Raw genomic sequence first — 288,358 nt, 5'->3', positions numbered from 1 at the left:
CTGTTCTGTGGCTTTTTTTCCTTACCACAATCTTTCCTGCATATTGCAGGTTCTCAATAAGTACTCACTGTATTGATAAAGAAAATAATATAACTGTATATTGATTCTGTCTACCTTTTACTTAGTGGCCCATCTTCCACACGCTATCCTTTAAATACTCAATGAATGCCTTGTATAAGTGATACTAGTGGGCCCCCCAAAGATCTGTCCACTTCCTAATCCTGGGAACCTTTGAATGTGACCTGATTTAAAAAGTGGTCTTTGCAGATAAATTTTTTGTAAATTTTAATTTATAATTAAGGATCAAGGAAAGATCATCTGGATTGTCCAAGTGGACCCTAAATCCTGTGACAAGAGTCTTTATACGAAACACACAGAAGACACACATAGAGATGAGAAGGCAGTCATGTAAAGGCAGAGGCAGAGCTAAGAGCTATGCAGCCACAAGCCAAAGAATATATGAAATTACCAGAAGCTGGAAGAGGCAAGGAAGGCTTGAATCTCCCTGAGAGCCTTCTGGAGGAATGTGGCACCTTGATTTTGGACTTTTAGCCTCTAGACCTGAAAATGAATAAATTTCTGTTGTTTCAAGTCACCCAATTTGTGGCAATCTCAGAAAATGATATAAAACAGTGACCAAGCAGCAAGTTCAAGGTTGGAAAGATTTGGATTCTAATCCTGCTTTCATTTTTTTATTGGTTCTGTGACCCTGAACAAGTGACACAGACTGGTGAACATCAGCTTCCTCTAAGAGAGGAGTAACCACACTTAATCTATGCTATCCTCAAGTGTCAATGAAATAAAGCACAGAAACAGTAAAAACCCTACACAAATAGGAGCGTCTTATTGTGTCTTATGATCTCCTCTCAAAGATAAATCTCTAGGACTTTTACCTTTTTTTGCATATGGCATAAGTTTCAAATCTTTCATCAAACTGGTTACCTTTTTATGGAAGAATAAATTTGACTATTCTACATACTAATTCTCTTTCAAGTGATTAATTGAAAAAAAATGATCTCCTCCATTAGAATGAATAATCCATATTCCTGAAAAATATACCTAAATGGCTACTCAATATCTCTATTTGGGTGCCCAACAGACATCTCATAATTAGTAAGTTCAAGTCAGAAATCTCAGAATACCCTACCCCCAAACTGCTTCTCCTTTCAGATTTCTTCACGCATGGTCAATGATTTCTGGAGACCACACTGAGGCAATATAAAGTATAAAAGACAAAATTAATTCATCTTTCATCACCTCTCACATCCAATCCACCAGAAAGGTCTCGTGGCTATACGTCTCTCATATATGCCAAATCTGACCGTTTCCACTGAACAATGACCACCTTGTTCATTATCACCTTCTCTCACCTAAATACTGTAACAGTCTCCTAACCCGTTTCCCAGTTTCCATCGTAAGTTTTCACATGGCTCATTTTCCATTTTATTTCAGTCAGGCAAACTTTCAAACATGTAAATGAAAGCATGCCACTCCTCTGATTAAATCTCTCCAAAGTCTTCCCATTGCAATTAGAATAAAATCTAAACTCACTGTCTTTGCCTACAATATATTGCTTGACTTGGACTCTCCATACCTATCTAACCATTCATCACTGTCCAAACAGACCTTCCCTGCCAAGCTCATTCTCTCACCAGGGCCTTGACATATGCTATTTGAAATGTCTTTGCTCACAAACCTGTCCTAACAATTAAGGTCCCAACTCAAATGGCACCTCCTGAAAAAGATCTCCCTCGGCCATCTCCTTTGAAGCAGCTTTCCCTCCCCTCCCACCCCAGATACTCCTGATCCTGTTTTCCAGTTTTATTATTACATATCACCACATGAAGGTGTCTTGTTTAATTGTTTGGGTATGTGTTTATAACTTGTCTCTCTATTGGAAGGCAGTCCCCATAAGAGAAATTGCTTCTTTGGACTTCCTACACTGGTGTCAATTACCAGACACACAGTAAGCACTCAATAAATGCCATTAAATACTTCAAAACAGCAGATGGCAATAATAAAACAACAAAAATATATGAAGAATATGGGAAAATGTGCAAATATTCACCATTATATTTAAGTGTCCTGACTGAAATAGAGAAAATAAAGTGAGATAATTACTTTACAATTCTAAAAAAGTGGAAGAAATGTCTGTATTTTGAAGTCTTTTTTAAGAGTTTATTTATTTATTTATTTATTGTTGACAGGGGGTGCTGAGGATTGCACCCAAGACCTCGTGGGCACTACATATGTGCTCTACCAGTGAGCCATACTCACCCCCGAAATATTTATTTAATATCCTTATTTTCCTTTCTAAAATCCTCTTTGCTGCACACTGAAAAATAGTACAGAATCTAATTAGTAATAATAAAGATGTAAGATTAAGCAATAATAATGCAATTATTATGATTTGGTTTATAAAAGGATATAAGCAAAATAACATCCCATAATAAAATTTTAACTCACATAAACATTTAAAGATCCAAACAACCATGCAGTAGGCTGATTCATATGAACAGTATTGAGTAATTCTAGCATTAATAAATTAATAATAGTGATCGCCTTTAATGAAGGTCATACAATTTCCTACTTCAGGGTCAACATATTTGGAAGTTCTGTAACTCCAGAAAAAATTATATGAGGGCTTGAAAACTATTCAAGTAAGTTGTGAATAGCAAGGGTACACTTTATTCCTGGAAACTTTACCAGGGTAAAATGAACATGATTATGATTTGATTTGTGTAGTCTTGTATCTGTGATTACTCTAAATGTTGCCTATTAATTCTTAGAATCATATTAAATATACTGAAGGAAGACTGGTTAATATCTCTTGAGATTTCCATGAGAAATAAATGTCGGTTTCATTTGGCTAGTCGAGTGGGAATATATGAATACAAAGTCAATACTAATTTACATAACATACCGTGCTATTTCCAAAAGCTCAAGAATATGCATTTTTCCAGACAGTAGTAATCCCTTTCAGTTTATAGTCTGCAAATCACATCACATACATTATTTCATTTGAGCCTCATAATCATGTGAAATAAAAATAACAGTGTATTATTTCATTTTTACAAATGAGAAAAAAGGAAGACAAAGATCAAAAATTTAACTGACTTTTCCAAACTGCATGGCTAGAAAGTGTACAAACCAACAAGAGCTCAAGTTTGAAATTTCTATCCCAGCACTCCTTTCATCATACCATCCACCCCGTTAATTTCTCGACAGGCAGGGCACGAAGTAATTAAGGAAGAGTGCTTTGCACTACTGCTACCCAAGGAAGTGTTGTGACATCCAGGTTTCCCTGCAGTAGCAGATCCAATTCTGATTCCAAGCAGGAAGTAGCTCGTAAAAACAAGGCGCTTAAAAATTCTTCTTGTATCACCAAAGAAGAGAACACTAATTCTACGAAGAGAAAGCAGCTGCCAGTAGACACAGAGCTCTCAGAATAGAAGAGCAGAGAACAGCTGGAAACTACTCCCAGACAGCAGTTTTCAGAACACATTAAAGTGAGGCACAGCTTTCTGTAGAAATCAATTGATAAAGATCCAGTACTTAAAGATTATACACTGAGGAAGAAAAACAGAAAAAGACTGAAAATATTGCATTAACGACTCTGGAGTTAGGTCAGTCAGATTTGGGTAAGAGAAACTTGAGTCAGAAAGATCAGAACCCAGGTTGGAGCCGATCACGTTGTTGAATGAATATTATAAGTCTTATGTGAGGGGAGTTTGGAAATATCAGAACCTCTGTTATGTCTATTACAGATCTTACCTGACTATACTGTGAATTGCATAAAGCCTTCCTTTGGCTTATGGGCTTAGTTACTCCAGACAACGTTGCCATCTTAAGTCTCAATGTGAAGAGACTTCTCTGGATATGTTTATATGAAGATACCTAGACAGCACAGTTCCTCTTAGAGTTAACATTCTGAAGCCCCGATTAGATTAAGTTAGTCAGTTAACCAACCGTATACCTTTCTAAATGATGTTATTTATGTCTTAGGCTGACTGTGTCCCTCCACAAATGGTCATCACTTCTCTCTAAAACAAGATTATACATGAATGTGTCTCTCAGGCTCCCCAAATTGCTTCCTACTCTATTCCTCCCAGACCTAAGTGTGGCGATAATTTACCTGCTAATATACCCTTGATTATTGTAATAGTCTTTGTGGTTACCATTCACCCACACCTTCAAAATTAGTATCTCTATAAATAAATCATTCTAGAATTAACCTGTTTCCAGTGTGCCATCTGTTTCCTGTTGGTACTCTAACGGATACAGACCCACATAGTATGAGACTCCTTGTTACCTAGTTCTCACCACAACCATGACAGATAATGAATTTTAGTACTTCCTATTGACAGCAATGAAACTTGGACCTGCAGCATTTAAACAATTTACCTAATGCCACATCACAGAAGGACGCACCAAAATCTTAATATAGAATCATCTAAGCCAAAACCTCTGGTATTTCCACTATACTGCATTCACTCTTGAGGGTTTTTTAAGTATGTATTTCCACATATGTATACCTTATTTCTAACAGAGTTTGTTACAAAGTGACAGAATATTTAAATGAAAAAGAGAGTACAGATAACCTATCTTAAAACCTTCATAAATAAATGAGGTAAGAACACTGGGGGAAATAATTTGCTCAAATTCACAAAGGTATTGACTGCCAGCCAAGAATCCCACTCATTCATTAAATAAAGAGATGTGTGATATTCAGTGACCTACTGATGCAGAGAGGTGCAGCGACTTGCCGAAGGTGATCCACTCAAAGGCTGAGACGTGTTTCTTATTCTCAAACATCTGTTGTAAGAGCTGTAGGCAGAGTAGGCACTCATGATGCTGCCTAACAGAGAGGAAGTCAATATATTTTTGTTAACTGAAATTATCCATCAGTTGCTTTTGCTGACCATCTTATAGTTTTGATTAGAAATAATGAAAAATTTCTGAAGGTAGTGGTAATCTGGAGAATATATCTGACATTTTGAAATGCAATAATTCTTCTTCTTATCCTCACATAATCACTTTACTATACACCTAAAATTAATACAACACTGTAAATCAACTATATTTCATTAAAAAGATTAATTTAAAAACATGTATGCTAGTGTTCAAACATAAGGTACTCAGTAAGCAAATAAGAAATACATGAGATCTACGTGAAATAAACTTACAAACTTCCTGAGAGCCATAAAATATCTGAATATATTAAGAGTAGTGCACTATTTCTGGATCAGAATTAAAGTATATAGATGTCTAATTGTTTCCAAACTACAGTAAACTTATAATACAATTTTAATCAAAACTGTAAAGAGATCTTATCTTAATTTTAAAAATATATAATGTTCATCATGAACAGACAAGCAGAAATCAAACCATTTTGAAGGGAAATTTACATAAAGGAATTAGTTCACATAAAGGGATAAATGATAAAGAAAACATGAAAAACAATGAGGGAAGAATAGATTAATCAACCAATTATCTTGAACAAATGATCAGCTAATTAAAAATATCAGTTAAGATTTTTATCTTTATATTACATGGTAAAATGTAGTACAGATTAATTAAAATTTTGAATATAAATTATCAAGCCATAAAAAACAAAAAATATGGTTGAAACTTTCTACTTTTAAAAGTCATTGGAAGAAATCATGAAGGATACAGTTAATATATTGGCAAAATAAAGACATAAAACTGAATGTAAAAAGTATCATACATTATTAAAAAATAAACAAGAAATATCTGCAATAAAGATTTAATGAATTTAATACATAGAGTTAAGTCAAGCAATTAAGGAAAAATTTGACAATATATAAATGAACAAGGGATATGAGAGACAACTCATGAAAAGGAAGTTTATGTAATAAATATATTTTTTAAAGGCTGAATATCAAAAGTAAAGAAAGACATTTTAATTAAAATTAAAATTTTTCAACAAGTGGATTTGCAATGGTTTTTTAAAAGTTAATAGTTTTACACGTTTGTGAAGAGAGGAAGTATTATCCATCGATAGAAGTTATGAACATAGTACAATGTTTGAAAATATATTGATATAGCTAGTCATTTCATTCTTGGTAAGCCATAACAAGGACACAAATATTTTACACATTAAATTCTTCCACACTGCATTAAAGACAGAATTAATTTGCATATGGAATATGATATTAACTATGTTCAACCAGATAGAAGAATAGTAGGAAGTTTTGTAAATTGTAGTTCATGTTAATTGATTTTTTTCTAGGTTTATTGGGATATGATTGATATACAGCACTGTACAAGTTTAAGGTGTACAGCATAATGATTTGACTTACATACATCATGAAATGATTACCACAGTTAAGTTTAGTGAACATCTATTGTCTCATATAAATACAAAATTAAAGAAACAGAAAAAAAATTTCCTTGTGATGAGAACTCTTAGGATTTCCTCTCTTAACTACTTCCATAAACAACATAAAGCAGTGTCACTTTTATTAATCATGTTGCACATAATATTCCTAGTACTTATTTTTAAACAGAAAAATTGTTTTCATCACTTTCATCTAATTGCCCCTCCCCTAACCCCCATCTCTGCTAACCAGATGTATGTTTGTTTCTCCATTTGTTTGAAATACAGTTGCCTTACAACACTATGTTAGTTCCTGGTACACAACACAGTGTTCACTATTTCTCTATGTTACAAATGATCAATATGATGTCTAGTTGCCATATGTCACCACACAAAGCTATTATTACATTTTTATTAACTACATTTCCCACTCTATACATTTTCATCCCCGAGACTCATTTATTTGGTAACTTGAAGTTTGTACCTCTTAATATCCATTCACCTATTTCACTCAACAGCCCATGCCCCTTTCCTCTGGCCACCACCTGTTTGTTCCCTGTATCTATGATTCTGTTTCTGTTTTATGTTTGTCCATTTGTTTTGTTCTTAGATTCTACATAAAAGTGAAACCATAGGGTTTTTGTCTTTCTCTGATTTATTTCACTTAAGATAATACCCTCTAGGTTCATCCATGTTGTCACAAATAGCAATATTTCATTATTTTGTATAACTGAGTAATAGTCCACCAAATATATATAACTTTATCTTTTATTCTATTGATGGACATTTAAGTTGCTTCCATATTAAGGCAAATGTAAATAATGCTTCAGTGAATATAGGGGTGCATACATCTCTTAGAATTACTGTTTTTGTTGACTTTGAAAAATCCCCCAAAGTGGAATTGGTGGATCATATAATAGCTCTATTTTTTATTTCTTGAGGAATCTCCATACTATTTTCCAATGCATCACTTTACATTCTCAACAAGAGTACACAAAGTTTCCCTTTTCAATCCTTGCCAACACTTGTTATTTGTTGTCTTTTTGATAACAGCCATTCTAACAGGAGCGAAGTAAAATCTCATTGTGGTTTTGATTTGCTAATCATCCCCTGATAATAAATGACATTGAGCATCTTTTCACATGTCTTTTGGCCATCTGTAAGTATTCTTTGGAAAAAAGGTCTATTCATGTCCTCTGCCCACTGTTCAATAGGGTTGTTTTTCTATTTATGTTTTTTCAGATATTGAGTTGTATGAGTTCTTCATATATTTTTGGATATAAACCCTATATCAAACATGTTATTTTCAAATATCTTCTCCCATTTGGTTGGTTGTCTTTTTGTTTTCTTAATAGTTTCCTTTGCTGAGCAACAGCTTTTTAGTTTGTTTTAGTCCCATTTGTTTATTTTTGCTTTTGTTTCCCTTGCCTGAGGAGACATTACAAAAAATATTTTAAAATATTAGATCAAATTTTAAAAGCATATAGTCTCTGTTTTCTTCTAGGAGTTTTATGGTTTCAGGTCTTACATTTAGGCCTTAAATCAATTTAGGTTTATTTTAATATATGGTTTTAAAACGTGATCTAGTTCGATTCTTTTGCATGTAGCTGTCCAATTTTCATAAAAGCATCAAGTGAAGAGGCTGTCTTTTTCCCCATTGTATAACTTGCTTCCTTTGTCATAGATTAATTGCCCATAGAAGTTTGATTTATTTCTGGCCTCTCGATTCTGTTCCATTGATCTATGTGTCTGTTTTTGTGCCACTATCAAACTGCTTTGGTTATTGTAGCTTTGTAGCATAGTTTAAAATCAGGGAGTGTGATACCTCCAACTTTGTTCTTCATTCTCGAGATTGTTTTGGTTATTCAGAGTCTTTTGTGTTCCTCTACAAATTTTAGATTGCTTCTAGTTCTTCGGAAAATGCCACTGGTATTTTAATAGGGATTTCATTGAGTCTGTAGACTGCCTTGGGTAGCATGGTTATAACAATATTAATTCTGCCAATCTATGAGCATGGTGTATCTTTCCATTTGTTTGTGTCATCTTCAAATTTTTTCATCAATGTCTTGAAGTTTTCCAAGTACAGTCTTTTATCTCCTTAGAGGTAAAAGTTAGATTATTGCTAGGTATTTTATTCTTTCTGAAGTAATTGCAAGTGGCAATGTTTTCTTAATTTCTCTATCTGATACTCTGTTGTTAACAAACAGAAATGCAACAGGTTTCTGTATATTCATTTTGTATCCTGCCACTTTACTAAATTCATTTATTAGTTTTTTTGGTGGTGTCTTTAGGATTTTCTATATATAGTATCTAGTCATCTGCAAGCAGTGACAGTTTTATTTCTTCCTTCCCAATTTGGGTTTCTTTCCTTTCTTTTTCCTGTCTGTTTGCTGTGGCTGGAACTTCCAACACTACGTTGAATAAAAGTTGTGGGAATGATCATTATTGTCTTGTTCCTGGTATTAGAGGAAAAGTTTTAAGCTTTCAACTGTTCAGTATGATGTTGGTTGGAGGAATGTCATATATGGCCTTCACTATTTTGAGCTATATTCCCTCTATACCAACTTCCTGGAAATTTTTTTTTATCATAAATGGTCATTGAATCTTTGTTGAAAGCTTTTTCTGCATCTATTGAGATGACCATTGGATTTTTATATTTCAATCTGTTAATGTGGTATATTACACTGACTGATTTGTGGATATTGAATCATCCTTGTATACGTGGAATAAATCTTACTTGAACATGGTGTATGATCCTTCTAAAGTATTGCTGAATTCAATTTGCTAACATTCTGTTGAGGATTTTTGCTTCTGTGTTCATTAGTGATATTGGCCTGTAATTTTCTTTTTTGTAGTATTTTTACCTGTTTTTGCTAACAGAGTGATGTTGGCCTTGCAAATTGAGTTAGGAAGCATTACTTTCTCTTCAAATTTTTGCAATACTTTGAGAATAAAAGGTGTTAAATCTTCTTTAAATGGTGAAATTCCCCTGTAAAGCTGTCTGGTCCTAGACTTTTGTTTGGAGTTTCTTTTTTTTTTTGTTTAATTTCTAAATCAATTTCATTACATGTAATGGTCTGTTCATATTTTGTGTTTCCTCTTGATTCAGTCTTGAGAGACTGCACGTTTCTAGGTGTTGTTTAAGGCCAGCGTTTATTGATTTTCTGTCTGGTTGATCTGTCCATTGATATAATTGCAGTGTTAAAGTGTTCTACTGTTATTGTTCGACTGTCAATTTTTCTCTTCATGTTTATTAATTTTTGTTTTATGTATTTAGGTGCTTCCATATTAGGTGCATATATATTATAATTATCTTCTTGTTGGATTGCTCTCTTTATTGTTATGTAATGTCCTTTTTATCTCCTATTACAGTCTTTGTTTTAAAGACTATTTTGCCTGATAAGAGTATTGCTACTCCTTTTGTTCCCATTAGCATGCACTGCATGCCACTGCATTCCATTTTTCAATCTCCTCACTTTCAGTCTGTGATTCTTTGGATCTGAATGAGTCTCCCGTAGGTAGCATATACAATGGTCTTTTTTTTTTCCCCATCCATTCAGCCATTCTATGTCTTTTGACTGGAGCATTTAGCCAATCTACATTTAAAATAATTATTGATAGATATGTACTTACTGCCATTTTGTTAACTGTTTTGGGGTTGTTTTTGTAGTTCTTTTTCATTTGTTCCTTCTTTTGCTCTCTTTACTTGTGATTAGATGACTAACTTTAGTGTTAGGTTTACATTATTTTCCTTTTTTTGTGTGTATGTATTATAGATTTTTGGTTTGTGATTACCATGAGGTGTACATATATATATATATATGTATACACACACATATATTAGTAAATAAACTTATACAAGTACTATTTCTACATGTATAATTTTAAGTTGATGATCTTTTTAGTTTAAATGTATTCTATCAAGGCTACATTTTTACACCTGCCTCCCACATTTAATGTGTTTGACATCATATATTACATCTTTTTGTTTTGTGTATTTCATAGCTACTTGTTGTGGATATAGATGGTTTTACTTCTGTTTTTTTAACTTTCCTACTAGCTTTATAAGTGGTTTATCTATTACCTTACTGTACATTTGCCTTTACCCATCAGATTTTTCCTTTCATATTTTTCACATTTCTTGGTGTCTTTTTTTTTTTTCCTTTTCCATTTAACATTTCTTGTAAAGCCAGTTTAGTGATATTGAACTCTTGGAGCATTTGCTTGTCTGTAAAACTCAAATATGAATGATAGTCTTGCTGGGTAGAGTATTCTAGGTTGTAGTTTTTTTTTTTCTTTCATCACTTTACATATATTGTGCCACCCCCATCTGCCCTGCAGAATTTCTGCTGAAAAGTCATCTGGTAGACTTATGGGACTTCCCCTGTATATAGCTAGTTACTTTTCCTTACTGCTTTGAAGAATCTCTGTATTTATATATATTTAAGTTTGGCCATTTTAATTACAATATGTCTTGGTGTTTGGGTTGCTCTTATTTGGGAATGTGCTTCCTGGAACTGAATGTCTGTTCCTTTCACAGGTTAGGGAAGTTTTCGGCTATTATTTCTTCAAACATGTTCTCTACTCATTTCTCTCTCTTTTCTCTTTCTGGGATACAAATGTTAGTATGCTTGCTGTTGTACCAGAGGTCTCTTAAACTATCCTGATTTTTTTAAATTCTTTCTTTCTTCTGTTCTGCTTGGGTGATTTCTACTGTTCTTCTAGTTCACTGATCTGTTCCTCTGTATCATCTAATCTACTGTTGATTTCTTGTAGTATATTTTTTATTTCAGTTATTATATTCTTCAATTCTTTCTGGATTTTCTTTATATTTTCCAACCCTTTCCTAAACTTGCTAGGTTCATTCATTCTTTCTCAAGTTCATTAGGCATCTTTATCATTACCTTGAACTCTTTTATTAGATAGACTGCTTATCTCAGTTCTGGGGTTTTACCTTTTTTTCTGAACATATTCCTTACCTCATCTTGCCTAGTTTTGTGTGTTTATTTCTATATATTAGGTAGGTCAGTTATATTTCCCAATCTTGGAGAACTGGTCTTATGTAGGAGTCATCATATACGGCCCAGCACCATACTCACTTTTGGTCACCAAAAATACATTAATGTTGGTGTGCCCCTTATGTGGGCTAAGTGTACCCCTTGGTTTTGGTAGGACCTACTACTGTGGGCATGCTGATAGGTGAGGCTTGTCCACAGCCTGATAAGTTGCAAGGCCCTGACTTGTGTAGAGTCTGCTGGCCTCTCGTGTGTGGTGCCTGGTCCTGGTGTGGCTGGCTTTGTGGCCCCTGGAGTTTTGCAGCTAGTGCTGGCCCTTGGGTGGTTGGGGACAGGTCCTCGCATGACTGACTGCAGGCCTGGGGATCCTGGAGATAGTGCCAGCCTGCTGGTTGGCAGTGCCAGGTCTTGGGGCAGCTGGCTCTGGGTGCCCAAGGGTCCTGGTGCTGGTTCCAGACAACCAGTATCTGGGGTGGGGGCCTTGGGAATCCTGGAGCTGGTGCTTCCACTACTTGTGGGCAGGACTGGGTCCTTGCTGGTCTGGCTACGTGGTTCAGGAAGTCCTGGGACTGGGACTGACTGGTTGGTGGATGAGTAAGCCTCCAGTGCTAACAGGCAAGAAGAAGGACTCCAAAATGATGCTTGTCAGCAATAGTGTCTTTGTGGTAGAATGAACTCCCCCAAATCTCTTCCTCTAATATCTATATCCACAGGGGGAGTCCTAGTTGCCCCCCCCACCTCTCCAGGGGCTCTCCAAGGTCAACGAATGGGTTTGACCCAGCCTCTTTTCAAATTACTACTTCTGTGCTAAGTCTCAAAGCATGTGAGATTTTGTGGGCATCCTTTAAAAGTGGAGTCTCTGGCTCTCCAAAACTCAAGCCCTGCTGGTCTTCATAGCCAGACGTTCTAGGGGCTCAGCTTCCCAGCACAGGATCCCGAGACTGGCCAGCCTGATTTGGGGCTTGGGCCCCTCACTCCTTGGGGAGAATCTCTGCAATTGTTATTATTCTCCCACTTGTGGGTTGCCTACCCAGGCGTATGGATCTTGACTGTATTGTGTTTCTGCCCCTCCTAACCATCTCACGTGGTTCTTCTTTATATCTTTAGTTTTCGAAAAATATTTTCTGCTAGTCTTCAGGTCATTTTTATCAGTAGCCACTCTGTAAGTAGTTGTAATTTTCATGTGCCTATAGGAGAAGGTAAGCTCAGGGTATTTCTACTCCACCATCTTGGCCACTCTCTTCTGATAAAAGCATCTTGATTTTCTTCCCACATATTTAAAAACATGGATTTGCATTGAGTGGTCCTGAGAGGGCTGCAGGCAAAGTAGGAGCAGTAAGCTAGCACTCTAATATGTGATGAAAATATCTACAATAATTTGCATTTCCTTAATGAGTACTGATGCTGATAATAATTTCATGTGTTTATTTGCCATCAGTATATTTCCTATAGTGAAGTGTCTTTTCAAAACTTTTTCACATTTTATTGGATTATTTGCCTTTTTATTATTTAAGTTTGAGTGCGTATACACACACACACACACACACACACACACACACAGTAAGGTACCATTCCACATCTACTAAAATAGCTGTAATTAAAAAGACTGACTATACCAAGTATTGGGAGTTTATGAAGGACTTGGATCTCTCACATACTGCTGCTAAGATGGTACAACCACTTTGAAAAACAGCTTGGCAGTTTCTTAAAATATGTACTATATGATCCAGCCATACTACTCATGGTATTTGCCCAAAAGAAAGAAAAGTGCATGTCTGTACAAAGATTTGAATATGAATGTTCACAGAAACTTTATTTGTAATGGCACCAAACTGGAAACAACCTAAATGTCCATCAGCAGACCAACAGATTAACAAATTGTGTTAATTCCATACAATAGAATACTACTCAGCAAAAGATAAGAATTAACTACTTACTAATACACGCAACAATGTGGATGTATCTCAAAGTAATATGCTGAAATGAAAGAAACCAGACAAAAGCATATACATTGTATAATCCACGTATATACAATTCTAGAAAATGCAAGATTACCTATAGAGAAAGCAGATGAGTGCCACCTGGAAACTGGGAGGGAGAGAGTAAGTGACATGTGGAGAGGGTAAAAAACTGGAGTGCAGAAGGTTGTAAGATTAGGGAATGAAACTTATCAAAATGTACATTTTGTATATATAAAATTTAGTGTATGTCATTTATACGACAGTAAAGCTGGTAAAAATTTATAATGACCATATGTTACTTTTTGTATTTAAACTATTTTTATTATTCTGTGAGTACATTATTATATGTCCAGCTTCTGATCTTGTGGCATTAACTTGGTGGGTAAAGAGTTTCCCTCAAGAGAAAATTTTATGGAGGGAAGTCCTATGTGGTACTGGTTGCGCAGGGAATGTTACCCAGACCTCTCTCTCTGGCACAGGAAGAAAGACAGAGAATCAGGAAGAAGGACAGACTGCAGGATAAAGAAAGATAAACATGGGTTAGTGGGAGGAAATGTGTTTGGAAAGGTCCAGGAGCACATGAAGTCCAAGGTCAGTGGCTGAAGATCTAAGAAATATGCCAGGCTGGTACCTAACAGGTACAGTTTAGAGAGTCTAATTAGGTTTGGGGGGAGAGCCTAGCGTTTCATCGGACTAGGTAAGACAAGTAACACCTCTATTCTAAGCGAGGTAATGAATTCACTGGTTAAATAAAGACAAGACCTCTCAATGATGCCCCTTCAAATGAAGAGAAGTCTCCATGTTAGACTAGGAAGAACACCATTCACATTATGTAAAAATGACTGTTGATGAAGTTGAACTGCAGCTGAAAAGGAAGATATGTGAACACTTTCATTTCCTACTGTGTATATAAAATAATTGCTCTTTGAAAAAGTAAAATCTCAATTTAATGATAATGCTTAGGGATTAAGATGTTCCTGTTAATTGAATTTTTTATTTATACAATCATTGATGACAATCGTAGAATTTCACAGCTGGAAAGGACCCTGGAGTCCAACCTCATTTTATAGATTAGGTAACAGAGGACCAAGAGGTTAAGTAAATGGCCCAAGGTGGCAATCAATTAGTGACAAAACTGGGATTATAAGAGAAATTTAACTAGAACATGCTTTTGTTTCAATCCTTGCAAATGAAGAATTTTTCACTCCAGAATGTGTTCATGTACTTGAATGTTTTAATATGGAAATACAGGAACTCTGAATCTACAAAGAGGTGTGCCTCCAATTTCTTCTTTTATTAATGTTTAATATTTATTGAATGCCTACTATGTTCTGGGCACTAATTAATTTCTAAGAATAAATAAATAAAATGTAAAAAGAGCTCATAGGCTAAGGAAGTAAGAGAAAGTAAATGCTATGAGAGACGTAAGCACAGGGGCTCTCAACACCAGGGGGGGGGTCTGCCAGGCAGAAAAGAGTTGTGACAAGCACCATATTAATACAAACAATACATTAATTATACATATACACATGTAAAACCATAAAGGAAAACATGGAAATAATTATCACAAAATTTAGGACAGCAATTACCTCTAGGACGGAATAAAGGGAGGCCATTACCAGAAGCCCATTCAATTACATTGGTCTTGATCTGTTTCTTAAGCTGAAGGGTACATGTGTGCTCACTGTATGATTTTTCTAAATAACAATATTCACTTGTCTGTGCACAGGCTATATAACATAAAGGAAAAAAATCCTATACGCTACTAAGAGCTAAAGAGAAGAATGAGTGAAAGCTACAGTCCTTCTCATGGTGAGGGAAGAGAGGCATTCCCACAGGAGCTCAAGGAGTATGAGGCACAAAGAAATGAAGGATTTCAGCTTTTCTGCTGGCCAAGAAGAAACAGACTGAAAATTAAAGAGGACTACATCAGTAAACATTAGTATGTAAACTGTAGAATGTTAAAGTTGTTCTTGAGAATGGTGGCAGGTACTTTTTTCCATCAGACAAAAGAAGTTTTTAAAAAGTTAATTGTGAGAAACATTAGGAACAATTAAAGCCATTTCCTGGAGCTTCTGAATGCTCATGGGTCTCTCAGCACAAAGAGTCATGTTCCTTATTTGTCCAGAGTCAGGGGAAGAGGTGGTAAGGGAGGGATAGGGGAGTGGAAGGGAGAGGGATGGGGAAGAATTGTTCTTAGAGTTGGAAAGACATGAAAAAGTGTGACAAAGCCTCTAATGAATACAGATATTATCACTAAAGACTATTTGAGGAGTAACAATAAATCTGCAGTTGATTAAATTGGCTAAATTAAGTTGATTAATAGTGACTTTTTTTTGCAATGATAAGCAAGCTGACTGCAGAAGTGGAGAGCTCAGGCAGCTTAGAATAACAGAGTGTGCTGTGGAATTGACTGAGGAAGCAAGAAACATAGGGTGTTGGGACATGTCATACATTGGGCTCAGGTATGAGATGTGGAGAGCCCATCAGGCAAACAAAAGAGTGGAAAGGATAAAGCCATTTGGACCTTAATCTAAATCCACCAGGACAGAACAGGTGTGGAGATTATGCTTAAGATTTAATAGTTAAGATTCATTGTGGGCCTAACTACAAAGTGCAGTTGAAAGGGGAAGGGGTGTAGGAGGTTGTATGAGACATGTACAAAGAATGTGATAAACTCAATTTGGATTCAGACAAAAGTCAAAAGGGGGTTTGCAAGAGCAGGTGTTAGATCCCAGCAGGAAGGCAGAGCACAGCTATAATCTGGTTGATGGCCCAGGAAATTTAGGAAGAAAAAAGTCACTATTCAGAAACAGGTCTGGAGGTGGAAAATAAAGGCTCATTTAGCAGGTGGGTGTTAAGAAGCAACACTTTTGTACTTCTGGAAGGAAGTATAAAAGGAGACAGACTAAAAGGAACTGAATTACTAATTAGCCATGTTCTGGGAACTGGGCCCCTAGGGATAAGAGTAACTGTGACTCTGAAGTCTATATCCCAGAGCCTTTGGCTGGAAGAGTCATGAAGGCTAAATATGTCTTTAGATTGGTGTCTTCTGCTGTTCAGTAGTTCTTTCATAAGTCAGGTGGTCTCAGACCTGGGGGAAAATGAAGTGGTACTGGATGTGTAGAAGATGTAGTTCCATTTGTGGAATCTGGAACAGTAGAGTCAAGGAAACTCAGGTGGATACTGTCAAAGATAGCATGGTAAAAATGGTTTCAGTAGAAAAGGATTAGCGTCAGGTCTAGGATACTGGCAGAATTTGGGCTCAGGAGTCAATGAGACTTCTCTAGGTGTGATTGATTCAGTATGTTGGTGGTCTTCAGGTTTCCTATTCATTCATATGTGTACCCAGACTGTACCAAATGATTTATAGTCACCTGTTTCTTTGTATCGATGGACTTCAAGATCATATTCATCAGAATGTCAGAGCACAGGTTAGTGTTTTCAAAGACCTGTGTTATTCTTAGGAAGCTTGAAGTGTTGCCCAAAACACATGAGCATCAGTGCCATCAAAATTTCTGCAGTAATATGAAGGTGCTATCCACATACACAACACACCTGACTTCATGAAAAAGTCAATCAAGTTCACCCATAGGCCACACTCAACAGAAAAATGACAAGCCAGAGTCACCAACTCCGAGACTGTGGAATGTGGTCAATCATTTGGGAAGGGTTAAAAAGAGGTGGGGAGGCGGCAGTACAATTTGTGAAAACGATGTGTCGTGAAAAATGAAACAAATAAGGCTAAATAAATGTAGGAACAAATACTCACATAAAACAGAAAGGTTAAAGGTATATTTTCATTTAGAATTTTTTCCTTGTTAAAATATATACTAAAGTTACTGTAAATATAAAAGATTGAGTTTTAAAGAGCTATGTGTGGAAACTTCACTATGTGGCTCTTCACTATGGAACTCTTCATTATAGAAGAAGCAAGTCTATTTGGGCATCATCTGGAGAACGAGTGTTCAATAAAACATCCACAGGATCTTAAAATTATTTTACTGAAGGCAGTCTCCAAACAGGAACCTTGAGTAGAGTGTTTTAGCAAAGTTCCAGTACATATTTGCATTTTAATCCTTTGAAATAAAAACTAGAATAATTTGGTTAGGAATTAAAACATAGTAGCCTAAGAATCTATGATGAGAATGCTAAGAAAATGTTTCTATTTTATTTTTCTAAAAATTAATTAGTACTTTATAATTCTATCGCAATGAGTAATATATTTAATCTTCACTTTTAAAAATATAGACAAAATATGTGAAAATTATCTCAACTGTTAATATCTTCCTTTCTGTTGGTTTTAATTGTTATCCACAGAAGGTTTAAAATTAGGTTTTCTTTGTTTAATGCACAAAATTTCATGACAGCTTTTCTTAACCTTATTTACCTGGATAAATACTCTAATGTATCTTAATTTGATTTATACTCTTTAATAAATAATTCCATTTAATAAATCTTTTTAAAATGTAAATGCTATTCAACTTCAATACATATAATTTTGAACTACTGTAATAAAAGTACATTTTGCAAAAACATGCCATGTTCATTTTTTGGTTCACTTTTAAATTAGTCTTGAGTGCACACATATACACACATAACACACACACTTACTTAAGGGTGAACAAAAGTTATGGCTATACAATGTAGTAAAAAATAAAACAGAAAAAGTCCTCCTTATTCCATTTAAATTTTATCTATAGAATAAGCAATCACAGAAATAGAAAAGAATTATGTCTGTCATGTTCCCAACAAAAAACAGATGTCACACTCAAATCACGATAATTCAGACTATCTGAATATGGGGCTATTTACAGACATGGGGTGTATGTAAGTGACCCACACGGTATGTTGCAGCAACATGGACTTAGCGCTAACTGTGGAGCTGCTGCACCCTGACCTGGGAGAAGACAGGGGGACAAAAGAATAAATACCTGAGTTCATCCTCTTCCCTCCCTCAGATCTTTGGGCTCCCCTAAAACCAGACACAACTAGAAGCCTCTGGACACAAGAGTCCTATGGCTGAAGGTCAAGTTGTTCAGCTTCCTCAAACAGAGAACCGGGTAGAGAAGGGAGAACAGAAAATCTAGAGGAGTGAACCAACAATGTCAAAGCAAGAAATACATAGGCATGGCTACTAAGTCTTCTCCTAAACTAATCTATAAGGTGTTTAAATTATAATAATCAAACAGTATTAGTAATTACAACGAAGAAGTACATGGTTGAATTACTTTTAATTTCTACTACAATTATTGACTGAATTTACAGTGTGGACTAACACAAATCTCATTGTTGAACCATAGCTAAAGGAGATACTCTCTGGAGTTTTGTACACACACACACCAATTAATCTATTCAACAGCTAGTTCATCATTTATTCTTTTGATCATTAACATGCACCTTGCTAGGCACTAAGGATTAAAACAGAGATCTCTGCTTTCTAGAAATTCACAGTATAGTTAAAAAAAAAAAAGCCAAATTTTGCAAGTAATTAGAAGACAAAGTAAATGAAAAGTGGTTAAAGACTTCAGAACAGGGAAGGCTGCATAAAGCGCTAACTTTTGACCTGAGACTTGAAGAAACAATTACTCTAGACAGGGGAGAAAGCCTGTGCAAAAAGCACACAATGAGAAGGTCTAGTATGTCCAGGAAACCACAAAAAGTTCAGAGTGATGTAGGAACAGTGTGCATGAGGGTGCATGATATAGATGAGACACGAAAGGTTAGGACCAAATTATTAAGCCCTTCTTTGTTATAAAAATAGCATAAACTTCATCCTAAGATGCTTTTTAAACTTTTTTGCCATAACAATAACACAGAGAGAAGCCAGCGAATTTATATACCCTTCAGTCTGTTGGCAAGATCTGCAGCAGTTTCTGCTGCATGAAAAAATATTTTTAATCTTCTACCTTAATGTAAAAATTAATGAGGATTCTGCATTTTACCTTTTGTTTGTAGTAACATGAAAGGGATATTCTGACCCACTTACAAATGAGTAAAATGGATAGAGTAAGCTCAGCTGTGGTTAGTCTGGGGCTTCTAAAACTCCCAGGAAAAATGTGAGAAAACACCCTCTTCAGGAAATTTGAAAAACAGATTTGAAAACTCCCATGAAGCAGTGGAGAGATAATGGAGGTTTAAATATATATGTTTAATAATATATTAAAATATACCTATAACATATATACTTATATGTATAATATAGTATATATAACTGTTATATAATTATATATTTATAATATATTAAATATATTTATAATAAATACATAAAAGGATATTTATAAATTATGTATTAAAGAGGTACCTTTAATACTCTCCTGTTAGGGACACATCCTAAAGAAGTTGAAATAGCACAGAGTCATAATATAGACAGTGGTAATACAGAAAAGAGAACAAATTCAAGAAATGTAGGATCTAGGGTCTGCAAACATTGGGAGATAAAGAATGAGACAAGGATAATGTCATTGTCTCTGTTTTGCATAGCTGGTCTCAATGGAAATGATATTTCTGAAAATTGCAACAAGAAGAGTAAAGTTTGTCAATGAATGTGGTGATTACAGCTTGGGAACGTATTGAGTCAGTCTGAAGAGCAACCCATGCAGATAAGTAGAGCTTTCCAGAAGAATGATATGAAATGCAAGTCTAAAGCTCTAAAAATGGCAGCTGAGATTATACATAAAAAATTAGTGGCTCTGAAACCAAACCTGGTCTGTAAAAGTGTTTTGTTTGCCACACACAATGTGAAAATACATTTTTGGAATACCATTTAAACATTTGGAGACTAATTTCAACTATTCCTGGAATACTAAAAGTTCAAGGAACCCTTAACCAAAATTACCACATGACAAATCTCCCACTTACTAAGTGAAGGCTTTCCCTTTCATCGAGATCAGCAACCTTCTCTAATATTCACTGAGGAGGCATATACACTTACCTCCATCTGCCTCACTCATGTATAGTACCACCTGTGAGACCCTGATGCTATTTACATTTGCAGTCTCTGGTCTGAGTGAAAGCTGAAGCTTTTAGTTAATGAAATCCCTTATAGGAGAGGAAAGAAGGGAAATAGAAAGGAGAAAGAAAAGGAGACGAGAAGAGAGACAATGAAGGGAGCAGGGAGAGGGGAAGGAGAATGTTTTCCCTCAGAAATGGTTTAACACTTGAAGAAAGAAGTGCCAGAAAAGGATTCTAAGGATGGTCAAGCAAGTAAGAAAACTAAGACTGTGCTGTCATGAGAGTCAAGGGAGTACAGATTTCCAGCAAAGAAATGAGAAATCCCACGGGGGTCAAAAGGTTCAATTCAAAGGAACTTAGAATTGTGGAGATCATTGCTGTTTCGACACAAGTCAGATTGTAGTAATATTTAGGGGAGTGAAAAGTGAAAATAGCCCTCTAGGATTCCTCAACCAACCACCTTGTGACCAGGTCCCACTAAACAGCAGCCAGCAGCATTTGTACAAAGCAGGGTCTGGCAACCAACCAGACTAGGGGCCAACCAAGCCTACCAGACCACCCACATAGTCAACCCACCACAAAAGAAGGACCCATGCAGCCCTCTTAGAGGGAACACCTAGAGCAGATAGCTTTGGGTGACGAGAGTAGACTGTGCTGCTGGGAAGCATAGGACACCTCCTCCTACAGAGGGTCACATCTCCAAGGTTGAGAAATGTAACTAACCTACCACATTCCTAAAAACCAAATAGCAACTTAGACAAAATGATGTGGCAGAAGAATATGTTCTAGATGAAGGAACAAGATAAAACTTAAGAAGAAGAACTAAGTGACATGGAGACAGGCAATCTACTTGAGAAAGAGTTCAGCATAATGATCATAAAGATGATCAAAGAACTCAGGAGAAGAATGGATGCATAGAGGGTGAAGTCAGAAGTTGTTAACAAAGAATTAGAAAATATAAAGAACAACCAAACAGAGATAAAGAAAACAGTAACTGAAATTTAAAAAAAAAAAAACACTAGAAGGAATCAGTAATAGAATAAGTGATGGAGAGGAACAGACCAGGGAGCTGAAGACAGAGTAGTGGAAATCACTGCCACAGAACAGAAAAAAAAGAAAAAAGAGTGAAGAAAAGTGAGGACAGTCTAAGAAACCTCTGGACAACATCATGCACAATAATATTCCAATTATAGGGATCTCAGAGGGAATAGAGAGAAAGAAGGGGCCTGAGAAAATATTTGAAGAGAAATAATAGCTGAAAACTTCTCTAACCTGGGAAAGGAAACAGTCATTCAAGTCCAAGAAGTGCAGATAGTCCCACACAGGATTAAGGCAAAGAGGAACACACCAAGACATATAGTCACCAAAATGACAAAAATTAAAGATAAAGAGAAAATATTAAAAGCAACAACAACAGAAATGCAACAAATACCATACAAGGAAACTCCCATAATGCTATCAGCTGATTTTTCAGAAGAAACTCTGCAAGCCAGAAGTGAGGGGACATAATATATTTAAAGCAATGAAAGGGAAAAGGCTACAACCAACAATAATCTACCCAGAATGGGTCTCACTCAGTATTGACAGAGAAATCAAAAGCTTTACAGGAAAGCAATAGCTAAAAGAATTCAGCACCTTCAAATAAGCTTTACGACAAACAATAAAGGAACTTCCCTAGGCAGAAAAAAAAAAAAGGCCACAACTAGAAACATTTGTAACATTGTTCTATTTGTACAAAATGGAAAAGCTCACTGGTAAAGGAAAAAATACAGTAGAGGTAGGAAATCATCCACACACACACATACACACAGACGTCCAAAACCAGTAGGAAGGCTGAAAGACAAAAGGAGTAAAATCATCTGTATCCACACAAGCAGTTAAGAGATACACAAAACAACTAGATGTAAAATAACAATATTAAAAATAGTGATCGTGAGAGGAGGAGAGAACAAATGCAAGGTATTTTAAATGCATTTGAAATTAAGAGATCAGCAACTTAAAACAATCAAGCATATATATAGACTGCTATACCAAAGTCTTATGGTAACTGCAAATCAAAAATCCACAATAGATACAAACACAAAAAAAGAAAAAGGAATCCAAACATAAAACTAAATATAGTCATCAAATCACAAGAGACAAGAACAAAAGAAAAAGGAGGAAAAAAGTCCTACAAAAACAAATGCAAAACAATTAACAAAATGCCAATAAAATATACTTATTGATAATTACCTTAAATGTAAATGGACTAAATGCTCCAACCAAAAGACATAGACTGGCTGAATGGATACAAAAACAAAACACGCCTATACGCTGCCTACAAGATACTCACTTCAGATCCAGAGACACATACAGAATGAAAGTAAAGGGGTGGGAAAAGGTATTCCATGCAAGTAGAGATCAAAAGAAAGTCAGAGTAGGATTATTTCTATCAGACAAAATAGACTTTAAAATAAAGATTGCTACAAGAAACAGAAAAAGGACACTATATAATGATCATGGGATCAGTCCAAGAAGAAAATATAACAATTGTAAATACACATGCACCCAACATAGGAGCACCTCAATATTTAAGGCAAATTTTAAGAGACATAAAAAGAGAAATTGGCAGTAACACAGTAATAGTTGGGGACTTTAACATCCACTTACTTCAATGGACAGATCATCCAGACAGAAATCAATACAGAAACACAGGCCTTAAATAACATGTTAGACCAAATGGACTTAGCTGATATTTTTAGAGCATTCCATCTGAAAGCAGCAGACTACACATTCTTTTCAAGTGCACATGGAACATTCTCCAGGATAAACCACAGACTAGGCCACAAAACAAGTCCTGGTAAATTCAACAAAACTGAAATCATATCAAGCATCTTTTTGGACCAACAACACTATGAGACTAGAAATCAACCACAAGAAAAAAACTGCAAAAGCCTAAACACACAGAGGCAAAACAATATGCTACTAAACAACTGGTTGATCACTGAAGAAATCAAAGAGGAAATAAAAAAAAAATACCTAGAGACATGAAAATGAAAACAAGATAATCCAAAGCCTATGGAATACGACAAAAGAAGTTCCAAGAAGGAAGTTTAGAGCAATACAAGCTTGCCTCAGAAAACAAGAAAAAGCTCAAATAACCTAAAATTACACCTAAAGCAACAAGAGAAAGAAAAAACAAAACCCAGTCAGAATGGCCATCATTCAAAAATCCACAAATGACAAATGCTGGAGAGGCTGTGGAGAAGAGGGAACCCTCCTACACTGCTGGTGGGAATGCAGTCTGGTGCAGCCACTTTGGAAAACAGTATGGAGATTCCTCAAAAGACTAGGAATAGGCTTACCGTATGACCCAGGAATCCCACTCCTGGGCATATATTCAGAAGGAACCTACTTTAAAATGGCTCCTGCACCCCAATGTTCATAGCAGCACTATTTACAATAGCCAAGACATGAAAACAGCCTAAATGTCCATCAACGGATGACTGGATAAAGATGTGGTATATTTATACAATGGAATACTATTCAGCCATAAAACCCGACAACATAATGCCATTTGCAGCTACATGGATGCTCCTGGAGAATGTCATTCTAAGTGAAGTAAGCCAGAAAGAGAAAGAAAAATACCATATGAGATCACTCATATGTGGAATCTAAAAAACAAACAAACGAAGCATAAATACAAAACAGAAATAGACTTATAGACATAGAATACAAACTTGTGGTTGCCAAGAGGGGAGGGAGTGGGACAGGACAGACTGGGATTTCAAAATTGTAGAATAGATAAACAAGATTATACTGTATAGCACAGGGAAATATATACAAGATCTTACAGTAGCTCACAGAGAAAAAAATGTGACAATGAATATATATATGTTCATGTATAACTGAAAAATTGTGCTCTACACTGGAATTTGACACAACATTGTAAAATGATTATAAATCAATAAAAAATGTTTAAAAAATTAATACCATACAACCCAGGGGAAAAAAAAAGAAAAAGAAAAAACAAAACCCAAAGTTAGAAGAAGGAAAGAAATCATGAAACTAAAACCTGGTTCTTTGAAAATATAAACAAAACTGATAAGCCTTTAGCTAGACTCATCAAGAAAAAAAAAAAGGAAAGGGCCCAAATCAATAAAATCAGAAATGAAAAAGGAAAAGATACAAATGACATCACAGAAATGTAAAGGATCATAAGAGATTACTACAAGCAACTATATGCCAATAAAATGAACAACCTAGAAGTGGACACATTCTTAGTAAGGTAAATCTCTCAAGACTGATCAGAGAAGAAATAGAAAATATCAAAAGAGCAATTACCAGTACTGAAATTGAATCAGTAATAATAATAATAATAAAAAGAAACAAAAAACCTCCCAACAAACAAAAGTCCAGGACCATATGGCTTCACAGGTGAATTCTACCTAACATCTAGAAAAGAGTTAATGTCTCTCCTTCTCAAACTATTCCAAAAAAACTGCAGACAAAGGAACACTTCCAAATTCATTCTATGAGGGCATCCCCCCCAAAAAAGAAAATTACAGGCCAATATCACTGATGGACATAGATGCAAAAATCCTCAACAAAATACTATCAAACTGACTCCAACAATACATTAAAAGGATCATACACCATGATCAAGTGGGATTTATCCCAGGGATGCAAGGACTTTTCAATATTCACAAATCAGTCAATGTGATACACTACATTATAAACTGAAGAACAAAAACTGGATAATCATCTCAATAGATGCAGAAGAAGCTTTTGATAAAATTCAACATCTATTTATAACAAAATCTCTCCAGAAAGGGGGCATAGAGGGAATATACTTCAACATAATAAAGGCCATGTATGACAAATCCACAATTAACATTATACTCAACTGAGAAAATCTGAAAGCATTTCCTCTAAGATCAGAACAAGACAAGAATGCCCACTCTTGCCACTTTTATTTAACATAGTTTTGGAAGTCCTAGCCACAGCAATCAGAGAAGAAAAACAAATAAAAGGAATGCAAATTTGAAAGGAGGAAGTAAAACTGTCACTGTTTGTGGATGACATGATACCATTCACATAGAACATCCTAAAAATGCCACCAGAAAACGACTAGAGCTCAATGAATTCGGTAAAGTTTCAGGATACAATATTAACATAGAGAAATCTGTTGCATTTATTTACACTAACAAAGAAATATCAAAAAAAGAAGTTAAGGAAACAATCTTACTTAACATTGCATCAAAAAGAATAAACTACCTAGGAATAGCCCTACCCAAAGAGGCAGAAGACCTGTACTTTAAAAACTGTAAGACACTAATGAAAGAAACTGAAGATGGCTGCACTTGCTTGCTCTGTCACTCTCTCTCTCACCTTTCTGAGATGGCCCACATTCTGCCTATGGATTGTGTACCTCCTAAGCCATTTTCCCTTCTGAGGGAGACAGACTGCACTCTGTCCATGGAACGTGTATCTCTCTAAATAAACTTACTTTCACTTTCCAAAAAAAAAAGAAAGAAAGAAACTGAAGACAACACAAACAGATGGATGGATATAGCATGTTCTTGGTTGGGAAGAATCAATATTGTCAAAATGGGCATACTGCCGAAGACAATCTACAGATTTAGTGCAATTCCTATCAAATTACCAATTGCATTTTTCACAGAAGTAGAACAAATTTCTTTTCAATTTGGATGAAATACAAAAGACCTCGAATAGCCAAAATAATTTTGAGAAAGAAGAATGGAGCTGAAGCAATCATGCTCCCTGATTTCAGACTATACTACAGTAGTAAAAACAATATAGTACTGGCACAAAAACAGACATAGACCAGTGGAACAGAAGAGAGAAAGCCCAGAAATAAACTCAAGCACTTACGGTCAATTAATCTATGACAAAGGAGGCAAGCATATACAATGGAGAAAAGAGTCTCTTCAGTAAGTGTGCTGGGAAAAATGGACAGCTACACGTAAAGGAATGAAATTAGAATATTCTCAACATCATATACAAAAATAAACTCAAAATGGATTAAAAATATAATGTAAGGCTGAGTATTATAAAAAGTCTAGAAAAAAACATAGGCAGAACATGCTTTGACATAAATCACACAATATTTTCTGGATCCATCTCCTAGAATAATGGAAATAAAACCAAAAATAAACATATGGGGCCTAATTGAACTTATAAGCTTTTGCACAATAAATAAAACAAAAAGACAACCTATGCAATGGGAGAAAATAAATGATGTGACAGACCAGAGGTTAATTTCTAAAATGCACAAAGAGCTTATACAGCTCAATATTTTTGTTTGTTTTAACATTTTTTATTGATTTATAATCATTTTACAATGTTGTGTATACAGCTCAATATTAAAAAAAAATGGGTAGAAGAACTAAATAGACATTTCTCCAGGGAAAACTTACAGATGGCCAACAAGCATATGCAAAGATGTACTACACTGGTAATATTAGAGAAATGCAAATGAAAAGTACAATGAAGTATCACCTCACACTGGTCAGAATAGCCAACATCAGAAAGTCTACAAATAATAAATGCTGGAGAGGGTGTGGAGAAAAGGGAACCTGCCTATATTATTGGTGGCAATGTAACTAGCTGGTGAAGTCATTATGAAAGACAGTATGGAGGTCCCTTAAAAAAACTAAAAACAGAATTACCAAATGATCCCACTACTGGGCATATATCCAGGAAAGATGAAAACTCTAATTCATAGACACATGCACCCCAATGTTCTTACAAGACATGGAAGCAACCTAAATGTCCATCGACAGATGACTGGATTAAGAAGATGTGGTGTATATATATTTAATGGAATACTACTCAGCCACAAAAAAGAACGAAACAATGTCATCTGCAGCAACATGGATGGACCTATAGCTTATCATACTAAGTGAAGTAAGTCAGACAAAGACAAATATCATATGATATCACATATGTGTAGAATCTACAAAAATGATACAAAAGACCTTACTTACAAAACTAAAACAGACTCACAGACATAGAATACTAACTTATGGTTCAAGGGGGTATGGGAGAAGGGATAAATCAGGAGTTTGGGAATTAACAGATACACACTACTATATATAATATAGATAAAACAACAAGGGCCTACTGTATAGCACACAGAACTATATTTAATCTTTTAATAACCAATAATGGAGAAGAATCTGAAAAGAATATATATTCATGTATAACTGACTCACTTTACTGTACACCTGAAACACTATAAATCAACTATACTTAAATGTTTAAAAGTTTAATCCTTGTGATAGAGAGCATGAATGCATTCTAAAATGATTTTTGAATTATTATATATTTAAAGTCTTGCAAAACAGATGAGAAATTAATGCCCTAAATTATAAAATCATTCTTAAACTTAAATAAATCTCATTTTCAGGATACAGATGTCACCAGAGAAAAGGGACTGTTGGTAAAGAGAACAATGACTCATACTGTATTCCAGAACACTGCTTGAATATGAGATGAGGATGGATGAGGACTTGAAGTAACCCAACTTCAAGACAAGGCTGTAGTGATGTTTTTTCACTTGACTTTGATACTGATCCTTATTTTAGAGGAATGAAAAAAAGTATTAATGAAAGCAGGTATTATGCCCAAGGTTTGTATGTATTATCCTTTCACCCAAATACTAACAAATACATTTGTAGGACAGCAGTAAGTCAATTCACAGCCAATGGCCGACCTGCAGGTTATGGCAGAAAACCAAAGACATACTCAAAAGGAGTCTGTGACTGAAGAGAATTTCTAGAAGGGCCCATTTTACAAAGCCTCTCTCACAGTTAAGGGACAATAAAGAATGGTACTGCACCCACTCGTGACAGTGAAAAGAGAGCCAGCCTTAGGACTAAGTAAGAAGATGGAATATTTACTAGAATCCAAGTAAACATGTAACTGCAGAGAAAAAGCAGGACAGGAGTTGCAAGGGAGCAACAGTACAGCCAACCTGAATGATGCCTGACAGGAAGGGAGCTAGAATAAATTTCTCAAATCCACTGTCCTCCTGATCTCTCATTTCCGGCAATTGCCTCGCATTTTCTAAACCCAATCAGAAGATAAGGGAGACCAGTTGATGTCACCATTAAAGTCAGCCTTCCCTAGCACAGGGGAGAGTGGAGGAGGGGCAAAAAGATATCTCTAGCACATCCTCCGGAGAGAAAATAAATTAGGTTTCCATCTGTGAGTTGCCTAGACCCTGCATTCCAGTATTTTCTTTAACCAAGAATGAAGTGGATCCCCATTCCCAACAATAGTGATGTTTCATGTTCTCTCTCACTGTTTGGAAGACTGGAAAATAAGGCAGTGTAGTGGTTAGTGTAGTGGTGTTTGTTTGCTGGCTTATTTACAGCCTCTAACCCCTCTTCTAAATTTGAGGGAATCTGTCACTCTCAGTTGTCTCCCTGGGGAGGTGGGAAAGGTGCTCCCAGCTTTGACAATGAAAGCCAGAGAGACAGACCTTTCCTCTTCCTGCCCTCTACCCACAGAGGCAAATCTCTGGACCTAAGAGCACTGAATGAGATGTGTTCTTCCAAGAGTCCACACTTGAAGGAAGCGGTATTAACTAGAGTTAGGATTTCTTCCAGATAGAGGAAGTGGTGCTCACTTCCTTAGGAGCACGGTAGCAGCCTGGCCAGGTTATTCCTGCTAAAAACACTTGTTGTGCCCTCTGTACTTTTACTAATGGGAAGCACTTAATTCAATCTATTCCGCTGACATAGCCTTCCAGCTTCTTGACAATGATGTAAGTTCCAAAGACCCTCCCAATATATGTTTTTGTTGGCTTCTGATATGTGTACTCAAGAGCATCTTAACACATGTGATTCCTGTTTGCAGCACTGAGTTGGGTGCTGGATGACACTGAGCTTCCGCCTGGAGCAGGTGGGAGCTCCCTTTGCACTCATGTCTTGGACCTTTTCCTTTCTGTCCTGTCCTCCTTACCCAACCACTCACTCCCCATCTCACTGCCTGACCTAGTCCTTCCTTTGCCCTGACCCTGTCCTCAGCTAGGGCCTTTCTCTTCCCTTTTCTACCCATCTTTTGAGATAAGCACTATTTTTTTTTAACTGAGTTATAGTCAGTTTACAGTGTTGTGTCAATTTCTGGTGTACAGAACAATTTTTCAGGAAATAAGCACTGTTTTTCATCTCAATCCTCATCTTTGGAAATATTGGAATTCCAAATATTTGAATTCCAATATTTGAATTCATTTAGCTATGTATAACTGATAGAAGCTTGATATGACAACCAGTAGATTTTTTAGGGGTCAGAGGTCAGCTCTTAGTTCTGAGATACCTGGGGAACAGGAAGATTATCCTGGCAGTCTTAAAAAAATCTCAGCAGTTACATGACTGACTACTCTTGCTTAGAAATCTGAATGCAAGGTAAAAAGGGAAAAAAACATTTTATACTTGTCTATTCTAAGTCAGCAGCATTCTTCTAGCCATTTTTTGAAAACATTAACTTCTTTCATTCTCACAGTAAGAGAGCTTAGGAAGCGTGCCCAATAACTGCTCCTTAGTGACAGAGCCAGGACTTGAACCTGTAACTTCTACCCTCAGCTCCTGCCACATCACCACTCTGCCTGAAAGTGACAGCTGCCTCCTTCAAGACTCTGACACTCAAATGCAAGGGTGAGAAAATCAGTGGCAGCAGTCAGTTCAGCGACAAAGGTACAAGAGACTATATGGCATCTTACACTTCAGGATGAATTTTTGACAGCACAAGAGGCACTTTATTAAGAAGCTGTGAATCTGGTTGGGTTATGCTTAAAACGTCTACCAGAAAACCATTTCTTAAATTACCATTTTATTTTCTGTGGTACTGATGGAAAGGAAATTGTATAATTTGCTCATGTGTCAGAGGTTGTCTGCTTGTTTACTGTTAATGATAATCAAAATATCTGACATGTAATAATGTTCTGGTAACACTTAAGTCAACCTGATTATACTGGAAACCTAATAAACAATAAGTACAGAGTTCTTTAATATGCCTCTGGCTGTTGAAGTCCTGCCAATCTGTAAAATATTGGAATTCCAAACCGCAAATGGATGTGTATTCGATTGTATAATCCAGAGGAAATAAAAACACAGTTTTGATTGAGTAGTCTTTTAACATTAAATTAAAGAAAAATAACTGAAAATCATAAAGGTACACTTCAATTTTGAATGTTAATTTTAGGGAATTAATACTATTTTGTGGCCATGAGGAGTTTCTTCAGTGTAATTGAATTCTTTTTGGTAATCGGGTTTCATAGGTGTGACTAGGTGCAGCTGCAAAAGCAAATCAGGTTTTCTGAGAAAGAATATTAATGGCATCCTGAAATTCCTCATTCCCATAAGGAGAGTAAAACTTTAAGCTTAATACTTGAAAGGATACACATTTTACATGTTTCTCTTATTAGTGATGAGAGTTGCTTATTAATCAATGTTTAACAATGTAATTACAGCTGTTTTAGTCTCACCAGATAACACAGATTAATAAATGACCTGCAACTAGTGAAGTGTGCAGAAAGGGTAATGAATTCTTTCCATCAGCACACTAATTTATTAGGAATAAACAAAGACCATGAAGAATTAGGAGAATTGTAGAGTTTCTGAATATTGAAATCAAATTTCCAGATGAAAGCATTTAATCATTCTGTTTTCCTTCATTTATTTCTCTTCATGTCTGATAATGGGTTGGGATTTGCTTTTCTGGACTGCATTAAATGGTTCATCTCAAGCTCATCTCTTATACTATTTGCAAGTTTCCACTGATCCAACTCTTCTTATACACTAGTTTTATGTAACACTGAAAGTAGTGTAACTCTGATATCAACTAATCGAGTTATTATGTCTAGGAGAGCTCCTTGTTCCAGCTCAACAAGGCACAGTTAGATGAGCCCTGTTTTTCCAAAACTAGCTTTAACCATGCAGAATTATATTTGAAACAATGAGTTAACTCAAAGGAGAAAGATGCAAGTGCATGTGCTTTATGATAAATATCATCAAAATTTGATGGTGAAAAAAAGCTATCAGTCATACTCACACCCAAAAGTAACACTGTACAATGCTTAAGAGTCACTTAAAAATATTTCTTTGTTTTAATTCCAGTCCTCTTTCAAACTTCTGTAGTACAGAGTTGTTCAAATCTGGACTTTACCTGGTGGCACACATCACAATACATGCTCCTTCAGTTACCTCCAATAAACATCAAATGCTCCTTCAATACCATTTTTTGGGGGAGGACAATCTAAATCTGATTACTAAATTAGAAATGTAGTATTTCATTTAAAATAATTAGAAGTATGAGATACTGAACATTTTCTTAAATTATTTAAGAGAAGAAATTCTTATGTTTAAAATCTATATGTATTCTGCTGAACTGTATTTTAAGATGTAGATTCTGAAAGAAAGGCATAAATCCCTTTAAAACACAGGACAGAGAGTGAGCTACCAGTGGGAAAAGTCAAAGAATAAGAATTTGAAGCAAAATAAATTTCTGAACTAATTTTCTGCCCAGAATGCAAATGAGTTTAGCAAGAAAATTACTCTCTCCTGATGAGTAAGGTTAAATCATAGAATTTTCCAAAAACCCTGGGGGGTTGACACCCTTTCCTGTCTCTATCCAGATATTGTTGGAGATACTCTTTTCTTCTATTCTTAAGTCTAGCCTGGTGGAACAGAAAGCTTTTTTCCCTCATGTAAAAGAAGCAAGTAAACAGAGAGGTGTTAAAAGCTTCAACTTTAAAGACTGGAGAATGTATCCTACGATGGCTGGAGAAATTGAAACCATCATACATTGCTAGGGCAGATGTGAAATGGCTCAGGTACTGCAGAAAAGAGTGACAATCCTCAAAAAAAAATATACACACACACACATACATATATGTGTGTATATATATACACACATATATATATGTAAAGTATACAACCCAGCAAACCCACTCAGTATATACCCAAGAAAAATGAAAACAGGTACTCAAATGAATATGTATTCATGCACATTTACAGCAGCACTATTCACAGCAGCTAAATATGAAAACAACCCATCAAAGGATGATGGACAGGCATATTATGGTATACAATGAATGTCATTCAGTGAGAAAAATAAATAAAGTACTGATACATGTTACAACCTGGATGAACCTTGAAAACATGCTGAGTGAAAGAAGTCAGTCACAAAACACCACAAATGGTATGATCCCAGCTATGGGAAATATACAGAACAGGTAAAATCCATAGAGACAGAGAGCAGACTGGTGGTTGTCAGCTGTGGGAGGAGGGGAGAATGAGACTGAGGAGTAACTGCTGGGCTTCCTTTGGGTGATGAAAACGTTTTAGAATTAGATAAAGTTGATAGTTGCATACATTGTGAATGTACTAAATACCACTGAATTGCCATTTACAATTGTCAGTTTTATGTTATGTGAATGTCACCTCCACAAAATTAAAAACAAATCATGAAATAGACAAAATCATAATAAATGATGGCTAAACTGTGTTCATTCCAGAAAGAATAATCAAAATCAGGATATCTACCTAAGTAAAAAGTTCATATGATTATATGAAGCCCAATAAAGTTTAATAGCCAATACTAAGAAAAACTCTAATAGAAATAGAAGGAAATGACCCAATGCTGATAAACAATGGTAATAGATATTTAACAAGAACTTACCATTACAGTGAATGGTGAAATGTTAAAATCATAACACAAAAGTTAAGAACAAAACAATGCCTGTGCCAACTATTGTGATTGTGAAAATTATTTTGGATAATTTAGTAAATGCAAATGGACTTAAAATGGTAAGTTTTTTTTAAATATTGGAGGAATAAAAACATATTTATTTATAAAATAAATGATACAGGTCCAGAAAATCCAGAGACACTAAACTACTAAAATTCTAGAATTAAAAATAGAATTCAGTAAGTTGGGTGGATATCTGAAAAATACACAAAGTTCCATAAATAACTCCCAATAAGAAGTTAGAAAATAGGGCTGAAAAATAAATGTCCCTGTTACAATTTTTAAAAACTTACAAGATATGAGTATTTTTTAAGTACAGCACCTACATAAAGGACCTGGAACACTGGGCATTCTACCCACTCTGGGCACCAACACCACTTAGATAAGTTTGTGGTACCAGGGTCCCAGGAGGTTGGAGCGGAATGGCATAGATCAACCCAGTGTCTATTCCATAGAAGCATTCAGGGATCGGGGCTCCTCAAACCTACCACAATGTGCGAGGGTCCCAGCATGGCAAAGAACTGTAACTGGTTCCAAGTGAGAGACAGGGGAGATGGGAGAGGATGAGGCACTCCTTAGGGATGGTTAAGGAGGAGTCAGAGCCTAGGCAAAGGAAGCTGGGCCCATGTAGCAAGTTGTTCCCCAGGTCAATTAGGCTAGTAAGTAATCCACAACAATAAGGAATACATATAATTTGTTAAAAGACTACTAGCTTAGTCTTTTTAAAAGACAACTTTTGTAAAATGTGACTGCAAGTCACTGTGGTAAGTGACATATTCATAATTTCAAATTGTTACAATTACTCTGGGAGATAATTATTTTCATCCCTATCAGACAGGTGAGGAAACTGATACTAAACAGTTAGAGAAGACCTACTCTAAATCACAAAATAAATAAGAATGGGGACTGGGATTTGACCACAGATGCGCATGCATACAGCACTGTGTATTTATTATTCACCGAGCAGCCCAGGGTAAGACTGTAGTAACCTTTCTGATAGTGCTCCTTGAATAGTATTTATTTCCAAGGTATATGCTGGCACTAAGAGCTGGACTTATCAAAAAGATCACATTCAATTAGTGAACAGGCACCATCAATCCTTTCCCTTTCATATAATGTTTCTAACAGTGCAGTCTTAGACTTTAGTCAGGCCTGAGTTATTGAAGCTCTAGGTGTTGAAAACTTTTGAGAAAAATGGATGAAAGTAAATGGTGAGATGGAATAGAAAATTCATTATCAAATTCTGTATGATGGACACACAGGGAATAGAGCAGGTGCTCAGAAAATTTAATGAGCACCATTTGAAGTTCTGTGATGACATAACTTATATCTGAAGAAGAGACAAAAAGAGAGGGATAAATGGAATTGAAATAACCACCAAACAAATATAGTACTAAGATATTCACACCATAATCCATAAGCCAGGAAAGGGAAAGCCCTCCTGCTGGGGAACATGACATAAAAACATACTTGTTTCTCCAGATTGTCCAGATAGTACACATGGCAGATCATGAGTTGATTTAATAATTCCTTTTATCACAGGTGAAAGTCTTTGATAGAAAATGATAAATATAGACCATTTTGAAGTTATATTCACTTGTCCAACTAAGTTCAGACAATGTTATTAAAAATGACTCAGAAGCTGTGGAATCTGCAATATGCAGAGAGTAGTTGGTTATAGGTAGCTCCTTGGGTGTAAAGAACAGGATAACCTGTTACAGTTAAATGAAGTCTGTTTCTCGGGTCAACTGCAGATGGACCAGACGCAGATAGAGATAGAAACACAGATAGAGACAGAGAGAGATGGCTTCCACCAAAGCATAAGTCTGCAATAAGCTAAAAGGATCTTGCTCAGTCAAGCTGTAATAGGAAACTCTGTTGGGAACTTTAGCCTCACATTCTTTCTTCTGAGATGTTTTCCTTGCAAGAACCTTCACCCCTGCCATGGCAGATGCAAAGAGATTTGACCATCTTACATCTCAAGAAGGGCTTAGTTAGGACCTAAGAGCTTAATGCAATTTAGAATAACAATGTTTTCACTTGTGTACCTACTTTTCTTTTAGTGGGTTATCCTTTGGCCTCTTTTGTTTTTTGATTTGTTCTACTACATGCTGAAAATAACAACCAATGCTTCATACAGTCTATTATGAGAGTAATTGAGCATTAAACAGTAAAGCTACATTCATACCACAAAGATAGGCACTTTCCTTAAACAGGTCCCAGATTTGGGTCTTGAATGTGTCTCTGATTGCTTCGTATTAAAAAAAAAATCATTGCCCAGTCCTCTTCAGAGGTTCAGGCATCCACTAGAACAACATTGCTCTCTTTTTCAGAAACATTCTGCATTTCAATCAAAAAAATTAAATGTAAATCCTATTATAAGACATCTATTGTGTGTCTATGAACATACACATATATTCATATGCCATAAATAATGCTTGAGAATACATATGAACATTTTTATGTACATTATGAGGATACAGTCAACTCCCCACTAATCTTTTCTATGGATTGACGGGGGAAATAGTTGACCCTTGAACAACACAGAGGTTAAGAGTGCTGACTCTTCCCACAGTCAAAAATCTGAGTATAATTTTACAGTCAGCCCTCTTTATTTGTGGTTCCCCATCTCTGGATTCAACCAATTGCAGATCGTGTAGTACTTATTTATTGACAAAAAAATAAAGTATAAGTGCATATAAGTGGGCCCACACAGTTCAAATGCATGTTGTTTAAGGGTGAACTGACATTGAAAATGTATGTTTGTTGAATTAATTTTAACCCATATTATCCCAGTTAGTGTCCCCATCTACTCCAACCTCCCTGCAACATCCCCTCCCCAGCTATGTCCTAGGACATCCACAGAATACCGCTCTTGGAAACAAGTTCCATACAACAAAGAAGGGGGAAAGCAAAGACTTAGGCAGAAAGAAGGCCTTAGGGGTGACTGATTCCCTAGCCCCAGATAGTCTAAAACAAGCCCTGACTCTTCCATTCCTTTTATGAGCCAATATGTTTTTAGCTAGTTAAGTTATGGGGCTGTCACTTCCAACCCTATAGGTACTACAATATTGCAAAACTTATCACGAAGTCAACTTCTTATTTTCTGTTTCTATTCTACCTTCAGAGGCTAGGACAAGAGACACAAGAAAATTGTGTCCTCGTATTTCTACCAGCCTCTGCATCAAGCCCAAGATCACTTCTCTATCCTATTCAAATTCTCATTCTGCATTTGGCAGAGCTGACCACTCCCTGAAACACACCCCCCTATTGTATTCTAGGATGACACACTCTCCTTTCTACCTCCTTTCTCACTGGCTCCTCTACACTTCTCTGTCCTCTCCTATACCTATGTTCTCTCCCTATGTGATTTCATCAAGTTCTAAGCCTTTCATTACTAGATGACGAATTTGTGTTCATATCTGACCTTTCCCTTGATCTCCAGACTGGTATCTCCATTTAACTACTTAGCACCTCAACTTGGATATGTTGTAAGCATCTCAATATTTAACAAGAATAAAACAGACACTGAATATTTAATACTTCCTAAATCTATTTTTCCCTAGTTTTACCCATATCAGTAAATTATAATCTTTTTTTATACAATTTCTCACATTAAAAAATGTTTATTATTGATTCATCTCCTAGCTCACTCCATAGGTTATGACATTTATAAGAGCTGTTGGCTCTACTCCAAAATATAGTTGGAATCCAAGCACTTCTCTACAATCCCTTGGCTGTCACCCCCATCCCCATCACTATGCTCTCTAAGGGTTCTCCAAGAATCCTCTAATTTGCTTGTTTCCCTTTGATTTCCCCATATATGACTTTTTCCAAATATTAGCCAAAGCGGTCATTTAAAAATGTGAATCACATTACTTTCCCCTGTAGAACCCACCAATGTTCTCCCGTGGAATGAAAATAAAATGCAGACATCTTGTTTGAATCTATAATAACCCATATGATCTGGCCTCCACCCCCAAAATAGTATCAAATTATCCTGCCCAACACAAGCTAGACTGATCTGATTGACAATTTAAGGCCTTTGCAACACCGTTCCTTCAAGATAGAATGCCCTTTCCCCAGATTTTAGCCCAAGTGTTTCCTTCCATCTCATTAATTCAGGATTAAGTTTAAATAACACTTCCTGAAAAAGAACTCTGCTTACATCTTAATTTAAAATAGTCTTCTCTTCTAATAAACTTTATCATATCACCAACATTTACTAGTCTCCAAACACTTATTACTCTTTGAGCCTGTATTATTTTCAGTTGTTCACACTGTCTCCCTCATGCAGAGGATAAGTTCCATGAAGATAAGTATGATCTGTAATTACTCCATCCCCACTTTCCGCAACCTAGTCTTGCTATGAGAAAGAGAAACGAGAAGAGAAATGTTAGAGGAATAAAAGGAAGGTGAGGAGGGAGAAAAGGAGGAGGGAAAGAGGAGAGGTGGAAAAGAAGGAAGTGAGTGAGGTGGAGAAGAAAGAGAAGACAAGTATTTATAAATCTGAGCCTCAACTCACAATACTTGATTTAGCCAAACTCCAGATGGGACAGTAAGTTTGGTACCAGAGACACTTGAAACAAACTTCTTAATGACTTGTAGAATGCACCAGAAGAGGGAGGCAGATGCAAGGCTATTCATCTGCTACAGTTTGCATTGGGTTTTAAATGTCATGGGGAAAGTATCTACAATTTTTACTTTGCTGCAGAAATGTTTTCAACAAATGGTGCCATAGTGATTGGACCGTAGCACCCGCCCAAATAAACCTTTACCTAAACCTCATACCTTTGAAGAAAGCATTAACTCAAAAGAGTCACAGACTTGAATGTAAAAAGTAAAATTATTAAATTTTTAGTTAAAAGCATACAGAAAAGTCTTAGGTCTCCAGGGCAAGCAAAGAGATTTTAGACTTGACAACAAAAGCACAGTTCTTAAGAGAAAAAAAAAAAGGTAATTCGAACCTCACCAAAATTAAAAAAATTTCTTTGTGGAAGATCTTGTGAAGAGGACAAAGAAAAACAAGCTACAGCCTGAGAGATAATATTTGTAAACCACATACTTGTAAAAGGTCTTGCATCTAGAATACATAACAAACTCTGAAACCTCAATAGTATGAAAACAAAACAATATTAATTTGAAAACATGTAAAAGATATAAATAGTCATTTCACCAGAGATAATATACACACAGCAAAGAAGCACATGGGAAAATATTCAACATCATTAGACATTAGTGCAATGTAAATTAAAACCACCATGAGCTATCACTCCATACCTAAACTAGTGGCTAATTTTTTTTAAATTGTGGTAACACCAAATGCTGGCAAGGATGCAGAAAAACTGGATCACTCATACATTACTGATCAGAATGTAAAATGGTACAACCACTTGGAAAGGGTACAGCAGTTTCAGTTTCTCACAAAACAAAACTTATGCTTACCATATTATCCAGTAGTTGCACTCCTGGGCATTTATCCCAGAGAAATGGAAAATTATGATCTTACAAAGAGATGTACATGAATGTTCAGAGCTTTATTTGTAATGGTCAAAATCTGGAAATAACCCAAATGTTCTCCAACTTATGAAAGAGTAATAAATTGCAGTATATTCATACAGTAAAAGGCTACGATCAATAAAAAAGCATGAACTATTGATACACTCAAAACTTGGATGAACCTCATGGATATTACGTTGACTGAAAAAGCCAATCTCAAAATTTCATGTGTTGTATGATTCCATTTGTGGAACATTCTTGAAATAATAAAGTGATAGAGATGGAGAAGCTACTGATGGCTGCCAAGCATTAGGAATGCTTGGGAGAGGAGGTGAGTGTAACTTCAGAAGGCAGCATGTAAGATCTTTGTGATAGTTTAACAATTATGGTTCTGGATTATGGTGGTGGCTACATGAGTCTACACATGGGATAAAACTGCACAGAACCACAAACACAAATGAGTAAGCATAAAATTGGTGACACTTGAGTATGTCGTGGATTGTACCAATGTCAATTTTATGGTTTTAATATTGTACAACAGTTTTGCAAAGATGCTAACACCGAATGAAAATGGGTGAATGGTATGCAGTTCCTGTCTGTATACTTTTTGCAATTTCCGTGAAACAATAATTCTTTAAAAATAAAAGGTTAAAAAGTCACTCAAGAATCTTTTTAAAAACCCAAGCCCAGGTTTCATCTCAGACAGTTAAGTCAGAATCTCTAATTAAACCAGGCAGTAGCATGTTAAAAACTTCCCAGGTATCGCAATGAGCAGCCAATACTAAAAACCAGTGTTCCAAAGTGTTACTTTCATGGTGTGATACCAAAATGAGCAGCAATAACATTATCTGGAAACTTGTCAGTCATGCACATTCTCAGACCCCACCCCAGACCTACCAGCTCAGAAACTGAGCAAGCTGTGTTTTAATAAGACTTCCAGGTGATTTCAATGCACATGATCCAATATGGTAGCCACTAGCCACATGAGCTATTGAGCACCTGAAATGTGACCAATGTTACATTTGAAATACTATTTTTGACATATTAGTTTAAGTAAAATGTATTATTAAAATGAATTTCACTATTTATTTTTAAAAATTCCCAGCTCTATTGATGTAAAATTGACATATAACATTGCTTAAGTTTAACATGTACATGGCGATTTGATACACATATATATCGCAAAATGATTACCACAATAAGGTTAGTTAATAGATCCATCACTTCATAAAATTACAATTTTGCATATGTGTGGTGAGACTATTTAAAATACACTCTCTTAACAACTTTCAAATATATGATAAAGTATCATTAACTATAGTTCCAAAGCCTTACATTTGGTTCCTGGAACATATTCATTTTATAACCAGAAGTTGGTACTCTTTGATCAACATCTTCCCTCCCCTATTTCTTTTTAGTATTTTTAGTGTGGCTACTATAAATTTTAAGTTACATATGTCTTACATTACATGTCTATTGAACAGCATTGCTCTAGAGCAATTATTCTCAGCTCTGAGTATACAGGAGAATCACTCAAGGAGCTTAAAAAACAAACAAACCACCAGTGCCTATACCCCACCCCAGACTGATGTATATAAATCAAATTGCTGATAATGTGAACCTGAGGTTGACAATCTTCAGAAGCTTCCTGGATGATTTTAATGTGTTGCCAGGTATCAGAGTGACCGATCTAAAGATGGGTTCTGAATTTTTTCAGCTTGGGTTCCTTCAACAACTGGATTTGCGAAAATTTCCTCAGAAAATACACATTCACACACAATTAACATATATTTTCAAGGTATTTCTAGGCATCATACAAAGAACTCCTGTGTTAGACCTTTATGTGGTTTACTTATAAGAAACTTGGGTTTTACAGAATAAATTTTTTCATGTCCTTAGATCTAGACATTTATTTTTATACCTTGTTTCTAAGTAGGTAAACTGGAGCTAGGGTGAGCTGTCCATCTTAATCTCAGAAATGATTTTCTTTTTTTTAATTTACTAAGCATGTATAATGAGAACATATCCTGCTTAATTCTGCCTTATTTCCCCCATAATTATCTGCTATATTTTATTATGTATAGCTCTCTTTAAAAATGAATATACATCCTCTGACATACTGTTCCCTCTTCTGAGTTTTATATATTAGCTATTCTAATGTTTTTCAAAGATTTGAATTGTTATTAATGGCACTGCCAAAAATCTCACCTCCAGAAAATCTAGACTGCAAGAAATGTCCTTGTAGAATATTTCTCTGGAAATAACTATAAAACTGATTATAAAACACATGGTCAAATTAATTGAAAACAATTCATTCACGTATTCAAATATCAAGTACCTGGTGTGTGTGTAAGCACAAAGCACCAAGGAAACAAAACATTCCCGTCCTTAGGAGTCTTATTTAGTTTGAAGAGAAAGATAATAAACAAGGTCAGTAAAGATACGATGTACTGAGTGGCAATAAGATCTGTAGAAAAAGAAAAACAGGGATAGAGGAGTCCAAGAAAAACCTTTGATTGAACAGACATCTGAGTAAACCTAAAAAAGGTGAAGGAACCATCTATATAAATATCTAGAGGAATTACATCCCAGGCAGATGGAATTTGAATGTCCCCATGCAGAAGCTTGCCTGGCTTATTAGAAGAGCAAGAAATCAGTGTGATGGAAAAAAGTGATAAAGGGGAAAAGAGGCGAGAGGGGCAGCAGACACCAGGGTCATAGTTTGGTAGGACTGTTTGGGTCGTTAATGAGCTTGACTTTCACCACAAAGTGAGATGGGAGCCAGGAGACAGTTTCCAGTGGAGGAGTGATATGTTCTGATACAGGTTTTAAAAAGATCACTCTAGCAGATACTTGAGAATGAACTGAGGCTCAGGTAACAAATCATCCATAATGCTAGGGGACAGGTAATATGCTTTAAACTTAAGTGCTGTGTCTTCTCTCTAAATTTCTAAGTTACTATAATCACTTTATTTATAATCACTCTCAGCCTGTGTTATGTCCCAGGGTGGATAAAGCAGGAAGGGGAAGAACAGGAAGCAGCAGGAATGCATGGCTCCCAGGTCCTTTTCTCTCTTAGAAAAAAATGGATGGACATGCCTTTAAAAGCTTCTTTATCCTTGCCATAATTCATAACATCACTTGGGGCACTACATGCTACTTCCCGTCCAGTGAAACAGGAAAAATTAAGGCAGATGAAACATCTGTGGGCTTGTCTTAAGTAAGCAGTATATTTTCCAAGGATAAGGGTAAACTTAAAATGGACAATAACTAGATATTGTTTCAAAATATAGAGAAGCTTTTTTGAAATCCTGTCAACCAAAATGGGATCTTTGTGAAGCCATGTGATCACACAGAATTTTAAACAGTACATTTCCCCTCTTACTCATAAATAAAAACAGGTAAATACACCAGATTTCTAACATGGTTTCTTTGACAATAGAATTTTTCAAAAACTTAGCAGGATCTTTCACACACACACCATCATCCAATAGATTACAATCAAAGTTCCACTACAGTACAATGCAGAAAAGTTGATTCTCCCAAGAAATGATACTGGGTCTACTGTATTCTCCATGAGAGGCAAAAAAAGCTGCATCTTGACCTCTACCTTCCACCATGAACAAAAACCAATTCTAGATAGATTGCAGATTCCAATATGAAAGAGAAAACAATGTAGATTTTAGAGGAAAATATAAGGAAATATCTTTGTGGCCTTGAATTAGGCAAAGATTTCTTGAACAGACACTAAAATTACTAATCCCAGAAGAAAATAATGACAAAATGGACCATACCAAAATCAAAAACTTTTTAACAAAAGATTTAACAGAGTAAAAAGGCAAACCACAAAGTGTGGCAGGACACGTATACTTGACAAGGAAGGCATATCTAGATTTATGAGCAACTCCTACTAATTTATAATAAAAAGATAGGCAACTCAGAAAAAGGACAAAAATTTTAACAGATGCTTAACGAATGATGATATTCAAATAGCCAATAAACATATAAAGATGTATTCAACTTCTTAGTCACCAGATAAAGACTAAAACCACAATATGATATCACCACACAAAACAGAAAAAAAAAATACAGGAAGTATTGGCCAGTATATGGAGCAACTGAACCCTCAGATCTCATTGCTCTGATAGATGGATTAAGGAAACAGAAACTACTGCAGGCATTTTAAGCTGATGAAATTTAACTTGGAAACTAGATGCTCACAAAAAATGTGTGAAAGTTCTTGTATTAGTTTGGTAAAATTGGCCCCAAAGTCAGCAGCTTAACATAATCACTGACATTTATTATGCCAGTTTCTAGGGGTCAGGAATCCCACACAACTTTGTTGGGTCCTCTAGCCCAGGGTCTTCCAAAGCAGCAATCAAGGTGCCCAACTGGACTACAGTCATCTCAAGGCTCAACTCGGAGGCTTTGCTTCATAACTCATGAAGCTGTTGTCAGGCCTCATAAAAACCTATTTTCAAGATCATTAAAATTAAATTTCTTCAGTTTAAAACACCCAGGGTAGTTTCTGTTTTTCCAGTAAATTATAACTTATGTACGTACCCTGCTACGCCCTTTGCATATTATCTCTGCTCTCTGAAATTTCCCATTCCCCCATAGCCTGTATGTGACCAGCTATTCTTTGCAACCCAAGACCAATTTTAAATGCCAGTTGTTTCTAGAATGTTCTTCCTAGTCTGATTTATTGCTCTGAATACATCAGAGCTGCTGTCTCATTTGGTTTTTTTAATTTATTTTTTTAAAATAATTGGCAGGATTACTTAATTAAAAATCTAGACTCAAAGGGGGAATGAGATATTGTTTGGTTCAATCCTTTTTTTTTTTTTTGGTTCCTGTACAGAAACTACACATATTTCAAATATATAGTTTGATGAATTTTGATAGATGTATACACCAATGGAACTACTATCACAATCAAGATAGCTTACACTTCCATCACTCCCCAAGAGTTGCTTTATTTCACAATATATACAAATACTGAATCATTATGTTGTACATCTGAAATTAATATACTGTTATATGTCAACTATACCTCAAAAAAAAAACCTATGATATCCTAGGAAAAATATCTCAAAACTAGTTGTAACTTCTGAAAATGGTTAAATTTTTTTTCATATTTCAGTTCTCTTCTCCCCCATTTTTTGTTAGCACCATATCCACATTCTCAGAACATAAAGCCCTTATGAGATAGTTGGCACCTGGGGCCCTTTACAGGCGTGCTTGCGCTTACACCTGGACAAACTCACCCCCAGCAATAGAACACAAAGAAACCATACGGGACTAAAAATAACTCCACCCACACACAGTCTTGGCAATTATGAACACTAAGAAACAAAAAGGCCACAAACTAACTGCCACTTATGAGGTGCTGTGAGCAAAAACCGGCATCGCGCAATGATCCTTTCACACAGCACCACCAAGAGGGTGGGGAAACCACCTGAACCACCCCTCCCGTCTGACCCACCAATCAGCCTGCATCCTCACCCCATTTCAACAACCAGCCCGCCCTCCTTCAAGAGCAAGCAAGCGCACCTGTTACTTGTTTTTGTTCCCTCATGCTTAAAGCACGAGTCCCAATAAAGGCTTCCCCGAATTCCTCACCTGGCCTCTATCAATTTCTATTGATTGAAGAGCCCAAGGACCCGAATCTATATTCATTACATACTATAATCTCTTCTTTTAAACCCTCATCTAATCTTAATTCTACAAGTAACTGTATATTTACTGCTCACACTAATCCATCCTGCAGTATCTCTTTAGTTATTTTGATTTGAGAAGCTGGTTCTTTAGTAGATTCCTCGAGGAGGGCTCCTGAAACACTGCTGTAAAGACAGGATCAGCATCACAGGTTTTTCCTTTTGCCTCAAGGCTGCACTATGGCTCAGCATCAGACTGTGAATAATTCTACCTTTATCTAAGTTTGATACCTTGTTTATTCATCTAGGATTTCTTTCTTTGGCATCAAATTTGCTGTCTGAAAAATTATTGCATTAAAATCTCATTTACCTTGATTCCCAAGTTGTTTGGTGCCCCTGAAATTTTGTGCCCGAGGCCAGGGCCCTTTTTCGCCTTTCCTGGTTCTAGTCCTGAGTTGCAGCTTCTCTGGGACACCTGTCTTTACGGGTCCCAAACTACTTAATTTCGATTCCACTGCCTACGCTGACTTCCATCCTGGGGTTCAGTCCCAGTGCAGTCCCGGTGCCTCAGAGAATTCAAAGACTTTCACACCTTACCTTAGACTTCTGCCTCAATCACTGGTGGAGTGAGCCAAGTCCCCGCGCGTCTCACCAGCAGCTTCCCCCCGGACTCCTGCTCCGCACAAGCTCCCGACGCTCGTGTGGTTCCTCACGTGACTCCTGCACCCGCGCATACGTAGGGCTCTCCTGGGAAGGGGGCGGGTTCCGGCTTACTCTGCTGCTGTACTAAGCATGCGCAAAGTCCTCAGGCGTCCGGTCACATGGTTGCTTCCTTCTACTTTTCCCACTTTTAAAGTGATATTGTGCAGATCTGGTGGCCGTTGTCCACCTAACTTGCATTTTGCAGTAACAGGGGAATACTTTGTCATTTAGTCTTGTTGTAAATATTATCCATGGGTTTGGCTTCAATATCTTGTTGCTCTGTATGTGTTATGTGGGGATTCTGGAAGACACAAGCTATGCTTCCATGACCAGTGCCACCTTGCCTGAATTCTTTAATTTATGCTTAAAAGGATACTTTAAAAGAAAACAGTGGAGAACCAGAATTATTTTCTTATGTACAGAAAGCATTTTTTAAAAATACATTAAAAAACCCCACAAAACGCTTGTTTGCTCAATGCGTAGGTATGTTCTCATTGTTAACAAGGGAGACTGCAACTGCTAGGGATGTGACAGCTCCTGGTCCAGGCAAGATGTAGACCAGTCTAAACACCCTCGGGTTTCAAACACCCAGGCGTGTGATGGCCTGGCCAAGCTCAGAGAGAGAAAGGGAGAGGCTTTGGGAGTGAAGAGGGAAGGGGAAACCAGGTGCAAGTTTGTGATCCAATGTTTCAGCTATCAGGGTAGGGTCCTGCTATTGGTTCACAGAGTCAGGTGAGTGAATGAGTTTCATTCCCTTTTGATGGAAGAGGAGGCAGGGATCAGGGATGGAGAAACACACATATATATGCACACACATAAAACCAGGTTTGTTGGTGGACTGTTCCCCTAATAGAGGGTTGATTAGAAAATACTCTACTCATTGAGGAAGCTTTGTTGTCTGGGTTCTGAGTGAGGAAGAAAGGGACTCCCCTGAGGGGAAAAATGATTAGGCCTTTGCAAGGGACTGAATATTTATGTCTTTATGTCCCCCCAAATTCATATGTTGAAATCTTAACCTCTAAGGTGATGGTATCTGGAGGTGGGACCTTTGGGAGATTAGGTCATGAAGGCAGAGCCTTTATAAATGGCATAAGTGCCCTTGTGAAGGAGGCTTGAGAGAGCCCCCTTGCTCCTTCTGACATGTGAGAGCACAAGAAAAAGTTAGTATCGATGAACCAGAAACTGGGCCCTCACCAGACACCGAATCTACATGCACCTTGATCCTGGACTTCCCAGCATCTAAAACCATTAAGAAATATATTTCTGTTGTTTATATGTCACTCAGTCTATGGTATTTGTTATAGTAGCCCAAAGGGAATAAGACAGCCTTTGATTCAGGCAGACAGTGTCTGATTATAAGTGTTAAGGACATAGGTAAGACAAAGGCAGGGGTGGAGGAGGGAAGTGGGAGACATTTGTCTTAAGGAGGGTGATAAGTGAAGTTCTGAGTCAGGAGAGTCATGAAGGAAATAATAATTAAGAAGGATACTATATATTCATCTCAATAGGACCTGACACTGCATTTGAGAAAATTCAATATCCTTTTCTGATTAAAAACCAAAATAACACTTAACAAGAATGGCAATAGATAGAAATGTTTTTAACGTAACCAAAAGAAGAGACAGGATTTGAAGAATTACAGAATTATTGGAAAACGTAGATCTCCAGATTCAAGTCCTGAGCATGAAAAATAAACACAAACTCGAACCTTGCCATACAGTAATGGACCTGTAGGATATTAAAGACAATTGAAAACTTTAGCATGGAGGAGGGAAGGCAGACAACAGTGAGCCCAAACAGCAGACCAGTCAGCAGTAACAATTCAGGGCAGAACACAAGGGAATGATATATTCAGATGCCAAGGGAAAAAACCAGAGACGTTTGCATTTATATTTTTTTCATTGTAAACCATCACTTAAGAATAAAAGCAAAATAAGAACATTTTCAGATAAAAAAGACTAAGATGTTGCTACTCTCAAGCTCTCACCGAGAGTGTGAAAGGATATATTTAAGGAAGAAGATAATGAATCCCAGAAGCAAGGAGTGGAGTATGAGAGACCTAGAGGGCAAGAAATAGGTGAAATTCATGTCTATGTCAAACAATCATTGACTGTTAAAAACAGCAATAATGAGATTAACAATAAAAATAATCATGATTAATTTAGAAGGCATACACCACTGTGGTTCAGTGTTGTGTCCTGGCAAGCCTGAGATGAGGCTAGGAGTGCATATATGCCTATTTATATAATCATAGTTTATATCTATATATAATTATAAAAAATTATGTACCATGAACAAGTGGGATTCCTTCCTGGAATGCAAGACTGCTTCAACCTAGGAAAATGCATCAGTGTAATACACCACATTAACAGAATGAAGGGAAAAAAAAAAACATGATCATCTCAATTCATGCAGAAAAGGCAGATGAAAAAAATTCAACAACCCTTCATGATAAAAAACACTCAACAAATTAGGTTTAAAGGAAATTACCATGATATAATTAAAGCCATATATGTAAATTCACAGCCAACATCCCAGTCAGTGGTGAAAGACAGAAAACTTTTTTTTTTTTTTTGAGATCAGGAAGCATGTAAGAATGTTGGGTTTTCAGAAATAGACTCATGGACTGTGGTTACCAGGAGGGGAAGAGGAGAGGGATAAATTAGGAGTTTGGGATTAACAGATATATGCTACTATATATAAAATAGATAAACAACAAGAACCTACTGTATAGCACAGGGAACTATATTCAATTTCCTGTAATGAGCTGTAATGGAAAAGAAACGAATCTATATGTATGTATAGGTATAACTGAATCACTTTGCCGTACACCTGAAACTAACATTGTAAATCGACTACACTTCAATTAAAAATATGAATAAAAAATTTTTAAAAGAATGCTGGGTTTTACCAATAAATGTTTCTCAAAGATCATGAGGGAGATAATTTCTTATTCATTTTTGCATCCCAGTAACTAGCCAAAGGCTAAACTGTAGAATGTGCTTTGTAAAGTGGAGGAAAGGAAGGAATAAAGAGGAAGGATCAAAGGAGAGAGAAAGAAGGACAAAAAGAAGAGGTGATGAACTGTAAAACCAGGCCTTATTCTACTAAGTACAGTAATGACAACAGAGGTGTCATAACCTGAGCGATAGCACATTGTACAGCGTCTCATGATGTGGCAGAGACACTGCAGGATGAATGTGGTGACTGTAGTGCAGTGGAAGGGGTTAGGGCTGGAATAGGATACCCCCCCACTTGCTATAGGAAATACTCAGCTCTGCAGGTGTTTAGGTAGCTTAGAACAGCAAGTGGTATATTTTCCAATAAATATTTGGACTGGAAAAATGGCACTACATGTAAATAGTTGGCATCAGACAAATACAAAAAATTATAGTAGGTGGAAGGCAAAGAAAGGCACTGTGAAGCAATTAACATTCAGGCAGATGGCAGGTAATCCACATCAAGATGGTACATCAGCAAGTAGCAAGACATAATGGGTCATAGGCATAGAGCTAGGTTCTCGGACAGAGATCCCATTAGAGAGATGGGGAGCAGGAAGTTTACTTAAGGGATTCACATTTATGGGCCAAGATAGGGATTTGAATACCAGATTTAGAAAACCAGATACAGATCTTTTTTCAAGAATGAAACACTAGTATTTCAAGTATGTAACTCCTGCTACTTGAACTCTGCCTTCTGAAGCCTGGGCTCAGTTAAGATACAGAATAAGGTGGAAGCCAATTGGCTTTTCCTAGCTGTAGAGAAATATGCCAAGCCTGTGAGCCAAGTAGATCTTGGAAATCATGCATTATATATGTATATGAATAGGTGAATATTTCTAAATCTGTGTTCGTTATTCAACGTTATTTAAATAAATAAATGTGACATAATAAACACTTACTTTTACCATTGGGATAAATGCCTTTTAATGATCAGCTGTAAAAAAAATGTAAATTTTGAAAACCAGATAGTACTAGAGAATATATTTCATGCTAATCTCCATAAAACATAAGGAAATCAAAATTATACATTTTGCATAATTGTACAAAATATACACCATTATATTCAAATTTCTTATAAAACTTTAAAGATCTTTATATATCTATAACACTAAAATTCATATAAAGTTTCTGGTCAAAAGTGGACTTTTTTAACTTTTAAACTTTATTAAAGACATTAAATGAGTGAGTCTAGAGCAACTTTTAAAAAACATTCATTATATTTTGAGATATTTGAGTACACAGAACTCTAACATTGATCCTAAGTTCGTAACTCCTTTTTTTTCCTTTTCATTCAGTATCATTTACATCCTGTTGTACAGCTTTGGGAACAAGTATAACCAATCAAATCATAGCTGCTATTCTCTAAAATGGACATAATTACCATTTAAAATGTGAGGATCTACTGGACAGTTTCCCAAAAGTACCCAAGGATATGCATGGTATTATGTATACCTTTTTTCAAACTTAGAAGGTAATCGTTCCCTCAAAAGTTTAATTCAAAGCTATATGGAAATACACAATAAATTATTAAAATAAAGACAGAGCAATGATAGTATAGAAACATTCAAGTCAAGTAGAGATCTGAAAGAACTCTCGTAAGGAGTCTTGTCCTTCTTCATTGGAAGGCAGGAAAAAATTTCTTTCCCTCTACTTGTGAGGTAGATAAAGGAGGTTTTGTCTTTTCCAGTTATCATTTATCCTTAAATGAGGCAAATTTCTGCCATATTTTTTACATCTTTAGTTTCATATACTTTGCCACCAGAAGCTTGCTGGATAAAAGACTGCCAAGAGAGTGACTACTAGATATTAAAATACTTAATTAAACTGAGATTAACCTCAGTCATTTCATCAATCTAAAATCAACTAAAGAATGTGCCAGGTTAACTTGGTAGATTTAGCTAAAGCAATGCATCTATTAAACCAAACGATGATAATAATAACCTCACGGAATCTGAGATAGAGTATAAATTTTCACGAAAATTTTTAATCTGATCTGAGTGCAGAGAGAGGAAAAGAAAACAATGTTGGACAAGCCAGATGATAAAATTCTTATTGTACCTTTAATCATCTTGCAATTTGTGGTCAAAAGTGTGACTATGAAGACATCATCATTGTTGACATGGCTGCAATCAACACTGACTAAGACTGGCTGGTTACCTATTTCTCTAAAAATATGATCTCCCTGTTTCTAAAAGGAAACATGAGTCTCACAGGAATCCTAATGGTGTTAGTTCTGGTGAGTATTGGGTTATACTTCATTCATCGGAAAATGCCCCCAGTGCCTTTCTAAATATTTAATAATAATTGAAACTCCTATTTTTAATTGAGGTTTCTTTTTTCTGGAATATTATGCTGTTTAGATCATGCACCTGTAATCAATGTAATCCACATCATCAAGAAGAAATATAGTCACTTGTCTCTTTTGATTTGGCTTGTTCAACTTAAGGGGAAATCTAGCATCTCCTCCTTGAGGCTTTCTTCTCTCCATAATTGTCTAAGAGCTCCTAGAAGTACAATCAGTCCAGAGGGATAAGATTTCTTCCAAATGATTCAGATGTTCAGTCAACTGGCGATCTTATTTTCCTCACTGCCATACTGTATACTATTTGAAAACTAGCTTTACACAGAATTGCTACAATGATGCCTTGTTCTGGAGTGCCACTCCACACCTGAGCTACAATGGTATAGCTCTTTTAGTTCACACTTAGATAATTCGTACAAACACTGTACCTGGGTTGCTGGGTTCAGAGGGCTTCTGAGCCTCTGGCATATGTCCTCACCCAGCAAATTTTAAGCCCAGAATTTCATTCCCTCATGACGTGTACATCTTTGAGGTACTTGGGCTCATTTCCTTCTCAGTCAGAGCCATTCTAATAATCTGGAGTTTCTAATATTGTTGAAACTCAAATGGGATTGGGTTAGGGACTGAAAATATCTTTCCTTCTAGGAGGGTCCTTGTCTCATACAAATGTGCCCACTTTCTCCACAGAGAACACACTCATGCCGAGTTAAGGGGTTGTATAAGACACCACCTTTGATAGCATACAGAATTCCACCCTTAGTCAGTGGAGAAATTTCCCACAGCTTTATTGTTTTACAGCTAAGGGACATCATTCATGAATTCTTCCCCCCATAATATAGAAACTCTGTCTAAATTACTTTGATGCATAAAATTACTATTGTTCAGACCTTTCCTTTGATCTCTTTGAGAGTAGCCTGGCATATTTTGACAGAATTTCATTTTCAGTATTAACCATGAGAGAGGTCTAGGGGGAGAGGTGGTCTATAAAATGTTCCTCAAGCTAGAGAGTCTAGGAACTTCACAGGAGCCTTAAAAACTCAGAGCTGTCAAGTCCAAAGGAACAGTCAATCCCAGCCTGGCCCCATTTCTAGGGTAAAAGACTTTGGGAGCAAAGTGTGTGAAAAGGAAGGAAGAGAAATCTGAGGTCTATCTGGAGACTCAGAGCTCTTCAGATGTTTGGTTTAAAAGAATTAGAGAAAGATTTTTTGCAATATAATTCACCTTCTAAGGTGCTTTTGGAGCTCCTTCAGTTATATATGGCCTGAATAGACTGAAATAGGTTATAGAACATCTCACAAGTTTTTACAAAGGCCTTTAGTAAGTTGGCATAGGTACAGAGTATAAGAAACTTAGAAGTGTCAAAGTGACAATGTATTAATTATATATATATAAATTTATGTACAAATATATCTACATATATACACATAATTATATATGTATATAATTTCATAATTACCTAAGCCTTATTCAGTGTGGACTTGGTTGGCCAGGACACCCAGAGTTCCTGATGCCCCCTGGTGGTCACTGAATTATTACAGATCTCCGTGACACCTGAAAATCCACTGGCTTTGGAGAGCTAAAAAATTGCAAAATGAAAAACTCTCAAAGCATGTAGAAGTAACTTGCATAATTTAAGCTACTTATTCCTATAAGTGCTGGTGATTTATGGCAAAGCAAAGTGTAAGTAATAGAAAAGAAGAGCCTCCCCAGGCAAAAATCAAGTTTGGAAAAAAAAAATTCTTAAGCACATTGGACATGTGTTAAGTGATTTTGAGTATAATGTGTCACATTTCTCTGCTATATTTAGTAGTTCTTTTAATATTAGTCAAATAATAAAAGTTATTTGATTTAGCACTTTTGAATATTTTAAGTGATCAGAAAATTTCAGAGTGACATCTTAGCAATATTCAGTTGGACTCATAATTTTGATATAAATTGTATTTCTGTTAAGCTCTCTTAAATTAACTCAGTCATTTCAGTTAAAGAATTATAATTGTAATCTTTTAAGTGTTACCAATTTATCTGACCATACAAAAGTGAACGAACTTTTACAAAGGCACAAAATATAGTCCTGACTTATGATTCAATTCCTGACCTCTGACTTCCTATACTGCTAGCTAAATCTGAAGTTTAGAAGATTAGGTAAAATGATTACTATGTTTTTTATGAGCTTAGCTTATGTACATTTTTTACACTGGACTGCAAATAAATATTTTAAAGACACTACATAAATCATGCTAAAGTAAACATGTAAGTGATTTTCCTGCACAGGGAAAGACTGTTTACATTTGGACTGAAATCACAAATAGAGAACCCAATTTTCTGTAATATCTATTAACTGAGACATAATGTTTCTTTTCTGTTTATAATCAGTTTCTTCTGCACAGTACCTTTTCTAATTCAGTTTAAATTGCCCCCTTTTCTGTGATGAACTTGCATTTTCACATTTACCAGCTGTGAATGTATTTAGACAGTAAGTGCAAAAGTAGTAGGTTCAGAAACAGCCCTTTGATTTTGTTGTCACTGTTAACTATTTAGTTTGGCAGCCTTGGATTTGTAACATACTGAAGTCTCAGGTTCTTCCTTCCCCCTCTAAAGGCTCCTTTACTACACACACACAAAGGCTCTTATTTGAAAATTCATGGAGCTTATTCCCTGAAGTCTTTAGAATTTACTCCTAACTGATTATTTCTCTCTTAAAATCAGAGACTATCTCCCAGAGATAAACATTGAAGTAAGTATTAATGTTAAAGCACATTAAATGAAGAGACCAGCTCTGCCCTCATTTGGAATGTGTTTTGAATTTGTACATTTGTTTTCATGTATGTACAGTTATGTGTGATGATTAGTAATTTGATAAAAATAACAAGGTGCATATATATTGGGTATATTTTCTTTGTATCTAAAAATAGGCATTTTTCATCTTTCTGCCACACAGTTATGACAGATGTTTCAAAAGAGGGGATGTAAGTGGCAATATTGAACTTCTAGTCTCATTTTTCCATTTATTTAAAATTACCTAAATATAAGGAGAGTGCTCTATTAACTGCATTTCACAATGAACACATTAAAACTAAAAAACAGTTTTCAGAATTTCTGCTTTGGCTGTTGTATATATACCATTTGGTATTGTTCAGGAAAATGATTTCTAATTCATTTTATATACACACATACATTTGCTTTTCTAAAATTTGCTTCAGAGGTAATATGCAAAAATCATAGATAAGCTAAAATAAACCATTTATAAAGTGATATGAAGAAATTAATTATTAAAATTATTTTAAAATATGAAAGTTTTGTGAACTGATTCTTTTTTTATTTCAATGGCTTCAAGTACAAAGATATTTCTATGCTTTGTCTTTAGTCAAATGCAGTCTAGTGCCAATTTATATATTATATTTATATATTAAAATATGTACTGTATAATGTGGTATAAGGAACATTCTCAACTAAGTCATTCACTTTTATTTAAATTGCATGACTCCTTCATCAATATACCTAGATATAAAAGAAAGAAGAGAAGGTTGGTAAGCCTAAAAATGAGTATCATTGTGCAACTCTGCTGGAAGAACTGTCAGCAGTCTGGCACATGTGCATTTAATGTGAAGCCTCTTGTCTCTAAAAATAAAAGCGAAGCTGAACATGCCCCTGCGTCTGACAGAGAGAGGGGACACAATAAGGGGGCCTCCTATACCACCTACACTCATCAGAGTGAAGGATGTTACTTCTTTGGTTTCCTGGTTTAATGGAAAGGTATTTGTATTCACATCACTGAGTATTAGTCATTCAATAGATGAAAGGAATATTTTAAACTTTAAAGGCTACCTTGGTGTCATTCTAAGAAGTGGGGACGAGACCCTGGGGAAAGTGCCGAAATCCTGGAGAATTATTTTAACTATTAGAAGTGGTTTAATATCTGTGAGTTTGCGAGAGTAATAGTTTTATTGCCCATGTGTGGGGATTTATGTTTTTAGTTCTAATGTTATACCTTACAATTTTTACCCTTAGAGTATCTGTATGTGTAAAAACTGCTTGATCCCTGTAACAAGTGCATTCTACATTTTTTTTGTCTCTTTTCAAGGTTAATCTATTAAACAATTTACATTTTCTATGCATCCTTTAAAGGGCACTTAAGATGCTTTTAGATGTAATTTCTAAAATATTTAATAGGTGTAATGGCTAGGAACAAGTAACATTTAAGAAATAAACTACAGATCCAAACAGAGGTTAGAAGAGAAGGAGATCTCATTTGTCTCCTCTTTGTAATTGTACCAGGCAAGTAAAAACTACATGAGACAATTTTCCATAAAATAAAAATTTAAAATCTGGGCATCTGTCATCTCTGAAAAGTCTTTGCTATGAATATCAGAAACAACTCAATTTACTTTACATTTCCAGATAGAAAGGATAAGAAAAGTTTGGAGTCTTAGGCGAGGTCAAACTTTTTGCCTCTCATAAATAAAGGCAAATCATGAACGAGATCATTTTTTTAAGGGAATAAATATATGGCAGGAAGAAAATGAACCCTGTCTCAAATACGTGGTCAAGTTACTCAGCGTGACCTTTGAATTTGATGATTTGGCAATTAAGGTTTTAAAGTTCTTCCTTTTATTGTATTACCCACATCTTGAATTGCAAAGTGTTTTAAACTGTCTAACGGTAAAGGGATTCCTCTAGGCAGTTACAAGAATAGTTAGACGAATTCAACTGGAGAAGTTGGTTACACTTGTTATTCTTAGTTTGCCTTTGAAAGATAATTATTGAATAATTATTGAAAAATAGTTAATATTTGCGAAAGAGGTCTTGCTTTTAACTTAGTTTTAATTAATTCGATGCATGGTAGCATTCTTTAAAATTAAATGTCATTTATGCGGCGAAATAGGAAACGATCAAAGTGGGGCAATCCCAGGAAAATCTCAGAAAATGATAAACATGTAAGAAAAATGATACAGAATCGTCAAAAGTTACTCTCTTTATGTCCCACTACATCCAACCATTGTGAAATGATAGGGCGGGGGTGAAGGGGCACCTAAAACAAAAGACTTCCTTTCTCCACTCCCTTTTCCTCTGTTTCTTTTGCCAGAGCTTGTTGCAAACTCTTAGAACCATTGTTTTAAAATAATACATTTGGTTACTTTTATTCTTCCAGGGATTGTACTGGGTGGTGCCTAGAGCTAACTGCCTTTGGAGTAACAGAAAAAGAGACGCAGTAACCCTTCAAGAAAGGAAAAGAACAAAGTTACCCGACCCGCAGAGGTTGTAACAACAACAAAAAAAAGTAAAAGGCACTTTACTTAAAGGCACAGCTCATTTCCCTGTCCCGGCTCGGTGCTTGGTAGCTGAGAGACGGTTTGCATCGCTTCTGGTTTCTAAAAGACCGCGAGGAGTACCGCTATATACACGACTTTAAATTGGGAGCGTTATTTCGGATTGATTCTGCTCCACGAAAGGTGCAGTTGCTAAAAGCAAAGCGCCCACAGAGCACGCACCTCGGCCGCTATCCACGTCCCCCTTCATCCAGCGCGAGCCTGGAGCTCAGAACCTGGAGGGAATCCTGGACCAGCAACCTGACTCCGCTAGCCGCCGATTGGCCCCCGCCCCGAACCCCGCCCCCGCGGCCGGGGCGGCCATTTCGCCGGGACCCGCCCCTAGGCCCTGGGAATCGCCGCCTGGCAGGCCGGCTGCGCCTGCCACTCAGCCCGAGTGGCGGAGGCTCTCGGCTCGGAGCCCCGCCCCCTCCCCCCTAATTGATATTATTGGAGTGTGGAGCAAGCGGCCGGTCTGCAGTCGGAGACTTGCAGGCAGCAAACACGGTGCGAGCGAAAGGAGGGGAAATTTTTTTTAAAAGCTAAACGTGGAGCTGCCAGCCGGAGATCGAGAAAGGGAATCGATGCGTGGAGCGCAATAAAAAAATTAAAAAAGAAACATTTCGGAGCAAACAGCATTTAAAAAGCTACGACTCAACTGAAACATAAGAGAAAACCTGCTCATGCACCATGGTTTTTCAAACTCGGCACCCTTCATGGATTATTTTATGCTACATCTGGCTGCTCCGCTTTGCACACACCGGGGAGGCGCAGGCTGCAAAGGAAGGTAAGGTGATGGGAAAGCAAAGTTTGTTCTGACTTATTTATTTTGCTGTCTACCTGCAAGAGCTGTCTTGTCCGCGGGGCTGCCGGCCGCGCCTCCGGCGCCAGGCGACCCTCCCCCGCCGGCTCCCCGCCCCCTCGCCGTTCGGGCTGGTCCTGGAGGGCAGGCGGCTAGCGGGGCTGCTCCTGGCCGCCTGCAGCCCCGCGCCCGGGGCAGTTCGCCCGACGGGAGCGGAATTTCTGGCGCAGGCAGTCCAGAGGGCGTAAGCATCAACGGAGGGCGGGGGACGGGGGACGGGGGTGTGGGAACTGTCGGCAAGCTTATTCTCCGGGACCCCGGGCGGGTCAGATCTCTTCCTCTAGCCCTCTCCTCTTCCTCCTCTCGCCGTCTCCTCTTCCTCCTCTCGCCGTTCTTCTCCCTTAGGGTAAGCTGGGGCTGGAGTTGGTCGCAGACTGGGGAGTGCAGCCTCTAGTGTCCCGGCCAGACCGCCGGCGAGCGGCTGGAGTCTGGAGCCCTCCCAGAGGGGCCGTGACTTGTGTGAGCTCCGAACGCTCGGGTTACTAATGAAGTGCTCACTGCGTCGGAGGAGCAGGCGCGGGCCTGCGGTTGGCGCTCAGCCGCCGGCGCGGAACAATAACGCCGCGGAGGTGAAGGAGCGAGCGGATCGCGCCTCGCGGGCCACAGACATCTCCATTCAGCGCGCGCCGCGCGGGTCCCGGCGACCGAGGGGACAGCGGCAGCCCAGCGGGCTTGGCCGGGTCGGGGAGGCAGGGGGCGGGCTGGGGCCGTGCAACTGATAAAGAGATGCCGCCCGGGCGACTACAAGTCCCCAAACCTCAGCCCCATAGCCCCGCACTTGAGGAATCCGAGTGGTCGAACCTCGCGAAAGACTTGGACCCTGAGGGCTAGTTCTGGAAGACGAGAGCATGATTCATTTGGGCAGCTAGATACGCCTGTATAAGGCTCCCCCCACCCCTTTGAACCGTTGACATAAGGTAAAATACCTTTCGGTGCCTGTAGTTGGAGCTGGGGAAAAATAAATCCTGTCAATGGAAACGTCTTGCTTCTGAGCAGTCACAATCTACCCGCCCTCCTCCGTATTTTCCAGGCTGTAAGTCTAAGGTCGACTTTCCGATATTCAAAAGCAGGGTACTAAAAATTACTTGTTCCTGAAGTGTGGAGGATGGAGGAACGCCTTAATCAGATTTAGGTTATGGTGGTGATTGGGAGTGGATACGTATCGGTACTCGCTTCATCTATCGCTGAAACTTAGTGATTTAGTGCTGCTTTTAAAAAATCTTCATGCGCGCATCTTCGGTCACTCTTCACCCCCCATCCCCCGCCAACCAAACGCCATGTCCTACCCCTTGATCCAGCCTGACCTTCTGACCCCAGTTTCCGCATGCAACCTGTGTTGATGTTGAACCCTCTTGGAGAAAACCTTCACTTTCAGCTGTCGGTTTTACATCTGCAGATGAATTCACGTCCGCTAGAAACACACAGCCACATACAGCAAAACTCGTATCTCTACTTGCATGACATTAGCGATTAGGGACATTGAATCCTGAAACCTTGTAGTTATTCCTCCGGAATAGTGGGACCGAAGGAAAAGTTTGCACCGCGGGGGCGAAACCCCGCGCGTAAGCTCTCGCAGACCGCGGTTGGAGTTTGAGCTATAAATAACTGCATCACTAGGGGGAGAGGTTCCTGCAGTCAGAATTGCTTGCTCGCCCGCTTTTCTCTTCTGGGTGCGAGATACGTGGAGAGGATTCTGATTCTAGGAGGCTGAATTCTTTACATGCAGAAGTGAGCTGTTTAAAAGGTGGACGGGGGTGGCGAATGCGCCCCTCTTTTCGGTGGCGAGGGTCCTAGCGCAGCGCTGCGGTCAAGGGCTGCCATTCTGGGAGTAGGCGAGCCCCGAGGCGACGCCGCGGCACCCAGGGGCGAGCGCTGAGAAGCGCCTAGAGCAGGTGCCTGGCGGATGTGGGTGGTTAGAGGAAGAGGAGGGACCCCCCTTCCTCTACTTTTCCCGCACACGTTCTCTCGGGGAGGTCAGTTCCCGCTACTGGGAGCGCACGTAGAAGTCAGTCTGACGCTTGGAGGCGAAGTGCATCCGCTGTTTTTCCTCTCCGTTAATGCCGCCGCCACCGCCGCCGTTTCCTCCCAGGAGATGCTTCCCGAAAGCCTCTCTCCTCCCCGCTCCTTCTGGAGCCAGGGCGCCACCGGCTCCCTGGAGTCCCCAGGTCTGGCGAAGGCGTAATGGATGCTCGGCGCGACTGGCGCGCCTGTCTGGCAGCCCCCGCCCCGCCCCGCCGACTGCCCCGCCCCGGCCCACGCCGCCTGCGCGCCCGCGGGCTGCTGCCCGCGGAGCCCCGGGCTGGACGCTGTGCGCCCCGCATCTCACTCCACAGCCTCGCTCTCCCCGCCCCGCGGAGTCCCCGAGCCTTGGCCCGATCGCCACAGGGCTTGCCTCCGCGGGCGCGAAGGGAGGCTGGCACTTGGTGCTCTGAGCGGGAAGGCAAAAGCGCACCCTTGAGGGCCGGTCCACTGTGCGGAGGGCGGGAGACTCGCTGATACTTTAGAGCTGGTCAGACGCTCAGCGGCCAGTTTGCCTTTTGTTTTTATTTGTTCGTTTGTTTCTCCTCTTAACTTGTTTGCCCTCAACGCCCCTCCGGGGTCTTTGGCTCCCACCCCAGGCTGTGCCGAGGGGTGACAGAACGGCAGTAAGTCATCACAATACTTATTTCACCCTCAAAAACGACCCAAGTAGGTCTCCTGGGTTTAAGATTCACTTGCCTCTTGTCAGTACAGAAGACAAAAAATTAATAATAATAGTAATAATAATAATAGTAATAATAATAATAATAATAATAATAATGATAATAATAATACTCAACAGGAAAATACCGGGAACCCAAGTTGTCCACGTTGAGGATAAGACAAGTAAACTTTAAAAATTACTTCATATAAATTCAGTATTTTTATTGATGTACCATTCGCAAAACATTTATGTTCCTAGTTCGAAATACAACTTAGTATTTTTAAAGTTTTTTAAAATTATTATTATTGTTTGAAAAGGTGGCAAGTGTTTGTGACCAAGGTTTGCGCTGTCATGGTCTCCCTGTCTTAAGTATAAAACATTTTGGAAAAGAAGTGTTTCTATATCTCTTCTCAGTTATAGGGAGTAACTTTGACTAGCGAGGAGTTGAACACGTTAATCATCTCTTCCTTTGTTTTCTTAGCGTAACAAATTTCCATCACGTGTAGAAAACACATTTCTTTTTCCTCTACTGGTCATGGAAAAGTTTAAGCATGTATTTCATTTAAGTCCAAATTTTAACATTTTGTTGAGGTTGCTAGTAAACATATTTACCTCCTTGAAAATGTATTCACTATTATTTCTGGACAAATTGATATATTAGTTAAAAATGCTATAGAGTCAGAGAAATATTTTTAAAGAGTAAAAACTCATGTAACTCTGAAACTAGTCTGAGCAAAGAGTGACTGCTTTAGGAGGGTAATTGTCCTAAAAAAACAATAAAATATATCAAATTGGAAGTATCGTATATATTAATGTATGACATTTGAATGTGTTATCTTATATTAAAACCATCAGGAGCATTTATTACATTTATATAAATGTTATGTTAATTGAATTATGCTTTATGGTAGCATAGAAGTGGAATACAACTTGACTTAAAAGTCAAGTCAAAGTTTAAATATATCATTTTGAAAATTAGCTAATGCTTTGAAGTATTTGCAAATGTAGAAAACAGAAATATTGAAAACAGATGTTTGACAAACCCAGAAATATATCTTGTAAATAAAAAGCAGTTTATATTTCTCATAATAACATTGTTTAATATACTTTTTAACTGTATTCATTTTGGCTTAAGAGAAGATACTTTAAAACAATAAACTCCAGTTCTCAAAAGGTGCTAGGAAATATTTTTGGCAGAATATTACACATTAGTGACTGGATAAAAAGTAATATGGAATTACACTTTTTATGTTTGTTATTATATTTGACAAAGTTTGGGCTCTCAAACTCAGTGGTTTACAAAATTCTTTATAATATATACTTACTATAGAATCAGTACTACATCACATATCAAATTTTTACCCTTGCTTTCCTGCTCCTTTTGAGTTTTTAAATGTATTGAATATTTGAATTTAAAAATTAAATATAATATTGGTATTTTAATATCATTTTTCCCTAAGAAAGTGGAATATATTTGTATCAGGTGGGTATATGTTTCATCATTCCTTAAGTGTTCATATATTTTAAATCAAAATGATAATTTAAAAATTAGATCCACTTTAAAGACTTTTACCAATGAGTTTACATTTTTCATCTAACATTTAGAAATATAACTTTCTTTTTCAGTACTACTGCTGGATTCTAAAGCACAACAAACAGAGTTGGAATGGATTTCCTCTCCACCCAATGGGGTAAGTGCTTCTCCCTATAAAATATCACCCTTTACTTTTTAAACTAAGAAATAAAGCCTTTCTCCTCTCCCCCAGCGGAATTATTCACACTTTTCATATTTAAACTGTTTCGATTTTAAATATCTTGTTCAACATTTTGTTGTGTTTATAATGAGACATTTGAGTTCTATGCATAGAGAAGGTATACATAGAAGTTTGGAAAATGGATTAAAAATGTCTCTTCAACCACGATCATTTGAGTTCTTATTGTGAGTGGGATCATACCTCAGGTTCCAGACTATAAATGTTAACTAATTGTAGGGAACATTCCTTTCACAAACTCGCTTAAACCTCTTTATACTTGCTTTATACTCCTTTAGTATTATCACCAGGTAGGCTGCGTGTATTTCTTTAAAACAGTATGTAATCTGTTTTCTCTTTTGAAAAAGAGTTTTAGCGTCATTCAAAATATACTTGAAAAGATAACTAAAAATGTAATAAGCTCAGTATTTTAACAATAAATTTGGTATAGAATATGATTTGGATTCTCCAAAATTTATACTTTGTGCTATCTGTTGTTACCAATCAGAAGTGATGGAAGAACATGAATATATTACAGTAAAAATCTGTTACAATAAATGAGTGAAAGCTGTCTAATAAAAATCTATGAAAATATAAGTAGATCCTAAAAAAATTCTGAACATTATGTTTCATATGTCAGGAAAGATATATTACTTAAATTTAGTTCAGGGTCAATGTCTTCAGGTTTCTTATTTTGATGGTGAGAGAGGGCACATACTTCATCCCTTACTAAGGAAGAAGGCTCCTAGAAAGGAGAATATTCTCCATTTTTACTTAAGTTAATATTCGGTACAGTAAAATCAGGAATCAGAGCATGAAGAATGAGTAGATATCAAAAGTGTAATGAACTCTACAAAGAGAAAAATGAAAGCCTGAAAGGGATTTTTGAGTTTAAGAACATGATAAAATCAATATGTCATAAGCTGGAAGTTAGTTTAAGCATGCAAAATGTTTTGGGATTAGCAGATACAAAGTACTGTATTTAAAATAGATAAACAACAAGTTCCTACCATATAGCACAGGGAACTGTACTCCATGTCCTATAATAACATAATGGAAAAGAGTATGTAACTCTATGTATAACTGAATCACTTTGCTATATACCAGAAACTAACACAATACTGTAAATCAGCTATACTTCAATAAAAAAAATGAAAAAAATGAAATAAAGACCTAAAAAAAAGAATGCAAAATGTGAACAATGCAAATCTGTTTTAAAGTACTTAGATTTTTCATTAAATTAATATTTGAGCGGTGCTTAAGATTGTATTGCAGTTATCTGTATGGGTCAGACAAAGCTATGAAAAAATGGCAAATATTTTACAGATTAAATATAAAAAGTGCACTGAGTTTGAAGTATGAATGTCATACTTTTCTTGAAAGTAGAGTAGTTTCCATGACTAAAATAATATACATTCACAATGAAAAATGAAACAACTTTCTTGCCAATGACAGATGTGTCCCATTTTCTACCATCCATCAATTAAAACCAATAGAGATAGAGGATGGTTTTTATCTCTAAAGAGAAGTAAACTGATATATGATTGTAATATTTCATCCATGCAATCCACAAAATGGTAACTTATGACTGTCTATGTTATTTTGGACTCAAATGGACATTTTATCAGTCCAAAGTGTCTTGAGTTAACTGTTAACTCTACATATCTATAGGAATCAACAGATAATATTCGAAAATGATGATTGACAATATTTTTCATATATGAAATGGATTGGCTTACATATGGTTAAATATCTAACTGGAAATAAAATGTTACTAAGATGTGTCTAAAAATAATTTTAGACTGTAAAAGCATGCTAGCCAAATTAAGACTTCTTTCCCAATGGTGTCATTTGTAGAAATTATTGCAGTCTCTTGGAAAGTGAGATAATAAAACAAAAGCTGCATTAAGTGCATTTATTTCATTTCACTATTTGTTATTTGTACAATAGTTATCTTGAAAATTTTCCCTCAGGGTAAATTTTTAAGTAAAAATTAAAATTAACTGAGTTTTATTGGTCTTACAATTGATTTTTTAATACATAGAACAAAATAATATAATTGTTTTTAGAACTAGAAAAAAATTCCAGAGATATATTCCAGTATAATAGTTAGCCTTGATTTCTTCTAACTAGAGAATTGTTAAAAAGAACACATTTATTTACCTTTGGAGCTCTTCATTTTTTGGTAGATGCTATTACTAGTTTTACTTCTTTTAATAATCTCAGCCTAAATGGGAAACAAAGTCTTCTCATCCAAATGGAGGAATTTGGTTAGATTTGTCTAAGTGTCATTCAAGCAGATTATAAGCAGCTAACTGAAACAGGAAATTATGCACACCATTATCTAGTCACAAACTAAAGTTTTGTTGAGTAAAAGCTGAACATGGTAATGGGTTCTTTGCTACATTTGAGGACCTTTGATGATATGCATAATAAAACTGTAGCAAATATATATCATTGTAAGAAATTTCCAAATTACAGTATATTGCTAAGTTGTCGGTCTTGTTCCTTTTCTAAGAACCATTTTTAAAAGTGAATGTTAATATTTTACAGAGCATTTAAGTAAGTTGATTTTCTGATGAAGCTTTACAAATAAAATTCATTGCCACCTACTTACTAGTTTATTTTCTCATCTGCTTGTCTTGAAACGCTAGTTTAAATCTTGCATGCTATATAATTTGGGGTTCAAACACCAATATATTTTTGTATTTGGCATTTCACAATGGGGAAATGAACACAAGTAGGTGACAATTTCACTACTAAGGTATCATAAATATACAGCTGGAAATTTTGTGATAATGGTAACAAAGGACATAAACCACTGTTATGTTAGGCTTTTAGGTGAAATGAATTTATTAGCTAATGAGCAATATCAGTAATATTATACAAAATTTAATAATCTTTAAATTGTTGCAAATTTGGCTAAGCTTCTTATTTTACTTTTTTGTGAAAATATATGAGTTTTCTGTAGTATACATTGTATCAGCATATGAAGGACATTTTTAAACATCTGATACTTTTCATGTCAGAAAGCTTATTACTGAAATATGATCCAATATGCTGATTTGCCACATACATTTGGTTTTTGAAAGCAATTTATATATAAAGAGGAATCACACTTTTGTAACTACTTATTTATCGTCATGTGGCATTATGGGCAATATTATATATAACCCTGCAATAAATAGCTCTGTAAAATGTTATTCCCTTACATCTCATTTTGAAAAGATTGTGAAAGATGTCACATTAGGAATATCAGCATGCTGTGGAATGCTTTTCCCTACCATAGTAGTCTTGGCATTTTCTTCCCTGTGTTTTTAGGTACTCTCTAAGTTTAACATCAACACTTAGAATGTCAACAGAGTTATCAAAAATTCTGCCATGTATCGTATGTATATGCATTAAATGATAATTGAAGTAATTGTGTTGTGTGTTTAGGCTATGAAAATTATAATCTCAGTGGAGACATAGGCATAAGCAATGTAAAAAGAAACACAAATACACCAGCAAACAGATATTAAACACAATGAAATATTTATTGTGTTCACAAACAAAACAAGCAGTCTAAATGATGTTCCGCCACCAGGATGAAGCTGAACTGAGACTCTCTTCTAAAGGTTACAGCGGTTGTCGGAGTAGGACTTCACCGAACTCTTTTAAAAAGAGATGGACATTTGTACTGTTCTCAAGATTTCTCATGCACTTGCAAAACCAGAATGTTATTTTTTGTTGAATGACTGATGACCTTTTCTCAATTTTACAGTGGGAAGAAATTAGTGGTTTGGATGAGAACTATACCCCGATTCGAACATACCAGGTGTGCCAGGTCATGGAGCCCAACCAAAACAACTGGCTGCGGACTAACTGGATTTCGAAAGGCAATGCACAAAGGATTTTTGTAGAATTGAAATTCACCCTGAGGGATTGTAACAGCCTTCCTGGAGTCCTGGGAACTTGCAAGGAAACCTTTAATTTGTACTATTATGAAACAGACTACGACACGGGCAGGAATATAAGAGAAAATCTCTATGTTAAAATAGACACCATTGCTGCAGATGAAAGTTTTACCCAAGGTGACCTTGGTGAAAGAAAGATGAAGCTTAACACTGAGGTGAGAGAGATTGGACCTTTGTCCAAAAAGGGATTCTATCTTGCCTTTCAGGATGTAGGGGCTTGCATAGCTTTGGTATCTGTCAAAGTGTACTACAAGAAGTGCTGGTCCATTATTGAGAACTTAGCTATCTTTCCAGATACAGTGACTGGTTCAGAATTTTCCTCTTTAGTCGAGGTTCGAGGGACATGTGTCAGCAGTGCAGAGGAAGAGGCGGAAAACTCCCCCAGGATGCACTGCAGCGCGGAAGGAGAATGGTTAGTGCCCATTGGAAAGTGTATCTGCAAAGCAGGCTACCAGCAAAAAGGGGACACCTGTGAACGTAAGTAATATGTGCTATTAAACTTCCACTTTGCACTTTTTTTTTGTTTCAGTATCAGAGATTTTAAGGAATAATGATTATTTGAACAAGTGAGTGCTCTGTCCCAGCAGCCCGAGTCGGTAGATCGTAAGCAAAGTCACTATTGAACTTACCAATGATTCCCCACAGTGATAGCTGCACTAAGGCTGCAGTAGATATTCCAATAAATATTGACAATAATGATATTTGTTACTAAAATTTAACTTGCCCTGCGGTTGACACAGGAGACAACAGTTGCTCATTGGGCTATGAGATCTTAGGAGTCTGGGCAGAATGAGGGGACATTCATCAGGATTTAATGATGTGTGATTCCTCCTGTTTTGAAACCCATAGTGTCTGGCCTTTGAGTAGCAGAAAAAAGGAGGTTAGAGGGGCTGCTAGCAAGAGCTCTACTAATAGGAAAGGCAGATGCAAACAGATTTACAAACTTTTAGAATTTTTTTTTATAAATACTTAAACATTGATATAAAAATCATCAAACTGTGCTTGCTAAATCTCTGAGGTTGCTTCTGCCAAAGCCATATTTCTTTCCTGGACTGAATAATAAAATGAGTGTTTTTCTGATAAGTCATATTATAAGTGAACAATGTTTTTGTGGAATTGGGCCAAAGTAAAGTTTCAATTATCATAATACATCAGCTAGACGTTTTCTATTTGTTTTGAAACAATAATAGCATATGAATTAGGGAACCTTTTCCTTTGTCTTGTAAAACTAAATTTTCTCTTACATAACATTATGTGGTCATAATAATTGGCCAGCATTTTTCTATTTAAAACTATGTCACAGGGGCCTTCAAAATTAATAGATATTTTTATTTGTGGATATCCTGAAAAATATCTTATAATAAGATTACATTACTTATGTCTCTTACTTATAATATGTTCCCCAAAATAACTTTTATATGTTCTTTGTACCCCTAAGCCAGCTGCATAATTTTAATGTTTGTAAATCCTAGTTAATTTAGAGGGGACTCTAGCTAACAATAATTACTGTAAATGTTTTTGCTAATTTACTGTGTGTAGATACTCTTCCATGTGCTTTACACATGCTAGTTCATTTAATGAGAGAGGTAAATTATCATCTCTATTTCACAGGGAAAAAAGGGCATTGTCAAGAGTAAATTATTGCTTGCAGTTACTTTAAGTAAGTCATATTTGTCCTAGCTTAGTTTCAAACTCAGGGCATTATGATTCCAGAGCCCAGGCTTTTAGCAACAATCAGATTGTCCTGGTTTCCATCAGAAAGTAAGGAAAATCCTAGCAAATATTGTTTCATTGCTGAACTTAAATGCCTTGCCTCTACTAGTTTGTTATATAAATCACAATACTTATCCATTAAATTCTCATTTGAATAGAACATTTGAAGCAATAATAATTTAAAAAATGTTTCGGTCAGTGTTGTCTGATAAGGTAGCCAGTAGCCACATGTGACTCTCAGGTTCTGAAAAGTGGCTATTTTAAATTGAGATGTGCTATAAGTATACATTACATGCTGGATTTCAAAAGCTTAATACAAGAAAAAAAGAATGCAAGAAATACCATTAGTAGTTTTTTATGTGGCTTATATATTGAAAGAATGATACTTTAGCAAATATTGTTTGAATAAAATACAATGTTAAAATTAATTTCAACTATTTCTTTTTCCTCTTTTTTAATGTGCTACTAGAAGTTTAGAAGTTACATATGTGGCTTACATTATATTTTTACTGTACAAACTCTTTAGATGGAGTTACTGAGCAAATATATTTTTCTGTCCTGGTTGAAGAGTTAAATACTTCACGTGGTTGGTCGCTAGCATATAAAATGCCTACGACCCAGCACTCAGTTATCATCCCTACCATAGCTGACATTGTGATGTGAACTCTGAGCAAAATAAATAGAGAAGATATAGGTTCCGGTCCCATTGACCAGCCTAGCAGCCTTCCTTGACACTCCCTGAAGTAGTCAAATCTGTCTGCCCACTGCCCTCTTTCCCCTTCCCTCACTAGTGGTATTTCTTACTGAGTAGAACATCCTGCAGGTTCCACATGTGTGGAAATCAAAAACTGATGGAGATTAATCATTACTAATAGGCAGAATGCTATTCCACTGGGTAAGTATAAAAATATTCTTAGTGAACTAATCAATTCGTTGAAAAGCAGTGTTCTTATTGACTGGGAATTAACAACAGGTACTTGACAATGATGGTGGATTCAGCAATACCTATTATAAGAACACTTTAACAACACACTATTACACTTAGGCTGTAAAAGCAGCGGGTTTTAGTAGTATGCAGATTTTGATTGATGTGAAGGTGAAATTTAAAATGTTTGCACAGTTAAAAATGGGACATAAAAGAAGACATATAAAAGTGAACAACAAAATTTGCCTGAAAAGTAACTAGGAAATAACATTAAAGGTCTTGCTCTTTTAAGGTGTAATATGTTTTAAAGCAAATGATAGTCTTTTTTGTTTCATTTTGTGTAATTTAACTCAAATGATTTCTACATTACTTGTTAAGAAAAACAGGAACTGTTTGAGTTCTATACTTCTAAGTATAGAATTTAGTAAAAAAAAAAAAAGAAGCAGTCTTTAACTGCGTTAAAGAGATATATTTACCATGAAGAAAGACTCCAATTTCTTCCAAATGAGCAAAATCATCTCATTAAATGTGGTATTATTAAGATTATTCACATTCATTTATTTTGGTTTCAAGAATTGAAACCACATTTGAGTACCAAAACTATTGTCACTTGCAAACTACACCAAGATACTTAAAAATAGAGTAAAATTACTTCACTGTCATCTACATTAATTCTGCATTGGAATAGACGGAATTAAGTATTAGTGGTGAGAGTTCATTAAATATATGTGATTAAAGGAGTCATGATGCGTCCTTATGGTTCAGCTGAAAGAGGATGTGCATTGGAAGTCAGGTAAATTAGAAACATACCTTTCCTAATTTTTAAACTTAGTGATGTTGACAGAGGAATTAAATCTCTTATTCTTAACTGTGGCACTATGTTCATTTGCAAAAACACTTCCCTCATTGGCATAATTCCAGCACATTGCTGTGAGAGTACTTGCCTCTGGAATCAGTCCAGGCCTGCCTTTATAGTATTTCTCCTGTTTCCTTTCAGTGATCCTGTTAAGAGTTTGAAAACAAATTCCAGTCCCATATTGAGGAAAATTAAAGTGTTTGGGAGAGGATGCTAGTGAGTCTCTAGCCAAAAGAGGGTGGTTAGCCACTTAAAGTCAAATTTATCTGGGCAGTGTCTAGGATGGCAACCCATTGTGATGTTTGTTAAAGTATAATTTGAAATATGAACAAGTATGAAAACTGACCATAGTCTTGATCAGTTGTAAGAGCTTTTTATTTTCTTCGTGATTTTAGAAAACATAACTCAATTTTGAAAACCAAATGTTTCTCAAGTCTACTAATATATGGAGAACTTCTGTCCAATTCTTTAGTGTAGTGCTTTTATGAAAACATCTTCTTACAGATAATTAAAAATATGATTCCAGATAGCATGCTTCGATTGTCAAAAAGTCCTTTGAAAACATTTAGCATATCAGTTACATCATAACTTCCATGCATACTAGCCAATATGTTTAGATAAAAAGTATAGTCATTTAAAAAAATTCAGAGAAATTATATTTTACATCTAAAATATTTTTATAAGATTAATAAAATTGTATTGTGAAATGTAATTTGTAATTTTGGGAACTTTTGTACAGTTGGATTCCATTTGAAAATAGAGTAGTATTTGTCAAAGTATGGAGCGTGGTATTACAACTTGGGTTTGTATAAGTAATCGTAGTTTACTCTGAAAAATCATGTTCATTTTCTCATTTAATCCTTACCACACTACTAAGAGGTACTAAGTATTATTTTTTTTCTCTCTTTCAACTTACGAAGAAACTGAACCTCAGGGTTAATAATAAGTAACAAAATTGGATGAGAATACAGGATCCTGTTTATCAATCCAAGTCTTTTTTATCCCCACTGCACCACACTGTTTTGTTGTCCTGGACTTCAACCGATGGATTTTAGTTACTGAAGAACTGATGAAACTTTATTCTAAGTGGGGTGACCATTTGCCTAGTTTGCCTGGATAACTGTTTTACTTACTACTGTTTCTTTTTTTGTTTTTAAAAGTGTTCTGATTTGGTTGATAAAATATATGTTCAACCTAATGGTAAAAAAATCCAAGGATATAATTCTGTATACATGCACATACATCAGAGCATAAGGATGTGTGTGAGCTTCTTGCATTATCTATATTGCTTAATTTTGCTTTTCTGAATTAAAACAAAGATTTAGAAATTTCTTTCTTGATGATTTCATATAAAAGGGAATTCAAATAATCATAGATTTCTAGTTTTTATTATAAGGAATTTCCCTAGTAGTTGCTTCTTAGTATTTTCTATTGTCAAGTTAAAAGACCTATCGTTATATTAATACTACATAATTTATGGACCTTTAAATGTATAAAATTCAGTAACTTAAAACATTCAGTTTAACAGCATTCGTAATATTGAAGTCTGTGTTGATTAGATTTTTGAAAACCTTGTGTTTTTTTCACAAAAGTGTAGCATGTAATTTGTACCATCACTTCTCACGATAAATGAGTCTTGATAATATGTGACATTTGTAATCAAATATACACAGAAATGTAAGATACACTACAGGGTTAATAGCTCAGATGCTGGAGTCACAGAGTTTTAAAATTCTGGCTCCACAACACAGCAGGTGCATAAACTAGGACAGTCTCACTAAGCTTTACTTTCCTTAGGTATTAAATGGGGCTAATAAAAATAGGACCTCCCTCATAGGGTCCTTGTCTGAAGTGAATGAAATAATGCATGCAGAAAGCCTAAGAATTGTATCTGGGCCATAGCACATAATCAATGAATGCTTGCTATTATTTTGGTATTAATAATGCAACAAGGATTTGGCTAAGTAAAGAAATCTCATGGCAATGAGTGAATGAACATAGATCTCAAAGGTCATAAAGAGTTAAATGGCCTTTAAGTCAGTAATCTCATCTCTGGTAATTTATTGAGAAAGACATTTCAATGAAAGAAAAGAACTTTTTGTATAACCTTTGTCCTCACCCAGCGATATATATAATTTGAAATACTGAAAATAACCTAAATGTCTAAAATTAAGTCCATCATCTAGTCCTTAAAATATCAACAATGTGACACAGAAATTTCAAATTGTCCTATTAATAATTTTGAATGAAAAAATAAAGAATAAAATTTTGTATACACTGATATTTAAAATCATGCAAAATATGCATAGGGAAAAGCATAGATTGGAGCATAGTGGATGATCTTTTGTTCTATGTGTTTTTAAAATATGTTGAGCCTTAACTTTTTTTTGTAAACAATATAATTATAAGTTCATGTAACCTGGTAATCATACAAGACAACTTGAATTGTATCTCCAAAATATGGGTTTTTAGATTAAGTTAGTGTCTGTATAAACTACAGGGCTCAGGCAAAAGAGCAGTAGTAAATGGCAAGGTATTGTTTGAATGACTTAAAAGGGGGAGATTTAAAGCATTCGACAAAAACAGGTTATAGATTTTGTTTGTTTTTAATATTAATAGATGGCAAGAGCTGTTTTAAGTGTTTCACATATATTAATTCATTTAGTCCTATAGAGAGGGGTTAGTAACTCATTTAATCTCTTTGGTAGGCACTTTTATTACCCAGTTTGAAGGAGAAAAACACACTGAAGCTTTACATTTTGTCTATTAAATTATGTTTATAGAAGTGACATGTATGCATATTTTTACGGAAGAAAACCAAAGCACAGCGACGGGTGGGCTGCGTGCCCACAAGCACACCACGCAGAGCGTGCCTCCGCCGACTGCCGTGTGAGCAAGGCGGTCTGGCTCAGAATCGCTGCCTCTCACCAAAACAGCGCGCCACATCTTTATAGAGACGAGCGTTTATCTATCCAAGGTCTTTTACAAAAAATTAAGTTTCTTTCTGAATATCTTGAAAGGTGATGCAAATCTGAGCACTTTCTTTCGTTCGTAATAATTTCAAAATACTGTTATCTCTGTCTTTCCCGGCATCCTGGATATCTCGTCTACTTTGCCTTTCTCATTCCGGTAACGGGAGTTCTTTTTTCATGGGGCAGTCAGAATTCACTTTGTGAAACATAAGGTAGACAGTATTACTGTATTATTCAGAAAGCTTCAGGTTCCTAATTACCAATAAAAATCTCCTGTTTCTTAGGCTGGTTTTTAAATCCCTCCAACTTGACCCTGTAATTCTTCCCTAACTTTCAATCATATGATTTATCATCCTTGTGACCCCTGTTCCCTCTGCCTGGTGGTACTGGTCTCTCGTTCTCCCGGAAGCACACCCGTAGATGTTTTTATGACGCCCTGTCACTTAACACTTGGTCCCAAATAAACAGAAAAACTAACCATCATGACCTCTCATCGTTACTTATTGTGTCTTAATCTCACACATCCCCAAATTCTTCAGTGACCGCTCTTCCAAATTCTGAAGGTCGCTGCAGGCTGTGCCATTCTCCTGATCCTTACCTTGCCTTGCGTTTTTCTACCCTCAGTGCCACCTACCCTATCTCAGGCTGTTGAAATTTTGCCTTTTCTTACAATTTCAAATTAAACAACACTTATACTTTGTTAGGTGATCCCTCTTTGTAGATTCTTATAAACACTTTGCTCTTTCCCTATGGGAACCGTCATATGCGATCTGATTTTTATTATTATTTGTAATTTCCTTTTACAGCTTCCAAAGCTTCTTAACAGCCAAAACTTACTTATAGCATTCCACCTACCTGCCATCGTACCTAGCACAGTTCCTTGCACCACCTAAGTCTTCCAATAAATGTTTATCAACTTAAAGACTTTGAGAAATTTGATCATACACTCCTCACTCCCAAGGTAAATATTTTCTCATTTCAAGTTCGTATCACTGCTTAATTTCTTGGTGTGTAAGACTGGTCTCTATGATTAGTCTTAAACTTTGTGAGTATGAGAACCCTGTATTATATTTCATTTTCCTCATAACACATAGCTAGGCGATAAGCTATGAATTAGCAAACCTGCACAGGAGTCCTCTCCAGGTACGAGGAGTTAATAATATAACCATATTTATTCATTATCATATTCCCATCTTCTGTTTGTCATTGTCTTTGTGTGTCTTTCTTTTTAACTTCTTCAGCTCCCTCTTTTAATGGAATGAAAGCCATTTCACTCTCTTTACTAATATAATATTTATATCTTGAGAAAGAGAAAGTTGCAAGAGTCTGGTAACACTTTGTGAAATAAGATCTTGAAGTTTAAATATCTTTATCTTATATGAGAATGTGACTTTTATTATAAGATTATATTGTTTTTCTTCCAAATAGTGTATTGTAAATATCATCTTGATTTGCAGAACAAACAAAAATAATAGAAAGGAAAAAACCTGAGAAATCAGTCCCTAAGCTAATATTACACTCTATTCTATAAATTGGAAACTTGAATTGGAAATTTGGATTTCCAATAATGGATTAGAAATAATTGGAAATATGAATTACTTAAACTCAGGAACACATCGAAATGTATTTCTGCTATTTGAGTTATAACTACATTATACTTTTTATAATCTTCTTTATTATTCACTTTCAGAAGCTCATAATATTTGTTTTTTAAAGACATTTTTGAATAGGTAACATGCATAGATCTGAAATAAGTGCCGTTCCTATATGCTCTAGTCCCATAAAACCTTTTCCCAGGGGCACCTACTGTTAATCAGTGTCTTCTGTCCTTTACAGAGATATTTGCTCATAATTCCTTTAAAAATATGGAGAAGCATCATTGTGATACTTAAATTAGAATCATATCACAATATCCTTCTGGAATATCATAGACTTTGTTTAAAATTCTACTGCTTTTTACTCATCTTCAATCATCTTTGTGTTCCCACCGTGCATTGTATATGATAGGTATTCAAAAAATAAAGAAGGACAGAAAGGAGGAAGATCTGATTAAAGTGAGGAAAAATAACGAAAGAAGGAAGGAAATATGAAATTAATCTGTCTGATTTAACTTCCTTTGATTTATAAACTCAGCATATAACTTCAGAACATTTCCAGTTATAACATTGGCAAGTATATGGTCACTCTTTTATATTTCTAGTGGAGTTTTAAATTTGCATCAGTTTCTAGCAGTGTTATAATATAAATCAATGATACCCTTAAATACTGCATTTAATTTGATTTCTTATCTACTTTGAACCATTTCCTCTAAGATAGTCATTAATCTACAAAAGATTTTATTTGTGATGATATTGTGTACAGTATAGTTATTTTGTGCAAATAATATTGTTATTTTAATGGGAGAAATTTAACCTAGCTATATATTTGATTTTTTTTTCTATGTGCATAAAAATCTGATGCAGGAATCAGAGAGGAAATTTTCAGAAAACCCTTTTATTTAAATTTTTCTCATATAAGCTTATTTAAGTTGTCTCATCCTCTGCAAAATATCTCACAAATTTATTTTTGTGAAAGCATGTCTTCATTAGGATATTCACATAGTGTTAATATGTGTTAATTCCTGTGGTATTAATACGTGGGAAGTAGAAGGTCACTGCACATATATTTGAGGTTTTTAAAAACCTTGTCACAAAAACAATTTGAATTTAGGTTTAGGTCAAATTAATGAGTTTAAAGATTTTGTTTGTTTGTTTTCTACCTATAATATCAACTTTGTTAAAAGTTATAAAATCTGTGTGTGCACAGCAAGTATTAATCCCTAAAATTAGCATTTCACAGGAACCCAGAAAAATATATACATCAGTTAAAATAAATGTGCATTATTTTTCTCAAATTTTGTGGTATTTTTGAAGAAGTAAAGAAGGTTTATTATTTAGTTTACTTTGTTTAGACTGGGGTCATTGAATGACATAGAAAGTAGGGGAAAATACATTCTGGAGCTTAATAATTTGAAACATTTTTAAGGGTTACATTTTCTGTATTGAGTTTGAATTTTTTTAATTTGGCTTATTCATTTAAATTATTTACTGTTGACGATTATGTTATCTCTTGCTTCTAATGTCTTAGAAAATCAGGAGGCTTTGAAAGGACACATACTGTGGTTTATTGTTTCATGTGTCACTCAATTAACACATAGTTTAGCCCCTCATCTATGGTGGTGTCAGCCTCAGACCTGCACTGAAACCATTAACGTTGAACTACAGCCTTTTAGAGAAAACCTAAATCTGAGGAAGTAAGAACTGTGAAGCTGTTATGAATAAAATAAAATACTGATCAGAAAATTATCAACTACATGTCTTGTATTTATCTTTTATTAAAGTTAGTCAACAGTCTGTTATGTTAATATTACCTAATGTAATTTTTAAGATCATTCTTTCTCAAAGAATGATTAAGGGTGAGAGTGGGTCAGTGTAGAATATACCTAACGAATCACTAGATATAATAAAGATATATATATAATAAAAATTAAAAGATATAATAAAAATCACTAGATAAATAAATAATAATCATTAATTAATACAATCATAATACAAATTTATTCTGAGAAAAACAAATTGAATATTAGTAAGTTCACTATACTAATCTGTGTATTCCAGTGGTTTGTATGTTCTATGTTCATTTTAATAGTAATTTACTATCATCAGCTAAAGTAGTTCCCATGTAGACAGTGACACTTAAGGGCATTAACCTACCTAATGACATTAATTAATGACATTAATTTAAACTAGGAGATGGGCTAAATAAATAAGCTTAATTGATTTTTAAAGTGTTTCTTTACATCCTTTACCTTTAACAGGCAAAATAACGTGCACTACACACTGTTTCTATTTTAGTAGATGTTTTCCTGTAGTTTTCCTTGAAAAGAAATGTAAGATATGCATCTTAACCACTCAGATATATAAATTCATTATAACACAAATGTTCTGTGGACAGTCTTGTACTCCTTGAAGGTATAATCTCTTCCAAGATAATTAGAATCTTAAATTCTTTGTGAGTGTGTGCGTGCATGTGTGTTTGGTGCAGGGGGAATTAAGCTTACTTATTTATTTAGTTATTTTTTTAATGGAGGTACTGGGGATTGAACCCAGGACTTCATGCATGCTAAGCCTGTACTCTGACCACCGAGCTATACCCTGATTCCCAGAATCATAAATTCTTGAAGGTTGAGTGCAACTTAAAGATTTGTTAAAGATAAGTTAGAGGGTTTTTTTTTTTTTGCTTTTTATAATAAATGGGACAAATAAAGACCTCATTTATAGTTCTAACAATATATTTATAACATATTACAAAGTAAAACCAGAGCTTACTGTTACCAGTTTTCTTTCCACTTAAACATAACACATATGCAATACATATACATATACAAATACACACATATGGATGTACACCTATATACACATACTTATATATGTACACATACAGACACACTGCCCACCTCTTCCCCCACCAAGAAGAAAACACACAAGTGAACATAATGAAGCAAAAAAAAAAATTTTATTTTTCTCCTTGACCCATTTTTAGATTTCTGAATTCTATTCACTAATCTCTTAATTTATAAGTGCTGAATACTTAAGATTTTTTCTCTGTGGAAATCTCAGTTGACAATTAACAAAGAGACTGAAAGCTCAGATAGGATATTCTTAGATTATTGTATTTTCTAAAAAAAGAAAAACCAAAACAAAATATAGCTACTTCAGTATTATCTTTAAATTTTGCTCCACAAAGCAAAAAATTTATAAACAGATTTTTGCTTCCTTATTTTCAAATAGATTGTTTATGTTTTCTCTACTATAAGTGAAAGTAAATTTCACTTTTATTTTTAACTTACTTTCAATTTTTGTATTGTTTCACAAGATCCCAAGAAGGTGAATTTCTGTAATTAGTGTTTTTCAGATATTGTGACTATTGTAGGTATTTTAAAATGAGAACAGTGAACACTTCTTACATTATCAGAAGCCTAGGATTTAGTAGGGAGCAGAAACTGCTGTTTAACCTTGTGGTTTCTGTCTGGATCTCCTCCGAGAAACCTCCAGACTTTCACCCCTCTGTCTTTCACAAGGGCAGAGGGACAGTCAGGCTTCTGCAAAATCTGTTTCTCAAGCTGACCTCTAAAATTAACACTTGCTAAGCTTAGACATTCGGGTTGTGAGCTGGAGCTGGGAAAACATGCGGCTCCAGGTTTATTATATTGAGGCAGTATTTTAGTTTGCAAGGAAATTCTGACAGGCACTTAAGTTTGCTATTTCGGCCGTGCTTCTTGCTGTGCCTAATGTTTATTCGACACAAGTGTTATGTACTTGAGCACTGTGTTTTTCAAGACTGAACATAATGATTTGATCATTTTACCCCTTTGTCAAGTTTTCCAATAAGAAGACACCGCTGCTCACTTCAAATTCAAATAGCTCTCTCACTGATTTTCAGGATTTTTCACCAGGCCATCACCGTGTGTAGTTATCCCTCTTTCCAATCTACTTCTCTCATCCTTCATGTGAGAAAGTGAATGTTCTTTCCCATTCCTCCTTCCTCTGATTTCTTATTTTTCACCCCCTGCCTCATTTCCTATAGTATCCTAGACTTTGGTCATAGCTTTTCATTGACCTTTCAGAAAATACTACACTATTCCCAAACTTAAAACTTTTCAAACACACTTTCCTATCTATTAAGTGGACTAAAATAGTGAAAGTACATCTTCCTTCCCTCCTGTCTTTATTGATGGAATATCATAGAGCTGGCAACATTTTGCCCTTTTACCGTCCTTACATGGCACTGATTCTCTATATTATAATTCAGAGTTACATATATTAATAGTCAATTAATGAAAAGATTGAACCTTGTTAAATAACTAATGCTCATTTTCAGTGCAAGGTTTTGGTCAAATGATGGTATATCTTACTCTTTTGATCTGTAATCCATCCTTTCATGTTGCTGGTAGAATTCTTAATTAAGTGTAACAGGAAATAGAGCTTTTATCTCTTCCATCATTGATAATGTTCATTATTTGCAAAAAATAAAAAATTAAGCTTTTAATATTGAACTGAGAAGAGAGTTTCACAATAGGTAAAATGTTAAATTAAAAATTAAAACCACAAATCATAATATATGGCAACACTCTTGTAATTTGAATTCTAACTTGTTTTGTTGAGCTAAGAAAATAAACCACACGTTGATCAATGTTGAGGATTATAGTCCCTTTTGTAACGTTTAGACTGTGGAGTATGTAATTCTAGAATTACCACTGTCAGTACCAAAAAGGAACTCAATCAAGATGTGTATATGAATGCCTAAAAGTTCTCAACCCTTATTTTTTTTTTCGAAAAGCTGTAACCATTTCTGTTATGATCTGTTTGAATCTGAGAAAGAGAGATGGAGACTTAACAACAGAGGAGTCTGTAGTGATAATTTGAACAGTTTTTTTCCATCAGGAAGGCAGATTAAAGGTGAGTATAAAAGAAGAGCAAGGTTACCATACTGAAATAACTTCTGATCTTTAGTTTTTTAAGGATTTTCTATTGCAGACACAACAAACTACGTGTTAGGTCTGTGGAAGACAGAATAAATATTCAGGAGCCTGTGAATACAGCTCATTTAAGCTCATATGACACAAGCTAAGACAGGGTTGATTTGCTGAAAAGCAAAACACTAATGTATACCAGAGTTCACATTAAGCACATCTTTTATTGCAGCCACTTTTAAAAAGCCATTTCCTAACAGATGACATGAAAAAACCCCAACAAACAAAACCAAAAAGCCAATTCTGCTTTTGCATATAGGCTAATTTATATTGGAAATAATACACGCTTTATTCCTAGAAGCCTAAAGGGCATGGTTATTTGTTATTCATTAATGCTAACAGATAACTGACTGTCACTTGCTGTCAGAGTAGAGTCTGATAGAATGCCGACATTGATTGATGAACATGATCCTGAGAATCTGCATAGGCAGACTGCTAGGTCAGTTCAACACGTAAAACCCAGATCAGGTGTGAGGAATCTTGTTGGTATTTTTATTTATTTATTTTTTTTAAAAAAGCATTGCATAGTGTCCAGAAGTCATTTGATTTTGAAGATTAATTTGAAATGTTTAGCACCATACTTATCAAATAAGAGTAACAACTGTTTTGATTTAAAAAGGAATTCAGGTTTCTGGTGCTTCAGGCTCACATCTTAGAAGAAGAAGAAGAATTTTGATTTTGTTCACTCTGTCTTATAGAAAGAGAAATAAATAAAATAATAAATAAATAAAATTGATAGTTGCTTTGCATATATGGACCTGAAATTACTGGAATTTTTAAGGGAAATACTATTTACTCAAGAGAATAAAAGTTGAGTTGCTGATGTACCATCTACACGATATTAAAAAAAAAAGGGAGCTGTGTTTTTGAATTTCACCTTGAATACCTATCAGTACTGTACATTTTTACTGATTATTTAATCCCAGTAAGTATACTTCCTTTAATGATAGTTGTTAATATTTTTGGAACAAAATGTTTGGCTCCAGAGATTTTAATTAATAGTTATTTTAAACTATAATTAGTTTATTTTCTCAACATGAATGAAAGCGCTAACACTAAAAAATAATATGGAGATTCACAGTATTTATTTCAAAGTACAAGAAAATGATTGTATTAAATTTTGTCTGCAATTTAACAAAAGAACTAAACTGAGTAAGAATTAGTGCACCCTTATCTTCATTTTTATGAAATTTACTTTTATTTTTAGTTGTTTTAGTACTGCAATTAGTATATATATATACTTGAAATTAGTATATTTTATATATATGTGTATTTATTAGCTAACTGCCATTCCAGATATGCTGATATATTAAATTATATTTTGGATGGAATAAATAACATTGGCAATTATGAATAATAATAATATTTTGAAACTTCTAAGTTATAAATCCATACATACTCAAAATAGTAATTTTTCATAAAATGTACTGCATATAAATCTATTTGTAAGAACTTCTCACCATTTTATCACATGGGTTTTTGAACATTTGAAATTGAGGTTAGGTAATTTCTTTCAAATTATTCAAATATCAATAACAAATCTTCAGCATATTAAAACAGCTCACAGTCAGGATCTCAAAGAAACATGTGATTTATACATTGTTATAGCATCTTTGTTAGGTATTAAATATTTTAATGTATTTTTTAGCCAGGCAAGGCCATACTTCACAGTGTCAACCACTAGTAGAAGGCAAAACAGAGTTCTGAAAATTATGTAGGATATTTTCAGGAACATTTGTTCTAAAATATGGTTGTCAGTAACTGCTTGTATAAAATGACTGGGAAGCACTTTTCCTACCTACTGAATAGTTCTGCACAACATGTACGACATACTAGTTTGTCATCAAAATGACAAAAGATTTTGATTGTTTCCGTTCAGAAGTATACTGTGAGATCATCTAAGGGTTAATTTCTACAGACAAATGACATATCAGTTTCCTTAAGATGACTTCAGGAAACTGAGATGAATAGTTCAGCACTTCCTGTGCTGACATTATGTTTGCCTGTCCAATTGCATCCTTTCCAATAGACAGCAAGAGGCGCAATTACAAAAAGAGACATCTGTGCCAAGGTTTAGCTAGCCAAAAAGGGCAAGCTCTTGTGTTTAAGAGGTAGAGAATCCAATCGATGAAAATGTCTGGACCTGTTAGCACCAATAAAACTGAAGGCCACTGGGAAGCTCGGAGAGGGTCTTTTGTTGTAGAGCTAGAAAGAGACCCAAACTATGACAGTTCAGGGGAGCAGGGTCAGCACCGAAGATCGTTCATCTTCTTTAGTGACAGCTTTCTGTCAGATTGTCAGATTCTAACCCCATTCAGTGGAGGAACTAAGCCTCTACTGTTGACACCAACCGATTCTCAGCCAAGTGTAAATGAAGCTAATATTCACTGACCTTATGCATAGCAAATGAAGCCCTGTGTGTCATTTGAGAAATAATGTTATCTGACACTTCAAAAAGTGAACAATGGACAGAGTGTGTTTGTGTGTGTGTGTGTGTGTTTGTTTTTGTTGGTCAAGAAAGCAAATACCTATTCCTTAACCGCTTCATATTTTTAGTTGATTTTCACAGTAGCCACAGATTTAATATTTTGACCTTGATTTAACTTTGTATTATTTTCAGTTACACGTCGTGAAATTTTACATGCAGATACTCACTGGGCTGCAGAACAAACTCTTACTTGGCTTCCTTTAGTTTCTGAGACAGTACCTAGTCACAGAAAGAGGAGACTCAGTTTTCGCTAATAAATGATAAAAAAATTAAAGAGAAAATTCTGAGTTGCTAGGTCACATTCAAAACAACGAAATAGAACTTATTTCTTCTGGTTATTAAAAAGTGAATTGGTCTCATTATAGTACAGCAAGACCGAGAGGCTATATTTCACTTATCATTTTTAAAGCATTGCCTAAAAGCTCTTTTCCTAGTTACTCACGTTTGTTACAACCTAATAGTCTTTCTTAGCCTATAAGTCAAACTGTTCATATATTTTGCGTACTGAGGGTCATATTTTAAATTGCATTTTGTGCATTTCTCATTCTGAAGGATTCTTCATAGTACTTAACAAAATTCTTACAAAAGTGAGGGTTAAAAATATACCAGTGGAAATAAATATCCATTATGTCAACAGGATTATGTACCCACTGTGCTTCATCAGTAAAACAACACCACTAACAAAAATGGAAAAATTGTTGTGATAAGTATAAAATAATCGTTTTAAAGAGTGTGTGGAATTCAAGGATTTAGGGAAAAAGATGAGTTAAAGCATAGTGTTGCATTTTCAGAGTCCCATGGAAAGTGATTTATCTGACATGGTGGATTTCATGAGAATCACCAGGACAGATCTGCATCTAATTGACATCAATCATGTTTGAACTAAAAATAAACAGTTGTAAAATATTTGGGATCTGTGTATTGATTTTTGTTCACTTCATCAGTCCTGTTTATTTGTACTTATTAAAGGAGTGAACATGTTTTTTGTTCTGCCAAACTTAAAAAGACAGCATCTGATCAGTAAAATATTTTTTCTTCTTTTTTGACAAGTAACTAAAATCAGATGAGATCATACACAAAGTTTTCTCCTGGCAGTGTTCCTGAACCTAATCATACAAAGACACTAAACATGTGTTTTAGTCAGTTCTTATTTCCCGCCCCTCCCCCCTCACCGACATTTGTCTGAATCTAAGCACTACTCTAAGTAAAATGATGCTCAAAGACCAAATAGAAATTATCCCTGTTGTTAGTAACTTCACTAAGTTAGGACAACCCTCTCTCTCATCAGTTGTTTATCTTCTGCAGGATTTAACAATGATGCATCTGTAAAACACAAGTATCAGAGTTCTAGTGTTATTTATGAATTATATGTGATATCTGCATATACAGATATTAAATTCAGTCAGTGATCAATTATTTTCAAAGCAGTACTCTGACAAAGAGTAGCTTCATGAGTTTTGCTGTTAGTGATATTGGTGGGGATTGTGGTGGGAGTGGCAGTGGTAGGCTAAAGTGAGCTGATTTTCGTACCTTTGAGTTGCATTCGTCTGCGCAAAGGGTCTTTAAGATAAATCCAATGGATATAAATACATATGCGCTTACTCCAGAAATGACAGGAGCCTCCCATTCTGAATATGTTTGTTTGAAGCAATCTATACAGTCTGATCTAACACATAAAAAATTGTGAAAAGCTGTCTGCAGTACAGATGTAATTTTGCTTAAACTTTTTACATTATTTTGTCTTAGAGTTTCTTGATTTCTTCAGAAATGTCATTCAAAGAGTTTTCATAATAGAATAAAATAAGGGAGAATTTGTTAAAGGGTAGTACATTAAAAAAAAGAAGAAAAAAAGAGGCAGTACATTTTGCTTTATGGAATCACTGGTTAATGGGTTTAGCCAGGTGTTAAAATCTACATTGAAAGGCCAGTTGTACTTTATGATCTGCAGAAGTCAGATTAGGTTAGTAACACTGACGTTTAGAGACCGAAGTGTCATTTCATGCTGCTGTTAAGTAAGTCTCAGCCCCTTTGCCCTGAGAGTTTACAAAATTTCACTCCAGTTCCATCCTGCTGGCCCAGGAGAAGGTTTTTTATATGCGGATCAGTGTATTATAGCATCATAAAGACTTCTAATAACTGTCCAAAATGATTCCTTGTTGAATCATTTGAACCTGTGGTGTCACCTCACAGGACTTCTTGGCTTGTTCTTAGAGGCACTGTTTACACTGGAAACTTTGAGACAAAGAAGGTACCAAACTTCTTTCATGTGCTAATTTAACAATCATTGATGGAACTACATCACTCAACATTGTACTGGGTAGCATATTCACATACAATGCTGATTTGTATTTCAGATTTTTAGGAGCCAAACAATGCCTGAAATAATTGGGATTCCCAGTTTCTGATCAGAAAACAGTAGTAGCTGAGGGCTGTGATTTGAGAAACATGCCGATAGAGGGTTTTTAAAGATGCCTAAATAAATCATGCTACTTCAGTATAAATTGCAATTCGCTAGAGCAGGTCTTAAAATGAATTTCGAAGATCTTCACATTCGATCAAACTGAAGAATCAAAGCATCCTGCTCCAGAACAGATTGTAGTTATTGCCTGTATTATTAGTAAATGAAATGAGATATTTTGTCCAACTAGTTTTAGTTTCATGATTTTTCTCTAAAGTCAGGATTGCTATAATTCATTTAGTAATTACCTTTGCTTAAGCGTTAAACAGTAATTCTCAGTAAAATTTTTGTTTCTACTTATTTTTAAAGAAAAATTGAAACATATTTCAAGTAAATTAGTTCTTTCTTTTATGTTTTATGCTTTAAGACCTCACCTGGGAAATATATACTAGAATAGACATTATGTTTATTGTTTTTAAAATAATAAATGGTGCTTTGTCTTGTAAAGGATAGGCTTGAAGTGCTTGTTTTTAAATGTGAAGAAAATTATTCTGTATTCAAAAGCACCCCACCCCTAAAGTCAGCCTTTTCCATGGTATTAATTTTATATGCTGTGTTAAGATATACTATATGTTAGTTTTGTATCTTCAAGGAACAATTTATGGAGAAATCAGGTAAATGGCTAGTATTCAGTTTTAAATGCTGTTTGTTTTTCCTGTTCAAAAAGTAAGGGAAAAAACGAGACAGGTTATTTGTAGTATAGTCAATTGGAGACTCATCAGCTGAATAGTGACATCTCTAACTGAGAGCTATGGAAGTTGTTTTTTCCTTTGTGTCAATCTGGAGGGAAAAATAAACCGGCATTTCCAGTACCTGGTCTGACATTTCCCATCTTCTCATGTTGAGGCAGCCAGGCAAAAGCACACACGGCAACTGAAAAGGTAACTATCCCTTTGAGGGCATGGCTGATTTTACTTCTGATTCTTACCGTGCCATATAGGGGTCAAGGATTTCTGGAGAAGCTTGACCTATGTTTGCTGTCAGGAAAAGTGGGTGATTTTCACTTTCTATACCTGCAGGTCTCTGAAGCTGTGTGTAGATTGGAGTTTACTCTGCACTGCTTTGTCAGCATAGCTGTGGCTTTTTTTGACAGTTGTAAAAGAATCCTGAGATGGAAGGAATTGAGTGTAAAAATTGCTTTCTTCTGTAGAGCAGGAGGCTACTATATAAATTATAAAAATTTAGATTGTACCATATAATTTTTAAAAAAATTTTCGATTGTGCCATTTTATATCTTCAAAAATTGTGTCTAGTGCTGACTGATATGCTCCAAAGTATAAGCATTATAATGAGTTGAAATCCAACTCCAATTCAGTTCTGAGGCTTTTCGTTTTAGATTTCCTGTCTCCTAAACCATGAAGAGTTTAGCTTTTATTCTATTTTTAAGTAGCTGGAAGTGAAATGAGGAAGTAATCGGTTAGAAAAGTAGATCATGTGATTCCATTGTCCTTGTCTTTTGATTAGTTAACTGAATAACTAACCCACTTCTCTTTTCCTCCATTTCCCCCACCACCCTTCCTCCTTTCCTCCTGTTATGTATTTACAATCAGAATTATAAAATAGTTTATAATGATATAGATGTATTCATAAATATATAAATAGTTTTTGCAGGTCAGCAGGCTTTGCAACAAATCCCTTCTTATCTATAACTTTTCCTTTGTGACTGAGGAAATTATTCCTTGAGTTTTTCCCTATTCGCACTATGTCCCGCGGGTTTCCTGTGACCTGTTTTACCAGGACACAACGTTGATATGAGGAGATCAAAATGCTATATTTTCTTCTTGGTAACACCATACAATTATGTTTCCCCATTTGAATATTGCTAAATGTTTTCTAGTTTTTTTTTCCTCTATTACCAGTTGTCTGTTTTTGTTTATTTCTTGGACAGTGGTATCATGTTTGTAGTTTATCGAATGAAGATGACACTGAAATTTCCATTCACATTTTTAAACCTGTAATGACCTTTCTTGCTCTCAAAATAAAGGTGCATGTTTTGGAATCTGTGCGAACCTCTGGAGAGCTAGTGTGTAGCATGAAATTCCAGAGGGGTCGCTTTCATTAGAGAACACTCATAATAAGGCTACAAGTAGCAGTAGGCTAGGTTTAAATATTTGTTGGCAATTTAAATTATTGACAAAATTTAATGTGTTTTGGGGAAATGATGAGACTGACAGGAATATAATATAAAGGGGGATTAGGGATTCTTCAGTGCTGCGTGGACAGTAGGAGATCAAACAGAACGAAAATATTGGCATTAACAGGAATTTAGTACTAAAAAGACTGCTGGGGAAAGATGTTTGGAATATAAAACCGATTCAATTTAGTTCGACAAATATTTCTTGAGTGCTTTTTGTTTACAAATAACCATGATAAATTTGTTAGGGAGAGAGAAACTTACATGAGTTTATAGATTGCCAGAAACACTTAATATTAATAGTGTTAACAATCCAGCAGTGAGCTCTTAACCCTATTAATTTCTACCTAACCATTTTTTTCTTTTAAAAATGTCAAGCCAATAGGAAAGGAAAGAATAGCATGAGGAACACCCTAATGGTTTTCAAACCCCCTAATTTTTAAAATATTGCCACATTTGTATGTGTTTCCCTCTCCCTACCCCGATCTGTGTGTGTGTGTGCGTGCGCGCGTGTGTGTGTGTAATTTTTTTTTCCAGGCTGAACCACTGGAATATAAGTTGCTGCCATCATTACACTTAATTTCTAAATACTTTAAAGTATTTTTCCAAAACAAAAACATTCATCTACATAGCACAATACTATATTTCAGACTCAAGAAATTTAACATTTATTTGAAAGTTTATATGGCAAGTTTCCAGTTACCTCAAATGACTCTTTATAGCTTAATTTTGTAAAAATCTCTTGTTTAATTAAAGATCCCATATTTGTTTGGTTGTCATATTTCTTTTCTTCTCTTTTATCTGGAACTTTCCCTCAATTAATTTTTTTCATTTCACTGACATTTTTTATGACTCCAGATCAGTTACTTCTTAGAATAATGCCACATTCTAATTTTCCTGGCATAGCTTTTTATTGTTAGACTCAAGTTAAATTTTTTGGCAGAGATACAATATAGATGATGTGGTTTACTTTCCATTGTATTGTATCATGTCACTTTGTCCCCTTATTTTTGATGCTGTTTTATGACTTGTTTAAGGTTATATATACCAGATCCTTCTATTGTAATAGACTGTTTCCCCTTGGTAATTAATCAGTAATCTATGTAGTGATACTGGGAGACACTATAATTTTCTAATTCCCTGATAGTCTTTTAACCAGTGTTTTATCATCCATTGATAGTGTCAAGTGGAATCATTTATTACATTGATACTTGCAAGTGTTCATTTTCTAATTGTCTTATTTCTTTTACATTTAGTAGTTTGTTTTATTCTGCAAGAAAGGGTTTTTCCTTTCTCTGCTCTCTTATTTTGGTATAGTGCTGTGGACTCATAGATTCTAAAAAAAACAATACTTTTTAAAAGAGACTTTCTACTCAAAGAAGAAAGAAACTGAATATTAATTATATTTAATGTCAGTTCATAATTTTTAGGACTGGAGTTCTAACCCACATCTTCCAGTCTTTGTTCTATTATTTTTTACATGTTTTCCCTCTGAAGAGAAGTTTAATGCACATTTATTGTTTTGTATCCTTTGTAACTGAGTGAATAAGTATTTTATTTTCAGAGACTTTTGGAGACATCATTCAGATTGGCAATATAGCCCTATTAAAGTAATTAAACAATGGTTTAAAAATATCTCTTCTAGACTAAAGAGACATAGAGGTGCCGGTTCAGAATCCACCACCAATTAGCTGTATGAATGGGCAAGCTACTTATTCTCTTAAGACCTTGGTCTCCTACATTCAAAGTGGGAAATACTAATAGTATCTATTTCAAGAGGTTATGTGTGGACCAAATGATATAATATACATAAAGTACTTACAGAAGAAAAGTGGACAATAAGTGTGCATAAATACAATTGTTATTTTTAGATACATATACATACATATATTCCTTTTCATATTCTTTTTCATTATAGGTTACTATAAGGTATTGAATATACTTCCCTATGCTGTACAGTAGAAACTTGCTGTTTATCTATTTTATATATAGTAGTTAGTGTATCTGCAAATCTCGAACTGTTAAAATTGTTATTATTCTAAGAATTGCTGTCTATGTTTCTATTTTGGTAAATGTGCCTGGGAATGATCCAGAAGTCTTATTGATTCTTCTCCACAAAAATCTCTCAAATCTGTTGAATCAGTTTTTCTCCATCCCAATGCCACTATCTTAGTTTAAGTCCTTTTCAGATCTACTTTAGAGAATGTCAGTAGCCTCTGAATTTCTTTGTTTGCATTTGGTCTCACTCCCCTTTAATATTTTTCTTCTCACCCTCCAGAGTCATTTCTTTAAATGCAGATTCAGTCATGCATGACTTTTGTCAGAATGTATAATTGTCTTATATAGTTTCCAAGTTATTCCTTAACATATTTTTGAAAGTCATTTTAACTTGCCTCTGCAAATTATCTTTTTGCCCATTACTCACCTATACTGAATACTTTGAGGTATCCTAAATGCTTAATTTTTCCTTAGAATTTTCTGTCTAGATTGCCGTCTCTTTTTGGAAGACTTTTCTAATCTTATCATCCTCCACTCTCCTCCCTGTCCCCTTCTCCCCAAGCCCATGGTCATGCTGGGCAGGCAGGCTTCCAGAGTGCATCAGATTTGCTGTATGCAACCTCAAAAGATTATAGGTTACAACAGAATAATGGCATCTCTTTATATCCTCACAACTAGCACCCTACCTAAAGGATTAAACATATAAATGAAGTTAGTTAATTTCTGTACAGTGGGCCACAAAGGTTATTTATCATACCCAATGTTCCATTGTGCCAACAAGTAATTTTGATGATGATAATTATGATGATAATAGGGATTCTCTTCCAAGGCAAGAAAAGAACCTTTGATTATTAAGAAGGAAATACCAACCTAAATGTCCAAGAATAGGGGATTAAGCCTATTATGAAATATCCCTAAGTTGAGTTGTCATATATAGTCTCAAATCATGTCATTGAATTATAATGTTTACATGAGAAAATGTTTACAACATTAGGTTAAAGTGAAAGAGCAGTGGGTGGAGTAGTGTGATACCATTTTTAAGAGAGGCTGGAAAAATAAACATGAATTTGCTAACGTGGATTATCTATGTCCAGTGGGTATGTAGGTTATGTTTAGTTTTCTTTGGATTATTCTGTGTTCAACGTTTTCTGCATTGCTCATGTATTACTATATAGATATGTATGTATGTCTGTGTATATATGGATATATGCATACGTATAGATAGATAGATACACGTTCACATCTAGCTATTTATCTAATTTGTTTGTCTATAATTTTACAAGGAAAAAAGTAGAACATGACAAAATTAACCCACCCTTGCCTTGTTCTTCACTCTCATTAACATGCAGGATGCAAATACTATTTTTGGTTGTTTAAAAATATGGGATACCATTCTAGTTAATAAATACAGGGTCCCTTATTTTCAGGAATATTTTGGTATTAATTAAAAAATACAATCTAGACCAATTTAATAAATGCACTACCCTTAAATGTAGAAGAAAAACAGACTTTGTGGGGTTTAAAAAGTTTTGAAGTACTTAAGAGGGAGGGTATAGCTCAAGTGATAGAGTGCATGTTTAGCATACACAAGGTCCTGGGTTCAATCCCCAGTCCCTCCTCTAAAAATAAATAAATCTAATAACCTCCCCCCCAAAAAAATTTTTTTAAAGTTATTAAGTATTTAACTTTTATGATTCCTTTCTGACTTCTGGATGACACAGAGAAGTAGATTATTTGAGCACACTGTATATATAAAATACATAAAACTCACTCTCTCTCTCTATATATAAAATATATATTTTACTCTTATAGTCCTTGAGCTTTAGCTTACTAATAGGCTATTATACATTTGAAGTCAATTGCATTGTTTTGTGGCGATGAATAATACTTACAAAATAAGCTGTAAATGGGTAGCCTGAGTTTTAATAGATTTTATGTATTAATTTCCCAAAAGTAAATGTATCTTTTTGTTTAAGGGAAAAATTGGTATATAATTGCATATTAATTCCAAAAAAGGAAATCAAATTAATTATAAACCTAACTACTAAAAGGAAGTGAATATAATGTAACAATCATCTTCAATAGCATTTTGAATCTTGCCATATTCTATATACAACACATACATTCATATTTGTACTGCCACTAATTTTTGGATGTCTGATATGGTATATCCAAAATCTCTGGCTTTCTTAATTCAAATGAAAATCTGGTTTTTAATTTTCATGCCATTCAGTAGATTTGTTTTAAGAAATCCACACTAATTTTCATATTAGACTACAGAAAATATTTTAGGGAGATAAATCTTCCAGGACTCATATGAGAGTATAATTTATAAGAGCTTTTTTTTTTTTAAAGATATATAAGCTCGTGGCCTCTAGCTCTGCTTAGTCCTGTCTAATTTTTGGTTGATCAGCCTCCTCTACTCAGATGTTTAGGAGATAAATATCATTTCAGAATCCCAATCTTTGAAGCTTCTGCAGTGCCAGGAAACTTGTGATAAGTAGAGTAGATGGAAAAGGCTGCCCACAGCTTGTGTTTTCCCATCACAGCAGCTGCTGCCCAGCATCAGACTTGCAGCAGGAAGACTTCTGCCCCTGCTGATAATTTCCTCCCAAATTATCTCCCCATCCAGTGGTTGAAAAAACAAATCAGAAAAACAAAACTAAACTATATGGAGCATCTATTCTGTGCACCACAGGTAAACTTTCTATTTTCATCAAAGTGTACATGTCTAAATAACTAGTTACAACCTAAGTCAGGAAATGGTAAGTTGTATCTAAATTCTAATTAAGTGAGGAAATAAATTTCAACTGGAGGGAAAAAAAAATGATGACTTTTAGGAGATGGTATGTATGTCCCTTGAGTTTTGATAGACAGATGTGAAATCATGTAAAAGCACTTCCAGGCCCAGTGAACATTAAGAGCAAAGGCGAGGCCTGTATGAAAGCACAGGTCATATTTGGAGATCAGATAGCTAGGGTGTGTGTGAAAAGGATTATAGTGATAAAGCTAGGAAAATAGAAGATAAGTTGGATTGGCTCTTGGGCGGGCTTTCTAATGTTGTCCTAAGGAATTTGTACTACTTTTGTAGTTATGGAGAAGTCATCACAAAATTTTTAAGTAGGGTATGTAATCAAAGTTGTGCTGTAGTGGTAACTTCAAGGGAAGTTAAAGACTGGATTAGGGATGAGGGAAACTGAAAGCAACACCTTTTGGAGTGACTCTAGAAAAACATCTCTGAACAAAGACCCTGTTACTGAGAATGGGAAGGAAGAAGTATGTTAGGGACACATATTAAGAAGTAAAACTAATGCTCAGGAAAGCAACAAGCTATTAAGGGTGACAGAGGACATTAGAGTTTTGAGCTTATCTTATACTACTATCCTGTGTAAACCCACTTCACTTCAGTCAGACTAGCGTTGTTTGTCCACAGTTTCTGAATGTAGCCCTTAATTTTTGTTTTTAATGTTTTCTCTTGTTCTTGTTTCACTTTCCTGATACTCTTTTTCCTCCACATCCACATAAAATATTTCTATATTGTGTGTCCTTAACAATTCAAATGTTAACTCCTCCAGGTAGCCCTCCCTGACTTTTATGGTCAGAACTAATCTTTTCTCTCCTAAAGTCCCAGAATATTTTACTTGTGTATTTTTTTTAATGAAAAATAAATTATTGCCTATGATACTACATTTCAGCAGTGAAGAGTAAGAGCTTTGGAGTCAAATTCTTATTCTACTACTTAACTAGTTGTGCCCTTGAGCAAGTTGCTTGCTCTCACATAATCTCAGTTTCCTCAACTAAATTGTGGATTCATGGTAGAATCTATGGATTCTGAGTGAAATCCGGTTTTATTATCAATACTAAATTATGTAATGCATATGTATTACTGAATGACATTCCAGGAACAAAATGAGTGCTTGGTAAATTTAGATTAGTTTAGCTATCAGACGATGTGTAAGGTGATAGGAATGACCTAAAAGATTTAAGGCAGTGGGGAATGAGACTCTCCCATCAATGATGGCCCAGTCAAATTGAGCACTCACTGCCAGGCTCTTAAAACAGGATAAAGACTGATTGGGTGCAGTGGACAAAAAAGGAAAAAATAGTTTCCAATGGCCACTTTTGCTAAAGTCGCATCCTTAGTCAGGTAGAAAACCTGGCAGTTTGGGCTTTTCCCTTGAAATGAATGCGGCTGTAGATGGTGGCTGTGTGCAGGGTTAGTGATACTTCTTGGAAATGACTTGGGTATGCTAGGACCTTGTCAGAGATATTTGTGAAAATAATAGTGGTATTAGTAGAAAAAGGTGGGAAGACAAGTTAGATTAAATCCTAGTGGGAGAGTTTTTCAGGGAGAACCACATTGGGTAAGGAGGGTCTCAATTCATCATCTAAGTAGTGGTAAGGGCAGGTACCAAATTCGGTGAGCTGAGGACTGAAAGGTCAAGTGAGAAAATGGCTGCTGTGAAGAAGAGAAAACAGTCACAAAGTGAACTTGTTAGCAGAGTGGGTAAAAGTTTATCTATTTAGTTATTTGAATGGTCCACATAAAAAGGGTTCTTATTCTCTGTTGGAGGGTTTATAACGTGATACTAAAGCCTTGAGAGGTCAATAGTGTCCTAAACTTATTTGATTGATAGAATGTGCATAGCTGACTTTCAGATAAACCCTTTCTATGTAATTCTTAGTAATGTTTGGAGCAATGTTTCCAAAACACAGTGGGAAACAATTGTCTAGGGTCCTTGAAGGAGAAGAGCACAGAAAGCAGGATTAAAGTAGGAGAGGAAAAAGACTCAAGGCTGAGATCAAAGCCGGGAATTTCAGAGTTTGTGACTGAGAAATCAAAAAAATTCTGATTGATGATGGTGGCTTAAGGATGGCTGAGCTTTTTGACAGATGGAGAGATACTATCAGTTTATCTCTCCAAAAGATAAAGCAGAAGAATTGGAAGAGAGGATCACAGGGTATAAGAAAAAAGGACCTCTGGGGGTGGGGAGTGCCCTGGAGTAGTCTGTCATGGAATTCCAGAATGTAATTATCTTTTATCCTAAGTTATTAGCTCATTGGTTCCAACAACCTTTGATATAAAGTTCGTAAGCTTTTTAATTTGTGATTTAATTTGTGATTAATTCAATTTAATTTGTAATTAATTTGCTAATGTTTATTAATTAACCAGTTGTTAGAATTACTAAATTCATGTGTTAATAATCACAATACCAAAAGAAGCAGCTTATTGGCCCTGTAAAAATCAATCAAATTGAAAGGTCCTAGTTTTTAAGGGCATATTTTGGAATAAAAAGGATTTTCTAAAATGGAAACCTTTAGTTTGTTTCAGAGAAGGTAGTAAAACACAATATGACCTTTTAAAGGCATATTATAGTCGATCTTCTGGTGTTTCCCCCAGTTCTGTTCGGTTCTTGACTTGTGAAAATGAGGTATGTCTCACTTACCTATGTAATAACTTAAAATAATAACTTGTTTTTATTGCTCATTTTCCTTTTTCCTTAAAATTTTTCACCTTGGAATTTTCCCAGTTTGTAACTATGTTGTCAAGGACAGTTGTGCATGAAGCATTGAAAGTAGATGAATTTGTAAATAACAAATGTGATCCTTTGAAATGAATATACCTGCAACTAGAGCAGTAAAATTTTTCAGAAAAATCGTCTATGTGTTTTTACTAAGGAGGATTTCATTTTATTTAAGAGGATACTCTGCAAATGTTTGAGGCACTGCTTAATGGTCACTGAAACACATGAAAAGCAAATGGAAGCAAGGCAGTCACCTTCTGCAGAGCTTTTAATAGTTACAGTGAAAAATTAAGGACCACCTGCCATGTTGAATTTTATAAGTATGAATGATACAGCGGTACTTGCCAATACATTCATGAATAAGTGAAAAAAGAAGGGTTTTATATAGTAACACAAACCTTCAAATGGACTTAGTAAAAGACAAGGCTTTTCTTTACTGAGTGGAAAGTTATCTGCTATATAGAAAGGCCTACTGAATGAAACATTTGTCCTCAAATTCCTTTTAATCTGCTGTGAGGTTCTGCCTGTTACCTCACTTGGAATAATGTGCCAATTTTGTAAGGATAAAGAGAATTTTATCCTCTTTTCGTTCCTTTAGCTTCTTGATGCAGCATTTCCTTGAATTTCACAGTACCTGCCTGTTTTTAGCAGCTCTAATTTCAGACTATCACTTTCCTGGACTGAAGTGTAAAAACTGATATTCTCATCTCGTTGATGGAGAATATTCAAGAAATGCAATCCCAGTGAGAATGTTATTTACTAATGGATATTTCTTTCTCCAGGCATCTTTAAAAATTCTGTTTCAGTTTCAACTCTTTAATACCTACTGTTCTTGACGAAAACGGATTGAAAATGTCTGGTATCCATGGAGGAATGCTTTTGGGTAGCATATTTCTTTTGTATTAGATATTATAAGTGGCTATTGTTCACAACTCACACCTTGGTAGTTTGAGTTATTTTTCTTTGCTCCTCCCAAATATTTTCTTCACCGTGTGACAGTGTAGAACTGAAGTGCAAGAATTATGAGAGGCATAATGGGGCTTGATTTTGTTGGGAGTTTATGCTTTGCTTTCCAAAGCTAATTGGGTATCGTTCTTATGGATTGAAAGATTTAAATGGAAATAATAATAGATTTTTAAAACATTATTAGGGATTGAAATTTGGTAACTGGTGGCAAGTTATTCAGTTCTTAGCACTAAACAAGAATGCTTTAGTTAGTGTGCAGGAGGGTAAAAAATAAACAGCAGAAACTTCTTACAGTTTTAAACTCTGTTTTAAGCAAATTGTTACTGTGAAATATGTTGATTATAACTTATTTCTAAAAATACTGATAGAGGATCTGATTGGTAAAATTTTCCAAATCTCCAAATTTCATAACTTTGGTGTGTGTCTAGGCTGTTTAGTTATTTTAGTTGTACACAGAAGTGAAATTTTACTAAGGGGCTCATCACTGTAATTTCAGGAACTCTTCGAAAGCCGTTTCCCTTTTTTGTTATCTCATTCTAGTGATGAAGGTGACACTCATTCTGTTGTTATTATTAATAGCTCCCCTTTCACTTATGAAAGGGTCCTGGTTTGGATGATAAATTATGTAATCACTTTCCATACAAAGTATTTGGCTCCCTCTTTTTCACACATTTTATATGTTTCTAAAATAATCACTTTTTAAATTGTATTCCGGCATATTTTAGCTTTTTAAAATATAAAGCTGTTGTTAACTACCATCGCCAAAATAAAATTTATGTCTGTGTAACTGGTAGTATATCCACTAACAAAAGTCATTATGATGCCCTTGCATTAAGTTATTAAACTGTGACTCATGTCTTCATATTCTATGTCAGAAACTGACTATAATTTTTTGGAGTCAAATTTAGAGTTGAAAATGTAGAGTGTCTTAAAGGATTACATACCAAATGCAACTAAATGGGAGGAAAAATTATGTTTTGGAGAAAGAGGCAATTCAACTTTTTTCCTTCTCTGGAATTAATGTGCATTTAGAATGAACTTGCATGAAGGCAGATTTGATATTCATATTTCATTAAATATTTAAGTTCTGATCATACTGCCAACTAACCCATGTGAAACATAATTTTAGCCTGGACAATGCTGATAGATCTCTTTTTCCAATATTACTTATATTAATATAAATGTCTATTTATGATTGTATTTACTCATTTATATTCAATGCTGATAGATCTCTTTTTCCAATATTACTTATATTAATATAAATGTCTATTTATGATTGTATTTACTCATTTATATTCAATATAAGAGTTTATGCTCTTATTTCCATTTCTGTGTGGAATGGTTAGTGAATGTACATATACACTTGTGAAATGATTAGAAAATTACACTTGACAGTAATCATATGCCAAAGTGTGGAGTTTATACTAAACAGTGCAGGACTTTGGCAGAGATTTAGATCCAGAAAAAAAAAACACTGCTAGAAACAGAACTGGATTCAGAAACTGATGGCTGGGTTCTAAGGCCACACTTACTGTTTAGTAACATTATAAATTAGCATAAATTACTTAATCTCTCTGAGCCTTCACTTTCATCATCTGTCAAATGAAGGAAATTTGTTACCTGCTTATCTCATAGGATGTCATGAAGACACTCTTACCTATTGTAAATCAAACTGCATTTTAATTTCCAATATTTTAATATCAAATCTGTTAGTGTGTGCTAGATAATTGGAAAATGTAAGAATGGAGACTGGGGAATATCTAGTAAATGTCTCTTGAGTCTGTGTCCCAGAGATCTACTGAATGTTCAGTTCTCTATAAACAAACTCAGGCATCCTGTTACAGTGCGCTGTCATCTCTCTTCTGAATCATTGCTGCAGCCTTCTCTCTCTGTTCTCTTTTTCTGCCTCCTTCTAATCCATTGTAGTTAGAATGGTATATTTTTTAATAAGTACAGTCAGTTACAATATGTATTTCTGCTGTATAGCACAATGTCCCAGTCATGCATATATATACATATTTTCATATTCTTTTTCATTAAAGGTTATGTATTACAAGAGGTGTATGCTCTACAGAAGAAATTTTTAAAAATCTTTTTTTATATATAGTGGCTAACATTTGCAAATCTCAAGCTCCCAAATTTATCCCTTCCAACCCCCTTTCCTGTAGTAACCATAAGATTGTTTACTATGTCTGCGAGTCTGTTTCTGTTTTGTAGATGAGTTCATTATTGTCCTTTTTTTTTTCTTTTCCTTTTAAATTCCACATATGAGTGGTATCATACAGTATTTTTCTTTCTCTTTCTGGCTTACTTCACTTAGAACGACAGTCTCCAGACCCATCCATGCTGCTGCAGGTGGCATTATTTTATTCTTTTTAATGGCTGAGTAGTATTCCATTGTATAAATATAAATTCCATTTTATTCTCTTTTATGGCTGAGCACTAAATGCAAGTCTTAGCCTAGCACTCTCTTTTTAAAATCCTTCAATGGGCCTTCTATTCCTCTTAGAATTTAAAAAAATCATAATTCTTAACTCCTGCCCCTGCATCTATTTCCAGCTTCACCACTTGTTTCTCTTTCCCATGTGTTTTCCATTTCAGCCCTTTGACATTCTGTCATTGTCTGAAATGTGCCATTATCTTTTCCCTCTCTGCTCTTTCTTCCCTTGTGAATAATCTCTTTCCACTCTCTTTTGACTATTTCGTCCTTGTTCTGCAGGCATCAGTCATACCAGAAGAGATGTCACATATCTGTGTTCCTACTCTTCTCTGAACACATCATGCTTATTAGAACTGCTTGTGTAATTACTGGTCTTCTGCTGGACTGAGGGCTCGGGCTCGGTGAGGACAGGGTCTCTGTCTGTCTTTTTTCCCGCAATGTCTACCGTTCTTCACATAACAAGTTCATAAGTAGCTTTGAAAATATTTGTTGAACGAATGAATCAGTGAATAACTATACAGGAAGACAGTACCATAAACAAGATGAACTGTGATAAACATTTGACACGGGGTTGCTGGGATCGGAGTGTCAAAAGGATAATACACAGGAATTAACTTGATATGAGAAGTAGAGAAAAGTAGAAACTCCAGGTTTCCTGCTGTAGAAGTTCAGGATGTGTTTTATTTCCTTTTTCCTTTTTGGACTTATTTAAGTTTGGATCAGATTTATAAGTGGAGACCCTCATATGTAGCTGGAGATTTGAAATAGGGGGCACTGATATGGGAGAAGGGATGGTGGTAGTGACAATAGTTCTGTCAGCTTAAAACTATAGAGCGGTTTTGTTTTTTTTTTTTTTTAGTTTTTTAAAGTCTTCTTTTAACAGAAACTTCCAATGAGGTTAACTTCTAAGCAAATCATCTAGAACTTTAGCTGAAGAACTTTGAAGAAAAACTAAGTTTATGAAAGATAAAACTAACTTTTTTAAGAAAATTATATTCTATTTTTCTTTTAAAATATTTTAAAAACTTTAGCCATGATCCATTTTAAAATTTTGCTTAGTTAGGACAGAGCTTCATTAACAAGGATATACCTAGGACTCAGAGTGAAACTGACAGCTACCTGTTTGTAGTAAGGCAAGGTTTCTTAATGGCAGCACTGTTGACGTTTTGTGCCAGATCATTCTTTGTTGTGGAGAGCAGTGTAGGACATTTCGCAGAATCTCTGATGTCTGCCTACTAGGTGCCAGTAACATCACTCCCTCCTCTCCATTATAGTTATGATAATAAAAAAAATCTGCAGACATTGTGAAATGTTTCCCATGAGCAAAGTCATCCCCACTTGAGAAGTATTGCACTGGAGAATTAAAAAGTATACCCCTGTGCCATAGATAGGAAAGCTTTATAATGTATGGAGCCTTGTAACGCCCATGTAAATTATTCCCAGATCTTTATTTGGTGATTATTAACAAGTACAAAGGACCAATGTCACTACTCTCAGATATTACTAGGAAGGGGCAAGTGGTGGGGACTCTGGGCTACTTGTCTCCGAAAGCAAACACATCTAAGGAACGGAGTAAAGGATGGGAATTTAAGAAAGGAAAGGACAATTAATTTGTGTTTTAAGGATCTGCCTCAAAGTTGGAAGGAAAGAGAATGTATGAGTCTGCTTGAATCTTTGATCTGGGACGACCTGGGGGGCCTTCAGTTACAGGGCTTGTGCTTATGTATATGTATAGCCTTCTTTATTTTTGTTCAAATGCATTGGTATGGAAGACAGTGAATGTTTGTCTTATAAAGGAAGGACCTGATTTTCCAGAAAATTAGCCACATATATTCCTGTAAGTGGGAGAAGCATCTTTGGCCTTCTGTTCTCACACATTATATCAGTTGTTTTCTCAAAGGTTTCATGTCAGTTGTTTGGCTGCAGACTACCAGTGTTGTATTAGTATGTGAAAATGAAACCACAGTGTGTCACTTGATGACTGCTCGTGATGGTACAGCATGCTTTCTGGAGCATGTTCTCTCTCTCTTTCTCTCTCTCTCTCTGTGGCCTTGTTATCATCAGTTATGAGAAGGCCCCACCTCTTCTGTCTAACTTCTCCCAAATCCATGTATCATAAATGTCTTATAATTAAGGTTCTATTGGGCATACTGGCTAAGAGAAGTCAGTATACTGCGATTTTTGTGTGTGGGTTTTTTTTTTTCCTTTTGTGGTCATGAAGGAAGAGAATGGTAGCTTTCATTTTTCTTAGTTGTCTTTAGAAAAACATTGTCAGACTTTGCAGATGTGGGTGGAAGGCAGATTGATATCAGATTGTATATGGATGCTTTCATCACTGTTAAAGGTGGCAAAGAAAAACATGAACTGACTTGAAAAATAAGTTGTATTATCATAGAAATCTATTCTTTTTTCATTACTCCCCCTCCTTTTTTTCCAGTGAATGTTTCATTTGTAATAGCTGCCTACGAGATATTAGAACTTTTCTTGACCCTTTCATATCTCTCTGTTTTTATCAGTCTGTCTTATGTTGCTTTGTTTTGGTATTACATGGCAAGTCGCACAGATTGAAATGTGTGCTTGGTATATTCACTTCCACTGTAGAGTACAGGGTGGAGCTGTGTCTCTACCTAAATAACATATAAACAAATTAAGTTTATCCAGACCAAAACAGCAGAAGGGGAAATGGGTTAATTTTCAGATGAAGATTTTTCTAGAATAATATTTTAAAGGCTCTGATACACATAATTTCTTTAGTTGTTGAAACTATTAAAGGAATTGCTAAGTCGAAACTTTCATACAATAAGGTATAAGATTTATATCCTGATACAGTTAAACAGGTTGTGAAAATATTGGGGAGTATTTCAAAAGTTTTTGTATGTTTTAGTAGAAGCAAAATTATCTTAATTAGGAAAAGGTAGTTGTCTTTACTATGTTAACATAATAATGATAATTATAATATTAACTGACATGTGTAGAGTACTGACTATTGCTAGGTACTATTAGATAAATTCTTTATTTTAGTCCACACAGCAATCCTATTAGGGAAAAACTATTGTTATTCCTAGGCAGTTTTCTATTTAGTGGTCTAGTGGTAGGTGTAGCATTTGAATATAGATAGGTTTTGAACTTAAAGTGTTTGGCTCCATAGCCTGCATTTTTTAAAGGCTGTCTTCTGCTGTTGTGTAAACTTTTCCTTAGCCATCAATACATATTCAAATAAACAAATATTTTCTATTTTAGCAAATAAAATTGCAATTTATATAAATACACATAAAACACCAACATCCTGGACAGTAGTATTTAAAGACTTGCTTAATGAGGCATGACACTCAGAAGGGCCAAATTCATATGAAATATAAAGGAAATAGAGTTAATTTTGTTAAATTTAACTGGAAGAATATGAAAACTGTCTTGCAAAGTTGTGGTGATGCTCTTATGTACCCAGAACGAGATAGATGGATGAATGGATGGATGGACAGATAGATAGATACAGAGATACAGAGATTCAGAGATAGAGATAGAGATCTTGAGTCTGCAGTGTTTAATTATAGGAACAAGAAGAGAGAGGAGAGACTCAGTTGCCAAAACCAGAGGTCAAATATGGCTTCACTAAGGAGGTGTGGTTGGAAATTTTAGCAAATAAATCTGTAATAAATCTCCTTCAGGAAGTTCAGCACCACATAGTTTATGCCATAATATGAGTATCTCTAAATTAAAAAAAAAAAGCTCTAGTTTAATACCTTTTGTGGGACCCCATGTTATTTTAGTGCTTTTTGTTGGCTGAGAACTCAGTAGTCTACTATCTTGTTATTTCTTCTGACATTTGATAAATTCTTCTTTATTTATTATGTTATTTCTCTCTGAGAATTAATAATAGGAGTACTTATGAAACACTGAGGTGTGCTGTAAAAGGATTTATTCCTCCGTATGTTAGTCTAATATGTAAAATGAGATTTGGAGTAAATTTTTTTTTTTTTTACCTTTTACAAAACCGCACACAACAGTATATTAATTCAGCCGTAAATGGTGTACTTATGTTAAGCTTGTGATTCTTAAGAGGAGACTGCACTAGAAGAAAAGGGAGAGTTAAAAATAGAGCATGAACCTTTGTCATCCTAGGGAAATAACTTTGGGGATGTTGGTGAGCCCTGAGAGCTAAAAATACCCCTAATTTTGATAGTGTCAGTCAAGTTCACTAATTAAATTATCTCCATAACACTGTGTGATAGCCTATGTGGTTATAAACAGCTGACAAATCAGTGGCATATCAAATTCCAGAGAATTAAGAATACCTATTGAGGGGGAGGGATAGAGTTTGGGATTAATAGATACACATTACTAAAGATAGTGTAAATAAACAACAAAGACCTGCTGTATAGCACAGGGAACTATGTTCAGTTTCTTGTAATGAGCTGTAATGGAAAAGAATCTGAAAAAAAATATGTATAACTGAATTGCTTTGCTGTACACTAATGATGTAAACTGACTACACTTCAATTAAAAAAAACCAGAATATATATTAATGGCATGATTGAAAAACTATTCCATAATATTTCCACAAGTTATATTGAATAAACAAAATATTATTTTAAAGTACTATATACAAGGTTTCCTTCCCTACCAAAGTATTGATTGAAGAAATTTAACTGTAGGATTTGGTATTTCCAAAAAGAGCTTGTGTTTTATACTTAATACAAATCTGTTTTCCACTTGACTAAATTCTTAAAGAACAAGTTACATGGAGCATTTGGATTTTAAGAAATGATAAGCCTTTTAGAGTTTTCTGTTAAATTTGTTATTTTTTGCTTTTGATATTTAAGCAATGAAGTAGAATTTTGGATTATGTTAACAAAATTAAATATGATATAGTGAAAAATGTGATGTCTATTAGTTCATTTCAAATATAAATTACTATAACTATATATTGACTATGCCAAAATACATAGGTATTATTTATTGCATTATGTGTCACAACTAAATACTTGAATGTAAAAACTATCCACCCTAATCTAGACAGACAGCTATTTTGACAATTCTTTTTAAGAAACATACACTCTAAATTGTAAGTCTTCTAAAATTGAGAATAAGGTAATATATTTTGAGAATTCTCTATTCCCTTTTGCAATATAACTTTATTTCAAAGAGTAATGAAAGAATTAATTTAATAAAAATTAATAAATGTATGAAATAGATATTAAAATAATGATAATTTCCATGCAAAAATTATAATGTATAACCAAATAGTATATGTATAACTAAATAATATATATAATGTATAACTAAATAATTGTACTAAATAGCATTCAGATTATTAGAACTACATTTCATTAACAACAGAAAACTACATAGAAGTTTAGACAAACTGCATGCCATTTGGGGCTATAACTTGGATGGAAAATGTCTAAAGCAAAGATATAATAAAGATAACAGATAAAGAGCAATGTACCTTGATAAAAAATGTTTCCTCTGAATTCTGTTTTTGCAAGATATTTTATAGCACTCAATATTGCCTATTTGTATAAGAGAAGGATTTTGTTTTTGGAAAATTCAAGAACTTTATTGGCACTGTGGCTAGATATATTCCTTTAACATCTGTAGTTTGAAAAGATTCACCTTTTAGCCATACTTAAAGGACTACTAATTTAAACTACAAAATGACGATGTCCAAAAATGACAAAAGGAATAGTCATGTTCTTACAAGGTTTGGACTCTCTCCTTTTATAATTATTGGCATTTGGCAAGGATCACCCTTGGTTCTTGTTACGCCATAGGTTTTATATTCATTATGGTAAAATGAAATAGAAACACATGAAAAATTTCAACCACCAGATACCTCATTTTCCCACTGGCATCCATTCACTCACAGAGGTATTTATTTCACAAATTCTTATGCAGTTTTTGATTATCCCTAAATTACATAAGAATAAGTCAGTCACACCTTAGTGTTTAGACATTCTGTTTGTTTAAACATACATACAATTACTATTCTTATCAGTCTTTTGTTGAACATTTACACAAAACGTAATTCAACTTAAATGTTGAAAAAAATCTATTCCAAAAAATCATTGTCTGACCTTTTCCATCTGGTTTCCATCTGTGACAATATGTCTTCATTATCTGTCATCTGCTTTTCTTCTGTATGTTCTTGACCATTTCATTTGGATGTAGTCTTTGAGTGATCTTTTGCTTCCTTATTATCTGTATTCTGATTAGTATAAATTGATGTTTCTAAATCTTTAGGTAGGTTTTGAGATAATTTAATTCTAATTAATTAGGAAGATTTAATGCATTATTAGCTCATAATTAGCTATTATATTATAGCACCATTAGAGTAGAAATAGAATCAATCATCATATTGTTTATTTTTTACTTTGTAAGAACTTTAAACAAATTTTTCATTTACATTACTATCCTTTTCTGTGCAAAAACCATATTTCACTTTTAAATTTCTCAGTTATTTCAGGTTGACATATGTGGGCATATATGTGTTGAGTCTGATACTTTGTAGTGTTGACTTTTACTTTTCCTGAGCTCACTATTAATGTTAAGGTACTTAACGTTTTTATCCAGTTTTTCTGTCAGATTTAAATTTTGACTTGAAAAAAAGTGAATTGTTATAAGCACATATAAATAGGCTTTAACCCTTGGCTTTGTTATACCCCTCCCTCCCATAGGTTGTAGGCAAAACGAATTAATTTGAGACATATGAAATTGAATGGAGTAACACAAATGTGTAGAAGGGTCTGTGGGTATGCATGTGTGTATGTGCTCATAATAAAAGAAAAGATGTAATAGCCCATTATATTTAATTAGTTTTTTTGTTCACTCTACAATAATTGCTTTTAAAATTTAAAAAAGAGCCAGTTAGAAATAAATTAAAATCATTTCTCATAATGTAAAGCATCAGTGACATTTCTGTGTTTTCCAGTAGAAATGTTAATTATAGGAATTTATTTTAAAGGTGGCCTCTCTAGTTCCAAATTACTAACAGAAATGAAAACATTTGTGTACTCTCTAGAATATGGGAATTTTAGATTATCTAAAGCTAGAATATTCTTGTTTTTGAGTTTGAATAGATCATATATTTAAAGAAAAATGGTCTTCTTTAAAAATATGGGGGGGCTGTTATTCTTTACATTTTTGTCTTGGAAAAGAGCCCTACACTGAAAGTTTTATTATGATTTATAATTCATTATTTAGTAATTTCTTTATCTTGGACCTTCCCTCTCCCATGTTCAAAGAAAGTGCTCTAAATTATACTCCTATAAAATGTTTTGCATCTCATTTATACATTTATTCATATTACTGTGTTAAGAATGCTCATAGAATCATGTTAGAAATCACCTAGAACATTAATCTAAACATGACTGCAACTATTTCCCTGGTCAGCATACTAGAGAACTCCTTAAGAGTGTAAGCGCATGAAATGTCTTTTCTTACTAAAGTAGCCAGGACTGTACCACATTCTGCTAAGAATATACCAAGTCATTTCCACTGAATTGAAAAATTTACTAAGTGATGTCAGTGAATTAACGTTTGATAAGTGGGATAGCTATTACCAGATGCCTACTGCTAGAATGAAAAAAGATCCTTTCATTCAGTAAATGTAGGTTAATCTCCTGCTATGTGCTAGACATTGTGCTCGGCTTTGGGATCCATGGATAATATTATAATCCTTTCCTTGAGGTGTTCACAGTGAGCTGGAGGGAGGGACACAGGAAGAAATAATTATGGCAGTGTTAGTTAATGCCACCATTGTGGTTTGTTGTTCAGACCAGTTTGTACTGCCTCCTATGAGGTCAGGAAATATGGAGGAGGTAAAGCTGGTAACTGATTCATGACAGACGAATTAGTTATTCTAGATAAGATGTGTTTTTATGTATCTAACACAGTTCTTTCTAAAGGCTTTATTTAAAAGCATTAAATCTAGGAAGAGGGAGGGCATAGCTCAGTGGTAAAAGTATGTGCTTAGCATGCACAAGGTCCTGGGTTCAATCCCCAATACCTCCATTAAAAAAATAAATAAATAAACATAATTACCCTCCAAAATAAAAAAATAGTATTAAATCATATTCTAGTAGTACCAACATTATGTTTTCGCAAAATGGAGTGTGTGCAAAGCAGCTAGGATACAGATAGACTGTGTCAGATTATTTGCTTGGTGTGGAGATAGAAATTAGCAGTGAACTGGTTTTCAGTTATGAAGAAGTAGGAAGTATGGGAATCCAGTTAGAGAATTCTTACTGTTTTGTTTCTCTGTAGCCATTTCATGTGTCTAACAATTCCTTTATCTCATGTGTATGTATATGTATATGTATGTGTCTGCTTGCTCTGTGTGTGTGTATAGTCAGCTCCTGTTTTGAAAAAAGGTTGAGCTCAACAACATCACTTGTTGTAAGGGCTCATTCTGCCTGTTATTTTCTTTTATTTCTAAGAATTAAGGATTGAGTGAATCTCCTTATTCTCCTGATGCATCTTTTTAAAATGTTCTGCTTCAGGGTAAACTGATTTCTTTATGATCTTCAGAAAATTTTCCACTGACATAACAGAAATGATTATTTATTTCCCCACATGTTCAAACTGCCTTAAACTGCTTTAGGGTTATTTGCTTCACGAGACTTAGTATTGATCCACATTTTATAACGGACTAAATAAGGGGAAAATAGTCTTCATGAAATAGCTAGAAAGATTGCCTTAACTGATGATTTTGTTTTAATCATTTTTGATATTATTGCAGGAAACTGGTTGTGAAAAGCTCGTTTCTTAGATTGCTTGAAATGGAAAGTCTACTCTTTATTTTAAGAAATTAAAATGAAATTAATTCTTTTCATTTTGGCTATAAATCTTCCAAACTTTTTCTGCATATATATAGCTTTAAATATATTGTAGGAGAGAAACCAATTATTGATGAATCACTCACAAAATTGTCTAATTTTAATTCTTTGAATTTAACTGAAAATATTTACTTTATTAAATATAAAGTAGTCTCAAACATTTGTAATTATATATGTATTTCTTGTCCAGCTGAAGTTTTTTGAACTTGAAATAACCTGCTCTTACAGAATATTCTGATATTGCCAGATCCACTGTTTGCCTCCTTGAAAAACAAGCCAATAATTGCCGCGAATAGCTCTCCAGTTTAAATATAATTGGTCAATAATATGTACCTACACACATTTCCTGCGTGTCTACCTACACTGAGTAGTTTTCTCACTTTACATTGATGAAATGCTACAGCTTTGACAGGAAAGGTGACTTTTGAGTCTATGTTCACCACTGAAATAGGAGATAATTAAGCACATTGTAAAAGATACAAATTAGGGTACAATATTTATAATTTATGTAAGTAATTTCCTATGAAAAATCAGAAACTTAATTAGCTTAAGCACATAATTGACATAATTATCCATACCATTTGATGTTAGGTCAAAAAGTAATACACAGTATTGAGAGATCATATTTGTCTTTTAGCAGATATGACTTTGGTCCATTGTCTAGCACAAGGCAAAGGGTAGGTAAACAATAATTATTTAGTTAGGGAATAATGTGTAATATGACTATTTTTGCCTGATAATTAATTGTGTTTGTTATTTGCATACACATCTGACAATGGGGAAGTGTTCAGTGTTTGTCAAGGTTAGAAAGTAGAGTGGGACCACAACTGGAAGCATGGAAGTTGCCATTGTGAAATAATCATGATAGTGTACTATTTATTGAGTTCTTATTCTCCGCCAGGTGTTGTGCTAAGTTGTCCACATGAATCATGCACTTTACTTCGCAACAGTCTTAGGAGATAGTCTTATTTGGCTTCCCTATTTTAGTTGTGGAAAAACTGGGTTCAGAGAACTTAAACAAATTTACATAGCTATTACATGCTGGAGGGGACTTCAGACTCATTATTTATGTAAAGGACAAGTGGTATGGTCTTTTCAAGATTGTTGAAGTAATACCCTGTGTGATGAAATTAACAATGTCACTCAGAATATGAATTTTATCTTTTAAGAAATGTTTTTCATATGGCTATGTTAAAATGAGTATTGATCTTTCAAAATATCTCACTCAGATATTTTACATCATGTTTTGTAAATAAGGCTTTCATTATCTGACCTTTCTTGCTATGTTTTCAAAACTGTGAGGAATAATTTAGCATAATAAGAAACAATAATGAAAACTGAAATTATAAAATGCATGGTATTATGATAAATATGAGAGAAATATTTAAAAAATAAACTTGACAGTGGCATAAATTCTAGAGAAAATTGTGCTCCTTGTCTGAAATCTTCTTAAAACCAGTTACTGTTTAAAACTTACTGCAACCTCTTATTCATAATAACACACCCTCAAGGAAGTCTTTTAGTGAAATAAAATAATAGTGTGTCATAAATAAGCCACATTTTTTTAGTTACTACAAATAAATAATGTAATGTTTGGTTAGCTGGCCTCCCCAAATTTAAGTGTTTTTCATCCTTGGAAACCCCATAGTTATACTATTTTGCTATAGACTTGAATTAAGGTCAAGATTATTTATTTTAGTTCATTTCCAGTGGGGTTACTAAATCCTGAGATTTCATAGTTATTTATGTTTTGTATCTGTAGGTTGATCTTTCAGAGTGGACCTATGAGAACAATATTCAGTGAGATACAGAAGGGTCTCATTTCATTTTGAATCTGTTTCTTTATGGGAGTTGATTATGAAGTCATTTACATAATTAAAAAATTCCATTTCTGGATCCTTACCTGTAGGAATCAAAATGAGTGTGCACATCTCTGGGAACACAGACGGGGTTTGACAACAATGTCACAGGGAGAAGTGGAGGTGAATCGCTGAGAGGAGGAATCCTTGACACAGTGCCTGCCGCTGCCTGTCAGGGCTGCGTGCGAGACAGGACAGCCCTTTTAGAACCTGTCTTTCACACTCTTGCTGAGACACCACTGAAAGACCAAGCGGGTGTGAGTTAGCACGTGTGGTTTGGGGGTGGTGATAAAATGGTAGAAATATATGTGCTTTTAAAGATGGCATTTCAATGAAAACAGTTGTATGAGAATTTAACAGCTGGATAGCCAATTACTGCATTACTGTTAAAACAACCTTTTGCAGATTGAAATATAAAAAAAAGTGTCAGTAGTTCTTAATAATTAATAACAAGAAGACAAGGACACTGAAATCCAAGAATGTAAAATGGCTTTGTCCAAGTTGCTTGCCAGTAAGAGGTGGAGTGAATTTGAACACAGTTCTTTTGAATTAAAATCTGGTTCTCTTTCACTTTATCACATTATTTCTTTAACATTGGCTACTGTTAAAAAGGGGAACAAGAAGATAAAAACATTTTGAATATTCTAACTTGGCGTTTTTTTTTACTCTTTTTGAAAAATCGTTTTGGTAATGAGGTCAGAATTATGGTGAGATTCTGGTAAAATAGAGAGTATTTTAATGCCAGACCTCAGCAAAAATCCTAGCATATTTCAAGCTGATAATTTAATAAAGAAGAAAAAAACTGTTTACACAATGCTTTGTTTTCTGTCCTTTTGTAGTCTAAATCTTAAAAATAAAATTCTTAAATGCTTTTTATTTTACCTGTTTCTTTTCCACTATATAGCATCAATAAAATAGTAAGTACTCAATTAAATAACACAAATAAATACCACACATATACACACACATATATATAAAATGCCCCGAAATTAATTTTTGTTTTCTTTTTAGTTTTAAAAATCCCCAAATTATTTTCAGCACTTGAGCACCTGTTATCACAAACTTTATATTCTGCATCATTTTTTTCCCTAAAGTCTTACAAGTTAGTTGTAGGGTAATAGGATGGTGCTTCACAAACTGTAATATACTCGTTGTGTCTTGTTTTTATCCTCCCTGCCTGCTGTTCATTCTCAATATGAAAAATCATAGCGTGTCCATGACAGGAGGTCTGCCTTTCAGGCAGACTTTTGTAATTATTCCCACTGAGGCACTGTCAATAGGATTAAAATACAGATTCTGGATCCGTCCATCCCAGATGAGGTCACACTCTGAGGAGTGGGAGTACTATTTCTACAAGCTGTGCTTTCCCCTTTGCATATGGAAGCATAAACATTAATATGACACAGATACTTGAAAGCTCCTCTGGAAACAACTAGTTTTGCCTAAATTAAGTCAAATGTCCATCTGCAATAAATAATAAAAAAAAAGCCAACATTCATTAGAATCCCTAACTATGTATGTATGTGGATTCTACAATAATATTAAAGCCCAGAAAGTTTGAATTACAGAACAATCCACTTATAGTTCATAATTAATAAACTCTCTGCAGCTGCGTAACTGTGGCCAGAAACATCTGCAAAGCCTCATGTTTCACACACAGACACATACACATAATTCCTTCAGAAAAAGTTTAATTGTGCTTAAAATCACAGGTCTGGAAACAGAGTAAGGCCTGAGGAAGCTGAGTCTAGTTGAATTCACTTAGCTGCTCGGAGAAGTTCGGTTGGGGGTGGCAAAGAAGGAGACCCGCCCTTGTCTAGCACAGTGATGTGGGTAAAATAAGAACATTAAAGGTCTATTCATATATTCACTTAAAACTAGCTTTGTATATAATGTATCAAAAATATTCCCTACGTGTAAGCTTGGTATTGATAAGCATATATATTTAGGTTATAAAATTACTCAGAATTCTTAATGAATTTGTTTATCTGTATTTTTGATTATAGCCTTCCTACTGGGTATAAATGGTATCTCATTGGGATGTTTAAGGTCTGTTTGTATATTCACTGAAAATTAACTTTGCATATAATGTGTCAAAAATCTTGCCTACATATAAGTTTGGTATTGATAAGCACCTATTTGAGTTATAAAATTATAACCTAATTTTTATAAGTTATAATTATAAAATTATAAAAGTCAAATATGTAATATGTATTTATAATGTATGTAAATAATATTAAATTATACATAAATAATATAAAATAATATATAAATATATGCAAATATAAAAGTTGCACTTGCATTTCCTTGATGACTAATGATTATGAGCATTGTTTTTTGTGTTTATTGGCCATTTATATATCTTCCATATAGAAATATCTATTCATATTCTTTGTGTATTTTTTGATTGGCTCATTAATAAGTTTTAATTTTTTAATTTTTACTTTTAAAAATTATAATTTATTATGTTTCTCAATATTGTCTAATTTTATCTCCCTCATCAATTTTATGGTAGAAATATCTTATATGCATTCTTTACAGACTTTTATAGTCTGAGAAAAGACCTAGAAGCTCCAGAGTGGTGATTCTAAATACCTGGAAATCTTCTAAGATATAGAAACATCCAGGCCCTAATAATGATTCAGTTGTTTTAATAGGGACAAGACAGTAGTGTCTTTTTCAAAGCATCCCTAATGTGCTGGCGTGGAGGACAGCCAACTAAGATACATATTATCAGTGCCTTAATGCTCAAGACAAGGTCAGCTATGTCTGAGATTAAAGTTGGAGTTTAAAATTTTCAAAAAATGTGCCCATTAAGATTGAGGGAATCTTTATTTGCTGTGGAAGAAATCTAGAAGTATGTGGATTTTATGGGATAACCAGTTTGTGGGAGAAGGTCCTTAGATATATAATCAGATAGGGTATCCCCAAACTTACCCTTGTAGGTCATAAACCTAAGGAACCAGGGCAAGTCTGAGTGTCTGTACCCTTGATCAGGAAGGAAAAATAGCCTATTTCACCTACGTGCTTAGCCTAGAGTGGAAGGTTGTCTGTAGTTTTAAGATGGCCTTTAGGATTGTTCATTGAAAACACAGAGTTGTTACACCAGCTCCCTGATTGTAACACAGACTGCCTTATGCAAGTATGTACTCAAAGGCCTGGCACCCCTTTGCTTAAACACTTGAAACCCCTTGAAGACAACTATGGGATATACGATTGTCAGGAGAGTTTAGTTGAGAATCAGAATACAAGGCTTTGGTACCAGCTCTCTCATGTATTTAAATACCTTTGTGTTCAGAATTTTGTTGCTCTTAAGTAATTACTTATAAATGGGAAATTCCACTTTGTGTGTGTGTGTGTTTTTAAGAATTTAAATCCCAAATATTATTTGAACCAATTTCATTACAGAGGACAATATTCTTATTTAAAAACAGTTGAAATTAAATACATTCATTTATTTCATTACAGTAGATAATATAGCAGATCTTGGACTTTAGTATATTTTGTAATGTAATTTAGTAGACATATTGCAGTAGATGATATTATTACTGTCTAGTAAATTCAAGTTTCACGTGCATTTTAGATTTTCTTTTCTTTGGGGGCTTTCCATTTAAACAACTGGCTAAGCGAAAACTGGCTTAGTGTATGAAGTCTGACAAGATTATGGTTCTTAGCTCTAGGATAATGAACTTCTGCTGTTTTATTCATTAAGGTCCTGAGGGCTGGGGAAAAAAAAACTGAAAAGAATCAATCCCAGGACTTTGTGGTGTCACTGAAAACTACTATTACCAAAATAATCCCTGAAATATTATTTTTACAAAGATAATTAAACATCGAAAATAAATTTTATAAATCTTCCCAAACTTCATCAATACAGTGAAATGTTACCTTAAGACAATGTTCAGTTAAAAAAGCAAAATCATCAAAAGGCAGGAAATTCAAATGGTATGTTTCTTATCGTTAACTAACTTTAGTGTAGTGAACATACTATATTAAAGTTTGCTTTGAGTTCAAATGCAGGTGAACAAATTGAGAAATAAAGGAAGAAAAAAAGTTTTAAAACTGCCATTAACCTATTCCTAGAAAGTCATTCTTACATACTTCATTGTGTATAAAAAGAATTTATCTTAGAGGTTTCAGAAGGCACTTGCCGTGAAAAACTTTTTTACTAGTGCCTTTTTGGAAAACCATCTGCATTTATAGAGACGAGAAATTGCCTTTATTTCCATGGAGGCTTTTGGGAGCCGTTGGAGAGCCTGGGTAAGTCTTCCTTAAGTGGTTGAATCTCAGGTATATCACTCCACTCCAGTTTCTCTTACTGAGTATTTTACTCAAGGTATTTCATCTAGATCTCTCATCTAAAATTTTAATTTTATGAGCATCTGTTACTTCCTTCTCAAACTTTTTACCACCCAATTGCTCACTACCATCCTAAGAGATACAGCTTCTGTCTTCTCATGTTCTTGGCTTTACTCTTAACACCGTACGTAGCTCCCAAGATTTTGTACTTATTTCTAATAAATCTAAATTAATCGTTTCCTTAGAGGTTAAGTGAAAACTGTCTTATTACAGCTTATTATTTTCAATATTAACTGAACTGAAACAGAATATTACTTCAAAGAAAAATGTTAAGACTTTTATGACCACATTTTTTCAGGGATTGCCTCTCTTATTAGCTATTTAATGATAGCTGTACTTCCACTCCCATATTTTTGCAGACATCTTCAGTGCCAAGTTCATAGTGAAATGCAGGAGACCTATTTAATATCTCTTCTGGAAGGTGCGCTAGGATACTATTTCATAGATTTTGTAAATTAAAGTAATAGATTTAAATTACTCAAAGGATATAATCAAAGGCAATAAGGACCCACTGAAAATTCATTTTGGGGGTTGCTAAAGCTGTGAGACCCATTGGATAGGTGCCAGACTTTGGCTCGTTCAGCAGTCAAGGCTGGTGGAATAGCATATGGCTGAGTATCAGCAGTCCTGTGTTCTAAATCCAGCTTTAACCTAGACAAACAGAATTATTTGAAGAACTCAGGTTAATTTTGCTTCAAATCTGTTTTCCCATCTGCTAAAATGGTAGCAGAATTGAATGTAATTTGAAAGCTGAGTGATAAGAGTTATAAATTTCTCCACATTAGGTACCATGTGTATTTTACAGATCACGTAAGTTGAGCAAGAAATGGGCCTCCTTATTTGTGAGAAACGTGGGAGGAAGCCTTTAGTTAGAGGCCATTATTTGCAATGGGAGGATGAGAATTGTGAGGGATCCCACTAGGTAGTTTGCTGCCTCCTAATCCTGGAAGCCTTGCCTAGTAGATGTTAAATCGTGTTGCCATCATTTTCCCCATCTCCTTACTCCCTAACCTCGTCTCGCTGCAGAAAGTAAATCAATACACATGGTGCCATCAAAGACTGTCAGCGTACACCTCTTCCGTCTCTCCCTGTCTCTCTCTCTTTTTCTTGTCTTTCTCTGAGCCTCAGTGTTATCAAGCTGCAGACTGTGAGTAGAGCACTGCCTTCTCTGTATTACAGATGTTATACCTGATCATTGTGCTACAGGTAGTACATGGAGCAAGATAAAGGGCATACTTAAAGACAGGAGTTTCCATCCTGAGAAATCCCTGCTAAGCTCTTTATCCCAGCAGTTAACCATGATTTTCTGTGGCAAGATCTCTTTAGAAACATTTGAAAGGGTTTTTTTTTTTGATGTTATTTCATAATTGATCTCATTGTCCTCTCTGTGCCTTTAGATTTGTAGTAATTGCTACTGAGAACACATGAAGATGCATTAAACTCCTTTGTCTAATGTGTTTGTGAGTGCTCTCCTCTTGTGTGAACTGAGGAAGTCAACTAAAGGCAGACTGGATTCTGAGGGCAGTAATGGACCATACATTTATGAAGAGACAGTTGTAGTTCTGTTTACTGTTGAAGTCTAGTCAGTTTACAATGTTGTGTCAATTTCTGGTGTACAGCATAATAGTTCAGCCATCCATGTACATACATATATTTGTTTTCATATTCACTTTCACTATAGGTTACTATAAGATACTGAATATAGTTGTCTGTGCTATACAGAAGAGACTTGTTTCTATTTTATATATGAAAGTTAGTATCTGCAAATCCTGAACTCCCAACTTAACCTATCTTTAAATTTCTGAGTTATCTAAAATACCTAGCCTGTTCATATACGAAAGTCTTATTTTCTTGAAGCTTAAAAGGTAATTTGGAGTTCTCAATTGTACCAAATTATGTATTAAATATTCAGCATGTGAACAAAAGTACAGAATGCCTTGACTTTTTTCTGGAGAATATATCATGTGGTTAAGATAGGATTTTGTTCCCACCCAAGAGTGAAAGTGTGATTATGCTCTGGAATAATGCCCAAGTTGGGAACATTAAATAAACTTGAATATAGTACCTTAAAAGTTATAATTTAATTTATTTTAAATACTTACTAATTTTTCTTTATAATTAATTTCTATTAAGTTTGAAGGTCACTGAAACTCAAATATATATTCATTTAATAAATATGGAGGGTAAATTGTATTTATTTGATATATTCATTGTACAGTACCATCGATCAGTTAAAAATTGTTGAAATAATAAAAATTTAATCTGCCAACTTTTAATTGAAGATAAATATGTAAAATGTCTGGGGATAGTAAATGGTTCCACGTTACTTGATTTAATAACAAGTAGGCTCTAAGCTCTAAGTAAGATCAGCTTTACTGGGAGGTGAAAGAGATGTTCTCTGCCTGTCTGTTCATTGCTGAGAGCAGTTTCTGCGTTCGTGTGACTGTCTTAACCTGTCCTAGTAGGAGAATCCGTCATCATCTGTTTGCAGTTGGTGGCTTTCTTCTTATTTCTGGTCGAGTAGGTTTCTCCTATTCATAGGATTTCATTATTTTTAGTCACAAGGAAGTTCACTTAGTGGAAAGCAACCTTCCTTACAACTTAAGTTGGTTGAAACTGTCTCTTAAAGTTTCCTGAAAACCAGGGGGGATACATTTCTATCAAATGTATTTGATGCAGATTTTTACATAACTATTATGTCTAGTCAGGTAATAAAATTATTTAATATTTTCAAAATGAACCAAATTAACATGTAAGAAGTTAATTTACAGCTATATTAAATTAAGAAAACATAACTTTGAAGTGTGTTAATGTGAATCAACAAGCAAGTTAATTACTATTGAAATCAAACTTATCCTGAATTAGATATCCTGAGATTTTGGTCTAAGTAAATTATGCTTGTGTTTAGTTTTGGGCTCTAGACTTTGGACTGATGCCAGCTGCAGGTGCAAGTTTGCTGGATCATTTGGTTTTTATTGTTTTAAAGTGTAGTATTATAAAATTGAGTTACTGATTTTCACTAAACAGAATTTTATCATAAAAAGCATGTGTTTCACAAATCAAATTTCATATTTTATTCTTTGCTAAACATTACTAAAATTCAGAAAAAGATCTGTTGGTTCTCATGTTTCTATTTTCACCTCCTTTTGTGTTCCCAGCCTGTGGCCGTGGGTTCTACAAATCTTCCTCTCAAGATCTTCAGTGCTCTCGTTGTCCAACTCACAGTTTTTCTGATAAAGAAGGCTCCGCAAGGTGTGACTGTGAGGACGGGTATTACAGGGCTCCATCGGACCCACCATATGTGGCGTGCACAAGTAAGTCCACAACTGTAGACTAAGGAAGGACTTTTCAAATCCCCTCCATCTGCTTTTACTATTGTGACATCTTTGAGATAGGCATAAAATGTATGAACACATTCTTAATTATTTTAAAATATTTTAAAATTTCCCATGAACTGATAAAGGTAACTGGTAATATAAAGTAGATACATCTTTCACCATCATCAGTGTAATCTTCATGTCTGCAAAATCAAGATGCATTTTAACAATATTTTTCACATGTATCTAACAGGAATCATAAATAAAATGGAAAAGTTATTTGAGCCTTACATGGATATGAAGTGTGATTAAAAAGTAATGGTTTCTGAATTAAAATTCCATCACTAAATAGAGCAAATCTCACATCTTGGTGCTTCAATTAATGAATGTTTGAGAGACTCAATCCAAAGCCAATTCCAGACATTACTATAAATCATTCTTGAACACATTAAGGATGAATAGATGTATTCTCTATTATATGGTTAAAAGGAAAACTATTTTTAAACAACTGCACAACTGTTTTTCTAGGTGCATTAACTGTTCTTTTTTAATTGCTTGGAAGAGAAATAGCTAAAGACCATGGCAAAAGTACAAAGACAGTTGTTATCCTGTTTTCATTTTGATGTATTAAATGGAAAATAAATAAAGCCTCTTGCCAAGAGAATTCAAGAAGGCTTTTGTACGGTCTGTCTAGGAAAGGGAATGAAATATTTATGTGAAAGAAAGCATTTCAGCTAATTTTCCATATGGTAATTGAGCCACTAGCTTATTGCCCCACACGGATCCTTTTGTTCATGGTTTTGTTTGTTTTTGTGATCGATTTTTGTTTATTTGTTTATTCATTTTTTGATTTCCCAAGGGCCTCCATCTGCACCGCAGAACCTCATCTTCAACATCAACCAAACCACAGTGAGCTTGGAATGGAGTCCTCCCGCAGACAATGGGGGAAGAAACGATGTAACCTACAGAATCTTGTGTAAGAGATGCAGCTGGGAGCAGGGCGAGTGCGTTCCCTGTGGGAGTAACATTGGCTACATGCCCCAGCAGACTGGATTAGAGGATAACTATGTCACTGTCATGGACCTGCTGGCCCACGCTAATTATACTTTTGAAGTTGAAGCTGTAAATGGAGTTTCTGACTTAAGCCGGTCCCAGAGGCTCTTTGCGGCTGTCAGCGTCACCACAGGTCAAGCAGGTATGTTTTTGTGTTTGTCTTCGCTAAGTGAAAAATGTGACTATGTAAGTGAGGTGTCTCACTCAAATATTTGGTCAGCTTGGCTAGGCAGAACTTGGTTATTGCAGCTTGTTGATTATTCACACCTTTAACTTTTCTTTGTTATTTCTTCTGTTGCCTGTTAAACCATTACTGGACTCATTAACATCTCCTCCAGAGATCTGGCAGGAGAAATAAAAGAGGATAAATTGTAAGCCAGTTAAGACTGCTCTAAGACAAGCAGCTCTCTTAAGATCTAGAGGAAGAGAGGGCAATTATTGGAAAAATAAGATGTAGGGTATTTCTTGCACTTTTACCTTTTTATGTGGTATGTTGCTTATGATCAAAATCTACATAATTAGAAGTAATGAAAGGGTTGGCTTCAGTGTCTCACATAGTGTTAACTAATCTGTTGCCACGCAGGATGTGATATTTGTAGTATATGACAAGTCTGCCTTAAAATTTGCACGTGGGAATTTCACATTCAGCTCTAGCTTTGTGATCGTATTAATGTCTAGAATATTGGAATAAGTACTTGGGAGACCTCATGAGGTTTTCAAGATAAATGAATTAAGAAATGTAATAATCATGATGATTGTGAACTTGTAGGTCAGCCTAAAAGCAGTTCTTGCTTATTTTTTATTAGTGTTTAAGATGCCCTACTTGGTTGTTTGCTGTGATAAGTAGGTTTTGGAAAATACAAATTGGGAAGGAAGTTTCAGAAATTGGAGAATTTCTCACCCTTCAGAAAAATCTTACTTACTGAGGGCAGTTTGAGAAATTGAGGGTTTTCTCAAACTTTTGAAAATTCTTGCTCTGAAGGAAGATGCTGTGCAGTTAATGTAGCCAAGTGCTGTGTCACTGTCATTAATAAAATTGGACCTGCACTGGAGTGCTGAATTGTGTGAGCATCGTAATAGATGTATCACAGGATCTTCTTGACCTCTGGCTAGCTGTCAGCAATCAGTTGTATCCCAAATTCCTGGACATAGAGTAATCTGTTCGTTGTATCTATGCCAACTTCAATAGAATGTTTCCTATTTAAATTATATCTGCACGATGAAACCGATGCATATAGTCTCATACTTACCATGTTGAACAGATTAGTGGATGCCTTTTCTAAAGGTTTCATTTTGATGTTTATTTAAAAGGCTATTGCAAATCAGATCTCTCATGGAAAAGCTGAAGTCTGGAGGTAAAACAGCATAGAGACTTTTAAATCTTCAAAAATTGGACAAAAGAAGTAACTGATTTAACTGATATTTGGACTGATTCACTTTATTTACCTTACCCTATTTACCATTCTTTTGAAATGCTGTTGTCAGTAGATATTTTTACTTGTGTTGCTTTATATTGAAATTTGTCATCCTAAGTTACAGTGAGTGGGTTTGAAACATTTTTGGTTCATGAGGATGACGCTTAGAGCTATCTTTGGAAGCATTAATAGAAGCTCTTAGGTCTGCAGAGCTAGAATAATTTCTTTATTCCTGCTGATACCAAATTTAAGAAGGAATATTTTTATTTATTTTTGAATACAACCTAAAGACACTGAACTGATATCGCAAATAGTGTTTGCCAGATAGACCACTCTGGGGAATCTGTTTTCTTGCTCTTTAAACGTCTGTTGTTTAATTTTTCAAGTTAATACTACACAGCCTAAATGGGTCATAGATTTTCCATAAATTTCTGAATCAACCCTCTCACAGTAGTTAGGAAAGACGGCTTTGTCCCTTGATTCTCTTCTAGTTAAGAGCAAACTAGGTTTGTTTGTTTTTCTGGGGAGGTAATTCAGATGTACAAAAATTAGATTGTGATAGTTGCACAACTCTGTAAACATACTGAAAACTCATATATTGTGCACCTAACATGAGTAGACTTTATGGTATGGAAATTATACTTCAATAAAGCTATTAACTTTTTTTTTAAAGAATAAATAGAATAAAGTTAAAAAGCAAACTAGGTTTGCACTTTATATTAAAATATTAATTCACAATTACCTAGTCTCTACTGCATCTCAAATGCTAAAAACCCATGAGTATAAACCGTTAGCTTTTTCTGCTTTCAAAAAGAAGTACATTAATAAGGCAACAACTGCAGTAATTTTAAATGTTTTAATTTATTTTTAACAGAATATGTTGGTGTCTATAGTTCTCTTAGATTTGTACCCACTTCCCCCATCACCAATGTTTTCGCTTTTTCTAATGGAGGGGATGATTTGAAACTTTGTCCATGTTTATGACTATCCATGGGAACCTGCAGTGATCCTTAAATTTCTCACTCTGTGTTTACCAAACAGCAGCACCTCCCACCTATCTTATACTGCAGTCACTTCAATAATGAATTTAAATCTGGATCTCTGGTCAGTTATCTCCCTGGATCTCTGGTCAGTTATCTCCCTCATCAGCAATCTACTGATGTCTAGTATAAAAAAGATTTATCAGTAGAATCTGCATTTGTCTGAGCAAGGAGGGAGAGTAAGGATGGAAAATAACCAGACAGTGTTTGAAAGGTAGTGTGTGCACTTCATAGTTCCTTTTCTATTAACTGTGGAGTCTGGAGCTCAGGATCCCCCACCCCCTCATAACAGTATTTGTGGAAGTGGAAGTACACTGAAGATGCCTTGTTGTTCCTCAGGGTAGGAGTAGGGTTATTGGGGTTAAAGGACGTGTACCCCAGCCCCTGCTTTGTCACTTAAGAGGCACACGCTGTTAGGTGGATCACTAAAGTTCTCCATAAGTAAAATGGAGATAAAATAATATCTACCTTACTGTATTGTCTTGTTAAATGAGATGATGTTAGAGAAAACTTAAAAACTCTTTATTGCCATAAAAATGTCATTGCAGTAAATAGCATAATGAACGCTGATTGATCCTCTTTTGATGTAACTTTTTGTTAACTTGTCAAGGCAAACGTACTAGAATCTTTTTCTATTGCAATGTGGGGGAGGAGGGATACTCGAGGACCAGAATTGGCAATTATATGTTACAACATTGAAGGAGAGAAAATTTATTTTGTAAAAAATGTGACTACTATCTCGTCACAAGAAATCTTAAGACTGAGGTTCTTATTTCAACCAATAATTAGCTTTCAGATGCAAAGTGTACAGAGGACCATATGTGACATTCATATTTAGATAGTTTTAGTGTTGACTTACCAGGAAACTATGACCTACACAAGCTGTCTGAAATACATTCTTTTTGTGTTGTTTTGTTAGGAATAATATTGACCTACTAAGAGTGAGTTCACACAGATCAAACTTACATATATTGGAGGTATTAGAAAAACTGTATAAATGAGGGGGAAAGCATTCACTTGATTTGTGGCATTATGATCCTCCTGCTTCCTTACACTGGAAGGCTCTCTGAAGCAGCTATGGTCTTAATAACTACACAAGTGTTCTGGAGAGGTAACTATTTGAATGCTACTTTTGAAAACATCAACTCAGCCAACTGTGCTGAGTAGTGTGTTTTGTCAAGCACTGGGCAGGATGCTGAGGATGGGAAGACAGTGTACGGTCCTGTCCTCGTGGGGAGCCCGTAGAGCAGCAGATAGGTATTTAGTGATACAACTAATGCAGGGGCCCTTGAACACAATGAACGCAATGTGATGCATGCTGTAGAACAGCATTGGGAACAAAATACAGAAACCCCAAAGAAGGAATGATTCATTCTGTCTGTGAAAAAAGATGTCAGTCTAGAACTTCAGAGTGGACACGGTTTTGCCGAAGGAGGATGAGCAGGTCGTATTATCAGCCTCCAAGAAGACCTCCATGCAAACCTTGTAGCTGCCACTGCATTCCTCCCACAGATCCAGTGCATTAACACACCAAAATGGTCTGCAGAAAAGTTAGTAACAACAGGTTGCCCTAAAGTTACTGGCTCTTTCTGGAATATCTTCATTCACTGTGGGATCATTTAAACAATTAGTTCATTTTTAACTTCGTTAGAACACATAATATAAAATTATTATATGTGGTCTTTCCCCAAAGAGACTTAGCAGTTATTCTTCAGGACAGTTATTATGTTATGTTTGTGTCTTTACCATCTAACACAGTTCTTTCTGTGTTCCTAATGTTGTGCAATTAATTCCAATCAGGAAAGTCGTCACACAGGAGGAAAGTTAAATTTTGATTTTACAGAAATGAAAACATTCAGATGTGATGGGAAAGGCACAGGATTTGATAGTGGATGACATGATTACTTAATTTTAGACAAGTTATTTCACCTCTTTGAACTTAAATTTTCTTCTGAAATGGTAGTATACTACTTGATGACTCATATTATTTAAAAAAAAACAGAGCTTTTGGTTTAATGCCAATTATATTTATTAGAATTTATAAGTGTGTTATAATACTACAGCATTTATAATAATAGAAGTAATAATAAGAGTTACTAGTTATTGAACATTTAGTATATCAATGGTACTTTTTAAATGTAATATGTACCTGAAAAGAGTGTCAAAGTTGAGTCACTTAGTGTCTTTGGACTCAGGTAGTCCTCGTAAGTAATGGAGAGGTCTGAGACAGAAGACCTCTAAGAGCCCATTCATGTCCATAATTAAATGGACAATGTCATAATACAATAAACTATACATTGCGCAGTGCAAGGTTAACTGCAGATTATTGGTAAATGAGTCGTATGTGTACAGATAATACCATTTTTAATGGGATTGATAACTGATGGAAACTCTGGAAAGCACTAGGAAGGAATTAGGGAAGAAAACTGTAACCTCTTGGAAGAGGATATGATTTCCTAAATTGGGATCCACAGGAAGCAGACACTGAGATGGAGATTACTGGAGGAGTTGTATTAGGGCATGTACTTGGGATCAGCACCATCTGAAGAGAAGGGAAGGGAGCAGGACTGAGCAAAGGGGAAGTTGAGCCATGATGTGGTCTCACTGGAATCCCCGGCCACCTCCACGGGGAGCACTCCATCTGTACGGGACCTTCAGATTGTTCCGAGCAATACCTCTTTGTTGTTTAGACATTGGCTGCAGGCCTCTCTAGGAAGGAGCAAGGTGCCATTTTTCAGACAGGGAGGTTCTACAGGGAGGCAGGGAACTGAGGTCTGCTTCCCAGCAGCTGTCTCAGACCTCAGTAAATAAGTTTTCAGTCCTTCACCGAGGGGAATGGGGGCGGTCATGAGGACATCCATTACAGGGGATTAAATCATGCCAAAGACTACCAGGGGCAAAGTTCAGAGTATGCTTAGAGAATAAGTGGTATGAACTGGAAGAATAAAGATTTGTGGGAAGAGCTAATGCGAAAGTTTATTTTTAGGGAAAAAAAGATCTTTTTAATGGGGCAGGGTGGAAGTTGGATGTTTTTGAACAGGAAAGTTACAGAACTGATCCTGGTTTACATTTTAAACTTGTGTGTTATCTTCCACAGAACATTTCGTGTATTACATGTAGCTCTTTGTTTGTTTTTTTTTTTTTTTTTAATTCTCCTGCCTAGCCTTGATTCCTGTACACAGGAAAATCAAAGACATTTTCTGAAAATATGAGAAAGAATCAGCAAAGCTGCCATTATGATGTGGAGACATCTTAATTTCTCCACAAAGATACCTTATGGGGACACTGTCAAAAAGAACTATTTTCTTTCTCTCATCATCAATTTTGTTTTATGTGGATGATGGTTTATAGAACACTTATTCACACATGTGTCGTTAACACTTGAAGTAAATTTGTGAAGTTGGTAAAACAAGTATCAATACCATTTACAAGTAAAAAGTTGAAACTTAGAGTGTGTGACTTACCAAGGTCACAGATACATTATATAGTGATGACCCAGGTTATTGCAGTCAAGTACATTGCTTACCTCAGAATTATTAAGTATTATGTAATCTTATCATGGAGTGCTATCTTAAAGAATTTAGCTCCACAGTCCTTTACATAGGAACTTGCAGATTGACTCAATGGTCTGGTGATAAATTACTCTCCAATGAAAAGGGGACCTACTAAGAAGTTTTATTTCCTGAGGATATTAATAGCAAGTATACTCCCTGGGCGAGAGCATTGGTAACTATAGTATTTGCCTTCTGGCTATGATTTTATTGTCCTTCTTTAAGAAACTTCAAAAACACTTCTTCGTATCTTAATTTGACTGATTCCCCTTATATTTTCAAATGCCCGGATTTTATTTCTCTGTTAAAAATTAAAATTTGCTTCAGTATACCCTATACTTAGATTTGTAATGTTTACATAATGTTCCAGTGAAATATGTTGTTCCAAATGAAACATGATCGTAGACTTTTATAATATAACATTCCACATAAGCAAAATTATACAAAAATGAGACAGTACTAAAAGTCATTTCCTGTATTTGTCAGGAATATCTTCACTTACGTTTATTAATGTGACTCAACTGTGACTACTTTTCTCATAAATTACCTTAGATCATCTCTTTCAATGATTTAAAATAGTATGCCATCAAGTTATGTGTCCTTTAAGTAAAATGAACTAATTCCATGTAAGTTTATATATTCTGAGATTTCTTTGGAATTTATGTGCTTAATTTATAATTTAAGGAAACATGATGTTAAAAAAATACTTTTTTTTGTTTGAGAGTATTTACTGATTGTATCAAGTAGTATCATATGCAGGAATCTCCCTAAGGTGAAACAAGATATAAATGTGGAAAAAAAAAACGAACAATGACAAAAAAAATTTTGTAGAAGTAGTGTTAATATTGTTAAAAAATATATACATATACACACTTATGCAATCTGGAGCAGAAAAATCAACTGAATGAGATTCCTTGAACAGTAAACCATTCAAAATGTGCATTTCTGTTATGTTTCTAGTTATTTTATAAACCTGATGTATCTGAATGGCATAGCAGGATTCAGTCATGCCAGTTTATACCGGAGAGCATGACATTTTCAAAATGTATATGCTTTGCTTACCAAGTAGGCGCGTTAGACTATGTTAGTGAGATTTAATTCTTTAATGTTTAAGTAGTTTTGCAACTCCATTAATTTAAAAATATGTGTGTAGATACATTTACAGTTTTTCTTCAGTGGATATCAGTAATTAAAACATATATAAAGGAAGTTTTTTTGGATACCATTTTAATGCAATTTTCATTATGGGAAATGGGACCATGTGGTATTAATACTGACAACTAGTATTATTGATTATTTATTGACTACTTAGTGTGTGCTGATCACTTTACATTTAAAGACCCATGTGCTTACACATATCTTCACATATCAAACTTACAATGGAAATTTAGGAGAAAATTATGTCTTTTTGTGATGTGATCTTACAGTGTCTCATGCATTTTCTTATAATATTTTTCACATGTCATCTGTGAGATGTTTGTTTTTCTTGTTAGAATTCAGTTTAGAGAAACAGTGGCATCTTTGGTCTTAATTCTCTAGCCCCTATTGACATATTGGGCCCAGGGTACATGCTTAGTAAATTTGTTGAATTAAATTCAGAAATTCATTATTTATTGTAATGTAAAGACACTTTCTGAGATTATCAAGATTAATAAAGGATTAGTTTAATTCACTTTCAGTATAATTTTATTTAAATTATGTGATGGATATAAAAGATAATGATTTGAACTATAAAAATTTTGTGATTTGGTCTTGAAGCTATAGATACGTTTAAAATCTTAAAATCAATTTTCACCTATAACTTTGTATTTAAATAGAGATTTAAAACAAAAACTTAAAATAATCCTATTATAAAATATTAAGAAACAAATAATATTTAATTTTGAAAACTTTTATAATTCTTTATAGTTTGAAAACCTGCTGAAAATAGAATGAATTTCTCTCTTTTTATATGTCGTTGAATGTAGTAGAACCACGAACAAAGACCAAGATTTGAGATATTTTTCCTTACTGCTTGGGACTACTATTTTAAGCACATGCTACCAGCTTTTCATAACTTATTTTAATATGTTTTTCCTTTTTATAGTTCTGTAACTGCTAAGACTATAGCACATAGCTGTTCTATGATTTTCTGGATTAAAATATATGTAAGGAAGGGCCTGTAAGCACCTGTGTTCTCACCCCATACCTTCATCTTCGTCCCATTTTCGTGTTCCCCAGGCTCAGTACTTTTGTGAGTTGTTAGATTCACCCTTTTCTGATTATATAAATATTTGTAATGAACTATTTATGCTTCTGTTGGGGTTAGGTTAAGTTGATCTGCACAAGAAACAGTGTAAGGTGTTTTAAGTAAGCTCTCGTATTTTTGATTTAATATATCTTAATCTTTTCTTAAATTCTTTGATCTCAGAATTGCTACTTTGTGGATAATAATATTATTTAAGTATCTGGGGAAGAGTTAATTTTTGCAGTAACTAAGTAATAATACTGCTATGGACTGAATTGTGTCTTTCCCCAAATTCATATGTTGACACTCTAACCCCCAGTGTGATATTTGAAGATAGGAATTATAAGGAGGTAATTAAAGTTAAATGAGATCATAAAATTGGGGCCTTGATCCTACAGGATTAGTGTCCTTGTAGGAAGAAACACCAGAGAGCTTGCTCTTTCTCCACCCACATGCACTGAGGAACATTCACACCAAGGCATAATGAGAAGGTGGCCATCTACAAGCCAGGAAGAGAGGCCTCATCAAAATTTGAACCGTACTGTACCATGATCTGGGACTTCCAGCTTCTAGAACTGCAAGAAAATTAATTTCCATTTTTTAAGATTCCTAGTCTGTGGTATTTTATTATAGCAGCTTGAGCAGACTAATGTAAATATCCATCCCCGAGATAATTTAATTCCATTATATTAATTTGAAGGAAATTATTTATTTTCCGTGTACATGAGGACAGCTAAGGCATGACTTTTTTGTGGATGGATTAAGGGGTAAGAATTGTAGACATTGTCTGCATTTCTATGATTTCTCCCCCTCAAAAAGTGTTAAACTTTTTAGTGCAATGCATGAGTACGTGCCAGAAAGATCAATAGTAATATTTTGCTGTTTGACATTCAAGACAGTTCTTTTAAATAGAGCCAATTCATTATCTCATAAATTATAGAAGGTGCTACATTGACGGTAGCAGAACATTCAGTACAAAATAAGTTATGAGTTTTGTCCCTGAATTTTCAAGCTTGAGCAAGTCTGTCATATTCTTGGCAATTTTAAACTAGCAATTTCTACATGATTAAGAAGTGAGTGGTGTTTCAGGATTTTCTAGTGAAAAAATTTTTTATAACTCTATGTTTTGGATATTTAAATTTGTAACTTGTTAAATTTAAGCTTCCTCTAAACAGGCTCTTCAAAAAATATATGAGTGCCTGTTAGAATCATTATCCTGGAATAGTCCCTAATGATAGAATTATGTAAAGTAATTCTTATTATATGTGTTGCCCTTAATAAGAGATCCTTCATTTTTCTACTCTCAGTTTATAGAGTAGAAATTTTAGTGAATTGAAAATGTATCCACTAGAATATTATTTATAGAGAAATAGCTACTTTACTTTTAAAGTCATGAAGTTTGTTCAAGTGAAATACAGAAAATCTGTTTTAACTGAAATGTGACTAACCAGACCACCTGCTCTTTACTTTTAGGGAGAAAAAGATACAAAAAGCAAGTTAACAGCAGGGACTGACGTAAAATCTGCAAAATTTTTTCAGAGCACAATCCTGGGTCAATACATATTGAATTCCATCTCTCTTTCTGGAGGTATTACACGATCATAAATAATAAAACAGCAAAATGTATGCCATATAGTAAGATTACTCTGCTAAGAATACAAACTAACACATTTGTGAAAGATTTTCCATATGAATTGAATTAAGAAGTGATTTTTGGTTGATCCTTAGTTGACCAAAACTGGTTACCTGATTTACTTGGTGTTGCACAGTACAAAAAGGTTTTGATCTGTGAGTTGTTTGCTTACTTCTCATAGACCAAACTATCGTAAATATTTTCCTAAAGTGTTATTAAAAGAATAGCATTGTGAAGACAGGCACAGTTTCAGGGGAAAATAAAATATGTTTAAGAGCAATAAATCAATAAGCTGAATTTCAGAGAATGAAAAGCCAGGGAATGGTAACCTCATACATTGTTCAGATATAGACACATACATGTCATGTGAATTGGTGGTGGTGATGCTGCTGCTGCTGCTGATAAACATTCAATGAAACTAATATAACGTTGTGTGTCAATTATACCTCAATTAAAAAAACTTGGACCCATAAACTTGATGTACACATTTAGGTTCCCCTCTCCCCCGTCCAGTCTCATTTCCTGTCACCCATCTATATACATCATTTCAAGTCCTGGATAAACTGAGGGACATAGCTTTGAGAGTGATAGGAGACAGTCGTTAAATTTACAAGCATTTAGTTGTTCTGTTTTCAGTCCCAGTGTTAAGCGAGAGTAAATGTTGATTATTTTATTCCTTGCTTCGTTGGTGATGAATTGAAGCAAATTTGATTCGGACACGCAATCTGGTGGAATGAGGCAGAACCATCCACAAAAAAAAAAAAGTCTGTACTAATCAACCAATGCAGTAAATTAGAGCTACAAGGAAACAACATTGATCCAGAGGATCATTAACAGTTTTAACCAACTGATCTAAGTAATAGGGTAAAGGAGAGAACACTGTCAACATCTTGCTCTTCAAATCTGTGATTACTACTACAAAAGCCTGTTCGCTCCTTGTTTGAATTCCAACTGTTTTATGACTTTGGTTTTTCTTTATACTATTGTAAGCAAGAAAGAAGGATCAATTAAGAGGTAAAAACCCAGGAAAAAATCATCCAAATTTCCTGTACTCCATTTATAAAGGGGTCAGCCACAAAGGGAGAGATAATTGCTGCAAGTTAACCAAATTAATCAGGGAGAAGGCAGAGTGGATGATGTATGTTCTGTGACAAAGCACGGGCAGAGATGTACATGCAGTCCTCTAGTTGCTTGCCTTGTTTTAAGACACAAGGACTAGAGAAGGAGATCTGTGGAAAACAATTAGAGTAGCTTTAATGCACACAGTTCTTAATTATCCATAGCATGTTGACATCAGATAATTAGTGTGCTGAGTTTTAATAATATTTGATCATTAACTTCAGCATATAGGAAGATGCAGAACATTGCGCTTAGCGTTCATAGTGGCAGTCATCTGTGATAACAAATGCAAAGATACTGGTTAAGGCATATCCCTGTTGTATAGTTTATTCGAATGTTGCCAATTCTGGTAAACACAACACCCATAGCTCCTGCTATATCAGGCTATATCACATGTTATCTGATGTATTTATCAACATATATACAGATAGTTATAACTATATGTATGTTGTAACTTCATACATTTTATAAGCACATGTACATTCCTAAGAAAATGGTTGTTAGGATGTTGGTGGAACTTCAGTATTATGGGTTTGGGAGTCATAAGCCTATAAATGGTGAGTTAATGAATGACCTTTTTGGGGTAAGAGGAGGTGGAACTCTAATTTAAAAGTTTAAAAGCGAACCGGCAGAATATCAAAAGCACATGGCAAAAATCAAAAAGGAGTCGCCAGACCAGTTGGATAGGAGGGCTATCACAGTAACCAAAGAAGGGAAATTTCCTGAGTCAGTTGATCATAGAATCAAGTGTCACAGGAGGCCAGTAGAATGGAAACAGAAGAAAGTCCTTTGGATTTAACAATTTTGAGCCATGAGAAACAATTTTGATCGACAACTTGGGGTCGAGAATGTCGTAATCATATTTGTCATGGTTGAAAACAAAGCCTCACACTATGACATATGTGGTGTAAGTGCTCAGTGTTGGCTAGATTGAAATGTAATAGATTACTTTTTATGCTGATTTCATACAACATTTATCAGACTGGTTAAGTCACTAAGATAGATTATGAGTCTGAATTTTGTTTGAAAAAAAGACTGCCTTTGTTCTTTTCTAATACATTATCATAACCTTGTTTTCTCCTTGTTTTGACATCTCATCCTATTTTCACACATCCCTGACATCACTTAGGACCCAAATTTAGCCTCATATAAATTTCATTGTTGAGAAACTGATAATCTCAGAAATAGAGGTCATAAAAGAAAAGATGTTAATTCTATTAAGATAAACTATGCATTTTAAATGTCTCCTCTAATATATTTATTATCATTCTCACTATAAAATATTGCTTAATTCTTAACATATATTATTAATAATATATTTTCCTAATATAAAATGTATATAGTTATGTATATTTAGTTACATTTTATGTCATGCTTTTTTTTCTTTCATAGTTCTTTTTCTTCCTAGTTCCACCACTTTCTCTCAGGCATTTTAAATTATGCCCCACGTCATGTACTTATCTATACAAAAGTAGAACCACCTAAAAGTTAGGGAAACTTTTGTCTTGCTATTTTCACTATGATAATACTAAGCCTTCACCTTTTGTTTTTAGTCACATTTCCTTTATCTTTAAAGATTACAGACACAACGAACAGAAAGCCATGATGCTGTGTCATCAAACCTTGGATTTTAATATGATCTGTCAGTCACTTCTGGGGCACCTGCTGCATTAAATACTGGTGTTATGTTTGAAAAGATACTGACTGCCCTCCTTTAGACTGCTGTCTGGCTACTTTGATGTTTCATTATTTTCCTCAATCCAGGGATGAAATGGATGAATGGATCTTAATTACAGTGTCCTGGTGACTCTTTTTTCAGACTGTTTTTCTGGACAAGCATCAGCTAATCTGACAAATCATGAGCAGTTTACTTTATAGTTTGACTGGGATTAAGTTACTAACTGGAACCTGCAGGGAACATAAAGAACAGTGTCTCCTGATAAAATGCATTGGGTATTTGCCAGGCCTGTTTTCAATTTTAATCAGTAACCTTTAGGAATGGAGAACCATAAACAGATGCTTTTCTGACAGATGTATTTTTATATGTTCACATATAGCACTTCAAACAAAAATAGGCCCTGTATATCAAATTTACATATCTAAAGTCTTACTGTCTTTGCCTGTGAATTTTCTTACTTCCTAATTAATTTTAACCACGTGGAAGGAGCTGCTATGTAAAATTTATTTTTATTTAAAACAACTTTAGAAATATTACCGTATTAGAATTAGGTTAGAACATTTGTGATGCATCGTTTAATTGCCTTTTGGGAATAGTGCAAAATTGGTTTTTATTATTTTGATTACCTTTTCATTTGAAAGATTTTTATGTGATAATAGGGTGAATGGATTTGTCAGGGGAATTTGAATTCAAATTTTGTCTCTTATCAAGTTCAAATAGAACATAAACTGGAAATTCTAGGGGAAAGCTACACAATTATTTGAGGGTTTGTAATGGTAAATCAATATTTATATTATTATTTAAAGATTTTCATACTACAAAAATCTTTCAGTTTTTATGCTGTTGGTTTTTTCTGAGACAGCGATTGTCCTTTTTTGTGAATTCCATGTGTATTCTACTAGATGACATGGTTTCCTTGTTTAGCATTAAGTTTGTTCTTGCAGACAAGAAAACTGTTATGCATTTTCTTTGCTTCTGTAAAAGCAAAATGTGTTCATTAGTTAGAGCAACAAATGAGTAACATGTAAGGCCATAATTTCCAGTAACTATCATTTAATTGGACATTTCACTTCATCTGTCTTCTCATAGGTGTCTAATAAACATACCTAAAAGAAGGTGACATAGAAATTGGATTTAATATCCCTCTAGGTAGCTGAAATTACCCTTCTGTTGTTATAGAACAGTTTTTTTTTATTGTTCTTAGACTGTAAATAAATGTATTGACAGTAAAGAATTAACAACACATCCAGGAAGACTTTATTTAATAATGATGATGTAAAATACTTCTTATGCCATTCAATTTCTCTAATTTATAACTGTTTGTATCCCCAGCATGCCTTTCATCTGTAAGAATTGCACCCTGGGGACTATTCAGCTTATTAATTCATCACTTGTTCTTTTATGGTTGCATCCCCATTATAGGATGAACATAGAATGATTCTCTTCTGAAAGCTGCCAGCCAACTGGTTCCAGTCTAGGTGACTGTTTGTTTGTAACTGTGATCCTAATGGTTTTTCTATTGGCTTCTGTTTCTAATAGGTTGCATTACAATCTACCTTTTTGTTTTATGGTATCATGATGAGGCTAGGCCAGCAAGAGTGAATTCCACACCTGCAATTACAGAGCTTTATAAAGAGGAAGGACCTGCTTCAAGTTAACCTGTAGGCTTTTTTAAAATGCCTTTTGATTTATCTGTCACCTGATCCATCAGCAATGAATAATTTTCATGGAAGGTGCACTTTAATTACATTCCCATTTGACTTGCATTATCAAGCCCTATCTAGGTAATTAATCTCACCAAGTATCCAATTTCGGCCTTTATTGCTGGCAGGCAGGCCTCCTGAATTATGTGTGCTTGAATGGGTCTTGGGGCTTTTTAACCAGGCAGACCCTGAAAGAGATCTGGGGCCTTCCAAATCCTGGAACCGTGTCTCGGTTTGGGGACTTTTTTTCCCCTTAGATATTATGATTAAATTATATGTAACAGCAAGAGTTCACCTCCATATTTAATGACGCCTATAGGTTATTGTAATCGTGAAAGCCTTCTCTTCTAGGTGTAGCCAGTCTGCATTTTGTATGTGGGGGAGCTGTGCTAAATTGTTAACTGTAGCAAATTGATCTGTATCAATCTGCTGATATAAATTTGCCACAGCTACCACCTAAACTTAGGCATGTTCTTTTTAGTTCAAGCTTTAAAGTTTGTGTGGATTTAGATGACTCTGGATTAAAAGATGGTTAGGTCAAAATTAGAATCACTTACAATCATCCTGCCTCATATTCATTCATATACTTTGTTTTCAACAGTTTTCTTTATTCTGAATTACCAAATAACTCACCTTTTATATTTTCCCTATCTTTTGATTTTGATGATTTTCACTCCCTAATTACTTACGTCAGTTAATGCCAAAGTTCAGTGATCTTACCAACTTGGTTTATCCAGTATATACAATGATCCTGAAATATAGGATTTGCTTTTCTGTTATAGTCTTGTTTTATAATCTAGAGCAAAAACTTCATTGTGTTTTAAATTTTCTAGTTTGGAAATTATGTTTATAGGAAATATGGTGGTTTACTTCTTTACTGTGAAGCCATTTCAAAAAACACTGTAAGCTTCTTGAAAACCAAATTAAAATATAGTTTAAATAGATTAGTTGCCTGTTTGGAGGTGATCTAACTATATGACAGTATTTCAAGCCATAGATTTGCTTCATTAGGAGAAGAGAAGGCTGCCCAATCTTTTGTAAACTAAATAGATTATACTGTGTGCAAAGTAAGATATTTTGGAAAATTTGGACTGATGATATTGGGAAAAAGGGTGAGTACTCCACCAACTTCTGCTATCACCCCTGTACCATTAACTGCATACATCTCTGCCCTCAGCCTTGACCCCCTCACAAACTCCTGCAGTGTATCTTTATAAGGCTATAGGTTACGATTGAATTTATAACTATTCTGCCATCAAACCAAATTCTACACAGAAAAACACCTTTGTTTTTTTAAATTTCTTAGTGTGTAACTTTAATTTGACCCTTTGATTCTGAGACAAATAATTGAACACATTTTAGTGGAATGCATGTTAAGTATGGATTCCTGAAACATTTAACATCGCTTTGTAAGAATCGCGTAGTATTTGTTTATGCAAACATTAGTTTCCCTTGTCATTTAGAAATGAATCTTCTATTTTTTTTCCACAGTGGTTTAATTGCAGGAATATATAGGAACATTTTACAATCCATGATTTTTCTAAATTGGAGATGCAGTAATTTAATCTACTTCAATTAGATATGTTCATAATTATTGCATACAAACTACAAGATAGCTTAATTCAGAATTTAAATTGGCCAGGAATATTTGTTACGAAATGGTTCACTCTTGTGAGAATTCTTAAGTAAAGTGTGTGTGCACACTCGATATACGTATACATACACACTCAGATGTGTATATATCATGTTGTATGAATATGTATGAATTCATATTAGACATTTTGAAAGGAATTCTTTCCTTTATGAATATACTATTAACATGCATACCCCAATAATTGGATATATAATATCTCTTAAATAGTTAGATATATTTTCTCTTAAATATTAATAGCCAAATAAAGAGCTTATGGCTTTTTAACATCTGTCCCTATGTTTAGTTTCTTTTTGGCAATTCTGAATTGTGAGCATTTGTATTTTTCATTAATTGCCGTTGTGAATATAACAAATATAATTAATTTAGTGTTCACAGATAAAGGAATTGAGACTTATATATAAGAGAGACTGTTTATATAACATCATACAGTGAATCAGTAGAATCTAGTTTAAAATTTAGGAGTGGTTTGTTAGCCAGAAACATTCCATCTGAGTTACTTTGCTTTTCTTCTGTATATTCTTAGATGTTGATCTTTTTTAATGCATTGACTTGCCAAAGATATGTATTGCTTAGGTGGTTTACATAACAATAAATATATTGAGCTGAGCAGGTGGTTTACCTGTATCAAAATAAAATCAGTTTCTATGTAGCGTATGTAAAGAAAGATAGACTTAAAAGACAACTCAGACAAATGTGGACTTAAAATGCTGGGTTTAGAATCAGGATATTTCAACCCATGCTGAACAAGTTGCTTTTTGACCTTGGGCAATTAAAGCAGTATCTTTATCTTACTAGTTAAGTAAGTATTATATAAATTAATACCTGAAAAAAATCTTCTAAAATAAAAACATGTTGCAGTTGTCATTTGGTAGGGTTGATAAACTACTAGAGTCGAATTTCAAGCAGCTGTGCTATAAATTTAACTGTGACAAAGCACAGTCTTGGAAAAATTAGCAGAATAATGCTGATTATAGGACAAATTAATATCGACATAATTTCCCAATATGTGGCCCTCTCAGTAACCAGGCCTACAAAAGTAAAGGCATTTATAAAAACTTATTTCTGGGCAAAACCATCAAATTCAGAGAGTTCCAGGAATTAATAAGAGGTGTATTTAGATATAATCAATTTCATAAAATGAACTTTAAATTCTTAAGACACTTTCTTACAATAAATTGAAAACCTATTTTCATTGCCAGGTTTCATATTATTTTACTTTTAGAAAATGATGCTAAATATCGGTGTTCAAATTTAATATTTTTATTTAATTTAACATAAAATTTAATTCTCTAGCTATTAGGGATACTACAGCTACATATAATTTTTTTAATATTCCAACAGAATACAGGACTCTTCCATTATTGAGCTTAATTTATATTGTATTTTAAGAGTAAGATCATATAAAGCTGGGAGAGAATAATTTTATAGAAGCAAACTGAAAGGATTCTAAAGATGAACGATCTTTTCAGTTTTTAAAAGATATTCTAGTACCCATCTCCATTAAATAATAAGAGAATAAAAATGACTTGTTTTGATTATTATTTAATATTCAGGTATAGTTGAAAGCTTTGAAGGAATATTAAATATCTGGGAGCATCTGTATTTGAAATGTAAGCACATCTATGGGAAACTGGGAATAGGAGAAATACGACTTACTGAAATACCAATTTAGAGAGAAAGTTGAATTTCAATAATTCAGATACAGTATAGGACCATGAGCAGAATATTTTCTTTTGTAACTCTGTGCGGGCTTTCTAAGTACCTGGAAATTGTCCTCTTATTTGATATATCTGATTGGTTTCTACTTTTTCATTGGTTCTTTCTCTCTTTGGCTAGAATATGAGCCCTTTAATACACAATGTTTGCACATGCCCCACTTAGATTAGTTCAAACTCTTGGGGAAAAAAATGCAAGAATTAGGAACCAAAAGATGTAAAACACAAAATAGGGGAAAAAAAAAAAAAAAGAAGGGAGAAGAACATGACTTTGCACATGCATTATAGTTTTGAATAGAACAATATATGGCAGCCGTTCCAGGCTGACCTTTACCTGGAAAGTTGTTTTCTTTGCCTTTTACATTTCTACCTTCAAGGGGCTGTTGATGGGGGTTTTTGGCAACATGATAATAGCCTTGGGCCTCCTGTCCTAGAATTTTATAGTGTTTGACATATCCTCTCTTTCTATGTTCTTTCCTTTCCCTGTTTTTCTTTTCCTTCTTTCTTCCTTCACCTCTTCCCCCCACCCTCCTTTTCCCCTCTACTTCTTGCCTTTCCTGCCATCTTATTTGTTTTGCTGGTTAGCAGCTAAGTACAGGGGGAAAAATGCTACAGTATGAAACCACTATTCCAGTGTCACAGGAGTCATATAAATGGTGAACAAAGGACAAGTTGTTCCTTGAGAATTCCTTTCTTTGCCTCCAGGATGCTGCGGCTTTTTTCCATCCTGTGATATTTACTTCTCTTTCTGAGGTACATCTAACTTGAAAGCTGTGGGTTGGAGATCGGTGGTGAGAATAACAACGCACTTGTCTGTGATACTGTACTGTTTGATATGGAAAAATACTGGAGTCTTTTTCCTTTCCTGCTAGCTTTCTAGGAAAGAAAGTTCTCAATTATCTACTGAATACATTTGTACCAATTTACATGAGTGTTTTTAAAAAGTAGGTGTTTGAGGCCCTTTGAAAATGGGATTTTTTTTTCCTTCAGGTACTTCAAAATTCTCTTAAATAAAAAGCAGCACTATGTCCAGACTGATTTTATATTTGTGAAAGTAGCTCTTTGTAAGGGTAGAATTGGTCAGAGAACTACCCACAGGTAGGTCTCATTTGTAATCTGTGTTCCAAAGAATAAAAATAGATGCTTTAGTTACAGCCTTATTCAACCAGCATGTAAATACAGTCACTTACTCCAAGATCTTGTGATTCTGACCTTTTGGAAGTGGTGTGTGGTCACTGGAACCTTGCTTTTGATCACCGGTAATCTTTGACATTACTGAGCAACCTTATCCTCCAGGATCTTTCTCTGGTGTCCTGGATCAGTCTTCCATGGGAGAAAAGTGAGGTTTCACATTGTGGATTTGAAAACAAAGCAGCAGTACATCCCCCTGTTGTTTAAGATATTTTCTGTGAAGATTCGCAGTGGAGTGAATGTGCCTTCAGCCAAACAGCAAGACAACACCATCAGTTACTTTTAATTACTCCTTTAAACTTCACTCATGCCTTTTTCTTAACCACTTCCAACCCCCATCTCTCTGGATGCCAAGCAAAGGAAGAGGTTAGCTGATAGAAGCTTCTTTGTCTTTTTCCCTCCTTTTCTACAGTGTTTTATAAAGGAGATGCAATTTATATCTCCCTAAGCCCCCGTAAGATTTATGGAAAAATAGTTAAATTGGAAGAAGGATGCCGTTCAAAGCACGAGATTACTCTTGGCTACTTGAGTGGTAGCTGCTACTGCAACTGGTGGTGGAGAAAACTGTTTGCTTCTCCTGTTCTTATAAAATGTATTTCTTTCTTTCTTTTTTTTTAATTAAAGTATAGTCAGTTACAATGTGTCAATTTCTAGTGCACAGCATAATGTCCCAGTTATACATGTACATACATAGATTCATTTTCATAAAAGGCTATTTCAAGATACCAAATATAGTTCCCTGTGCTATACAGAAGAAAATTGGTTTTCATCCATTTATATATATATTAGCTAATATTTGCAAAACTCGATCCCTCTCAAATTTATCCCTTCTGACCCCCATTCCCCCCTGGTGATTGTAAGATTGTTTACTATGTCTGTGAGTCTGTTTCTGGTTTGTGGATGAGCTCATTAGTGTCTTTTTTTTTTTAGATTCCACTTATGAGTGATATAATATGGTATTTTTCTTTCTCTTTCTGGCTTACTTCACTTAGAATGATGATATCCAGATCCACCCATGTTACTGCAAATGATATTATTTCATTCTTTTTTATGGCTGAGTAGTATTCCATTGTATAAATATACCACAGCTTCTTATAAGATGTAAAAGGCTTTGTACAGCTGTCCATTTGGCTCCCCACTAAGTTTTCAAAGCAGTAGGCACACTAGATCAAAGCAGTTTGTGGTATAAGACATATGAGCAGAACCTGAAACATTCATGTATGCCTTGCACTTGCATGATTTACTGATGTTAAACTCCTTGAGGAGAGTAAAATGAATATTCCTCTAGGCCATCTTAAGAATCAAGATCAATGCTGTAGATTAAGTTATGCGATGGTTGCATATTATTTTTCTCTTTTACGTTAAAAAGCCTTACAGTAGTTGAAAGGCTTGAAAGTTTTGGTTCCCAATACACTGCATAAACTAAGTTTTTTCCCCTTTTGTGATACTAGTTTAAGTGTGCTTTTTGAAATATGTAAATTACAATTAGATATTATCCAATTTACATTGGGTAACAAGAATAATACCTGTGTCTCTTTTCTAGGTTATTGAGAGAAAGGTGTATCATATGTCTCTCATGTCCTGGATAAATGTTCAGAGCTCTGCCCGACAATCTCTGTTGACTATCAAGAGATGAATAAGGGAGTTTCTCCATGAGTGATTTGAATCCTTATAAGCTCTTTTTAATTATTAAATAGCTAAATAATTTCTGTCTGTCTAAGTTTTCACCAAATACAAAGGAAAAGAATATAATTTACAGTTATTCATATTTTCATATGAAATTATTTTTATGAGAATTCAGAAACTACGACTAGTTTCCAGGTCTCCATTTTAGTTGCTACAGATAGCATGGGATTTAAAAATAAAAAACAAAAACAAATCATTCTGATTTGATTATCATAATGGCACCTAATTATGGGTTAACTTGTGGGTCCAATAGGTTTTCCCCTCCTGCCCCTTTCTTTTTCTTAGTACTTTATCTTTTCTGGTGGTCTTGCTCACAAAACACAGGTGCTTTTAAAAGTATAATTATTTCACTGCTTTTTGTTTTAAGTAATTCCTTATGTTCCTAATGACACTCAGAACTTTAACTAATCCTTTGGAATTATAATGTAAATACCAACGAAATCATAAAATTTTAAATAGAATTCACGTCCCAGGTTTGGTCAGGCCAAAAAGCTTATATTACAACCCTAGGCAGGTAATATATCACATATGTAGGTGATTATGCTTTACATTGGATGAAAAGTCTCATTTCATTCTAATACTAAAACCAGAAATAGAATTTTTGTAATATTTCTTGAGTACCCCCTTATGTTTTAAGAAACAGAAAAGGTGAGACTGGATTTACATAAAAGATAGTAAAGGATTCAGTCCTGCCTGTTAACACTTTATTGACTCCCTAGGTATCAAACTGTCAACAGTTTTGTGAGGAACATGTTATTGTTCAGAATGCAGGGAAAAGTTAAGCAAATGGTGATAAGGCTCTAAAGTGACTGGATGAGATGACCAGAGAGGTCAGACTGTTCTACCCTCTTATTCTCTACACTGTATGATCTCTTCCTGGTCTTGATTTTTATAGCTGTGTTGTCCTGTTTCTGGAGAAAAAGACCATTCTAATAAACGGGTGATGCCTACTCATACTGGAAAACTTCTAAATACAGTGTACACATTACAATCTCTGCTACTTTTGGATTAAGTGTAAAGGTAATGCAAATAGATTCATGGAATTCAGGGAATGAAATGGATTTGCATCACACTTTTAACCTTGATATTTGGAGATTTGATTCAGAATATCCTAGTAATAATGCATGGAAAACCCACAAGGATACAGATTTCTACCCAGAGTAGCAGCCTCGGTGACATGGAACATGCTTCTTTGGACACTTTTTCCAACATTCTGTGTTAAATTTGCTCTCTAGTAATTGGAAAGTATTTCAGATTGTGGGAACTGTACATGCAGGTTAGAGAATTATTTCTAGAAATGTAAAATTGATATAAGTAGAAATATAAAATTTATTTCTATTATTTTGATGATTTTGAACTAGCATTTTTCATGTTGAGATTTAAACTTTGCACAACTAGATTAGTTTAAATCTTGGCCAGATCACATTGTTGGTCATATCAATTTATTTTAAAATTTGGAATTCAGAAATATCCTAAATATTGTTCTTTACTTAAATGTTTTGAAAATATAAGGCATTTTTCTAAAACATCTCTTGCTTTTGCCTTCAGAAGGTGTATTAATTGGATGTGCACAAAACCAATACTAACGTTTATATAAATTTGCTTAATTTTGCCATGAACAAATATAATACAATGTAGCACAAAAATTTAACTTCACTAAAGTTATAATTTAGTTTCTGTGTAGAAACTGCATATAATAAAAATATAAGCCACTTAGCAAAGAGAGGAATGGAATTCGCACTTTTTATAAAAGCCCATATGATATTAAAGTTTACAAATATACAAAGCTCACAGTCTGTAAATAACCGTTCGTTGTTTATAGTATGTTCTCTTTATAGTCAGAGCCAGTTAGCAGAAATGTAACTTGCCAGTGAGGTTAAAAAAAGTTATAATACTTATTGTAGTATATATTTTATGAACATTATTATTCATTTATTAATTTTCCAAGGAGACTTTTGCTATGTTTATTTTTATCTTTTTGTTTGCTTGATTCAGTTCCACACCTCAACTCCCACCAGATCCACTGAGCTCTGCTGTAAAAGTACTTTGAACCCAGTTCTGTGAGAACACCCTTAAACAAGTGCTCTTACAAAACATTTTCTAAAGTCAAGCACCTGAAAATATAAGGTGCATAGTAAGTGCATAATACATCTGAAGAAAATAGATTTATTTTCTTCCAGTTTTATTGCAATATAATTGACATACAGCACTGTGTAAGTTTAAGGTGTACAGCTTAATGATTTGACTTACATACATCATGAAATGATGACCACAGTAAGTTCAGTGACCATCCATCATCTGATATAGATACAAAAGAAAAGAAAAACTGTGTTTTTTTTCTTGTGATGAGAACTCTTGTGATTTACTCTAAAACTTTCATATATAACATACAACAGTGTTAATTATATCACTCAAATTGTACATTACATCCCAAGTACTTATTTAATTTGTAACTGGAAGTTTGTACCTTTGGACCACCTTTATTACCATACAGAGATGCGACGGACCTTATTATTGACTATATTCCCCACCCTGTACATTTCATTCCTGTGACTCATTTATTTTGTAAACTGGAAGTTTGTACTTCTTAATTTCCTTCACCTATTTACTAAGAAAATAGATTCTTCTATTTTATTTATATAGTAAAATAGATGTCACTAAGTAATTTAACTTTAATACATTATTTCCACTGATTTGAACTATGTGAGTAAATGTGACTTAGGGTTGTCTCGGTTCCCCTTAAAGTCGAGTTGATATAATGAAGTCCGCTTCATTCAGTATTGGTTTCTGGATGCTTTGGAACAGGCAAAATGACTTAGCGGTTTACATGACTCGCTGAAAAGTGAAAAATACATACCTTTGAAAAAATAATTGAGAAACTAAACAATGTATAATGTAGTTGTTGATATTTGTCACATACACACAAATTACATTGAGAAACTTATTGGGTGAGAAGGCACTGTTGCCTCAATGGCTTGGATATTTCAAAGGAAAAAAAATCATTTGTTCTCAGTTACACAGATTATTTCTGTAAGTTTTTATGATCATTTCTTTGAAAAATGTTGATGTGCATACATGAACAAATCTAGGATGCATTATAGAAAGAATCTCTCTTTTCAAGTAAGTTCTAAAAGGAAGAAAAAAAACATGGATTTTTGTAGTGCAGTTTTGGTAGTTTCTTCTACAAAATATTTCCGTCTTTTCCTTTCTTAATTTTGTTAGCTTTAAACTAGAAATTTAGAACTCTTCCTTATTGTTTATTTTATTGTTCAATCACAGTATTATTTTTACATGATATGTATGTAGTTTGTTTAAGGAGACCATGCCATCTTTCCCCTCTATATTCTCCAGTGAAAATTTCTCCTATCACTTGTTTTCTGCTTTGAGGGGCACATTGATTATGTAGAGCTTTCATGGGAGTTCTCTAATGAGAATGTATTATTATCCAGAGTGAATAGTGACCTTATAATCCTTTTCAATTGCTGTAACTCAAGAACCAATGTTCTAGGAGAAATCTTGGTATCCAAAGATAATAAAGTTGGGTTAAGACCAGCTTACCTCTATTTTGAGTTTGAAAAATCAATAGAGTGTGATGTATGGAGCACTTCTAGGAAGGTGTAGATTCCATCACTTTAGAACTCTTCCCAGCCGGCTGATTGCTGAAAATTCGCTAGTGAAATATTTTCCCTTAAAACTTTCATTCATTCTTTTATTATGCAAAAATCATTCAGCGTAGCATAAATTGTATACATATTTCTAGGCTCTTGGAGAAAGCAGTAAATAAAGTCTGCTCTTAAGAAGCTTCTAGTAGGAGTGAAATGCAGAATGGATGAGACAAAAATATATTAAATGTTTAACATATTTAAAAATTAGATGATGTTGTCCAAATAAATAGCATAGGAAAGGCATGAACAGAGTTTCAGAGGGGTTGCAGTTTTTAAAACGTTGTCAGAAAGGGCTTCTTGAGAAGATAACATTTGAATAAAAGCCTGAGTATGATATGAAAGCAAAACCAAAGGAAGGGTGTTCCAGAGAGAATGGTCTGTCCAAGGTCCTGAACAAAGAGCGTGTTTGTCATGTTCAGCAGGGAGGAGGATGTGGCTGGTATGGAGATCTAGAAGACAGAAGTGGATGGCAGAGTGGTCATGGGGTTGTGTTGGTCCTTGTAGGTCATTGTAACCACTAGCTTTAGATGGAGATGGAGGGCTATTGGGGGGGCATGCAGTATGAACAGAGGAGTGACATCAGTCTACTTCCATTTTAAGAATATAATTTAGCTCATATGCTAGGAATGGATAAGAGGGACTCAAGAGCAGAAGCAAGAGATTAGTTCTGGACACTTTTGTAATAATCTAGAAGGGAGGTGAAGTTGACTTATGTTTGACTCTTAGAAATGGAATGATAAGGAATGGTGGCCAGAGTCTGATACATCTTGAATATAGCATTGACTTGGAACATGGGATATGATAGAAAGAGAGAGACCAAGGGTGATTCTGAATGTGAGTGAAAAGGTAAAATTGCTAGTAATTCAGATGCAAGGGATTATGGAGGGACAGGTTTGAAGGATAATTTTAGGAACTCAGTTTTGGGCATGCTAAGTTTAAGATGCCTATGGTTGCTTCTAGTTGGATATACATATCAAGAGTATATGTGTGAGGTCTGTGTTAGTGATCTAAATCTGGAGTTATCAGCATTTTATGGAATTTAAAATAATGAAACTATGATAAGAAATAGAGCATAGATAAAATCACAGAGAGGGTTCAGATCTAAGTGCCAGGGCAAGGGGCGAGAGGAACAGTCAGAAAAAGTGACAGCGATTGAACGGCCAGTGAGATAGGAGGAAAATTCAGAGTTTAATGCTCTGAAAGCAAAGAAAGTGTTTCAAGGAGAAGGCAGTGATCTGTGTCAAATGTTAATAGCCCTGCAAGGTGAGCAGTGAGAACTGAACTTTGGATATAATCAACTCAGTATGAGTCTAGTGGCCATCAGAACATCTCTTACGTCTTCGATTGCAGTAATTTGTAGTCTAAGGGTGGCTGACATTCAGCTCTGCTCCACACTTGTCACCTCCAACTGGGAATATTGTGTCCAATTATGAAGCAACTCACAATCATGTAATATGCATACCGGTTAAAAGAATAAGTTTCACTAACTTGAGGGAGATACCACAGTAACCTCCAAAAACCGATGCCTTATATCTAAGAAAATTTTTTCTTGTATTTAGTTACAATTTGTTTCTTTGTTGTTTCTGCCCATTCGTTTATCTATTCAGTCAATGTTAAGTGCCCATGATGTGTCAAACACTCTGCTAGCCACTGGAGGTCAAGTGTGCGAGAAAGACAAGATTCCTGGGATCATGGAGTAGGTGGTCTGAAGAATTTTAGTCCAACTGTGATGTGCGTGGATGAGATTCCAGGTCTGTTGGAATTCTGTATCAGCAGGGAACTCATTCACTAGAAGTGAAAAGGGAAAAGAAAGTATAATCTCACCTTCAAAATTCAAGGAACAAATGATTTCATAATTTTAAAAGTTGCTTTTTTTTTTACTTGCTTCTGCTTATAATGTCTGAAAATCATTACCTATGGTGGATCTAGATTATGTGCTCTTCAGCCTTTCTTCTAAGTAAGAAGTTGTACTAGTCTTTAAATAATAGAGTTTCTAGTGGTACTATTCATTAAACATTTAACACTCATATTGAATTCACTTAAAACTACTTCTTACACATGTTTAAGTGACACTGAATGTTTTGGCAGTGTTGTATGGAGATTTGGGATGCATTTTTACTCATTTGTTAAACAAATATTTATTGAGCACTTATTGTACATCAGGTAATTTGCTGAGGGCTGGGAATTCTGGGGTGAAATGGCCATATTGTCTCACAGAACCTAGGTTATTGGAGAAGATAGGTATCAATCGCTTTCATTTTTGCTTCCACTATCACTATAACATTATTCTTGAGTGTTCTTGTAAGACTTTTATTAATGAGCTGTAGCCTATTAATAGAATTATCTGCTATATGGCTAATGTTTGGTGAAGGCATCAGGCAGTTTATAAATCTAGAATTATTGTTCTTGAATCTTCGATGGATCTCACTGATGGCAAAGACAGGGTTTTAATGTCATTTTTTGTAATTGTAGGCATCAGCACTACATCTCTCTTGAGCCAGCAAAGAAAACAGATAATTATTTAATCGCATGTGTTTGATGATAACCATTTTTCTTGGCAAATGCTTGAATTAAGCAAGTTTTCTTCATTGATATTTCTATGATTCAGAGTCCTTTTTTTCACCCAATTAAATATATTCAGAATCTGCAGAGAGTGTCTGAGTAAATATAAAATATTAAAAGTACACCAGTATGTTCAAAACAGCTTTTCTACTGCAAGCAAAATTAGTTCAAAGTACACCTGTTTTCAATATTAAAAAGTGGTAGTTCATTTTGTTGGAGTATTTTAAAGATTCCCTTTACTGATTTTATTTTTTTCTTCCCCCTGAGTGCCCCAGTCCTTGTATTTGGCAGGATCAGGAGTAGGTGTGGAGAATAGGAAGCAGTAGAGTATAGTATGACATTGTTGTGTCCTTACTTTTACCAATTTAACCAAAGCTTCCAATTATGGAAAATTTCAGACAACTGACTCTAGCAGATGCTTCTTGTGTGTCAGTTACACATCACTGGTTTGGCCTATGTTGTCATGCAGCTAAATGGGCCTGGCATTTGTTTTGATAGAGGGGCATGCTATCTCTTGTAGAAGAAAAAAGTGAAGAGTTCTTTTTACTAAGAGTTCTGATAATTAAAAGAATATAGATGTGAGATAATGTTGAAATTTCTATGAAATAAAAACCAAGTAGGACTAATTCTTTCTAAATCCCATTGGTCTCCTACTTTGAATTTAGGATTAGAATGGAACTGTATTTTATACAAATATTTCCCGATGTTCATATATTACTCTTGGCAATTCTAGTTTTTCTAATAAATTCTAGTATACATCATAAGTGTTTGTATGCATTGTGATTTGGATTTTTTTTCCCTTGGGGAAGTGCAGAGGTGGAGGCTAAAAGGTGTTTTCTTCATAAGATACTTATTTGAAGAAAATCTCTCTCTATGTGTATTCCTTCCCTTTATATCTCACTCTCCTCCCATCCATACTCTTTTTTTAAAAAATATATATGTATATATTTTCTCAGGTTATTTTTCATTGTAGGTTATTACAAGATATTGAATATATTTCTCTGTGCTATGCAGTAAATCCTTAGTGCTTATCTAGAGGAAACATACCTCAACATAATAAAAGCCATTTACTGCAAACTCACAGCCAACATAATACTCAATTGTGAAAAGCTGAAAGCCTCACTAAACTTGGGAACAAGACAAGGATGCCCACTCTCACCACTTCTATTCAACATAGTATTGGAAGTCCTAGCCACAGCAATCAGACAAGAAAAAAAATAAAAGATATTCAAATTGGAAGGGAAGAGATAAAACGGTCACTATTTGCAGATGACATGATACTGTATATAAAGAACCCTGAAGACTCCACACAAAAACTATTAGAACTAATAAATGAATTCAGCAAGGTAGCAGGATACAAGATTAATATACAGAAATCTGTTGCATGTCTTTATGCTAACAATGAAATATCAGAAAAAGAAAGTGAAAGACCATCCAGTTTGAAATTGCATCAAAATACCAAGAGGGTGCACAATTCCGTGAATATACTAAAACCCACTGCATTGTATACTTTAAATGAGTGAACTGTATATCATGCAAATTATTTCTCAGTAAAGTTGCTTAAAAATTAAAAAAAAAAGAAAAAATAATGAGAGGGTGAAAGACCTATATGCCAAAAACTATAAAATATTGGTAAAGAAAATTGCAGATGATTCAGAGAATTGGAAAGCTATCCCATGCTCTGGGTTGGAAGAATTAATGTTGTTAAAATGTCCATACTACCCAAAGCAATCTACAGATTTAATGTGATCTCTATCAAAATACCCATGACATTTTTCACAGAACACAAACAAATAATCCTAGAATTCATATGGAACCACAGAAGACCCAGAATTGCCAAAGCAATCCAGAGGAAAAAGAACAAAGTTGGAGCATAACCCTTACAGACTTCAGACATACCCAATTTTTAATCTTGCATAACCCTAGTCCTAGAAAAGTTGTATTTATGATAAATAATGCTTCTTTCAGAATTGTTGTCAATAAGTAGAGAATAGGATAATGAGTGGAAAATCTATGGATAAAGGGCTTGCACATCCCCTTCTCCCTCTTACAAAATGAACCTCTCTGACTTCTACTCTTGCTAGGAGCACATGTTTTCCTCTGCTTCCTGGCCAAAGGCTTGATTTGTGAGAAAGGCAAAGTTCTGAATGCTTTATGTTTGCTTGCCTGTGTGCTAAGAAATGCAGATTTATGTATCTCTGTATAAATCTTGAAGTCAACATTGATTTTTTTCTCTTTTTCACTTTTTTTGCTTTATTTCCCCAGTTTTATTGAAATATAATTGATGAACTGCATCATATAAATTGAAGGTATACTGCATAATGATTTGACTTATATATATTGTGAAATGATTATCACAGTAAATATAGTTAACATGTATCTATTTTTTTCTTTTCTTGATCATGTTTCTCAAAGTGAAAAAATAGACCCTTCCTATTGGCCCCAGCATATTTGCATATGTATTTTTTCAGCGTGACCATCAATGTTATCTAGAAGTAATGTACACATCTGAGAATATGCGGTTTCCTGTTTCCAAACTTTTCCTCTAATTCATTAATATGTGTATGAATTCCGTGATCTCATTTTTGCCTCAATGACAATCCTGCAATATTTCTACACTTCACACCATTCATTTGCTCTTGGCTTTTCCCAAATCTAATGATGGTTATAGATGATTCTTTCCCAAACTAGAAAATCTAATAGTCACGGAGGTTTATTCTTTAGCACTATCTTAGATTAATTTTCAAGTAGACACTTTAAAAAATTACTTGAAATTTCATTGGCCACTCTACATAACTGAGGCTCAATTTAAAAGAAGCTGATAAATATTATAAGGATTTAATCATAAGAATATTTCTTGTTAGTTAATAAATTGCTTTGGGTAGTATGTACATTTTAACAACATTAATCCTTCCAACCCAATAAATTGAAAAAAAATCATTCTGTCTATTGACATCAATTTTGTAGTTTTTTTCTAAGCAAATAGATCCAAAGATAGTAGCAATACTTTGATGAAAAATCTCAAAAATATTTACTGTGCTCAGAAAGTCTGTTTGCCCCTTCATGGACAATTTAAGATAACTTTCAGCAACATCAATGAGCAAGATCAATAAGCAAAGAGCAGACCACCAATAAATAGTTGGAAGTAGTTTTGGATTTGTAATTAAATGCATGTGAAATATATAAGTGGAAGGACTCCTGGAGTTAAGATTTTAATATTTCAGTTGTAGATAACTCTCTCTGAAAACATAGCTTTTTATACAGATTTGGTGTGAAAATGTTTAGTGGAGCAGATGGAGATCCAGCTGGTAGAGTATATGTTTGTCAGGGTATCTGGCATTTAGCTACATCCAAAAATGATATCAAACTGAAAGATGCTAAAGAGCAGCACTGTATGAGAGCCAGTAGGATCCGTTAGGGGTACCATTCCCTTAGTTTTGATTTTCTAACCTTGGAGGAATATATTTTAATCCAGATGGAATTTTCCATTTCAAAAATAAAATCTGAGAAAATGTAAATAAAATTGTCAAACAGCTGCCTTTCCAAAATCATGATTACAGTAGGCCAGGAAACACATGCTACTTTGTGTGTTGAAATTTGGTACCTAATGAAGAGTATCTTTCTGTAAGCATACAAAATCATACACATTCCCCAGAACTTTATATTCTCTATACTTGAAGTCATTATTTTGGGTTCATGAGCTAAACTATTAAGAAGTGGCAGAGGATAATGAGTAGAACAGTGAGAGAAAGATAGAAAGCATTTGGGGAAGAATGACAGGAGCCCCAAATATATTTGAAAATATTTTACCCTATTGGATGCTGCCAGTATGTAAGCCCACACTGAGGTGGATGAAAGGCCAGCTTAGTAAGGAATGTTTACTCCTAAGTTTTATAGCAGGTACATTTGTTTGCTTAATATAGTCTACTTATTCATTTCTTTCCTAAAGAGGTGAATTTTTAGAAATAAACTATTTTGTCAAAATGCTTAAACACATGTACTCAAACATTTCTGTATAGTGCATTTGAGATTGTGTGTTTGAATTGAGAGCAATCAACAAGTCACTACTGTAGTTAGAAATTTTTACATCATGTTTTTTGTTTCCCTTTTGATACTGTATTAGTAAAATCTAAATTCAAACTTTTATTTTTTAAAAATTTTGGGGGGGCAATTAGGTTTATTTGTTTATTCATTTATTTATTTATTCTTTTTTTTAATGGAAGTACTGGGGATTGAACCTAGGACCTTGTGTGTGCTAAGCATGCACTCTACCATTTGAGCTATACCCTCCCCCACCAATTTCAAACTTTTAAATTAAGTTCAGTGAAAATGACCAATTTGATTGACTGCTGTTCTATATGATACCTACATAGCATCAATTAATATATTTATTCATAGAACTGTTACACACACACACACACACACATATACATGCACTGAGTAGAGGATGGCATGTCCTCTGAATACCTGGAACTGCTGACCATAGTGAGTATACTTGTCTGCAGGTGACTTTTGGAAGGTTTATTGCAGAGATTTAGATGAATCACTGACTCCAAAGGGAATTTTTTAATCCTAATTTGATTGAATAAACTTAAGATTTTGGGACCTATATTTTAAAAGTATAAAAGAAGAATAAGATAGTCATTAATATGTCTCCCTGACTCTGCCACTGGTGTAACAAGAGCTAGCTGCACTGCTTTAAAATATCCCCTTACCAAAACATGGGCTGGGAAAAGCATGTTCCTTAGAGAGCATGATTTAGTTAGTTCAGATTTAGAAATTGTTTAAAGAAGAGTGTGTATCTGCACAACTCTAGTATATTTATCAGAAAAGCACACCTCTGTGAAATAAAAAATGTTTTGGCCTCTCCAGGGAGCTTCATATTTTATAAAACAGGACCAAAAAAATTGGACTATAAAAGATACTTGCTTTTGACCTCCATGTAATTCTTTATTGCAATATTTATAAATTTTAGAAAGAATGCTAATGAATAATATATTTCCTCCCTTCAGATATCCATCCTAAACTTACTTGTTTATATCACTTTACTATAGTGTAAATTATATAGGTAATACATAAATTACATATAGTATAAATTATATATGTATATGTGTGTATATATGTATGTATGCATTATATATAAATAAAACGTGCGAGTGTGTGCATCTGTGTGGTGTGAAAACCTGATTGCTTAATTTACTTCATACTGAGTTCTCTGTTAGGTTCTTTGTATTCATTTCAGTGAATCCTCACAGTACCCTGTAATGTCATGTTAATTTTGCCATTTTACAGTTGAAGAAATAAAGGCGTAGGAAGTTTGCATAACCCGAAGTTGTACAGAGGCAGAAATCGAACTCCAGATCGTGATCTTTTTCATGATGCCTTATGCCCTTTCCTAATTTTCTAGTCCTTTTAAAAGTCAAAAGCCTTGAAGTCTTAAAGGGCATGGTTTAGATATTTACCTGAGTGACCAATTCCTGTAAAGAAATCCGTAAACAATTAACTTACTAATGTTGAGGCCAGTGTGGATTTGTGTGGACCATGGGGACCTTGAGAAGGAATGACTCCTCTCAAAGGAGGAGTGCCTCCCACTTCTCCCTGAAGATACAGACATACCAGGGATGGGAGCGGGGAGTATATATGGTAATTACAGAAGGCAAGGCAGAAATCTATCTTTTTCTGTGAAATCTTTGAGTTTTATAATTTTTGACTAAAAATTCAATTTTAAAGCAAATGGTACCCTCACTGTGTCAACAGAACAGATGTATAGGAAAGAAAGAAGTGCATTACTTTGTGAGCTCAGCTATATCCAGGAGATGTGAGTTGAATTCCAGGGATAACAGAGTCTGAGACAGAGATGTGTATGCAAGAAGTTTACTGGGGACTGCTCTTGAGATCAGCACCTAGAGGATGCAAAATCAGCAGCGGGATTGAGCAGAGAAACTCACTGAGCTGAGATGTAACCACAATAGTGGTCTTAGCCAGTCCCATGGAGCACTTTGGAACTGGGTGGGCTCTGTAGAGTTGTCCTGATTGAGGCAAGGAGCCAGGTCTCTAGACCATCTGTCCCCTCTTCTGCCATTAAGTAGTCATTGGATATGCTCCCACTTGCAGGTATGAGCTTGGGCCACATGGTTTTAATTCGTCTAGAAAAGTTTTCAGATGGCCACTCGGCCATCAGCTATCAGTATCCAACACACTTGGTACTAAAGAGGAGCTGGGGGTCTAGGTGGTACGCCACAGCAAGTATGAGAGCCTACTATCCACAGTCTAGCCCTGGTCACTTTTACTGCCTAATTCATCTAGTAACTGTTTTCTAACTATTCCCTAATAATCTAGCTCCCCCACCAGAAACACATTTCTTCTACCTGTACACATTCAAATTCTATCCATCCTTAAAGATCTTCTCAAGCCTCCCTTTTTCATGAATATTTATAGACCATACCCTCAGCCACTGTGAGATATAAATTGATAAAGATAAATAGATTAGATAGATAGATAATAGACAGATACCATCAACAAATATGTTGTACTCATGTTGCCCATTCTTTGATTCTCAAAATTTTATGTTCCCAAACTTCATGTTGGTTACTTGTTACAAATGCAGACACTGATACCTAAACTCAGGAAGTCTGGGTTCCAAAGGTAACTGGGTTGGAGCCCAGTGACGTGCATGTTTATGTTTATGCAGGTGAGTCTTTATAATTGTAATACATATGCCAGATGTTTGTAGAGCAGTTTGAGGTACTGATTTAAAAGAGAGACATAAAAATACAAATTCATGTATCTTCTTCAAGGCATGGGTTGTGTTTTTATAAGCCTTCCTCACAAGCACTTATGATAAGTAAGAAACGTTACTGCTATTTTATTTATCAGTTATCAGATGAGAACAAAATACACAAAAACATGCAAATTCTTTTGTAAACATGAGACGTTTTCTGTGTGAAATTATATTTTTACTAATCAAAATTATTCTGGAAAACGTCTGACTTGGTAAGCTCCTACATTCCTGTATTTCAGCATTTTAATGCTGCCTCAGGACTTGGCTAATTGTGTTGGGCCATCTTGTCTCTAAAGCATTAAATACTTGTAAAGCTGTGTAAGCTTTAAATATAATTTTCCAAATTATGTTTTCTGACTGATGCTTATGAAATTTCATTTATGATAAAAATGCAACATATTTTTATTATAAAATATATCTATTTCCCTCAGTTGTAATTGCGCATCTGACTTATGTCTAATAGCATCTTTTTAAAACCATGGAAGAGAAAAGTAAGCATTATGTTTCCACAGAACCTGGTTTTCCTAGCTACATTCTTAAATATATTTACTAAATATGGAAGGGAATTGTTTTTCTCCCCAGTGAAGGAAAATTGCACTACAAATCATTTTGTGCTAATGATTGTATTCTTTTAAAATAGCCAAGCATATTCAGTCTCTAATCACTTTGCCTATCACTGCACCATAATGTTAATTTTAAAGAATTCTCTTTTGGCATGAAAGAACTAATATACTGAATCTTCATTCGAATTTTACTTATGTATCAAAATGCTCCACTAAGCTTTTGTTAAATCTGCAGAATATTCCAACGTGCTGAAGCTTCTTACTATTAAAATATGACACTTATTAAAGCACTTCCGAGTAAAATAAAACCAGGCATGGAAATATAATATCAGATAAAATCTCTACAGTTTCACAAGGAGGTTAATTAATCAATGAAATGGATCAATGGTTTCTCTTTCTTAAATGAGTAACCCATTAATACTAGCACACAATACATGCTACAGATTTTACCACTGGGTCACATCTTTAATTATCTAACATGCTTTCTTATTGCAACATCCAGTGTAACACACAGTCCATCATCTAAATATCTGGTAAGTATGTATTACTAAGAGAGATCCTCAGCATAAAAAATTTATTTCTCAGCCTCCCACATATATTGTAAAAATGTATAAAATGAACTATTTTGTTGCCTTTTAGCTATTATTTTCTATGTGAATTTGTAATTATCAGTTTTTGGTTACTAAATAAAGATTATTAGAATACTTGATTGTTAATATATACAGTCTCTGAGGAAATCCTGTTGACTCTACCGTCAACATATTTGTGTATTTACAAAATATAGATGTAGAATCTGACCACTTTCTTTACTTCCATGGCTGTTTGGCTGTTCAGACCAGACCACCAACATTTCTTACCTGGATGACTGCAAATCTTCTGAATAGGTCTCTTGTTCTGTCTGTATTTGGCCCTCACAGTCAGTTTTCAATACAGCAGCTAGATTTTTTAAAAACATACGTGATTTTATTCCTCTACCTGGAAAGCTGTTATAATAACCCACGTCACTCAGAGGAAAAGTCCACCAGGCCTTATATGAGCTGCTTCCTGCTCTACCTCCTTAACCTCTCTGGCCTCATCTCCTACCGGTGCGCCCCTCACTCGCTTATTCCAGCCACGTCAGGCTCTTCACTGGTCCTGAAAACACCAGGAATGCTCCCACCTTTGGGCCTTTGTTTTTGACAGTCTCACTACCTTAGAATTGTCTTCACCTGGGTATCAGTTTGGCTAACTAATTCATCTTCTTCAAATACTTGTTCAGACCCTGCATTTTTCAGTGAGGTCTATTGTGATAACCTACTTAATATGACAACTTTTAATTTCTCAACATTCTGACACCCTGACCCTGCTCTACTGCTTCTTCATGTCAGAGCACTTTTCACCTTCCACACTCTGAAATTTTCTTAGTTGTTAAGCTTATTGTCTGTCTTCCTTCTGGAGAATGTAAACTTCATTGGAATAGAGATCTTTCTTTTCTTTAATTTTATTTCCCTAACATTTACAAGAGTTGTGTGAACATAGTAAGTCCATAATATTCATTAAATTGAATTGTGACATCAGTTAGAAGATGAATTATTAAATACATATTACTTGGGTGTTAAGTGAGTTATTTATGTGTTAAGGATTGAAATCTAAATTTAAATGACAGCAAAGATTGAGAAGTTAGTTTTATTGATCAGATAAGACTACCATTTTTTTCTGCCGGCCACAATAATAGTGTCCTGATTCTAGAATTTCAGGAAACTTTAAAATAAAATTTAAAAAGAATGAAAGGGACGAACAAGGAAAACTTCATGCAGCTTTAACAACTAACCTCATCATGATATCATTACTGGAAAGGAAATGACATAGACAATAAAGCAAAAACAAAACAAAACAAAACAAAAAAATGACTATAGTTTTATCTCCACTATTTCTTAACAGCAATTGTGTTTAAAAACTGTATGAACAGACCATAAAACTGCATGATTAAGCACATATTTTAAATTAAACGCATTTATCTTTATTTAATATGCACTGATTCACAGCATTATCTGTCTTTATCTCATTTCTAGTGAAAACTACATAAGGAATATCACTAGCCCAAAAACCTGCACTTAGATACCATGAATCACTGAACTCATCAGCTTAAAAAGAAATGCCTGATTCCAAGCAATTTCTTTCTGCATGTATCCTTCACTTTCTCACCAAGCAGATGGCAGCGTAGTGGCAAGCCACAGAGACACGCAGGCCAATTCATTCTGCCATGCACCGAAAACTGTGCTAGAATTTGTAGGCAAAATAAAAGCAAGAGAAAGAAACTAACACTTTTCAGAGCCATATTATATACTAAGCACTGTGTTAATGTTTTCACATATATATGTGTGCATTATTTCATTTAAGAAACCCATGAATTAGCAAGAGAGAAATATTAACACATAGGAGTACAGTATGTCTTATAAATACATTTTTCTTTCGAGGAGAGTGCCGTGATTGAATTAGCTCTTCAAGCTTCATGCAGTGTAATATTTTGATCAAAAGGAAATGATAGAGCACTCTAGATGCAGAAAATGGTTATGAAGAAAGTACGGAGGCGAGAAGGAAAGCTATGATTATTGGATGGCCTTCTTGAAGGAGGAGGAAGACTTCCAGCTCATCTTGTAACCTCATTAGATAAACTATTTCATCTCTTTCTGTAGCTAATGACTCTCCAAGGAGTTCTGAAGCCAGCTGTGATGGCAGCAGGAGCTGGTTTCACGTATTCAGGTGCTAGACGGGGTCAAGGATTTCTGCTTTTATAACAGCTGAAGGAATTGGGAGGTGGGTAGAGTTGATATGAAGAAAGGACATAACTTAGCTATGTATTATTCTTGCAAAGTTGGTTCTGCCCAAGCAGTTAATATTTATACTTGTAATTCTGTATAACTCTGTGACACAGAGTATCAATGCTGCTTAAAGTTAAATCTTCATATAGCAGGACCTTATTCAAAGAAAGTTCATAATTGGATTAATCACTTTGCTAATGTTAAAATGGAATATACTGAAAAATGTGTCTGAGAATCAGCTCTGGTTCTTAATTCATGTATAAAAACAATCAAGATCAGCGCCAAACTGGGTCTTAGATAAACGTACCCTCCAAATTAGTATCTTTCCTTTTTGAACACCTCTGTTTCTAGGCTAGTTTCTATTGCTGTTTATACCATGCATTCCTAGGACATGCCTCCAAGTATCATGCGTGGAAAAATGCTGGTTCATTTTCAAATTAGCTATTTCAAACATAATTAAGACAGCAAATCTTCTTTAAAATCTCTATAATAATTACCAAAACCAGAAGATTATGGGTTTTTTGTAAGATTGCTTTATATCCACCCAGGCGAACATCAGCTTACACAGTAGAGAATAAAGCCCTCAAGGGCTTCTACCCTTAAGCTTGCTTCCATCCCGGCAGAGAGAAAGAGGAGAGAAGAGAGGCAATTCAGTGTCCAGCATGTTATATGCGTGGCGAAGAGCAACGAGGGAGGAGTGACCCTAGTAAACCCAGCAGGTAGTTTTACTTAATGTGCAATATGAAATTACTACATTCCATCTTAAGGCTGTGCTTGAGTTTTCTCTTGTCAAGGCTAATTATTATTGTCCATCTGACTTCTAAATGTGTTCAGTGTTTGTTTTCATAGCTACATCACTTACACACTTAGAAGCCATACATATAGGAAATATATCCAGAGAATCTGGAAATGGGCATCATTTGTGTATATAATGTAGAAACTCAATCCATAAAAAGTTCCTGAAAATATATCATTCTTCTAAAATATAATCAGACATAGTAAAAAATGATGCTTACGGTTTAGTCATTTTTACCAACTGGCATAGAAGGTAATTACTCAATTGGTAGTTTATGTGTAAATTATTAATTGCATATCAGAAAAGCAACTTGGGACCTAATAGGTAATAATTTAAAAGAGTAGATATTGCTTAAAAATTGTAGATGTTTGCAATGGAGTTGTATTACACACTATCTAGAAATTCTCTAAATGTGATACATAATCAAATGCAAACTATAGCTTTCAGGGTCTCTAAAAATATCTTTAGCTTCACAGGGGAAAACCTTAAATATTTTCAGGTTGATTCGGTAAGAGTGAATCCTAATATTATAAGCTACTTGACATGTTCAGTTCGGGAAAGGAAATACTATAAGGATTTAGTTTTCATATTATTTAGGAAGCTAGAAAGGGGATGTTACACTTTCGGTCTTAAATGTAGGTAATCTGCTACATATCCATTATTAAATAGAAAAGATTTTTAGAAATCAACTTCTGCCTGCCTTACCACTTGTGGCCTGAGTAAAGTAGGCTCATCTAATTATCTGTTGGTTTCACTCTATTATTATCATAACTGTAGCAGTGCAGAACCTTCCTACAATAGCCTAAATAAATCGTAAGCTTCCTTTTAAATTGTGTCTTCTCATTGTACCTCTCACCACTTACAAAAAAGGCAGGAGCTTAGCCATTTCTTCTTTGACTCAAAGGAACTGTAATTTCTACAACAGGACCAATGAAACTGACTTATTCATACACCATTACAGGTATATTTTAGGGGACCCATTCCGGGAGGCCTAATCCTCCAGTAGGTTTCTTATCAGAAAACACAAACTATTTCTTAAATGAGAGAATCAAAAACTGAGAGTGAATTATCAGCACTTTGTATACCATAAGTAAAACAACACATTGTCAGAAGCCTTAAGTAGCTTCACAAGCCATGAAATTGGTAAGGAAAATTGTGGCATTACTAAAAAGTTGAACAAGGGAAGATCGGCAGATGCTTAAGTGTTGACTTTAAAAGACTGGCACATGTATTCTCCTGAATAATGTCCGTTAACATGGCTCTCAGGCTGTGGTTCTAATGCTTGGTCATGGTTATATTTCATATAGATAAGGCAGACTTGCTACTCTGTTGACTGAACTAAGATCTCTGTACATGCTCAGATGAATGTTGTAATTAATGATTGGGAGGCAGGTTAGGGTGATGTAATTTATTTTTGTATATTGTATTTAAAAACTTGCTTTAGGTATTCTCCTCAGTGAAAAGAACTATTTGCTATGGGATGTGCTTGTTTAGCCTCAAGGGGGAAAATGTGAAACCCAATAAGATTGTCTCAAGAAAATGACTATTTTTCGTAACATTCTAAATAGCCTCTACCCTGCGTGTTGAGATAGCTGTTGTTAAATGGAACTAACATCTTACAGAAACCAGAAAGTGGAATAAATGGATGAGGAGAGTGATAAGGCGGTTGACAGGATAGAAAAATAATGGAGGAAAAAGTACAGACTACAATACAGAAGCCAAAGAATTGAAAAGAGAAGAAAGGTAAAAGGACTAGAATTAAAAAAACAGAACACAGGAAGAATAGAAAAGATGCAGAAAAAGGCCATCCCTAAACTCTTCATTTTCTCTAATATATTTTGGGGCTGTTTATGTGTGGCTGCCAATTAGTGGTAGGTGTGGCACTGTTGCCTCAAATTTCCCTCTCTCCCAGACTGAAACCACCTTTCTTAGTTTGGTCCTCTTCTTTGACCATCATCACCTCATTACAAGGTAAGGAAGCCTTTGCCTGAGTCTTTATACGGCTTGTACCGTCTCTTTAATGAATACTTAATTCTGATGACTAATACCTAATTTTATAAAATTTTGACTCTTTAAAACCAGAAATATGAAAAATATATTGGGTTTAATTTAGCAATCTTAAAAAATTCATATTTGGTAATTGTTTTAAAAAGGAATATATTTTTTCTACTTAGGGATGTATATTAAATTTTGTTTTTATAATCTGATTATACTAAATGAGAATGTTTTACTATATGAGGTTCTTTTATAATAACATTTATTGTTTCTGGCTGTAAAAGCAACATGTGTTTATTATAGAAAATAGGAAATCCAAATATGTACAATGTACAAAGAGGAAAGAAAATGATCACCAACTGTTAAAATTTTCCCAAATTTTCATTAATAGTGTGTATTTGATTCTGTATGCTACTTTTTCCTCAATGCCACATTGTGGCACTTTCTCCTGAAAGGAAATATTTCTTGAAAACATTACTTTCAAGTAATGGTTTTATAATATTAACACATGTAGGATATTTAACTGTTTTCAAATCTTCACCACTTTTGATAATCCTTTCCAATTTCTCTAAAATATACCTTTCAGCATCTATTTAGGATACATTTACAGAAATAAGATTACTCAGCCAAAGACTTAGTGCTTATTGTTAAACTGCTTTACAAAGGGGTTATTTGATTGTACACTGTATCTAACAGTAGACAAGAGAACTTTCTTTGAGTTTTGTTTTGACCTTTTTTGAGACTATGAAGTGAAACATTATGTAAAAAAATTGATGTCCTCTACTGGGGCACTTCCCATTGCCAATTTTCATTCAGTTTTCAGTGTCTTCCACAATGAAACTGAAAAGTTACTTGGGGGTTAGAGGGTAAAACTTCCTCCCCTGAGGCCATAACCAAAATTTATATGAACTTGACTTATGTCACAGGCCAAGTAATTTATTCCAAAACTTGGCACCGTGAAAATGCAAATTAACTATAATAATTCATCTTTATTGAGGACTATTCAAAAACATACCCCTTTTTAGTCTTTTAAAATGTACTTGTTAGATGCCCGATAAAGCAATAAAGCTGTCAAGGAGTTAAGGACTGTAAGCCAAATAAAAAAGTGACGAAAATAGTTAAAATTTACCTCTTAAAAATTTGTTTTTTGTACCCCTGACCTCACTTTCTTTGATTGCCTTTTAAAAAGTAAAATCTAAAGGGTGTTATTTTCTGATGTTAGGAAAGTTAATAGAACATTTATCTATGTTGTTTATTTAATTGTGCAACTACTCATGTCCATTAATATCAGAAGTTATGTTGGTGCTTATGATTGCTAGTCTCTACAGCACATTTCTTTTATTCTTTCTTACATGAAACTCTAGAATAAAATGTCTTATTATAAAGTACTTTAATAGTATTATGATATTTGGGTAGGTATATATTCATTTTCCCATATACTTATGTTTAAACAAATTATAGAAGACCATAATTTGTGAAATTTGAAAAATGGATTTCATTTAAATGGCATATAAAGACATCTTTGATTAGCTTATTGGGAACCAGGGATTTTTGACGTTGTTTCAATTAAAGTGATAATTTCTTTATAAGTCATTATTTTTTTAAATCAACATTAGCTTTTCAGTTAAAAGTATTAATGTGTTGAATGCTGGAAAAAAGTTTTGTCTAGAAAAATCTTACAGGTTGAATAACTACAATGATTTCTTATTATCAGCATTTCATATGATAAAGTATGTAATATAGAACATTTTTTAAGTAACCATCATTTCAAGAAGAATTTCATAAATTAACGTTATTCCATTTGTACAGCTCATGGACAAGAGAGCTTTAAAATTAAAAGATATTTTAATTTATAAAAATTGTCATATTAATTGGGTTTTAAAAATCCACATGTAAGTATTCAACTACGAACTTTTAACTGTTATCAGAAATAATAGCACATTGATTGCATTAATTATAACAGCAAAAAATAGAATATTTTCCTCTTATGTATTAAGATCTGTTATGTGTTATCCAGAGCAGGTGTTGAAGGACTCAGCTCAGTGAGCTCCAGAGAAAAGCTTCTAGTATCCTGAGCAAGAGAGAAAGGTAATGGTTAGAGCCTGAGACACAGTTGGAGTCATCATGCAGCATATCACTCATTAGTGATTAAACCTCAAAAGATTAAACAAAGGTCAGCGTTTCATGAGATACAAAGAATATGCTTTCTGTTTGGACAGCGTCAGGTTTCTGTGACTCTGATACTGTTCGTCTGACACTGTTGGCATATTCTGCTCAGACATGTCTCTCCCACTCTACACCCTTCACCAAGAACACTGCAAAGGGGAGAATTTGGGATCATGTTCTTTCTTTTTTGTGAGTGCTGACATCTGAACAAAACTGCCCGCATCCATATTCATCATCAAAAAATGCTGATATTTGAGAACTAAGTAGAAATTGTTTACTACTTTCACTTTTTTTGAATAACCGTAGAAGGTACTTTTGTTATTAGTAAATCTTTCTGGTTTCATACAGATTCAGAGCCTGGATGACCGCCTTCTCCAGAAAGAACAGGGACAAGATGTGATCACCCAGTGGTCAGGGGACAGGGAATACAGTTATAAAGAATGGTCTGTGTTAACATGTAGCATAAGTGCCCATATATTTTACCATAACTGTTCTTATTTTTCCACTGTCTGCTAACTGCTTGGTCTGAATGCCATGAAATTCTGTTTGTACTCTTGTACTCATCAGCCTAAGGGGAGTAGAAATAAACTTGACTCAAAAATTGTATACTTTATAGTGTAAAATTGGAAATTTTTTTTAGTTTTCATTGAATAGATTCAGCTCCTTACAAACTTTCTATTTTAAGAAGAAAAAAAATGGATGAGGGTTAAATATCCTTTTTTCTGTAATACCTATTTGCTAAAGTATTGTGGGTGTCATTTAGTCCAGAGAAAGCCAAAAATTATAGCAAAAGTTTATTTAAAATCTGTTATCAGAGTCAAAATAACATAGTTCATTAGCTGAATAGATTTAAATATTTATTATCTTTGCTTTATTTCTACTATATGGGGGAGAGACTCTTAAGTAGAATTTTGTGTTTATGTTTGTCATCATGGTGAATTTTTTTTTTTTTCTGTACCAACATTGTCACACTGGGTGGTTTTCTAGCACAGAAAATACAGAGAAATATAACATTTTGGTTGATCCAATGATAGTATCACTAACTATTTTCTTTATAAGGAGATACAATTTAGATAAGCTTGCTGATTTATAGTCTGATTTCATTTTTACTAGCAGTTACACTGAAGTCCTATGTTCAAATATAATATTCTTTATAATTATACTTCTTTTATGCTATACTATTCTGTTAGGATTAAATTGAGATGTGAACAATTCTGAGTGTCTATTCACTAGATATTTTCTGTTAAATAATAATTGCTCCTAAAAGAACTGAATTATTTATTGAATTTTTATAGAGAGACTTTTCATTCCTTCAATAGGGAATTGATTTCACCCGAGGAACCAAAACCTGGCCTTCGTGCTGCTGGTCGCAGAATTCAGTTCATATCTTATCCTAGCTGGAAATACAGTGACAGCCGATGTTCTCATGCTTTAGAAATTGTAGTTAGATTTATAGAGGGTCTATATTATTTACATATTTTGTAAATATATGAATTGATTTGAGCTGAACATGGAATTTAGCTTAGAAATCGGAGATGGGGAGCAACTTGTTTACACTTAGTTTTGTTAAACATTGGAATTAATTTCACACAAGAAAGATTATATTCAGTTCAGTATAACATTAAGTTACATGAAATGCTATCTAGCTTTAGGTCTTTGTTTTGCTCTAATGCCTCTGGTTTCATACATTTTCAGCCCCTAGTCCTGTGCCATGCACACATTTGGGGGGCTGGCTATATCAACAGAAATTACTATTTACTTTAATTAAATCCATTTGGTTGTTGAGAAGTATATTCCTAAAACTTTTTGGTACTTTTCAGTAACCTAATACTTGGCAGACTCCCTGAGGGCATTCTTTATACTGTCATTCCCACAGAAGCAAACATTTATGATTTCCTTATCCCATTAAATAATATAACGTATGAAATTCTCAATATAATCTCTGGCATGTCAACAAAATAGAGTCTTCCAACTGGGATTCCTGGAAGAATTTATAAGAGTAGAATTGTCGGCTGCTTCCACAATTCTTCAGTCAAATCATATTTTTGTAAAGTTAGAGACATGTTTGGACTGAGTTAGTTCAAATAAGTATGACCTAGCATAATCAGTGATTACCACACTACTTTTTCTTTTGAGTATCTGTTCATGAGAGTAATGGTGACTGTATAAAATACCATTATGTCTGTGTGAATATTCAGGATATATAGGAACAATATATTTTTTAAAATCTTTCTGTAAGTTTGCAAAGTTGGCACTAATGGAGGTATTGACAACAGAGGGGAAAATGATTTACTTAGTTCCTGGTATTTATTCCCATAAGTGATAGAATGAATTAATGACTGTGGTTTTCATTTCTTTGGCAGTTTACAGTCTATAGTTTTTACAGTAACCAAAATGTGCCTACTAAGTCTAAATTAGCATTAAAATTTATGAAAAATTAGAAGAAAAGCCACTTTCAGAATCAGTAGTTATTGGTCACTTAATTGCTTAGTATTATGTGTTGTGCTTTTTCATTGTTGTTGTTACCAGAGAAGTATTTCTCTCTTACATGGGCATTTTAGATTATAATTGCCAATGTGGCTTTTGATGGTTATAGAGAAATTATAGGAAGAAAGATTCCTTACAAAAAGTGATTTGTAACCAGCATAGAGCTTCAGGGGAATATTAGCAGATTTTAATCCATCAATTCTGTACAGCAGAACTGCTTCAGTCTCTCCTAGTAGTCTTTGGACATTTACTTGCATAATTTCTCTTTTCACGATGGTCACCTTGTACTTTTCCCGTTTAATCAAATCTCCCATCATTTAAGGTTCAGCTCATGCTTTTCTCCCATGAACCCTTGCAGTTGTTCATTGATTCTATACATAAGTGTTTTATATCAGGAAGTAATAGAAGTAGTAAAAGAAATTGAAGCTACAGAAATAGTTGTGAAAAATAACACAAAAACATTATAGCTCTCAGTGGAACTGCAGTTTATTTTTTAAATACATTTTAAAATAAGGGTTTAGAATTTATTTTAAAATAAATACTAGAGAGATAGGGAAGGAGATAACCAACAAAATAAATTAATAAACTATATGGCGATTTAGAAGGTAATACATAAGAATAGGGAGTAGAATGGGGTGGTAAGGCAGAGGCTGATTAACAATTTTAAATATCAATAAGAGGGTGACATTAATAACGTGGAGGAGAAAAAGGAGCAAACCATGCACATGTCTAAGGGAAGAATGTTCCAGACAGATGGAACACCATATGTGAAGCCGTGAGGCTGGAGCATGCCTAGTGAGTTCTGGTCACGGCAAGACTATCACTAAAAAGCAAGGGAGAAAGTAGTCAGCAGGGAAAAAGTTACATTACATAGCTAGTCAAAGGATTTGGGCTTTTTCACTGATGTAGATGGGAAGCCACAGAAGAGTTTCAGCAGAGGAGTGACATAATCAATAAAACTTAGGATTTTAAAGAACCCTCTTCTAAATCCACAGCATTCTTTAAGGCGTGTATCTTATTTTATGCACTTGCATCTTAACTTTCTTAACCTGACCCTATCCTCCTTTACATCAAGGACATAAGGTATAAGGGGTCATTTTATATCCCCTGGAGTAGACAGTAAAGTAGGTGGTAGAGTGACATTCAATAAATCATCACCGATTTGGCTTAGGAGGTTGGAGTAGAACAGATAAGATAAGCATTACAACCAGCATTGGCAGCCCCAGAATCCTTTTCTACGCAGATTTGTTAGTTTACTTTGTAAATACAAGCAGTCTAACAGAAACTGCTTTTCTGTCTTCAGTCTAGAACCAAGAATAAATCACAGACCCTCAGGGTACCTCTCTATTGCCTTTCGAAACACATAGTTTGAGCAAGTATACAAAATTTAGGGCTTATGCATAACAGTCCCTCCATCCTAGAATGCCTGTTAGTCCTTTACACTTTTTTTCCACAGTGGACCGTTGATTAAATCAGAAATTTTGCCAGTGTTCTTTTCGTTTGAGTGCAGTGAAGACTGTCTAACAACAGATGCAGAGCCATCTCTCTCCTATTCATTTCTCAGACATTTATGTCTTGCAGCGTGTGAGAAGCATATTAAGTGGCAGGTAATAGTAGAAAGGTTTCCACAGATAATGCCTGACAATTCAATCAAAGAAAATCAGGAGGAACCATTCGTGGAAAGAGGTGACATAGAAGAGAGGTGGAGTTCCTGTGGACATTCACAGAATAAAGAGTGGTCCTTTGCCTTGCTTTTTCATGCCTCAGAAATAAAACCACTTCCCATTTTTACAGAATCAGAAATCACCTATGTACTGATAAAATACAAAATTAAAAATCTCTAGCCAAAGCTTATTTAATACCATTTTAAAATGCAGAGTAGATACTAGGCTGATTCCTATGACTATGTGTATACTTTTGTCTCCATTTATTTCCATTTTGTTTCTTAAAAATAAATAAATGGTAAGATTTTACTACCTAACGTGATCTGTATGCTAGATCTAAAATTGCAGCCATCTATACTATTTCCCATCTCTCTACCCTGCCTTATTTTCTTGTTATCACTTCTCACTATTAGCGTAGTACATATTTTACTTACTGACGTTATTTACTATAGATCTGTTTACCACTCCCATTAGTATATAAGCTCCTTGGAAGTATGTGTGTGTGTATATATATATATATATATATATATATACACACACACACACACACACATATACACACACCCATATATAATAATATTGCTAAATACTAAGAACTCAAAAGAGTGCCTAGAGCATATGACACCAAAATGTTTGTTGATTGACTTAAATAATTGTGATCAATATATACACATTTATATATACACATATACTAAATGTCTCCAGTTTGTTATGTTTTAATTTTATATGTCACTTTTTGACACAGAGAGTTTAAAATTTTTATTATAAGGCTATCTTTTGCTTAATGACTTATGGCAGTAGTATCACGCCACTATTATGCTTTGAAAAACCTTATTCATAACAAAGTTACAAAAATACTTATTCAACTGTTTTTCTTTTATTAAATGGCTTAAATTTTATACTAAAGTTTTAAATTATTAAGAATATATCTTATATGTAGTGTGAAGGTGTTTTCAACTTCCTACTTCCACTAATCTTTTCAGTTGCTTTGATACTATTTATTGTAAATTCACCATGCTCATGTATTTTTAAATGCTAAAATTTTATACCAAGGCCATGTAGAGATGGATTATGTCTCTGGACTTTCTAATTTTATTTAACTCCTCACTGTTTATTTTGTTGGTTAATATGACATTGTTTTACTTAATACAGGTTTAGATTTGTAATTTGTGTCACTGAATTATAATTATCTTTCTTAATTTTATTGATTCTGAAGTATTTGCTTGTCCAGCTAAATTTTCATCTCTTTGTGTTGAGTTCTTAAAAAATCCTCTTGGATTTTTTTTTGTTTTATTGTACTTATGGATTTATTTGAATAAAATAAAGATTTGTCCAGCATTGACATTTTTTCCATCTCAAAACATATTCTGTTCCTTCATTAAATTACATATGTCTCCATGTAGCTGAGTAAAGGATTATTATTTTCTTCCTATAAATCCCGTTGATTTCTTAGGTTTATTCTTAGGTGATTGTTCTTAATGAATTTTTATGCCTGGAGGAAAATAAAATAGCCATTGACTTTCAGAACTAAGTCTACAGTAAGAAAGCCAACTTTTCAATTCACAAAATTTACAAATATGTGCTACATTTTAAAGGTTATGAAATAGTACACTATGAATAATTGATCATGCACTCTTTCTTAGTCAATGTACTCAGAACTCAAAAGAGTGCCTAAAACATATTAGAAACGAAAATATTTGAGCATTTCTTGAAAGTGCTTCGCATCATGCCCAGTGTTCTGCCTCTTTAAACTCTGTAGCACAAAGGTACCTAAAAGTGGGAATGTTCTTTGCTTCTCTTCTTTGTAGTAATTCTGTTTCTTTGTAGTTCTGTTACATGGATTAGAGAAGTGCTGTCTTGTGGCTGCCAGTAAGTAGAAATTTGACATCCTGGAAAACCCACTGACCATAATACAAGAAAATTTGAATTCTAACCTACTCTTGTACTAAGTTACCATTTACTTTTGACTGCTCACATCACTTCTTAGAGTCTCAGTGTTCTCAGCTCTAAAATTCAAGATACTGAATTGAAAAAGATTTATGATTCTGTTTGCACTGTGGCCCTACTACTGTTCTGTTTGCCGACTATTTTTAATGAATAAGGCAAAGTCCCTTCTTGACAGGAAATTAGATTCTAGTGCACCTACCACTATTCTGATTCTAACATTCTCTGTGCTTGTATTACAAATTGTGATGACATCTCTGGGAGAACTAAGCCTTAAATTATAATCAAGAAAGATATTATAGTTATTGGAATTCAAGTACAGTTGACCCTCTGTACAAGGTTCTCATCCACAGAAATCAGTCAACCCCAGATCAAAACAAAATTTGGAAAAAGAAAAATTTTAGGAAGTTCCAAAAAGCCAAACTTGAACTTACCACATTCAAACCACTATTTGTGTAGCATTCACAATTTATTTACAACTATTTTTATGGCATTTGCATTGAACTAGGCTTTATAGGTGATGTAGAGATGATTAAAAGTGCATAGGAGGATGTGCATAGGTTATATGCAAATACTACACGATTTTGTATAAGGGACTTGAGTATTGCAGATTTTGATATCCTTAGGAATCCTGGAACCGATCCCTCATGGATACTAAGAGACAACTATACAGTAAGTTTCCTGTAAGCTCAAGAAACAGTATCCCACAATATACTAGGCTTTATAACCTGCATATTTTTATTTAAATTCAGTTTGACCAGCTTCTGCATGTGTTTATGAACAAGCTTTCTTACTTTTACCTTTCTGAACCTCAAAGTGCTTATTTGTACAAAGATTACAGTAACTGCCACCTCAGTGGTTTATTTTGAGGAGTGAAAGAAATACTATGTGTGACTATTTTAATACAGAGCCTTAAAAAAAACCCTCTGCTCAATAAATCTTAATTTTTGCCCCTGTTCAGCACACTCTGAAATTGGAGCTTCTCTTCACCTGTGAATTAGGTTAGGTTGAGGTCCACGTAATGATCACAGTAGGTCAAAAACAGAGGGAGCATAAGTCACAGAAGCGGCTTTTCTGTTTAACGACATGCTGATCTACCTAACACCTCTGGAGAAAAGAATTTCTGCAATGACACAGATCTAAAGCTAAAGCTGATTTTGTTCCCACTGAAACTGAGGATAATTCCAACTCTAATCAATGAGGAATTTGATATAAAATAACATAATGGCAATAAAGGTCAACCAGGGTGTTTTTGGCAGAGACATATGCTGAGGTAAAAACTTCAGTGGCTTAAAAAAGCATTTAGCCCAAGCCTTTGTAGTATGTTTTGGTGCAGACTTGGAGATAGAGTATATATGAGCCTCGATTACTGAGTTCCTGTTGTTAGTAAATAGCTGCCCTGTAGGTCACTAAGTGCTAGTGTTGACGAGGTGGTATATGAGAAAGCTTTTATTTTAATAACCAGTGGCAACGTTGCACTCCAATTTCTCAAAATCCTTTGGTTCAGGATAGCTATACAGAATTGCAGTCACCTCTGAAATAGTGGACCTACACCAAATATTAATGCAAAAATAAATGGGACGTCAAAGAAAAGGAGATTTTTGAGTGGAAACAGAGCTTATAAAATCCGGTATGGAGTTTTTATGGCCACATTGAACAAAATGCTTTTCTTAAGATCTATATGCAATAACCTGCAAATAATTAGGTTCACTTTCCTCAGAAAGAAAAATTGTTAGGCCTAGTTCATGCAGAAACTACATTGTAGTTGTCAGCTCTTAATGTTGTAGGTTTAGTGACCTTGGGAAAGTTACTTAAATTCTTTTAATCTACTTCCTATCTATAAAATGATGAAAAATGCCTTCTCCAAGAACTTGTGATGATTAAATTATGTGATTATATAACACAGTTTCCTCAGTGAACAGCATACAGTGGTTGGAAAATGAATACTGGCCAAAACATAATTTTAAAAATGCAGCGGACAGTTGTAAAAGTGAACACAAGAATCTGTAAGGGACCATGTGTTATGCAAGATTTCATAGCAAAACATATAAAATATTTTCAAATGACATAAAGAAACCTCAACGTATAGAAAGGCTGACAATATTTATTGCTTGGAAGGCTTCATATCATAAATAGATCAAGACTTCTTAGATGAATTTTTGTATTCAATGTGATTATAATCAGATTTCCACTAGAATGTGTGCTTGTATGTGTGTATTAAACTTAATCAGCTAATCAAATTCCTGAATTGAACAGAAAAAGGGGAAATGGATAGGAATAGAAAAAACAATTTTGAAGAAAAGATGTGGAGATGTATTATAAAGTCGTGGAATTAAAAAATTGCTGTCATCAAAGGTTAGTATCCTAATAAGCCAGAATAAATATTTTAGACACATACAGCAGTGATGTAATTGAATAAATAGTATTGTAACACCATTTATTGTACTGTTCATAATAAATAACAAACAATTTCATAAGATAGAGATAATTGTGAAGAGAAAAATACAACTTAAACGATGTTGAAGAAAATATAGAAGGCTATCTGTGTGACCTTTGATTAAGAAAGAAATATCCAGGAATTCCAGTCCATAAAAAAGAGGTTGATAAGATTAACTATGAAAGTAAAAATATAAGCCACACAACAGGAAGAAATGACAGAGGAATAGTGTCTAGTGTTTATTTTTTAAAAAAGAAAATTTATAAAATACTGAGGAAAAGAAAAACAACCTAATCAGCTGTATGAGACTGAAAAAACAGGAATGGTTAATAAATCAGTAAAATTAGGGAAATGCAAAATGCAGCAAAAGACCACTTAATATATAAGAAGAATAAAATACTAACTAAATATTAATTCTATATTAACTAAAAGTATAGTGTTGCCTAAAATACATAAAAATGGAAAATTTTCTAATTTCCTTTTAGAAATAGGAATTTATAAAACTACTTACAGTAATGTAGCAATATTTATCAAACTGAAAATTGTCTTACTATTGAAATTCTAGTACACATACATGTTCAAAATGGTCCACTCTATCATTCTCTGTAACTGATTGATTGCAAATAAAAATGGACATTAACTGAAATGTCTATTAGGAAATAATGGCTATTGGATAACATTTTTCTATTTTTAGAAAATGTGGGATTAAAAATTAATCAGCGTTTGTCCACACTTTGTCCTATCTTCCTCTCTCTCTCTGCCTCTTTCAGTTTCTAAAAGTAATCACATTTGATAGAATTTGGACATTTTTTTCCAAAATAAAATAATTCAAAACTTTTAAATTTTACACTTTGAGAAGATGACCATTAACTAAGCCAAAGGAGTTTTAAATAGAACTGTCACGTATTTCAGTTGAAACTGAATACAGTGTGTGCAAGCAAAGGTTCATTGATTGTATCCTACTTTCTGTAGACCTCCAAAACTTTCACTTATCAGTGTCACATGTGAGTCCTTACCTATTAATAAATGCTTTGGAAATGTTGCATTGAAGCTAAGTGTGTAAAACAATTATTAGAGGTATGTAAGTTTTTGAGAGCTGGTAAATGGCAATTAATATAACTGTAAATGTTTACCTAAGATGATAAATATTTATATAGTCTTTGAAACAAAGCAACATATAATTATAAATTTATAACACGGTAATTTTATTTTTAATCTGTATATATTGGAAAGCATTCCCCTTAATAATAAGGATCAAACTAGCCACCCATGAAAAAAATCTACATTTCTTCAAGTCACATTCTTACTCAGTTTTAGTGTACTGGTAATTATAAATCAACTTTTTGATACATCAGAATGGAGTTTATTTTCTTACCTTTAATTGTCATTGGATTTAAAGTTAGCCTACTTTAGCACATTTTTCCTGATGCAGTGCCCATTGAAGGGCATAAGGAAAAGCCCTATTATTACATGGAAAAAATTTACCATATTCTATTGAGTTCAAAGTTAAAACCCAGGCTATATTGTCATCTCCACATTCAAAATCATAGTGTATTAAGACTTTTTCCACAGCCAACATCCTTGAGGTTGACATCTTCTTGTGACTGAGTAGATAGCAGCAAGAAATTCAATTACAGCAAGCTGGCTCTGTCATTGCACCTGTCTGCTTGCGCAGGAAATGATTTGTAAATTGGGCTTTATCTTTCCCATCCCATAAATCTCCTGTCCATAATTGACACTTGTCACCATAGATGAATAGTGGGAGAAAGAAAACAGAAAGTAAATGAGTAGCCCACCTGGGAAAATGATGTCTTGTTGCCTTTGGGAGTCATTTACAAACAGCAGTACCTACGGGCCAGAGTTTTTATCCACAAGCAGGTGGCAAACATTTTGCAAGTGAAAAATACAATGCTTGGGCTGACTCACAACGCAGAAAAGAACAAAGGAACGATAATTACTATATAACATTTTTCCAGAGCATATAAGCATGTCTTACAAGGGAACAGAAGCTTTTCTTTACTGTCTGTGATGCTCACTTATTGCTGCTGCACATTTGTAAGTATCAGGTTGGTGTCTGACCTGTCAAAATGTATTCATGAAGCAAGCATTTCGGCTGTCTTGGGAGTTGATATTGTCACTTGTTACACAACTCAACATCAGTTCAAAGTTGTTTGATACCCGTGTCGACAGATTGGTTCAAAAAAGACTTAAGAATGATGATGTTTTCTTCCAAATGTCAAAAAAAGAAGCAAGGGATTTTATAAAGATGATCTTGGGAGCAAGCACTAACCATAAATGTATGACAGATAAACCTTCATATGTGATTTTCCTGAATGGCTTATTTAATTTTACATTTCTTTCTGAAGCTTATTTCATATCATTAAATGCTCAGATTTTAAAACAAAGGGAAAAGTATTTCAGAATTTCTTAATAATCTGTTGATTCTAAAATACCTTGAGTGTTCTACAAAATCATCCTTAAATTATCACCAAAATGTTGATTAAAAATATAACCACAAATGTAAATAAATCTAAATGATAACAAATCAAATATTTTATAAACTAAATTGTGACTAACAAAAATCACTACTTATACACCATGTATGGCTTTGCATAGTGTTTTCTACATATTAACTGATTTTTTATAATTCTTAGGTCTATATAATTTTATCAATATTTCAAAAAATCTTCAACTTCTTGTTAGGAAAAAAATTATCATTTCTTTTGGATTCTGAAAGATCCAGGATCATTTCTTTCACCTATATGATTTACAAATATATTCTGGCTTAAAAGAATAACATCTTCATCACTCTCTTTGCTCTTTGCACAGATCAGCACAAATATAAAATATTATATCTCCTCTGAAATAAAAGCAAAAGATTAGAAATGGAGCGATGGCAAGAACATAGATTTAATGTGAATACCTCTCCACTATTTACTCCTATCACCTGTGGTTCAAAGGGCTCTTTGCCTGTCTACCTAATCTTTAAAGATGTCATAAGCATTCTGTTATTTCTATACTACAAAATGAAATTTTGTCTGAGGAAGTCAAGTTGCTTCTCTGTAGGTTATTGTTAGTATAAAACAAACAATTAATTTATGCTTACTTTAGTATGCTGGGCTTGTAAACACAGTGGGGACTTTCTGGGATATTGATCTAAAGTAATAGGTATTTATAGTGTAACACAGTGGTACTTCATAAGTCTTTATCAGGCTCAACTTTGTCATTTGGCGACTTAACTGAAGAACAAAGAAAAACCTTTCAACAAGAATAAAAGTGCTGCATTTTACCTGCTTTTTCTTAAATGAGCAGTTTTCCAGTAAGAAGTGTATCTGCTATTGTTCCTCTAGTGAGCGCATCAGTCTGGACACAGATGTTTAAAATACTAAGGTAACATCAACAGTACCAGGCAACCTGGCAAATAGAGATGTGGATATTGTTGGCATTTTGTTTTAAAGCTTCTTTAAGTAGATACGTTCCTTGTCCAAATGTCAAAAACTCTTTCATTTCATCCCACGAACATATGCGAAGCGCCTGCTTTGTGTTTGCTTCTGTCCAGTGTCTGGGAATGTAACCAGTAACAAATACGGTCCCTACCCCAGTGGAGCTCATAGTCTGTAAGGGAGGGAGGCTTGTAGACGGGAAATTGCCCTGGCTGAAGTGTATACCATGTACGGAGAAGCTGAGCCTTCAGCTGTCTTGAAGTTGTGGGCAGAGTTTGCCAGCAGGCTAGGAGAAGGGTTTCCATGTGAAAGAAATCCAGCAGCTGTAAATACAGAGTCATGAAATAGCATGAACTGTTAAACAAGAGAGAGACTTCCCTGCTAAAGAAACTTCAAGGCATTTTTGCAATCCTGGCAGATAAATATGAGAAGGAAATGACAGCTAAGTGATGCTGGAAAAGTAAACAGAGGCCAACCACGACAGACCTCATATGTTGTGCTCATACTATGACAGCTACCGTTTATTCTATACTTAGTTTGCTAGGCACTTCCTACCTTCTCTCATTTAATGCTTTCAGTAACTCCTTAAAACTTGATATTATTCCTTTGGAGACATGAGAAAACTGAGGCACAATGAAAGGAAATAATATGTCCAAAGTCACATATTTGCTTAAAGTACCCAGCCTACTGATTCTTCATTGGGAGTTATTAAAAACACTTAGAAGCATCAAAATAACATAATCAGAATGTGTTAAAAAGTTATAATAGCCGTTATAAGGGAGTGTTGAGGCCACACTTTCAAATAATTTAAATAATAACAAATCAGTGTATTAGCAAAGAAAATTCCCTTTTATCAGAAAATATTGATTTATAATTAATATCCAAAGTTGAACATATAATCATTTATGTAGTAAATATTATCCTTACATTAGAATTTGTTTGCATGGATGTTTTCACATTTTGTAGGGCATTTACCAAGTCATGTTTTTTTTTAACACACATAATAAAAAGAAATAAAATAGAAAAAATAATTGAATAAGATAGTATTTCTCTACACCTGAGTATAGTATATCCCTGGTTTCAAATATATTGTATCTAGAATATTTATGTTAAATTATAAAATGCCAGTTTGCATTAGCAGAAAATAATGTAAAAGAACTGAATAGAAGTGTTTCCTGATGTACTGTTTTGTAAGGTCAATTTGACATGTTTATTTCTTCTTTATGTCTTTTTAAATAATACTAACATTGAAAGATTGCTAATTGCTTAACATTGTGTACATGATTCACATTCATTATCTTTTTAAATCTCTTCAACACTCTTATTTCAATTTTGCAGATGAAAAACTGTGTGGTTTAGAGCAGTTTAGCAACTTGAGCAAGATGATACAATTTATCAGTGGCAGAGCTGGGATCTGATATTTTCTGTATGACTTCGAAGCTTGTGAATTTTGGGGAGAGACATCTTTATCAATATACTTTCTTTTCACTTACTATAATTACCCATATAAACATGCAGAACACTGCCCAATCATATGTTTTGTGCTGGTGGTGAATTTTAAGCACAACAAGTCAAATTTAGAATAATTTGAAAATAGTCTTCCTTCTAACTCAGGGGCATACTGAAATTTCATTCAGTGTGTGTGTGTGTGTGTGTGTGTGTGTGTGTTCTCAGTGGCCGTTTCCTTTTGCACCTTACCTAAGGAATAATGTACAGTTTTTCCAATGTATCTGAGAACAAATGGTTCTTGTTCCTAGAACACATAGCCTGGCAATCTGGCACCAGAAAATTATTCTTTGTTTGTTATCTAGTAGTGAAATATTAACCTATTCTTCAACTTATATCAAATATTTTATTTAGCTGTATGATTAGATGCTTAATAATAATTCTTTTTTGTCTTTGACCAAAAAAAAAAAAACCAAAACCCCAAACCATAAAAACATAATTCACATTCATTATTGGAACTCTGTTAAATTCAAATATTCATATTTTAGAATACTGTAGAAGGAACCTTCCATACAAAATAAAATTCAAAATAAATTCTTAATAAACACAAACCATACATAATCTGCCTTTCATTTTTCATTGATATGTAACACAAAATATGTTACACAATTGCTCTTGTTTGCCATCCAGGATAATTTATGGCAGAAATAAGCGATGTGTTCAGAAATACGATGGAGTTTTCCAGAGAAGTGTACCATTGGACAAATTTTATTATGGGACAAAAGAGAAAATATACTCATTTTAAAGAGCAATTAAGCATGTGTTGGTCAGTGAATTGCATATATTAAGTGAACATCAGCAGGGTAATTCTTGCAACATGGACAATTGGAATGCATATCAATGTCGGAGTCATTGCCTGCAGTTGTGCTTTTTGTTTTGGTCTGTTTTATGATGATGAAGAATCAGATTTATATTAACCAGGAAGTAGAACTATCTTACATGAATTATCCATGCAGGCTCCTAGTCACAAGATACCAGGCCACTAGAAATCCTGAAGAGCCTTGCTCTGGCACTGAGTCAGGAAAGGTGGTTATGTGAATGCGTAATGGAAGGTGCTTGTAACCCTGCATTGCAAAATGTACTGTTGAGCCTTGGTGCTAGTTTGTGGATAGTTTATTGATTTAAGGCAAAAGGAGGTCTAATATTTCACAATCCTTTTCTGTAGTTACCACATTTAGAAATCAGTAGCCAAAAATTCACCAAAATATGTTGGTCATAAAGTACTTTTAACTACAATATGCAAAATATGTATGTGAATATCATTATATATATTATACAATTTATGCACATGTATATATGACATATGACTTTAAGTTTAGATACTGTAAATGAAGAATTATAGCATTTTCCCACATGAAAAATTAGTAAAAATATTAAGAAGTATGGGATTTACAGATACATACCACTATATATAAAATAGATAAACAAAAAGGTCCTACTGTATAGCACAGGGAACTATACTCAATACTTTGTAATGGCCTATAATAAAAAATAATATGAAAAGGAATATATAATGTATATATATATATATATATACACACACACACAAATGAATCACTGTGCTGTATACCAGAAATTAACACAACATTGTACATCGACTGTACTTCAATAGAAAAGCAACTCCTCTGCCCTAAAAAAGATATATTTTATATATGTATGTAAAGTGTACATCAATTTGGATAAAAATAGTTTATTCTTTTATAATTTGTGAACATTTTGATTTTTCATCCCAAACAATTTCAAGGCCAAGAGAATAGATATTAAATAAAATCCTTCATCATAATGACCACTTAAATAAAAATTCAGGAAACAGAAACTAATATTTTCATGGGCTTTGTTCTGTTAACAAATATATTACATATAGCCAATAACTTTGTATGTCCTATGTATGATTTTATATATCTCCAAAATTCTGTGCAGACACACAGAACAAGATATAATGAGAGAACTTGGTCACGTTTGGGATTTTTTAAATAAAATGAAATAACTCCTCAGAAGACCATAAGCAAAATTATGCTGGCTATCAGTTTAAAAACTCTTTGAATTAATAGTTTGAATTAATTGGTATCAAAATTTATTTTACTGATATACTGAAAATTACCAAAAATTAACTACTGACTTTTAAGTTACCCTAACATAGATTGGTATCACTGATTTGTTTCTTTCTTTTTTATCCTTTGGTATTTTGTGACGTTTCTCCCTTATGGAATTACAATATACATTGTAAGCAGTAGTCAAAAAAAATAAAGTCTGATCTTAAGGTATACATACAACTTTACATAGTTCTAAAAGGTATTGTCACACTTTAAGAAAATGAGTAACCTAGGACTAAAAAAACAAAAACAAAAACAAAATTTGCTTCCTAGAGAAAAGTTTTAGATAATTGAAAGTTGTAATTTATTCATTAAACTAGAAGTAAATATGTACCTAAAGGCTGAGAATTGTGATAAACAGTGGGGACATTTTAGTTGTCAAAACCAAACATGTCCCCACAACCTTATGGAGCATACAGGCTAGTGGGGGAATCAGACATTCATCAAATAATCAGACACATGTCAGTGTCCAGCTCTGAAGTGTTGTAAAGGGAAATTTTCTAATTCTATGAGAACACATAATAAGTTGGGTTGTATCCGGTCAGAGAAGTTGGGAAAGTTACTCTAAGAGGAACAGTCAGAATGATGTTTCCTCTCAGTGTGAATAGGAGCTTGTCACAGCTGAGGAACAAAATGAATACAGAACACACAGAGTGAGGGGAGATTTATAAATGGTGAGGCTGGAAAGGTCGATGGAGGTCACACAGTACATCATGTTAAAGCATTTGGTCCTTATTCTAAAAGTCATGGAAAGCCAATTTTTAACAGCTTTCATTAGATATAAGTTGCATACCATAAAGTCCACTCATTTCAAGTGTATAATTCAATGATTTCTGGTAAATTTAAACAGTTGTGTAATCAACACCACAATAAAATATTAAAGCATTACCATTATCCTAGTAAGAGCCGTCCTGCCCATTTACAGTTACTCTCCATTCCTACCCCTAGACCTGGCCAACTTCTCATTTTTGTCTCTATAGGTTGTCTTTCTAAACATTTTATATAAATAGAATCATACAATGTGGGTCTTATGCATCTGACATCTTTCCATTAGCATAATGGTTTTTAAGGTTCATTCATATTGTACCATATAGAGGTCCATTCATTTTTATGGATTAGTACTGTTTCCTTGTATAGATTCCACTTTATTTGTTTACCAGTTGATGGATCTTTAGGTTTTTTTCCACTTTTTGGCTATGTGAGTAATATTGCTACAGACATTCACATTAAAGTCTTTGTGGACCTACATTTTCATTTCTCCAGGGTAGACAACTAAGAGTGGAATTACTGGATCACGTCGTAACTTTATTTCTAAATCTTGAAAAAAATCGCTGAACTACTTTTCCAGAATGGCTGCTCTATTTTACATTTCCACCAACAATGTATGAGAGTTCTAGTTTTTCCTAATCCTTGTCAACATTTATTACTATCTGTCTTGTTGATTGTAGCCATTCTAGTTGGTATTGAGGAGTATTTTCATGTGGTTTTAATTTGCATTTCCTTAATGATTAATGAAAATGAGCATCTCTTTATGCAACCTGGAGGAAATTTGACTTTTGGTTGAGGAGAAGGGACTTGTAAAGGAAGTAAAAGAATTAGCCAGACAGAGAGAGAAAAACTGGAAGAATGTGTCATGGAGGCCAAGGAGAAAATGTTAGTGATATTAACTCTCTTGAAAATCCTAGCAAGATGAGGATTGAGAAAAAGTACTTCACTGTGGTTAGATTGAAGGCATTGGTAACTTATTCAGCCAACTGGATAGAATGAGGTGGACTGAAGCCAGACTGGAGAAGGATGGTGTGTGAATGGGATTTGAAGAAATGGAGAAAAAGAATCTAGATAACTTTTTTGGGCATATTTGGCTGTAAAGGGAAGAAGAGAGATTCCCTGGCAGATGGAAAGGGATGTATTTTCATGGGAGAAATCTGTAAAATCATGTAAAATCTATTAGGCAGAATCCAGTGAAAAGAAAGTGATTGGTTATATAGAAGAGAAAGGGTAATTTGTATGTAATAAATTAATCCATTTACCTAGCTTATACTAAGTGCCTAAAATATGCATAGTGGTGTGTTCCTTGCTAGTACTGTCAGTTTGAGACTCTCAGTTTCACACGGAAATTTCTCAAGTGTAAAATGGTAAATGAAATAATGTCATTGAAAGGTGTTCTTATAAAAAGTTCTTTGTTAGTTATGTTATTCATGCTGTCTAGTAAATGGCTTCTCTCAAGGAAAATCTATTTAAATCCCCCAGTATGACCTTTTCAGACCTGACCACTGTACTGCTCATGTTTTCTACAATTATCTGGTCCTACAGGAAAAAGTCTTACCTGAAATAACTCCCCGATGCAGCCAAAGACAGGGGAAAAAAATTCTCACCTCAGTCTTAAACTTGCCACATAAGGATTTAGTGTTACCATAAATCTCTCTCTAAAGTCCTAGTTTACACAACCTTGCTTTTTATCCATGATCTGGTGCCTTCACTTATCAATCTGAGTCACTTTCCGTGATCTTTTCTGTTCTATATTCTGAAGAAAAGTTCATTGAGGAGGTTGGAAGGGTGGGAATCAAGTTTAGCGAATGATCTCCCTTTCCCGTACTATTGGGAAGATGCGGGTGGCGGACACGAATGGTTTCCTCCCTATTATCAAGCTCTTTCTTCTTATTGATTATCATTATTTTTAGGGTAGCAGTACACCCAGCTTAAATTTTAGAAATCCATTTCCAGCCTGGGGAGTAAGAGGAAACAAAAGGCTGCTAGAGCTTGCTGGGAAAGTTGGCTTTCCTTATTTACCTCCTGAGCATTTCCGGCTGCCTTTCCATCACGTGCCTGTGATGTGGAGAGTCGTGGCAGCAACAGCAGCGCATGGCAACCAGGAGGGAAAGGCCACAAGGATCTTTACCCCTTTGAGCCACTGAACAAAATGTAGCAACTGCCTGTCTGTGACATATATTCTTTTCTCCTGTGAGGGAAAAAAAAAAAAAAAAGAAACCTTAAACCACTGTTTATTTGGATTTTCTTACTTGCTACCAAACTCTCACTTACGGGTTGGCCAACTTTTTTCTGAAGAGGATCAGATAATAAAAATTTCCTGCTTTACAAGCCATATTTCTCTGCTATAATTCCTCACTTCTGATATTTTAGCACAAATACCACCCATAAACCATATGTAAACAGATGGATGCAACTGTGTTCCAGTGAAACTTTATTGACAAAAACAGGTAACTAGCCTGGCCCATGGCCATTTTATCTAACTGATAAAAGGTGAACCAGGGGATGCTGTTGTCCTTATATTTATGTTCTAGTTGGTTACTGAGATGGACTATTTCCTAGTGGCTGGTGACTACTTAGGAATAAAGTCAAAACTCCATATTTGGCAGATGAGGGCAGGGGCAGAAGCCAAGTAAATACTGATCAGTTTTTGTGTCTGGCTAAGAGACATCAGACTTTTGGGAGGATTCTGGAAGATTTTAATTCCTGTATTGAAGCACTTGTATTCCACAGTAATAACAAACATATTTTATTCATTGTACTGGCTTTTCTGTTTTGTGTAGTGCTAGTGTTAAAGCAGAATTGTTTTTAAATTTGTTTTCTATACAAATGTACAATATTTTAACAACATCCTGGGTCAGAGTGTGTTTGTTGGCTAACCCAGCAATCTAAATGCTAGTTATGATACTGATTCTATGGGAAATAAGTCCAAATTACAAACAACTAAACTACAAAGTAAGTCTTGGGTTGGGTATTAATTGACTATTTTAAGAAACTACCATTCACTTTCTCTTGGTAATAAAATATTTAGCAAGTTAACGCCACATTGCACCATTGGTTTTGTACAGGTTTAAGAAATTTAATGCAGTTTTCGTTTATGCCTAACTTCCTAGGCAGCAGCAACAACTTTAAAATACTAGCTGAATATTTAATTGCATTGAGCCAGTTGAAATGTATTTAGCAGACTCCATTAAACTAAGTACTTAGTTTGTAGTAGGTTCTTGAAATAAAGTAATAAATCTTGACTGGTGTTGAGAAGTTATTATTAAGCAATACGAATCTCTTAAGTTTATGCACTTTGGAGATGAAATATATTCAGAGTACCTGGAGCAATTGGGATGAGAACATTTTTTAATTGCACATTTTAAATGAGGTAATTTTAGTGAGTTCTGAGATACCTTAGGTTTCTTTTTTTTCTTGTTGCTCCTCCTCCGTCTCTTCCTCCTCTTTCTGGTCCTTGTTCAGTTCTTCTTCCTCCTTTCTTCTTTTCCTTCTTGAATAATGAAGTTTATAATTGAATGGAGAATTAAAATCAAATTAATTGTGAGGAGCACTAGACTGATGATTTCTGGAAAAAGTGTAAAAAAAAATATAAGCAACATCTCTAAAGAGGAACATTATCTGCAAAAAAAAATTTTGCTTGATTATATTTAAGAAAATAGGTTGTTTTGGATACATATGTTTTAGGTCTAGAAAAAATACAGTCAAAAACAGTCCATACCAGAGTAAAAGATAGAAAGAAAAGGAATAGAATAAAAAGAAACCATAAAGTGGGAAAGCGTGAGGTTGATAGCAGCCAGAATATAATGAAATTGGTCCTTCTCTTCAACCATTATCAAGAGCTTGAGATGAAGAAAAGAATAGTGTAACATGGAACTGTCACTTACTTTTGCTGTATTATGTTTTGTATTGTATGACTTTAAACACATGTGTATCTCTTTATAAATAGATATTCCCTCAATCATATATCATGTAAAAAAGTGGCTTTCAAAAATTTTTAAATGCATTTACTAAAAGTAATTCACAGATGTACATTGCATACCTGTACTTTGGTATATTCATACGTAAGCACTCACTCACACATATGAAACTAACAGTTGAGGAAGCCATATCACTATATGCACTGAACTCAATTTTTATTCTTTTACTCATCTTTTGAAAATTTTGATTAGAATACATTATACTCATTTTATGATAATGAGAAATGGTGGTGTACTGGAAAGACATTTGGGGGTTAAAAATGCAGTGTAGTCACATGGTAAGCACACAGTTGGCATTCAGTAACATAAGTTTTATTCTAACAGAAAAATATGCCTTACCCTGAATGTGTATTATTAATGCACTGCTTTAAGGCAAATCTCATGTCTCCTCTTTCTTTTATATTTTTCCTATTGACAATGTTCCTGTTAATAAACAACTTTATGTTATTTAAATACATGCCATACCACTTCTGAAAAGTAAACTAAACCTTTGGATTTCCAGAATGTTATTATAATATATAGAACAATATTTTAAACATTGTGTGGATATTTTAGAAGAGGAACTAATGAGCTTACTTAGCCACATAATTATATATGTAAATATTAGTGTGTATTATTGCATAATTTAAGAATTATTCATGTTTCATGATATATATATTGTGTATAAATTAAAAGAATTGAAATGAGGGGTTACATTCATGAACAGAATTATAAGGAAATATAGTTACACTATATCAAATAAAAATATTTTAGGCAGTCTGTGTTTAATATAAATTAATAAAAAGAATATTCATTCTGTAAAGAATGTAAATAGATGGCTAAGAAATTATATTTAAAGCTATCCATAACATAAGGATTTGGACTAAATTAACATTTCAAAAATTGTCAACTGGCGTTACAATATTTTTGTGACTGAAATGCAGCATGATTCTCTATTTATAATAAAATATGTCCCAAGGTCAAAGTAAATGTACACAACTGGAAAGGTTATTGTGATGACATGTAAAGGAGGTTTTAAAAATGTTTGAAAACACACTAACAAATGTGTATATACATACGTGTATAATTTATTCTGTTTAAGAGTTTATTTAAATAATTTTTAAAAAGTCTGGTTATGGGCTGTAGCTATTCCATACATCCTGATAAATCATTTCTATAAATAGTCCATCATTAAAGTGAGGCGATAGTCATGCAGTTGACCTTATAAATAAGACAGCCTTCAGCTCTGGATTCAGGGAAGGTTAGAAAGGGAGTTAAATTAAATTACTTGATAGACCACATGTGAAAGTATTTTTTAAAAAGCAATCAAAATATTATTTTCCCCACCACCCAAAATAGAAGAGGTTGATTCATCTATATTTTTCTCTCACTATGGAATATTTTTTAAGAGAATGTGTGTTGTCAGTCCTCTTTCCAGTTTGGTAGTTGTTTTAATTTTTACAATGATTTGTTCCTTCTAAATGTCTTAACCTTAATGTCTTTCTGTTTAGCTGGTATATATAAAATAGATAGTATAAATTATGGAAATTGGTCATTTCTAAATTATTGAAATTCTGCAAAACCTGTCAATATTTAAAAACCTAACATTTGTCAGCATTTATTATAGACAGCCCTGGAATCCCACCTTGAAATGAAAATTTATTTTCCTGTCAGCACTTCAGAGGAATTATTCTCAAACCTAGCTGTACATCAGCTTCATCTGAGGGCCATTTGGAAAATAATGATGCCTGAATCTGATCTCAGATTCAGAGCATTCTGGAATGAGTCCCGGGCATCAGTAAGTCTAATACAGACAAAGTAAGTATAGGATAGTAACGCATGATGAATACACACATGTATATTTCTTACTATGTCACAGGAATGGTTTTAAGCATTTAAGATGTATTTATATATTAATTTCCAGAACAATTCTATTTATGAAGTATGCACTCTGATTATAGCTATTTTAAAGCTGAGAAAACTGAGACTCAAAAAGTTCAGTTCCTTGTTCGAGACTGTGCAATTTTCAAATAAGCCCTGGAACCCAGGTGCAGACCCATGAGCTAGTCTTCACTCTTTCACTCCTTTACTCTACTGCTTCTCCAACTTTTCTGCCTTCAAGGAACATCAGAATAGTTAAGGAGATAAATGACTATGAAATGATTATGCGTTACATTGTGGAGTACTGTCAACAGTGGAAGTAGGATTTTAGAAAAAAAATTCTGTATTAACTGAAACAAAGGAAGAATGATTCAGTGAGTTGTAACTTATTTGTGGAGGTCACTAGAGAGAAAATCATAGGGCCAGTCTTGAACCTGTCTCTGTTTAGCTGATAAAAAGTTATCTCATGCAGATTATAGACATGATGCCAACATTCGTGATAAGTCGTTTAAATACATAGTTATACCAAACACTGAATTACAAATAATTTTTTTACAACAGTGAAAGTTTTTGTGTGTTTTGCTCATCACTGCCTTCCAAGAATTTGCTAGCACTTGGTTCATACCCCATTTGTGCTCTAATATTTAGTTGTGCATTCAACTTGTGCATATTCACATTCTAACTTGGTTGTTTTCTAACATTAAAATCTCCTTGAAGGTGGGAACTGTGGCCTCATCATCTTTTCAGTCTGTACAATACTTTGTTTATACTATAATCAGTCATGAAAAATTATATGATGACTTTAAAAATGAATGAAACTCTCATCAGAAATCAATAAAAAGGGGGAGGGTATAGCTCAGTGGTAGAGTGCATGGCCAGCATACACGAGGTCCTGGGTTCAATCCCCAGCACCTCCATTAAATAAGTAGATGGATAAATCTAATCTCAATCAAAAAGATAAAAGTAAACAAAAATTTTAAAAAAGAAATCAATAAAAATATTATTATGGTGATCTTCTGGACATTTTAGTGTAACAGTGAAGGATACTTCAGACTAATGCTAAAATAAGATATTGCTACTCAAAATGCTAGGATGTGACCAGATGAGTAGCTTGCACCAGAAAGAAAATCATCAAGGAGCCTGTAAAGAAAAAGAAATTTCTTTCAAGAACTGCTAAGAAAAAAACGTCAGCTGAGGCAGAACAAAAATGTGCTGACACAGATGTACCTCTGACACAAGTTCCTCATCTCCTCATAGGCCAATGCTTGCAGCTGCACTTTGAGTGGCCGGTCTGCACTTTGAGTAGCACTGTCTAAAATATTTTGAGTAATAATAACTTTATTTAGTCCTCATTTTCTTTTATAAAGCCATGACTCTGAATGACTTTTAACCACGTTCACATTTTTACCTGTTCAGTCCATATAACCTCACTCATCTCTTTTCACCTGCAGGCTCTAAACCACTCTGAACTATTTTATTCTCCTTAGAGGATTCATATGGAAATACCAGTTTGCCTGCAGTATCATAATTTATCAGAGAAAGAGATGGGAGAGGACCAGGCTTATTTATAAGCACCTGGTCAACTTTATCAATAATACATCCACAGAATGGAATTCAACACAGCTGATTAAAGAGTAATGCAGATCTATTTATGTGGAACGATACAAGTTGTAAAATACAGCACGAATGAAAACCATCAAGATTTTGAACTATACAATTAGAATAATATCATGCCTATTTTAAGAAAAAATGCATGTATCTGGACTATTTCTGGGAGGATATCAAAGCAACTTCAAAGAGCAGTTGCTTTAAGGAGGGGTAACTTTGTGACATGGGAACCAGGTTTGGAAAAAGTCTCACTTTTCACTATATTCTCATTTGTACTTGTTGAATTTTGTTGCATATACATACAGGTGCCATTTAGAAAAAAAAACTAATTTAAAAATTCTCTGCTCAGCTTGACCTCTACCGGTAGGTTCTAGGACCTCTTGAGCAGATTCCCAAAGGTCTTTTCATCATTAGGGCACATCATGGATTCTCAGCGAATGTTCAGTGCATGAATGACAGTCCAGCTTTCCTCCTTCTAGTGCCAGCACCTAGAATTATTGCAGTGTAGTTAAGAAAAAAAAAAAAAGATGGAAATTAGAACTGAAAAACAGGACTGAATCCAAAATCTATCCCTTTCTGAGTGGATGCTACTTAATTTCTTAATTTCTTCAGCTTCTCCACCAATAAAATAGAACAACAGTACTTACTTTCACGGGTTGTAGGAGGGCAGAAAGGAGATGATATGTATTGCAAACTGTAAGTTTCTAAAAGAATACCATAATGCCTTGCATAGAACAAATGCCAAACAGATATTTGTTGACTAGCTCTGAACTAGGAAAAAGTATTAACTATTGATTGGAAGAATAGGTAACATGTATGACTCAGTATCAAGGACCCTTTAACCTTGCTGAATTGTCATATTAGGATATCATTTAGTTATTCCCTTTTGGGTAGGACCATTGTGAATAGTGCAGCCAGGTCCGGGAATCTGCCTAATTTATAACTACAGTTTATAATATTTTATTTTATTTACATTGATAGTTACAATTTCCTTGTAATTCTATGGAAATACAAAAGCACCAGGAGTTACAAATTAACCCCGTCATCAATTAACATTTTAGTCAGTATTTAAGCAGAGATGAGTAGGAGTCCCAATATGTGTTTGGGACCAATGGCCGCAGCAGGTTCCTCTGTAATCCTCATCTCTTTTCCCTTAGAGCATTTTACATAGAGACTATCCAGAAAGTGCCAACTCTTATAGTAATTAATTAAACATCCAAACAATTGGTTACTAATCATCTGATGATGACAGAGAAAACTTTATTTTCAGAAAGATGTACTAGTCGATCATTTTTACAAAGGTGTCACGACTGTTGCTTTAAAGAACAAGGCCATTGTTAGTGGATCAAATAGTGTGGAGTAGTGACTTTTGTTGTTCCTGTTATAAGTATATTGACTTTACTCACATGTGTACCTGACTGGCACCCCATTCAGGATACTATCTTTTTCCTGCTTTTTCAGTTCAACGTCATGTTCATTTTTTGCAGAACTTTCATATCTTGTTTTTTAGCTCTAATGATAGTTGCCTTTTCAGTAATTTTTCTTAAATATATTTAGAAATCCATTCTGTGATATTTCTTACGTGTTTTAGTATGTATTTTACATTTTGAATAAAACGTCATCCTCCTCACTGGTATATTAAATAGATAGCAATGCAAATAGCATAACTGAATTTTGAAAAAGATCAATTCATTTCCCACTGCTTTTTGTCAGCTACTTATTATAGAGTGAGATTTCTTTGTTTTAGTCACAAATCATGCTTTTCTCCAACCAACAATAATTTGACAGATACCTGTTGCAAATCGATTGCTCATAATTGCTGCAGACTCAATTGTCCTTAATCCCTGTGATTTATTTTTTAGATAAGATTCTATATTTATTGCTCATGATATTTTTACTGACCATTTTTTTTTCGCTCCCTGGAAATAGAAGTTTTGTGAAATCATGTTAGAATTTTTTTACATATTCCTACATACTCTACAAATTGATTGATATGTTACATGATACTCCACTGGATATGTATAGTTTTGGTCTAATGTTTTATTATTAAAATAAATTTGTATATGTTTTTATATGTTTGGCCTGTAGTGCAAAAATGAAGTACCTGTGGGGAAGAGTAATAAAGCTCAAAGTCGTGAATTATAAAATGCTAAACTCCTAATAATACAATCTTATTATTTCAAAGGATTGCTAAAAATGAACTCCATACTGTACAGCAACAAAATGTCCAATGAGACTATTATTCTATTATTGTCAGATTTGCATTTTGACTGTGTTTTAAAGATTTCTCCATTTTCAGTTTTTGTATCTACCTAATGGAAATCCAACAAATGTCAATAGATGTGACAACTTGAAATGTGTGGTAAAAGGTCATTTCATACTCGTGGACCCATCCTACCTCATTGTATTGTTTAGAAATACAGATACTGTTTTTCTACTCACCATTCTTTGTTGAAATACAATGAGAGCTTTAACTGTTGTGAAAATAATGACTAGTATAAATAAATTACTTTTTAAATCCAAAATTAAACCCATGAGCTTCACTGAAGTTCTACCACCAAAAAAAAAACAAGTTACTTCCAAATGTATAATGGAGAATTCTTTTCAATAAGACATTGTTTTGAGTTGTAATCAAGATCAAAATTCCTAGATTCCATGTTATTTCAACATAAATTTTGACATATCACATTATTACAAGCTATCCTATCACTTTTTTCCATAGACTATTAAAATTTCGGTATGTCTCTTTTTCCTCTATTACATGTATTAGTTTTCTATTGCTGCCATAAATAATAACCAGACAAACTTCAAAACCACACTCATTTGTTATCTCCCAGTTCTCCAGGTCAGAAGTCTGGGCCCAGCGGGGCTCAGCTGGAGCTACTGCTGGCCTCAGGGTCTGAAATCAGGTTGTCAGATGGGCTGGGCTCTTATCCGGAGACTCTGAGGAAGATCCGCTTCCAATCTCCTTGATGTTGTTGGCAGAATTCTGGGACTTGAGCTTGTAGAACTGAGATCTCCATTTCTCTGCCTCTGTCACCCAGGGCATGTCTTTGCTCCTTACAGGCTCTGCCCCCGCATCTTACGTTTCCCATGTGGCCCCTCCAGCAATGGCAGATTGACTCTCTCTCATGCTTCAAATCTCTCTGTCTTCTCCTCTCACAACATCTGTCTAACCCTGGTGGGAGAAACCTCTCTGCCTATAAGGGCTGGTAGGATTGGATTGGACTCACTGGCAAAAGTCCAAGATAATATCTTTATTGTAAGGTCCATAACCTTAGTTACATCTACAGTGTCCCTTTTGCCTTGTAATGTTTGCAGATTCACACATTCCAGAGATTAGAGTATGGACTTTGATGAGCCAATTCGCTTACTATATTATGTTTTAAAATTGTCTTTTCCAGACTTCGTGCTAGGAAATTTTCCCATACAGATAGGTAAGGTTAACATTTTAGGGGGGGAATGGAGACTTTATGAGTACATTCCACCTTGTAATTTAAATGAATCATGTAGAGCTGCATTTTAATTAGAAATTGATTAAGACCAAAGATCATGCATGAATGCTTGAAGCTCAAAAATCTGTAAAATGTTGATTGGTTCAGGTCTGTACATAACCCACCTTTCCTACTGGTTATTTTTAAATTCAAAGCCTGATACTAACAATCCCAGCCCACAAATTTACCTTGTGGCCTGTTATTAGACTTTTACTTTCCTGTTACATCATCTTTATCAACTTTGTTGTTATGCTGTTGAGATTTACCGCTCTGAACCACAGAAACCATTTTCTGTATTTCCTAAGATCATCTTTCACTGTCATTTGTAGAGACTCAGGATATGTCCCCAGTATGAAATCTTTCAGGGCAAAAAGTGCCATCTGTTTCTTCAGTTGAAATTAGTTTTTAGATTTGAATATTTATAGAAAGTTACGTGAGAAAATAATCTGTTAATTATTTGTTAGAAAGCCTACTACAAATTCATTCTTAAAAGCCCCTCTCAATGAATTTGTTTTCCTATGTTTTCTAGCGCAGGGAGTTTATTACTGGTGGTTGCTATTTGTTAGCTTCACATCAATTCCAATTACAAAATATTTTATTTCACTTTGATAATTGTGAAAATTACAATTTAGATGTCATAATGTCCTATTAGTTCTTAAGTATGTGTATGATTTAGTTGTATACATATTCTTTTCAAAAAGAACTTCAGATTGTAGCTAATTGAATATTTTGATGTAAAAGAATATTCTTAGTGAAATTGTTACAGTGTGATTAATTTAGTAGATCGGATATTTTAACCATAGAAATCTATATGTTTTACAATTAGAGTATCTTACGCTGCTTCAATTTTACTTTAATATATAAATTTATCTGAAAATAATGACTTAAATCGAACTAGCTTAGAGATGTTTTTCTTAATAAACTGTATATCCTGTGAGTTGTATATTCTTAAAGACAGATGTTGAAACTCAAGGCAAAATATTATCAATTTTTCTGTACCAGAATGTTGTATTTGAAGGACACAAGACATAAAGTAGGGAAAGATTTTTTCTATCATGCAATTTATTCTCAAGGGCTGTGTGCTTGTACTTCTGTCTCTGACTCTTTTAAATGTGTGACTTGATACAGTATCAGCAAGGGATAAATAAAAAAAAAAGGAAACATACAAGAAATCGGGAGTATAGTTACTCACCGATATGGCTCCTTGTACGAAAGAGGAAAAGTGCGTTGTAACATACTGCACTGTTAGTGCTGTCATGTGGGTTTCAATATACTACATATTTCAAATGTGTTTTTAGGCATCTTTTTCCCCTCAACCCCCAATTACCATCATTTTATTAGTAAAAGTTCTTTTCCAGAATGATATATAATGAATATAATATTAGTGTGCAACTTGGAGAAGTCGTCTCATTCTATGCTTAGTTTCTGCTACATCTCAGAAACTAAATGAGGTACGTTATACCCCAAATCTCCTCCATGCCTTGGAGAATTCAGTGTCTCTTGCCTCCCTCACCTTACTATTTAGGGATAGAAACTCAGCAAGATGTCTTATAGTTTGACTTACACTGAAAACCAGGTTAAGCTCTATGTGTTATTTAAAGGAGACCTAGAGATTGGCACCTACAAGCCCTCTCTCCTATGTCTGTCTAGTCTATTTCCAAGTGGCACGTGCTGTGCCATGAAGTCCGATCAGAGACCCAGCAGCCTTATGGAGTGATTTATGTATTGACTACTGCAGTATCCTCACCTGTGCTGCATTCTGTTTTTCACTAAAGTTAAAATGCCGATTTTATGAATGGCTTTAAGTAAATTAGACTCTTAGAGATGATTGGCTAAGTAGAATTTCATCTCATCACTCAATAGGGTTTGCATTACTCAAGGCTAAGGCTTGTTGAACCACACAGTCAGCTGAGATGCTGAGCATGTTCTGGGTGGAGAGACAAATCACTTTAGAAACAAGTTCTTCACTGCATATATTCAGGTTTTAAAAGTCGTGGCAAAAATAAGATTTCTTATTAAAAATTGGCTTCATTGGAAACATACCAGAAACGCGTTTAGTCTGTAAACACAGTCTGCTGAGCCCTTCAGCTGCAACCCCCTAAAGGGAAAGTTGTTCCACTTAATCTGCCCTAGTTCTGCTTTTGTTAGTAATCTGAGAGGAAACGGGAGTCATGCATCTTCCACGTCCTTCCGTCAAAATCACCAAGCCAGAAAGCATGGCTTTTTCTAGACACTGATAGAAAAAAATATTAAGAAGTAGAAGAAACAAAATAAAGCCAAAGGGATAAACATCAGAAGCTTGCTTAAACAGCTTTGGCCCCATATAATTGCTTTTCTGTCAGCAGGATTATTAACAATTTTGGACATCTGAAAATTAAATTAACAGCCTGAAAATATTTTACAGAATGAGATAGAGCATGATACATGAAACATAATGACCCCACTGAAATTCAGCCAAGCCAGTGCAGCTACTCGTTTCGACAGAGAAGACAACTAGTTAATCATCACTGAGCAAATTAGACAGAGCCAATTAGTTTGCCACATTCCACAGTCTTAGCTACCAAAAATGAGTATATGCCACTAATTAGAGTGAAAGAACTCTAAGCACAGTGTTATCTGCATAGAAAGAGAAAGCAAAATTGTAGCTTGAATTGCTTCTATCAAAGCTTGGAACCTAGGTTACGTAGGTATAAATTACATGTGCAAGCGTCTGTATGCGTATGGATGTGTGTTTGCACATATATTTAAGTAGCAGAAGCCTTAGCATTTTCTTGCGTCTTGACCTAATGAAGTATAAAAATTTTTTCAAGGTTAATTAGAATTCCTTGGGAATGCACGCACGCATGCACACACACACACGTGAAACATAAAAACATTTTTTTTAAGTGTGATTCCTTTCATTGAAGATGAAGTAGCCATTTCCTATACATTTTCTGGCACAGTATTAAATTATTTTTATTCCTTTGGAAAAGTGTATTGCCGTTGCATGTGAAATAAATATTTGGACTTAGTTTATCACTGGAGATTAATCTGAAATCATATTTTGTAGCCTTAATTAGCATTCATTTGCTTAATTGTCATTCTCAGCCCCATCATTTCCATTTTTCACTAACTTGAACAATGCTATCTTCTGCTGTTTGCACTTTAATTTAAATTTCTATTAAGGTTTATGAACAGTAATAAGGTCCTGTTTGAATATTCATTAGCTTCTGAATTGTGAGCTATGAAAAGGTGCTTTCTTTTACCTTAATGAAACTGGCACAGCATGGGACTGATCAGTTGTGACATTTGATTTGAGGCATCCAGTGAATTTTCTCATTGTTTATTGACACATCTTGTCCAAACAGCTCCCTCGCAAGTGAGCGGAGTAATGAAGGAGAGAGTGCTGCAGCGGAGTGTGGAGCTTTCCTGGCAGGAGCCGGAGCATCCCAATGGAGTCATCACCGAATATGAAATCAAGTATTACGAGAAAGTAAGTGCTAAGAACAGCTGAAATGTACAACGATGTTCCGTGGGTCTTGTGTCATCCTACTGCACTGTCGACTAAAGTTGGTCATTATACCAACTATTTGGAGCGACTTCAAAATTTATAGTTCATTTTAGCCATTTTTAATAACCATCTCCCTGAATCTCTAGTTCATTATTATAATGAAAGTTTCTCTGTATTACATTTTCGTGTTACACAAATGAAAATATTCCACTTGTAGTATGTTTATGTATTCAGTGTTTGATGTCCTAATAATGAGATGTAGGATGTTTAGTACCACAGAAACCACACAGCCCAATGTGTCTCTGAAAATGTTTCTTTTAAGATGTCTGTTTAAGCCTTTGATGATTTATTTTCTTTATGTGGTTTCAGTGAGAGTGATGGTGGCCTCAAATAACTCAGTAATTTGAAAAAAATAAGAATATTTTCTGTAATAAAGTGGAGTATTCTCTAAACTTCAGAATCAGATGATTATATTTCACTCCTTTAAATTCCTCGTGAAATTTATTTCATACACATTGTACTCATTATGTCTACCCCTTCGTTACACAGCTCTCTCTGAAAAAATAGCATGGCTGAAACTCCAGTGCCACCCCTTAAATCCCCTGTAATGTTGTTTTAGTAAATAGTAGTATATCTCAGCGTATGAGTGTATTTATTTCTGACCCATCTACAGAAATACAGACAGACAGCCACACTTTGTTCACAAATTATTATCCAGGCTCCACCTCACAGAAAGACCTGATTCGAGGTTTGAAACATAGAAACTATTTATAGTAGTAGCAATAATAATAATAAGTGTTACTATTATTGACTTAATTAGCTGAAATGCTATAATATACATAACCATTTTAACCATTTAGACAAAATTTCAAAACAGAAACCTAAAGCTTTGGGAAAACTTGATGCTGAATTGACTTGATTGAATAATTTAAACGTATAAAATGCATTGACAGTAGATCCATTTTTTTTTCTCTTTGAAAGAAAAACAGATAGTTTAATATTAGTTTCAGTGTTCAGAGTAACTTTACAGTATTTTTGCTTATTATTTCCATTATGAATTCATAACTTCCATGGCCAAAGTTACATTTAAATACCTAATTTTTGTACCAGAAAATACATTTCTTGTCTCATCAAGTGTGTTTCTGAGGAAATCCTTGTTTTTAGTGTTCGGTTTTTTTATATCTATTTTCCAGTGAACTCTGATAGTTATAGTCCCTCCTGGAATTTCATCAGATTTCAAAAGAGAGGAAATATATTTTAAAAATATAAAAATATAAATGAAAGTAAAGTTTCTCACAGTGCAACACAATATTTTGCAAATCCTTACTCTGGAACAAATTTGTTCCAATAGTTACTTTCCTAAACCGAATATATGTATGTATATGCATAACTGGGACATTGTGCTATACACCAAAATTGACATATTGTAATTGACTGTACTTCAATAAAAATAGTTACTTTCCTATTTTGTATGACAAAAACAGGATGTTTCCACATTCACTGAACTTACAAATTACAAAATAGTATTACAAATAATACTATTGCATTATTTGCATGTGTTATGTTATCCTGATCTATCTATACCATGTCATCTAATATCAGTTATGCTTAGTTCATTTATTTGAGATAAATATGTATTTATAATATCAACTATCACTTTCATAAATGATTATAATGAAGACAACTAGAAGTCAACTTCACTCAATCTAGTTTAGTATACATTTATTTACACTTTTGCAAATATCATTCTGAAGTTAAATCAAATGACCAGGTGGATATTTTCAGATTCCACTGAATAGTTTTATTACCAGACATGGTTGATCACAGGTATTTATTATAGAACAAGTAAGAACCTGTCTAAAATTGTGTATTTTAATGAGTAGTTTTTATAACTTTTCATTAAAAGCACATTAGTACCATATCAATTAAGCTTTACATTTTTATTCATTTGAATATAGTTTAGATGGAATGTTTAATATTCTGGAATTTTATATTATTTTATTCTTAAGCTTATCATATGTAATATGATAAACACATTTTAAAACTGCAAATCCTCAGTTCTCATATCTGAAAAATGGAGAAATTGAACTGAGATGATTAAAATATTGTCAAATCATAAATTATATAATACTTTAACTTTTCTATTTAAGACTTTAACTTTTATACTGATAGTTTTAATTTAAAATATTCCATTAAATGCTACTTTGTAAAAGTCTTATTCTGCAGGAAATGAAATTTTTAATGAAAACAATTGATATGTCACTATGTTGGTAATCCTCACTAAATTTCTTGATTCAATAGCCTTCTTCATTTTTAGCATATGGCTTTTTGCTTGCCGAATAACATTCAGGAACAAAATCAAGAGAACTATATTATGACGTGAAGACCTCTACTAAACTAGAGATTTTACAAGTGTACCCATGTGTTGGTCAAAAGGACGTTTGATTATATTTATGGTTAAATAGTTCTTGCCTCGGTGCCCTCTACCAACAAAGTAAAAGTGCAAAACATCATAAATGTTTTAACAAAATTATTTCTCTTTGAAATTTATAGAACAAAGGCATGTGTTCACATTTACATCTTATATTATCTTAGAAACCACTCAGTGTTACAATATTCCACAGGGTACAATATAGCCTTTATAAAAACAATGCAGCAAATTGAAATAAATTGCAAGAGTTGGCTGTCAAACTGCCTGGTTGCAATCACAATTAAATATTCCCTGTATATATTGTTTCTAGGATCAAAGGGAACGGACCTACTCGACGTTAAAAACCAAGTCTACTTCAGCCTCCATTAATAACCTGAAGCCAGGAACAGTGTATGTTTTCCAGATTCGGGCTTTTACTGCTGCTGGCTATGGAAATTACAGTCCCAGACTTGATGTTGCTACACTAGAGGAAGCTACAGGTAAAATGTTTGAAGGTAATTACCATCTTTGGTTTGGACTCTTACTCTCTATAACTCTGGCGTATTTTTTCAATATCAGGGAGGATGGTTTAGTTCAAGATCATTTTTTCATTTAAAGGTGAATGTATATGCATATGTATGTACTTTGTAAAGGTCATTCAGAATAATAATTTAAAACCTGCTATTTTGTTTTGCAATGTTAGACCTTTGTGACTAAAATTAGTTTCTTGAATACAATCTGGATTTATTTTAAGAAAACGAAGTCAGAAACAGAAGCAGGACTTTTTCAATTGTGTATTGCTGCAGCCTGTTTTTGTAGACCCCCAAACTATCATGTTCTAGTTGTCAGTCAAAGCTGCCCCTTCGCAGAAACCCCCAGATGAAGCCACATGTATCCCAGGGTGGGCCAGAGAAAGACGATTTGCAATGATCCATATTAATTCAAGCTGTTTCCCTTTTATTTCAGATTTTATTTATTATTTCAAAACTTGCCATTCAGGAAGAAGATCTCAGAACTTGTATTTATTTTTATCATCTTTTTTTCATTTTTATGAACTATTTCAAGCATACTAAATGATATGTTTAAGGTACATGTGAAATGTTAAGAATAAATAAATGAGCATCTCTGTGTCTACCACCCAGCTTAAAAATAGAACATCACCAACATCTTTAATCCCCTTTATCAGTTTGTTTATGTTTTATAATGCAACATAGGAACATAACAAAAATACATGTGTCTGAAGTGTATCACAAATAAGCAGATGTATCTCAGGATGCATGTCCCAGTTTACTGTCAGAGTGCAAGTTTAGAACAGCTTGAGTACCACTGCTGGTTCTTTGTCAGCTAGGCTGAAGCCTCAGGGTGTGTTTCTGTATTTTGAAAGTTTTTGATTTTTCTTGATGCCACTCAGGCACAAGTTTTACCAGCTTCTGCTTCCTCCTCACCTTGTCAATCTAGTGTTCCCACAAAATTCTAAAACAAAAATAACTAAAAATATTATATTATTTTCTCTCCTCTGTTTTTAATAGAAGTTTTTAAAATAAATTAAATCAATACAGTTTTGATCAAAGGGTTATTTTGACTTTGGGAGAATATTTTTCTAAATCTTTTAAAAGATTAATTATAAATTCCTTTGCATTAGCTAATGTTTACCAAGTTTGCTACCAGTCATTTTTTTCACAATATTTTGTTATATTTTTAAATTAAGCAGTAACTCTCAAAACCTCAAATCATGAAACATATGTTGAAATAAATTTGAGACATAAATCACTTATGGAGAATTATAGACACAAAAGCCATCGATTGCAAAAACTTTCATGTAATTTGGGATGATAAACAATGTCATTGTTCTTTATTATCTTTTAAATTTTTTTTAAGATTTAAAATGAGAATATCTAAGTTCAGTGGCTCCCAAAACATTACAGCATTTTACATTAATATTTCAATATTTAAACATTTGAGTGATCCTCTGTTAAACGTGTTCCAGTGTTTTTCACTTAGACTGATTTCTTAATATTTACTTTGTAATTTCTAATGTAATAAAACTATTCAAATGATGTTTTTTACTATTCTAATGAATAGTCTAAACTTAAAGAAACACTCATCAGTTATCTCACATTTACCCAAACATTTCTTTATCAGTTAAACCTTTAGGTTTGAAAACTTCCAAAGATGAATCTGTGCATGTTCCTGACTTCGTAAATTAAGAATATTGGGCCAAACTATTATTTATTGAGTGCTGAGATTCATAGATATTATTTTAATTATTTAAAAATGAACTCAAAGAGATTAAGATGAAGTAGTAGATCCTGAATGATCACATGAAATGAATGCTAAAAATGGATTTTTGCATTAGAAAGGATTTGGTGATTTTTATCATCAGAGTATTCCCTCCACTGGAATGTAAAGTTGATGAAAGGACAATCCATATCTCCTTTTCTTAGTTTAGTCTTATCAGTGTTTAATATTAGTGCTTGATGCATAGAAGACACTCAGTGATGAGCAAGGAATGAACACCTCCCAGTAACCAGCATAAAACAGATGATCAGTATCAGTCAGAGCTCGTAGACACAGTCCTGATTTCACACTTCAGCTCTGCCATGTCTGGTTGTGGGACTTTGGATGAGCGACTTCTCTGTGCCCAAGCTGCTAGGATAGCAGTACCCAATCCTCAAGGTATTCTAAGGATTAAATAATGTACACCAAGTGCCGACTACGGTGTCTAGCACACAGGCATTCTTGAATGTCAGCTTTTATTATTCAGTACAGCCATTCTCAAGCATTTTGGTCTCAGGAATCCTTACAGGCTATAAAAAAATACTGAGGATCCCCAAATAGATTTTGATTATTTGGGTTATATTTATTGATATTCACCACCTTAGAAGTTAAAACTGAGAAATTTTAAAACACAAGTACACACAACACAGATTTAATTAGCCATCAGAGTGATGACATTATCATATGTCATGTAAGTTCTGAAAGACTCAACTCTGCACCTGTGAGCATCTGAGTGTGAAAAAGACAAATAAAGTCATATTATATGAAAATAGCATCGACCTTGCAAATCCCCTGGAAAGCTCCTGAGGAACCCTCAGGGTTTCCCAGGCGTCCTTTAAGAACTACTGATTTAGCACAAGTTACCATGCTAAGAGTTAGGGATGCACAGAAACACACGGCACAGTTGATGCTCTCACTTTGGTGAAAGAGAGAGACTTGTACACAAGTTCTGGCCATACAATTAAGTGCCGGTAGAGTGTCGAGCTCAGTGCTATCAGGGTGTCAGGGAACAGTGACTCTGTGTGAGGAAAGAGGGCAAGAGGGAAGATGCGACCAAAGAGAAGTCACCTCCGCATTGTTTGAAAAGAGAAGTTAAACAGATTATTCCATTGCATATGCATCCTAAAATCCCCTGCTAGGCAGTGTCAATGCTACTGTTTTTACAATTTTCAAACCATGGTGTAGGGATTATGACACATGTAAATTACTTTTAGAAAATATATAACCCATGAAATAGATGAAAATATGAACCACCGATGTTGACTCTGATAAGGTTAAAGTGTGACCCTGACAATATATAAAAACATATAAATAAATATTCACAAGTGCTGATTCATCATTCAACTGAGTTCAGTTTTCTCATTGGAGTTCTGTTTCTGAAGCTAAGGGCAAAACTGAGCCTGAGACAAGCGGAGAATTAGACCCATGGGACAGACTGAATGGAAACAATTTCTACACATATGTGTTTCATTTTTTCCTTCCTTGGGAACAGAACTACTCCATTCTTTTTCCTCTCTTAATATGTATGAAGAGACAGATAAGAACAAATAACCACCAAACCAAACCAACAGAAATACTTGAAGTCATATTTTCTTGGTTGAATGATAATAGGCAGTAATTCAGAAAGTAAAGCTTTAAAGTTGATTCCTTTTTCTTTTTCTATTTCTTTTTCCCTTGTTTAGTTCCCTTGAGGAGCAAATCAGCAGGTGCTGAATTACGGAGTGTGTTTAAAAAAATCTTTTTTCAGAAACGATTACACAAGGGTTATTTTTACTGTTTTTCAACATAAGAGCTATCTACAGTTAGCATAGGTATACAAGAGTAAGGGATGAGCTGTCAAAAGGAGGGAGACATAGATAAACTAGGGAAAGGGCAAATGGAAAAAGCTTTATACTGTCTTTTGTGGCAAGACATAATCTGCCTACATAGAATTTATTGCCCTGGAGACCGGATCCCTTGCCACCACCAGGAAGGAGTAGTATTTTCCATCCTGCCTTATACTAAAGATTACAGCTGTTGAAGGTTTCAGAAATAAGCAAATTGTATCAGTTTGACATTATATATGATATTTATGTGCAACTGAATCACTTATTGGAATATACATTTTCGTTGTTTTGCATTCTTTTGATTATTTTATGAAGTCTGTGCTGTTATTGAAAATATAATACTCTGGGGAAAATATGACAGTTGTGAATTGCCATATAAGTACGACTTCACTAATTTGGAAAAACGCAAGTGAGATGGCCCCGTGACTTGATGAAGGCTCAGAACCAAAGGCTGTTTTAAAGGACATGTAAACATAACAGTGTTCCCAAAGAGACTCTCTGAAAGGTTCAGCTGGGCTTGCCTTAATGAGCAGAGAAGAATCACTTAACATTGTACAGGAAGTGTCTACAATTAGATAATGCAAAATGTCTTCTAAGCTGCTTACAGAGAGTTGACTCTTTCCTAAATAACCTAGCTCCTCTGTAATCTTAAACTCTCAAATGTGTGTATTACATACTTTGTGAAATTAATACAAGTAATTCTGCTCATCATTTTCCTGAATGATGGTGGATTATAAACTCATGATAACTTACTATGATTATGTGATTTTTAAATCTTACATTGATGATATGAGTGATAAATCATTTAAGGTGCTTTAAAATATGCTGAGAGTATGTTTTTGGGTTCCTTTTTGTACACACCAAGAAAATAGACACAGAGGAGTCAAATACCTTACTGAGGGAAAAACAGGGGTTTAATAGCCACAGTAGATCAAAGATCTTTATCTACCTCTTGATTCATAACTAAGTTTCCAACAACTAAGCAGGGGCTAGCCATTCAATAAGGCATTTTATACATTTCTTTTATAGCTGAGGAATACAAAATAGGTGAAATATTGTCCTTACCACTTCTTTAAAATGCAAAAATAAATATTTATTTTAATTTATGTTACATTATAATGCATTTATTTAAAATAAGAGATGAATTTAATAGCATAAATATCTTGCTTATAAGATTTTATTTAACCTCTCAAGTTCTTGCATGGTAATGAGTGTTCCTGAGCTTTTTTTTTTTTCCTGTTTACAGCTACTGCAGTCTCCAGTGAACAGAATCCTGTTATTATAATTGCAGTGGTTGCAGTGGCTGGGACCATCATTTTGGTGTTCATGGTCTTTGGCTTCATCATTGGAAGAAGGTAGAACACAAATTTGTTCTAATCTCTGACATAAAATGTATTGATCTTTCAGAATTACACCAGACTATTACTTACAGTTTAGTTTTAGAATGTTAAATAGTAAAGGTAAACACTCTTTGTCTCATATGAAACATTAAAGCTCAATAAACTTTTATTCTCCCAAAGTCTGAATATAGTGTGTACTTGATCATTGCCTTTAGTTTAGGAGGAATGAGTATTGTAATTTCTATAAAGTGAATTTTTATTAGTTATTTTCAGAGTTAGATTTTCATAATAAATATCAAAGACACCTGGGGAAAGATTTACTCTTTCAGTGAATGATTTGTGGAAACCATTTAAATTTTTTGTTGCTGTTGTTTTTCAGGAAAAAAAAATAAGCAAATATTCACTCATTGATAAATCTAAGTCTACAAAATATGTTCCTTCCACATTGTCTCCCACAAACACATTATATTCTGTGCATTTTTTAAATCATGTGAATGGCTGTATTATTATTAAATGAGTTCATAACTGTGGACAGGAAATTTTTGTATTTTATTTATAGCTCTAACTAGCATGTTGTTAAGTAATTTGGGTAAATCATCCTGAATTTTAAACACATAAAGTGAGATCATTGATTGAGGTCATCCTGAATTTAATTTTTTTTCCAGGCACTGTGGTTATAGCAAAGCTGACCAAGAAGGGGATGAAGAGCTTTACTTTCATTGTAAGTGTTTGGCTTTTCTTCACTATTATTTACCCCAATTAATACAAAAACCTGGTTGTTATTATTGGCATCATGCTTGAAATTATACAACAAGCTCAAAATGTTGCTTTAAAGCATTTAAACAAGAGATTTAGAAGGAAAATCACATGATGTGAATCTTTAAAAAATAAAATATATTCAGAAATGCAATCTCTCATACAAAATTTTAATAGAACTGCAGGATATTCAGCAGCTTTTATGTCACAATTGTTCCTCTGCAAACTTTGCCCAAGTGTTTTGTGCCATTCTAATAATAACTCATTAAATGTTACACATGCCCTTGTTCTAGCTTTGGAATTTAAATTAGAAGGATAGGCCCCTTTTTTTCTACCCCATGAGTGATGCTATAATGAAAGACTAAGTGTAAGAATCTCTTTCTCTTCAGCTACTGCAAAATGTCTCTCACCGATAGATAGTTCAAGGGATGTAAATAGTATAATAATAGGATTCAAGCCTCAGATGCTTTCTTGTGGGTTTGGGCTACCTGATTCTTAAAAGTTCATTTTAGAAATCATACCAGAAGAGAGCTCAGGGAGCCAAAGAAAATAGATGCCCGTCTTTATTAATCTTATTCTCGCTGCCCGTGGATGGCAAGTGAAAACGTGAGAGCCCTACGAGTAAACGTCCACGTTTTGCAGCCAAAGTAAAAACCTAACAGCAGCGTGATTTTAGTTCTGATCACTGATGATGCTCTTATCCGCAATCATTATTTTATTCCTATTTTTAACCCTTGAAAATATGGAAAAATAATTTTATTCATTATTTTTCCTAGTAACTATAATCTTTACTAAAATTTCTCGTGGGTAGATGAATTTCTTATAAATGGCATAAGAACTACATCTATTTTTGTGTTATTCATCAAATTCTCATGTCAGTATCTAAGAAGATATTGTCATGTACCCATTCTAAAGTCACAGGAATACATAAGCATCAGTCAAGAAAATGTGTGGTTTAAAAGATACAGATTGTAAACACCATTATTCTCATCCCCAAGTTTCTTCAGTGTCTTATTAATTGTTGGAACCAACAGTTCCCTTGGCTTTAGTTTTCAGAAGAGAAATGGCTTTACATAATACATACCCAAGTGAAGCCCTGTAGAATTCCAACCACTGAAGGCAGGAAGGGCATTGGGACACTAGAAATAACAGTAAAAGATCTGACCGAGGGGGCTTTTTTATGAAGTTTAAGTTTCAGGGCCCCTTATTTTCACAGACCCCTTTCAAGGCCCTTGAAAGAGACCTAGCAAGTTATTGTGTATAATCATTTTTTTTTTTCCTGAAAGAGAGTATCCCAAATTGTAGAAGGCTCAAGCCTCATAAAACTTGTATCTGCCCCTGGTGTTGACTGAATACCTGTGATCCTGCCACCTCCCCCGAGATGATCTAATGTGCTCCCGCTGGTGGTGCTTCCTTTTGCTAACCTGGCGGTGACTTCCCTGTGACAAGTCCCGGTGATGAGCCTACCATAGGCCAGTTGTAGCTAGAAGATGTGGAGAAGAAAAAGTGGAGGTTTTATTTCTTTCTTTTATAACATGAGAGAATACTTTTAACACTTCCCCGAACAGGAAGGAGAGGTTCAAAACTTGAATGCCTGAATTTTGGTGTCTAGTTTAAAATGTATATAGAAGAATAACCTTAGACTATAGTCCTGGAATCCCTGATTCTCCCCATATGTGAATAATTTGATGGCAGAATCATTTAATAATACCTTAATCGGTATGTCACTTTTCTTTACTGATGATATCTGAGACATCCCCAATCTATCAAATACTCCCTCTTAGTTTATTTGCTTTTAGCTTGCAGGGCAATGCTGAAGGTAAATTAAAACATAGCTTCCCTAAAACACTTTGTATAGCCTTATGCTTAATTGTCATCACTCGGATTTAATATTTTGATGCCATTCGCTTTTTTTACATTTGACATCCAGTTTGTAATCAGGAAAAATAGAGTTGCATGTTTTACTTGCTTACGTAGACAAGATAAGCTTGATATATACATATATATATATATATATATATAAACAGTTTTCATCTCTAGAGCGAAATATCAATGGTGGTTTTAAGATATTTAACATTCATGAAAAATGTAAATGAGATTTTAAAACACAAAACAGCTCACAGTCTTAAATCGAGATAAGCAACAGACCAGAATATTCAAAAATTGTCAGTATTTTTCTTATTTTAAAACATCCATTTTTAAATGAATAATGAAAAAAAAATAAAGTACACTTAAGATAGCCTGTCCTGGTAAATCCTTGATATTTTTGAATTGCCCTTTTTACAAGGATGTCTTTTCTTGTCATTTGGTGAAAACCAGGCGTTTTATTTGATTTTATGACTGTATCTAAAATACGTAAAGTACAACACTGTGATCACCAGCTATTTACAAGTTGGTGTCTTTTATTCCTTCAGTATACAATTTTCTGAGGTGCTAAGACACCAGATTGAATTTTTACAGAAACATGAAGGCACCCATTTAACTAGCTTTTAGAGCACTGCATTTAATAGAATGTCCAGTCATTTGTATCAGGTGCCCTCCACTTTCCATGGCCCCAAGTGCTAGATTTAAAGATATAAACACAATAGAGGAGTTTAGTGAAGCAATTCCCATTTACATTTTGTTTCCTCCTACCGTTTCTTCTAACAATGTCTTCGAATCCAAGCTGGGCAGTATTTCATGTTTTTATGCCAAAATTGCTCTGGCCTGTCAAAATGTTTTATGACAGCTTGAATAAAGAACCATCAGAGCCCCGTTTGAGATGCAGAAGGTTACCTCCAATCTAGCTCCCTTATCACAAAACAAAACAAAAACAAAACAAAACAAAAAACCACAAAACAACAAAAACAACAACAAAAAAACAATGAAAGAAAGAGAATAAAAAGGGAGAAGATGGCTCATTCTCCATCTGCCTGCCAATCTAGGAGGTTAACCTATTGTTTTCTTCCCTTCTCTCTTTTTCTCTTCCCCCCCTCTTCCCTGTACCTCCTTCTTCTCTCTTTTCTCTTTCTGTCCCCTCTCTCTTTTCTTCTTGTGTTTTTTTTTTCATGTTCAGCTTTAGTAACAAATGAGCATCTGTCAGTTTTATAAACTGCAACAATAATTGTTTAAGACAATCAATTTTGGATAAACAATCAACTACAGCAGAATAAATCAAGATTTTTAAATCCCATTTTCCTTTATACATTCTGCTTCTTTTTGTTTGTTATGTGTTTCTTTTTAAAATACAATTTTAATTTAATGTGATGACATGAGCACAGTTAGGCTGCAGTGTAATACATAAAGAAATATATTGTTCTCCAAATAGTAAGACTTAATGAGAAGATTGTTCAGTGGCTTTGTTAAAACCAATAAAGTTTTTTTGAGGATATAGTGTAATTCTTTTCATTGCATTAATATAACCAAATATATGCCTATCTGTCTTATCTCTGTCTTTAACCAAATGATTAGATTTGGAATACATGATTGTAATTGAATTTGATTTAAAGTTGCCATAGCATTATCTGTTACCTGCATGCTTCTGGGTGCATATTAAGAAGATTTTAACTTTTAAGATGATTCTATGTTGTTTGAATTTTGACTACCTTTTCTGAGGCATATTGGCTACCTCTTCAAAGCAGTTAAGATCTTCCAGAGCCTTATAATTGCAAGTTCATAGAAACCATTCCTCTTTCAAACTGCTGTCATACTTGGTGAGCAGATCCCAGGAATATTGTACATTTTCTAACTTTACTCTGCACTTTGTACATCTGGCCTCTATTGCCTTTCGAGGTGAAGAAGAAACTGTGTCTTTAGTAGATTTCTCTCTGGTTCTGTGATAGCAGTCCCTCACATCTTGTATTAATTTTATGTATATGTCAACGGTGGTTGGTCTTTTAAAAAAATAAATCAAAAGAATAAGTAAGATGTCTAAATGTTTTTAATATTGCTGTCAGTGTAGTTGGCTACCTGTAAATGAAATGTCTTCTTTTCCCAGTGTATTAATTTGATTGATTGACTGACTGATAGATTTACAAATGTGTTTCCGAGTCCATTACAAACCTCAACATGGCTTGAACTATGCCATGATAGCAGTGAATTTAATTAAGCCTCCCGTCTGATAAGAGAATTTTGATGATGTCTTTTGTTGATTTACTGGAGAAGCAATTCAGTTAGTAACCTATGAGCTGGATCCTATGTTACCTATAGAAGCTTGCAGATAATACCTATACGCCAGCAGACTGAAGTAGTCTGTTAAAACTGCTGTGAATGAGGTGATGTGGAAGCAAGTTCACTGTTCCAAGGAGGACTCTGCATAATGCAATTCCTGGGCTGGCTGCACAATAAGTGCTTTGCTTCATCACAGTCATGCTTTCTTACATCATTACAGTTAAATTTCCAGGCACCAAAACCTACATTGACCCTGAAACCTATGAGGACCCAAATAGAGCTGTCCATCAATTCGCCAAGGAGCTAGATGCCTCCTGTATTAAAATTGAGCGTGTGATTGGCGCAGGTAAGGCTGTTGTAGCTTCCTTGTTGAGCTGTTCCATTTAGCTAAGATCGAAAGTCATACATCATAATGACAGGCAAATAATTATACCTCAAGTATAGAACTTTTGCATTTACCTGAACTGTTGGAAGCAATGAGGCTGTACTTGTTTATGAAATCTTAAGAAAAGAAGTAAAAAAGAAGCATGTGGTGCAGAGAATCATGTATCTTTTGTCTCCTGTTGGATTTTTAAGGTATTGTTTGATGATAAGCTATTTCATAGTAGTTCTGGCCAGTTCAAGAAATGACTTCATATTTTTAAAAAATAGAATGTCCTGAATTTTGCTGGAATATACATTTCCTCTGACTCGATTTACCGTCTTCCTGCTAAGCTTTCATTTTTGTCTTTTTTTTTTCCCCTTGTATTTGTAGGAATCAGCTATCATACTATTTAACTCCATGTAGAAAATTAATATATATGAATTATTTAAAAGAAGCATTATTTCCTATGTAAACAATGCATTTTCATAATAATTATGTATTTTTGGATCAAGTCCCTTCAATCTAGCGTAGTACGAACAACATCCAGATTTTTATTCTTCAAGAAGTATTTGCTTCTTAAGCCATGAAAGCAATATCCATGTTTAGAATTTGCTAATGTGCCCTTATGCTTTTAGTAAGCATTGTATGTTATGCAGTGTGTTTCAAACCTAAATTTGGGGGGGAGGGCTTGCTTTTTATTTTTCTATTTTTTATTGAAGTTTAATCAATTTACAATGTTGTATTAATCTCTGGTGTATAACGTAGTGATTCATTTATACATATATATATGTATATGCATATATTTCTTTTCTTATTTTTATTCTAGGTCATTATAAGGTATTTAATATAGTTCCCTGTGCTCTACATAGGACCTTATTGATTATCTATTTTATATATAGTAGTATCTTCAAATCCCAAACTCCCAATTTATAAAGCATTTTTCTTAATCCAGTTAAAAAATTACTTGTGTAACAGACAATATAGGAAAGTTTAAAAATGCTTTTAAAGAATTTAATGCATTTATTTTGAGAGAGGAAATATTTCTGAAATTAAAAGATACCTGCCTGTTCTGTTACTTCAGGAGAATTCGGAGAAGTCTGCAGTGGTCGTTTGAAACTTCCAGGGAAAAGAGATGTTGCAGTAGCCATAAAAACCCTGAAAGTTGGTTACACAGAAAAACAAAGGAGAGACTTCTTATGTGAAGCAAGCATCATGGGGCAGTTTGATCACCCAAATGTTGTCCATTTGGAAGGGGTTGTTACAAGAGGTAGATATTGATTATATATCTCATTTGCTGGATGGACTGTCAGAAATTAGTGTTATTTTATGCATAATAAAAAATCAAATTGTGAATACATTGCATATTCTAAATGAATGGTTTTCCTCTTGGTATGTAACTGACTAAAACAATTCTCTTTTGTGTTATCATCTCAAAAAAAAAAAACAGGACAAATGGATACAGGTTTAGAGTTCAAGAATAAATCAGACAGACAGACACAGTGACAGATACTCTCATTTAGCTTCAAAAGCCATGAAAGTGACACAGTTTAGGCTTTAAATTTTCTGTAAAGTGTTGTTTTCTCTGAGTTTTATTCACAAAGCAAGAGTCAGAAGAACACACTGACTTTTATTGTTTAATTTTATGAATCATGACCACGTTCCAAACAGACAGTTAATGACTCTGAGCTTAGCAGCAGCACTAGGAGCATGAGAAACACACATTGCTCATCCAGTCTTTTAAAAGAGCACCACGTTTTATCCCGGATGAGAAAGAGAATAAACCCAAAGTTTAGATTTCAGCTTCAGAAGCAACACTTTTTTTTTCTTATATACATTTTTTAAATTTTAGGGAAACCAGTCATGATTGTAATAGAATTCATGGAAAATGGAGCCCTAGATGCATTTCTCAGGGTAAGTGACAAAATTATTCTCCCGTTCTAAATATACTAGACATGCTGCCAACGTAATTTTCTGAACTTTTCTTTGCAGTGTAAAATGTGAACAGTGTAAACTTTAACAGGTCACAAAATTGTCTTTGAAAAGCAGGAAAGTGTCTTAGACTGGATTAAACTAGAATCTTGTTGAGCATTTAAGTGATACAATGTAGTTAAAAAATAGTTTCCATTAATATGTTACCACAAAGTATGGTGGATACCTGAAGCCCTGTAATTTGAATACTTGTTCTAGAATAGCATTTTCCTTTTTCAGTACAATTATAAATGAAACACAGAGGTTAATACAGCGAAGACTAACAAGTGAGATAACCATTCAGTGCTGGTAGAATGTTCCCAACTCTACTCTGTAGAACAATTTCTATTATAGTGTTATGTGAACACTGAGCATAAAATAAAGAATTATTAACATTTTTACAGTTAATAGCAGTTATATTTATAAATAATAAATTTAAATGTATAAACATACGTATTTTTACTCTCAGAGACTTTTCACCTAAGAACATGGGCACATGTTAACATTTTTCCAAATAGCAAAGAGAAAACAATAGGAATAAGAGAACATGGGGAGATCATACATGATCTAGATACATTCAACCCAGATTGATAAGCATGCCAAGGATTTCAAGAGGTTTTTATTGCTGCATCTTGATGATATGCATAACTATCAACTCCCTGGAAGAAAGCATCACCGAGCAAGTTCATCTTCTCAAACCCCTGTCCTCATGCTCCATATTTGTAACTCAGCTGGAGAAATCTGTGGGTTAAAAATAGGTTAGAAATATATGATGGCCAGTTGGTTGCAAAGAGTTCTCAAGCTCCTTTGCTAGTACATCCATTGTAGAGAATCTTTGTTGCAAGTAGTGTCTCTACTGATAGCACAACAATGAAAAGTATAAAATAAAATCAAAGCCAGCCAGTATAATCCTTTTCTACTTCTTAGCATCTCTTCATCTTTACTCAAAAATGTTTTCACCTTTCCTATTTTTACCATTTAAAGGAAAAAAAGAAAACCAATATATGTCTTCATTCCTTTATGTATTTTTAGATTATTTATGTAATTTTTTGGAAAGCGAGGAAAACAGGAATAATTTTTTTGATATTCCATTCCCTTCATGTTGACTTAAAAATTTGCGTATACTTCTGGATTTGCACAATCTGAAACTACTATTAATGAATATTAATAATATATCAATATAAATCATTACCAGAACTCTACTTTGTGTTATGTAAGTATCATGTTAAATCAGCACTGGTTGTATGTTTCACATGTGTGTATTACATAGAAAATTAACTAGTAATTCCTATGATACAATCGAAAATGACTAGTCTGCAGACGTTTTTTGTGGTGATTTTTTTCCCTTTCAAAGTAGAGGTAACTGGACTTTTATTTTTGTCTTCCTGTAGAAACATGATGGGCAATTTACAGTCATTCAGTTGGTAGGAATGCTGAGAGGAATTGCTGCTGGAATGAGATATTTGGCCGATATGGGATATGTTCACAGGGACCTTGCCGCTCGCAATATTCTCGTCAACAGCAATCTTGTTTGTAAAGTGTCTGATTTTGGCCTGTCCCGGGTGATAGAGGACGATCCAGAAGCTGTTTACACAACGACTGTAAGGAGAAGTCTGTTTCTGCACCGCTTCATATTCCTGAGGTTTTCCTACCAAGACAGCAGGGCTTAAAAACACAGAGCTAAACTGGAGGAAAGAGAGAAATTAATCTCAGCTTTTTATAGTTGTTAATTTCTTTTTTGCCTTTTGAAGGATCATTGTTGATTTTACAACCTCCATGTAGGCAAACAGGAGAAGGAATGATCAGAATGACAAAAGCTTATTTTATATTGGGATGCTCATATAAATAATAGACATATACATCAACAGCTGGTTACTAGCAGTTCTAACGGTAGTGGAAAAATATAATTCCACTTAAAAATTTTAAGAGAATATTAACTATGCTAATTCTTATCATAACTTTTGTGAGAAAAAAGGAAAATATGTGTGGATTTACTTAAATACTACTATTCCAATATTTCATTCCATTTTAGTAGTTATTTTGCCTAATTTGTCATTGTCTTGACTAGATTCTTGCCCTATGACCACATAGGTACATTAAACTGATTTGCCTTAAAAATGAAATCTTGTCATGACATTTTAAAAAACAGATTAGTAACTTTAAATTCACTTAAAGGGATCCAAGATGGATAGACCTGATCATGCTGAATTGCCAACCAAATATACAAGTGTTTAGCTGTAGCTTTAGGGTTCTGCTATAAATGATTGATACCCACTTAAAGTGTCGATTTCTTTTTATACAGGGTGGAAAAATTCCAGTAAGGTGGACAGCACCTGAAGCCATCCAATACCGGAAATTCACATCTGCCAGTGATGTATGGAGCTATGGAATAGTCATGTGGGAAGTTATGTCTTATGGAGAGAGACCTTACTGGGACATGTCAAATCAAGATGTAGGTGTTACACTACTTAAACAAAAAGGATCTAATGCATAAATATTCATATTGTGGGAACATGTGGGTAACAGCTCATAAGAAGAAACTCTCATAGAATTGTAAAAATATGATTGGTGAATTTTCACAATTATTACCATAAATTACCACGATAATTAATGTAAATTAGTGGTTCAGTGACTTTCATTTTGTTTTCATTTTGAAGAACTGCTTTCTCTTTTTTTAATTTAAAATCTCTGGACGTAATAGGAGCCTCCAAAGGATATTTCCTCCTTAATAAAGGTAACGACGCTGTGCTTGCACAGCTGCAGTGGGAGAGTCACATGAGTAAAAGAATCATTTGCAGAGGGGAGGGGAAAGAAGGGTGTATTTTATTTTGTCTTCACAGCTTGTCTTTCTTATTCTTTTAATTTCCTGATAAAGTCTGTTTAAATTGTCTATTGTTGATTGATTTGATTAAATTTTAATATTATGAGATAACACAGATTTTATGATCAATATTGATAAGGGTTTTATAGTGATATTTTATTTTATTGTGTATATATTTTTATTGAAGTATAGTCAGTTTACATTGTTGTGTGAATTTCTGGTGTACAGCACAGTGCTTCAGTCATACATGAACATACATATATTCATTTTCATATACTTTTTCAACATAAGTTGCTACAAGATATCAACTATAGTTCCTTATGCTATACAACATGAACTTGTTGTTTATCTATTCCATATTTATCAGTTAGTATCTGCAAATCTCTAACTTCCTATTTATCCCCTCCCACTCCACTCCACAATAACCACAAGTTTGTTCTCAATGTCTGAGAGTCTGTTTCTGTTTTGTAAGTAAGTTCATTTGTCTTTTTTTTTTAGATTCTGCATACAAGTGATATCGTATGGTATTTTTCTTTCTCTTTCTGGCTTATTTCACTTAGAATGACAATCTACAGGTCCATCCATATTGCTACAAATGGCATTATTTTATTATTTTTCATGGCTAAGTAGTATTCCATTGTACATAGTGATATTTTAGAATGCACTCACAATGGGGATGTGTTCAGAAATTTCTTTAAAAATACAACTTATTAAGTGTATATCCTGTTACTAAGGCATAAAATATTATTATCTGGCAAAGAAACTGATGGTAGTTCTTGGGGGTGTACATCTCATACCAAGAGACCATTTGTAAACCAATATAGCATAAGTGCAAGTAAATATTTGCTTCTATTAAGTTGAATTTTACAAAATTGTCATTTTTATAGATCACAGACTTTCAAATACTGGCAGATTCATTTGGTTTCATTTATTGAAATCATGAGTGAACTTTAGATAAAAGTAGAGAAAGTGTAAAATCTAGAAAAGTACCTTAGATTTGATCTAGAAATCTGGAGAAGACCTTGGATCATAGCTGATGAGAGAATTCACCACGGAAATTAGAAAGTCTAGAAGCAAAGGCTTAGTGAAGTGTGTGAGGACCAGCCAAACAGACTCACTTTCCTATAGCAGAGATGCACACATAAGGAGTGATTTGAAATAAAGATTAGGTTGGTTGGGGGCAAACTGATGAAAACCTTTTTGAAGGAGTTTGGAAATAGTACAAATGCATGCTCTTGAAGAATGGAGTTCAGAATTAAGTAGTGCTTGAAGAAATTCTGTATTGCTATTGAGAGGAGGCTGTGACAAGCAAACTGGTCTGGAGTAGCCAATTCTGGAGGTGCTATCAACATGGAGAGCAGTAGAAGCTGACTAAAGTTAAAACTGAGTCATTTTTCAAAAAGAGATCATGATCAATGTTATAGTAAATTAATATCTTTGTTCTTGATTTTAGAATTTCCCATATCAAGTTCCTCTGGTTCTTAAAACTTGTAAATAGTTATTTTTAGATAACTAAAATCAGACTGTTTGTTGGCAGGGTTATTTTCAGTCCTTTTTTTTTTTTTTTTTTTCAAACAAATTTCTGCATTAACTGAAAAATTCCTAGCCTAAAGAGGGGGAGCTTTGAAATCAGTTAAATCTTTTGGTATTTTGAATTGAATAATGACATAAAACTTTACTTGTTTTTTTTCTGGTTTTTGTTTTTCACATATAAAAGTCTAAATGATGAGTCTGTTTGGCAGAGGCAAAGTTGTTAATATTTGACAGGTCTCAGTGTCAAAGATTTCATGGGCTGTCAAAATATGGGCAAACAAATCCTTGGGGCAGAGAAAGAGAAATATTTACATTCCCTAGACACTCCGTAGAGTTTCATTTCTTTTGACACCTTCCTTCTGTACTAGATTCAAACATAAAGGGAATGACAGGAATATGACTTACATTCAAAGTTCACTTAACTTCTAAAAACAAATAATAGAAATGGTTAAGAAGAAAAAAATAAATATCTTCAATTTTAGCTTTTAGATTCCCTATTGTTTTTTTCCTTGAAAAAGAAATGTCATAAAAATATATTTAGTATATCAAGCATTCATAAATATGTTTACTGTTCAAATGAAATTTTTGTGTCCACAATGAAGTTTTGTTCTGACCTAGAACATTTAACACCATCTTTCTTCGTTTTTTTAATTGTGAAGGTCTGAATTACTAAATTATTAAATTCAAACACAAGTAAACGATTACCTATACAGTTCAGTTTTTATGTGAAATTGATATTAATATTCTTCTTATAGGATAATGTTCATTATCGTATACTTATGTTAAACGCTATTTAAACAATTATATGTTTAATTTTCAATATGCAAATGGTGAAAATGGGATAATTTAAAATAATGAATTCCATTCTAGTAAAAAAATTCTCTAGAAAAAAGCTTTTTTTACTTGGAGTTTCTGGTAAAAGATCATGACAAGACTTAAGTGATCTGAAAATTCCCTGAAGCATATGAAAATCCTGTGTGTATGTGCATGTATTGTATTTTTCTGGGATGATTGCTTTTGTCAGATTTTCAGAGGCATTTTTTTTAAATTAGTCTAGATTGATTGTTTAAGAGAATCAATTCACTTTATATTGTTTCAATGTAGTTGCTAGAAATTTGTCAAGAATTTTTTTTTAGAAACCCTCAAATTGCACATACCTTGGACTTAAAAAGACTTTTATTAAGACACCATGAAAAAAAGATCCAAATTGATAGTTATGTTTGTAAGGAACTCTACAAAATTCCAGGCTGAAAGCTAAATAAAGTGAGCTTTTTGTGATCACTCTGAAGAAATAGGAGAGGGGTACACCAATCCCTCAGTATCCACAGGACATTGGTTCCAGGACCCTGGCAGATACCAAAATCTGAGGATGCTCAAGTCTCTTATATAAAATGGTACAGTATTTGCACTTACTTTGTGCACATCCTCCTGTATGCTTTAAATCATCTCTAGACTACTCATAATACCTAATACAATATAAATACTATGTAAATAGATGTAAATATAATGTAAATGCTATGTAAATAGTTACTGGTGTGTGACAAATTCAAGTTTTGCTTTTTGGAATTTTCTAGTTTTCCTTTTTCATTCAGTCCATGATTGGATGAATCCATGGACTCTTATTCTTCTTTAAAATCTGTAGGTGGTTAGCCCTTTGCATTAATGACCCTTCAAAGAAAAACCTTATGTGTATAAATGTAGTCAAATATAATAAATAACACATAAATTTGAAGTACTTGTATTTGGCATTCACAGCAGCAGTCTTTTAGTTGAATTTGTCTTAACTACTCCAATATAATTTTCATAGTTAAATTATGCAACTTCAAAATTCTTCCTTATATAGATTACTTTTTTTCTGCTTATAGTACTCAACAAAGTTGTTTCTTCTTACTTTAAGGCAAGCCAGTAAGTCATTCATTTTACTAGTAGGTAGTCATAAGGATGATTAAAAAAATTAAACTTCCATAAAGATAGGAGACAAAGATAATTCCTTAAAGTGTTCCATTAAAAGACATTTAAGAGCTTTGAAAATGTAATATGCTTGTAACTAAATTTATTCTTAGCTAAATTGTGAGCCCTCAATTTTCCCTTTTAAAAGTCACCACTGATTTATTACTTTGTATTTTTTTATATTAAGATAGAAACAAAATTGTGAATTTTTTGGTAAAACTTTGTCTTAATCCTGTTTGCGGGGTCCCAAGTATTTAATCACATAAAATGTGGGTCATGTTATTGTGAAGTTAGTGAAATGAAAATGGACATCGGTGGAGAGCAGAAGCCAGTCATGTTGCATCCTGTTGTGAGTTATTGCAGGCCCGTTATCACAGGGTGTGTCCGTGTTCCTTTTTCCCTTAACTACAATGGTCAGACTGTAATAATGCTGAAACACATCTCGGCAAGCAGATGCATTTGTTTTCTAAGTATTCCTTTACAGTCTATACCAAAGAGATGTCCCCTGTTGCAGCACAGTGTTCTTCTAAAATGTCATTTACCCTAATCATTTCCTACTCCTCTGGAAACTATCTAGAATTAGAAATTTCTATTTTGCTTTTCTGTTTGAGCTTTTATTTGAATACTAAGGCTAGATCTAGGTAGGCAAATCCAAAGGGTTTCTGGTATTTTCCCAAAAAAGATGTTTTAAATGAATTCCTTGGATAATTACATAATGCTTTAAGAAGTGTCGGATCAGTCACCTTACCTGTGTTTTGTTTTCCAAGAATATGTAACTATTTGCCCAGTGCGTTTTTATTTGCCCAGTTGGAAATATAATGTGCTCTTAACAGCATCAGCTCTGGGCAGACAGCCTACATCAAATTCTGTCCCTTCCACTAACAGCTATGGTGATATTTTCCCTTTGATTAACCTCTCAGCTCCCCAGATTCTTTGTCTCTAAAATCAATATAATAATACTTGCCTAATAAGGTTTTGGTAAAGATTAAATGAGATAATTAAAGCAGGGCTAATCATATAGTAAGTATTCAATAAATATTCACTATGATTATTGTGTTGTTAAAAGATAAGTTGTTTTTCTGGCAAGCTAACCAAATAAAACTTGCAGAACCTCAAGTCTCAGTTCCTGCCTGAATCATCCCCTGAGTGTGGGTTTATCATCAAAGGGGATATGAATTATTCCTCAAATTAAGCCAAACTGTGCTCTATAGAGGCAAGCATCTCTGTGCCTCTGTAGGTAAGAATGTGCTTGTTAATGGGAACTTTAGAGTCCCAAAATCCCATTCCCAATCCAGAGCATCTCTTATTTTAATATGCTCAGCTGCTGCTCCTTTTAAAAGTTGTAAACCACTGGGTTTTTGAGAGCTAGAAGTTTCATTTTGTATTGATACACGTTCTCTGCTATAATAAGAGGAATCATGAAATTTCTATAATGCAGTAGCATAACTACAGAGGTTCATTAACTCTTTCATTCCTGTAAGAGTTATTTACTCATCATTATTCATTGGTACAAAGATTTAAGAGCATATTGTTCTCAGAGCTAAAGAATCCCAACTGCAGAGCTGTTGAGTATTATGTTAGGAGGATCATGATAAGGTTTATATGTACGTTTTAAAAGATGATTTAGAGGGAAATAAAAAAGGGAAGATCTCCGTACCTGCATTATTCCTTTCAGGACATCTAAAGAAAAGCTACAAGTGGGGAAATAAGACGAGGTGAAAAATAATAAGCACTGCCCCAATCTTATGAGCATGATCCCCATTTTTTTAATTAAAAAATGCTTCATTGATAGAAATGCTAATCATCTAACAATGCAGGGTTGCCTTTAATTTTTTTTAAAAAAACACGATACTGCAAAGCACAATAAAGCAAAGTACAATAAAGGGAGGTCTGCCTGTGTTGTCCATAGTGCTGTCCTGTCAATTCAGAAAAATCCTGCATATGTTCAAACACAATGAAGAAAGCCATTTTCCGGGAAAAAAAATGCCCCCCAATTGTTTATTATTTTGTCATTTCAAATATATAAATTTTTAAAAGTTAGCAATTTACTTATTCACAACTTGAGCCATTGTTTAGATAACTTAATCCAGCTCTCCAAAGCACTTGTTTTTACTTTTATCTAACTTGCTTAACACAGAGCACCTTTGAAACCTTATATATATAGTGCTGTCGCTGGAGTGTTGTACAAAGCCACGTGAAATTCTTTGCAATTGAAAGTTCTTTAAATTTAATTCCACCTATAGTTATGTATTGGTGATTTTTGCAGAGTTCCCATTTGTGTATTTGTGTATTCTTGTATGCTTTTTGAAGGGATATTTTAGAGGAATGCTTACAGTGATATACATTTGTAGCTACAGAGTCATAAACAGGGAAATTTCAAGAATTCTGTCATATGACTTCCATTAGCATTCAACACCAACACTGATTAAAGTCACTTAAGACTAAGGTGTTTTCTCCATAGCTAAAATAAAGATCCCATAGTACACTGAAAGAAAGTACTGAAAGAAAGTGAAATACTGAAAGAAATAATATAAAGTATTGAAAGTACTAAAAGAAAGATCCCATGATATTAGACTTTGTAAAGACATAACTATGGGATAATTATGCTATTACTGCAGGAATAGATAAATAGATAGGCAGATAGATATAATACGAAGAAATATATATATATATATATATGGAAAAATGCTTGTACTATTTGAGAGTATTGTATTTAGGAAGTAGTGTTGTCAGAAAGTGGTAACTAATTGGCAGTGCATATAAGAAAAAGAGTCCAGATTGTTCTCATTTCGGCTTTCCGGCTGAGATGACTTAACTACCAGTAATTGAAATAGTAAAAGGCTTGGGGAAGGCTAAAAAAAATCAATTTTATATAAAGTCTGAACTTCCTATGGAAAAATCCAGGAGAAGATGTCTAATAAATGAATGGACATACAATTTAGTGATTAGGGAGAATTTGAGCTGAGGATTTTATATTCATGAAACTTTTCAAAAATTACTATAATTAAGTTCATCTATTTACCTTTTAAAATTGATCAATTTGCATATATAAATTTCCCTTAAATAAAAGTATACTCTTTTCCCTATTCAAATAATTTTTTTCTAAAAGGTGTTGATTTGTTTATTTACTTTTGTTTATCCCATCCTACAACCTTTTACATTTCAATGTGCTGTTCTTGAATATCAACATGCGTCTTAAGGATATGTTTCCCCACAAACATTAAGTTCATCAACATTTCTTAAAACCAGCTTTTTATCACCTACTTTAGGCCTATTTTCTTCAAAAACTCCGGATTAACTTTTTTTTTTTTTAGAGAGAGTTCTTTTCCCCCTACATTTCTACTATTATGTTCATATCAAAGGACTTGTTAATCCTCCTTGAATAATATTTTAATGTTTTACAAGTCCTTATTTGTGTTTTTTACCTTCCTGTTATTTTCCCTGTGCTACTCAGATTTGTAACAATTTCTTATTTTAAAAATCTATTTTTGCTTTCCATATAAATTTTAAAAAGCCTGTCTAAATAAGTAACTTTTAGACTTTCTGACTACCCTGTACAAATGTTTTTGAAGGCCTATTTTGCATTAACATTCAAAGCTTGATATAAATAACATCTTAAGCTGTTATTAGATATAAATAGACAGTGATGTGCTAATAAAAGTTTAACAACCAGCACTCAGAGTGGGAAAGCTCTGATTTGTAACCTTTCCCAATTTCCTGAGATAACCCCCCCCACCCCCCGCCCCCCAAGGCTGATTTCAGTCTGCCAGTGTGAGGTCACTGGACCTGGAGTTGTTGAGGGGGGACAGTCACCTTCTTGAAGAGTACAGGCTGACTCTTGCACACCACTGTCTTATAGCACTATGCACTTCATAAATGTATAAGCTTCATGTTTTTTTTTTTAATTTTTTAATGGAAATGATGGGGATTGAACCTGGGACCTGGTGTGTGCTAAGCATGCACTCTACCACTGAACTATACCCACCTCCACACTTCCTATTATTTAGAAAAATAGTGTGCCTGGTAACAATTTCTGTCATTGTACATTCACATATTTTGCTATCTTGTTGAAAAGTATTATTTGAATTCTTCAAAAAGTGGAACTTTGAGGGGCTAATCCTGGGTAACTCAAAATGTCTTTTTACAACTTGAGAAATTCATAAATGTATGGGAAAGTACATACAGGCACACCTATGCACAAGTAAAATAGTCCTGTAACATACTCCCTTTGAAAACCTCTGGGATGACATTAAAAAGTTTTCCATCTGTTGCACCCTGGGTGAACTTAATTGCTGCTCCCTATTGCTGAATTAACTAGAAAATGTCATCATCTCTTGCACTTCATGCACCCCTTAATAACATGCTTAATATTCATGGATGTTTTGGAAAAAATAAGTAAGTCTTTTGCATAGCGGTGTGCTTGACTCTTATCTGGATAAATCACTTTGCCTTCTGGGCAATTCATTTTATGATAATTGAAACTCAGTCAGTAATATTTTAATGTCCTTTTGGCTATTAGGTTATAAAAGCAATAGAAGAAGGTTATCGCTTACCAGCACCCATGGACTGCCCAGCTGGTCTTCACCAGCTGATGCTGGATTGTTGGCAGAAGGAACGTGCTGAAAGGCCAAAGTTTGAACAGATAGTTGGAATTCTAGACAAAATGATTCGAAACCCTAATAGTCTGAAGACACCCCTGGGAACATGTAGTAGGTAAGAAAAAGCTAAGGAAGGAGAAATTCAAGTGAATCATGTATCTCCTCAGCCTCTCCCCAATGGCATATTGACATCTGTGTTAAATTATTAAAGTCCATATTAAATTTGTTATGTTTACAGAAGTTTTTTTTCTTTTCAGATGGCTTACCTTAAATAAATCAGTGTTTAAAGAGACTTATTAATTATCATTGTTTTTTAAAAAAATTTATGATCTCTCTTACTGGCTGTCATTTTAGAAAACTTTGTCAACTGGATTTGCATGATTAAGTGGCATTTCACATTTTTAAACCATTATTAGTATTACATGAGTTTTTAATGCTGTCGCCCTTGTTTTTTTTTATTATATCCGTATTATCTATTTGTTTTGCTTTGACTATAATAGTAAAATGATTCCATGAAGTTAAAATTTACAAAAGTAATTCAATACATGATTTAAGAAGTATACCCATTAAAAGGAGCCTAAATGCCGCTTTCATTTTGCACACCTTGCTTTCTCCGTTGTAATGCGTATTAGTAGTTATTGGGCTTCAGCTGCCAGGTCGACTTGATGCTCCATCTGTACTATAGTCGGTTAGGGCCTTGTGGAGGTGTATGAACTCAAAGGTGCTCACAAGGGTATATTGGTACAGTGGATGCAAAATGTTCTCAATAGCATCCTCGTAGTCTGAACAAGTTAGTCCACAGCCGGATGTGCTTCCTTAACTCCCAGTTACTTTTGAAGAAGCAAAGGAACAAATATTTAATGATTACAAATACTGATGTCTGCACTTTTGAAAAGACACGGAAGATGTAATCTGCTGGTCGTCGTATCTAAATAAAATGTAAATTTTGGAGTTCACCCTTATTGGGCAACCTTTACACGTTGGATTTTTATTAGCATACCTGTTTATTTGTTATTATACCATCAATTAAAACATGTAATTTTATTTTGTATATTCTTATTTTTGTGTGAGCCAAGACATGCTTTCTTTAGTAGTTCATGAAAAAAAGATGTGCTTTTCTGTTTAATTCTTGTCTAGGCCAATAAGCCCTCTTTTGGATCAAAATACTCCTGACTTCACTACCTTCTGTTCAGTTGGAGAATGGCTACAAGCTATTAAGATGGAAAGATATAAAGATAACTTCACAGCAGCCGGCTACAACTCCCTTGAATCAGTGGCCAGGATGACTATTGGGTAAGCTTAAACTTTTCAAAATTATATTTAAGACTGTACTAGGTGCAATCTGAGCTTTATACATTAGGTCATCTTCTGTATATTAAGGAGGCACATCACCAAAATCAGGGAGAAATGTATCTTTTTCATAAGTGCCTACTATATCCCAGGCATTTTGCTAAATAGACCTTTGAACATACAATATCTTTTTTAACCTTCATGGCAACAATTTTATCAAGTTGGTAGTTTTATACACAAGGCTAAGGCTCAGAGAATTTAAATATTTACCCTAAACTGACTCACTAGTAAGTGATAGCTGATTTGTCTCCATAGCCAGTGTTCTAAACACCACTCAGCGAGATTTTCCCTTTTATTAACCACTGTATTATTTAGGTCCCTAATCACTGGGGAAACTTTTTCCATTGAAGAAAAAAAAAGGATTTCTTTCACTATGTTCGTTTCAGACATTAAAAATCTCAGAGTTTCACACCTAATTCCAAAATGCGTTATGAAGTCCAGTATGAATGCTTTCTGAAGAGGTCAAAGGAAGCTCAATTCAATGAAGTGTAATAAGAATTTAACTTAAGTTTTGGAAAGTATGTGACTGATTGATTCATTTTTTTTCTTTGTTTAACCTGAAGAATGGCCAGATAAAACAACTTTGGAAATTGCTATGCACTGGAAGTAAAAAGAACGAAATTTTTCTTGCCAGCTCCGTCACTATGTGGTCCTAAGAAATACATTTAGTATCCCTGAACCTCAGCTTCTGTAGCTGCAGCTTAACTCTTATGGGCGATGTAATTCCTCTCAGTCAGTGTGTTTGAAAATGGGAAACAATTATCAAGGTTCTGTTTGTGGGATCCTGTTTATGTACTGTTGCGAGAAACGTTTCACATTTTTCAGATGAGAAGGCCAGCAATCACATACTCTTTCCTGGCATGTCAGGAAATGACACGTACATGAATTTCAGCATATGCACAGGCTCTTGTTTAGTTTTCTGCTAGTCCCCACAGATATGATGGACAGAGCTGATATAATTACACCTGTCTCTCCAAAGCAATCTACTCCCCTGAAAAACTGTGTTTCTGAAAGTCTGATTGACCAGTGCTATGAAATTACTGCAGTGCTCTACTGTCGCTATGTTTTAGCTACTTGTCAATACCTAAGCTCAGTCTTTCTGGCTATTAAGAGAGGTCACAGTGCATACACAGATACAGCTAGTTTATGTCAGATTCAAGCTTTTAAACATAGGTATTGTGCACTTTAAAGAATATTTTTTTCCCAAAATGTAGCCAAATGATTGAATTAAAAGTAAGATACAGTGTCTTCAGAGTTAACCACCTGCTAATTAAACTCAGTAAAATATTTTGTGTGATTGTTGATGATTCTTGATCTACTGCAGCCAAGAAATGTTTCCCTTCATACTGTATCCTATTTTAAAAATTAAACATTTTGAATGTCACTTAGGTTCAAGAATATAACATTTCCAAGAGCGTTTCCAAATCTTACTTTAAGTTAATAATAATTTTGAGACTTTAATAATTTCTTATATAAAATGTCAGATCAGTTTAAAAATGACTTATCATGACAATATGAGAGCCCGAGCCGTAGGTCTTTACCAAGGAGAACACTGAGGCAAGTTGCAGATCTGACCCACTGCAGTAATAGGATATCCAAGGACACTAAGATAAGATCTGTTTGCCTAAGAGAAACAGATTCTTTAATTAAAGAGTTGATGACAGTTCAGTACCAAATCAGTGTTTTGTAGGGTAACTAATTTTTAAAAAATGCATTTCTCTTTTTCAGGGATGTGATGAGTTTAGGGATCACACTGGTTGGCCATCAAAAGAAAATCATGAGCAGCATTCAGACTATGCGAGCACAAATGCTCCATTTACATGGAACTGGCATCCAAGTGTGATGAGCATTTCTCTCGTATAAGGGAGATTATGGACCTCGAGAGAACAGTACTGGCCTTCAGGATATGCATAGAATGCTGCTAGAAGACAGTTGATGTCCTGAGTCCTTCCTACAGTGAAGAGAAGATTTAAGAAGCACCGATAGACTTGAACTCCTAAGTGCCACCAGAATATATAAAAAGGGAATTTAGGATCCACCACTGGTGGCCAGGAAAACAGCAGTGACAATAAACAAAGTACTACCTGAAAAACATCCAAACACCTTGAGCTCTCTAACCTCCTTTTTATCTTATAGACTTTTTAAAGTGTACATAAAGAATTTAAGAAAGAATATATTTGTCAAATAAAATCATGATCTTATTGTTAAAATCAATGAAATATTTTCCTTAAATGTGTGATTTCAGACTATTCCTTTTTAAACTCATTTGTGTTTATTCTTCATAAGGACTTTGTTTTAGAAAGTTGTTTATAGCTTTGGACCTTTTTAGTGTTAATCTATGACGCATAACTACACTGGATACCTTTGAAAGAGTCTCAAATTTTAAAAACAAATAGCATGATTGAAGATATATCTCTGTCCAAACATTGGTATCCTTTTGTGCCATTTAATTTTGTTTAATCAGTGCCGTTTTGATATTGTTTGCTAATTGGCAGATAGTCAAGAAAATGCAAGTTGCCAAGAGCTCTGATATTTTTTAAAAAGAAATTTTTTTGTAAAGATCTGACAACACACTATCTTTTCAATGAAAAAGCAATAATGATCCATAAATACTCTAAGGCACTTTTAACAGATTGTTTATAGAGTGATTTTACTAGACAGAATTTAATAAAAAAAAAAACTCAAATTGTAGGTTTATGATTATAAAAAAAAGATGAGGCACTTCATCTAAAGAATGTTGGTGAAGGCAAGTCTCTGAAAGCAAGAACTATCCAGTGCTATCTAAAATTTAATCTGAGCACATCACGATTTTTTTCAATAACCAAGACACTAGGAAATTTAGGAGAAATAGTTGACATATATTTTATATCCTGTTCTGTTGAATGCAGTCCAAACATGAAAGGAAAGAATGAAGTTTTATATTAGAACTCTGAAGCATGATAAAAGGGGCAGTTCACAATTTTCACCTTTCAAAAACAAATTTGCTGCACAGAATATCACCATCGCAGTTAAAAAAAAAAAGGCTTTTTTATTTGTGAACGCTGATGTGAGAAGCTTGTTAAATGAAAGAATTCTTTTTACCATGTAAGGAAGAGGTGAAGGATCTGGCTTTTCTTTTAAGATTTATTTATTAAACCATATTATTGGATTACTGTGTTAGAATTTCATAAGCAATAATTAAATGTGTCTTTCTAGATATTTCAGGAATGTATACATATTGTGAGTAATGCTTTCAAAAGTTACGAAAATCATGAACTACCCCAGAATTGAGCTGTTGTATTTCCAAAGAGAATTGGGCTGTTTATAATGATTTTAATAGAGGAAGATCCCAGGGATCGGTCAGAATTGGTCTTGTTTGATAACGTGGACACCCACAAGCAAACAAACAAATAACGGAAACAAAACCTGTAAATGTTCCTTTGTAAAACTTGTAAATTTTATTTATACTGTCTTGTTTTGTACACACATTTCTCTGTAGTGGGCTCTGAATACATTGAAAATGCACTATATTTTTCTATTTTACTTGCAGAGCATCACAAAAGAACAGGTATTTTCAGTGCTACATGATGTGTTTTCCCACATTTAGGACCAAAGATGGCTATAGAAAAACTCAAAAGGATTGCTTCCCAAACCCCTCCCCACCCTATTTTTTTTCCTTTTAAATCACTGTACAGTGTTATTTGATATTTTAATTTATTTTTTGATTGACTAGAAAAATCATTTTAATTTCACTAAAATGTTTTTTGTCCCTAAAGAAAAAAAATCTGTAAAATAATTTTAATTAGCATAATACAGTTCACCTAGACACTTCCATTTGTAATCTTTGTAATAGACTGTAAATATATTTTTGGAACTATAACACAATGTGCTTGGGGGTTATTTTTCAGTGTCTGCAGTGTATACAAGTGTTTATACTAAGTACAGCACTTTACAATTCTAATCAGTAGCATTGGCCTTTGTGAGAATGAGTGAAAGAGTTTGAGTGAGTGTTCTTAATTCCATTTGGATTCTAGACTCACTAATAATGAAGTTCTTTTCTTGTTCATAGCTTAAGGTGCTTATTTTTTCTATTAAAATTAAATTAACAAAAAGCCATTCTAGAAATAGAAGACATAGTATGGTACATGCAAACGGTGTCTTTCCTGCTTTTTTCTAGCACTAGATTTATAGTTGAGGCGTCTTTCTTGAGTAGAAGGGCAGAATAAAAGTTTTTTTGAGTTTTTTTTCCAAAAATAACTTTTTTCTTCAGCAATATACCTCATCTGCCTTAAATTTTTTACAGCTCTTTACAGGGAAAGGGAGAAGGGCTGGGAAAGACACGCAGCACAATAGGAAGGGTATAATGACATCACTCTCTCTTTGGTAGGTTTCTTTTCCCAATAACATGACGGTTTTGAAACACATGTATGTGAAACAGATATTCAGAGAAAAGTAATTAACATTGCAATGCTGATTGTAATACTGTCTTCCAGAAAGAGATGAAACGGTATAACTATAAGAATGTACAACTTGCACCTTGAAATCTTTTTTTTTTTTTTTTGATAAATTAGTGCTCAGGGGAGGAAGTGTAGAGAAAGCAAACGTTGGAAAGAGAATTCAGACCTTATAAAAATGCAAAAGGAAACGGCCTCCTTGCTTTAACAGAGCCACCTTTTTCAGAATGCTGTCTTCCCACTTGACTTGTGTTTTGCATTCAGGACTGAAATAAAAGTAACGTATTACATCTGAATCAAACATTTTCTCAGCAACTGATCTGGGCCTTGTTTACTAGGACTGGTGGTTTCTGCCTGTCAGAGCACTATGAGTTGAATCATATTGTATACTTATGTAATCTACATTAGCTAGTACTATTTAGGACTATATTTTAATTGCTCCTCTTACCCGTGTTTTTAAGACAATTAAAATGGTGTAACTCACCTCTTTTTTATTTAGGTAATGCTGATCTCCTCCCTTTGGTTTCCTGAGTGGCCTAGAACTGGGCCACTCACTGATGTGCATGTTCCAATAAATTACTGATGTGTATTTTTTTGCTATATGTGGAGAAATCATGGGGAACTCGGGGCGAGATGTGCTTTTTGTTGGTTGAATTTGTCCCTCCTTGCCTAAGAATTACTACAGGGGTCATCCTTTTATAAGGACAAACTGCTTTTGAACAGTGTCTTCAATGTATCAAGCACAAATAACTCTTTCTTCAACACGAATCATAAGTCTCTTTTTACCAGCTTAAAATAATAAACGAGTCTATTAGACAATGTAAAGAAAAGCCTGTCTCCAATCATTGGTGGAATCCTTTATGTCCCTTACTCGTTCTTTATGTTCTTACACAGTATCATGAAAGGAGCTGTTCAGAGTGAAGGTTTTATTGAATTATTTCAGTAGACCAATCAGAATATGGAGAAAAATAATATCCTTTGTGTCCCCTCCTTCTCCTGCACACTGACTTAATTCCACTCTAATTATGACAGAATAACAAGTTAAGTCTATATCTTCAAAGAGCCTTACTGTCAAACATTTTAATTAAAACCCTTTTTTGTTCGTTTTTGAATCTACAGCTACATGGGACTAACAAGAATATTTGCCCGGGTAAGGTAACATTGCCATTGGACCCTGACAGATATTTTACACAGTTATTACAATATGGCATCTTGGAGAGCTTTTGCATTTAAGATGCTGCTGAAAGCAAACCGCGTCCAGAGCAAATGGGAAAAGTGATAAATCTGGTTGCCTGACTGAGTTGCTTATCGCTGACACTGACTTACTTAGTGATCACACCAACTTGCACCCGAAGTGAAGACAACTAAGCACCCCCCCCTTTTTTTATGGCGTCACCATCTTAAGATCCACCAACTCTTAACAAATAGCTAAACATGTTTCAAAAAATTAGACTAAGCAGATATGGCATGAGGTGCTACCTCTGGTTTTCACACTTGTGATGCTGAGGCTCAGGGTAGGCTGAACTGACATTGAAAGAGAATCTTGAAGTCTTGCTATCCCTGACTATTCAACCAGCAGTGCCTTTGCTGAGTCCACACAGTGATAATTATGCAGCCTGAAAACACCGAGGGCCAGTCAGATGATCTCTTAAAGTACTAGATTCATAAGTGGCACAAAAATACACTATATTACCAGCTCTCTTTTTCCTTCAAAAGTATAAAGACATTAAAGATATACAAGTTCTAGCACTAAGTAAAAATTCAATTTTAATACTTTTGGTAATCATCGGTAACAATTTTTTGTTGAAGTATTTTTATCTCCTGATTTTACCCTTTGTCTTATTGTTAGCTTCAGTGAAAACTCAAATCAATTTTGAGAAAAGCTTCTGAGAGGAATCAAAGAGGGGATCAAATTCCTACATTCAGTTCAAAAGATCGTAATACTGATACTAACAAACGATAAAAGCATGTGGTGACTGACAGACTTTCAGGCTGCCCTGAAGGGAACATCATGCTCTTGGCTTTGTGTCCAGTCAGTAGCCCCTTCCTAGCTGCTCTCACTCTTCTACCGAATGCATCTCAGCATTGCTTGAAGAATAAGAACAGGGGAATAAAATATTTCAGTGAGATGCTTCTGTGAGCCTCATTAGAGTTAAGTGCTGTAAAGAGGGTATTTTTGTCAAGTTCAGTGATTGAATGTAATTAAATCTATAATTAAACAATAAAAGACCTCTTCTGATTGACCTTGAGTTTAAAATAAATGTAATTAATTGACCTAATTTAATTGGACCTGTTTCACAAAGTTTGGTAAGTAGCAGTAAGTAGCTCCAGTCTAGAGTTCTGCAGGTCTGCAACAGCACTAGAATTCCTTAGACAGGTAATAGTAGTAGGGATTCTCAAATTGCAGGCATTTGATGATTTGGGACAGTAATAAGCAAGATGTTGTCTATTCTAAACCTCTATGAGTAACAAAACTCCATCATCTATAACCTGCAACATGTATTTCATTATTTCAAATATCCCAGGTTTCTACTCCAGAAGATTATTTTTGTTTCCCTTTTGAAATTCATGGTTTTCGATTAAGTATATCTGTAGATTTTATAGCTAAAGAATGCACAATGTATTTTTAAATGAGTGATTAATCATAGATCTTAATTAAAGATGCTCGGAGGAAGAGACAATGGGCATACTTGTTTTAAGTAATGTTGGTTCTAGGTTAGTAATGGACAAACACACTGTTTATATACTCACCACTTCACTATGTAACCAAAACTGGGCAACAAGCTCGGGCCAAACAAATAGAGAAAATTAAGCTACCTATGCAGAACCTATTCTATGTTCATAGAAATCATATATTCTTTTAAATATTTCACAATTCGCAGGAATGAGGCAAACAACTCACAAACACTTTTCAAAAGTGACATGGATTTGCCAACGCTTATTACACTGATGGCCGGACCCCACAGCGAATTACAAGAGAAGGTTCTAAGTTGACTCTGACATCCCTCTATCAATCAGCTAGAGATAAGTACCGTTAAGATTAAAAACCAGACAGAATATGCTACTAAAATGTACTCTTTCCAGATGAAAGAGACCCACACCTTTCTTCAGGTCTGACATTTGCACGAGGTTTTTCAGGGATTGCTGGTCATGTGTTACTGTAATTCCATGTTTTCACTTAGATCATTACCCCTTGCTCGCAGAGCTCCCGGCATAGTCACCGGAACCCAATTTAACAGAAACCGCAGAACTCTGACTCTACAAACAAACCTCCAAGCTCTGCCTGAGGAACAAACAGGCGCTAACACATGGGCTCCCGCTGCCATCTCCATGGCTGTGCTGACCATCAAGGAGGGGCACCTGTGCCCTTAGGGGTGGTGCAGGACCAGCAGACAAGGAGCAAGTAAACCTCTTCTGATCGACTTGAAAACAAAGCCAGCAAACAGCAAATAATACTATCCTTCAGATTTGAAAAGTAGCAAGTAATACTGTAGATAAAAGTGTTCATAAAAGGCAGGGAGGAATCACAGGAGATCTGGAGAGTCAGCTTGGAGAAACTGAGTTTAATGGGACAGACAATGAAGAGCTATTGGGAATTCTTACCACAAAAAGAAAGAGATGTGATGGGAATGGAGTTTACAGGACAAAGGTCTAGCCATGGTGCTTAAATATGAATTAATTACTCTTTATTTCTGGATCAGAGTAATAGAAAAGACTTCCCTGCTCCCGCAGCTTTGCTCTCCGTTCTCACATTCCCTCTCCCTTTTCCACATGGTGGAAATCCCTAGCGTCAAGATGCAACTCAAAAGCTGTTTCCTCCAAGACTCCACCGACACCCAAGAGCCAGAATTCTCTCTTTTTTTGCTTTGCTTTTGCTGCTGGTGCTGTGATTATCCTACTGTGTTCTGTCAGATTATGTGTCTGTGTGTGTCTCTCCCACTAGATCAAGTGCTCTTGGAGGGCAGAAGCCAAATGGAAATCTTTGTTTTACGTCCTGGGGGATTTAGCAGTTTCTGGCACTCAGTAGACACTCTATAAATATTTTAGATCCTTGAAGTGCAAATTAATTCAAATTGTTTTTTTCTTCTTGAAAGGTAGCGAGGATCAGGTGCTCTGAAGGGTAAATGGGGTGCAGTGAAGGTGGTAGTAAAACGGGTGTCGAGGGAGGAAACTAATTTCAGAGCACGGTTGGATGCTTCTGTGATAGGCTGGGGCGGCAGGACCTCCCCGGAGACCAAGCAGAGGCGCGCGGAGATGGGGACCTGGGTGAGGCAGGGAGCTGGGAGGAGCGAATTAGTAAACAAGACCACATAGCAGTGTCTTCCTGATGTTGAAAAAAGTAGGAGGTATCACTGGTTGTAAATAACAGAGTAAGATTAAAGAAGAACTTGAATTCAAGTAGAAGAAATTGGACTTGATGAGAGAAGCAACGGAGGGCTATTTACCAATATCTCGTTTGATGAGGCAAAGACGCGGTGAGAATGTTTTTTAAGGGAGAGTAATCTGCAGAAAGATGTGAGCTATGATTGTATTTTAAAATTAGGTGAGGGGAAAAGAATATTTTTCTCCTTCTGTAAATGAAAAAGTCCCTCTCTCCAGCTCTCAAACTCAAGATTGCATCAGTAATTCTGTAGTTAAGTAAAAATACAGTAAAGTAGAATTTTGTGGACCAGCCTGAAAGTCTACTTATCATTTACACTATGAAGAGGCGGTATAGTGTGATGGGTGATGGTAGAGGGTGTGAATACAAACCACTGGGACTAATTCCTATCACTACGTGTCATGCAAAGGAAATGATTTAATTTCTCTGTATCCTTCCTCCTATCTTACCAGTAAAATGGGACTAACTAGCATCCACTTCAAGAGTTGTTAGATTTGTTAATTGATGCTTGGAAAATACTTATAAGAATGTTAAGTGCTCAGTACGAGTTAGCTTTTACTATCTGTCTGGGAAATCCTTTTGTCTACATTTCTTTCTGTCTGTTTATTTAAGAAACACTTATAAACATACTACTGTCAATTCTCAATTAACTCATTTACCAATGAATTTTAGAATATACATTATATTGTTTGCTCCCAAATTTCATTCTTATCTTTTTCTTAGTTTTTTTTTTAAATTGCTATAAATTATATCTCTTAAATCAGTACCCAAAGAGTCAAACTTCACTCATCTGACCATAAACTATTATTCCCTACACCCCACTGATGTTAGCTTCTTGTTATCTCTGGAATCTACCACCATTTTCAGTCACAGCCCTAAGTTACGCTTTCATCATCTCTCACCTAGACTAATGTTACATCTTCCAATGTAGTTTTCTTTCTCTATGCTATCTTAATTATGACTTTCAGGGTCATTTCTCTAACACGTATCTGATTATGTTTTCCCCCAGTTTAAAGGACGTTAATGGCCCCTCACTGATCAGAAAACTGCACTCAGTCATGTAACAGAGCATCAGTGATCTTCACCAATATCCCTGCCTGCTTGACTGAACTGCTTGTGACTTCAGCACATGAAGTTCTTTCATACTCCCTTTTCATTAAGAGTTTTCTGAGGGAAGCAAGTAAATGTGTTTTACTAGTGCCTACTGAGCCCAACACAGATTTAAAGTCTTGTGATAGCTTCTATTCCTGTACCATGGAGCAAGAATATGTAATTATCTGTAACACGAGTACTGGACAAAAAAAAGGTTAAATTCGAGGAAAAACACATGATCCTCCTCAATTTATGATTGATATCACAATGTCATTTTTTCCCACTTTCTGTGTATCTCCTTCAATGATTTGGACACACTCTAGAAACTACACAACAAAGCAGATCATTCTGTTAATAAACACTGCATTCTGAGTTACCATAGAAAATGATACCTATGTGTTTATATGCCACTTCACATTTTCTCTCATCTAAATATGTGTTTTAACTATTATCTTTCATTGCTTCTTGTTGGAGAAGTGGTGGGGAGCAGTCTACTTAACTTTCATCTACCGTCTAGTCAAGGAGTCAGAAAACCTCTAATTTTCCATTGCCTGGTTATGTTAAATAATATTTTACATTGTTTCTTTATCTATCAATTACATTGTTGCACAGAGAGGAGGCAGAATTTTTGTCTAACTCACATTTCTATTCCAAAGCTTGGCACAGTTCCTAGTACCTTGCAGATTCCTAATAGGTGTGTGTTGAGTGATTGAGAGTCACAAGATCCTCAAGCCAAAGACTCCAATATGCTAGTGGTAGGTCCTAACCAAACATATAAGACCGTTCTCCAAAACTGAGCCTCTTAATCACACTCTCTTCCCACTGAAGTGTGTCTTTTTTCAATGTCACAAAAGTTTCCCAGATGCTTCACTAAGCCGTTCCCCACATAGCCCTCATCTTCATTGACCTGAGAGAGATGCAGAACCCCACCTGAAGCCTCCAGACCACAGTATCACAACGAGCTACACACCTTGTCCAAACATTTAATCCAAATGACATCAGCAACTGGTGTTCACATCTTAATTTCTGATTGGCTATAAGCATCATATTGGTATTTACTGATTGCTCACAAACTTTTTTGATTGAAAAACAGACATAATTATAACTTCATTATTCCAAAATATCATTCTAACTAGTTAAAATATGGTCACTGCCATAACATCTATTTCTTCCCCATATCGCTTTCCAAATAATCAAGCCAACAACTTTATATATTTTCCTAGCTTTGTAGCTACTCCTCTCTTTTAGCAAGAAGTCTATACAGCCTTAGCACAAGATGGTATCACACTCAGTATTTAGCCTGTTTTCTTGACTTTAATATTCTTAAAATGCATGCCTTCATGCTTTATCATTTGTTTATTTGGTATGCTGAGTTATACCGGCTAAATACATGCTTCTATCATTCTCACTCTACCTCCATTCTCTGCTCCCAGAGCAGCAGCAGACCTGGCTCCCTGTCTGCATGATGTGTTTGGGAAGGGAGGTGAAGAGGTTTTACACCTACTGCTTTCACACATTCAATGTGTTAACAATAAAAACCAAAATCTGCTACTAGAGATATGCATGTTGCCATCTTTCAAGAGTAAATATATCATCTTTTTTTTTTTTAACTTTCTTTCCTTTTGTAAAGAAAGACTGACTTTCCCATTATAGTAGTACTCTACCCATGAGCTGCGGCCATGGAGTTATTGCAAGGGATTTTCCTTTCCATGTATTCACACAGCACTGCATGTAGCCTGAATAAATGTTTTGCATGTGGTAGGTACATAATCTACAATTGTGACTGAATGAACAACTGTGTAGCTGCCATTGAGGCTAAATAAATATATTTCACAATCTTTCCCTTACAAGGTAGACTCTCAATTTTGACTACTAAGTTTTAACTACCATCAAGGGTGTCTCCTTATACATTTAATGTCAAAGCAAAATCTTCACACTCAGAATGTGAATAACTAAGGCAGAGGGAAAAGTTAGAAGCTCTCAGTTATAGAAGTGTCAGTCCTGGTCCCGCCGTTTACTAAGCCCTGACTTTGGGAGAACAATTTAACTCCATGAAACTCTGTTTCTGGATCCATCAGATTGGAGACATTTGCCTTGCCTTTTTTTTTTAATGGTAACTTTATGAAGAACACATGAAATTAAACAGACAAATGAACTTTAAATAATATATAGCAAATTTAGAATAACATTATGATGGTTAGTTTTCTTTGAAATGAATTTGAAGATATTATCATCTTGCCAATTGCTTTTCCATAGTTTCCGTTTAACCTGGTAAAATGCAAATATATCCATGTAGGAAAAGATTTGATGCCTTCAAGGGGGAGGGTATAGCTCAAGTGGTAGAGTGCCCACTTAGTATACATGAGGTTCTGGGTTCAATCCCCAGTACCTCCATTTAAATAAACAAATAAATAAATAAATAAATAAATAAATAAATAAAGAGACAAAGCAAATGCCATGAAATTCAATTGATGAATCTAAATGAACAGCTTAAGGTGTTCATTGTAACACTTGTAACTTTTCTATTTGCAATTTGTTTGAAATTTTTCAAAGTAAAAAGTTGGGGAAAACTGAAAAATAAATAAATAAATAAATAAATAAATAAGCAAGCAAGCAAACAAACCTAATTACAGCCCCCCCCCAAATAAAACCTTAAAAAATTTTTTTTTTGATGTTTTCTTATTTTCAATGATTGTAGTATATTTGCTTCATTATGAGTGGGTACTTCCTAACTTCATTGTGGCTTTTCAGGCTTCATGACTTGGGTGGTACTATAGTCCGAAACTTTCCCTACTTCGTTTTTGTTTTTTTTTACTTTGATAGTTTCCAGTCAAGCGTGGTCTCAAATTCAAGGTTTTTCTGTGTATCTTCTAAAGCTTCCTTCACTTTTGCAGCATGTAACCTGCAACGTTTCTTAATCCCCTAAACTCTAAATCACTTTCCCTACTCTCCAATCTACATACCATTTAGCTGCCCTCACGGCCGCCTGGAGTTTCTCGGCCTTGCTGAATTCTCTGTGTTGGCCCCTGGGTTGCAGGAGGCGGGTGTTAACTCAGCACGCGAGTAAGCTGCCTGAATGAACAGCGGCAGCGTGGTGCATGAGTAAGTGATGTTTGCTTGTTCTGGAGCGCTCCGGGGCACAGTAAATTTTGATTTCTTTATTTTAATCTTGTTTGTACACGTGTCTAGTTATGTTTGTCGGTTTAGCACTGTGTAGAGAATGTTGGGTAATGTTATGGTGGAGGGTTTGTGCATCGTGAAATGTCAGCCACAGGACCAGAGCAGAACAGCAAGAGCTGACACGCCAGGACTGGGGGTGGGCCGGCCCGGCTCTTAGGGTCTGTGCCATCTTGGAGACTTAAACCTTGGCTGTTAATATTCACATCGGACTTATGCGTGGCTGGCCTTTTCTGACCCTTCTCACTAAGTTTCAGATGATTTGAAAATCGGGTTAGAGGACAAGTGGCATTTTTCACTATGGAAAGCAGTATGGAGGGTCCTTAAAAAACTGAAAATAGACTTATCCTATGACCCAGCAAACCCACTCTTGGGCATATATCCAGAGGAACATCCAACTGGAAAAGACACATGCACCCCAATGTTCACAGCAGCACTACTTACAATAGCCAAGACATGGAAACAACCTAAGTGTCCATCAACAGATGACTGGATAAAGAAGTTGTGGTACAATGGAATACTATTAGCTATTAAAAAACTGAAATAATGCCATTTGCAGCATCATAGATGGACCTAGAGATTATCACATTAAGAGAAGTAAACCAGACAAAGACAAATGTCATATGTTGTCACCTATATGTGGAACCTAAAAAAAAAACACCAAAAAACCAAATTTTATTTACAAACCAGAAATAGACTCACAGACATAGAAAATAAACTGTAGTTACTAGGGAGGGAAGGGCAAGGAGGGTAGATTAGGAGTTTGAGATTAGTAGATACACATTAGTATATATTAAGATAGATAAGCAACAAGGATCTACCGTATAGCATGGGAGCTATATTCAATTTCTTGTAATGAACTATAATGGAAAAAATCTGAAAATATATGTATGTATATGCATAACTGAGTACTTTGCTGTACACCTGAAACTAACATTGTAAATCGACTACACTTCAATAAAAAATAAGAATTAAAAGAAAGATGACTGACATTTTTGAGACTTTTTTTTAACGCTGGATTTTTAAATGGCTCACTCCTTTTAAAATAAAATAGACTGCATCACTATTTTTTTATTTTAATATCTTTCAGACAGGTAGAAATATGTGTGCATAGGTATAAATAGCAATGCTTTAAAGCTAACCACTTCAAAACTATTATGACTGAAAAAATTAATACATAAATGCTACTAAGACTAAAGAACTACATTTCAAAGAGTTATGAAATAAACTCAGACTTACTTGATAGTTTCTCCACCTTTGACTATAAAGTTATAATGATCACTGTGTGTAGGTTTATATAATCTTTGATAATATATGGCATATTGTGTCTTGATTTGCATTTTACTGTTTCCTAAATCGCCTACAACTCTGGTTCCCCAAACTCACACCTTTTGTTATCAAGTTTGCGGCCTCTTTTCTCAATTTAACTTTTCAAAATCTGATGGCAAAAGGTGAGAGTAGTCCCTGTTTTCATTTCAGAAGTAGATGTGCAAAATCATTACCTTCATGGGATTCCATGACAGGACAACTTAATCTCTTCTGTCCTCAGTAAAACTATAACAAGTTTGAGCAAGTTAGGCATCTATAAATACTGGAGCTTGGCTGGAGAAAAACGTGAGTAACGTTTATGTCTGAAGAAGGTAGGAAACTCCTTTGTTTCTTCCTTATTTTTTTATTTATATATTATATATATATTGAAGCATAGTCAGTTTACACTGTTGTGTCAATTTCTGGTGTACAGCACAATGCTTCAGTCATAAAGGAGCATACGTGTATTCGTTTTCATATTCTTTTTCACCATAAGTTACTACAAGATATTGAGTATAGTTTCCTGTGCTATACAGTATAAACTTGTTGTTTATCTATTTTATATGTAGTAGCCAGTCTACCAATTACTAGTAGTGTGACCTTGGGCCAGCAACATAACCACATCTTGCCTCATTTTCTTCTATGTTAAAAGGGAATGATAGTGCCTGCTTTATAAGGTTGCTCTTAGAATTAAATAAATTAATATATGGAAAGATCTTAGATGCGTGCCTGACTATTATTATTTCAATCATTAAGCTCTGTGATGAAGGACTCGACTCCTCAGTGTTCATAGGTTAAGTGTCAGGAGCCCATTAGAGGATGGTATGCCTCATTTTAAACTTCCAAAAAGGTTTCCTGAAAGCAACTTAAATGCCAAGCATTTTGCTCAGCCTCTGAGCCCTATGATTACAGAGAAGTAAATGATGAAAAATGCAGAGAACTCAGAAAATAGCTTTAGAGAATGTTTGAAAGAAAGATCTATACCTAAATATGCAGATTTCCAGAGCAAAGCAAGGACTCCAGAAAGAATGGAAGAAAACCTGCTTAGGCACTGCCTTGGGGCACAAATGCGAACTGTGGATTTCTTAAATCCCTTCCTAATCAGACGCAGATAAGACGATTGCACAGATATGGGCATAAGACACACTGCTTACAGTGCTGACTTGGCCACTCACTGATTGTGACTTTGAGAAAAATCCTCAAACTTTTTGAACCTGTTATGAAGTCAAGTGAGGCTAAAATACATGCTTTGAATCTGTGAGTCTGTTTCTGTTTTGTTATATACATTTGTTTGTTTTATTTTTTTAATTCCACATGTAAGTGATATGTTACAGTATTTGTCTTTCTCTGACTTACTTCACTTAGCATAATACTCTCTAGGTCTAGTGGTTACCAGTGGGGAGGGGCAAGAGAGGGGTAGGGGATTAAGAGACACAAACTACTATATATAAAATGAGTAAGCCACAAGGGAACATTGTACAGCACAGGGAAATACAGCCACTGCTTTGCAGTAACTTTAAATGGAGTATAATTTATAAAAATATTGATTTGCTATGTTGCACACCTGAAACTAATATAATATTGTAAATAACTATACTTCAATATAAAATAAAATACTTGCTTCAAAGGGTTGCTTTGAGAAAAAAGAATGAGAGAGAAAACATAGCACACTCTCTGCTAGGATAACATAACTTTTACTTTCCTTCCTTTGACCACACCAAGGACTCACCAGGACACACTGGGATGGAGAGTATGCATTTTTCTTGGTCTACCAGGGTCTGTCCCCAGGGACAGAAATGCTGGCAGCCCAGGCCAGTGTAGTAGTGACCATGTCTCCAGTGTACCCAGAAACCCTGGCTAGTCTCTTTTTCCCAAGGAAACGGAGGCATTAAATTTTTTCAATTTGTCTCCACCCAAAATAGCCTTCCTATTTAGGGGCAGCCAAGATGTGACACAGCCAAAATCGCTTATTATTACCGTGTCTAATTTGTGTTATGTTGAGCAGAAGTCTTTCTGAAGAGCAGTGGAAACAAAACACCCAGTCTCCACTCATAACCCCCAAGCCCAAAGTATAATTAGAATACCAAAATTTTTTAAATGTAGCAAAAATATTTGAATTAGGATTAACACAGTGTGTTTTAAAACTCAGCTGGCACCACAAATGCACAGAATTTAAGTAGAAAAAGAGGAAACAGTCAATGTGAAAGAGATAAAAAGCCGATTGGCTGTTGAAGCAGAGCTCACGTACACACACGTTTGCACACACACACACACACACGAAATACCCTCAGTGAATGGAGTATGTGTGCATACATACAATACCCTGATGCTTATAATCATAACGTAATCCGATACCACAGGGAGTATGGATAAGATGATGGTTTAACTGTCTCTCAAAACATGATAGTATTTAATAGTGAAGAAATGTAAGTCAAAGAAAAAGAAATACTTAATTACTATTTTTAAAATTTAATTTCCTCTTTTGCCCAAATTTCCTTTCCTTTCACTACCACAACCTACAGAAAGTTAACTTTTTTAAAGAAAGTGTACTCTCAGCCTATCTTTCTAAAACTGCATAGGTTTACAAAACCCATTTCTTTCCTATTTTCTAAATAGCTGTAGGCAGAATCATGAAAATTATAGAAAAACACAATCTTCTTCTACTTTATCTTGATATGCATTCTATATTGTGTCACCGGTGGGAAAAATAATATCTCGCCTTCATGCACAGTTCAGCATATAAAAAGCAATCTATTTGAATAACTATGCAAAGAGCTTCAGCTAAGCAATAAAATGCAAGTCAAGAAAGTATCTACACCCCATTCTTTTATGAAGGTTTTAAAATGGGAGCACGTAGGCTTCTAGTTTGATAGCAGGTAATCATTAAAGTTACAGTCCTAGCCGGGCTAATGTTGCGCTGGGCAAAATCCACATTTGAAATATTGGGAAAAGCTTAAAAGCTGTCTTTCAACTTCCAATAGTTGGACTTCTCAGCTTCTACTAAGTAATATGAAACAAAGTGTTGTCATGACTTCATTACTGTACTATTCCAAAGGCAAATTCCTATTTATTTGAAAGCATTTCCACCTGTTAATTAAACTTTGATTACTCTGTGTTATCTAATTCCTTTCTTTCATTTGGAGGGTAGTCATTGAGATAAGCTTGAAATAATTCATTTTCTTAAGACTTTCAGTGTCCTAAATATTTCTCAGGGGAAATCGTGCTAATTTAGTGGTAAGGATCTTAAAAATGAAAAAGAAAGAAAAGTTAGCCTTGTGTTTTTAAGAAACAAAAATAATCACACAAAGCAATATGTAATATTAAATAACGTATGATCACCTTAAGAGAAGTACAATTTCCATTTTCCCTCATAATTTGCATGGCACTCTCTAGAAGCATATACAAATTGCTTGACAGTCTTTAGAAATAAATAAAAACATGATTGGTCAAAACCTCTCTGATAACTAGCACTTTCTCGCACCATCATCAGGTTAGGAATCATTTGTCAAAATCCTTGAGGGACCCTGGAACGTAAGACAAGAAAAAGATTTTACTTCAAAGAAATCTAAGTAGAAGAATAGCTTTTTGTGTATATTTGGAAACAGAGTTCCCATTGCTTAATAAACTATAAATTAAAAATATTTTATATGACTATGAATGCAAGGCCTACTTTTCCCAGGCATAGGCTAAGCCCCCTCATTCTATTTCTCTTTCTGAGCCCATAACTGTTAGCGCCCCACCCGTTTGGTAGCAGCACTGCTCATGTTACAAAGTTTGAAATCTTGCCAGATACTGGTACCTTTTTTTTCTTTGTAAGTTACCAATTTATTTGAGTATTTCTTCATAGGAAAGCCAAAATTCATGGAATTGAGCCAACCCCAAATGGTTTTGCCTAAATATTTGCCTTAGTAGAAAAATCTTTAGTTAGCAAATTGATGTTATACGTAAGAAAAGAGAGCAGAGTCTAGGGCAGAGGTCTCCAGCTCATACATGAATCAGTGATTGGTTTATACTTGGACACACAGAAGAATCCACTGGAGGTCCTTTAAGAATGCTGATTCCTTGCTCCCACCTGCAGCATTTTGGTATGATTAGTCTGGGGTGAAATCTGTACATCAGGACTTTCATTGTCTTAAATCCAGGTGATTTTATTGTGCAGCAACTTTTGGGAACCATTGCCCTGGACCATGGATTTACAGGCTTTGGGATGAGCCCAAATAACATCCTACCAGCTCTTTCCTCACTTAAAAGACATTTTATAAATGACGATTGCTTCCAAGTCTCCTCTCCTCCCCCACCCCGCATAACCTCAGGAAAAATGAAACAGTTGCCTCTATCTCATGATTTTTCATAAAGCTTCAGACATGTCTATAATGAGGGAATGTATGGGAAAGGATATTCATCTTAATTATGTTAATCCTCCTTAGCAAAGAAATGGGAAGTTGAGATCATCCCTCTGGATCAACAGAGATATGTTTATCATTGCCTTAAAATTGTTTGGGGGTAATTTGAACACATCCTTCAGGTCTGTAAAAGATTCATGAATTCTCACTGCATTTCCCTGTGGGTCACTCTATAGCATGTTGAATACCAAAGGCTATGATTTTTGTTTTTATTTTTTCCAAATGCTATTATTTCAGAGTTCTCCATGATTCTGTATGAAGGCACCAATTTAACTCTATAATAGTCATCATGGTTTTGCCTCTTCATGGAAAATATTTTCAGCTGTATCTCTTCAGCAAGACTTTAAAATAAATGGTAATTTTGAGACATGTATTAGTAAACAGCTTTACAAGAAAATTTTAGAAAATGCTTATAGAGTTTGATTGATTTTTATTGGATACCTGTTAGGTAAATAAATATGTTCAGGGCCATTTGGCATGGGCTAAAACAGGGCAAGAGATATTTCCGGAGATTTCATAGTACTGAAATTGATTTGTGATTTCTGATATTTTCAGTATTTAGACACACACGATCAATAGGGCGTATTTAATTTATTGACTCTACAGCTTATCTTCTATCCTTCTTTCCTTAACTATATTAGCCAAACATTGTTTCCAATATCTCTGAATATTCAATAATAAAAATAGTAATAGTTAATGTTCTGTAAATAATGAAAATGGTTAACATTTTGGCAGAAATATGCTAAACATGGTATGGAATTGTTTGAATTAAGTCCTAAATCCTAAAACTCAGTGAGGTGAGGATTTTGTTGTCCTCAATTCCTAGATGTGGAAATAGGACTGTAGAGGTTAAAGGATTTCCCGCAGCTACACAGAGATAAACTGTAGAAGCAGGACTCAGACCTGGGCTGATCATTTCGAGAATCCATGCTCACTATAATGTGAGGAAATCAACACCAGCACTTAGCCAAGTGTCTAATATCTCAACATCCTGAAAAAAAGTTTAAAATCCAATCACGGCTTATTGGCCAATATGATAGGCTATCCAGATATTTAGAAACACAAATGCATGTTGATTTGATTTGATTTCTAACCAAAAATTTGGTGTCACTTCCATGTATCTTTGTTTTTACATAAACTGATTTACAATTAGCAAAATCCAAAACGTTTTTTCAGAATAAATACATTAATGTTTTAAATGTTAAAGACTTTTTGAATTATCACCATCTAGACATAAATTGGTGAGGCTTTCTTTAAAAATTTGAATATATACGTTAAATAGAAGGAGAATATTGCTCATTTGTAATATAAACTTTACATCCCTCCTTTACCTTCTTATCATCTCACAATCATACTAGTACCAAGGGCCAGACTTTGTCTAACATCAAACTCAAACAGCTTAACCTGTAACTGTTTTCTTTCAAGGACTTCCCATAAATACCCCAAAAAACCTCTTAGGTTTTTCTAGTAGCTACATTCGCAAGGTGATGTGTCTTCTGAACTGCTAAGGCAATGTCTAAAACTCAACAGTTTCTCTTGTGAGTTACTGTCTTTCCATAATTGCAGATAGAAATTGGCATACTTTTTGAATGGGATGTCTAATAAGCTAATCGTCTATAAATTCTAAGAAGAAGAGTTACCATTTAAAAGTGAATATATTACATTTCACACTGGACACTCATAGATAGTCTTCAGTATTTTCTAACTATTTTTTGAAAAACCATATTGGAAATATTAATAAACATAAACAGAATGACAAGGATGAAAACTGTCCCCAAATCAGGGAAGTTGCTGGGATAGCCAAAGCTGCTGAAAACACATACACACACACACACACACACACACACACACACATTCATATATGTCAGGAACACACCAGTAGGATTATGCAGTCTTTTGATGAGAGAATAAAAAAAGCATATAAATATAATAATTAAAGTTTGATGGGTGTCAGTCCATTATAGTCATAGGTATGGCTTACATTCCTAGACTCAAAATGCGTCTCTTTTTATTTGTCATGATAATCCTGTGAGGCAGGTATTATTTTCATTCTCAGTCCACAAACGGGAAAGCCAAGTTCTAGAACAGCTGAGCAGCACATCCAATGTCTTACCACCTTGATAGCTATATTCGACTCTGAAACACCACAGTCTTCCCTACATATCACATCACCTAAAATTGTTTGCTTTTTTTTTTCTGTTTTCCTGGTTCTGAATGGTCTCCTGTCAGGAAAGAAATATAGGTATATAGCCCTAGAATCTTGTCATAATAGCTTTCCAGAACCATAGAATGTGAATATCTTACATTCTCCCTTATATGGTTGAAAACAAGTATCAGTTAAGCAATTATTTACTCAAAATGACCTTTATTTTTAGCTTGTTTAGTGATAGGTTTATATTTTTTCAATAACTTCTAATTATGAATAAAGGCTAATAGCTTACAGTTCCCAAATTAGAAGTATAGCTTTAAAACACTGAATATGTTATTCAAAAAATTCAATAAGCAACATGAAAACATTTTGAAAAGTGAATAATCAATAAAAATGCCCCTATCATCTTTCTATATGTTGTAAAAAACCTTCTCGACTTTAGCCTTTCAGGTGCTAGGAAGCCGGATGCTTTATTACATTTCGGGGGAAAAAAAGCATAAATGGCATAAAATATGAGAAAAATTACAAGCAACTTAAAACTTCAGAGAGTAGAAAGGTTGTAGTAATTTTATAATCGTGCATTACAAACAGCTTACGTTAATTTTATTAGTGCCCGAAACTTGTAACAGAATGCTGGGTCTGTAAGAATCTTGGATAATGATTCAACACTGAAATCCTTAAGAAAATACGATCCTGGAACTGTGTCTCTGCCTCTCTGCTTCCTCTCAGCAGACTTGTCACACCTCTGCATTTTCACTGCTCTTCTTTAGAGAAAACGATTATTTAATTCACAAATGAGGTTCAGATTTAAAGCAAATGCTTAGCTCTGAAAGGGATAAATAGTACTAGCAAAAGAAACTTGGTTCCTCAGCTCCCCTTGCTCCAAATAATGACTCTGGTGGGTCTCTGAGCCCTAGTTTCCTCATCAGCCAAGTGAAGACCTTGAACGGGATCAGCGGGTCTCAGATTCCAGAGGGCATCAGAGTCACCAGGCAGGCTTGTCAACCACGGACAGCTGGACTCCACCCCGTGTTTCTGATTCTCTGGGTCTGAGGTCAGGTGGGGGAATTTACATGTCTCACAAGATCCCAGATGATGCTGATGTGTTGGTCTAGGGACCTCACTTTGGGAACCAATGAATTTCAAAATATTTCCCTAAAAGTTCCTCCAAAAGTATCCTAATACTGACCTTCCCACATTTCTATACACAAATAATAGAATAGACATATCCTTACACTGGACACTCACAGATAGTCTTCAATATTTTCTAACTTTTTTTTTTTAGGAGAATGAAACCTATATTGTGCCTCACCTATTGTCTTTTGTCTATTGTTCTTATTATTGACATTTTAACAGATACGGAGACAGAGAAGTTAACTTCCTCAAAAGCTTGCTAGTGAAAAACACCTCAATTTTAACTCAAATTCTTTTCTCCTAGGTCACTAAATTATGCTTCAGTTCAGTCTTGCTTCAGAGATGTGCCTGATATTATATCTTCTACACAGGAAGGATTTTGAAATTATTTTGGTATCGCTCTATGCTCTAGATATGAATAGATTCAAATCTGAATCAACACAACAATCTCAAGGTGCAATTTTTCTGGGTAATAGTGTGAACGCAACAATAGCAACAGTCAGAATAATTATTATCATAGCCCAGCATAGTACTTTGAATGTGTATCTGATGTGTCAGCTTTGATATGAGTTCTGGGTATACATATCAGTTCCATAATGCGTTTTTTTTTTTTCCTTTCAAAGAGACAAGTTCAACAAGAGCTCTTTAGCAGTCATGAGGCTGGGACAAGGTTATATAGTTGCCTGATATCTCAGGCGCTCTCCTGTCACCGGGCTCTTACTGAAATACTTAGCGAATAATTGTCAGCAAGGAGCCAGAGGAGGAATCCAAGGGCAGACCTATATACCAGGAGTGTTATTCTCTCACTGCCGTCATAGAGCTCAGGATGCTTTGGTCAGTTTGCTCACAGCAGATCCAAATTAGTTTTTCCACATATATAGGTCAATATGAAAGGCTTATATTACATTTCGCCCTTTTTACAATCAATCCACAAAAAACTACTGGTGTCTGGATTTAGATCATGTCCTTCCTACATGGTGAGCACGGGTGTAACTTAAGACACTTTCTCATCAGGGCAAGAGTCTGTTTTATCTCCTCATTTCCGGAGGCAGCTGTAGACTTTGCTTACCTGCCCCCACATCCTGGGCTGGACCCGCCAGCAGGGCTGAGAGGAAAGGGTGTCACCCTCCCTCTCAGGAAGTCAGAAAGTAAGAAAGCCTTGTTCACTCCACCAGTCTTCATGTTGCCCCAGTACTTGGTTTGACATTTCTGTACTTGACTCTGACCCTGAGTACTGGCTTGGATCTTTATTTTTTATTCTTACAGTTTGGTGTCTGTGGTTTTCCATCTGGCTTTTGCCATAATTCTCTGCAATTGGGCAGTGGGGTAGAATTCCTTATGATAAATAATGTCCTAATAAACAATGAAAAAATTAAAGTAAGAAGTGCATGGTGGCTGGCGATTTCAGACACACTAGGATGGAGTTTGGGAGGGGGACCCGAAGGTCTCTAAGTGTCCTTCAGTCACCAGTAAATAGGTTCTGACCCCCTCAGCACGGTGGCACAAATTGCAGAAAGCCAAGGGTAATGACAGTTCCACTCGCGTTGCTCAGTGTCAGGATGCACTTCTATTAGATTATCATCACATGAGTGAAAACACAGTCATTGCCTGGCATGGAGCAAATGTTTAATAAGTGAGGCCAATTGCCATGCTTATCCAATTAGGTATATAAACTTACTTGTGGTGAAAGTCCTCCATAATCAGGCTAAATATCACCTTCGGTCACGGCTCTGCTTCAGCCAAACGTGTTTCCTGCAAAAAGCCCTTGACTAAAATGGTCCCGTTCCGTTAGTGGGAGTCATGTGTGTCCTGCACACTGTGGTCCTCCTTCTTCACTGCACACCCCTCTTCCTCCTGTGAATATCCCCATGACATCTTGTTCTTCTCTTACAAGCATTTAAATAGTGTTTCTGGAGCTGATGTGTCTCACAAAGTTGTTGGGAGGGAGAAATTAAAATTGACGTTAAGGTTTCTAAAGTATCTGCACAAATCACAATAGATGTCTTTTATTATTAAAAGAAAACACAGTAAGGCTTGATTATAAAGGTTATCATAGAGAATATTAATACTAAACAGAGCAGAGAATTGGTTGGGCAAATCTTCTTATTTAAAACCCCTTTGCAGATTCCCTTGAATGTCTGGATTAGACTAGTCAGAGAATTATCATAAATTGTATGTAGCCAGTCACATGTATCAGAGGTAAATATAGTCACATGTGTTCGTGTATGTGTACATACATATGGTTTTTTATAATTTTTATTATAGTAGGGAAAAATTCATATCTGAAAAATTCCGCTTCCCATATTTTCATGAATATTCTAACATTTAATTTAAGAGGGGTAGACATTCAGTCTACAACTTCAAATAAGGTTTATGGTTCTAAGCACTCTGGGAAGGTAATTTTGAGTTAACAAGCACATATGTACATGAGGCCAATTATTAGAACCTTCCCCTGAGCGTCTTTTCATAGAGAGGTGGCCAAGGGAAAAAGCATGCGACAGAGTATATGCAGGCTTGGGACAAAAGGAACAAGGTTCCACCATTAGCACACTTCAATTTTGCCCTTAAAAGCTCTGGTTTCCCTAGTGAAGATAATCCTGCCATGGTATTTATCAATTGCTTCATCTTCCTAGTTCCAAAGAGAAAGGCCCTATTAACTTTTAAATTTAATTTTATTATTTGAACTTTAGGTACACAGGTTTGGATGAATGGCCCTTGGATTTTGATGCACTACTTTCATTGGTTTAAGCATGGTCCACGTTCATATATTTATTTAGTTAGATAGTTAGCTTAATACTATAATAAGAACTGATGAAATCAACATCTCAAAGGTCTAATTATAAATCTGTTATAATGTTGATCATTACTACTTATATTGATTTTACCAAGGGTCAGATCAATATAGGTATTACACTATGGCCACCTGATAAAATAGGTGACAGTAGATAAATGGTTTTTGTTTTCCTACTGTCCACAGCCCTCCTTTAGGGGACTGACCTCTGCCTGCTTCCTGTGATTCTGGTGGTCTGCTAATCCAAAATCCCCATCCAACTAGCTTTAGCTCTTAGTGACTGGTCTCATGGACCAGCTCCTGCACTGGTCTCTTCTGTGGTTGAATTATCTGCCTTTTGACTTTGGCTGCACTCCGACTACCTAATAAAACAAGTATCCAGGAGAGGGATGGTGGTAGCTTGGAGCAGGTCACAGTGTTGGACTCAGGAAGAAGAATTAGATAATGGGTTTTGTTTTGTTTTGTTTTTGCTTTTTATTGAAGTATAGTCAACTTACAATGTGTTAGTTTCTGGTGTACAGCATAGTGATTAATTTATACATATATATTCTTTTTCATGTTCTTTTTCATTATAGGCCATTACAACGTATTGATTATAGTTCTCTGTGCTATACAGTAGGACCTTGTTGTGTATCTATTTCATATATAGTAGCTATTATCTGCAAATCTCAAACTCCCAATATATCCCTCCGCCCTGGCAACTATAAGTTTGTTTTCTATGTCTGTGAATATGTCTATGTCTGTGTTTTGTAAATAAGTTCATTTGTGTCTTTTTTTTTTAGTTTTCACATATGAGTGATATCATATGGTATTTTTCACTTAGTATGACAATCTCTAGGTCCATTCACAATGCTGCAGATAGCATTATTTTAGTCTTTTTATGGCCAAGTAGTATTCCACTGTGTGTGTGTGTGTGTGTGTGTGCACCACAACTTCTTTATTAAGTCAAGATTATGGATATATTTTGAAGCTAGAGACAGCACAGTTTACACTGATTGGAAGAAGAGTGTGAGCTAAAGAGGCAGGGTGGTAAAGGGTGACTGAGCAACTGAAAAAGAGGAGCATCCTGTTAACAGGCGGGGATGCTAATACTGGAAGAGGAGCCTGTTTTGGGCTAGGTGGAAACTGGTGTGTTTTTGGAGATGTTAACTTTGCGGGGGCTAATAGATACCCAAGAGGAGATGGCAAGTAGTTTGATTAATGAGTCTGTGATTTAGGGAACATAGAAGCCTCAGCATGTAGATGGCAATCAAAGCTCCAAAACTGGATGAGAGCATCAGGAATGAGTGAAGATGGAGAAGTGAGCCAAGTACCAACCTGGGGACTCCTGAGTCCAGAGAGAGGAAGAGGAGCCATCAAAGGGGATCAGAGAGTCTGAAGAAGAGGGTGTTGTCCTAGAGACAGGGAAAAAAGGGGCTTCATGCAGGAAGGAGTGATCAACTCTGTCAAATGTCACCGATGAGTCCAATCACATGAGAACTGGAAATTAACCAAAGACCTTGACAACAGCTGATTGACAAAATCAATATGAGTAATAATGATCAACATTGCACCAGTTTCATAGTTATATCTTTGAGATTTGGGCTTCAGGGGTGGTGAGTGAAATATTCATTGGTGTAGATTCAAGGGAGAATGAGAGAAGAGAAATTGAAGACAGGGAGTACTGATGTTAGGTTTCCCCCTTGAAATGTACATCTTAATCTTTTGGAAAGATTTACTTGCTGTTAGACATTTTACTAAATGTAAAACTTACATGGCAATTAATTTAATAAATTCCTTCTTAACATCTAATGAAACATCTGTGCCTTTTTGTCCACTGTGATGATTGAGATGTATGGCATGCAATAAAATTATTAATAATGTTTTCCTTTCAAATGAGAATCTACTCTTTGATTCACACCATTAAATAACCTTCTAAACTGTGAGCCAAAATGTCAGCCTACACCTTGGACTAGGTCCTAAGGCTATTGGTGGGTAAAGAAGAACATTCCTTAGCTGGTTTATTTTTCTTCGGTATTAGTGCTAGCTTGGCTCATCTCAATGTCTGTAGTAAATTGCTTTTTACCCAGGAATCTGAAAATAATTTAGCTGGAGCATTTCTAACCATATGTATATACATTTCTTATTAAATTCTGGCGAGAATCCATCAGCTCTGGGGCTGTATTGTTTTACAGATTTCGTGACTGGTTTGTCACAGAAAGTAGAGCAAAATCCAATCTTTTTCTTTGTTTCTAGGTATCAGTTTCATTTGGCAAAGCTAGTCTTCCAATAGCACCTACAGGATGCCTGATACTGGGTCACGGCTGAGACTGAGCCATTGTTGAGTGTTTCTGATAACACACATTCATGATTCTGAGCCCAGTACATTAGCAGCCAGACCAAAAAAGGTTGTCTCTTCTGAGCAGCATGTCCCTAGCAATCTACTTGGTTTCAACTTCAGTACAAACAGATCGATTTCAATAAAAAACATAAAATAAATGTACAAGTTGGGGATGAAGATTTACTTTTTTTACTAAACGGTTCTGGTTGAGCATTAAATTTTTCTTAAAATAATTAGTAAGGATAGATAAACTTATAATTACATAGGTTATAAGAATGTTAACACAGATATTTAAAAATGTATGTATCTGGTGATCTCAAACTATATAATAACTCTGTTACTTATTTCTAGGGATTTCTGGATGCAGGCATAAATAATTTAAATAGATGTTTCCCTCATATGGTATAATAATTTTTAAAATATCTGACTTTAAATATCTATGACATAAGTTTAATTATGCATAAAAAAGGTAAAAGTAAGGACACATTTGTGTAGAAATGTACTGAAATCTGTATAATCTTCTGTATGAATTTCCGAGGGCTGCTGTAACAAGTATCACAGACTGGGTGGCTTAAACAACAGAAATTTTCTCACAGTCCTGAAGGCTAGAAGTCTGAGATCAAGGTACTGGCAGAGTTCACTTCTGTGCCCTCTCTCCTGGGCTTGCAGATGAACACCTTCTCCCTGAGTCTTCACATGGTTTTGCTTCTGTGTTTCAATCTGTATTCCTTATAAGAGCACCAGTCATACTGATGACCTTATTTTAACCCAATTACCTCTTTGAAGACCGTATCACCAAATGTAGTTACATTCTGAAGTACTGGAGGTTAAAAATTCAACTTATGAAGTGAATTTGGCCCTTTACATTTTCTATCATATTAAACAATTTAAAACTCGTGTGTAGAGCAGTGGTCATCAAACATATCTGAGTGTATAATCTAACAGAAAAAATGTTTTCAATGCATACCCACTGTGTGTATACACACACACACACATATTATGTATTTATACACATATTATGTACTTTATACATATTATAGATTTATTTATAAATTGTGACACCCAAAACATAACAAATGGGGACCGTATTAAAAATCACCTGAAGTTGCAATATTATTAAATGTTTTTTCTTTTTGACAGCTTCATACTTTCATTATCTAATGTCTCAAAGAGTAATATGCATTTAAGAGGTCTATCATATCAATAATAAATCTAATTTTGTATATCAAATCATCTTCTTTCTTTAATTTTAGGGGAAACAAATTGCCATTGTTTCCACATCATAATGTGGCTGGAGAAGTGCCCAGCTCTAGGGGAAAGTCACTGCTCTAGGAACTGAGGATTTGGACAAGGTCTCTAGCTTCATGAAGCTTACCTTCTAGCAGGAATACAGATAAAGCAATAAACAAATACATATACAATTGACCCTTGAAAACTGGGGGGTTAAGAGCACCGACCCTCAAGAGAATCAAAAATCTGAGTATGACGTACGGTCAGTGAGCCCTCCATGTACCCGGTTCCTCAGCATCCAGGGTTCCACATCCATGGATTCAACCAAGCCCAGATGATGTAGCACTGTCTTATTTACAACTGAAAAAAATCTAGGTGTAAGTGGGCCCATGTAGTTCAAACCTGTGCTGTTCAAGGGTCAACTGCAGTTTTCAATGCAGTAAGTGCAAGGAAGAAACATTCATCCAGATAAGTGCAGGGAAGGTAGACCAGAGGATAAAGTGAGGGACAAAGCTTGGGAAGGTTCCAACAGAGCTCCTGGTAGGCAGTTGGTTTGCTTGTCTGTCTCCCTCAGGGGAATGGTAAGTGTCATAAATGCAGGACATCTTGGCTGGCGGGCTCAATGCAGATACCGCAGGACCTTAGCAGTGCCTGGTGGTGAGTGAAAATTCAATACATAGCTCATCATATAACTCCAACTCCAGATTATTTATCTTTTGAAAAATAGTTTAGGTTGACGGTAATTGAGGGAAGAATTGTAAAAATGCGGTGGACAAATATGTTTTAATAATAAATCTGCCAAGATTCTTTGTGAAAAATGATGTGAAAACAAGTCCAATATAAGCAATGCAAAATATGCAAAAAACGATAAGTAGAATGTTTGTGATTAAAGGTACAAGGAAACAAAGAGTAGACAACTAGATAAGCAAAATGAAAGGGAACAGATACCATATTAATTCAGTTTCTGTGGAATCCTTATTTCCAAGTCCCAAGTTTCAGTTCTTAAACGTTTTCCAGAAATCCCCTCTATGTCCTTTGAGTTCTCTGGGAAGCAGAGGCTCAGATGGCGTTCACAGGCTTTGTGGGGCAGTACGGCGTGTGAAAGGTAGAAGAAAAATGCAGCAAGACAGCAAAGAAAGCCTCATACCTTAGTGCAGCAGCGCCAGGCTGATGCCAGGGAAGGGAAGGCGGGGGTGGGGGTGGGGAGTGGAGGGGAGAAGCAGGATTGTGCGGGGCACCTCGGGCTGAGTTGCACGTCTGAAAGCATCTCCACCACCCAACAGGATGCTCCAGAGCAAAGACTGCCCTCGGAGGAGTCCTGCATTGGGCAGAAATGGCCAGGCCCCCTTCTCTGGCAGTGCTCCGTCATTGTAGGGGGCCACGGGACTGAGGGGAGTGGGGAGGGTGGGGGAGCAGAGGTAGACTTCGCAGCATGAAGGCCCGGAGGCTATCTGCTAACTGCTCCTGGTGGCCCCACAGCAAGCTCTTCCTCAATGGCAGATCAGAGGGATGAGCCCCCTGCCCCCTCCAGCCCCCTCCACTCTCCCAGAAGCAGCAGCAGCCACACTGGGTGGCCTTCCAGGGACCCACATTAGAGGTCTCATCCCCATCATGTGTTGTTCTCCTGTGCTGGTGCTTTGACTTTTATCAACAGTTAGACTTTAGGCAGACATCTTCTTAAGCCCTTTATTTTGGGAGTGTTGATTTTCTTAGATTCCTAAATCCATGCAATTGTCCATAGCTTAACTGCCGATACTACAAATTGCTAAAAGCAAGCGGAGCCGGGAGGGTATCCCATCCCACCTTACCCTTTTCTCAAATTCCTCGTAGAATCCCCATCACCTGTGGCCATCGCACACTAGTGGAGTGAGGGTGCTGGTTCAAGACTGTATTGATATCAACAGAGCCTACTTTCTCTCTCTCTGTGTTACTAATTAAGATGTACACACATGCAACTGGAAATTCGATCTGCTCTTGGTGCCCATTTGGGGAGCGGGATCCGTCTACGGCGTGTGATGAGGAGATGCAGGAGCCGTGGAAGAAAGTGAGCAGGGCTTTCTGAGGGACGGTGCTCCCCACACCCCCTGCCTGCTGCTGCGCTCGGCGGGGAATCCAGAGAGTTCAGAAGCTTCCTGTAACACCGGCTCAGGGGCTTTTCATTCGGCAACATAACTACCAGTTTTTGAAGGCTTAATGTATGTCAGAAGCTTCTTATACATTATTTTTTGGCCCCAAGTAAAGTAAGATTGTTTCCTCCATTTTGTGGATGATAAAATTGAGACGTAAAAAGTGATTAAATCTCTCATGCAAATTCACACAGCTGGCATGTGACAGAACTGAGATTCAAATCAAGGTTGGGTTCCAAATTTCAAATCCTACCCACTAATTATTTCTCAGAATGAAAACTTGCATGGCTTACTAAACTATTATGATAAAAAAAAATAGAAAGAAGAGCGTTACTTTTTGTTCATATATAGCCTATGAAGATACATGCATTTATTTTTCTTTGTTTTGAGATGTTTTTTCTATCTCATTACTTTAGATCTTGCTTGCTATGGGCAGCTCCCCTCTCCAGGCCCTATTTATATTTCAAAACTCTTGATAGCTGTGATAGTGAGAGCGGGTTTCTCATTAGTACTCAGGTGACAATGAAAGGAAGCTACCAAACAATGCACAGGATAGAGGCAAGGCTGTCATTATAAACTGAGCTTATGAGAAATGCCAGTCAATGCTGGTTGCTCGTAGACTCCTTTCTTTCTCCCTTTCTCTCTTTCTTTCTTTCTTTCAACATGGGAATCATTTAGAAGCAGCCTCTGCCTGCATGGTAACATGGTACCATGACAAGAGCAATGGTAGCATCTGGGTGGGTTGAAATCAGAGTAGAGAGCTTGAAAGAGATGTAAGGACATGTCAGGTCCACAGAACGAGCCTCTGAATCAGATCGGGACACAGTTCACCTTTCATGGAGGGCAACAAGCCCTGCTCTCTTTGTTCTTGGCAAAATTACTCAGAGTGCCATGTTTGTGTTTCTGCTCCATGTTCAGAAATTCCTGGAGAAAGTTCTGCTTTGACATCCTGATAAGAGTGTCCATTTCCAACTGGCTCAGCATTCACCGGGGGGCAGAACCCAGAGCAGCAGTGGCTCCCGCCCTCCCCCGGGTGGTGGTCGGGGTCCTCTTGGCCTGAGACGTGTGTGGTTGGCCCATGCTGTGTAGTGAGCACTCTCAAGGAGCAGGGATCTTGGGTTGACCTCCACTGGCTCCTGGGTGTGCTCCTCCCACAGTGGACGAGGATTCCTATACCACCCATTGGGAAACTACTGAGTGGTCATCTGGGAAGGCAGGTGGGTAGGCCCCCCCGAATTGGGGGGAAATGTCACTGCCCCAGAAGAATGTCCTTTGCCCACCCTTGAGCATCTGTGAAGGCCTGTGTGGCTGGTGATATGCATTTAACTGAGTACTTTTGCTCAAGAATGTAAGTTGTGTGAAAGGAATATGGGTCTGGCTGGGTGCAACTATATTCCCAGTTCCCTGGCACTGGGTTCATCATAGGCTGTTGATAAACACTTATTTTTATGAATAGATAGGCTGAGGGGAAAGCTTTCTGTTAGTGTAGGTTGGTGAATCGGCATCACCCACATGATAGATGACCTCCAGTCCTGCCCAGAAACTTCTGTACATCCACCTGAGGTTGTTCACCACTGGCCTGGCTTTTACCACCTGCCTGGCTCATTTCCTCGTCCACCTGTTCCTGATTCTCTGTCAGTATTTACGTCTCCTCTGGCTCTGACTGAGCCTCCAGGGTCTGTTTTCCTGTTTGTGCTAAACTCTTAGTCCCACGTGCTCCTTAATCATCTGAACTCCGCTCCAGTGATCCTCACTTTCTAGGACCTCCCAGGCTTTTTCATGACAACTTGTGACTTTCAAGCTCAGTGACCAAACCCATCTTTCCCTTGAGCAACCCCACCTTCCTGTCCCTCCTCCTTCTCTAACCTTCAGTCATGTTTTTTAGGTAGAATGAGGTCAGGGACACTGGGGATTTTGTTTGAAACTGATGATGCTTGCTGGTGCTCAGTGCTTCTCTGGGAACAGAGACTAACAGGCAAGCACAACCCAAGCACCCTTGCCCAAGGTAGAAAGAAAATGCTGTGTGACTTTCCATTCTCTGTACTTTGAAGACATCCTCTAGTTCAGCCGCCATCTGAACAGCTATTTTGAGCATGTCACTGGGCCACATTCTGGAAGGAATACAAACAACAGGTTCCTCCTGGCTCAGCGGCTCAGCAGGAAGAGCGGTGTAGTTGGGCATAGACGACTAACACCACGAAAGATGACCAGATACGAGGTGTATGTGAGCATCACCAATATAGAGGAATTTTAGGAGCATGAGGATTGCAAAGAATCCCAAAGTCCACAAATAAATGCTTTACCACGGGCTGGTTTGGTTTCACTCTTAGAGAACTGCAATCATCCTGGGAGAGTTTTCATAAGCTGAAAACATGCAGTGGGGCAGATTCTAAAACCTTTTATCTATCATATTTCAAAAAGAGATAATGGAAAGTATTTCTTTTAAAATGTGTGCATTAAAATATTTGCCCTTCCAAAACTTATCTTGAAAATATTTTCCCATGTGCTTTCCATACGTGTGTCACTTTAAAATAAAAAATCAAGGAAGGTGACCTTAAAATATACTATTGTGATTTTTAGGGATATTGAATATGCAAACATTTGCACAACCCAGACCACGAGTCATGGAGATAATTTTCTTTCCTTTCCTTTCCTTTCCTTTCCTTTCCTTTCCCTTTCTTTTTTCTTTCTTTCTTTCTTTCTCTCTTTTTCTTTCTCTCTTTTTCTTTCTTTCTTTCTTTCTTTCTTTCTTTCTTTCTTTCTTTCTTTCTTTCTTTCTTTCTTTCTTTTTCTTTCTTCCTTCCTTCCTTTTCTTTCTTTCTCTTTCTTTTTCTTTCTTTTCTTTCCTTTCTTTTATTTCTTTTCTTTCCTTTCTTTCTTCTTTCTTTCTTTTTCTTTCTTTCTTTCTTTTTCTTTCTTTTTCTTTCTTTCTTTCTTTTTCTTTCTTTTTCTTTCTTTCTTTCTTTTTCTTTCTTCCTTCCTTCCTTTTCTTTCTTTCTCTTTCTTTTTCTTTCTTTTCTTTCCTTTCTTTTATTTTTCTTTCCTTTCTTTCTTCTTTCTTTCTTTTTCTTTCTTTCTTTCTTTTTCTTTCTTCCTTCCTTCCTTTTCTTTCTTTCTCTTTCTCTTTCTTTTCTTTCCTTTTTTTCTCTTTCTCTTTCTTTCTTTCTTTCTTTCTTTCTTTCTTTCTTTCTTTCTTTCTTTCTTTCTTCTTTCCTCTTCTTCTTCTTCTTCTTCTTCTTCTTCTTCTTCTTCTTCTTCTTCTTCTTCTTCTTCTTCTTCTTCTTCTTCTTCTTCTTCTTCTTCTTCTTCTTCTTCTTCTTCTTCTTCTTCTTCTTCTTCTTCTTCTTCTTCTTCTTCTTCTTCTTCTTCTTCTTCTTCTTCTTCTTCTTCTTCTTCTTCTTCTTCTTCTTCTTCTTCTTCTTCTTCTTCTTCTTCTTCTTCTTCTTCTTCTTCTTCTTCTTCTTCTTCTTCTTCTTCTTCTTCTTCTTCTTTGCAACTGGAGAGACTGTTGTCTTCCACACTGCAAAGGATTTGGCTCCTTAGTCAATGATGTTAAGTGAAAAGAGTAGAGAAACATGAGGTGACTTCCAGGGTCTATTCTGATTCGAGATGTGGACTTCTCGTTGTATCTCTGAGGCAACAGTTCCTTTCTTCTGATAAAACAAAAGCCTTTTTGTATAGGCGGTTTACTGTTGTGCAACAAACTATCTCAAACCTCAGTGACTTAAAACGATGCTATTCTTTTTAATTGAAGTACAATTGATATACAATGTTGTGTTCGTTTCAGGTGTACAGCAAAGTGATTCAGTTATATATATATATATATATTCATATATATGTTCTTTTCAGATTCTTTTCCATTATAGGTTATTACAAGATATTGAATATAGTTCCCTGTGCTGTACAGTAGGTTCTTGTTGTTTATCTGCTTTATATATACTAGAGTGCATATGTTAATCCCAACCTCCTAATTTATACCCCTTCTTTCACCCTTGGTAACCATAGTTTAAAACAATATATTCTTACCTCTCAATCAGGGTCTCTCATCTTGCAGGCCAATAGGGACTAAACTTGGAGTCATCTAAAGTCTCAGCTGGGGTGAATATCCAAAATGGCTCATTCCCATCTCACAGGACTGGCAGTTTAGGCTAGTGCTGGCTGAGAGCTCCTCCAGGATATTGGGTGTGGCTCTGGGGCTTTCAGTAGCATGGCTTCCAAGTTTTGAGAGGGATTGTAATATATAACATATATAATGTATAATTATTATATATGATATATTATATATAATTATATTATTACATGTATTATATGTATTATATTATATAATGTATTATAACAACTATTTTACTTTGCTCCCAAGTTTGTATGTCAGGAAGTTGGGAAGAGCTTGGTTGGGAGGTTTGTCTCTGACCCATGTGATTTCATGTGGGACAGAGTCCAAAAGTAGCAAGTAGGACTGAAAGGTGTCTTCTGTTCTAGCCTCAGGCGCCCCAGAATGTCATTTCCACTACCCTCCGCTAGTCAATTAAGCCACTGGTATTAGGCCATCATATTCAAAGAGCAGGACAACAGACCACATTTCGTGATGTGAGAAGCAGCGTGTGGTCAGGGAGAGAGACTAACTACCAGTCTGCCCCTGGCCATTATACTCCACGTCTCTCCTGCAGGCCAAGCACACTCCTGCCCCTCCGGAGGCCCACGTGTTCTCATTCCAGCATGGCACTAGCTCAAAGCCCAGGAGCTCACTATCTAAATCAGGTCCAGGTGTGGCAGAGGTTTCTCAAGTGTAGTTCCTCTCAACCTGAGACCTGAGAACTGAGGAGACAGGTTATTTGCCTTCCTCACACCCAACTTACAACGCTGATGCAAGAATAGGAGAAAGTAATGAATGAACGGTCCAGAGCCCAAAGTGGGAGAGTGTGACATGAGACGCATGTAGAATCACTATCCTTTTTAAGCGCTTCTGAGATCTAGCCAGGCACATGTCGCCTTTTCCTTGCCACAGGCCCTGATTCCACTCCCTGGGAGTGAGTCTCTGTAGATCTAGACTTCACACTCCACGCTTTTGTTCTGTGTTTGCAGTTGGGTTACTTTCTCAGGCTGCCTCCAGCCCTGGAAGATTAGAGACACAGAGGTCTTTTTTCCTATCTGATGCTGTCTTTTTCAATCCAAGCTAACAAGTAAAATTCTCTTGCAAACTGTGGGTTCCTTATAAACTATATCAGGGTTCACCATATTAAACAAAAGCTCAATTTGTCCATCTCTTAGATACAGGTTCCTCTACCCAAGAGTCAAAGTGCTTTAGGACAACTCCCTTCGGATTCATAAAAGTCCTTTTGTCTGGCTGCGTACCTAAAAGCCATGTCCTGAAGATCCTTGTTGTTTATTTCTTAGAGAATCTTTGAGCAAACCCTTAAATTGTCCTGAATATACAACAAAGGATCTTACCATTGGACCTTAAACTTTACCTTTACCCCGAGGCCATTTCTTACTTTGAGAAAGTTTTCCCTGGCTGGAAAGACTACCTTCGACCCTCTATAATTCCATTTTAAACTCATTTCTCTCTCTCTCTCTTTATCGTGCCACCAAAAAAAGTTGTCACTTTCATCATTCTGCCTGGAAATCTTAGCAAAGCGTGGCAGGTAGGTGCGTTCTATTTTCCATGTTATCATGGGTAACAGTGTTTCCAAATGTTCTTCATTAATATAATGGGGGTATCTCTCGTCCAGCTCAGATAACAACGTCCTCATTCTTTACTAATAGTCTGCTCAAAGCTCTTTTATCTTCTGCAGGCCTTCTAGTCCCAATGCAAATGTTCTTTGTTTCAGGTTTTTGTTAAAGCAGCACCTCATTTCAAGATTTAATTTCTGTTTTAGTTATTTATTGCTGGGAAAAACAGTACTTCAGATCTTAGTGACTTGTACCAACCAGTTTACTTTGCTCACAACTTTGTACATCAGGACCTTGGGAAGAGCGTGGTTGGGAGGTTGGTCTTTGATCCACGTGATGTCATCTGGGGCAGCTGGGCTACAGAATGTGCTTCCAAGAAGGCTTCTCTCACAGGTCTGCCATCTCAGTCTGCCCTTTGGTCTCTTTCTCGCTCCCCACATGGGTTCTCATCCACCAGGGACTTACATTTGACTTGGACTTGTTATAGTATGGTGCTCTTTGGTTGTGCCACTTATTAAATAGCACACAGCTTTCACAAGAAAGGAAGCAGAAGCTCCCAGGCCAGGTAAGGTCAAAGCCTGGAACTGGCACAGCCATTTCTATAATGATTTCTATTTATCAGGGAAGTCACAGGACTCCACTTTTTGATGGGGAATGTCAAGGTGTCATTGCAGAAGAGCATGTGGGTTGGGAGGTGGAGCTAGGAGCACTATTTGAAAGTAGTCTGCCACTCTTTCTTTGGTGTCCCTGCCAAAGCTTCACTGCATAGCATCTTGTGGCCATATTCTTCTACCATCTACCCTGCCCAATGCCATACTGAAAACATGATGTTAATCTTACCTCTGTTAGCATGAAAACTAGCCTTTCATGTAGAACTAACATTTTGTTGTACTTAAAATTGTATTTTTAAGAATAAAATTTAAATGTTAAAATTAGGCTCTGCGCTCCATCAAATACTTGATCATCTATAATCCCTCCCAAATATGATGAAACATTAAGAAAGTACAAGGATTATCAGGTTAAATGAGATGCATTCAGATCTTTCTTTCCTTGACCTTAGATGTATACAGTGTTATTGTGAGACATAAAACAATATTTACAAACTTCTGTAGGAAAAGAGAAATGCACAAATTCTTTGATCAAATTTGGCCATCTGCATTTATTTCTGAAGAAATTTTAACAATCAGAAGATTGCCAAGTAATCTGTGAAATGCATAGTATTCAGCATATATCTGCATATATTATCGTAACTTCACATCATGGTTTTAAATTTTTCTTAACTTGTGATTTTAAGAATAATTTATTTAATCAATGTTAGAAACTTGACATAGAAACAAAATACAATTTGGGATTTAAAGAGGATGTTACTTGGAAATGGACACAAATAAGCCAACTTCCCTTTGTTTAAACTATAATATTTTGATAACATTTTATAAGCAACCAAAGAATGAATGAAAATGTGTTTAAGCTTTTGTGTTTTGTCCATTGATTAAGATTCATTTATTCTTGCCCCAATGTCTTATGTATTTACGGCTTTTCTTATTTTATATTAGGTAGTCCCATAACAATATTCTTCTGGGACCCTTTCTTCTGAAAATTGCATTTTTAAATGTTATCTAAACAAAATTGGAATGTGTAAGGTGTGTTGACTGGAATTTGTTTCTCTACTATAGCTTACATTAGTAAGGACAATAAAGAATATTTCACATGCGAAAATGCTAGACCATGTGCACCAGCTAGAAGCAAACTTAATTTTACCTCATTCCAGTAAAAGATCAGGCTATTGTAATTTTAGGGAGTAAAACTTCACAAAGCATTCAGTATCTTGCAGGACCCACTAACAATATGGGAGTAAGCAATCAGCTCTGAGTGAAGCATAAGTGGAGACCATCTGGGATTTGGAAAACAAAATGTCAGATGTTCTACTGTTTATCTTATTGAGTTATGAGTATTTTTAAGGTCTTCTTCTCTCTTTCTCCTCCTTTCCAAATTCTAAGTTTTCTTTAGAAACAGCTGTATTAATGCATAAGTTACATACAACAAATTGTACCTATTCAAAGCATAAGATTGGAAAAGTTTCACAGATGTGTATCTTCATGAAACCATCATGACAATAAAGTTAATAAACATTGCATTATTCCAAAATTGTCCTCATATACCTTTGTAATCCCTTCAAAACCCCACCTGTCCTCCCATCCCAGGCAACTAGTGATCTGCTGTTACTACCATTAATTTGCATTTTCTAGAATTTCATTAAAATGGAAACACATAAAAGTGGCCAAGATGGTAGAGTAGGAAGATCCTGAGCTCACCTCCTCCCACGGTCACACCAAAATTACAACTGTTTACAGAGCAGCTATTGATGAAACCAATGTGAAGACTAGCAGAAAAGATCTTCTACAGCTAAAGATATAAAGAAGGAACCACAAAGAGATGAGTAAGAAGGACAGAGGTGCAGTACAGTGAAGACCCATACTCTTAAGTAGGTGACCCCCAACAGGAGGATAATTACAATTGCAGACATTCTCTGCAAGGATCAAGGGGTCTGAGCCCCACATTGGGCGCCCTGGCCTGGGGGTCCCGCAGCAGGAAGACGAAACTCTAGAACACTTGGCTGTGAAGGCCAGTGGTGCTTACTTTGGGGAGAGCCAGAGGGCTGTGGGAAACAGAGACTCTACCCCTAAAGGGCACAAACAAAAAAAATTTCACACTTTCCAGGACCCAAGGTAGAAACGGTTATTTGAGTGAAGCCTGGGTCAGACCCGCTTGCTAATCTTGGAATATTTTCTGAAGAGGCAGGAGGCAGTTGAGACACCCTGAGGACACAGACACTGGGAGCTGCCATTTTGGGAGCCTATTCTACCATGAGGACACTGGTGGCGGCAAGTACCATTCTGGAGTCCTCCCTCCAGCTTACTAGTGCCTGGCCCCTGCCCTGCCCACCAGCCAGTCAGCACCAGTCCTGGGACACCCCAGGCCAAGTGGCCACCTGGGCGGGCACACAGCCCCACCCACCAGCAAGCTGACTAACCTCCAACCACCCCGGGACCCCTGGGGTCCTGCAGCCAGTCACGGGACTCAGTCATCAAGTGTACTAATATTTGCATTTACAGGGGTCCCAGAAGGAGAAGGGGGTGAGAAAGGGCTAGAGAACAAATTTCAACACGTAATAGCTGAAAACTTCCCTAACCTGGGAAAGGAAACGGGCATCCAGGTCCAGGAAGCTCAGAGAGCCCAAAAAAGGATCCACCCAAAGAGGACCACACCAAGACCCGTTGTAATTAAAACGGCAAAAATTAAAAATAAAGAGAGAACACTAAGAGCAGCAAGGAAAAAGCCACAAGTCGCATACAGGGGAATGCCCATCAGGTTGTCCGCTGACTTTTCAGCAGAAACTTTGCAGGCCAGAAAGCAGTAGCATGATCATTTTAAAGGGATGAAAGGGAAAAAAAACCTACAACCAAGAATACTCTACCTGGCACGGCTTTCATGCAGATTTGTAGGCGAGAGCAAAAGCTTCACAGACAAGCATAAGTGAAGAGAGTTCAATGCCACCAAGCCAGCTTTGCCAGAAATGTGAAAGGGACGTCTCCAAGTGGAAAAGAAACTCCTACAACCAGAAAAATGCACTTTATGAAAGGCAAGACCTCACAGGTAGAGGCAAATATAGAGTAAAAGTAGTAAACAGATCAACCACTTAGAAAGCTGGTTGGACGTTTAAAAGACAAAACCAAGTTTGTAGGAGCACCGGGTACTGGTCTCTTTAATCTTTCTGTGTGTTTCTTTCCCTAGTTTCCTTATTCAGGTGTGTTAGCACTGGGCTGAGTAAACAAGAATGACCCAGTTTAGATGTCTAGAATTCTCTCCTGAGCAGCATCCTTTTATCTACAAACTCTAGCACCACGGTCTCCAGACTCAGCTTGGTCTCTGCCTGCCGCCTCCTTCCTGAACTGCAACCTGGAACTGTCTAGGGCAGAAAGCTGGGGGGTAATTACTGATTTTCCATTTCTCAGAGATCACGGTTCTTTGTGGCCTGCTGTCCAGTGTCTGGAAATCCATTGTTTCATGTATTTTGCCATTTGGGGAGTTTGCTTCAGCAGAAACATAAATGTGTTCCCCGCTGTTCCATTTGGGCTGGCACGGAAGTCTTCACTTTATCTTTTCTAAGTTGGAATTCAACGCCCACCTCTATCCAGTCCAGGCAGATAGTCACTTACCTGTTTTAGATTAAGATAACAAACGAATATAAACCTCAATCTAATCCAGTGTTTAAAAGAGAGTTTTAAAACATTTTGAGCACTTTACAGAGAGACCTGGGCAGTACCAGACAAGAATTCCATTCCTTACTGACTTGTCTCCTTGAAATCCCCCTTCAGCTGGGCCCCAGCCCCGGAGCACCAGTTCTGCCCGGGAACCATCCACAGACCCAGCCCGAGCAGGGTCTTCTCTTCCTCTTCCCACCTATCCTGTTTGATGTATCTGCCTTTCTAATGTAAATCAATAAAGACTTTCCAGTCTGCTTTCAAAATTCTCTCTACTCGCCTCATAGATAAAGATTAAAAAGACCTTCCTTCAAAAGAGGTAAAAACAGACATCTCCTGATAAAGTGCTCTGTGCGTGTGTGTGTGTGTGTGCGCGCGCGTTCAGGTGTTCGTGGGAGAAAATTTATGAATATAATATACTCTAGTTTTTCTTTGATATTTACTACATACCTTAAGCCTAGAAGAGTAATAGGCTTAATTCATCACTCTTATGATTTGACAAATAAAAGATCTGTCTGATCCTAGTTTCCTGATTGCTAAGCTCTTTCCCAGATTTAAATTCTTTTTTTCCATTGGAGGTCTTCCAATCCTTCCTTGTGGTTCTGAAGGCACTTTTCAGGAACCGGAAATCTGGGGTGATGGGGAGTATTTCTGTGGGGCACATTGGGAAGGCAGGAGTCCTGAAGGACCACTGCATGTTTTCCCCAAGGATCACCTTTCCTGGGAGCGATGCACTTGTGCTCCTGGCCGCCGGAGCCCTCTGGTTTAAAGGTAAGGCAAGAGTCAGCAGGGGAAGTTTACCTTTGCGCTCTCCTGACAGTCTGTGAAATAAATAGTCCTGGCTGGGTCTCTGACACCGAACTCAGCAGGGATAAAAGCCTACCTGCAATGAGCAATCACATGCAGCTAAGGAGCCGCAAAACCGTCCCTGAGAGGAACACCTGAGAAGGCAAAAGGGCTTGTCATTCTGAAAGCTCTCACACGATTTCATTTTGTCTTAGTATCTGTGTCAAGGCTTTCCTACAAAAGAGAACCTTCAAACTCGAAATAGGAAAACAGACAGTGTTAAGAGCAAATTTAAATTCAGAACAAGAAAGAAAAATATTATGCATGATGGTAAGGCAGCCCTCTTAAATATTTTAGATTCATGTCTTTAGGCAGGAGCAAATTAAATCCCAGTTGAGTGTAACCATTCATTCATTGATTCAGGAAACATTTATTGAGTGCCTACCAAGTGTCAGCCCTGTTCTAGGCATCATGTTCATGCAGCTGGGAGAAAAACCGATAAAGATCCTGCCCTCCAAGTGCTTTTATTTGTAATTGTGATTGCAAAACCCTTCTCTCCACTCTTTGAAATGTCATAGGGAATGAGAAACTGCCAGTTGACAGGAGATGCCAGATTCCTTCTTAATATTCAAAGGAAATGGCGGAAGCAGAATTCAGAAACTCTGTGCCACCGACAACCCTGGGTAAAATTAGAGAATGAATTTGAGTCCTTAAAAAGAGAATGAGGAACTACCACATGCCCAGTTATACTAAGTCATGTGAACAGTCTTGATTTGCTGTTTCATCGAGATGTTAGACAGGTAAATCAGGAGAGTTCTGTGTGCAAAGTATGTCTTGATTTCTGCAAGTTCTGTGTCACTTTGAGGATTGGAGAGAAGGGTATGGACTGGCTGAATAAACACTTTCTATCAATCCGGATTTAATGGAGTGATACCAAGCTGGAAGGAAATTAAAAATTTCAGCTCATATAAATATACTTTCTCATAATATAACAGGGACTCTTGACTTAAAAAAAAGGAAAGAAAGGAAGGAAGAATATTTAATTGTGAACCATAGGCACAAGTATGAAGTGAAGTAAAAACATCTACCTCATAAAGTTTATATAAGGATTAAGGGTTCATATTCTTGCTACATAATAGAAACTCCATAAATATCTCTCTGATCCCTCACTCTTTGGCTCAAAACGTAAAGTTTAGTTTTTATCCTGAAGATATACTTAAATATCACCATTACTATAACAAAATATATACATGCTCTGATTCAAACTTTGCTAATATCTGGTGTTCTATTAGCTTAAAAGTGACCTAGAATCACTCTTCATATATTATATTATATAAAATTATTTACATTTGGAATGTTGGATTTAAACTTACTTAAAAACACAAATAACTTAGTAATATTTAATAATTAATATTTATGCTTTCTGATGAGAGTTAGAAATACAGAAACAACTCACTCTTTTGAATACTCACATTTTCTCATAAAATGAAAATGGAAAACACACTCAACCACATTCTCAGCATCATCTACACCCTTGGTTTCTCTTTCTGTGAATGTTAACAGCAGAGTGATGGCCCCATAAAGATAAGTGCACAAGAATGCTCTTCACGGTGCTGTTTGAAACTGGAAAAATAAAATAAAATAGTGCTTTTAAGGGAGTGGTTATATAAGTTATAGTACAGCTATACAATGGAATTACATGCAACAATAAACAGTAAGGAGGTAGACCTATAAATATTGACTTGGAGAGAGCTCAACACAACTAAGAGAAAAATAAAGTCTTAGTACAGTACACTTCCAATAACGTAACAAGCAAAAGGACAATGGACATGTGTGTGCATGCGAGTGTGTGTGTGTGTGTGTGAGTGCATAGGAGTAGGGGCTAGAAGATGGTACTTAATCTTTGGATAGTAGTGACCTCTGATGAGGAAAGAGGGAATCAGCAGAGGAGAAAAAAAATGGGGCGTTTATATTTTGTTCTCATTGCTTCTATTTTGATCAGGCCTTTTAAACAAAATACTATGCATGTGTTTCTAGTATAAAAATAATAAATAATGAAAATAATACCAAAGTTAGCTATGGGGATTTAAAGTAAAAGATTGACAAACACTCAGAAATGGTCAAGAGACGGATTCTTCTTTATGCTAGGTCTCAAAGAGCACGGTGGTAACCAGAAGAAAAATTAAGGACTCAACCCAACCTGTGATTTATTTGTTTAAAGAGAATAATGAAATAATATTCTCATGATTAAATTTTTCTTTTAAAGTCTAATTTGCCTGTACAAAGAAGCAATTTTACCATTTGCAATTAGTATTCTTTAAACACTAAGAGCAAATATAATTACCATACTTTCTTTTTTGCAACTCTTCACATAAAAAGATCTAAACCAACAACATAAAAGAGGGAGATTTATTAACTAGATTTTATTTTATATTATCATCTAAATTAATTTGTCTAGATTGACCCCAAACAGAGCAACAGCCTGTCTTCTACTTTTGATATGCACAACAGGGATCCGGGCTCTAACACTGTGATCATGATGTTATCTTCCTCCACCTCCGGTCTCTCGTCTTCTTTTCCCCCTTTTTCCCCTTCCACTTCCTCCTGCTTCTCTTTCTCCTCCTTCCTCCTTTTTGAACAGCACTTCTTTTGTTCACTTAGTTACCAAATCCGAATACACAGAATGGATTTGCCCGTTACCTCTATTAACTGAATCAGCATCAGTGAAAACATTTCTTGACATTCTTTCAAAGAAATCTTCGGAGAGACCATTCCCACACTCAGTGTCCCCAGCCAGACCTCAACCACATATTCCCTCCTTTCTTTTTTCCATTTTTGACCCGTACAATTTCAGAGACTGCTGGGTGTAAAATAAAAGGTCTGATGCCAATCAATCATTCCACTTGCATGTAGATATGTTCCAGAGAACTAATTGATCTTTTTTTAGGGCAATGCCTTTGATGTTGCTGGTGTCAAAGATGTCATCCCCTCCTGCTAGAGACCTGTATCCTTCCGAACAGGTCGTAACTTTCCCGTCTATCTTGGCAAGTTATATCTGCTTTTAAAGAGGCTGTCAGTTTGGTCATAGGTCACTTAAAGCACTTATTTTGTAAATTGAGGGTGTTTGATTCTCTCAGAGGTGTCAGAGCACTTTGTTCTTATTCCTTTCTAAATTTTGCCATGAAGAAAAAGAGCTGTCATAAATCACCTTCTTTGACTTTTGCTGGGCGAGGACTGTATCCATCAACTTCAAGAAACAGTTACTACCACATAGACTTCTTTGTCCTGCCTGTTATAAAGAACCAGACAAATATTTGTAAAATCGTATGTAACCATCTGTGTGATAAGCACATTCCTATTGTGGTAACTGTGTAGCCACCCCTGCCAGCTACACGGAGAGGGCCACTCTGTCCCAATCAATGGGGGTGGGAACAAGACTTCTCCATTTTCAACATCCCATCCCTACAGACTCCACTCATGTTCTCGATCTGTTTGCAACACTCTTCCCATGAACTCAAACGTAGAGCGGAGAAAGAGATCTAGATTTGACCCTGACAAATATTCCTCCCTAGCTGAGCTCCGTTGTGAACATGTGCATGTCTAAAAATCGTTCTTATGTAAGCTCAGCAAAAAATCCCTGCCTTGGCTCAGCATAGATCTTTATGCCTTGAATTTGTCTAGATTCCAGCCCCTTGACACATATCCAGTGAAAGAGAAGAGCTGAGCATAATTGAGGCTAGATGTTCAGCCCTCTCATTTGAAATTGGAATTTAGGTAGTTAGAGAAAATAAAGTGATGCTTTACACATTCAACACATACTTATTGATGCCTTCTCCGTTCTAAGCACTGTTCTAGGGGCCAAGAACAGAGTTGAAGGAAAACCAGGCCAAAATCTTTGGCCTCATGGAGCATACATTCTGGTGTGCACCTGTGACTACGGACTACCTGTTACATGTCTACCTGTTATGTGTCTCAAGAATTGCTTGAGGTTCTGCTAACAACTCCCCTTGACTACATATTTTTGATAATGTCCAATTATCATGCCTGGACATTGGATAGTGCAAAGATAACTGTAGACTGTCAGAATTAGTTATGGATTTGGGGAATATAATGATGGTACTGAGTATAGATATGAATGTGAAAGTGCACAACATGCTTTAAAACACTTGAGCTTAGACAATGTGATAAGTACATGGCTGCACAGAGACTTGTTGGAATCTTCCTACAATTTAAATTTATTTTTTATTCCCAAAGTACACCCCGAAAAGGAGTGGCATGTAAAGCAAAGGTATGGCCTACAGTTCAGACTCAAAATGTCTTTTAAAAAAGTGTATTGGCACTCTGGAATATTACATGATAATGTTGCCAGAGTTTTGTGGGATATGAACCTCCCTGAAGCTTCCTTCTGAGCTAAGTTGTGGGGATAGACTAATACTGAAATGGGAATGATGACCTTTTGGAAATACATAGTACAATTTGGAAACAGAGACTATATATTCTAAAGTTAAAATTCCCGCCATAAAGAAGAGATATTTGAGAGTTATGAAGCATTGTAAGGGTGCTGCTTCAAAGAAAAACATGTAAATTTGTCCCACATTGTGAGATACGGCCTGAACGGCACAGGCTTAGTGAATGGACTTATAATGTAGATAATAATTGAGTGATTGTGGATAGCTTATCCATTTAAAAGAGACTTTTTGAGTGTACCAAAGCCAAAGGAATTTTCTAGAAAAAAATTCAAAAGCCTTCCCAGAATGCTGATTAAGGAGAAAAGTAATCAGGTGCCTACATCCTTACTGAGGTTAGAAATTCTGTTTTGGAAACCATAGGCCTATATCTGGTGATCTGATTCTGCTGATTTCTAACAGTTTTGGCCAGGTCTAGGTAAATCCATTTCCCGACTGAATCAGGACTTCCACTGTCAACTTCCACCACTGAAGTCACTCAAGGAGGGACAGGAGACCGAACCGCTCATGTCTACGAGCCAGTGGCTCCATACTGAGGTTATCTGATGAGCAGCACTGCAGACCACGCCAGCCCAGGCAGGTGGACCTCTTCCATGGCCAGTCCAGTCCCTGACTGGTACCCCTGAGGCTTTCCAGAAACCAGATAAAAGCACTTTTTGCAGGGGGCCTGAGAACCAGCTGCCAAAGCAAAGAAATTCCAGTATCCTAGAAAGGGGGTGTGCTCCTTCAGGGGCCATTCATGTGTTGGCCAAAAGCCAGGAGAAGATTAGGCTCTTGCAGAACATTAGCCCATAACCAAGAATCATCAACCTCACAAAGAAGGTCGATATCATGAAAAAAACATTAAAAATTCCATGGAATGCCCCATGAAGCAGAGTTAATATGCTAAGCACCCCATAAAACAGACTTAATGGACCAAATATTGAATAAAAAAGAGAAATAACCTTAGGTGAAGCAGATATGTAAAATAAAAAATATTATGTATAAGGAGACGTCAATAAGTCAAAAATATGGATAAATTTAGGGGAAATAATAAAATGCCTATATTGGTGCAAGAAAACATAATAACTATGAATAGACTGACAACTAATAAAGAAATCTGAATGTAATAAAAGGCATTCTCTTCAAATAGTTCTAGACCTAGAGAATGTTACAGGTAAATACTATCAAAGTGTCAATGAATAGATTCTATTTTTCTTTCTCAACATACTTCTGTAAATTAAATCCATATATTAAGTTGGGCAGAGGGTCCAGTTCATGTAATTATGTCTGTATAGCCTCAATACTAAACTAAGAAAACAAAATGATAGACAAATGAATATAGATGAAAAAATTCTAAAGTAACTTTAGCAGATATACATATAACTAAGTAGGTTTTTTCCCTCAGAAATGAAAGGATAATTAAATAGCAGAGTATCTCCCAATATTTTTTTTACCACATTAATGGAAAAAATCACATACTTTTTAAAACAGGCAGAAAAGTCATTAGAAAAGTTTCTGCACTTATTAATGCTTATAGAAAACACAAACAGACAAAAAAGTCCTTAACCTGTCAAGAGCCCAAAGCAAATGGACAAGGAATTTTAGAAACAGTCTCCTTAAGGTTTGGAAGAAGACGTGGATTCTTGGTATTGTCCCTACTGTCACTATAGTATGGAAGGTCTGGCAAAGACAGTGTGATAGAAAATGGAATAGAATAGAAAAGATTAAACTGTTGCTTTTTCCAGAGAACTTTGTAATTTACCCAGAAACCAAAAGGAATAAGCAGAAAAGCTATTAAAAATCAATAAGGTATTTCAGCAAGATTATTCAATTCAAGAAAGTAGCCCAAAGTCAGCAGCATCCCCTGACACCAGCAATAATCACAGATAATATAATAAAAGGTACAATAAGTATGTGGCAATTAATCAAACAAAATTCTCCTAAAAGATACAATATAAAGCCTGGATAAATGGCAATTTACATTATGCGCATAAACTGGCCAATTTAACATCATGGAGAAGTGAATTTGGGGGGAAGTCGGAAAGCTTTTTAAAATATGCCACAAGAGTACAAGTAGTGAAAATCTGCATTTATTTTACAACACCAAACAGAATTCCCCATTGCAAGTAAAAATCTAGAGATAAGTGACAGGGAGAAAATATTTGTAATATGGATAATACAAAGACTCAGTATCAATAAAACATAAAACTTCTAATAAATAAATAAATAAAAGTGACTCACTGAAATATGGTCAAGTGATGTGAAGAACTAGTTACAATAGACATTCGAATGCCAATAAGCATATAAAACTATGGTCAACCTCACTAACATCTGAGATATTAATTTTTAAAACACTCTTGGAATACTGTTTTTCAACTATCAGATCAACAAAAAGTATAAATTCCAATATTATTAAAGTGTTGGCAAGGCTATTGGGCACTAATTCTCTAACATTGTTGCACACTGAAATGACCTGGAGGGTCTTTGAAAAATTCTAATGCCTGGCTCCCACCCCAGTATCCTAATTTATTTGCTATGAATTTCCAAAACCATGCCTATAATTTAGCCTTGTGTAGAGAAATATTCAAAAGATGTTAGAATATCAGATTGCCTAACGTGATTCTAGCAGGAGGAAGAGTGGTTAACAGAAGTTACAGAGATATACCAGGAAACACTTAGCAAAAGTGTCCAGAGAAATAAGGACCTGCTTCGTGAGATGGAGAAGTAGTAAAGCACATGTTGGACAATAACTTAGTGGAATTTCTAGAGGAAAATTCAGGTTATTAGTCTGGCAGGTGGAATAGATGACCTTGAAATGACCTGGAAAAATGTTATACTGGAAAAGAGGGTAACAGTTCAATCTGATTCTTCCTTTTCATCCTTTTTTTTTTTTTTTAACCTTCATGAGTTCCAGACTCAAGCCTTTCTCCTGGATTAAAAAAAAAGTATAACCCAGAATGTTAATGTGCATTCAATTCCTTTTCCTACATGGTTTTATTGGAATCTCCATGTAAGGTGTTGGATGGAGAACAGGATATCACATCGTTCAGGGTACATTTGACAAAATGCATCCCATCGTTGAAGAGAGTAGAGATTTTCCTCAACCTTTGTGGATTACACCCAGCTTCTGCTTCAGGACTCAGTGTATGGTGGTCTCTCTGCTGCTCAGATGCTTTGAAATGCTGGAGTACATTCTCATCCAGGACCTGAGATTTGGCAATATGCAGCTAAAAGAAAACCCTATTTTTGATGCTTCAATTGTTTACTAAGAATAAAGGAGACTAAATCCTCTGATCCTGTATACTGAAACTTTCACTTGGGTTCTGGCAAGAATAGAGTTTTCAAGGCAAATAATCATTCACTACCATTCAAACAACACTTTTTGTATTTTTTATATATATATATATATATATATATATATATACACACACACACACACACATATATTTCAATAATTACGTAAATAATTATTTTCTTACTAAAGACATGGAAAATTCCTTATATTTGGTAAAAAAGGTTACGTTTCATCCACAGATATGCATGTATATCAACATACGTATAATAGTCTGTCCATATAACTTTCCTTCGATAATTTACTCCAGATGGTTATGAATACAATTATGGGCAGGAGAAAGAAAATACAGTATCTGTGACTACCAAAGGACAAATACTCAAGCTTTTGAAATAATTTATTAATCACTAGACTAGACAGTGAAGTTGAGTTGATTTATTACTTTTGACTATCATCCTGACTTCCTCATCTATCTGATCATTCTTAATATCTATTTTTCCTAAGTTTCCTAATGTCTTGTTTTGAAGGAAATTAACCTCAGGTTCTTGGCTAGGTAAAGAAGAGGGCGGTAGTGGAGGACCAATTGGAGAGTCAGCGGTAGTGTGAATGAAGGTGTGGTGGGCATTCAGCAAGTATTTGGCACCGATTTTTTATTGGAGCCTCACACACCTCCATCAGGTGTTACCTTCCTTTCACGCAGGAGGAAAACAAAGCTTAGAGAAATTAAATAATTTGCCTAAGGACACATAGTGCGTGACAGAACTGTGGCTTGAACCCAGATAATCTGAATTTGCTGTAAATCTCTTGGTCTGCAGGAACTTGTTAAATGTTGGTAGGAGAGAACTTTTTAAATAATTCCATGTTCCATGTAAAGAGAGAGAGGAACAGGTATTTATCAAATAAATTCAGTTTTATGGGAAAATACTTTACAAGGGAGTTTTTACTGAATTTCAGGAATACTCAAATGTGACATAAACCCAAAGTCAAATGCTAAGATGGAGATTTAGAATACCTTAATTCAGAATTTGTAATTAATTATATCTATGCTAGATAAAATTTACCTGCATACATTTTTAAGAAGACTGCAGTCTATGTAAAATAATCATAAGGGGTATCTTTAACAAAGTTAAAGAATAAACTCTACCTGTGTATTTTAACATACTCATTATTTGCAACCAAATGGCACTGCTAAATAAGGCATCTTGTTAAATTTAGACCTTACATGATCTTCTTTTAGAAATGCATAACACCTAGTTCAAATTATGCTAAGTACATTAATAAAATATAATTCATTTGAAAATATTTAATAGTTCAGGCATTTTTCAAAATCAAACGAAACTTCCCTTCAGTAATTTTAGATTAATAAAGGTTTTATTATGTCTATTTGAATGAATGTCTATAATTTCTATCACTTTTGAAGAGATACTGGAGTTTGTTAAGATGGTTCAGTTGTAGGATGCAATAAATGTTCATTTTCCTTTTAACAAGCATTTGCTTTTATTAGTTGAAGATAATGTTACAGTATTTCTTCATTTTTCAGTTCTATATTCAAATTGGTTTTAAGTCCAAACACCTGAGACCAAAGCTACCTAGTAGCCTTAAACTCTGAATTATGCAGAAGTTTCTAAATTTGTTAACATGTTCTTCTTCTTTCCATTTTGGGGATTCTAGTTTATAGATAAGTAATAACTTGCCACAGCACTTGAACAAAATTACTAATGCCATTTCCAGCGCTGTCCTTATTCCGTGATACCCCCGACACCAAAAGCAGTAGTTAGGGCTGCAGCTCAGCATAGGTGCTTGTTCTCAGCCTGATCAAACAAGCTTAATTGTGACCTCCAGATAAAGGTGCTGCCATTAAGCCATTGAATTATCACAGATAAGGCTGCGTCTCCCTTACGTCTGATGATAGATCACAGCTAACACCGGCAAAGGAGTCAGAGCTCACACTGCTAATCCTTGGAGGGTTTGGTCGGGCCAGTTCTCCTACTGTTTTGCATCTATTTATATTGCACTCAGAACCCCCAAATGGCCTCTGCTTATCTCCAGCTTTAGATAATTTATGCTTTTTGGTGTGTCACCTCACTGCTGAAGCTCTTATCAGGAATGAGGAGGTTTAAGAAATCGGATCCACTGAAATACTAATCCTCCTGCCAATTACTATACAAAAGCAAGTTTGCTTCGCTGATTTGCTTTTGTTTATTTGATACTGCAAATGTGGATTTTATGATTACAGTTTAGGACAATTGTTTAGTTCCAAAACAAAATAAGCATTTAATTTGACTAGCTTCCTCTTTTTCACAAGAGTGGTTGGGCAATTTACACTGATGCAAATAGCCAGATGGTTTCCTGTCTGTTTGTCACTGACTAAATAGATGTGTAAATATTTTTATTTTCGTAGAGGGTTGGTCTTGAGGAGAGAATTTGTTGAAACCCCTCTCAGTGGTGGGCTTCTGCTCCCAGACGCTCTCCCCCTAATTTAGATTCTTCGATGTGAAATGTCTTCTGTGTGAAACTATTTCACATAGAAATATGATGCCTGTCTTGGAATTGCATTAAGATGGATTTTTTTTTCATCCCTTACTGCTGTCCAAGTTTTATGAAATCTTATCTCTGAGAATTTTATGAGGTTGTTTGACTAGTAGTTAAATGTATTACTTTCAGTGATATGAAACATTCCTAAATGAGTAACTACCAAGCCCATAAAATTCTCATGTGCTTATTAGCATAGTATAATGAAAATTTGAAATGCAAGGTTAGACTGCACTTTCGAATAGGCGAATTAGACTCATACTTAACAGAGCTATGTTTTTCTACTTATTTTTTTTCTAAACAAGGTCTCTAAGGTTTTAAGGTTTGGGAAGGATGAGGTCACCCAGTTGTCATGATTGACATCAGTTATTCAAGTTTTCTTGTGTTGACTATTGATGCCAGTTATCGAGATAGTCATCCCCGGAGTGATGAGGGAAGCTACAAAATTAATTCAACCTTGAGATTCCATTACACTTAATGTCACCTAATAGAACATTTGATTTTTTTAATCCTAATTAAAGGCTTTCTCCCTAAGCCATTGCTGATGGCAGAAATGATGGTAAGGAAAAATATCTAACTTTATAACTTCTGCAATTCCTTTTTCCTCTGGGTATATTTCATGTATAGCATGTATGTTGATGGCTTGTCACATGGCTCCTTGATTCTTCCATAGGAATGTCTGGAGTCTGTATTTCACATTGAAAATGAAATGCTCATATTCCCTCGTATAGGAAAGCTACTTCTCTTAAAGGACTTGTTTCTGCAAGGCATTCTAAATGCTAATTTAGAAACTTTCTTACCTTTTTCTTCAGAGGTATCACAATTTAAAAAAAAATCTGAAATAGTAGGTCCATGCCATTCCAGGAACTATTAAAATCAAATTTTAGGTGGGATTTAATTTATTAGCATATACCTTGAGGATAGAGTAAGTCACCAGACAAATAATATACTTCATTGCTTTTCTATGTTTTTCAGTAGGCACATTTTTTTTTGAAATAATCATTTTTGTTTTATTTTGTTTATTTCTCTCCCATTTAACCAAGTTCTGGGATATCAATTTCAAACTCCTTGGATACCAACAGAATCCACTATGAACTTTCACACTCCTTTTAATGGAATCTAGGTCTGTGGCCATAAACTCATTGCTCTTTATGGAAACACATGACAATAATCAAACAGAGCTGCCACGTTGTTTGCTTCTCTACACCTGGAATGAAGTTCAGGGACAAAGGCAAAAGCACTCTTCCTTTCCTGGCTCAAGTAAACGATGTTGTGGATGAGAAGTTGGTATTACTTTGATTTTAGAAATAATAATATCCATTGCCTTATTTGGCTGTGATGCAAAAAAACAGAAATTAGGTAACATCAAGGAACTTGTGTGTGTTTGTTTATTCAATCTATCCAACGCCTCCATCATTACAAAATGCAGTTAGTAAGCTCATGTCTTACAGGGTCCTGATGAATGGAATTTCATTTCCTGAATATAAAAACAAAACACAAGCAAAACCCAAAACAAACACATGAAAACAGAATTAGTTGCCTTCTTGCCGGTGATGATGATTTTTTTTTACAAGAATGGAGAACAAATACAATAAACTAAGCAGGAAGGAGCTATAAAGCCCCATTTTGTACAACTTGGGAGACTGCTCTTAATTTTCAGTGGTCTGTCTGTTTTTAAAGGATGGCTTTCCTGTCTCACCTCTACACTCAATCACCTCTTTTCTCTCTGCTGTCTCTTCTCTTTTCTCTAAGGAATGTCCACCCTTTTTGGCATAAAGTCTCTGCTACTAAAGGGGTTCCTCTTTTAAGATACCCGTTTTCTTATCTCAAACATTTTTTTTCTCTCTCTCTGATATCTTTTCCCTGTCTTTCTATTCCCAGCTATCCAGCTTTTCAAATTGCCCTGCTTGACTAACATCTCACACATGAATCTCACAGGCGTGAGGCTTCAGATGGTTTTACTAGGAAAGTTGTCCTCTATGTGACAGCAAAGCCTTAAGCAAATGAAAGAAGAAAACTCTGACCTTAATACGAGAAGAGTTAAGCATTTCAGTTTTTAAAATTATGTTTCCAAAAAGGTGTACCATTCTTATGACCCAGCCTTGCACACATGACTGAAATGTCTCTGGGCAAAGCTCTGTCAGCTGAGACAGAGTGACAGAGAGAAAGAGAGAGACAGGGAAAGGGAGGAGATGAGAGGGAAAGAGAGGAGAGATTGGTCGAGGAAGAAAGCATGGAATTTATTTCACATGACCCAGACGGGTAAGTCAGACAGGAATTTACCATTAAACACACACAACTACTTACATCGCAATTTTGCTCTGCCTCAGGCTTGGGTCCCTTAGGATCAGTAAAAAGATTATTAAAGGCTCTTTATTGATCTCTCACATTTTCAAATTTTTAGCAGATTTATTGTCTGAGCTACATGATTTTGGACTTGGCTATAAACTATCTTGTAAAAGTCCTTAGTTGTTCCCTGTATGTGAATTTTTTTCCTCTCCCAAAGATTTCGATATCCTTGAGACTAGGAATGCATCTTCTTTTTCAAAAACTTTTTACTGGAGGTGCTGAGATTTGAACCCAGGACTTCATGTCTGCTAAGCATGTGCTTTACCATTGAGCCATATCCTCCCCCTTATTCTTTTATATCTTCCTAGCACTAAGGACAGTGCTTGGCCCGCAGGCATAGGCTATCAGTATATATTTGGGGACTGATTGAGACGGAGAGATCAGAGCTGAAGATCAGCAGACAGCTGCGCAAAGGTGATGTCCGCAGGACACTCTGAAGTCTCGGGCTCAAGGACGATGTTTGCAAGAGGAGTTTGAAGGAGGTGGCAATAAAAAGCACCCTTTTTTTTTTTTTCTGATAGACCAAGAGACTACACAGCAAGTAGCCACTGCTGTAGAGAGCCACTGAAGGACTGTTTAGGCTATGTGACTCCTGTCGTAGATACACAATATAAACCAACTGCCACAGGTACCTGAGATAATACAAAGAATTCTGCTCACACTTCTTTAGTATTTTCCCATAGGTACTTTTGGCAACTCAAAATAGAGCTGTTTTGTGTTATGCAAAAATATGTAACTATTAGGGCAGAGACCTTTAAATCTATATTTAAACCAAGAAGAATGGGAGCAAAAATTTTGGCACTGGCCACAGAGAGTGAGGATTTTTTGTCATAAATGTTTGAACCCAGGTCTATAGAGTTGCAATAATCAGAAAGTCAAACAAAACCAAATGACCACATGTTGTGGTTTGAGTTAAGCAAACAAGTAAGGAAAACAAGGAAATCACCAGCTATCTATGTAAACTTGCAGTTTGTTCTCTGTTTGATGCACGTGTATTCATGTGAGGCACTGACTCTGCTTTATGAAAGCTTGCTGAGAAAAAATATTGGCTTTAGGATTTTATTAGATTTTTCTTTCAGAGGAAAGAAGTCCAAACCTTTTATAAATCCTGCCAGCCTCTCTAAATCTGTGAAAAATATTAGAATACTCTAGAGCAAAGGTGAAAGGACTTGTGTTTATTTTTTTTTCCCTTGTTTTTCAGGAGGGAAATCTCAAAGGCAAAGACATTTCTCTGCATCTCACGTTAGTGTTTGGTACATTGGTGTAGAGACAGGGCTGTTTCTCTGGAGATTCTGGTTCTCTTTTCCAATCTCTCCCACATTTATTTGCAGGAAATATCAAGTTAAAGGACAGCCTTGAATGGAGGAAAGGACAAAAAAGACACCAAAGCTCAAAAGGCAAGCAGAGAGAAATGGGGACCAGTTGGGACAGCCACTTTGGTAGAAGTTTGGGGCTGGAAGGGACTTCAGCAATCTGATACCCTGATTCTACAATTGAAGAATCTGAGGTCCAGAGTCTGCAACTAACAAACATACTCACACAAGTAGTCAGTGAGTGGCCAAGGTAATATTGGGTCTCCTTTTCCTATAGCTCCTGCTTCCAAGCCTTCCCCCTAAATCAGATCATCTTTCTTGTAACTGATGTGTGAGGGCGAGGAGAATTCACATGGTTTAGAGCATCTTCTAGGTTCTTCAGTTCTTTGCCCTTGTAAACCTAAGCTTTGCCTCTTCTTGTCACTGCTGAAGCCAAATCTCCAGCCCGATGGTCAAGTCCCATAATTCACTTTAACCTAAGGAAAGTTTGAACCACAGGCTGAGTCAGGAATATTGGTAACTGATTGAGTGACTGTGCATTGGTTTGGAAAGTAAACTAATGTTTGCTTCTCCTTAATAAAACAGGAACCAGACTGTGGTGTGTTGTGTGAACAGTCCCAAAACCTGCCTGGGTGTCATTCGGGGCTGGTGAGCAGGTGTTCAGACCCAGTTTTTGAGGTAGCCGAGAGAAAGCCTTGTTGAGAGGGGAGGGTGGTGCCGGCAGCCAAAGGCTGCCTGAGACCAAGGCAGAGTGAACTGAATGAGCTGGTTGCCCATGCTTTTGTATTCCAAAAGCTTGTGGCAGTGAATGGAAAAGATGATTTTTTTTTTTTTTTGAGATTGAGAGCAGGGAGAACATGTAAAAAATTGCACTGATAAAGTTGTGTGATAGCTTGGAAAGAAGCTTGTAGTCAAATCTGTGCACAGCGTGCCTCGTCAATTTCTGAAGCGATGGGATGCTATAATGAACATTCATCCCCTTGTGAGCTGACTGAGGGATAGCTAACCGAGTCACCAATATTTTAAACATTCACTGTCTTAGGTGCGTGGTCTCAAAGGCAATAGAAAGCCAAGAGCTCATCATCACTTATCTTTGTGCCACTGATGCGTGATGTGGCCGCGTGCATCTTTTGGATCTTTAAAGCAAATAGAGAGAATGTGCACAGCAGTGCTGCCTCCCCTGCCTCTGTGAGGACTCCGCTGCAAGCACGGGGCTCCTGCTGTGCATGTTGTTAGCTTCGTGCAAGGACCGGCTGGGATGTAACCGGATAAAACCACCAACACAAGAAAGAAACGCCAGAGCTCTTAATGCACTGCTTTGCTTTGGCTTTAAGTTTGCAAAAGTTCTGCATTTTGGTTAATTGTCAATATGTAGGAAACCTAAACAGACCTCAACCAAGAGGACATCATGAAAAAGGGACATTTCCTTTTAGCATCTGCCTAACAAAATTTTCAGACTGATAGACATTAAACATAGCAGCTACACGAGACCAACAGGAAATTATCTCCTCACTCATTCACTTCTTCATTTGCATTACTATCCATTTGATGATCCACACGCTAGATCTTATTGTAAAGTGAGATCAGATAAGGAATCTCAAGTCAATATTCAGAGACATGTAAAATGAGTTCCTGTGTTTTCTGTTCCTTGCAAAAAAGACAAACATAACATAATGGGGACATAGATTATGTTTCCTATCTAAAGCATATTTCCTCTCTCTCTCTCTCAAAGGAATCCCTGATCATTGTTTCATGATGCGTCATTAAAAATAACACTGGGGGTTGGCGGTGGGGTGGGGAGAAGAGATAGCAAATGAGTATCTGTAATGGATTCTGACTCCATTTTTGATGTTTGGCTGCTAACAGCTTTCAAAACCCTCTCTTTCCCCATCTTGTTTCACTTCTGTGAAAATTAATAAAAAGGCTCTCAAGCTCCCTGTCTTGTGCCAGTTGGAATTTCAAACTACCAAACCACCTGCCTGAGCAGGGAACCCTCACCCTGGACTCACCCGCCAAGTCAACTGCCCCTCCTTGAGCTCTCAAGTCATTTTCAAACTTGCCTGGGGGCCCCTATCCTCCCCAGAAGGCCTCATTATGTGACTAACAAACTTTTTTGTACCCTCTGTGTGCATACGTGGTGTCATCTGTTTCAACATCTGAACAAAATTTGGGGTGACGAGTTGATCCTCTCACCCCGTGGGGCAACCACACGGGAGTATCTAATACATGCAGGCATCTATAGGGGTTTTACAAAAAGTATTAAATGTAGTATTTATCCCAAACCAATGAAGTAGGTGAAAGAGCAGACAATGGGATCACATAAGTTGCAGAGTTTCCATTTAAGTTTAGATCTGACCCAACATTCATATTCTTTTTTATAACATGTGTTAGAGAGATTGTTTTAACTGCAAGGATCAGAAGACACATACAAACGTTCATATAGTAAAGAGCTAGATAGTTCACAAAAGAAGACTGGAACCACAGTTGGTAAATTCAGGAAGTACTTGCAGGACTCACAACACTATCTGAGAAATAAGAGGGACATTTCCCGCCTTGTATCTATTTCTATCAGTGAGGAGAACTTTTCCAGAAGCCATTAAACAGACTTCCTCCCCTAGAACTGGAGTCACATGTGCAAACCTCAGCCAGACACTGGCAAAGGGATTGATACCACCTTGACTAGTCTATATTAGTCATGGTCACCCTGGGAGTGTAACCAAATCCAAACTTGTTCTGCTCACTGTACTACAGGGCAATAAATCAGGAGATGAGGTGGTGGGGCAAGGAATAACAACTTTATTCAGAAAGCCAGCAGACCAAGAAGATGAGGGATTAATGTCCTAGAGAACCATCTTCCCCAAGTCAGAATTCAGGCTCTTTTTATACTAAAACGGGAAGTGGTGTGGTTGGTTGTTGCAAACCTCTTGGGGTCAGAATCCTTTGTTCTTGCAGCTGTCCACACAGGTCAGGTCAAGATGTTTCTGCAAACCTCCAGCAGGATAAATGTTTTTCTCTGTTCTGAGACTTCTTATCTCTATATGAATGGAAAAGTGTTATATCCTTAAAGGTCAGAGCCTTGAGAATGGGCTATCGTGTCCATTTCAGGCTACAGGTAACATTCTTTTACAAAAGGTGCAGAAGCGGCATGACTAAGCACAGGAAACAGAACACAGGGTTAGAGCTGAAGGAACAGATTTAATATGGAGTCAGACTGGTTCTTCCCTACTACAGGAGGAGGAAGGGTCCTCTATACTAAGCATGTGACATGGTTACTATCTGAGAAAGAGGCTTTGGCACAAAGGAGAAAGAAGTGTCTCTTGAGGGAAGCAATCAGCTGTATCTGCGTTTCTGTTTTATTCTGCTTTGTATGTGCCATGCTCATGTGGACTCTGATATTCTAGTTTATTATATATTTAATATATTTTTGGTTTATTTTACATGGTATTTTTTGCTAACTTATATCTCCCCAAGTTAAACAGCAATAACAATCAGGAAGTGACCTAAAGATCCTCCATCTTCTTGCTCTCAATTGCAAGCTGCTTGTCATGCTGAGCCTGTCATTCTGAGGTTTGCAGGAGACCAGGGCTGGATGGATCCCAGGCTCTGTGTGGGTCTATCTCATGGGTGCTATTCCATAGACTGAAAAATGACAGCAAAGCCCACAGGATGGGCAGGTGAGTGGGGGATCCTAAGAAGATCTTGGTGTGTGGAAATGTGTGGACTCTGTCACTGAAGAAAGCTTATGATCTCTCCTTTTAAGTGACCCTAGTCAACTTGACTCCTAAAGGCCAGAACTAGAGTTTTGGCCGATTCTTTCCTGATCCACCCCCTGTGAGAATTCGGGGAAAACAGAAAACAGAGGGACCATTTGGTGTGTTTCACGAGGAGGTTGATAACCTGCCATTAAACCACATGACAAGATAGAAAAAAGATAATGCTTTGGCCTTTTATCTTCTAGAGATTCCCTGCCCTAAATAAGTTCCAGCCACCAGAACTGAGCTCTGGTGAACTGCTGGAGAAAAACTGTCCATTTAAGGGGCTGTAGCAGCCAGAGAGAAGAGGACCAGGTTGAAATTAGAATACATGCCCAGTGACATATGAGCAAATGAGGAACTGAAAAAAAAAAAAAAAGAAAGGTAAGGAAGGAAGGGAACAAGGAAAGAAAAGGAGGGAAGAAGGAAGGATGCATTGAGAGACATACAGATGCAACACACACACACACACAGGAACTAAATTCCTACTTCTGGAACTAATAAATTAAATATGTTAAAAGACAGAATAGTTGCTGTTGAAACTGGATGATTTAAGTACAGGAAATATGTCAATACGTAGGAAAGAAAGATAAAGAGAAATCACAAAGAAAAAGATAACGTGAGAATAGCTTTAAGGACCACACCAGCCAAAGGTGATTTACAGGAGTGACGGGAGTGAGGTAGTTACTAAACAACTTCTAGAAACAGATTTTCCTGAACAGGGAATAGATTTGAGTCTAGAAATTAAAAGGTTTGAGTAAGTTACAGGCTGATGTAATAAGAGATACAAAATCAAGGAAATCCTTGCAAAAATGTGTAAATTCCAAGGATAAAGGGGGGAGAAAAAGTATGTTTCCAACTTAAGAGAACAAATTACCAGAAAAGAAAAATAATCACACTGGCCAAAGCCTTATTATTTGACATTGGAACAGCAAAGGTACTAGGAGATCATTTAGAACTCTCAAGGGGGAAAAAAACAGCATGCAAAATTTTAAACCATGAACCATCAAATGCAGAAAACTATGTAATGGTATGAGAGCTTTGGTTTCTCCCCAGAAAGAGAGAAAATTTAACCAGCAAGGGAGAGAAACGTAATCATAGAATAGAACACAGACCCTTGTGAGCGTTTGTGGAAGGACTCTGTATTCTGCTCCCTGTAGGTTTAGAAATTCCATTGATGTCCATTGAAATGTGATGTAACTCCCCAGTGAGGCATGGGTGACCAAAAGGCAGAAATACCTGTCTGGTTCCCATCAACAGCTGGTTGCTGTGAGTCTCATGGCAAGTACAACATGATGGCTGAGTGACAAGAGCAGCAGAGATGCAGGGATGAGTCCCAGCCAACGGGCCCTGGGATAGTGTGGAGTGTCCCCAAGAGTGGCTGTGTGTAAACATCATAAAGGATGGCACAGCTTGCAGGGACATCCTTAGGCTTCAGCCAAGCCTGAGATGACTCCTAAACATACAATAGAACTCTTGTGCCAGAAATACCCATTATTCACGGATATCTGGTTCAGGCCACTGGGAAAGACTGACCTTTGAAGTTAGGCATGGTGACTGGCTCTTCGGGCCAGTGAATTGTGACAGTTGGTGCTATGTGTCACCATGGATGAAGCACTGCTGGTGCATGTGAATCTATCTCTCTCATCCCTGCCGTGGCAACTGTGGAAACATGTGTTTAAATGTCACCATCATAAGATAATGGAACCTCCATCAACCAGGGTCACCACCAAGGTCAGTGGTAAGACTCCCGGGCAAGAAAGAAAGAACTTTTGCTGTTTTAAGCGCCAAGACTTGGATCTGGCAGGGCCACCTCACCTATTCTGAATGATTCAATCCGCCATCAAAGGGCAAGGCTTCAGTGTGGCTCTCAGGCAAGGCTGCTGTCTTCTGATCCCAGGACAAAAGTAAAGTCCCGGCAAATTAGATCACTTCAATGGACAGGGAAGACAAAGGAAGGAGGGGTATCTGAGAGCAAGCACATTTTGAAAGATTAGAGACAGTAAAAACAGAGGCAGCTGTGCTCACGAGTTAGCAAGATTACATTTCTCAAAATCAGCAGAGGTGAAAACAAAGAACAACATTCATTCAATTACTGGAAAATAAAGGTCATCTCCATATACTGTGTTTTAGGAATTAATATGACCATAAAAAATCATAAGGGATCTATAGTAAATCATATTGTTTAATGATATAATTGATTTCATCCAACTATATTTGTTGGTGAATAAGTCCTGTGAACTCTTAAGAACAAAATATTAGAGTGAAATGGTGGTGTTATGATAGCACAATGTTACTGTTTGGCATTAGATGATTTTTTTTAAGCAAAGAAACAATCTTTCAATTGGACTCCCTTATTCATAGTCAGAATATTATGTCCAGGAAGAGACAAAGCAAAGGAATACACAGAGGAGCAGAAATAAAAACTACCCAATTTTTAAAGAATGAATGAAAGCAGAGATTTAAGTTTTATAAATGTTGTCACTGGCTTGCAAATGTTGGAAAGCAGTGAATACTTAGTAGCAGTGGGCTTACAGAACTGTACCCACAGTGCTTGGTATAAAACACCAGTAGCTCAGAGAACTATGAGAATCCATATTGGTGTGGTGAGTTCTGAGGTTAGTAATTACAGTCCTTTTATCATCCTTCACCAAATAAGCAGGCTCAATATTGCTATAATTACTCACCTTACTGGATGTACAGAATTTGATCTGACATTTCATGTTAGAAATACTATTATTTTATATATTTATTATAACAGTTTAACTTTATAATGTGATATAGAATGAATATCTATAAAATACATGCTGTTTATTATAGAGTCTAACTAAAGTATAATTGATGATTACAATTATTATTTTACATTATAAATAAATTGGTACTTTTTTCATTTGAAACTGATTTTACCATGTATACATTCAAATATTCAAGACACATTTAAATGACACATTAGAAAAAAAATCTTAAAGAATGAATTTCTTGCAAAAAGTAAGAACGAACTGCCATTTGTGACAACAGGGATATTCCTTGAGGGCATTATGCTAAGTGAAATAAATCAGACAGAAAGACAAATACTGTATGATCCCATTATTCTGTGGAATCTAAAAAATGCTGAATGCATAAAAACAGAGAGTAGAATGGTGGTTACCAGAGGCTGGGGGGATGGAGGAAATGAGACATTGGTCAAGAGTACAAACTTTCAGTTACGAGATGAATGGTGACTATAGTTAACAATTTTGTATTATATACTTAAAAGGTGCTAAAAGAGTAAACCTTAAATGTTCTCACCACACGTACACACACACCCCAAGATAATTATGTGAGATGATGGAAGCGTTAACTAACCTTACTGTGGTGATGAGTTCCAAATATACACTTAAAGCAAATCATCAAGTTGTACCCTTTAATCTTACACAATGGTATTATGTCAAATATATCTTGATAAAACTGGGGGGAAAACATTTTAAAACACACACACACACACACACACAGAGAAATGAAAACTTCAAAATGGAATTGTCAAAGCCACGGATGGCTGAAACATGTAGTTAAGAACCTGCCCTTAGTTTAATAAAAATATCCTCACAGTCCTCAAATGTTCACTACTGTGCAATTTACTTGTTGCTTTGGGTTGCCAGTGTCCTGAAGCAAGTATCTCACTTAATTTCTAAAACCTGATACTCTTTACTTTGGTGGCATATTTATTTTGAGATATTGAGAAATAATTCATTTTAGTTTTAACTTTGGCATAAGAATACTCATTATGTGAAGAGTAGTATCATGTTACTACTAATTTAAAAGTTTTATTCATTTTTATGTAATTTTGAATGAAAGCTAAATGCACACATGTGCACGTACATGGGCGTTAGTTGCAATATAGAAAAGGGAGAAAATGTATGTGTTGTCTGAGGTCAGCTGTCTTTATTGTCTATTTCAGCGCTACTCAAATTGTGATCTACAAACTGTTGTGTCTAGTTGATGGTAAAACAGTTAAAGAAATTGAGAGTTAAGAGGTTAGAAACTTTGATGACGATTTGGCATTACTCATGACATACAAATGCATGATCAGTGGACTCATCTCATTGAACAAAGAATAGACAATTTCTGCCTCGTTTCAATTCTGTGTGAGTCACTAGTTAGATCCATCTGAGACAGACTGGGGGAAAAATAAAATAAAAACTGATTCTTCACCGTGAATAATTTGAGAAGCACTGGTCTACATCACATAAGGTGTATGGTAATCTGGGGTCAAGAAAATTTACTTTTTATTTTTTGTTATTAGCATTTGTTTAAGTGATTCTCTTAATTAAACTGCCACTGATCATCACTGAGTAAGATATACAAAATGCTATCTTCCTTGTAAATAATCTGCATATGCTTGAATACAGCTATCAGAGAATTTATGAAGATACACAAAGTCACGTATTTAGGAGGTGGTATTTCAGGGATTTGAATTTTAGCTCAATAATATGTAGGCTCTGTACCTCCTTACTAGTGTTTCTAAATTTTAGCAGAACTTGTTGAAGAGATTCAGAGTCCAGTAAGTCTGGGAGGGCTCAAGAATTTGCATTTCTAGCAAGCTCTCAGGAGATGCTCGACACTGCTGATTACACTCTGGGGAGATTTCCACCTTTCAGTCAGAGAGTTTTACAAGATATTCTGCTAGAAAGGAACTGAGTAGTCAGGGGTGCCTTTCTTTTCTTATCAGGTATTGAGGTGGGAAACCCCATGAAAAGACTGGCAGGACCCACAGACAGGGCCACTACTTTCCCACCAGAGCCATCCGGTTCCCTAGCCCGGGGGTATTATATTGCTTTTGTGCTTCTGAAAAACGGCTTGCTTCCAGGAAAGTGGAACTTACCCCTAAGATTCTATTGGTTCCTAAAGCTCACTCCTGATTGATCCATTTCTAACACCTCATTTGCATAAAGCTCACTCCTGATTGGCTCATTTCTATCACTCCTGATTGGTCCATTTCTAACACCTACTCTGCATATGATGTTGCAAAATGTTGCAAAGTCTTGACTGGTAGCCTATAAAAGCCTGTGTAAACCTACAAAAGGGTCCAGAGCTTGGAGTGTTAGCACCTCTGGGCCCGCACGTGTAGTAAATCTGAGTTCTCCAACCCTCCGAGTGCTGCTTGGTCTCTTGCCAGGATTCAGGTTGCTGTCACACTGAGCTGTAACACTGAGCTGTAACACACTTTGCTGTAACACACTTTGCTGTAACAGTATGCTATCCATTGTTAAGGGCAATGAGACCATTACACAATACCTAAAATAAAAAGCACAAAGCTGAATTTATTACAGGAGAGCTATGCTGGTCAGAGAGGCACAGTCTCTCTGAGCAAAGCAGAAGGCTGATCTCCCGTGTGCTTGGGGGAAGCGTGGAGTACAGGCACTGACAAATGTTTGCAAAGCAAGTGGGCTGACATCATCCATAGATGCCTAGTTTGTAGTTACTTGCTGCCCAGGCTATAGAGCAATCAGTCTTTTCCTAAATCTGTGGAAACCTTTATATTCTCACCACCAAACCTATATTTGTATATCACAAATATACTGTCAACAAATTCAGCCATGAGCTTCTCCATGACACTGTACATGATGTTTGCAAATGTAGTTGATAACCCAGTCTAGGGGAGCACTTAGCTAATTGTATGTATGACAAAGCCTTTACCTATCTGTTCTTAGAGAGTTCCTCATAGATTCGCAGCAGATGCTCAGTGCATGCTTACTGAAACTGTAAATGTGGTAGAATTTCTGAAACAAAGTAGGATTCCCCAGGATCAAATAGTAAGAATAAAAGAAACATTCATGGTCATACTTAGCACATGTGAGAAAAGGAAGGCTCTTCCAGAAACTCTTATCATATATATCATAAATCCATAACTGGGATGCATCATTTTAAACACTTTTATTCTTCTATTCATTACCAGCATAATCACAAATGTACTTACTCGGGATGCTGTGTGCTTATGCGCATGTGTGTATATATGATTATATATATATATTTTGCATAAGTGCATATATCTGCATATATAATATATATAAATTGATGGAGAACAATTTATCTCTTTTAGAGTATGCTATTTTTATTCTTCTTGAAGTTAGACACTGAAACTTATGAATGAATTAGCTCATTACTAAATACTTAAATACTAATTGAAATACTAACAATGCCATAGAAATTCTGTGTACCACGTAGTTAAGGTTAATAAATGGCACCCCTGATTCATTCTAGTTTTTCTTATGGGTTTAACTATATCATGGGACTTACTTTTAGAAATGTAAGACCACCATTTAAAGGTGACAAATAAGTTAACTTATAATTTATATAACTATATGTTTTGCTGTAGAACTAATCATTTTCTCTATGAAGTGTAATTTTGCAATTATTTTCTTATTTAGTGCTCTGTGACTGATTAAATATTTTTCTGCTTCTTCTCCAGGGATTATCCTAGAAACAAATATCCAAAGAAAAAGATCACTCTAACTAAAATACTGATTTATTTATGGCTACTTAGGTATTACCATCATTTCACCCATTCTGAACAGCAAAGAGCAAAAATTTAATATAATCTGTAGACCATCAATAAGTAATTATTGGATGCAAGATTCCTCTATATGTTTAAATTATGCTGCTTTACCAAAGAATTAACAAGGATAATGCATCACAATTTTCTATAGAAATAATGTGTTTTATTTGCTTATGGACACTAGAGCTTAAGCTCAGTGTCTCCACTAAAGCAAGGACTTTTGTCTGTACAGAAGCGAGCCTAGAAGAGTGTCTGGCATATGATAAGTGCTCATGTCTTGAATGAGTTAACGAACGGTCTTCTAAGTCTTCTTTGAGAAACTAAGCCATAGAACTAATGAACCCGAAGGCAGTCCCATCATGGAGAAATCAGCATGCAGTGTATTCAGTCCTGTGCTTCTCGAACTTTAATAAGATTTGTAAATAATATGGTGATTTTGTCATAAAAAAAATTCTGATTTAATAGGTATGGGGCCAGATCTTGGATTCTTTATTTTTAACAGGCTCTTTGGTGATGACAATATTGCCAGAACCTGAGCTATAACTGGAATAGTGAAGGTTTAGCTACTTCATTTGAAACTGGTCCTCACCCCTTTGACACAGCAACTCTGGCAATGAATTATATGCATTGTAAAAAAGGGCAAATAAATTCTAGGCTGGGTCTATCAAGGTAAATCAAGGACACTGTCTTGTGATTGTTATAATTATCTTCGTAAATTTGCTTGGTTGAATTTAGTAGTCTTGAAGATTATAAAGCCATTGAGAAAGTATGCTCTTTCTTCCAACAGAGGGGTCTAAGTCCTGACTGGGAAATAGACTGGAGCTGCTGTCAGTTGAGTTAATTGATGGTTCCTGCTGGAATCTGTGAATTTCCTTGGGGGAGCTCAGAGGAAAAATCACTCTGTTTTAATAAATTGATGCTTTAATAAATTGGTTCAATGCATACACACACACACACACACACACAGACACAGACACACACACATATACATTTTATATATATACACACACACACATATTTACAGACACACACACATATAAACACACACACATATAAATTTGGTTCACACATTAGGTCCTCACTCACTCTTTCTTCCCACAGATTAAAAAGTTTTTTTTCATGTGCCTTATTTTCTTTATCTCTTTGAATAAGACTTCCCTATTTAGGAAGTTTTTAGAGATTGTAGGCAGTTGGCAGAGCTGGCCAAAATTTCTTTTGTATGAGTGTAGAGAAAGTAAATGTTTTGTGTTGGCAGAGCTGTAACCCATTCCAAACTTATGGAACAGACAAGAGTTATACAATACAGTCGTCTGGAATGAAGCAATCGTTCTCGGGATGTAATGCACCAAAGAGGAATCTTTGAGCCGGCTCTGCGAAATGTCTGATCATCCTGAAAACAGGATATGAAAACAACACTGTAACATCCTGCTGCTTTTAAAGTCTGGGTGGCTTGACAATGCAGAGTTTATTGAACAATACACCAGATAATCCTCAAGCTGTCTCTTTTTCAAGGTCAAGTCCATACTAGCAATTACAGTGATGTTTGTTGAAGTCCCTTGAATGGCAGGTATAAAGGCTGCCACTTAACCAAACTGGTTGATCCGGTGACTTTGTTGGTGAATTTTGCTCCTCACTTTTGCTTTAAAAGAATCACTTGGGTGGAAAGGAAAAGAAACGATTGTCCTAGCTCAATTAACCGTAAAGCTAACAGTTACCTGCAGATAAACCCATCAAACATTCTTACAGAACTAAACAAAATCCATTCACATTTAATTGAACACAATCTCTAGATTCTCACCATACTGAAGGCCCAAGATGCCGGATTAAATAGTCACTGGTGTTCTTCTTGTGATCATATTAACTAAAACAGGAACCAATGAGAATTTAAAATCTCAATACAGGTGATTAGATTTTTAAATTTAGGGACAAGCAGGATTTTCTTTTTATTTGGGCCTTTAAGTCCTAACATCTTATTTTTCTCCCTGTTAACTCTTGGATGCCCATGTCTGTTAGATGATCTGGTAACAAAACTCACTCTGACTAGCACCTGGCATAAGACAAAAAATAATTTTTTGTAACTTCCACTTTTTCTGTGTAGAAAAAGTATGTTAGGAAGAATGATATTTTAATGATGATCTTAAATGAAGACAACAAATCTTTCAAACAAACTTGAAATTTATCGTGAGTTACAATGTTTATTTTAATACCATTAATTATAAAAACTATAAAATAGGCCATGGTTATCAATATGATCACAGATCATCATTTGATTGAGTGGAGTTTAGAGGATAGTTATACATATTTATCCATTACTAAAGTAGATATTTGTTCTGAGAGTCAGGTGCTCGTTTTATGCTTTGTTAATGTGAAAGGTATTACATTCTTGGGAGAACCAAAAAATACTGCTGTTTGTAAAAGCAACTTGTAAATTAGTATTTTTACTATCAGCTTTGAAGAAATAAAAACAAAAGTATTTTTATAGACTATTGTTTGGCTACCTCTATACGTATGTTATATGCATAGGTATGTTGGTCAGGATGGGAAAGAGTTCTCTGGTAATATACACTTAAAATCTCAGTAATTTAAAGGAACAAGAATTTACAGCTTACTGTCATGAGTCCATTGTGGTTGTGGCCAACTCCACAGGGTAGCTGTCGTGCCCAGGGACTCGGTGACCCTGACCCTTTAATCCTCTGCTCTGCTACCTGAACAAAAGGTTGATTGGTTGATGTAGCAGAAGAAAAACAGCTGCAGGAGAACTGAAGAGGGCTCTGAACACTCTCTTTGCTTGAAAGGACACGTATTATTTCTACTCGAATTTTATAGACAAAATTAGTCAGATACACTTGCTTAACTACCAGGAGGCTGAGAAATGCAGGTAAGTACTAATACTTCCACAATCAGAAAGGGTTGGAAGGAGACCTGCCTAATTGTTAAGAATCAATAAGTTTGGGGAGTGGAAGACAAGTGGCAAGGGATGGCCACTTTTTATTTTGTTCAATTCTACATTATTTGTTTCTCAATAATACTGTGTTTTGTATAATTAAAATATATTTTAAATCGTATAAATTCTTATCATCGCTACTGAAGGGGCAGGGGAATCTTCTTCGGCTTAATTTTTGTAGAAAGGCTGTGTCCACTTCAGTGTCTTGGACGACACTTAGACTCATCCTCACTCATAATTCTCCTTTAGTTTTCTTTCCTTCTTAACATTTTTGTAATGTTATCAATTCTCTTTTTACAACTAAAATGTTCTGAGCTTTGTTTTTGTAGGTCAGTGATTTCCAATAACTAATTTGCTCCTAAGTCCCTGACAAAATAATCAGAACGCGGACTTGCCTAAAGGCCTCCACAAATCCCAACGGCGTTCCATAGATAAAGAGTAGCCTGTAACCATGGGGGCGTGTTTCTGGTGATAAAAACTGCAGATAGATTTTTTATATTTAACGTGATGGAAAAAGTCAGAACCTAAAATTGTGTAAGTTGCGTAAGGCCCTTGCAAGTCACAGGCTTTTAGCGCTCACAGGAGGAAGGAGAGAGCTGTTTGGTGAATTTGCTTAGGAAATGGCTTCAGGGAAATCTTAGTTTGTCTTTGGTTAGCTAACTTAGGAGTGCATAGCCTTATCTGGGCTTTTATGTTTCCCTTGCTCACTTTGAAGTCCTGTACTTTGTTATTCTTTGAGACATATATTATAGATTCTTTAGATGTGAATAGTGTCATATGAATGTAATTCTTAACAAGTGCTGTATAACCATAGTTATTTTAGGTATAATATGATTATTAAACAATCACCACTCCCAAGCTTTAGAAAAGCATATAAAGTCAGGCAAGATAGGACAGCCGAAGGTAAAAAAATCATGGAGGAAATTTGAGAAATCAATATTCTCCAAAGGATTACTTCCATGAACAAAAGGAATATTAAGCTGGTGTAGGATTTGTTCAAAAGCAAGCCCAGGCCTAAGAGTTGCAAACAAAATTCAGGCTGAAGCCTGCATTTAGACTAGGAGTGTGACTTCAAGTCTCGTGTCTCCCTGACCACTGGATAATATTACCAGGAAGAAATTTTCATATAAGAACTGTATTCTTTGCAGAAAGCAGACTTCATTGTAGCTACCCTAAGAAAAAAGGCTCTGTGGTTCACAGCATCTTTAGAACACTCAGTGCATCAGGTTTAGACACTACAGCTCAAAGCTACACAGAGAAAACACAACTAGAAAAAGTACCCAGTGACCTAGGGTGTGCTCCTCAAGATGTGCCCTGTGGACCAGCCTCTGACCCACAGACTGCTGTGGGTCTGGGATGAGAAAAAGTGCTTGCACCAGATTAATGAGTGAGCCATGCCACTAGGCATGCTACTTAGTTTAGTTGACAATTTTGTTGATAGTAAGATTTTCTCAGTGGAGAAGTAGCAGAGTATGTGTTAATTTACATTCGGGGCAAGCTCTTGTTGTTTGAGATGGACACATGAACCCTCACTGTTTTGCAGGTGCACCACTGCCTTTACTGTCGACCATGTGACACCTACTATTCTGCACTCCACCACAGCAACCCCAGAAGAAACCAAATGAGTCCACTGCCTTACTCACCAGATGTTTCACTCTTTTGAGGTACAGGAGCTCCTCAGACTTCCTTCTGCTTTTCGGTCTTCTGTGTGGGGTTCTTCTCAGGAGCACTGGATGAGATCCCAGCCCTTAATCTGCAAGGGAGTCTGAGTTTAGTTTGTAAGCTCTTCAGTATCCATAACATGACAAAAGGTCAAAGAAGTTTGGAAATGGGTAAACCCCTAACCCACATTACTTATCACCAATAATGACCAATCCAAGGTAGGTAAATATAGGAAAAAATGGACAAAAAGTGTTATTGCTGATGTCTCTGACATGGAAAAGGGAAGAATTGTGTGAAGGAACCAGTAAAGACAGGATGAGGGTCGAATAAATTTACATATGGCGTTTCAGCCCAGGATGGGCTCGTTTTACTGACAAAATAAATATTGTTTTTAGATTTTATTAGAAGCACATTTGTGATTCATCTGCGTAATAGTTTTTTTTAATAAAAAGTTTGAATTACCCATGTGAATCAAGAAGTTAGAGTATTACCATATTCAGCAGTTAGTTCAACCTTTCCATTAAAGCATTTTTTGAAATAGATAATGATAATGTTTACCAATCATATAATAACCACTAACCCACAAAATATTGACATATAAATTTCTTTGGTACATGTCTTAATACATACTATAATGTGCAATTACTATGCCACTTTTATGTAAACAGGTGACTTGAAAATTAGTTGGCTTAATTAAGTGGAATAGGCATTTACTTGGAAAGTTATGACTGCTTAGTAGGTCAAGTAACATTTGTGACTGAATATCACTTTCAAAAACTGGTGTCAAATTAATTAGTTTTATTGTGCTTATGAAATGCAACATTAAGATGTATTCTTATAATACTCTTAGCATTGGATACTGGTTTTACATATAAGCTGATGGCCAATAAATAGTAGTAAAAAATAAAGTGTACTGGTTTAATCAGATATTTTGTTTAAGGAAAAGTAATCATCTAGAATACTGCTTCATAACGTTTTTCAAGTCATGAATTCTTTTGAAACTATGATAAGAGCCACAGATGCTTTTCCCAGCAAACTGCACATACATGCAATTGTACATAGACTCATAGAAGATTTATGGACCCTACAAAAGCCATCCTCAGACTTTAGGTTGAACACTGATTGAGAGTAGAGCAGAAATTAACAATTTCACCAATAATTTGATTTTAATATATAACTGTGTATTTCATAAAATGATATTTCAATTTGGAGCCGAAAATTGCAATTTGATTTATAACTCTTACTGGCAATATCATCTAGGCATATAAACTCTTTGAATCTCAATTATCTTACTGGTAAATTGGAGACGATAATGATTATCTCACAGGAGAACTGTATTTCCTTTGGTATGTATCCAGCATAGGACCTGTCACAAAAATATTTAATAGTGTTCATTTACTCATTCATTTATTCATTTTTGATATGTCAATAAGATTGCTTAGAATCTCTTGATTACCTTGTGGTTTTACAATTACATTCAACAAATATTTATTGAATGCTCACTTTCTACTAGGAGTTGTGCTAAATGCATGCATGGATGATTAAGTAAGAATTCCTGCTCCAGGGTAATTTATAGTACAGTGACGTATGAAGAGAAAATTTTAATCTAAGTGATATAAGAAATGGACATAGGATTGTATGAGATCTTATAATAGGAGGAGTGTAACAGACATTGAGGATTCATAGAGCAATGCATGATGGAGATGATACTTGTGCCAATAAAAGTAATTAAACTTTCTGATCACTTTCTGTATGTTGATTATATTACTAAACATCCTATGTGTTATCTAATCTGATCCTTACAAAAACTTCATGAAGTATATCTCTATTTCCTTTTTCCTAAATGCCTACTGAACAGATGTGGCTACTTGGCTAGAAGAGAACGGACAAAATTTCAAGTGATATGTAGTAAATAAGTGCTAGAATTGGAACTAGCTTTGATTCCAAATCTGTGTTCTTCAAAAATCAGTTGAAGAAAGTGGGGAATAGCATTTCAGTCAGGGGAAGTAGCTTCAACAAGTGCGTGGAGATGTGGCATGCCCTTTTGTATAAGGGGAACTACACAGAATAGCAATGGTAACAATTGTTACAAACATAAATAGTAATAAACTGCAAAACATAATTAAGAGGTAATCCAGCACAATATATAGATTGGTTGTTTAAAAAATGTAGGCATAATTGAATTACAAGTGTCTAACTTGTGGGGTCTAGATCTTTCAGGGCAGGAACTAATTTAAGTGTGGGGAAATGATGCATCCAAGCATTGGGGAATTTAGGATATCCAGAAGACAGTTGGATATATGTGAGTTCTTAGTCCAGAGATACGGTCAAAACTAGAGACACACTTGGTTGACATTAAAGATAGCAGTAAAAATCATTAGAGCATATGAAAACACCCAGTAATACAGAAGGAACATGGCATTGAACTGTGTTTCTTTTGACCAAAACCCACCTATACTGCAAAACATACACATGTAGTTTCTTATCTATTCTTCAGGAATTAACTAAAAATATTTTATATTATCTGTTAGCAAAAAAATGTAGTAAAAGTAGAATCTAAAGCTAAGGAACTCTTTGGTTGAAAATTAGTAAAATTAACAAATTAACATGGTTACTCGATGAGACTGTACTCAACAGGAGAACTCTTATAGATGAGTTCATTGAAGTTCAAATTATAATAAGTACCAATTAAAACAAACAAACAAAGAAAACAAAACTAAAACTAACCCAAAAAACTCTCTGTGTTTTTTGCTGGGAATTTAAACTGGGGAGAGATGATTGACAGCTTTTTTTTTTTTGGATCAGTTGTGCCCAAAATTCTTCAGATGACATCATTGATTGTCTTATTTATAAATTCTTTATAATGTTTTGTAAGTTTTAACTTAGTTTTAAGAATATCTGTGGGCCATCTCTGGAGGCTGAAGGAAGTTTGAATTGTTTCCTGAAAGTACTGTCCATTAGAGAATATTCTTTTTACAAGACAGTTTTGTTAACAAGA

At 35.4% G+C, this 288,358-nt stretch overlaps 1 protein-coding gene across 6 annotated transcripts; it reads left to right on the top strand.

Annotated features, from left to right (window-relative positions):
- Nucleotides 1–55,956: 55,956 nt before the first annotated feature.
- EPHA7 (EPH receptor A7) lies at nt 55,957–217,365 on the top strand. 6 transcript variants are annotated; one of them, XM_006200278.4, is made up of 17 exons: nt 55,957–56,281; nt 60,666–60,730; nt 64,554–65,223; nt 114,003–114,158; nt 115,021–115,356; nt 187,787–187,911; nt 190,671–190,839; nt 195,689–195,797; nt 196,448–196,503; nt 200,908–201,033; nt 202,133–202,318; nt 202,901–202,962; nt 204,411–204,620; nt 205,322–205,471; nt 213,843–214,036; nt 215,059–215,214; nt 217,000–217,365. In XM_006200278.4, exons 1-17 carry the CDS (start codon nt 56,185–56,187, stop codon nt 217,112–217,114), a joined length of 2,982 nt encoding a protein of 993 aa, XP_006200340.2. In that variant the 5' UTR covers nt 55,957–56,184; the 3' UTR covers nt 217,115–217,365. The 6 variants fall into 6 exon arrangements, with proteins under 6 accessions (XP_006200340.2, XP_072821733.1, XP_006200339.2 ...); XM_072965632.1 differs by having other exon boundaries at nt 55,967–56,281; nt 200,920–201,033; XM_006200277.4 differs by having other exon boundaries at nt 55,967–56,281; nt 190,671–190,854; nt 200,920–201,033.
- The last annotated feature ends 70,993 nt before the right edge of the window (nt 217,366–288,358 follow it).

The sequence above is a fragment of the Vicugna pacos genome, chromosome 8 (genome assembly GCF_048564905.1).
Source record: "Vicugna pacos chromosome 8, VicPac4, whole genome shotgun sequence".
In the NCBI taxonomy this organism is placed as follows: Eukaryota; Metazoa; Chordata; class Mammalia; order Artiodactyla; family Camelidae; genus Vicugna; species Vicugna pacos.
This window is presented reverse-complemented; position numbering and strand designations above follow the sequence as displayed.

Bases quoted from the DNA above. Each gene is read 5' to 3' on its own strand.
- EPHA7 (XM_006200276.3), top strand. From the start codon at position 56,185: ATGGTTTTTCAAACTCGGCACCCTTCATGGATTATTTTATGCTACATC. The intron at 60,731-64,553 runs GTAAGTGCTTCT...TCAATTTTACAG, and splicing joins TTTCCTCTCCACCCAATGGG to TGGGAAGAAATTAGTGGTTT. The intron at 196,504-200,907 runs GTAAGTGTTTGG...ACATCATTACAG, and splicing joins TGAAGAGCTTTACTTTCATT to TTAAATTTCCAGGCACCAAA.